At 41.4% G+C, this 288358-nt stretch overlaps 9 protein-coding genes and 1 pseudogene across 17 annotated transcripts in view; 7 read left to right on the plus strand and 3 right to left on the minus strand.

Moving 5' to 3' along the window:
• LOC150048610 (aldehyde oxidase 3-like) overlaps positions 1–34519 on the plus strand; it is an 83371-nt gene extending 48852 nt beyond the window's left edge. The window contains 12 exon segments of the mRNA XM_090354574.1: positions 462–653; positions 1319–1546; positions 6496–6591; positions 7366–7494; positions 8847–8921; positions 10041–10093; positions 15400–15514; positions 18279–18325; positions 18327–18339; positions 20280–20468; positions 25810–25977; positions 32670–34519. Coding sequence (XP_090210700.1) covers positions 462–653; positions 1319–1546; positions 6496–6591; positions 7366–7494; positions 8847–8921; positions 10041–10093; positions 15400–15514; positions 18279–18325; positions 18327–18339; positions 20280–20468; positions 25810–25977; positions 32670–32723 — 1359 coding nt within the window. The 3' untranslated portion in view covers positions 32724–34519.
• A 7377-nt stretch (positions 34520–41896) lies between these two features.
• On the plus strand, positions 41897–99265 carry LOC150048611 (aldehyde oxidase 4). The gene is made up of 35 exons (XM_090354355.1): positions 41897–41953; positions 45828–45885; positions 50537–50633; positions 51150–51258; positions 53812–53938; positions 56860–56921; positions 59704–59787; positions 60351–60431; positions 62191–62335; positions 62555–62647; positions 65115–65266; positions 66271–66364; positions 67795–67904; positions 71590–71774; positions 73320–73482; positions 74082–74174; positions 75070–75239; positions 75772–75886; positions 76405–76527; positions 78920–79016; positions 82071–82195; positions 83288–83421; positions 84983–85070; positions 85339–85425; positions 85625–85816; positions 86980–87207; positions 88786–88881; positions 90939–91067; positions 92871–92945; positions 93991–94043; positions 94441–94555; positions 94714–94779; positions 95472–95657; positions 97888–98055; positions 99212–99265. The coding sequence occupies exons 1-35, from the start codon at positions 41897–41899 to the stop codon at positions 99263–99265; spliced, it is 4011 nt and encodes a 1336-aa protein (XP_090210481.1).
• Positions 99266–107216: 7951 nt separating this feature from the next.
• LOC150048612 (aldehyde oxidase 2-like) lies at positions 107217–188688 on the plus strand. Its single transcript, XM_090354356.1, has 36 exons — positions 107217–107339; positions 109791–109848; positions 111318–111414; positions 112449–112557; positions 114002–114128; positions 116495–116556; positions 119078–119167; positions 123109–123189; positions 124564–124708; positions 127132–127224; positions 131213–131364; positions 133255–133348; positions 135868–135977; positions 137150–137334; positions 138051–138213; positions 140204–140296; positions 141498–141667; positions 142261–142375; positions 144499–144621; positions 147424–147520; positions 147923–148047; positions 148752–148885; positions 151729–151816; positions 154278–154364; positions 154558–154754; positions 157149–157371; positions 160077–160172; positions 161979–162107; positions 164895–164969; positions 166155–166207; positions 168545–168659; positions 171875–171940; positions 172052–172240; positions 175871–176038; positions 185056–185140; positions 187532–188688. The coding sequence occupies exons 1-35, from the start codon at positions 107283–107285 to the stop codon at positions 185107–185109; spliced, it is 4020 nt and encodes a 1339-aa protein (XP_090210482.1). The 5' UTR covers positions 107217–107282; the 3' UTR covers positions 185110–185140; positions 187532–188688.
• Positions 188689–201763: 13075 nt separating this feature from the next.
• On the plus strand, positions 201764–222538 carry Bzw1 (basic leucine zipper and W2 domains 1). Of its 4 annotated transcripts, none has more exons than XM_090354576.1 (12): positions 201764–201869; positions 203008–203081; positions 205065–205241; positions 208995–209089; positions 209820–209885; positions 210592–210727; positions 211452–211561; positions 212009–212179; positions 213084–213230; positions 217828–217966; positions 219613–219735; positions 220126–222538. In XM_090354576.1, the coding sequence occupies exons 2-12, from the start codon at positions 203018–203020 to the stop codon at positions 220155–220157; spliced, it is 1260 nt and encodes a 419-aa protein (XP_090210702.1). In that variant the 5' UTR covers positions 201764–201869; positions 203008–203017; the 3' UTR covers positions 220158–222538. The 4 variants fall into 4 exon arrangements, with proteins under 4 accessions (XP_090210702.1, XP_090210701.1, XP_090210703.1 ...); XM_090354575.1 differs by lacking the exon at positions 201764–201869 and adding an exon at positions 202231–202331; XM_090354577.1 differs by lacking the exon at positions 201764–201869 and adding an exon at positions 202794–202872.
• Positions 222539–225404: 2866 nt separating this feature from the next.
• Positions 225405–225503, plus strand: LOC150048614 (U6 spliceosomal RNA; annotated as a pseudogene).
• Positions 225504–225833: 330 nt separating this feature from the next.
• Positions 225834–236720, minus strand: Clk1 (CDC like kinase 1). Its single transcript, XM_090354580.1, has 13 exons — positions 236643–236720; positions 235848–236008; positions 234615–234843; positions 233616–233706; positions 233160–233226; positions 232666–232782; positions 232416–232582; positions 230142–230236; positions 229922–230051; positions 227542–227624; positions 226939–227018; positions 226635–226725; positions 225834–226119 (listed from the first exon to the last, which is right to left on the minus strand). Exons 2-13 carry the CDS (start codon positions 236006–236008, stop codon positions 225976–225978), a joined length of 1455 nt encoding a protein of 484 aa, XP_090210706.1. The 5' UTR covers positions 236643–236720; the 3' UTR covers positions 225834–225975.
• On the plus strand, positions 236091–237336 carry LOC150048616 (uncharacterized). Its single transcript, XM_090355210.1, has 3 exons — positions 236091–236110; positions 236313–236759; positions 236961–237336. Exons 1-3 carry the CDS (start codon positions 236091–236093, stop codon positions 237157–237159), a joined length of 666 nt encoding a protein of 221 aa, XP_090211336.1. The 3' UTR covers positions 237160–237336.
• A 3380-nt stretch (positions 237337–240716) lies between these two features.
• On the minus strand, positions 240717–251679 carry Ppil3 (peptidylprolyl isomerase like 3). 2 transcript variants are annotated; one of them, XM_090354582.1, is made up of 7 exons: positions 251590–251679; positions 250702–250786; positions 247763–247837; positions 246849–246942; positions 245855–245922; positions 243241–243359; positions 240717–241589 (listed from the first exon to the last, which is right to left on the minus strand). In XM_090354582.1, the coding sequence occupies exons 2-7, from the start codon at positions 250702–250704 to the stop codon at positions 241463–241465; spliced, it is 486 nt and encodes a 161-aa protein (XP_090210708.1). In that variant the 5' UTR covers positions 250705–250786; positions 251590–251679; the 3' UTR covers positions 240717–241462. The 2 variants fall into 2 exon arrangements, with proteins under 2 accessions (XP_090210708.1, XP_090210707.1); XM_090354581.1 differs by lacking the exon at positions 251590–251679 and adding an exon at positions 251371–251582.
• Positions 251680–251957: 278 nt separating this feature from the next.
• Nif3l1 (NGG1 interacting factor 3 like 1) lies at positions 251958–268257 on the plus strand. Of its 5 annotated transcripts, none has more exons than XM_090354584.1 (7): positions 251958–252042; positions 254368–254828; positions 257663–257825; positions 259860–259986; positions 261911–262049; positions 264978–265061; positions 267508–268257. In XM_090354584.1, exons 2-7 carry the CDS (start codon positions 254393–254395, stop codon positions 267690–267692), a joined length of 1134 nt encoding a protein of 377 aa, XP_090210710.1. In that variant the 5' UTR covers positions 251958–252042; positions 254368–254392; the 3' UTR covers positions 267693–268257. The 5 variants fall into 5 exon arrangements, with proteins under 5 accessions (XP_090210710.1, XP_090210709.1, XP_090210711.1 ...); XM_090354583.1 differs by lacking the exon at positions 251958–252042 and adding an exon at positions 252059–252217; XM_090354585.1 differs by lacking the exon at positions 251958–252042 and adding an exon at positions 252059–252183.
• Positions 268250–288358, minus strand: part of Orc2 (origin recognition complex subunit 2) — a 35767-nt gene continuing 15658 nt past the window's right edge. The window contains exons 9-17 of the mRNA XM_090354588.1: positions 286423–286521; positions 284311–284420; positions 282162–282294; positions 280805–280901; positions 276705–276851; positions 275948–276119; positions 271261–271322; positions 270595–270713; positions 268250–269331 (exon numbers count right to left, since the gene is read on the minus strand). Coding sequence (XP_090210714.1) covers positions 269245–269331; positions 270595–270713; positions 271261–271322; positions 275948–276119; positions 276705–276851; positions 280805–280901; positions 282162–282294; positions 284311–284420; positions 286423–286521 — 1026 coding nt within the window. The 3' untranslated portion in view covers positions 268250–269244. The remainder of the gene's footprint in view (positions 269332–270594; positions 270714–271260; positions 271323–275947; positions 276120–276704; positions 276852–280804; positions 280902–282161; positions 282295–284310; positions 284421–286422; positions 286522–288358) is intronic.

The following is a 288358-nucleotide window of genomic DNA, read 5'->3' on the forward strand; positions in this document are numbered from 1 at the left end:
AAATATTAAAGAAGTTGAAGGTTTCAAACTAAAGAGAAAATGCAATAGTGTCATTATACATACTCCTCATAACATCTTAGGGTATCAAAAAATTTAAAGCAGTTTCCATTTCTACTAGATGCAAAACATAAATTACAGGAATGTTTTTGTTTTCCTTTTTGTGTTAGACTCATATATGCCAAGTACTGTACCCTCAGCCCTCAAAAAAGTCTTTTATTTATTCATATGATTATGGGTCCATGTATGTGTAATTAGAATTCATTAACTTTAAAGTGAAGTAGATGGTCACTCAAGTAGATAGCCAAGAAACACTGAGATTCTTCATAATCTTGGTGCTAAGAATTACATTGAGAAATAATATGCATATAGGGCTGACATTTCTTTCATCTGGAGGAACAATTTGATCCATATGTACTTACTTCATTATGCAAATGTACTCTTTATGTTGGAACACTTTTCAGGTCATAGAATATGCCTTGCTCAAACTGGAAAATGCTTATAAGATCCCAAACCTGCGAGTGCGAGGCCGAGCTTGCAAAACCAATTTACCATCCAATACCGCTTTTCGAGGGTTTGGTTTTCCACAAGGAGCATTTGTAACAGAGACTTGGATGACAGCGGTAGCATCTAAATGCCACTTGCCACCAGAGATGGTAACAGGAACTGATAATCAAAAATAGTATTTGAACAGATAGGAGCACGTTTCTCTCTACTCCTCTTCTCTACTCTTCTCTTGTCTTCTTTTCTCCTCTCTGCTCTTCTCTTCTCTCCTCTCCCATCCCCTTCTCTTCCTTCCCGTCCCCTTCCTTTCTCTTTCTTTCCCTTCCTTTCCCTTTTTTTCTTTCTTCCTTCCTTCCCTTCCTCTTTCTTTCTTTCTTTCCTTTCTTTGTTGTGCTGGAACTGAACTCAGGTTTTTGAGCAATCAGGGTACTTGCTCACAGACACATCTCTACAGCTTCAGCCACGCATCTCCAGTCTGGCATTTTTTCTGGTTAATTGAAATAGAATATCAAGGACTTTTCTTCCTGGGGCTGCCTTCAAACCAGCATCCTCTGATCTCAGCCTTCTGAGTAGCTAATATTAGATGTGAGCTACTAGCTCCTGACTCACATTCTCTCCCTCCCTCCCTCTCTCTCTCTCTCTCTCTCTCTCTCTCTCTCTCTCTCTCTCTCTCTCTCTCTCTCTCTCTCTCTCTCTCTCTCTCTCTCTCTCTCTCTCCTCAATTCCACAAGTAGGCACTGTGTCTTAGTGGCTTATTTTACACTGACTTCACTCACTATAAATTTTGTTGTAATGTTTGTTGTCTGTAATCTACCAGGTTAGAGAGTTAAACATGTACAAAACAATTGATAAAACAATTCACAAGCAAGAATTTGATCCGAAGAATCTGATAAAATGCCGGGACAAATGTATGGAAAAGTCTTCATACTCAAGCAGAAGAAAAGCTGTAGAGGAATTTAACCAACAGAATTTTTGGAAGAAGAGAGGAATTTCCATTATCCCCATGAAATTCTCAGTTGGATACCCAAAGACATTTTATTATCAGGTAATTTCTAGAAATGCTTCAAAGTTTGGAAAACTTCAAAAGCTTATAATGCAAGGGCTGCCAGTTGTAGTCATTTTTAGAGATTCCTTGGGAACTCTAGAGCTTGTGGTACTGATGCTGGATAAACATTTCCCTCAGCTTCTCAGTCTCTGTTCAAGATCACAAGTCTTTCAGACCCACATACGAAAATCATTGCAAGGGATCTCACAAAAAGGAGAGTCTCATGAGGTAAAAAGTGTTACTAAAGATTTATTTTAGTATAACAGGATAAAGTAGGGAGAAATAGCTCCTGCAGGAAGTGGAAATTAAAGACTCAAAACTGAGGTTTCTCACTGTATGAGCTGGGTAAATGCACAAGATCGCCTTGCTTAACAACTCCTCATCCTAAAGGCAATCATTTCAGGTGGAGTCATTGGGTGGCTCTTCATTTGGCTTGAACTCTGGACAGTTTGAGTGTTGGGTAGAGTTTCTGTATCAGATGTGTATTTGCACATGTGCTGGTTTGCTTGTGCAATCTCTTCATGGGACTGAGTAGCCTTCAACAAAGGTTCTGAGCATAGTGGGACAGAAAGATCATTGTAAAATCAATGTCTACAAGGCAGATACCACAGTTCTAATTCATAGATGGTTTGAAGACTTCCTTAAACCTCATTTGCTATTTGTTATGCTTTTATGTAACCCTTGAACATTACTTCTAGAAGCAATTTCTGACTCACAATGTCTGCCCTATGCTTGCCCTGTACTAACTTGATTCTTAATTCTTATGGTGACACCATGCTGAAATTATTGATTACTCATTCAGGAGTCCTAACAAGATGGCCATCCACTTACTGCCGAGCCTAACACAAGTCACAGATATGGGCAAAGCAAGAAAGAAGAAAGGATGAGTTCATGGATGGCTGAATGGATGGATGGATGAGTGAATAATAGATGGCTGAATACATTGTTTACATGATTAAGAAGTAGAAGAATTTCTGTGAATGTTGAGTCTTTCTTTATAAAGTCCTTAAAATTTTTCTGCAAGTTCAAAGACAAAACATTAGGTCTATATGGTTTTCCAAAACAAACAAAGGAATCACTGAGTATTATACACAGAAAAAGCCAACATATCTGCCATGATTCCTTATTAGTGTGTGTAAATTTTCCAAATATTTCACCTTTGGGCTATAGAAATAACCAGAAGTTAGTAAGTCTTTCAAAATCAGTGCCACCGAGTTTGGGCAAAGACAGATCACTAGGAAGTATTGTAAGCAGGAGTCAGAGACCCAATTCCAGGATTCCACAGGTCAGGTCTGGCCACAGTACACCAAATAAAGAGACTAGTAGTAGTAAAGAGCAGAAGAGGACATTTATTGGGTGACCAGGAACAGCTATGAGCTTTAAATTTAGATAACATTGGGGCAAAGGGTGAGAGGCATACGTAACTCTTAAACAGATCCAGCAAATTGGGGCTTGCCTCATAGTTATCAATTCATTATTGCAGCCATCACCCATGGGAAGCAAGGTGAATAGGAAAGTCATTGTTGCTGGGGTGAAGTTTCAACTGTGCTCACAAGATGTTATCAGTTAGGCCTGGCCTTCCTGGATTTCACTGTAAATACAGGAGAGAGACTCAGAACGAAGAAGGCCCATGGAAAATAGAAGCAGGGATGCCAAACTTTTGCCCTGCTTTTAGTTTTCCTCTGGACATCTGCAGGCCCAGAGGAGGGTACTTTTCAAAAAGAACATAAATCAAAGCAGGTCCAGAGTACCTGTTACAATATTCTTAGTGGGATTTAAAAAATAATATTTTACAAGCATTGAGTTTTGTAGGATTACATTAGAAGTCAAATAGATGGAAGTATGTAAGATTGCTACACTGATCGGTCCTGGGCTCTTTGTCTAGGAGCCAAGAACATGTTGAGGTCCTCCAATTGCTTGTAGCCACCACTTCCCATGGACTCTGGGAGAGAGTGCATTAGTGGCCGGCCAGCTGGGCCATGTGTCACCTTCAGCAATTCTATTGCTCTATTCGCACTTTGCCAAAGGGTGATTTGGAAACATTTTTTTGTAAACAAGTTTCTTTCAGGTGATTAAATACACCAGAAATTGCTATTAGAAGTAACCATGATGATCAAGGAAAATTGGTTTACCTTTTTCAAATTGAAATTTATATTAATTTGATACATATAATACCTATATATGTATTCATATAATGTCCAAGTCGCTTAATTCTGATATATCCTGCTTCCAGAACATTCCTAACAACCTTTCTCCTGATCCTCTTCTCCAGCCCCTAGCATCCTTAAACTATTCTACTTCTCTGCTCTTTCTAGCAGCTGAGCTGAGGTCACAAATGGTAATGGCCTGATAAAGTCTATATCTTAATTAGGGATTTCTAGAGTCAATGTCCAAATGTTTACATTGCCTAGTTTAGGAAACTGTGACACTACAGATCACCCATAAGGGAATGCCAAACATCATTTATCCCTAACCACACACAGTTGATTGCTTGTGTACCTCCTTTCAGAGAATATTGTTACAATGCATTTTTTCTGATACTTTTTCTCAATGAATATAACCTTATTGCACCAAGGGCTGATGGAGCATACCTATCATTCTTATTACTCAGGAGGCTGAGAGCCACAAAACCACGGGTTAAAGCTAACCTTAGTGCAAAACTCATACAAACTCCACCTCTGAAGACACCAGATATAAGCCAGACTGGGGCATGGGGCAAGGGGGGTTGGAGGAAGCATGTAGCTCAAGTGGTAGACTGCCAGCCAAACATCCTAATCATGCAAAAAGCTCTGAGTTTAAACTCAGTTAGAGGCAATGAAAGAAAAGGGAGGGAGGGAGAGAGGGAGGGAAATAGATTTATTGCTTTATGATTATCTATACTATATGCTTATTATCATACCAATTACTGTCATAAAATTGGCCACATTGCCAAAAAGCAGTCTTCAAATTCAATACAATGCTCATCAAAATCCCAATATCATTGTTCACAGAGATGAGAAATCAGTCCTCAAATGCATATGGAAGCACAAAAGGCCCCAAAGAGCCAAAGCAATTCTATGCCAAAAATATCAAGGAATTACAATTACAGTTTTCAAACTATACTATAGATCCATAGTAACAAAAGCAGCTTGGAATTGGGGGAGGGGGAAACCCAGCCCCAAAGACCAATGGAACTGACTTGACAACCAAGAAATGAACTCACATATCTAACCATTTGATTTTTTTGGACTAGGTAGCTAAAAATATATGTTGGGAAAAAATAGTCTCTTCAACAAATAGTGCTGGGAAAACTGTATATCTCTATGTAAAGGACTAAAACTGGATTGAATGCCTGTCTCTCACCATCTACTAATATCAATTCAAAGCGAATCAAAGATTGTATGTAAGATTTGAAACCTGGAAACTACCACAGAAAAGATCAAACATTGGAACTTATTGGCATAAGAAAAATCTTCCTGAATAGAATTCCAGGTGCACAACAAAGTAGAGAGAATTGATCAATAGAACCGAAACAAGCTAAAAAGCTTCTGTTCAGCCACAGATGGAGTCATTTAACTAAAAAGGTAGCTTTCAGAATGGTCAAAGTTTGCTATACAGCTAACAAGGGCCAAAATATACAATGAGTTCAAAACCTGAAGCTTTCAAAAATTCAATAACCCAACTAACAAGTGAACGAAGAAGCTAAATAAATACTCTTCAGAGAAAGAAGTACAAGGAGCCAATCAATACATAAAGAAATGTTCAATATTCCTAGCCTACAGGAAGAACAGTCACTCCTTCTATTGTAGCTTTCTGAGTGATTTCTTAACTGGGCAGACTTACATGTTTATTATCCCTCCTTTGGAACCTCTGAGACCAAATGTAAAGACCGTGCACTGTACGCGATTTTTTACATATAATTCTGGCAGTGTCCAGCAACATACCATATTTGAGTACAGTAATATATCTTCTGTGAAGTATATAATTGCTCAAACTGAGATTTTGTTTGGTTTTCTTTGAGACAAAAAATCTTGCTATGTGTCCCAAGCTAGTCTCAACTCCATATCATCTGAACAGTAGGATGGTAGACAACCATCACTATACCTGAATCACTAAGTCAGATGTGTGCATGAGTGTGTGTGTGTGTGTGTGTGTGTGTGTGTGTGTGTATGTACATGCCCATGCCTGTCCCGGGGCTTGAACACAAGACCTGGGTACTGATCCTGAATTGTTTTGCTCAAGCCTAATGCACTCCAATATGAATCATAGCTTTGCTTCCAGCTTTTTGGTAGTTAATTGGAGATAGACTTTCCTGCCCAGGTTGGATCCTCAGCTCTCAGCCTCCTGAGTAGCTAGGATTACAGATGTAAAGCCACTGACATCCAACTAAGTCAGGTTTTTAAAATTATGTACCTTACTACATTGAATGAAATAAGGTTACCAAAACATTTTTTAGTAATCGTTGAGTTAAGAATTGTAGTAACTGACTGTGGACTTACATGAATACTTATCAGTTTTTCTTATACCAACATAGTATACCACCAATGAAACTGTGGAAATGTGAGATTTTGCTTTCTATTCTTTGTATTATTTTTGTATTTTAATCTATAGGTCTCTGCATGCCATTTTACTCCCCAGATGTAAAAAAAAGAAGCAAAGAGAAATTATTCAATGAGATAGACTGTCAATCTCCAAATGACAAGTGATGGTCAAGAAAGTTCACCATCCAGCAAACCAGTGTTTTCTAGGTTGACCTAGTTCTTTGCATTTCTTTCCATTTATTCCATAATAGTGAAACTGTGGCTTTATTTTAGGAGTTTGGGCTACTTCATTTGCCACTGCTATTATTAAACATTCAAATATAGGACTAAGGATGTATAAAGTCATGGTTTCTACCTCCAATATCACTAAAAACAAAATAAAAGTCAAGTCCACATGGCAGGGTAACCAATTTCTGGTTTTATTTTCAGGCTGCGGCTCTGGTTCACATCTACACAGATGGGTCTGTATTAGTTGCTCATGGTGGAATCGAATTGGGACAAGGTATTAACACCAAAATCATACAGGTAAAAGAGATTGTTCAATTTTACCATTAGCTAAAACTAGACTATAGAAAACATCCAGACCCTGGGCTTTGTGATTCAATGATCAGATACCCACAATGTTGCCTGTTCTGAATGACATGGAAATGAGCCAGCTGGGACTCAAGAAGAAGGCTTTTCTGTCCCTATTTAGTGAGAGGTTTCACCAAAACTTGGCTTCCCAAGAGATCAGTGAGTGGCTCCTGTGTCTTCAGTGCAATGGTTAGGATTTCTCACAAGCTCTGAAGCTCAGTTGCAGGAAGCCAGTGTTCTCAGATAATTACTGTATGTAATCAACACAAGGAATTCATACTTCTTGGTGCCATTTCCTTTTCCATCAAGGAACCCACTTTCTCATACTGACTCTGTAGAACAGGCACCTGTGATAAATCTGGGTCCTTCCTCTCAGCGATGGACCAAAGCCATCCATCCATCAGGCCTCTCTGTAGGTGATGAAAAGATGGCAGATATATGCTTTGTCTTTGCATGGTTTCCCTCCTAGAGAAAACTTTCTCCAAACCCTGCCACGTGGCATCAAGGAATATTGTCCTAACCCCTAACACTTGAGAGGTTTAGAGTAGAGAAATGTTTTAAGGAAATTTTAGATTCTTTACAAATTTGACTTGACTACGCCTATCCAAACTACAGAGGATGAAATCTCCTTATCATTTTATAAAATAGAACAAACTTAGTAGGCTTACATTGTTGCCCCAGTTTCATCCGGGACCAGTTCATCTGTCTGTCTGTTTTCCTGGGCAGGTGGCCAGCCGTGAGTTACAGATCCCGATGTCGTACATACACCTGGGTGAGATGAACTCCATGATGGTACCCAACACAATCGCCACAGCGGCCTCGACTGGGGCAGATGTCAATGGAAAGGCCGTGCAGGTATTGATTCACAAGCGCCTTGCCTTCTGTGTATCCCCAAACCCTTTTCCCAATGAGCCCTGGGAAATAACTTCTCCAATGTGGAAGATGACTCTTGCTGCTTTTTCATGAGTTTTGGAAAGAACAGGGTAAAACCCCATGTCCTAGTATTTCTATATCCATTTGTATAGCCCTGCCATGCTACTTTCCAAGAGTAAGACAAAGAGACAGGTCTTTACATAAAAGACCTCCTTACATACAATGAAGATAGACTGCCTTCTTGGCAAGCCAGCTTTTGTGGGCGTGGGGTGCGGTGGAGGGAGTGGTGTGCTAGTCCTGGGGCTTGAATTTATGGCTTGAGTGCTGTCCCCTAGCTTTATCAGTCAAGATCGGCCCTCTGCCTCATGAGCCATAGCTCTACTTCTGACTTTTTGTTGGCTAATTGGAGATAAGAGTTAACATGGATTTTTTTTCTGCCCAGGCTGGCTTCAAACTGTGATCCTCAGACCTCAGACTCCTGAGTAGCTATGACCACAGGCATGAACCACTGGCATCTGTGGAGGGCAGAGGTCTTCATTAGCCAAGAGAGTGCCCTCTGGAAAAGGGCAAATGCAATGCCTACTTTGAAAGGAGACAGATTTCCTTAGTTTGATTAGCTGAACTTGATACCAATGACAAGCATTACTTAAAGGCTCTGTAGCAATTTAGGCTCCAGACTTTTCTTCCACACGACTTTAATGAGTACTTCCAGAGTAAAGTAACAGAGAACAGTGAGGGTCATGGCTATTTGTTTGATACACAAAACAACCTTTCCGGGTAGGTTTTATTTTTAGTCAAATTAAGACACTTTGGAAAGCAAAGAAAGGTTTTGCTGTTAACACAAAGATGGCAAGTGTTGGTGGGGTTGGCATGAGAAAATTAGAGGTCGTGCTCACCTAGTGCTAGTATCTTCAGATCACAAACGAAATTTCTAAGGTATGGGAAGAAACAGTCACTCAAATAGTGAGAAGAAGCAGCCTTATTTGATCCCACGGATGTCCAACTCAAAACTCCACATTTCTCTACACCAGCCTGCCTTTTTCAGTGCCTGATCTTGGAACAGCTCTTGCATTCTCTACCCAGGACAGAGATTGTGGGTTCCCTTGGTTTGTTGTCTCACCTTCTCATGTGGCCACTCAGCACTTGGTACCCTTGGTACTACTTCCACAGGGGACATCAGAGCCTGACACTCGTCCAGACATGGACACAAACCAGATGGGAGATATCTGAGTATGGAGAAGGGGAGCATGATGACTGATACAGAGTAAGAAAGTGATATTTGTTTGTCCTCATCTTCTAATTCTCTACTGCTCTATGTCATGTCTGACTTACAGAATGCCTGTCAGACCCTCAGGAAATGCCTGGAACCCATCATCTGCCAGAACCCTAATGGTACCTGGGAAGAGTGGGTGAGTAGGTGTGGCAGAAGCCTACCGAACTCTCCAGAACCACTGGTGGAAGCAAGGACTTGGTGTGGTGCATCCTTGGTGGCCTCCTCCTTCTCGCCCAGCTCTGGACAGTGTCTTAAGGAATAGACTGTTCACCTGGGCATCTTATTAAACCTCAAATTCTGATTTGGTAGGTTTGAGGTAGGCCACAGATGCTGCATTTCCATAAAGTTCCCAGGTAACACTGTGAGTAGATCCACAATGCATCTCGAAACCAGATCTTCTTTGACAGAAACCTCTGGTTTACCTGAGAATGCTATTCTTAGGTAAATGCACCTATAGCTGATTTCTTGCTAAGGAAGGTCGAGTCTGTGCCATCTAGTTCACTTCTAGCAATGTGAACAGGATAAAAAGCAAGACATGTAAGAGGAGTTCTTGCTTCAATATTGGATCAAGTTTTGAACAAAGCACCTTCACTGAAGGCTCCAAATACTAATTTGATATGTATATTTCAGGCGTTCCTAGGAAATAAAAACAAATAAGAATTCTTCAGGGTTAGTTGTTGCTTTTCTTTCAGAATAAAGGGTACATAAATGGTCATGACCCAGATACGAAATTATGGGAGCAGAAGTTCTTCAAAGCTCTGTGAGTACTTCATTCATGCTGTCAGAAAGTGATTCTGAAGTTTCATGGGAAACCCACAGAGAGCAGTGATGGATGGAGCAAAAGGATAGTGTTACTTCATTGATCCAGTCAACTAACCTCCTCTCATGGCTCTGACCATAGCTAGAGCTCCAGCACCAGCCCACTTCCCAGGGCTTGGGGAAAGGAAGATGGAGATCATCTGTCAGATTTTGCTTGAAGACCAGAATTTAGAGTTCTGCCATAGACATTTGTTTACTTTCCTCTCCATTTGTTCTGTAAATCGATCCACCCAAGCACTATCTCCTCAGGGGGAGTCAGAGAAGGCAGTCAGACTTCACAAGCATGTATCGGAACCCACTAGTGACAAGCCACTCATCAAAATCGTATTCCCAATAATAAGTAAGAGAATGACAGCCCAAAGTAGCTATTTCCCTGTGTTTTTCTTCTTTTTGTCCAGTTGTATATTTCTCCTTGAATATTATTCTTCTTTTACAGGTCAATGAAGCTTTTACTCAAAGTATTAGTCTCCCTGCCACTGGATATTTTAGGTAAGAAGTGTCTGATGTTGGCCTAAAGTTATTTGCTCTAAGAACAGGCAAGGATCTTTGGAAAGATGTGCTTGGTTGTTTATAGTTTCAACATTAAGTCTATGATTACATATTTTATTTTATTGGAAGAGAGAGATATTATGTCATGACAGGAAGGTAGATCTATAACTTGGTACATGTGCAATACATCACCCTTCCATCATTCTCCCCTTTATCCCTCCCTTCCGTCTCTACCCTTGTTATGTTGTTCCATTTTTATATGCATTGAATCTAATTACAACTCTCTTCTATGGACAAATAGATGCTTTGCTGTGAGAGCTGTTAGGTAAGCCAGAGATGATAGTCCAAACAAATAGCATGAGGAATTAAGCAAAGTACATCAGAAGAAGGGAATTTGTCCAAAAGCAACAGGGAGATTTTACAAATGAAGTAAAAACAAACTCTGTTCTTACCACATAATAATACACAGGTCAGCAGAATTCTACATAGCCACCAAACAACATAAAATAATGGCATTGGGGCTGGGAGTTTGGCCTAGTGGTTAAAGTGCTTGCCTAGCATGCTTGAAGACCCGGGTTCAATTCCTTGGTACCACATACATAGAAAAAAAGCCGGAAGTGGTGCTGAACCTCAAGTGGTAGAGCTCTATCCTTGAGAAAGTCCAAGGATGGTGCTCAAGCCCTGAGCTCAAGCCCAGGACTGGCAAAAAAAAAAAAAATAATAATGGCATTGGCTGGGAAGTGGATGGAATGAAAGCAAACCATGTTGAGTGAGATAAGCCAAGACCAAAGGAACAAATGGCCCATGGTCTCCTTGATATATGGGTATTAGATCCAAACAATACAAGAGCGAGGACTGAATACTCAGGAACCCAGGTCACTGACATGAATTTGGAGATATAAATATATCTTTGTGGACATATAAGTCTATGATGAGATTTATATTCTATAGACACATATTGATATATATATTGGTATGCATCTATGATAAAGACTCACTTTAATTAGAATTTTGTTCTTTAATTTATGTGCCAATGATTGCATATAGAGATTTTTTTCTGGAATACTGGACTGTAGAACATGACATTTGAAATATGATGTAAAAACTCAGTGTTACTAAAAACTTTTTAAAAAAATGTTGTAATATCAAAAAAAAGAATACACAGGCCCAGCTCTTCTCTCAGGGAGGGTAGTATTGTATGTGGATGATATCTACAGAGACACAATTCGCATCTGAGGTAGGGCAGATCTTGAGGTATCAAGAGACCATCCCCAATGCCAATTGTTCAGAGAAAGAATGTAAATTTAGGTAACTGCAACTAAGAGGACCCAGTTTCCAACAATTTGACATGTCAAGACCATGGAAGACCAAGATACTAATAGGTGGATGAGTATAAAGAATGGAAATCATTACAAAGAAGGAGACCAAGAGGTAGAAAGTAAAACATCCATACACTGTCCCAACAATTGAAGATCTAAATGAGGACTGTGAAATAATCTCCTTTTGTTGACCTTTGCGTTTCCTCTATCATCTATCCAAGTTTTATATGGACAGTATAGCTTTGTTCAGTTGGGCCATGAAAAATCAACCAAGAGTCTTCTATCCTGCATAAGAAAAAAGGGAAATAATGCACCTTGGGGCCCGTTTGGCAACAGTAAGATCAGACAGAGCCCCCAAAGGGATCTGTAGCCTTAGAGTTAAGGCCATATGATTTATCCAGTGCCAGACCCAATGTTCTGAGCTTCTTTTTCACCAAGAAAAGTGAAATCTCTCCCAGAAGGAGAAATTGGAAAGCCATCCTGTCATGTAGGAATGGAATTCTAGGGAGACAGGTGGCCATGGCACTGGCAGCTAGTAACAAAAGAAGGAGAGACTTGGAACTTAAAAGGCCATGGGAGATAGGAAGCAAGACTAGTGACTGGAAAAGACTTATAAAACAGGCTCAGTGGCTGGAATTGCAACCCAGCCAGGATAAGGCTCAGGTTCAAGGATAAGGGAAAGATACTTTTTACCACAACTATCAAGGTCCCCTGAGATGACTTGCCTAGTTTTAAGCTAGTGTCATTGAAACAGAGACTGAGAGTAAAAGAGCTGTACCCGATCTGTGAAAATAATAACAGTAATAGTAGTAATAGTAATAATAATAACAATAAACTTACAACTGTGTAAGAGCATTATAATTTCTAACATTTCAGATGCATACTGCATTAGATGAACTATAGAAGTTTTTAAATTGGTGCAGATTAGCTTTAAAGTTGCTTCTTCAAGGAGCAAATATTATAATGTAGCATGTAATGTTTCCATAGTTTCCTTACCAGAGAAGAGGATGGTTTCAAAGGTTAGAAAGGGGCAGAAAAATTATTAAGAGAGAAGGAACTCAACTAGAGAAGGGAGGGCTCAGGAGCAGAGAGTAAGACAGCTCATTAAAGATGTTTTATAATTCATTCCATTTGCTTTCCTTGATTCTCTTCCTTCCGTGATGGCTTTCTTTATTCTATTGAAGAAAATACCAAAATCAATGGAACCAAGCAACTATTTGAAATCTCAAAGCAAATTTAGGAGAAAGCAATTATTTGAAATCCTGAAGTAAATTTAGGAGAAAGCATTAAAACCCAGGTCTTGATTTCTCTCACTAATACAAATACTTGTTTCCATGTTCTATCTACTTCCTTAATATTTAATGAATGTTCATTATGTCTCATTACTCTGGAAGCTGACAAAATAGCAATGAGCCTATAAGGAAACAAAAGCCTACCCCATCTTTTTTCTCCCCTCGTGCTCTGTTTTTCTACATTGCCATTTCCTTCCCACCTGTACCTCACTACGGAACCCTTACTTCCTTTTACATGGACCTTTTCATTGCCTCATAGTCAGTCTAGTCTTCTATTTTCCAGTATCTCCCAAGACTGCCTTAACTTCTTCATCTAGTCTGTCTTTCTGTGTATTTCCCCTAATTTATTAACTTCCCCTTATAAATATGCTCAACTTACTCAAAGAACAACAGCACACAAAGGCCCTCTCTCACCTCTTGCCTTGAGCTATGGTTTCATTATTCTGCTTCCTTTTCTCACCATACTTAGTAACCAAAGTTTGAATTGTTTTTTCTATGTATTCAGCCCCTCACTTCTTAATCCTCTCCCTCAACAGCTACCTTTGGATTGCCCTTTATTGCAGTGCCCTTGTTCAAGTGACAAGGTATCTCCCACTAAACTGTTTCTTACATATGCAATTAAAATATCTTAAACTTCTGTATTGCTGGTATTGCTAAACAATGTATATTCCAGGATCATCAATGGTTTTATTTCTGATTAGTTTGGGTAGGAACTGCCAAAATCCTCTTATTATTCCAAAGCCAGGAGCATGACCTAGTGGTAGAATGCTTGCCTAGCATGCATGAAATCCTGGGTTCAATTCCTCAGTATACCACAAACACAGAAAAGGCTACAAGTGGTGCTGTGGCTCAAGTGGTAGAGCACTAGCCTTGAGAAAGCCCAAGGATAGTGCCCAGGCCCTGAGTTCAAGTCTCAGGACTTGCATAATAATAATAATAATAATAATAATAATAATAATAATAATAATAATAATTACTGCAGTTCTGGAACCATTGGTTCATAGCTATCATCCTGGCTACTTGGAAGCTGAGAATAGGAGGAGTGCCATTCAAAACCAGCCCAGGAAGAAAAGTTTGCAAGACTCTTTCTCAGTTGATACCCAGGCACAGTTCCACTCATGCCCACCATTCTAGTTCATGGGAAGCTGAAAGTGGAAAGACTGTGGTTCTAGGCCAGAAAAGTCATGATACTCTGTCTCAACAGAAGTAGTAGGGATGTAGTCTGCAATGCCAGCTATGACAGAAAGCCAGATTATGTCCAGGTGTATTCTTGGGAAAGAAGCTAAAACTTATCTAAAATATAATCAGCATTCATATTTTGGAACAACAGATCACAAGAATGTTAAACATGACTGTCCCATGAGTTAAATTTTTAACAGAGTAAAAAAATAGTATAATCTGTATTATTCACATATATAACATAATATATCTTTGTATACACACATACACTCACAAATATCTGTATACATATATTCATACATATGTAAATACATATACTTATAAATGTATATGATCTGTGTTCCATCAAGATTTTAGTTTTAGCATCTTGTTTACAATATATTGTGGATTTAATTATGCCTATCCAAAATTCATGGTTTGAAGGCATAGCCCTAAATATAACTGTATTTAGACAGAGACTCTAAAAGATACTGAAGCTTAACTGAGATCATATAGGTGATCCTTAATTCAACAGGACTAGTGTCCTCATATGAACAGGAAAAAAATAACAGGTGTAAATAAGCACAAAGAAAAAACTATGAGAGGACAGAGACAGAAGGTTGTCTGTGAGAAGACAGAGACCCAATTTAGAACAACCTGTTGGCACCTTGATCTTGGTTTTTGTTACTCGGAGTTGTGAGAAAATAAATTTCTGTTGTTTAAGCCACAAAAGAGAGAGTGAGAGGAAAAGAGGAAGGAAGGAAGGAAGGAAGGAAGGAAGGAAGGAAGGAAGGAAGGAAGGAAGGAAGGAAGGAAGTGAGGGAGGGAGGGAGGGAGGGAGGAAGGGAGGGAGGGAGAGGGGAAGAGGGAAGGAAGAAGGAAGGAAAGAAAGGAAAGGAGGATGGGAGGGAGGGATAAAGGGAAGGAAAGAAAGGACAGAAGGAAGGAAGGAAGGAAGGAAGGAAGGAAGGAAGGAAGGAAGGAAGGAAGGAAGGAAACATTATTTTGTATTTTCTGCTTTTTTTCAACTGTAATTAATAGGATGTTGGCTATTTAAAAAATGCAGACATATAATGGAATAGATTCACGATGTTTACTCTTGCTTAAAGTTAAAAGTGACACTTTTTAAATGTGAAATGAACTGTGCTCCTCACGATGAAACAATGACCCTTCTCTGCTCTAAGTCCTCCATAAAACTTTGAGGAACATGACATTCTGGGTGTGTGGCCTAGCTTACCTCTAATCCAATCTTATTTCTTTCATTCTAACTTTCTTTTTGTGTTCTTGGATTGGGCTCAGAACCTGAGCACTGTTCTTGGGTTTTCTCAAGGCTAGAGCTCTACCACTTGAGCCACAGCACCACTTCTGGCTTGTTTTCTATGTATGTGATACCGAGGAATTGAACCCTAGTCTTCATGCATGCTTGGCAAGCACTCTACCAGGAGGCCAAACTCCCAGCCCCTCATTCTAACATTCTTAAAGATGGTCCCCTGCAAATCCCACAAACATAACCATAGATTGTACTTTGTCTTTTCAGGGGCTATGAAGCTCACATGGACTGGGAGAAGGGAGAAGGTGATATTTATCCTTACTTTGTTTTTGGAGCTGCTTGTTCAGAAGTTGAAATTGACTGTCTGACAGGTGCTCACAAGGTAAGAAGAAAATACCAAATCACTGCTATGGTAAAGCAATAATAAAAATTATGAAACTTACCTTTGTTTGCCCATCACATAGCAAATACTGGACACCAGAAAGCTAGTGGAAAAAATGAGTAATCACACCCAGTTTTGTTCCTGATTTATTCAAGTGCTGTAACCTTTCTTGAAATAATATATCAAACATCTTATTATGTAAGCAACTGATGTCAAGAATTTACTATTAAGCATTTTTTTCAATTCCACCTGAAGACAAGAGATCAAAAGGTGGCCTATAAAGCTAGCGACCTAGAAGATAAATCATATAAGCAGAAGAGATGGCACACAGTATTTGTTTATCTAGAGAAAACAGCATTAGCAATGCACTTCCTGGGTGACTCAGGCAGCACCACCCAGAAAGGACAAATAAGGAATTTTAAGAGACAAAGCTGAGAGACCAGGACCATGGCCAAAGCACTGACACACGTGATATTTATCTTTCAGCACTTTCAGCAGTCAGAAAGCAATGACAGATAGTCATCAGAACAGAGTCGTGGTTAAGACTATGATCGTGATAGGTTGATTTATGGGCTGTTTAGAGATGAGTTTGTTGGAAAGATAGGTATACCACAGAACCAGAAGGAAAGGAGATCCCTTTAGAGGTTGCTGCAATAATCTAAGCCAGAGACAATGAGTGCCAAAGCCAAAAGAGCAGTTATGGAAACTGGAAAGAGAAATCACAAGCAATATGTATTTGGGGTGGGAAATAAATGAGGCACTCGGTGAGAAAATGTTGAGTAAATGAGAAAGGAGAAGTAATGTCCAGTCCTACCTTGGGGGACTGAATCTATGTTTCAATCAGCTTTATTTTTCCAGAACCTGGCCCAATAGGTTTAATAAATGGTCACTGACATAGTGAAAGAATGGCCAATATCCAGAAAACTAACACTTACAAAAGCTGACATGGATGTGGCCAAAAGGGAACTCTATTACACTGTTGGTGTGAAGGTAAATTTGTTCAACCATTATGGAAAGCAGTATGGAGATTCCTCAAAAGATTAAACATAGAGCTTCCCTATTTCCCAGCAATTCTACTCCTGGACATTTGTCTGATAAAGCAAAAACAGGCCACACTAAAGCTACTAGAACAACCATGTTCACTGGAGCATTATCTACTGTAGCCAAGATATGGAATCAGCAGTGAGACTCATACCCATTAAGCACCCAAAAAACCCTAGGAATAGAACCGTGTCTCAAGTGCTAGAGCATTATCCTTAAGCAAAAAGGCTCAGAAACAGTACCAAGACCCTGAGTTCAAGCCTCAGGACTGCTATGCACAAAAATGTTAACTATCACAGATGATAGCTGAGAATGTTCAGAATCGGAAGATACAAAACACAAAGTGTATTCTAAGTGTTAAGCAAGATAGTTAAAAATAAATCCACACTTAGAGACATTCTAGTAATACACAGAAGATAAAGAAAATATTTTAAAAGCTTGAATATACAAATCCATGACCTCTTATAAGAGATTGACACCAAAAATTGTTTTGGGTACCAAGACATGTGAAAGGGTATCAATGTAAGTGAATTAATGCACCTTCTATCTGGCAAATATCATGTAACCCTTTTATTAATTACAATAAAAAATATATATATAAAAAAGAAGATCAGGCTCAAAAAAAACAAATGGTGATAATATGAGATAACTAAGGGAAAGCAAAAGAGATGAGCGATAACATAGTACATTAAGGACAACAATCACTCATTATATGGCTTTTGTTTCTATATCCTGGAGGTCCTAACATTTAGTGTCATACTATATGGTCTTATTGTACATATGCTTATTTGGTTATTTGAAATCGGATAGGGAAGGGGGGAAACAAGATGAGGGGCGGGGTTGGGGAGAGGGAAATGGGGACCAAGACATGAGAAAGGGTATCAATGTATGTGAAGTAATGCACCTTCTGTCTGGTGAATATAATATAACCCTTCTATTAATTACAATAAAAATATATGAAAAAATAAAAAGACTAATAAAGCCAATTATTTATTTTGAAAAGAAATGGTGAAATGTCTTCAAAAGGAAATCATTCCCAACCTAGATTTCCATAACCTTTTTAGGCAGAAACTAAAAGAATTTATCAGCAACTAATCTTCAAGGAAAGATGTCAAGAAAAAATTTAATATAAGAAGAAAAACTCTTATTAAAAAGATAAATGTATATTAAAAGCTCTTTTTGGTGGCACATATATGATGACTTCAGTGGGATATTGTGTTAGTGACATGTAAATAATATGGGATATATTTATTTATCCTGAGGCTAACGATCTGGTATATACTTCAAAAATACTTTTTCATGTATGTATGTATGTCATTTAATAGCATGTTTTTTTTTCACTTGATATGCTGCCATCCCATTTCTCACATTACTACTTCTTTCTATAATTATTATCGTAAATGACTTTGTAATATTAGGAATGATTAAGGTCAAATTTTACAATTTTATACAAAGGTAAATCAGTGTTACATATTTATAAATTTCCAAATTCTTGCACATCCCACATCAATAACTCTATAATTATTAATCAATGACCTCTGATTTAATTTATTCTAAATACTATATTTTAACTGCTAATCATTACTATTTATATGAACTTTACTGACACCATTTTGCTAGGACATTTTATAACCATCTTGGAAACTTCCGTTTGAAAAAAATATTAATGTTAATCAAATGGAATAAATACTGTGACCATTGGTTTATTATTTATTCTCTTCAGAACATTAGAACTGACATTGTAATGGATGCTTCTTTCAGTATAAATCCTGGACATAGGACAGGTATGTATATACTTTATTCCAAGTTATCACTGAATATTTCATACACTAATCACAGAATACTTTACCTATTCTAGATATAGACTAAAAGCAGAAACTCTTTCTTCTGTTTCCTGGATGTCATTAAGTAGTTTGTTCTAATAGTTAAGATTATTTTTCTGTCCTTTTTGTATAGAATTAACTGAAAGGAAAATCCTTGAATTCTAGTTATTTTTTCAACGAACATATGAATTACACAGATGTCTCTGCCAAATTACTCAATCAAGTGCGCTTGGAATCTGTAGTTTCAAAACATTGTTCAGGCATGTGTGATATTACACACATCAGTGAGTGATTCCTGCTATTCAGTTAGGAACTCATTATAGTTAGACAAGAAGTAGAAGGGGCAGCAACTATACAATAAGAGTATGAAGGCTGGGCTCGGTGGCTCATTCCTGTAGTCCTCGCTACTAAGGAGGATGAGATCTGAGGATCAAGGTTCAAAGCCAGCCCAGGCACAAAAGGACCTGAAACTCATCTCCAATTAACCTCTAGAAAATGGGAAGTGGGGCTTGGCTCAGGGGTAGGGCAGTAGCCTTGAAAATGTTAATTTGAAAATACAAATTAACATTTGAAATACAAATTAACATTTCAGAGAGGAATATGATCTCAACTTGAGTTTGTTGACTTCAAGTTGCCTATAAAAGATCCATGTAGAAAGCTGGGAGCTGATGGCTCATTCACGTAATCCTCACTATTCAGGAGGCTGAGATCTGGGGATCACAATTTGAAGCCAGCCTAGGCAGGAAGGTCCGTGAGACTCTTACTTCCACTAAACTACTGAAAAACAAACAAACAAAAAGCCTGAAGTGGTGCTGTGACTCAAGTGCAGAAGCACAGAAGCACAAGGACAATTTCTAGGCCTTGAGTTCAAGTCCCGGAACCAGTAACCACACCCCCCCCCACACACACACACACAGAAAAGATTTTGGTAGAAGCAGCTAGAACATTGGATGTCTAGATCTAAACCTTGAGCCCTGAGCTAAAGATGCATATTTTAGAGTGATGTATAGAAGTGGTTATTGAAATCACCTAAGAACCAGTATCATGAAAGTGAAGGAAAGAGAGAGGGAGAGAGAGAATGAAAGAGAAATATGAGTTCAGGGGCTTTAAACAAAACTCACCATATAATACATACACACAAGTATATACATTAGCACTTTAATTAACTCAAATATTTTAGCACATTACAAATGTGAGCAAATAAAATGTTTGAAAGATTCTCTCAGCATACCATTTATAGGTCCCACCAGTGATTTTTCTGAAACAGAACTTTTGTGTGGCTAAATTCTATTTACTGAACTTAGAATGCAATCAGATTAGACTGAAGTCAGAAGTTAGTCCTTGAAATAAGGAAAGGAGAGGAACAGGTACTAGGATTTCAGCCCACTTCCAAAGACATTCTCTACTGAGAAAGAACAAATCCAAGATCTTGACAGCATTCTCAGAAGGGATGTCCTGGTACCTGGAAGCATGGCTAAGGGGTTATCTTTTTACTAGTCAGATGACCCTGCAGTTAAAATACCTTGTTCCAGAGATTGAATGCATCCCCACAAGAGACTCCCACATTTGTTTCTCGAATCATGATGATACAAATGACTCATCAAAACCTTGGAAATAAACATTTTTTGTTTTTACAAGCAAGTCCAAACAATTTTCTAAAATCTACTCAGGGATTTCACAAGCCATTAGTCACATCTTGACATTAAAAATGGGGTGCTAGACTCAATCCAGGGGAACCAATCATTTAAAAGAATGACATCCTGACATGTTGAATTGAAACCCCTTTGTACAATTACTTAATGGTAATAATAAAAGTAAAATAATAAAAATGATATTTTCAGGTGATACTTGGAAGGTCGTCAGACAGCAAGAGAGTAATCTTTTTTCTTTTCATGTTGTAGATTGAAGGCGCCTTTGTTCAAGGTCTTGGACTTTATACCCTGGAGGAGCTGAGATATTCTCCAGAAGGAGTCCTCTATACCCGAGGTCCAAAACAGTACAAGATCCCTTCAGTCACTGACATCCCAGAGGAGCTCCATGTATCCCTGCTGACAACAAAGCAGAACCCCAAAGCAATCTACTCCTCCAAGGTAATCATCTAGGCTCTGTAGATCTGACACTCTGCACTTAGGGATTTTCCTTCTAACAGCTGAGTGGATGGATGGATGGATGGATGGATGGATGGATGGATGGATGGATGGATGGATGGATCTAGCAAGATAAAAACAATCACACCGAGGAATTCACTGAGAATTATAGCCCAATGATGTAGAAATAAGAGAATGTAGAAAGAAAGCTATATTCAGTGGTGCCAGAGTTGCTCAAGATCCTCTTATTTTATGCTTCTCACCATACCCAGTTCTTCATTGAGAGAAATATACACAAAGCCTTTTGTTTTCCCTAGGCTAGTCTGGAACTGCTGTCTTCCCACATTCAGCCTTCCTTGTGGCTGGAGTAACTTTTTGCCCAGACTTGTCTTGAACTATGATCTTTCCAATCTAGACTCAAAAGCAGCTAGGACTTTATTTCTCAAATGTCTGTTTGTGTGAGTGCGTGCATGTGTGCGCACACACACACATATACTGAGAAGACAGGATATGTGGACCTGACAGTGGAATATGATTAACAAAACACTGCTTTGGAGAAAGACTGCTTTAAGGTGCCTATATCTTTATTTAAGTCAGATATCATCCCAGTGTAATTTGTCTAATAAACAATAAAAGAGACATATATCCCCCTTATTCAGACCAAACAAGAATCACAGCCATGGAATCCCTCTCGTTCAACCTCCGGGACTCCAGCACACTAAGGGCAGAGGGCTGGTGGGGTGAGCCTCCAGCAGCAAGGCGAGCCAGCTGCTAGTGAGGACAGGCCTGCAGGACCTTGCTGGACCAGTGCAGGTGGGGCAGCGAGTCTCTGATGATATCTCTATAAGTCCATGAACCCTCACTGGATCAAAACTTACTCTGCCAGCTTTCTTCTCATTTCCAGCATTAGTCATCACTTGAGGTATTTCTTAGGCACACCATGAATTAAGGTGTAACTGATTTGTTAAGTAATAGATTTACTAGAAGCACAATAATAGGGACAAAGTTATATAATTCACAATAAGACGTGATTAATAGACATGGTTCTTAACATGGTTTCCACGCCTTGCATAATCTGCCCTAGCAACCTTTCCCAAAGCTCCTTGTGCCACTATTTCTGCACAGCCTTCTTCACCTGTCGGGGTGGCTCCAACTATTCCTTCCTTGGAAATTTTGCACGTGTCACTGCATCTGTTAGGGCTCTTTAGAGAAACAGCCATTGGCACTTACCTCTATATATGTACATACGTGTATGGACATGCACAATATGTGTGTATGTTAACACAAATGTAATGCTTATCTGCATATGCACATATGTGTATGTACATATGTATATATGTGTATGTATACATAGACTGGAAGATATATATTTCGAAGAACTGGCTCCCACAATTATAGGGGTAACAAGCTCAAGATCTCTAGGTCAGGTCAGCAGGCTGCACACTTAAGGTACCATTTCTATATTGAAACCTTGAGGTAGAATAATTCATTCTCAAGGAAACTCTTTTTTTAATATTTTTATTGTAATTAATAAAAGGGTTACATGATATTTGCCAGATAGAAGGTGCATTAATTCACATACATTGATACCCTTTCACATGTCTAGATCCCCATTACCCTCCCCCCCAAACCCCCATCTTGGTTTTCCCCCCTTCCCTATCAATTTCAAATAACCACATACAAATATATCCAATATATCAGATAACAAAGTGAGATACTGTAACAATATAATATAACCAAGGGACAGCAAAAGAGATGAGAGATAACATAGTACATTAAGGACAACAATCATTCATTGTATGACTTTTGTTTCAATATCCTGGAGATCCTTTCAATTAGCTTCATACTATATGGCCTTATGTATCAAGGGTTTGCTCTATTGCAAATCTCTGCTAGTAGAGCCCAAGGTTTCTACTGATTATGACAAATGAGGGAAACCATTGAGCCCAAGTTCCTTTGAGTCTGGCTTACTTCACTTAATATGATTTTTTTCTAAGTCTTTCCATTTCCTAACTAATAGGGCGATGTCATTTTTTCTGACAGCAGCATAGAATTCCATTGTGTATAAATACCACATCTTGTTGATCTACTCATCAACTGAGGGACATCTAGGTTGGTTCCATATCTTTGCTATGGTGAATAGTGCTGCAATGAACATTGTTGTGCTAGTGAATTTAGTATGCCCTTGTTTCTGGATGGTTGGGTAAATGCCAAGTAGTGGAATTGCTGGGTCATAGGGGAGCTCTATGTTTAGCCTTTTGAGGCACTGCCACACTGCTTTCCATAGTGGTTGAATGAGTTTGCACTCCCACCAACAGTGTAGTAGAGATTCCTCCTGGCCACATCTCTGCCAGTATCTGTTGTTATTAGATTTCTTGATAATGACCATTCTAACTGGAGTGAGGTGGAAGCTCAGAGTTGTTTTGATTTGCATTTCTTTTATGAAAAGGCAACTTTTTTGTGTTTTCTTTTCCACTTCCTTTCCTATTTGTCCTACATTTTCTTTAGAAGACAATAGTAAATGGATTTAGTATGCCCTTGTTTCTGGATGGTTGGGTAAATGCCAAATAGTGGAATTGCTGGGTCATAGGGGAGCTCTATGTGTAGTCTTTTGAGGAACTGCCATACTGCTTTCCATAGTGGTTGAGTTTGCACTCCCACCAGCAGTGTAGCAGTGATCCCTCCTGGCCACATCCCCTCCAGCATCTGTTGTTCTTAGTTTTCCTGATCCTGGCCATTCTAACTGGAGTGAGGTGGAATCTTAAGAGTTGTTTTGATTTGCATTTCTTTTATGACCAGAGATGTTGAGCATTTCTTCATGTGTCTATAGGCCATTTTTGTTTCTTCTTCAGAGAAGACTCTCTTTAAGTCTTTGGCCCATTTTTTAATGGGATGGTTGTTACTTTGGAGATTAGTTTTGGAGTGATTCAATTTTTTGAGCTGTTGATATATTTTAGATATGAGGCCATTGTCCGTTGTATGGTTGGTGAAGATCTTCTCCCACTCTGTAGGCTTCCTAATTAATTTATTAGCTATGTATTTTGCCATACAAAAGCTCTGCAGTTTAATGCAGTCCCACTTATCCAGCCTTTCTCTGATTTGTTGTGATTCTTGGTCCTTATTAAGAAAGTTTCGACCTGTGCCAAGGAGGCATAGTGTATCTCCTATTCCTTCTTGTAAAGTTTTCAGTGTGTTAGCTTTTACCTCCAGGTCTTTGATCCATTTGGAGTTAATTCTAGTGCAGGGTGACAAAGAAGAATCCAACTTTAGTTTTCTGCAGGTGCTTAACCAGTTCTGCCAGCACAACTTGTTGAAGAGGCTGTCTTTCTTCCATTCTATTTTTTTGGCTCCCTTGTCAAAGATTAGGTGGCCATAGGTCTGTGGTTTAATATCTGGGTCCTCAGTTCTATTCCATTGGTCTTCAGGCCTGTTCTTGTGCCAGTACCAAGCTGTTTTGATAATTATAGCTCTGTAATAGAGTCTAAAGTTTGGTATTGAAATTCCTCCTACACTGTTCTTTCTGCTAAGAAGTGTTTTTGCTATACGGGGTCTTTTATTATTCCATATGAAATTTTGGATTGCCTCTTCTATGTCTTTAAAGAATGCCATTGGGATATTGATGGGTATTGTGTTGAATTTGTAGATAGCCCTTGGCAAGATTGTCATTTTCACGATGTTGATTCTTCCAATCCAGGAGCATGGGAGGTTTTTCCATTTCCTTAGTTCTGCTTTAATTTCCTTTTTCAAGGTTTTAAAGTTTTCATCAAAAAGGTCCTTTACATTCTTAGTTAAGATAATTCCTAGGTCCTTTATTTTCTTTGAGGCTATTGCAAAAGGAGTTGCTTTCCTGATTATTGCCTCGTTCTTCTCACTGTTGGCATAAAGGAAGGCAGTTGATTTTTGAGGGTTAATTTTATACCCTGCTACCCTTCCAAAGTTTTGAATCAGCTCAAGGAGCTTGGGAGTGGAGTCTACAGGATTCTTTAAATACAGAATCATGTCATCTGCAAAGAGGGAAAGTTTTACTTCCTCTTTCCCTATTTGGATCCCCTTATGAAAGGACTTCAACTGATTAAAGACTCACATCATCAAGGGTTATCTTTTCTTAAAGCCACTGTTAATCACCTCTACAAGGTAACTTTCAAATGAACACCTTCACTACATCACCCCCATGCTGCTTCTTCCCGGGATCTACCCTCCCTCCTTTTCCTCTCCTGACAAATGCTATCTCACCTGCCAGATGTCACAGTAAATGTCACTTCCCCAGGAAGCCAGTCCAGTCCCCACAGCTATGTAAATGCTCACTGGTGTCCTATCTTGTGGCAGGACATGGGCTAGAAGTCAGTCTCCATCTTCACAGGAGTCACGTGTGTGCCTATATGACCAGGCAGAATGATGACAGCAACTTAGACTGTTCCTTCCATGAAGGATAGAATACATAATTGTCCCTTCCATACTGGGTTGCAGGGCCCAGAACCTTGGATGCTTGTGTTTGCCCTCAGAAGGCATCTAACTCAGAGACTCTCAGTGGCAGGAATGACACCAGAATCTCCTGGAAGAGGCACATGGGCCTTGAAAAAGCTTTGTTCATTATATTCTTCTTGGGTTGTAGCTTGGTAAAGCTTTCAGGCTCTGTTTTAATTCAAAGTAAGAAGGATAAGCCCTTGGCATGGGCCAGGTGAGGGCTGTCAGCTGCTAGATAGATGCTTCTCTACTCTCAGCCTTTAATTGACCAGTTGGCATTGTAGGTAATACCTGGAACCGTGGCTAGTTTCATCAACCACACCCACACGGTCTATTTAGGTCGAAGCATGGCAGGCCTCAGCCAAGAATCTTGCCTTCTGGTTCGCATGGCTAGCGTTGGGGATACTACCTGGACTTGCCCTCCTCTAGACCAGATCACCACCTTTGGGGCCCAGCTAGTCTCCTCCCGCCCAAAAAATAGAAAGTAAGTGCTCTAGCAGAGCTCAGAGCTGCCTTCAATCTAGTCCTAAGGGATAATTACAAAGACTATCACCTTGGGAACCGAATGAGACCGTGTAGGCAAGGTATTGGAAGAAAGGAGAGGCTGTCAGCCACAACTGACCCAGGTGCAGTCAGGACTGGAATTTGTGTAACATTTGCTGAGCCTCCGTGTGAATCAGCCATTGGGCCACCCAGCTTTATAGTGAGTTGCCAGCTAGATGCCGTGGGGATGGAAGAGAATGGAGCCCCTCTGGGTATTCTTCCCAATCAGCTCCGATCAGTGATCAATATGTCTACTCCCCGCCCCACTCTCCACCCCCAAGAGGTGACTCTCCTAGGCTAGGTTTCCCAAACTTCTTTTTGTCTTCTCCACCTCCAGGGCCTGGGCGAGTCTGGAATGTTTCTGGGGTCTTCAGTGTTTTTCGCCATAGCTGACACTGTGGCTGCAGCTCACAGGGAGAGAGGCTTGGCCCCACTTTTGACCATGAACAGCCCAGCCACAGCAGAGCAGATCCGGATGGCCTGTGTGGATCAGTTTACAGAGCTGGTATGGGACTCCTTCATCTTGTTTGGGAAACTCTGTCACCCTTTCAGTGGTTCTCAGTGCATGGGGGGGTTGGGGCACACACAATTCCAAAGAAAATCCACAGACCCAGCAAGCATCATTTCCTCGTTGAAAAATGATAGTTACTGTGAGCTTTCACAAGGAAGCTATAGGACGTTCATATTTAATATTGGAAATATAGATGTGAAAGGGGCTGAGAAGTAGACAGGCTTGGTGGTACACACTGTAATCTTAGTACTTAGAAGGTTCAAGGTTGGCTTGGCCTGGGCTGACAGGTCTTATAGCAGGACCCTGTCTCAAACAAAGAAAAAAATGGTCTTTTCCATCTAAGAATGGAATGGAATGGAATTCCGTCTGGAAAGGGTTCAGAGGACTGGCCATTGGCCTCACAGCTGTACATCTACTGCCAGCCACAACCCACCTCCAAAACCGCACAAAATTCTTATTTCCTAGAATAATAGGAATGTGTATCATGACTCCAACGCCTCTGGAAGCCTACCCATGCCTCCAAAACTGTGCTAAAATCACATTTCTGAACCACACATGGCCACGGAGCCCAGTAGATTTGCAGTGCTGAATGCACTCTGAAGTTTGAAGAAGAGTTATTAAAAGAATATTAAAATTCTTCATTAATAATTTAATCAGAATGTAAAATAATAGCTATTAAAATTAAGTTCATATATGACTCCCCAATGACTCACCTAAAAGCTTCCATTTAAATTCTCCCACCATTTCCCACTGCCACGCCATCAATCCCCATATCTTCCATAGCCACATATTTTACTTTTTAATGTAGCTTCAACAGAGCTTACAAATGTAAGTATTAATCCAGGCAATAGTGGCCCACAACTGAAATCCCAGCTACTCGAGAGGCTAAGATCTGGAGATCGTGGTTCAGAGCCAGCCCAGATAGTAAAATACATGAAATTCCTATGTCTAACCACCAAAAAGCCAGGAGTGAAGCTGTGGCCCAAGTGATAGAGCACTAGCCTTGAGGAGAAGAAGCTCAAGGAAAGGCCAGCACTCAGGCCATGAGTTCAAGCTCCAGTACTAGAACCATACACAAAAGAAAATCTTAAGTATGGCTTTTAGTGCATTTCAGACTGTTTCTGCTGTAGGACTTCTAGGTACTTGGGACTGACTTAAGGGCTGTCAGGAGCAGGATAGGGGAATCTTCCCTTGAATTGCTGAAAAAGTAAACTTTCACAAGTTTCCGAATTTTAAAATAGATACCAAGCAGGAGAGAAGGAAACGGTAGAGCAGGGATCCTTAAACCTTCTTCATCCATCAAGTTCCCTTCCTTTCATAACTCTTCCAAAGACTCGAGCCCAACAGACCATCTCACATCTGTCCATCTGTCCTGTTATTACATTTCATTTCTAGACAACCCACCCATTTACCTTCCTGGCTCTGCTCTCCAAGTACATTCCATGTACCCACTATGTGAAAAGCATTGTATTGGGCTGAATCAGAAATACAACACAAGTCGCTCTCCCAAGGAGTCCAGAGTCTAGCCAGAGATAGATATGAGAACCAGTGATCACCATTCACACCATCTAATGGTAGGGCCGCTGAGGCAGCATAAAGAATGGGGAGCTGCAGACTCATTCACACTATGTCCTAATTCTCTTTGTCCTTCACTTTGTCTTTCATCAATGAGCTTTCTAAAATGATGACTGCTTGTAAAACAGCAGAGTGGTGTGCAGGCCTGGAATTCAGATGATTGGGCTCAAATCCCAGCTCAGCCATTTACTAGCCATAAGTGAGACTCTAAGCAACTTTGACCCATTATTTTTTTAATCTTTAATGTAGAGAAAGTACCTCCCTACTTATATTAAATGAGTATTAAGTAGGCTTAGTTCTCAAAGTGCTTAATGTACTACCGGCATAGAGTAACCTCTGAATTAATGTTAGTGATGGTCATTATGATGACAATTATGATTGCATCACAACCAGGTCCTGGGCATCCAGCCATATGTTTTCTGATTTTCTTAACCCATTACACTGTCATGGGAAATTGAGTCAAGTGGGAGTCACAGTGGCAGGCGCAAATAGGGGTCTGGGGTTTAGCAAGGGTGTTACAGACACTGACCCATTATCCTAACTTAGGTCAGCTGAAAGTTTCCTGATCTAATTCAATAATAGTATGTTTTAAATGCATGTGAAAAGACTACTACAGTTCTGTACTAAAGACAGTATGTGGCTGTCAATGGTTATGATGTTGTTGTTGTTACTGTGGTTTTCCTGCCACGCCTGGGGCTTGAACTCAGAGTTAGGTAGTGTCCCTGATCTGGATTTGCTCAAGGATAAGTCTCTACCACATGAACCCCACTTCTACTTCTGGTTCTTGTTTTGGTGGTTAATTGAAGATAGATTCTCACAGACTTTCCTTTGAACCTCTATCCTCAGATTTCAGCTCCTGGGTAGTTTGAATTACAGGCATGAGCCACCAGTGAGTGCCCAAAATCAAACTTTATGGTGTACTTAAAAATTGTGGCTAGGGATGAATCTAGAGCGAATCATGTTAAGTGAGACAAGTCAAGACCTAAGGATCAAAAGGCGCATGGTATCCTTAATATGTGGATATTAAATCCAAAGAGTACAAGAGCAAGGACTCAATAACTGCATACCCAAAGCTATGGACAAGGTAATGGAAATATAAACATAACTATATAGACATAAAAACCCATGACTCTGTAGACATAATGTTTTATTTCATAAATTAATGTTTCTATGACATACAAACCCTTAGCTTAATTGTGATTAAGTTCTAAATACTAAGTCTCAATGATTGTAAATAGAGATTCCCTCCTTGAACACTTGTATGTTAAACTTGTCATTTAAAATATGATGTAAAAATCAATGTTAATAAATTATTTTTTAAAAAAAATTGTGGCTAGGCACTTAAGAAATGGCTGAAAAGAAATGGAAAAGATCTCACGGTGTTTTATGTTTAATGGCATAGGATCTTTACAGAAAAGTGATATGAGTGCAGTTATCAGACACAGCCCCAAGCAGCCATTCAGAAATTGGCAAGAAGGAAAGTATCCAGCTAATGGGAGAGTTCTAGAAAAATAGACATAAAGGAAAAGGAATCCCTACTGGAACTCTTGCTGGCATTAGTGGGTAAGGGAAGAAAGATGTCAGTTATGTCTAAGAACACAGATCTTTGGTTTGGCTAGAGGACAGAATCTGAAAGGGAAAAATGTGGTGAGTGAAGTAGAAAAATAATCTGAACCAGAACATAAGTTGTCTTAAAGGTCAGTTAAAGCCCGTAGGTTTTGTTCTGTGGATTATAATGAAATGATAGGAATGACATAATTGGGAAGACCAATTTTCAGGTTGTGTAACATAAATTATCTTGGGTGAAGATTAGCTTAGTTGAGAAGCTGCTATAATAGTTCAGAGGTGAGAAAGGCATGAGCATGTCCATACTAGGAGCACAGAAAGACATAGTCAAGCCATATCACCAGTCATCTGATTGGCTAGAGGAGCTAAAGATTAGTACAATTTGTGTTCAGGGTGGTAAGGGAGGCTGTGGATGCTCAAGGGCAACATAGGACCAGTTTCAAAGGGAAGATGGTGAATTTGCTTTTAGATCTATAGTGTGGTAGTTAGCCAAGGGATTTATCCAGCAGGCAGTTAATACAGGATTGGCAAAGAACTAGGTTGCAGAAAGATTTATGAGTCATTAGTACAACCCAATAATTAGAGCCCATGAAACTGGATAAACCTCACCAGAGGGTGAACTTAAACACAGGAAAGAATGAGTGAGATGTAAATGGAAGGAGGGGAAGGAAAAAAGAATTTTGGAAAGAAAGGTAGGAATGAGCCAGGGGATGGGAAGACAGACATAGGCAGAGAAGAGAAGACAAGAGACTCTCAACACCTGGACACCTGCCCACTGGGCTTGAGGCATCTTCAGACGGGACTGACCATTTGCGTGGGAAAGAGGTGACAAGAAGATAGCAGGTGCCAGTAACTCCCCACTCACACCCACACATATCCAAACAACGAAGTCCACTCACCCGAAGACCACTCCATCATAGCACAACCTTGCCATGGAGGAAGACACCCTAAACTCCAAGAGGCCTCCTGTTATTGTGTCCTCAATCTCTAGCAATGCCCCGTGGCTGAGTGGAGACAGAAAACCAGGCCTCCTGACTCCCCCTGGACCTTGCCCCAGAAACAGGAGGTGGGCAGCTTTGTGGAGCATAGGTGCTGTGGGCTGTGGAGACATCTGGTGACCTTGAAGACGCAATACACACCAACTCAAACTGTTTGCCTGCCTGGGAGGTCATTGCCAGGACTGATGAATCTTCACTAACTCAGCCCGAGGCAGAAGCAACTGGCCATTTTGATCCAAGTCTTTCAGTGACCCAAACTCACTCCACCCAATACATTGGAACATGTAAGAATATCAAGCACCCAAGCGCACACAAGTTACTGCTCTGTGCCACCGACGGGATCCATTCCATGAGGTGACTAGGAGGTTCTTCTTTTTCAGCTAAGACAATGTCAAACCATCCCCTCCCACCGCTCTAGCCCCAGTGGCAGCTTTGGGGAGATGCCCAGCTGAGGAGGACAACCCATCCTCTTCCAGGAGGCCTACACAGTCCCTCCTAGCCCCGCATGTGGTGATCCTTCTTTGCCAGCCTGTGACCTCTGGGACCCAGTGACCAGCAAGGTCCATGCACCAGCACCACCTCACAGTCCTGGGGACACAAGGGACCAGACAAGGCTCTAAAAGCAACCTCAGTTGTCCCCAACCAAATCACCTGAGCAACTTGATAACAGCAGAAGAGAATATTTGCGAAATATGTTCAGGCCATTCCAATGTTTTCTCCAATAAGCCCTATGGTTCTTAGAAAGCAAGAGATGGAAAGTTTTAAAGAATTCATCCAAAAGTAAAGCACACTAACTATGCTTTCATGTAACTCAATAGTTTTTCACCCATCGGTTTCAAACAGACAATAAATGTCCTAATGTAGGAAGTGGAGCCGTGGCTCAAGAGGTAGAACATCAACCTTGAGCAAAGAAGCCAGATGAGAGTTCATGTCCCAGTATCATAGCAGCATGCACACTTGTGCATGTCTTAAGGCAAGCACAAATGAATGGATGGAGGCTATCAGGAAATGAATGTCTCTTCCTCTAGTGCTTGCCCTATGCTGGTTTGGTTTCAAGAATGTCCTTGAAACTAAACAACAGCAAAAATGTACCTGGGTTCATTTGAGGACTTTATCACCAGCTCTCTAACCTTCCTGAGTATCAATGACCAGGAATTGCATCATTGAAAGGACTGTCCTCCTTCCTAGAGTATTGGCTTGCTAGGCTCAGAAGAGAAGTGCACAGGAGCCAGAAAATGAGTTGAGAGAACATGGAGGGGAATGATGTGCTATGGGGAAGATCCACAAGATAGTGAGTGCTGGTGGACTGGTTAATTGCATGCATGGTGAGAATTCTTTTTTAGCCCCAGAAGCTGAATAAGCCTTATGGGTATGTATATGCATTTGCCATCATGAAATATCAGCATTCAGATTACTTTCACCCCTCTTTGAGTGGCTCCAGAAAACAAATTTGGAAGGTGAAATCAATCCTTACTTTTGGAAGACACCAAAAGCATACAGAGAGACCGCAAAATTCTCGTCTTTGTGTGTCTGCTATCATTTTCCACACATGTCACAAGAAAGGAAAACTGCCCATGTTTGTCAACTACAAAGTGCAAGACAAGGAGGATTTCATCAGATGAAACTTTGCAAATGTATTATACTTTGTTTAAATGTCTAACCACTCCCTCCCAATGTACATCAAGGTGACCATATGATAAAGATGCATGGCTGCTTTATTATGCTCCTCCATTTAGGAAAGGTTTAAAAAAAGCAGCTACCTTTCCAATTCATCATGCTATGAAGGTATCTACTGGTTGGTGCATTTGGTTTGTCAGACAGAACTGAAAAGATTTGGGAAATACTATTTTGTGCAGTAGAAGTAAATTTTCTTGTTAGATAAATTTAGAGAATTGGATAAATTTAGATAAACTCCTACTGAACATAAGTGAAATTCAGTTCCTTACCTGTAAATTTTTTCTTCTTTAGGAGAAAGAATTTACTTCTATTTTATTTTTGAATTAATAGTATTTTGTAGAATTAGGAGATTTTACTGTGGCATTTCCACATATGCACACAGTTCACTAGATGGAAGACTAAAGGAAAATTGCTTTGCCTAAATAGAAACACTATTTGCTAAATTTAAATTTATTTAAAGTTAAAATGATATTGTAGTCATTTAACTATGTTATTTTTCCTTGGTAAAAACCTCGAACAATAAAAACCTCAATCTTAAATTTCAAGCAAACAATAAAAAACATACTGAATTCAATGAGTTACTCCTTCATGTCATATATGGTCTTAAAAACATTTACCAGGTTATAATCAGATGCATAAATATTAAGTGCCTGGAGTGTATTCTTTGTTCTTCACATCTTCTCTGTTCTAATTTTAATAAAATTCTACTCACTACTTAAACTTAAGAATTGATATTACTATATTAGATAATGTAATGATGTAATCAAATATTTACCTAAAGAAAATATATTGCTGCTAATTATAGGTCATTTTAATTTCTTTCTGTTTTTCAAGCATATTCCTTAATCTTTTTCTGAATTTTTCTTTTAGGTTCCTCAGATTGATTCTGAAGGCTGTACACCTTGGTCCATCCCAGTTGCCTAATGATTTGTGTTCAAGATCAGACAATCTTCTGATGGGTTTAAAGCCTCAGCAGTTCACTAGTATAAGCATCTTTATCTAAAAGATAGGACTTTTTATATAAGAAATTCTTTTTATGAGAAATTGAGAGCAATTCTTACATCTTCATATTTCAGATTCACAAAATATCTTGTAATCCTTAATTATACATACATAATCAAGATGTTTCTGAAGATTTGACAAAAATATAGTGTTTGATCGAGCGTAATTGGTGTAGCATTCTTAGATTGTGAACGCTTCTTCTAGCCTGATACAGACAAGATAAAGGTCTAGCCGACAAAGGTGTTGCTCCGAGAGAAAAAGTAAGAAATGAGGATTTTTGTGGCTGATTGCTGGAAGCTTGTGAACGTTCTTATTAAAGATGATGTTCTGCACTGAATATCATCAATGATATTTATGGGTCATAAATTATCCATCATAATGAATATTCACTTGCTTATTGTAATGCGCAATCTTGCTGACAATTCACTTAAAGTGCTAAGGCTCTCCTTTATCAAAGAATTATTGATTTACTCAATGAGTTGTTGAATAAGGTAGAGGCACTTCCTAACATGATTTGTAGGAGGGCAACTAAGAAACTGCAAAGAAAATTCCATGAACCAATAACAGCAAGAGCAACCTAATTCTACTTGGTGACTTTCCCCCATCTCTGTGTATTTGACTGCACAAAATAAACCTATGAAAGAGGCCAAGTGAATAATCAGTAAATATGCCTTTCCTAAGTTCAAAATGCATGAACACTCAATATTTTCAGTATCCAAAGCATATTCAAATGCTGTCCAGTTGGAACTATGCTAATGCTAACTTCAAATGTGGAAAAATACACAATAACAGACAGAGACTTGTTTTTATCTAATTTTTATATGTACAGAATGTTCAGTGACCATGATTTTCATCAAGATGGTTTTGTACACAGAATCACCATAAATTATCTCAACCCAGTAAATCATTTTAGGATATCTATCCATTTCTTATCTTTCCCGTCTATGCATGAGCAGTTCGTTTGAGAGTAAAATGAAAAGAGTGACAGATGGTAGACTAGCCAGGAATAGGAAATTAGGGAGGCAATTCATATACTAGGGAGGTTCTTGGGTGTTGTGGCTGGAACTACAATCAGAAAGCTAACCCAGTGCCCACTAACAACTGCATGCCATTTTCTACTTTCAAACATTTTCACATCCTTCCTCTGATGAATACCAGATTCTCTACTGGGATTAGAGATGCATAGAAAATACTTATGACAATAGGAAGCATGCAGAAGAAGGTCCAGAAAGAGCATAGACTGTTCCTGAGGCCACAATGCTTAGTTTTATAATCAGTTCTTTGTAAAGGAAGAACAAAAAAAATGTGATGACAAATACTAAGACATTTAGTATTAAAGGTATCATTACAGTATAGATTCAGTCATTTAATTTTTGCCAGTCCTGTGGCTTGAACACAGGGCCTGAGCACTGTCCTTGGATACTTTTGTTCAAGGCTAGCTCTCTGCCAACTTGACTCACAGCACCACTTGAGGCTTTTCTGATTATGTGGTACCAAGGAATCGAACCCAGGGCTTTGTGCTGGCTAAGCAAGCACTCTATTACTAGGCTATGCTCCTGGCTCAGATTCTGTCATTTTTGAGAATATTCTTTTTTGTAATCTGTGCAGATCATATGTGAGTTAGCTACTATGCTGGGCACTGGAGACACATGGTGAAACAGACAGATCCAGATCCTGTCCCCCTGAAGTTTATAATACAATAAAAAGAGACTGGCATTACTAGTATAGTCATACAAATGTCATTGCAAGGTTTGTCGACTGCAAGAACACAAAGGAGGGGGAGGAGGGGGGAGGAGGAGGAGGAAATCATTGGAGTGAACAGAAAGAAGCACTAATGTCATAAAAGACAAAAAGGCATTCGTTGTGGAAAGAGTTGCTATAAATGATGATCAGGAATGACACACTTGAAGACAACAGAGCAAGAGGGAGGTTTTGGTGAGAAACTGGAAATTCCCGTGCAAAGAAAGGAGGTGCTGGGAGCATCCTGGAATGTGCCAAGCCAGCCCTAGCCCACACGGACCATAGCACATCACAGAAGAGATGGAGATATCTAAATAGCATCTTCTTCCACACACAAAAGCCAACAATTTATCATCTATGGCTGCTTTGGTTAAAAAATAAATAAATATAATCCAGGCCAGTTTAGAGTCTAATTGTGAAAGGAAAACCTTCTGTGGAGCCTAACCATGAGTATGTGAGCTCTACAGGGAACAAATGCGGGATCACTGGTAGATCCTGAGAGGCTAGTAGAGGACTGGGGGACTCAAGCCAGCCAAGAAGGGCCTACATGCCACTCCTTTCTGAGGCAGCCCCATGGAAACAGGACTGATGGACCTCCCCCCAACAAAGTTCACTGGAGCTGTTAGCAAAAGGCAGCAAGGTAGACGTGAGCAGAAAGGAAGAAATGCCTGGGTCTGCAAAATTCCATTTCCCTGCACAAACAGAATCCTAAATCCTCAGATGGCTCACCCCTGGACTAACATAAGAAAAGGACTCTATCCTCCATAGGGAGCACATTTCTCACACCAAGGCTACATATGGGCCTAAGAGGTTTAATGACCATGACATGGCCTTGTACTGGCATTGCCACCAAGAAGGCCCAAAGGACCAAATTCATAGGTGCCTACCTTTACCCTCTCAAATCACACACACACACACACACACAACGTGAGTTGTTTTTTTTTAGTACTGAAGCAGCCATTCGCAGTCACTAAACTATTTGTAGGAGGGAGCTACCAGAAAAGCCCTAATTTCATACCTTCTAGTGGCCCCAACCCAACAACTTGGTCCTTATCTGAGTTGTCTGATCTTGAGGTGCAGTTACACTTGACTGGTAAATCATTCCTTGTTATCTTCTCACTCTAGTTCTTGGGTTGCACCTGAGGCAGCAATTTAGCATTAGATCTTGTACACACACACCCAAAAAGGAAAAAAAAAAAAGAAGGAACCTACTAATGTTCAGGCTCTAAGTGGCCAGACTCAGGCATGAACAGATAGATCTTTGTTCCTACTCAACTGTGTACTAAGCTGTGCCAAGACAAACAATCTGGAAAATAAAATGATGTTATTATAGTTTTATGTCTCCATGCTTCTTAAAGAATATGAACTAAAATATAACTTACAATTCATCACAGCACGTTTTGGGACTACAGAACTTTTTATCCAAGTGGGAGAGGGGAAGGATATTGTCATAATATTCAATGCACATCCCATGGAACTAAGAAAATGGAAGGCAGAGGTTTGTTTGGGATGGATGGGGAGAATGATTAAAGAGATGATCAATCAAGATGTATTGTATTTCCAAATTGATTTTTTTTAATTTTAATTATTCTTTTTTTTTGCCAGTACTGGGGCTTAAACTAAAGGCCTGAGAACTGTCTTTGGATTTTCTCAAGGCTAGAGCTCTACTACTTGAGCCACAGTACCCCTTCCAGCTTTTTTTTTTTTAATGTAATGCGGTGTAGAGGAATCGAACTCAGGTCTTCGTGCATCCTAGGCAAGCACTCTATCACTAGGCCAAACTCCTAGCCCCCAAACTGATTTCTTGAATGGGAACTCCTTTGTACAATTACTTAAAGATAATAAAAATGCAATTTAAATTGTTTTACGTTTCCTCTAAATTTCTCAAGCCCTGTGAATTCTGTTTCTCCCAAATCCACCACTCTCTGGCCCAAATCCAGCATATCTGCCAGTATTTCCTTGTCTTTACCACTTTGTGTTGCCTCTCCACCATCACCCAGCTTGCTTTCAGCAAAAGAAAATGCAAGATCAATCTGAGAAAAAAGAGATCCCTCACTGTGGAGGAAGAGAGAAAGAGAAGAAAAGCAGAACACATTTCCCCAGTCTACCCAGTCACAACTGAATAACTACACACTGAGGAAAAACTTAAAAAACATTTGGGTTCACTGACAAGAGACAGTATATGCTAGGAATTCCCTAGGCTAAGATTGGCTCATGTGGCAATCTGTAAACTGGTTGAACCACAGGAGAACAAAATGCTAGAATGTTCTGCACTGCTGCTAGGCTGATACACCCACAGAGGTCTGCTGGGAGGGGACTTTGCTTAGGATAAAGAGAACAGGACTGAACTCCATTCCCCAGCCATCTCATGTGGTGGATGATTTCCATTTTGGGGTTAAATAGTATAGTTGCATGGCAGTAAGAACCCAAGAGAAGCCTCCATCTGTTTGGAGCAGAACTGAGGAATCCATCCTTAACTAAAATTAAGAAGCACCCAAATCAAGTACTGAGTGTAAGGTAGCTACAAACGCTATGAGAATACTTAAGGGAAATATTATCCCTTAATTTTGTGTCAGAACATCTTATTTCTACCCGTACATTCCAGTCGGATAATTGCTAAGTCGTTAAACAACAGATGTTCCCTTGTGGGAATCCCCAGAGGACGAGGCTACAGGGCTCTCCACACAGTCTTTGTGTCCAGGGAGGAAGAGCTCGGCCCTAGCAGTCCATAGCTTCACAAATGCTTTTTTAACAAACAAGATCTAAGTCTATTGATAGTGCAAGAGCTCAAGAAGTATCTAACTCCAAGGTGTAATTGCAGATTTCACACACATGCTAGGAGTGAGTGACCAGGTTGTCCTTAGGATTACAGGCTTGGGCAAACAGCCCCTAAGGCTCTGGCAGGGTCTCTATGCTATTCAATCTTCCAGAACAGCTGGTGGCCTCTACCTATACATTTCTGTTCACCAGGGAGGCACTGCCACTCCATCCACCTGAAAAGAAAAGCATCAAAATCGCCTGGATTCAGACTTGTCAACACATCTCAGAGGTTCACACTGGCTCTGCCCACCAGCTATGTTTTCATCGGTGGCAAAACTTAGCCAGCCCAGCCAGTGCCTGGAAGTGTTCAGAGTCACACACTCCAATTTTAGAAAATGTGGTGGATGAAAGCTGGACCATAAATTGCTCTGACATTTTTAAAGCTGCAATAGCTTCTATTTCATGTGCCACAGAAACTCTTAGTCTGTTAGGGTAGACTATTCTAGCACCCCAGGGAAGTTGGAAATCAGTCACTGTCTCACCAAGTGGCTAAAGAAATAAGTCAAGTGACATTATAAATAGGAACTCCATAGGGCTCAAACTCAGTTTGGTAAAACTTGCAACTATCTTTCCCCAAATGTTTATGATTTCTCCCTTGCAAAAGGGAAGACCTATTTTTTTTTCTCAAAGTTTATAAAGAGCAAACGACAGAGAGGCATTTTACCTGGCATGTGCTTGAATAAGGAGCAAAAGTTAGCTATTACACAAATTTAAACACACACATACATATTTAATTTTTATCTCAAACTCCATTCTATTTATTTTTTTCCCAAACCTGGGCCTTGAATTCAGAGCCTGGGCACTGTTCTTGGACACTTTTTGCTCAAGGCTAGCACTCTACCACTTGAGCCACAGCACCACTTCCAGCTTTTTTGGTGTATGTGCTACCGAGTAATTGAACCCGGGGCTTCATGCATGCTAGGCAAGCACTCTACCACTAGGCTATTCTCCCAGCCCTCCATTCCACTTTCAAACAGCATTCCACTAGATATGAAAACCCAGTCTTATTCAGCTGGAGATGAAACCCAGCAGCATGAAAACCCTACAGTAGACTCCAGGTATGGGATACCCTCTCAAAGCATTAGGAGACAGGCTCACCTGTCTTTGTTTTCTAGAATTTCTTCCAAGATTTCTAAACCTGTTTTCAAACAGCCTTGATAACTAGGCCCTGATGGCTTACACCTATAAATCTTGACTACTCTGGAGGTTGAGATCTGATGATAATGATTCAAAACCAGCCCAGGCAGAAAAGGATGGGAGATTATTATCTCCAATTAATCTCCAATGATCTCCAAAACCTAGAAGTGAAGGTGTAACTCAGGTGGTAGAGTACGAGCCTTGAGCTAGGTCCTGAGCTCAAGCCCCAGTATAAGGGAGAGAGAAAGAAAAAGGAGAAAGAGAAAGAGAAACAAGAGACAGAAGACAATGAGTCAGAGAGAGAAAGAAGGAGCAAGAGGAGGAGGAGGCAGAGGAGGAGGAAGAGGAGGAGAAGGATGAGGAGGAAGAGGCGGGGGGGAATAGAGGAGAAAGAGGAGAGGGAAGGAAAAGAGTCTGCGCATCATCTACTTTTGTCTGCATTCCTGCTGTTAGAGCTCTGCCTTGAAGGTAGAGAGCTGAACAGCCTCACCAATATGTGAAGAGTGGGCAAAGTGGTTGCAGGCAGGTAGATCCACGAACAGTTCAGACTTCTCCCAGCACAACAGAACCTGGACTTTTATCCTTGCACTTCACAATTCTTGTGGAGTGTGTGCTTATGCGTCAACAAGCTGACCACTGTCAAATGGTCATCTCCAATCTAGATCCTCCCCTGACCTCCAGATACTACAACCAAATGACTTGTGCACTTGGAAATCAAACAGACAAACTGTGCAGGTCTGAGAGAGTTGAATTCCCTTTGCTCCTGATGCCAACATTGCACCCCCATCTTCTCGTCTCAGTGAATGGCATCACCACTCACGCAGTTGCTCAAACCAGATCCCTAGGACTCACGCTGAGTTGTCTCTTCCCTTTGCCCCATTGCATAGCTACCTATCAACTGGTCCAGCTGGATCTACCTGCACCATTCATACCACAGCTATCCTCTTCTCTCCATCTTGGTGCCAAACTACCCTGCACGGCCAGAGTACAACAGATATAGCTTCAGATCTTGCCTCCAGGATACCAATAGTAACTCATTTCCTACCCAGTGGAGAACTCAAGTTTAAATCACATCCTGTTATATCCTTGCTGGAAACCGAGGGCTTCAAGCCTTTGTTGTGGCCCTGCAGTCCCTGCCTTTCTCCCACGTCCCCTGCCCTCTCCACACCTACAGCCATGCTTGCTCTTCCTTCTGCCATTGCCAGAGCCTGGTTCATTTCTTCCTTAGGGCCATTGTTCTTTCTGTTGTGATCCCAGACCTTCTCTTGGGAGCTCTACCTTTAGGACACTGCACAGATGCCCTCCAGTACCAGTTTCCTAAATGTGAACTGACGTCACTTCGTACCAAACAATCCAGCTGATGACATTAGTTGCCATTTCTTTAGATTTTCTTTATCATCCTGCCACATTAGCAATATAGGACATTTTATCTAAGTACTTTACAGTTTCCACAGCACACACACACACACACACACACACACACCTGAACTCTACGGAAAGCAGAACTTGTCAAGCAACAATAAATACTTTCAAATGAATTCTTTCATTTGATAATCATATTCCTGTTAAGCACTCCCATGCTATTCATATACAAGAATAAAACAAGCTATAATCTACACCTCTCGGAATCACAGTATGCACTTTCTCTCTTGTCCTCAAACAGAGAAGTAGACAGCCATCTGGTAAGGTCAGAAGTAAGGGCTTGAAGGAAGAATGGATTGTAATCTCTTCGATGGAATGCTTCCCAAAGGCTGAAGTCCTCACTTTCCTCAAGCCAGAAGAAAAGGCAGCTGTGACAATCCAACAGCCATACATCCCCTACTGTACAAATTTTTTTTGGGGGGAGGGATTCATTGGGCTTGAACTGTGGGCCTGGAGGTTATCCCTGAGCTCTTCAGTTCAAGGCCCCATCCTACCTTTGAGCCACAACACCACTTCCAGTTTTCTAGTGGTTAACTGAAGATAAGACTCTCACGTTCTTTAGTGTCTGGGCTGGCTTTGAACCTCGATGCTCAGATCTCAGCCTCTTGAGTAGCTAGGATTACAGGGGTGAGCTACCACGCCTAGCTTGTACAATTTAATATGTCCCAATAGGGCTTGGGATATAGAGCTAGATTTACCCAACAGTTGTGCACTAAAGCTCAGCTGGCACATCCATACACCAAGCATGTGAGCCATGTCCAATCTGCTGCACACCGGGCTCCAACCTGCCACCTCCCCACTTGCACCCCAGGCTATACCTCCTCATCTCTTCATTGTGCCCTGGTCATAACCTGCTCATACTTGCCTCAGCCCTTGTACTCTCCCACAGCAGCTAAGGCCACATTTGAAAAACTTGAATCAGATCCTGTCATCCTGTGCTCAGAAGCTGCTTTCCAGCCTGTTTAGAAGCCCCAGCAAAACCCTCTGTATTCCAGCCACTATCTTCACCTTAACCTCTCTCCCTCTCAGCTAGTGCCCAGAAAGGAGGTTAAAGACACAGGCTGCAGAGAAGTGCTGCCACTTCTTGGCTCAGGGCCTCAGTTTCATAATCAGAACAAGGAAGATAATGATGCAAATACTTTCCTGAGTCCTGAGCTATACCTCCAACTCACGCCAAGCCTGTGTGCATGTTAACAGGTTAAAACAGTCTTCTGTTGTGGAAAAAAGTTAATTTTTGGAGGAAAAAAACAAAACCAAGTGAATACATGCGCGAATCTCCCCCCACTCGCAGTGCCAAGGATCTGACCCAGACTTTGCACATGCTGGGCGTGCTTCCTCCCAGTCAGTTACATCCCAAGCCTTTGACAATCAAGGGCTTAAACACACTATATTTACAAACTTTTTTTATGTGCAACCTGAGATCTCCTTTGCCTTTTAACACACACACACACACACACACACACACACACACACACACATCAAAAGCTTGAAAATTAATCTTCAAGAATTGAAGTTTTATTGCTAGATTGTATAGATCTACAACTTGTTAAGGTTAAAGGAAAAGAACAGCCTATTTGAAGTTGACTTTTCATTTGATCAACTCTGGCTTTAAACTTGACTTGGGAGTAGAGGATGCGACTTCAGTGGTAGGCTGTGAGAAGAAGACTAGTCATAGACTTCAAAGGCAGCACACAGACATGCTGACTTGACTCACTGATGAAAGAGAAAGACGCTCAGCTGTTGCCAAGAGTCAATAGGTGCTTCTATGAGCCCAGCAGATGGAGAGTCTTGGTTGGTTAGTGCTCATCAGCTGACAGGATAGCTATAAAACACCCAGAATTTGTCTGGAAGCTTGGCTTCCTCCAGGCCTACAGGCATCCAAGCTATTACCTATCATCTCTGCTTAAGGAAAAAAAAAAAAAAAACAATCTATCCCAGTGTAGGAATTGTTGGTTTGGTTTGGTTCTGTTTGGGGCATGATGCCTTCCCTTTCCAATTCTGATGAGTTGATTTTCTTTGTGAATGGAAGAAAGGTAAGTTTATGACATGATTACTATGACTTTTTATACATCAGGGATAAAAGCCAAGAATTCTTTTCACTATGATAGCATTTTCATGTCTTTAGTCTTTGATCTCTCTCTCTCTCTCTCATTCCTGTCTTTTTTTAAGTCATAAATAGAGGGGAGAATTCTTTTTCTGCCAAATTATTAAAAGGTGAGGAGTCTCTGCTTGTTTTTCATCTTTCTTTTGGTATCTTTTTTAAAATATAGCTCTTCTTTTACTTGTTCTGCTACCATGAGATTTAATTCTGAAAGCTGGCTTACATATACAGGTACAGAAGGCAATGTGATACCCTATATTTAAGTACTGGCTTTACTTGAAATCATCAGTGCTATTTCAATGGAAGTGGTCTGTAGCATAGATAGTAGCATAAAACTCTGCAGTGATGTTTGATCTTTATGAAAGTTTCCTCAGCCTGGTGGCAGAAGGGTCCCTGTCAGGGTTCTGCAGTCAGCAGGTGATTGTGTCCTCTACGGAAGACATTCATTCTCAATGTTGTTCTTCATGACCAAAAATGAAACATGGTAAGTTTGAGGTGCTTCAAAGTCTGAATAAACATTGAATTCCTTTAGGGGCAATTAGAAAAACAAACTAGTAAGAAATGATAAAATGAATATCTGGAGGAGTGAATGAAACTTGAACAGAGGCTAAAATCATTGGTGATTTGTGACCATCAATAGCAATCAACAATCATTTCTGAGAGAGAAAAAAAGAAAAAAAAAACCCAAACTGTGAACTTACAGATGTAAAGTGAAAAAGGCAGTCAAAAGCACAAAGAAAGTCTGAGTTTAGCAAGCTTGGATGACCTGAAACCTAAATAGAACATCAGAGAAATCATTGCTAAGGGACAATTTGTAGCAAGTTCAAAGCTAAGAACTCTACTTTGTGTGAGGGAATGGCCTTCATTGCTTTTCCTGTTGAAAAAAAATTATTTACCCTTAAATGTTGGGCTAGAATGATGTTTTCTCTCTGGGACTTAGCCTTTTGGACTCGAAGCCTTTGCTTTGGTAGTTTTACCCCTTTTTATTTCCCAGGTTTCTAAGTCAGGTTAGAGGTGACAAAGGAGGTGACTTACCCCTCTTTGAGGATGATGTGGTTGTTCTTTGCTTTAGACCTGGGGGTGCAGGTCAGCTGAAACACACCTCCCATCAACGCTTGTGACAACCACACCTACACACGGATGCACACAGCTTGTGTTTCATATCATTTCTTTTTTTTTTTATCTTTTTAGGTTTTCTCTTCTCTCCCCTGCATTTTCACTCTTGTGCATTTGAAATCTAAATGCTTCCCTCTACATAGAGACCTAGCCTGAAATGTATGTCTTGGATGTCCATGGATGTGTGTGTTCTTAACTTACACAAATGGTGGGACACACGTGGTGACTCTCCTTTTGTTTGTTAATGAATCATGACTGTTTCTGAGATCTGTGCAGGTCATGTGTTGAACACTTGGCTCATGACTTCCACATTCAGGGTTTTCCAAGGTGTGTTAATCCTTCCTAACCCACTGCCATAGTGGTGAGCACAGTGGTTGGCCCCAATTCCTCCTCACTCCCAAAATGTTTCATGAACATCCTCCATGGACCTCCTCACCAGCACTAGGAAGTAACTTCGTGTGAAACTGCAGTAAGATGACTTCACTGGTCCTTCTAAGTGACTCTGGAAAATACGGGAGAAGTCACATTTCCCACAGTTTAAAAAAAAAACAATGAATGCTGTTCCTTTGTAAAGACAAGATTTGTCAAATAGATATGCCAGTACTTGGCACAGACCATACTTTCTCCACCTTGTTTGTCTCTGGGTGCAAAGTGCTGTCTCATTGTTGGCCTCATGTGTACCTCTCTGATTACTAGCCTAAATAGATGACCTATTAAAGTAAAGGAGAGGGGCTGGGAATGTGGTGTAGTGGTAGTGTGCTTGCTTAGTATGCAAGAAGCCCTGGGTTCAATTCCTCAGAACCACATATACTAAAAAGAAGCTGCAAGTGACACTGTGGCTAAAGTGGTGGAGTGCTAGGCTTGAGTAAAAGAATATCAAGAGTTCAAGTGCCAGGCAAGGACTGGCAAATAATAACAATAATAGCAATAATAACAATAATAATGGTGTACAAAGCAGATTGATTTACTCATGTGATTCCTGAAATGTTAAATAGCTAAGAATGCCATCTATTTACTCTAACAGAACTACATTGGCATCTTTGATTAATTTTTCCCAAGTCAAATCTTGCCTTTCTCTTGGTTTTTGGGGAACATTGTCGTATTTTGTGCTCTCAAGTATAATCATGACTAATGGGGATGGGGGTAAACTAAATACAGCCTCATTGGGCTTCCTGAGTGACTGGAAAGTGTTGATTATTGACTTGGCAGCAGACTTTTTCTCCCCCAATACTGGGAAGACTGGCAAATCATAGTACTTCTTATCCCACTTTGTAGCCACATAGGATATAACTTCAATGCTTTATTTCCATTGTTTCTCTGCCTGTAGGGCTGGGAGTTTGGCCTAGTGGTAGAGTGCTTGCCTATTATGCACAAAGATTCCTCAGTACCACATACATAGAAAAAGCTGGAAGTGGTGCATTAGCCTTGAGAAAGCCCAAGGACAGTGCTCAGGCCCTGAGTTCTAGCTCTAGGACTGGCAAAAAAAAAAATCTACTGAAAATGCAGAATGAAAGTAGAAGATATTATATGAAGAAATGTTGTAGCTTATAGCTTTATTCTAAGGTGGTAAGAATTTTAAAAAGCAAAGAAAATGCAACACTGTAATACAATGATGTCCTTTTGATTATGGTGTTGCTTCCCTTCCAGGTAAGTAGTTTTCTGATTTTCCCTATTCCTGCCTGGGTCCCTCCAGGACCAGTAAATGAGGCAAGGGCTCTAGCTTTTTTTTTTTCATTATTTAGAGAATACTTTGAGTTTCTGTAATCAAACCAACATAGATAAGACCTTACATATTTAGTACAGTATGTTTACCTTGTACAAATGAAAAAAATTAAGTTTAACATTCTAAACCAATATGGCTATTAATTTCTGTACAATACCAACTCAACATGCTTTTTTAAAAATACTTTTTGTTGTTTTTTTGTTGGTCATGGGGCTTTGAACTCAGAGCCTGGGCTTTGTCCCTGAGCTCTTTTGCTCAAGGCTACCACTCTACCACTTGAGCCACAGTTCTACTTCTTGCTTTTTTTAAAATTGTTTGTTTGTTGTTTCATTTTGTTTTGTTTTGTTGGAGGGGTGAGGCAATAGTGAGCTCTGAATCCAGGTCCAGCTTGTATGTATGCTAGGTAGGCACTACCACTGAGCTTATGTCTGTCAAGTGCTAGCTTCGTTCTGTGGCTCTAACAGCCTGGAGTCTGCATGTGGGGTAGGTCATGACTGTGTCTCTCACTTACCCTCTCACTGGAACACAGAATCAATTAGTGGCAGTGGTAGGGAAATACCTTTGGTTTAGACAATCTCTGGCTAACCTTTTCTATGACCTTCTGTAGCCAATGTGGAATCTACGCCTCTATTCTCCACCTGGTCCCTTCCAGGCAAGTCAGGTAAATGACTGCCATACATATTAGAAAATCAGACATTGAAATAATGTTCCACTATATATTTCTTCAAAATTCTGGTTTCAGGAAGTGACACTATGGCTCAAGGGGTAGGGCGGTAGCCTTGAGCTGAAGGCCCAGACTTCAAGCCCCATGACTGACAAGTCTTCAAGTCTTGATTTCAAGTCTTACTAAAGGATACCTTTCGTATTTTCCCCTGGGAAAAGAAACATCAATACAGATCATGAATACACATGCTACAATATGTTGATTCTATCTTCCTACAATTCTTTCCTCTGTTTCACAATGTAGGTAATAGAAAAGAATGCTGATCCAGAAGTCAATCTACTGTTCTACCTGAGGAAATGCTGTATCCTTTCATTTTGCTGTAATCAATCTGAGTTGGGTAGGAAAAATGTTACCATGCTAGAAATTATCAAGAAGGCCACTTGGAATCACCCTAGATAATAACCTTGTTTCGTTGGCAGAATCTCATTTGAATTTAGAGAGCATATCTGTTTATTCATGTTTTTTATATTATAATTTTTAACTAAAGAAGAAATAAAAGAAACCATGAGCATGCCCACTTAGGAAATAACCTGATGCCATTTGAACCCCGTGTACTCTGATGTTAACATCATACTCAAGTAAGAGTGTGAGGCCTTGAGCTCAAGCCCAGAACTGGTGTGCACACACACCCATACACACACCCTAAAAGCCTAAATCTATCTAGCCAAGTACTGAAGAGTGCACATTACTGACAATGCTAGACTGTAAGATTTTACTTAGATTTATCCTACACCCTTTCATAATCCTTATCAAAGTTTAATTAGCATATTTCAAAATTATAAAACATAAGGGTTAGATGATAGCTTAAATAGTTCAGCGTTTGCTGGGCTGACTGCAAACTGCTGTCCTCAGATCTCAGCCTCGAAAGTAGCTAAGTTGACAGGTGTAAGCTACCAGGGACCAACCAGCAATATATTCTGCCTCTAGCTCCTGGGCTCTGGCCTGGAACTCACTTGACTCAAACTTCAGTTTGCCTTGAAAATCTGTACTCATCCCTCATCTATTCCTTCCCTCCTTATGTCTGCCAAGTGTGCTCCGCCCCTCCCCCCATGTACCCCACAGCAGGGGACTCATCACATTTCAGGGGGCAGATGCCCTGTCTGTCTAGCTTACCTCTGAATACCCAGTGCTTGATAGGATTTGTAGGTTGAATGAAGAGTCAGGGTTACAGTGGTAAAGGGTAGGTGAATGACCAGTGTTTGGGGATCCTTCTGAGACCTCCCAAATGCTCAGCTTTACCGATGCCAACAACTAGGATTAAACAACTCTATCATGCCACACCTTCCTTGTCCCAAGGGGACCCTCTGTGTTTTGACGTGCATCACCTAGTTGCGCTGTCACAGTGCTGAAAATAAAGCTGGGGAAGGTTGAGGGAGAGGCCACTCGGGATCAGGTCCCACAGGGCACCAAGGAGTCGGGGGCGGAGCCCCTCAAAGAGCCTCAGCCCTTGGGCAGGGAGGGAGTAGAACAGTAGAAAGGATATGGGGCAGTCCCCAAACCATTTTGCTCATTGTGTGACCATATCCTAAGTCAGCAATAAACTCAGGTATTTTGGGAAGCTGAAGTTTTCATGATATGGAGACACAAATTAAAGGAATATTGTAAAATTATGACTAGGAACCTAGTAGCAGGGTTTTAGACAGGGCCACAGGTTTTGGGTGCTGGTGGCTCATGCCTGCAATCTTTGCTGCTCAGAAGACTGAGATCTGTTGATCAAGGTTCAAAGCCAGCCTGGGCAGGAAAGTCCTCTTATTCCCAATTAACTACCAGAAAACCAAAAATGGAGCTCCAATGTGGCAGAGCACTAGCCTTGAGCAAAAGAGCTCAGGAATCGGGCAGGGAGCGTAGGCTAGTGGTAAAGTGCTTACCTAGCATGCAGGAAGCGCTGGGTGGGCTCCATTCCTCAGTACCACATATTCAGAAAAAGCCGGAAGTGCTGTGGCTCAAGTGGCAGGGTGCTAGGCTTGAGAAGAAGAAAAAAGCTATCTAAGGAGAGTGCCCAAGCCCTGAGTTCAAGCCCCAAGACTGGCCAAAAAAAAAAAAAAAAAGAGCCCAGGAATAGGGCCCAGGCCCTGAGTGCAAGCCCTGTGATGACTAATGATATAAAAGAAATGGTCACAAGAGTCCCTGGAAAGTGCAGTAGGTGACTATTCTTTCTGGCAGAGGAAAAAAAATCTGTGGTTATTTACAAATATTAATTACAAACATTAGCCATTCGTGGGAGCTACTTACGTGAGGAGGACTTTTGAGGAGGAAGGACTATATTAAAAATAATACCACCCTCTCCACTGCAGACCTTCAGTCACAAATTGGGACCTGAAGTGTCAGAAGAGTCTGATTTATGCAAACTTGTGTAATTATATTTGCCAAGGAATGTACAGAGACAAATGCTAGTGAGGTGGAGTGCTCTTGTGTCTTTGCCAAGGGCTGGATGTGCCTTGTTTACTGCAGAGTCTAGGAGTTTTCAGCCAGTCTCTAGGAAAAGATGAAGATGAGCATTTTTATTTTAGGATGCATAAAGGAAGCTCGGTGGCATGTGTGAGGAGTGTGGCCTGTCTGGAATTGGAGTGACGTAGGGGTGGTAAGAGGCCATACTGACCACAGGTCAAGGGAGGCAGGAAAATAGATTGTGGGGATTAAGTAGAGAGTGATCGAGTGTGGACAGAAAAGTTACCATATAGAAATTACTTCTTAAATAAGTTTATCAAGGCAAGAATAGAAGAGTAATAAAATAGTGCTTTTAGATGTGGTTAGCATTATCTTACTTTCCCTAGGACCTAACATAGTTACTGACACTTCCTAGGTACTCCGCAAGTATATATTTTAGCGCACACACGTGTGTGTATGTGTGTGTGTGTGTGTGTGTGCGCGCGCTTGTGTGCTATTACTAGGTCTTATTTGGTACCCTGTCTTCTGTCCAAACTGACTTCAAGCCCCAGTACTAGCATGCATGCAAACACGCATACACACACACACAAGAACATACTGCTTCTGAGAAGCTGAAAGAAATTTATCCCAATGGATAATAAAAGGTAAAAGTAAGCAACAGGAGGCCAGGAGTGTGGCCTAGTGGTAGAGTGTATGCCTAGCAAGCCCTGGATTCAATTCCTGGTACCACATACATGGAAAAAGCTGGAAGTGGTGCTGTGGCTCAAGTGGTAGAGCACTAGCCCTGAGAAAGCCCCAGGACTGGCAATAAATAAATAAATGGTAAGTGACAAGAAAGGAAGGAGAAAGAAACAATGAGATTCTTGAAGCTTGGGATCAGGTCTGCACTTGTGGCTACCTGTTTAGCTCCAGGAAGTAGAACTTCTGGATATATTGCCAAACTGTATCTCAGCAACACTGGCAAAGCTCTTCTACAGAAAGAATCACAAACAAAACACATGGTATGTATTGTGTTCCACTTAAGTATGAATCCTGCATTTAGCTTATAAAATTAAAGTATACCCATTCAAATTTAAATTTGAATGTAGAGAACACACATACAATAAAGTATGTTTATCTAAAATTCAAATTTAACAGAGGATCCTCTATCTTAGCTGGTTACTCTGCCTAACTATAAGTCCACAGAATGTAAAAGAAACCAACTCAGCTTTTCTACAGAGGGTGGAGGGTTGGAGCGGCAAACCAGCTGGGGTCTCAGAGGACCAAACAGCTGGTGGAATCTTTTTTAACACTTTTTTATTCAGAGTTGCTTTAAAAAAAAATACACATCACAGAGTGGTTTTAAGTTCCGACAAAGTGAAGAGTGACCTCCAGCTTTGAGCCAGACACCACTGGGATTGAATTCTTAATTTGGAAATTTCAGGACACCAAGAGCAGGGGGAAAGGACTCACCACCTTCTACATCCCATTCAAGGGAGTTCAAACCCACACTACTTTCAAACGCCTGCCTACCTCGCTGTAGCGTTAGCAGCCCTGACCTTCCTTAGCTGACTGACTGGGAACTAGAGAAAAGAGTGGTGTCTAGCCCTTTGGGTCAGCTACACAGAATGAATACCCCAGAAACAGGAAGAGTCCTGACCCTTGTTCACTGATAGCAATTTCCCAAAAGAAAGTGACTCTTAGCCTCCCCATAAACCAATTATGAGCTCCATCCATGAAATCTTTCTGAAACTGCACCCAGCAACGCTCCCAAGCAAATTCTAGTAGATTCGTAGATGTAATTCCAGTGGAACTTCAAGCTAAGTCTTTGCATATATTATTTGTTCCCCCTTTGTGGGGGGAAAAACACAAATATAATCTTCAAGGAAAACCAAAACATACATGGGTTACTGACATGCTCAAGTAGCAAATTTTTAAACTAATCCTTTCTAAGCCCAGAAGAAAGGAAAAGCACTAATTGCTGTGCCAGAGAAAGTCAAGCCTCAGTAGGTCCAAAAGGGTATTCCAGTTTGGCACGAAAATCACCTCCCACCACCTTTCACAGCAATGACAGACACAGTACATGGCCTCAGGATCTCCTGGCAACCAATCTTGAGTTCTGTTGAAACGCATGAGCTTTTACAGAACACATTCAGATGCAAACCCTAATCAAAAAGATGTAAGACTCATGTAGACTTTGCATATCCTGCTTACTGTGAATATCTATCCAGTTCACTGCAGAAATATTGATGTGTTTGAATACAAAGTTTTGCCTCAGACCTTTTATTCACAAGTTAATACAGTAAATATCAATAACTTTTTAAACTCTGGACATACTTTTACATTCAGAAATGCCTCTGGCCAGAGATTTTTTTTTTCAGGGAAATTGAGGAATCTCAAGGATTTCTCCTCACTTTCATGAATAAGTTCATTTATCGGCAAAAAGCCAAGCCACCTCTGAAAGCCAACAATTGTAACCAACGTGGCATAAGACTCAAGAAAATGTGTTGCTTATTATTAGTGTCCACCAGAGAGAAATGAGAAAACCAAAGCTACTGAGCCTTTGCCTTGACTCTTCTTTCCAGTACATCTCACAGGCACTAAATATGCCTGTGGAGGAGGGGGCTGTGGTGCCTGCACGGTGATGCTGTCAAGATATAACCCCAAGACCAAGAAGATCCAGTATCCTTTGTTAGCCTGGCTCTAATCTGGGAACGTGTGAGAAGGGCCAGAAAGCCTCCATGTGCACACTGCCTCCAGATCTCTCCCCCAGATGTTCTGTCCAGAAGAATCTATTTGTCCCAGGTCCCAAGCTCTTGGAGTGTCTCCTCTCTATTGCCACAAAATGAATGGGTCATTCCACTGTAAGGGTTAGGCAAGAATAGAATGGCAAATACGTGCTAGTCTTGGCAGGAGATTTCATTCCTTCTCATATGCTAAGAAGAATTCTTGGCCCTAAAGAGCTAATCATGCTGCAGCACTGAGCAAGTATCACTTTCACCTAGAATGGCTTCCTTGACCTAGAGTAAAAAAAATAAAATAATAACATTTCTGTTTTATAGTTTTAGTCTTATAGCTATTTCTCTGTGCTTAGGGAACTATAGTCCTGTGCTTTTTCTCCAATAAAAATAACTCTCTGAGGTATGTCATTCACTTCTCACGAGTCCAATGTATTCTCTTTACATAACCCCATTACAGTCACTATCCAGCAACAGCATGCCTGGTGCCGGTCTGCTCTCTGTATGGGATGGCTGTCACCACCGTGCAAGGTATCGGAAGCATCAAAACCAGAATTCACCCCGTGCAGGTAAGAAACCATGTGACTGAGATCAGGAGCTGGAATGGGTGTCCCCATAATGCTGGTTGTTCCCATTCTGTCACCAAACTTGAAATCCTTTATGTTTTCAATTCTTGATTTGTAAGATTCATAACTGGGGATCTTTTCAGAGAGTCTTTTATTTACTTTGATGCATTTCAACCTCAAGAGGGCTTCTCAGTCCCATCTCTATATTTGACCTAAACTAAAAGAATAGTCTAATCTGACCAGAGAAGAAAATCAGACAAGAAATCACAAATCATCCATACATTTCAAACTCACTGCACTCTGACAGCAAGGCTGTGACTGGCCTAGTGCCCTTCAAATGTCCGACACATGACCATACACTAGACTATAACAAAGCATAGCTGGATTAACAAGGCATTTGCTGAAGAAATGGCAATGCTGCTTCAATATAGTAAAGTGGGAACTTATGCTTTGAATGAGTTTTAAAGGCAGTACATAGAAAGAGAATGCTGAAAACCAGGAAGAAGAGAACTGAGTGTTCAAGACCAGCCTGAGATACATATCAAAATCTTGAGACTCAAAAGACAGGGAGAGGTACAGACAGAGACAGAGAGAAGGAAACAGAGACAGCAAGAAGGAGAGACCGAGAGACAGAGAGAGAACCTGAGGGAGAGAAGGAAGAAGGATGGGAGAGAGCGAGAGGAGAAAAGGAGGGAAAGGAAGATAAAGAATCTTTTGCTCTTGAGACTGTTCCTCTTAACAGGAGGTTAGAAGTTCACTCTTTACCTTTGATTGCTACTTGCTCAAGACATAACAACTATGCTCTCTTTACCATCTCAACCTATACTTGGCTCATCACTTTAATTACATGAGCAATTTCTGCTCTACTTGCCTGGTTAGTTCCTCTCAAATCTTGTTAGTACAAAACTAGAATGTTCCCTCTGCCCTGGAGCAGACTTTTCTTGTTGCTTTGGCTTGTTAGAAAGAGCGCATTGTTAAATTGGCAGTTTCTCAAGCTAGTCTTCAAACTCATCTATTGTTAAAGTTAAGTTATATATATTATATATAATGTATATTTGTAATTCTCTAATGGATTAAATTAAATCAGCCATGGTGGCAGTAGTATTTGTATAATGCAAGTTGAAAATTAGGAATGCAAGCTGGAAGCAGTGGATTTTGCCCCCATTTCAGAGACCAGCTGCTAAATATCCACTAGCACATCAACACCCAGCTTTATGTGTCACCTAGAAGCAACACCTAGAAGTAAATCCAACACAGCCACATTGTCCTCTTGTGCTGGAAAATGTCTGTGCCTTCAGTTGAGTCACAAAGTATTTGGCTTTGATTTTAAGGAGCCGGACTGTTTCAAAAATGTTCATTTGGAAACATTTGAATCACATCTCAGCCAGCCTGCAAAAGCAACCTGGAGAGATGCATGGGGCAGATACACAGTCAGGACTCCTGTCTGTGGAGAGCAGACAGACTCAAGGCTATGAATGAACATTTCTCACTCTCCTTTTCGTGTGTGTTGTTTGTTGTTTGATTCCGTCATGGTATTCTTATGTTAAATGCATGTAACTTAAATACATGACTAGCCCAATAATACAGCATTTCATAATTTCCAAAGAATTTATATAGACGGTGTCATCATTGATCCATCAAAAATGCTATCATCTTGGGACCAGGAGTTTGGCCTAGTAGTAGAATGCTTTACTAGCATACACGAAGCCCTGGGTTTGATTCCTCAGTACCACATACACAGAAAAAGCCAGACTTGGTGCTGTGTCTCAAGTGGTAGATGCTAGCCTTGAGAAAGCCCAGGCCCTGCGTTCAAGCCTGGCAAAAAAAAAAATGCTATAGCCTGTTTTAAAAAATTCTAGAGAATAGATGCATATTCAAATAACTTGCCAAAAACAATACTAGTTTGTGCACATTCATTCATAACCATTATTACGCCGATTTTAAAAATGAAGAAAAATGAAACAGATCATCCAGTGTGAAACCACAAACCAACTGCTGAAAGGACAAAAGTCACATGAGAATGACCCCCAAGGCTTTTATCTTATTCCCCACAGGGAAAGAAACCAGGATGTACAGAGAAGTATCTTAATCCCTCTAGTTTTTCTTGGGAGCCAAAATAATATCCATCTGTCAGGAGCTGATGGCTTGCAACTGTAGTCTTCACCACTCAGGAGGCTGAGATCTGTGAATCAAGGTTTGAGGCCCCAGCCTGGGCACAAAAGTCTGTGAGACTTTTATCTCCAATTAACCAGCAAAACAAAACAAAAACAGAAGTGTAGCTGTGGCTCAAGTGGTAGAGTGGCTGCCATGCAAGAGCATGAAACCCTGAGTTCAAGTCCCAGTGCCAGTATACCACACACGCGCGCACACACACACACACGCGCACACACACACACACACACACACACACACACACACACACACACACTACACATCTGATTTCCAAAACTAAAGTGTGGTGCAAAAGCTAAAGTTTCCTGTGTTGTGCTGCTGGCTGGGATGCAAAGCAGGGAAGCAAGTGGCCTTAAGTGTGAAGACTAAATGGTTGTTTCCTAGGAACGACTGGCCAAGTGCCACGGCACGCAGTGTGGATTCTGCAGCCCAGGAATGGTGATGTCTATCTACACATTGCTTAGGAACCACCCAGAGCCCACACCCGAACAGATCACCGAAGCTCTTGGAGGTGAGCCTCCTCAGCCCTGTGCAGCCAGCCTTGGGGGGAAGGAAGGCAGGGACCTGGAAATCTACCGCTTGGCTCATGAGCCAAGAGCTGTGCCACAGCTCTTAGGTACAGACACCCAGCCTCTGCGGTACCTATGTCTGTCACAGCTTTCCCACAAAGGGCTGTCTTCATTTGAGCAGCAGTAATGGCAGGACTTGGGGCCCTATTGACTTCTTTACAAACCTTCCCTTTGTCACCCTGCGAAGGCACTTGAGTAGGTTGTTTTTAAAGCTATCACTCCAATCTTGTCCTAATGTGGAAACGCAGGTAGGGTAGAGGAACACCATGCTGCTGTTTGGTTTTTTTTAATTAATCTTGTGCGTTAACATTACTTATTGAAATTAATTTTGCAAAGAGAAAAGACTTTCTGATACTTTACATCTTTATAACCTGGATGATTATTGCAATACGAGTGGGAGATCATAAATAACAATCTGTTCTCATAAGCACATTGAGTGAATGATGTCCTATGGGGAGAGGGGGTAAGCTATTAACTTTCTGTTGGTTTGTTTTTGCTAGTCCTAGGGCTTGAACTCTGGGTCTGGGCACTGTTACTGAGCAACTTTTGCTCAAGGCAAGCACTATACTACTTGAGCCACAGCACCACTTCTGGCTTTGTGTATGTGTGTGTGTGATTTATTGAAGGTAGGAGTCTCACAGATTTTCTTACCTTGGCTGGCTTCAAACCACAATCCCCAGAGCTCAGCAATCTGAGTAGTGAGGATAACAGATGTAAGCTACTAGTGCCTTGCTAAGCTAAGCAAGTTTAAGTGAAAAAAAACATACAATTTTCTATCTAAAGGAAAGCGTATTAACAATGAGGTTTTCTGTGACAAACTTACCTAGTTTTAATAGGACTGGTAACCAGTTATTAGAAGAAAGCTTGTAATTGAGACCTCTCTAAATATTATAGGAAAACGCTTTGTCTCTCTATGAAGAAATCTGTACAGGAACTCAACAGTATTATAAAAAGCTACAAAATAAAACTAAGTAAAAATTCAACTCAAGTGTTTGTGGAACTGAGAGATACGTATTTCCTAGCACTTTCCTTTTTTACTCAACAACTTCACTCAATTTTTCAGTTTCTGACTAAGAACTATTCAAATGTTGTTCTATGGTGTCAACTATCATTTTAAGCAAACATGAATAGATGGAGGAATGGATCAACTTTCTCAGTGAAGTAATGAGCAACGAATGAGATATAAAGAGCTCTGAAAATCAGAGATCTTATTACATGCCTTTTTTTTGTTGTCGATCGTGGGGCCATGGGGCCTGAACTCTGGGCCTGGGCGCTGTCCCTGAGCTCTTCAGCTCAAGGCTAGTACTCTACCACTGAGCCACCATACCACTTCCAGTTTTCTGGCAGTTAATTGGAGATAAGAGTCTCATAGACTTTAGGGCCTGGACTGGCTTTGAACTGCAATCCTCAGATCTCAGCCTCCTAAGAAGCTAGGATTACAAGCATGAGCCACTGGCATCCAGCTACATGCCTTTTTAGATAGCTCGCTTGTCTGACTCTATACAAAGAGTCTTAGGCAAGGTGCTTCCTCCAAGATTCTGTGCCTAACAATCACCAAGAAAGAGATGGTGTTGTCAAGTTTAGCAGGTTGAGACAGATAACGATACTCTAAGCGTAGATAACTTGAAGAGTGTATTTTGGCTATAGGCTATTTACATGTAATCATTCTAGACTTATAATTGTTGGCCACATTGACAAATTCTGTGTTTCTATTGTAATAAAACTAACAAAATAAAATCCAAAGGAATGTATTCAGTGTAGACACATAAAATCTCAAATGGGCAATTGATATAAGCCTCTGCTCCATATCTAGTCTCTTCATGATTTTTTTTTCTATCTACTTTTCTTATAATTGGAACAAACTTTCTAGTAGTAGGGAGTCATTCTTTCCTTTGGTTAGTCCTTCGTAGAGTTAGACTTAGCACCAATGATAGCAAAGAAGAAAATAATAAAAACCTGATACTAGCGCTCTCTAGTTCTTAATGTTTGCTTTATCAGAGAAGGTATTCATTTTCTCTGAAGCGCCTCAATTTCTTGTCTTGTAATTATGTTCTAGAAATGCCAGCTTCTTCCTACACTTTAGGGAAGAATGGGAGTTTATGAAAGCTGATACCATTCCTGTGTCTACAACTCCCTAAACTATTCACATGGGAATAAAAAGAAAAGAGCATGTCCACAGCCCACTTGTCCACACGACTCAGTGTCATGGTTCCGTAGAACACTTTTCTTGAGGTGTGTCAACCTGCCCAACCCTCACCACATACACATGGCTTCCAAAATTGCTTAACTATAGTTGAACAAAACAATTCAAAATACTTCACAATATAAAAATGATTTTCCCATTATGAAAACACATCCCCCCCAAAAGGCAAGGAGCAACTCACATATAATTCTGTTTCCAACAGACAACCACAGTCACTACTTTCATACATTTATCCATCTCTTTAATGCACAGGTTTTGTTTAAATCCTTGCATCAATTATTACATGCAATTTTTAAGAATTTTTTCAAATTATTAAACTCTGCAAAATATCATTCATAGTAGCTACAAAATTGGAATATACTTTTTTTTTAAATACTAGTCTTCCTCATCTTTTCCATCAGACTTAGAAAATGATGTTGGACCAAAACAGTTCCAAATACTTATTGAGCAACACAATCTATGTTCAGTTTCTTTTAGCCCGTGGATTTGGAGTTCTAGTCCATAGAGTACCTGCCTAGTATGCACAGGATTCTGAGTTTAAAACCCAGCATCACAAAAAAGAAATATGATTGCTAAGATTGTTATTCCACTAAAAGCATTAAACACAGATATGTTATTTGTTTCTATATTATACCCTAAATTTTATCCATTACTACTCAGGTAATTTGTGCCGATGTACTGGATACCGACCCATTGTTGAAAGTGGGAAAACATTCTGCGTGGTAAGTCAAAATACATATCCATTCTGTAGATTTACCATGCTAATTAATTTTTGTATGAAATAATCTATTGCTCTCAACAATCTCTAAAGTAACCCTATGATGACTTTTCTTACTACCAGATGTTATTAAATGTCCATTGTTGTAGCCTGGAGCCAGAGGCTCATGCCTGTAGTTCTAATCACAGTACAAAGCCAGCCCAAGCATAAGTATCCCTGAGACTCTTATCTCCAATTAACCATTAGAAAACCGGAAATGGTGCTGTGGCTCAATGTGGTAGAGCCCTAGCCTCAAGCTAAAGAGCATAGGGACAGCACAAGGGCCCAGAGTTCAAGCCCCACAACCAACCCTCCCAAAAAATTTCCATAGTTTACAATTTTAAAGCATGTATTTTATAATTTTTTTATCTAAATGCTTATCTCTAAAGTTGTCACCTTTCTGAAGCATATGTAATTTAGTCCATGACTTCAATATTCTACTAAAGAAATTTAAGTACAAAAACAACAAAAACACAATCAAAGGCAACATAGTAATAGCCCAATATTTCCTGTATACATACACACAAATTTTAAAGGAACAGGAACTAAAAAGAATGAAAGGATGGATAGAGAAAAGACAGGTAGCTTAGCTGAGATGGGGAGTTTTGAGCTAGGTCCTAAGAGAATGGTTAGAAATAAATCAGTGGATAGAGGCAATAGAAATTTTAAAGTGGAGAGAAAAAAACTGATGTGACTGAGGTAATGAAAAGTAAAAATATACTTCGGGCTCCGCAATTTTAACTTAAAGCCACTAAGAAATGTATACTCATTGTCTATACTCAAACTAGGAGTATAGACAGTATTTCTAAAGGAAATTTCCTGGTACCTACCTGAAGAAAGAGTAAGCCTGGAGAGGGAAGCAATATGCCACATATTATACACAAAACCATAAGATAACTTTCAACAAGGAGATTTCTGGAATGATAAACGCAGACAGTGACTAGTCAGAAATGATCTAAGTTGTCTTCAAAGATAAGAAACTGAGGAAACACAAAAGGACAAAGAAAGTTGGAGAGAATGATTCATGGTGTAAGAGGAAGTTAGTTTGTAAATAAATTATTTGGGGGTAGTTAAATGTCAAAATATTACTATAATGTTTTCCAAGGACCCATAAAAATTAATTTGATGTAATTTTTATTGATCAAAAACAATTAAGTCTACATATACCAATTCATTCCACATGCTATAAAATCTTTAAAGAATATATTTCTGCGCCATTACTGAAAATTTTCAACAAGTTTTACAAAGGGAAAGCTAATTTATTTTAATTCTTAGCTAAGATGCTGCTTATGTTCTGTCATATATAATCAATATTCTACCATTTTGACCTACAGAAACAGCAGTTTCTTCATAGGACTCAAACGAATACTAGAAAATCATTTTCAGAAGGCAGAAATCGATGAAAATATTTAGGCAAAAATTAAGACTGAGGATGTAGCTCATGATTAGCATATTTGCCTGGTGTGTCCTCACTTGAAAATGTAGCCTTGCAATAATAGTAATAATAATAATAATAATAAGATATGATCAGAAACAAATACTTTTTCACTTATTTTGGACTCCATACTACATTTTCTTTATTGTGCACAGCCACAGCATGGTGCACAAATTTTACTTCTCATAAGGAGAAAATACCAGCTATCTCCTCAGCAATTTCCATGCATCAGATACTCTGTAGAACTTTTGCCACACTTAATCTAAGCAGCCTGTCTGGATGAGTTTTATTGTTCTAATTTAACAAGCTCAACCTGGCTTATAAGGAGCAAAGCAGGAATCAGAGCCAGGTCTCCTTGACTTCCTGTATGACCTGTCTTTGGAGACCTGCAGTGCCTCCACACTGCCACTTGCTTAGCAGGGCTGGAAGTGACAAACAAGATAATCAATTTGATGGTTACAGAAACTAGTAAGTGAATTAACACCGACAACATTACTTTGGTTCTACATGAAATGTCTTGAAAATTAAGCTTAAACAGTTTAAGGTAAGAATGATTCCAGGCTTTAATTTATTAATGTTTGTATGTAGAATTTTTTTTTCTTTTTTGTGCTGGTACTGGGACTCGAACCTAAGGCCAAAGCATTCTCCCTTAGCTTTTTCTGCCTAAGGTTAGTGTCTGTCACTTAAACCATAGGGCCACTTCCAGCCTTTTGTTTGTTCCCTGGAGATAAGAGGCTCTTGTATTTGTCTGATTAGGCTGGCTGTGAATGGAAATCCTCAGATCTCAGCCTCCTGAATAAGTAGGATTACAGCATGAGCATGAGCCATTAGTACCCAGTTTGTATGTAGAAATGTAAAGAGTAACTTTCCTTCTAGAACTTTATTTAAGTTACATGCTATCTCAACATTATGATAATGAGACACACTCTGGTTGTTGAGGAGGTAACTCAGTGGTGATATATTTGCCTAACATGTGCTAGGCCCTGCTTTGATCCCCAGCTTTACAGTAAAATAGAGAGGGAGAGACAGAAGCAATCTATTTGAGTTAATCGACACATTCTGCTAAACTCCAGGTACCTGCCTTACTTCCAGTAGGAAGTTTCTATTGGCTGACCCTACCCCCTCTAACCTCCTTTGTCTTTCCATGACACTAAAGTGACACTGTTGGCAAGCCTGGACCATGAGCATGGTTGCACATTCCCTCTAATATTCTCTAATTGTTTGGTTGTGGGACAGCACAATACCAGAATACTCAGGTAGGTGTTTTAAGACCCAACCAAGGAAGCTGATTTGAGCTTCATTGCTTCCTAAGGAATCAACTGTGTGTCAAATGAAAGGATCAGGAAAATGTTGCATGGATCAAGACAAAGAATCTTTGATGAGCAGGGAGGAAAAAGTAAGTATCAGCTTTTCTAGTGATTTCTAAAAAAATCACTAAATGAATCTAAATGTATGCGCATTTTTGAAATTTTGTTCGTAATAATATGCAAATGAAATGATTTCTGGTTATAAAAGCTTTATAGAACTCCAAGCATAAGGGGCCTGTGGCACCCACAAAGGGAATACACAGGCTGCTTTTGATTAGCAGAATGATGACTGTGTGCCTTAGGCTGAATCCCCAGCTCTCCAACAAGCAGGAAGGGAGACTTCATGCTCAGGCTAACATGTACCTTCAAATAATAATGAGACCCACTATGAAAGTCGAAGCACAGCTTCTGATACTGAAGGAGGCAATTCAAAGTCCAATAAATGTCCCAGAGAAGCCACCCCACAACTCTGGAAGGGCAGAGAAATTTTCACTCAGGAATGCCCTCGGGCTCTGGCACCTCACTTAATCTCAAAAATGTGAATGTCAGAGGAAAAAGTCTTAATTCTGAAGTCTCATACTGAAAGATTCCTATAGCTCGCTCTCTCTCTGTAAGTCTGAAGTTTCTTTTCTGTTTTGTTTTGTTTGTTGAGATGTGCACCAAACTGTATGATGAAGATGAATTCCAGCCCTTGGATCCATCCCAGGAGCCAATATTCCCTCCTGAACTGATAGTAAGACCCTTGACTTTGGTTGTTCATGACAATGTGGTAATTTAACTTCTTGTAGTATGCTATGGAATTACTGGGCTGTGGGCATTAAGAACTGGAAGAATGTCCACTGGAGATAACAGAGCCCTTTCTAGTGGCTTGCTCCACTCTACTAGAGATAACTGAAGCTTGCACTTCAACTAAATCCCATCAGCTGAAGATCTGGAGTCAGAAGTAGTTGATTCAGCCAGGTTCACACAGCTACCGCAAGGTCCTACTTGTAAAAAACAAACAAAAAAAAAACCCCAGTAAAGTAAGAATCAAATGATACTTATAATCATGGAATTACAATGTTCTTATAATTAACTGCTATGTCAACACAATAGGAAAAAAGAGAATAGCAAAATCCACACTATTTTATTATCATACCCCAAGGAGAGCAGGGAAGAGAAAGATGATTCTGCTGATGCCTCCAAATCTCAGTTTCCTGGAAGAACTTGAGCATTTAAAGTATGACACTAATATTTTAAAGCTATGTATAAGTGGCTCACATCTGGGATCTGAGGATCACAGTTCAAAGCCAGCCTGGGCACAGTGGAGCTGTGGCTCAAATGATAGAGAGCTAGCCTTGAGCAGGAAAATTCAAAAACAATGTGCAGATCCGGAATCCAAGCCCCAGGACTGCCCCCCCCCCGAAAAAAAACATGTATATAAACATAGACTTGTCGAGCACAGTGGCTCACGCCTGTAATCTTAGCTACTCAGGAGGCTGAGATCTGAGATCAAGGTTCAAAACCAGCCCAGGCCCAAAAGTTACCTGAGACTCTTATCTCCAATTAACCTCTAGAAAATGGGAAATAGGGCTTGGCTCAAAGGTAGGGTAAAGAGCTCAAGGACAGTGTCCAGGCCAGGTTCAAGCCCCATGACCTACAAAAAAAATAATTAAATAAAAACAGACTTACAAGATAGATATTGACACATATAGCATTGCAAAAATAAAACAAAACAAAAAACTCCAGTTATATTCTACTTGTTGAATGATTTGTTGGATTTTTTCAAGATAAGTACAATTTATTAGGATTATAGGAAAACTTACAAAACATTTATAGAAAAAAATGTGGATGGCTTCCCAAAAGTGGTAATGTGTGATGTATTTCGAGAGGATATGTTTTTGAGATGTTTTGAGAGGTTTTAGAAGAAATACGTTCTGAGACATCTAGTAATTCTGAGTTTAAAGGAGATTGATACATTGAATCACAAAACTCCTTTAGGAAAGTTAAAACCATGAGAGTAAAGAAACATCAGAGAGACTGGCTTTAAAAGAAGAAATTGCAGGTTTGAAAACCAAATCACTTTCTATGTTTCTCAAGAAATTGAATGAGATTTATTCAATAATTTCAGCCAAAATTTTGAAGCACAAAACCTACATCCTCTATATATGCTTTTAATGTATGTTTTTGCAAGGCAGGTTATGTCTATACGCAATTTTTGTTCAAATCCCCACAGATGGGTCTCCTTTGAATGACACAACTGTAAAGAAGCCTGGCATTTTAATTCCAGACTAAGAAACTTCCATTCTACCACAGGCTTCTTCAAAGGCCATCTTCATTGTAAACACAAAGAGAGGTTATGCTAGTTTCTACACAGCCCACTCTCGACTGGTCCCTAGATGTGTATCACATCAGAAAGCTACAATGACTCGCAGACCACTCAAGGCAGAGGCTACACTCACAGCTTGTTCAAAGGCCTTTCTTAAACCCACATTGGCTCAATTTCTCTACAGAGAATGGCAGAAGATCCAAATAAGAGAAGACTGACATTCAAAGGTGAAAGGACTACCTGGATTGCCCCTGTGACCTTGGATGACCTTCTAGAGCTGACAGCCAATTTCCCCAAAGCTCCACTCGTGATGGGGAACACTACAGTGGGTAAGTGATCATTATGCATGTTCTGTTCATTTAGATTAGGGAATCTATACATCTGAGTCTCTTCTTAGACTCTTCTCGTTTATTAATATGTATAGCCCTTTAGAAGGCTTCATAGTTTTCTTTTGCAAATAAATTGCATACATTATGGTATTCCTGTTAGCTTATCATTGAGTGACTTCTATTATATCTATTGTCTTCTTTTTCTAATTACCCCTTAAGGTCCCAGCATGAAATTTGAAGATGAATTCTATCCAGTTTTTATATCTCCAGTAGGGATCCCAGAACTATATTTTGTAAATACCACAGATGATGGTAAGATCTTCTTTTCTCCTTAACAGGTAACCATTGGCTGTCGGGGGCCATGAGTAATTGATGAGATGCATTGGGTGATTTTTGAATGCATCATATATCCGGCCTCATCTGGTCATTGGAAGTGTGTGACTGGGTACCCACCTGTCCTCAGTGAGCATCTTCCAACAGACTCACTCAGCTGCACCGAGTGGTGCTACCACTAGCTAAGCCTTGTCAGAGAGCCATGACAGTAAAAAGAGGCCTCATCACACAGCCAGGTATGGAAAGACTAGCTAAAATAGAAAAGGCAGTTGCTGACCAACAGGAAAGGGTCTAGAAACATTTTAACTACTTAATTCATAAATTTTCTCAAATTTCACCCCACATCTATACATACACACACTCACACCTACTTAAAAAAAAAAGATAAATCTTGGCTACAAGATTTGAAAAGCAGCCAAGAACAACCATCTTTCCTTATTTTTAGACTCTTCACAATTTATCTTCCTAGCAAGTTGAATTTTATGACAACCTGGGAAACAAGCAGAGCAGATAGCCTTGGCATTTCCATTTTCCTACAGAAGATGCAGAACCACAGGGCTAAAGTAACCTCCCAATATCACACAGCTAATGTGAGGCCAAGACAGGGCTCTACCTTTAGTCTCCGTAGTGCATATAATATACTGAATAATGCTCTTTGAAAACAGGTCCCCCCAACCTCTATTCATATCAAGCATATGAATAAATAATAGGTTACAGGAGCTTATAAAAACATGAAACAGGATTCCCGAATGAATAAGCAGAAATCAAGTGGGTAATTTGTTATCCCCTCTGACCTGTCTGACTTAAGTCAGTTGGCACATTCACTTTTACCTGCTTGAATGTCTATCCAAATGGACTCACAGGAAGAGACAGAGCAAGGGAAGTCAGCCAGGTTGAGGGAAAGTTAGAAGAAGGTGTAGGAAATATTTCGTTAAGGGATAGTAAGGATAAAGGGATAGGACGCTGTAGAGCTGTTGCTCAACCTTTTCTCATCGCCATCCCTCTACAGAACAATACACAATGTTTCTCCCATCATTCCTCTATGAAAGTTTGATACCACAGGTAAATTGTGTATTTTTTTGAACAGTATATATATATTAGTTCTTTATACACAAAATAAGATTTCAATCTCTTGGGGAATATATTATCATTGCTGAAAGTGTATGATATCACTGTTCAAATCCTACCTAGTGGTCATACATGCAAAAAAAAACTGAGCCAAGGAAGAGATTGGTGTCTATATTTTTAATATAATTTTATTGTTAAAGTATTTTACAGAGCAGGTATCATTTCATATGTTAGGTAATGAGTACATTTCTTTTTTTGGACCATATCACTCTTTCCTTCACTTTTCTGCAGTTGGTGTCTATATTTTTGACAAATGAGAAATAGGAAGAGATGAAAATGGTTAGAGAAGAAGGTCAAACAGGCAATGGAAATTTTTAACGTCAATCCCTACTGCATCTTTTTTTTCTAATCTTGAAAAATATATGATAAGGCCAAGTCTAATGACACATACCTACAAGTTGGAGGCCAGCTTGGGCTACATAGCAAAACTCTGTCTCAAAAAATTATTATGAGTATTAATTTATTACTTTTAATTGACTTAGTCAACAAAACTCAATAAAGTAATGAACTTCAGATATCTTCAAGTGTAATGTGCTAAAATGCCTGACCTGCATGACTGAGGGGGGGGAAAAGATTTGGTTTTTAATATTCAAAATGAGTTTGTTTTGTCACTGTGACAGAATACTTGGGAGAAAGAATTGAAAATGAGGGCAAGTTCGGCTCAGTTTCAGAGGCTTCCATCTGTAGTGATAGGGAAAAGATGTGAAAGGGCAGAGCAGCTAACATTATGGCAGCCAGGAAGAAGAGAGAGAGAGAGAAAGAACAATGAGGGCAAGGGAGAGAGACACAGAGGCAAGCATATGTGTCTGCACTAGCTAGCTTTTTCCTTTCTCTCTTTTCATTCCATCCAGGTCCCTGATCTATAGTAGGTTCCACCCACATTTCTTGAGGGAATTGTCTCTGGAAATCTGCTCACTGATACCTTAATCTCCTATACACTTCTCAGTCTAGTCACATTTACACTCAAGATTAGCCAGCACAGAAAGAAATTACCAGAAATATCTCTCTCATTATAGTTGGTTGTTGTCATTCTAAGTAAATATATTAAGGGAATACACATTTAAAAAGACTATTCCAGGGCCTGGAGTTTGTCCTAGCGGTAGAGTGCTTGCCTGGAATGCACGATTTCTTGGTTATCCCATACACAGAAAAAGCTGAACTGATGCTATGGATCAAGTGGTAGAGCACTAGCCTTGAGAAAGCTCAAGGACAGTGCCTAAGCCCTGAGTTCAAGCCTAGAACTGGAACACACACACTAAAAAGACTATTCCATGCCATTGAAGTTCACTTTAAACTTATATTCCACTCTTACTGTCAGGAGTGACGATAGGAGCAGGATACAGCCTGGCCCAGCTGAATGACACCTTACATTTCATTGTTTCGGAGCAACCAAAGGAGAAGACCAAGACCCACCGTGCTCTCCTGAAGCATCTGAGGACTCTTGCAGGAGCCCAGATTAGGAATATGGCTGTGAGTTCCCTATTGTTTCATAAAACAAGCCACAGCTATGGACAGTCCTTCCGCTCTGTTCATTTAACAAATAGCATTCTGAAGAGGAGTCCTAAGTCAATGTGAAAAAGGTCTCTACAATATAGGTGTGTGTGTCGGTTCAAAATGATGTGTCACATTGCATGTGTATGTGTGTCCAAAGTGCCTAAACCAGACTATTATACTAGAAACAAAAGATTCCCAAACTGAAATCCATCGTATGTGAATCTTACGATCTTAGAGAAGCCACATCATTCCTTTAAGTCATTACCTCTTGATTTTGGAAATTAAGGTCCCCAAATAATTCTCATAGCTTACTTTCCTCTTAGACCTTTGCTCCAGGGTCAGTTATTAAACGTGGGTTTCCCACAGGTGCATTCTTGAAGTCCACCAGCTATTTAGTTGTCTAGCTTGCTGAGATTTCCTCACTACTTGCCCATTCCATACTAGATGGATTTGGTATGGTTCCATTGGCAATATATCTCTCCTTGATTGTCTCTGGTGCACCATCTAATCCTCACAACCTGCCAGGTGTTCTCATCTAGTGCATCTTAAGACCATTTCCTGAATAACATACTACTCTCAATATCAAATTGTGCCTGTGAATCCTCCAATGACCCTTTGTTTGAGTCTTTGAGAAACAGCTTTTATTGGAGGTAGAAGGCCACAGAGAAGCATTTTACTTCATAGCAGCACCCAACCCATTCAAATGCATGTGCCTAGATCCTGCAAATGCATATTAGCCTCAGTTACCACAAAACCATTCATCCCCCATGTTGCACATGGAAGAGAAATCCTTTCTCCAACTATAAACTGCAAGATTAGGAATTCGGCATGATAAGCTATCTGAGTCTATTTAACTGCCTCCTCACAAATTCTGCCAGAGCTTTCTGTAAAATAAGAGAATTTAAAACATATATAAGTATCTTTATATAGAGTTGTTGTCAAATAACTAAATACAGCTTTTTAAATGTCATTTTTTTTAGACTTTAGGTGGACATGTGGTGAGTCGGCCTAATTTTTCTGACCTAAATCCCATTTTAGCAGCTGGAAATGCAGTCATCAATCTGGTATCTAAAGGTAAGGAAGCATGCTCTAGTCATTCTATTTCACACTTACCACTGCCAGTTATGTGGTTTCTGCTATAAATTATGAACTAGAACCCATGAGGATCTACCTTGGTGTTGTAGACTATATTTGCATTATACCAGACCTATGGAAGAAGCCAATCAACTGTACTGCTCTCCAGATGTTCTGTATTATTGATCAGCTACTTTCGTTTCTTTGGTTTTAGTTCTTTGGGTTTTTTTCATCATGGGGCTTAAACTTCGGGGCTGGGCATTGTCCCTCAGCTCTTCAGCTCAAGGCTACTACTCTACCACTTGGGCCACAGCGCCACTTATGGTTTTTTGTGGTTAATTGGGGATAAAAGTCTCATGGACTTTAGTGCCTGGGCTGGCTTTGAACCACAATCCTCAGATCTCAGCCTCCTGAGTAGATAGGATTACAGGTGCCGGGCTCAGATAGTTTATTTTGCCTAACAAGATTTTAAGTGTTTGATCCATATATATTCAGTCCAAACTGTAGTATTAAAGCACTTGAAAAAAATTAATGGGAGCCAGCTCTGTGACTGTACTTTCTGTTATAGTTGGCACCAGTGGCTCACATCTGTAATCCTAGCTACTGAGGAAGCTGAGATATGAGAATCAGTTCCAAGCCAACCCAGGCAGAAAAATCCATGAGACTCTTATCTCCAATTAACAACCCAAAACTGCAAAAATGGAGCTGTGGCTCAAGTGGTAGAGTGCTAGCCTTAACAAGCTCAGGAGAGCACCCAGGCTCTGAGTTCAAGCCCCAAGACTGGCACAAAAAAAAATAGTCATGGTATATTTATTCTGCAGCTTCCTAAAGATGGTAGTTTTTCTTTACAGGATTTTTTTTCTTTCAATTCAAATTTGTCGTCCATATTCATCCTTATTTCTCAGTCACAGTTGGAACAGTATGCAGGGGAAACAATTTAGGCGTAAAAAAACAGATGTGAGTTGATATAATCCATATTTTCTCTTTGATTCAAATCACATTTTAAGAAGAAACGTTACACAAGATGTGGTAAACTTCTCAAGAAAAGTACATGCATACATACATGAAAAGACCATTTCGTCGACTAGTACCTCTGGTGCTTCAAAAAGGTCATTTAAAGTCTCTGGATCATAGTTGTCTCATTTGTGAAATATTAACATTGCAGAAGGCTGTTCCCAATAACTTTATAAATGTTTAAGCCTCAACCTATAATTGACTATGAAAACCTGAAAAGACTTTTCAGCTAATCCAGTCCCACCCTGTCATCCTGCAGAGTACAACCCCAAAGCTTCTGGGATTTGCCTCAGGTGGTCCAGGATGGGAGCTGGAACCTGGCTCCCAGCCTATATGCCTCTTCCCTCCTGATACATCAGGCACTTGTACCAGATTCTGCAGTGTGGTAAACCTTTCTTAATCTATTTCTTCTGCAGATGGAGAACGGCAGATTCCTTTAGATGGACCTTTCCTTGAGCGAGTACCTGAGGCCAATCTGAGACCAGGCGAGGTGGTTTTGTCCATTTACATTCCTTACTCTTCTCAGGTGAGACTCCCACACCCCCTCCCTGCAGAGGAAGACACACACAAGCTTTGAGAAGAAATGTCCCCAACTTTATTCCAACTAATTGCTTCAGGTGTCTTCTCAGGGCTACTCCCAGGGAGGGGACAAATCCCCCGGATAAACATTTGATTTGCTCTCATATCAAGACCATATTTATTATCATAAATGTATTTCCAACGTCAACCAGTATTTATTAACTAAGTAATTGAAATAAAAGTATGTATAGTCTCTGTGGATCACACTGATATGCTTGGCTACTCAGGAGGTAAAGATCAAGAGGATGAAGGCTCAAAGTTTTCTGGGGCGGAAAAGTCCTCAAGATTCCATTGCTAATTCACCATCAAAAAGCTAGGCTAGTCAAGCAATGAAAACAACCCAGATGCCCCACTACAGATGATGAATACAAAAGAAATGTGGTATATATATATACAATGGAATTCTACATAGCCACCAGACAAGATGAAATAATAGCATTTGCTGGGAAGTAGATGAAACTAGAGTGAATCATATGGAGTGAGATAAGGCAAGAGCAAAGGAACAAAAGGTACATGGTCTCCTTGATATGTGGATATTAGATCTAAACAGCACAAGAGCAATGACTCAAAATCCTTGATATGTGAATATTAAATCCAAACAGTATAAGAGCGATGACTCAATACTTAGGTACTCAAGGTCATAGACATGAACTTGGAGATATAAATATAACTATACAGACATATAAATCTATGATGGGATATATATTCTACAGACATTATTATATAGATCATATGTATGACATACTCAGTTTAATTTTAATTTTGTTCTTAAATTTATGTGCCAGTGATTACATATAGAAATTCCATTCTTGAATACTTGTTTGTTAAACTTGACATTTGAAATATGATGTAAAAATCAGTGTTAATAAAATCTTTTAATTAAGAAAAAAAGCTAGGCTAGAGACATATCTCAACAGTAGAGCATCTGTTATATGCAAACAAGCCAAATAAATGAGTCAGTAAGAACAAACAAGTAGGAGGCCAAAGTTGAGCCCAGTTACTGGGGGGGAAATTATTTTTTTCATATATTTTTATTGTAATTAATAGAAGGGTTCCATGATATTTGCCAGATAGAAGGTACATTAATTCACATACATTGATACCCTTTCTCATGTCTTGGTCCCCATTTCCCTCCCCCCACCTCCGCCCCTCATCTTGTTTTCCCCACTTCCCTATCCAATTTCAAATAACCAAATACAAATATATCCAATATATCAGATAACAAAGTAAGATACTGTAACAATGTGAGATAATCAAGAGATAGCAAAAGAGATGAGAGATAACATAGTATATTAAGGACAACAATCACTCATTAAATGGCTTTTGTTTCTATATCTTAGAGGTCCTTTCATTTAGCATCATACTAGATGGCCTTATGTATCTAGGTTTTGCTCTATTGCAAATCTCTGTTAGAAGAGCCCAAGGTTTCTACTGATTATGACAAATGAGGGAAACCATTGAGCCTATCTTCCTTTGAGTCTGGCTTACTTCACTTAATATGATCTTTTCTAAGTCTTTCCATTTCCTAACAAATGGGGCAATGTCATTCTTTCTGACAGCAGCATAGAATTCCATTGTGTATAAATACCACATCTTGTTGATCCACTCCTCAACTGAGGGACATCTGGGTTGGTTTCATATCTTTGCTATGGTAAATAGTGCTGCAATGAACATCGTTGTGCTAGTAGATTTACTCTGTCCTTGTTTCTGGACAATTGGGTAAACGACAAGTAGTGGAATTGCTGGGTCATAGGGGAGCTCTATGTTTAGTCTTTTGAGGAACTGCTTTCCATAGTGGTTGAACAAGTTTGCACTCCCACCAACAGTGTAGTAGTGATCCCTCCTGGCCACATCCCCTCCAGCATCTGTTATTATTCGTTTTCCTGATCCTGGCCATGCTAACTGAAGTGAGGTGGAATCTTAGAGTTGTTTTGATTTGCATTTCTTTTATGACCAGAGATGTTGAGCATTTCTTCATGTGTCTATAGGTCATTTTTATTTCTTCTTCAGAGAAGACTCTCTTTAAGTCTTTGGCCCATCTTTTAATGGGATGGTTGTTTCTTTGGAGATTAGTTTTGGAGTGATTCAATTTTTTGAGCTGTTGATATATTTTAGATATGAGGCCTTTATCCGTTGTGTGGTTGGTGAAGATCTTCTCCCACTCTATAGGCTTCCTAATTAATTTACTAGCTATGTCCTTTGCCATACAAAAGCTCTGCAGTTTAATGCAGTCGGACGGGGGGTAATTATTTATGTGTTTATCATCTACCTACCACTCTAGCCCACAGTGCAGTGTTACATCTGGAACATTCTACATTAACAAGATACTAATGTATGTTACTAAAAAAAAAAAAAACACTTTTTAAAAGGGTCATTAATGCCTGGTTTCCTATCTACCTAGTTCTCTAAATGTAACAGAAAGGGCTTAAAATAGGAAACAAAATTTAATCACCTAGAAGAAGAAATGTCTGGGTAAACAACACGAGTAGTCTGAGATAGCAGATCCAGTGACAGGGAAAACCCTGCCTTGGAGTCAAAGGGAATGTTAGAGCAGTTTAGATCAAGTCATGGTAGGGGACAGTGTCTAATCTGTGGAGAAAAACTGGGTGACTTTCCAGACAGAATGACCATATGATGATGGACCATAAAGCAGAGGAAAGCAGCTGAAACAGTCAGGTTAAACCATAGGAGATAAATCATAAGGAGATAAACCGTAAGAGAACAAAGAAGAATTTAATTGAAGAATATTGACCTGACAGAAAAATAAAACATATTTATTAGGAAGGACTTGAGGGATAAAGGACCAGTAGATAGCCAATGCATCAATACAGGCAGGAGATGGTAATAAGCATGGTGGGAAAGGAAAGGAACGTCTCCACCAAACAACGCAGTAAATATGATCCATGTGTTTCAAATGCTTCTCATCACTAGTGTATCCTTTATCAAAAATGGTCGTGATGGGTAGGGCCCACTTGCTTGGCCTGACTCTCTCTTCCACCCCGCCATTATGTTGACCACAAGCCAGTGTTCAAGGCTCTTGTGTTCTTCATGAACGAGCCTCACCCGAAACAGTAGGTACAGACTTGGTACTTTGGAGACCACACATTCCAGTGTGTGGTTTTCAACTTAAAATAAATAAATGGCAGTCAGAATTCTTCAACTCTTAATTCAAGTGAAATTTGCATAGGATATGAAATTAAAGCAGATGCAAGTAAGGCTGTGGTAGATGTTACAGGTACCTCATCTCCTACTCTTCCTTTCACCCCATTCGGCAGCCCCTGAGGCACCATCCAATCCAACCCATAGATGGTGGTTCAGTGCTGAAAGGCCAGGAGTGTGGGGTTCAAGCCTAGACTCTGGCACCAGACAGCTTGGGCTTGAACCCCAGCTCAGTTTTAGTGGAAACCTAATGCAAGTTGTTACTATATGTTCTCTCTGGAAACTCAGAAATGAGTAGAACTGCTAGGATTGAACTGGGAATACATTGGATAATACTGACATTCAAATGACAGTCACAGCTTATATTACTAAAATCATTTGCAGGATCCCTTTTGTGAAAAGGATTCATCAGAGTTGCTGCCATGAGACAGACAGCAAAGATAAACACTAAACATTCTGTTTTCTGTCTGCAGTGGCACTTTGTGTCAGGGCTCCGGCTGGCTCAGCGTCAGGAAAATGCCTTTGCCATAGTCAATACTGGCATGAGCGTGAAGTTTGAAGATGGTACAAACATCATCAAGGACCTTCAAATGTTCTATGGAAATGTAGGCCCCACCGTTGTCTCTGCAGGCCACACTTGCAGGCAGCTCATTGAAAGGTATGTCATAGCAATCTGGGGAACAAAACAGACGCTTGTGTTTTTGATTCTTTCATAAAATTATTCTTACACATTTTTTCTAGTATTTAGAAATACGTATACTCAACCAGGCATCAATGGCTCATGCCTATAATCCTGGTTACTCAGGAGGCTGAGATCTGAGAATAGTGGTTCAAAGCCAGCCTGGACACAAAAGTCCATGAGACTCATCTCCAGTTAACTACCAAGAAACCAGAAGTGGCTCAAGTAGTGGTAGAACACCAGCCTTGAGCTAAAGAGCTCAGGGACAGCACCCAGGCCCAGAGTTCATGCCACATGGCTGACAAAAAAAAAAGAAAGAAATATGTGCACTTATTCTGGGAACTGGTGGCTCACACCTGTAATCCTAGCTACTCAGGAGTCTGAAATTTGACAATCACAGTTTGAAGCCAGCCTGGGCAGAAAAAGTCCTTGAGATTCTTATCTTCAATTAACTACCAGAAAACCGGAAGTGGTAATGAAACTCCAAGTGGTAGAGTGAAAAAGCTTGGGAACAGTGCTGAGGCCCTGAGTTTAATCCCCAGGACACACACACACATACACACAAAAAAAATATGTATATTTATCCACAAAATTTTTGCACTGCAGAAGTGTGTATAATATGCATATAATATGCGTATGTATGTTGTATGTAAATACATGTGTGTATTTTTACGTATATGTATATTATATATACGTGTGTGTGTGTGTGTGTGTGTGTGTACTACAAGCCCTCCAAAAGCCAACCTCTTCAAGAAACAGTGATAAGATTATTGCATAAATCACATGACAAGAGTAGATCTTACTTTTAAATGAATAAATCTGAAATGTCCTTATAATGAAGATGACCTAGTCAGGAAGGCTACAGAGACTTTCTCCAGTCCTTCCCATCACCTAAAGCATTCAAGGAGTAGGTATTAGCCAAACTGGTGGGGAGGGGGGCGAATTTTGTTGAGATAAAGTAAGTAACCAAACAGTAAAAGTTCCACATCTCAGAAAGCTTTGATTTTTGTATATTTTTAAAAATTGTTTTAAGGGATTTATATGTTATTTAACACAAGCTATTTGAGTTAAGTTCATATTCCTGACTCCTTATATTACAAACAATAATAAATATGCATTCGGTAAAGAATATTTGGGAACCACTGCATCCTATGCTAAAGAAAATAAATACATGAAAGTCTTTTGGTTAGACGTAAAAGGTGGCTACCGTTGTAACCCATCCTTCCTTACCCTACCAGGTTAGCTTCTTTCTGTGTGTCTTAGTACTGTTTCTGCTACTGTAGCAAAATACCCAAGAGTGAGTAATGTAAATGAGAAGTTTCACTTTGGCTCATGATTCTGGAAGTTGGAAACCCAAGAGCGTGCTTTTAGCAAAGGCCTCTTGGGTGGTCGAGGATGGCTGTGTTTCAGCCCATGGGAAAAAATAGAAGGCCTAGCTTCCACCACTACTTGACCAGCAATCACATTGCCACACAAGAGGACAGACTGTCAAACACTGTGAAATTCTCCCCTTCTTCCTACTAGGCAATGGGATGACCAGATGCTGAGTGATGCATGTCGATGGGTCCTCGAGGAAATTCAGATTCCACCCACAGCCAAGGGTGGCATGGTGGAATTTCGGCGGACCCTCACCATCAGCTTACTCTTCAAATTCTACCTCCAAGTGCGTCAAGGACTGAATGAAATGGTAATTATTTTGTTGAGTGTCTGGGTGCCTTGACATTATGGGTCTACACGGGATGAACATTCCCTGTCTGGTTTGGATAAGATATTGAGTGTAGCTGGTGCTGGTGGCTCACTCTTATAATCCTAGCTACCTACTCAGGAGGCTGAGATTTGAGGATGGTGGTTCAAAAGCCTGCCCAGGCAAGAAATCCCCCCCATGAGATTCTTATTTTCAATTAATCACAGAAAAAGCCAGAAGTGGTGCTAAGGCTCAAGTGATAGAGCACTAGCCTTGAGCACAGAGAGGCTCAGGCCCTGAGTTCAAGGCCCAGGGATAGATATAGATATACATATCCACATATATATGTGTATATATGCATATATATGTATATATATCCCCATATATATGTATGTGCATATACATATGCATAAGCAGATGTCATCATAATTTTCCAAACAACTGCTATCTAGTCTTGGGAACTTAAAGCTCAAGGCTTTAAGCCTTACTGTTTTAGAGAACAGATTGGAGACTCGAATGGACAACCCTATTTCTACATAATTTTCCAAGCTAGTAGTAGCTCAGATTGTAAACTTAAACATGACATAATATCTTCTTTTCAGGATCCCCACAAATTCCCTGATATCCCAGAAAAGTTCGTGAGTGCTCTAGAAGATTTCCCCATAGAAACACCCCAAGGAGTTCAGATGTTCCAGGTCAGTGGGTAGGGTTTTTGGTTATTTTTAATTTGTCTTTAGTATAAAATATTTGCACGGAGGCTGAGAATTTGGCCTGGAGGCAGAGTGGTTGCCTAGCATGCACCAAGACCAAGGTTCAATTCCTTAGTACTACATACATAGAAAAAGCCAGATGTGATGCTGTGGCTCAAGTGGTAGAGTGCTGGCCTTGAGGAAAGCCCAACGTAGTGCTCAGGCCCTGAGTTCAAGCCCCAGTATTGGCAAATAAAAGAAAAAAACAAGATGTTTGCATGTATGCATTCCCTTCTTTTCATTAACTAAGAATTACTAGTAAAAAAAAAAGTCTATTAAAAAAAAAGCATGTTACCTATTATACACAATTTCCTTAGTTTAGCTCCTTTGCTTTTACTCAAAAACCAAACCTCTGAATCTTCCTTCTCCACTTTTTATTGTTTTATAGCCTAAAATGTTTCCTTTGTTAGACAATGTCTTTCCTTTACATTTGAATCCATTTTTCTGCCTTTGGGAGGTATTCATTGCTTAGTTCTAAGAACTTTCTGAGGAACTAGTCTATGTCCACTGATTTTTATCAATTATTTAAAGAAAAACAAATTATTCTTCATTGCTATATAACACATTACTTTAATATGTGTTCATGTGTTCTGGTTCCTCAGAGAGACTGCAATCCTTGAGGACAAAAACCATGTCATCTATTTTTTTTTCTTTTTCTAGGGGGAAATGCATTGAAACCATAATATATCCCCTATCATAGTATTCAAGGAATATTTACTAACCTTGGTTTACAGATACAATACCCAATTACCTAACGTTAGTCTTGACTTGTAAATAAGCTACATACAGCAGACTCAATGTTTAGAGAATGGTGAGAATAACTTGTTTTGTTCATGCGCAGTGTGTGGATCCTCACCAATCTCCACAAGATCCAGTTGGACATCCAGTCATGCACCAGTCCGCCCTTAAACATGCCACAGGGGAAGCTGTGTTTGTTGATGACATTCCGCCCGTCAACCAAGAACTCTTCCTTGCAGTGGTCACCAGTACCAGGGCTCATGCGAAGATCATGTAGGGAATTAAGTGATATGCCAATGTTACTGAAATGTATTCAGAGTTTCGTGTTCAAATTGAGAGCTAATTACAAACTTAGGTCTGTTTACAATAGTCAGCCCCTCTGAATGAGAATCGTTTTGTAAACACATTTAAAAAGATTTTATTGCCTGGGTCCTGGTGGTTCATACCTATGATTCTAGCTACTCAAAGCCAGGCTGAGTTGACAAATCCAAGAGATTCTTATCTCCAGTGAGACAGCAAAACTTTTGGAGTAGAGGTGTAATTTGAGTGTTAGAGAGGCAACCTGGAACCAAAAAGCCAAACAAGTATGGGAAGGCAAGGCCCCAAGTTCAAGCCTCAGTACCAAAAAGAGTCTATTCTCAAGAACTAGAACACCTGATAAATACCTTCTTGTTTTTTTCAAAATAGACTATTTTTAGTTATGGAAACCATTGACTTGATCTGCAATCTGGTCGTGGAACTCTTTTAAAGAAAATTGTAGGAGCCTTACCCCTACAACTTTCATACTTCCTATTTTTCCTCCTAGATCAATTGATACGTCAGAAGCCATGTCACTACCAGGTGTGGTTGATGTAATCACAGCAGAAGATGTCCCAGGGGATAATAACCATAATGGGGAGATTTTATATGCACGGCATGAGGTATGTGATAGGCATATGGTTTATTATTCCAGTTCTTTGTTCAACAAGATTATTGGTTATGACTATGACATCAGCTTTCTGTTCAGATCACAGAGACTTACTAGAAGCTGATGACTCTGAGGGGTTTTCCACTCTCCTCTGAAATCATGGACCCCCTTGAGATTCTGATAAAAAGTCCTAAGGTCTCTCAAGGATGTCCTGGGAGTCACTGAGAAAGCCAGTGAAGACATGAAGAGCATGTAATGTTGAAAGAAAGCACAATACCAGGTTGACTGGATCGTGGCTATAGTCATTAAGAATGAGGCATGCAGGCAGAAGCAACAGAAGGCAGATCAGACAAGTCAGATAATCACTCTGTGCCTCAGATTTTTTGTATCCCTTGAGTCCCTACTCAAGCCCCTATCTTATCTCTGTTTTCATAGGTGAAAACATAGTCTTCTTTTCAGCTACAAAAAGCCATAATTCCTTCTTGATGATTCTATGGTTTCGCTAACTAACAGCATGTGGCTTCTCCACAGGTAATTTGCGTGGGTCAGATCATCTGCACTGTGGCTGCAGATACTTATGCACATGCGAAAGAGGCAGCCAAAAAAGTGAAGATTGCTTATGAAGACATAGAGCCGAAGATCATCACTATAGAGGTAATCAGACCACTTTGCATCCACCAGGAATTGGGTGGTGGATGTTGACAACCATGAAATTATAGACATCTGGCGCCAGCTTCATTCTGTGTCACACTTTGAGAGTCAAGCCTCCAGTAATATGTACTTCATGACAGAACACTGAGATCTTTCCTACCAAACCTAAAGCCTCACTAAAGCCTCTTCTGAGACCTATGGGAATCAAGTATAGTGAGGCTGGAGGCTTTTGCAAAAGCCAAGGTCGGGGGAGATAAATAACCCCAGAGAAATGTCCTTATGACATCATATAGAAAATAAGTCAGTGGGAATGCACTGCCTGTGAAACTTACAAAAGTTGTATCAATGTTGAGAGCCCATGGTTCACATCTATAATCCTAGCTATTCAGGAGGCTGAGATCTAAGGATCATGGCTTAAAGACTGATCCCATCAGTAAAGTCTGTAAGACTCATCTTCCATTAACCACCAGCAAACCACAAGTAGATCCGTGGCTCAAAGTGGTAGAACACTAATCTTAAGCAAAAAAGTTCAGAGACTGTGCCCGAGCCCTGAGTTCAAGCCCCATAATGAACAAAACAATAACAACAAAGTTATAGCATTTATTGTATTACAGACTCTTGGCTCCTCTGTCTCCCCACTTACTGCTTCCACTACACAAGCTCTGGAGACAGACTGCTTAATTTTAATGTGACCCTGCCATTCACTAGCTTTTGAATAGCAGGGACAACTTCATGCAACTTTCTTACAATCCACACGTTTCCTCACCTGTAAAGAAGGAAACGTTGAAGTACTCCACCCAAAGATCACTATGAACCTTAAAGGAAAAAACTGAGCTTAAGTGCTCAGAGCAGCACCTGGGACCAGGAATGCATTCAGTAAGTGTTGACTATCGTTTTGTGTTGTTACCACTATTGATGACGGTGAGGATATGTTGTGCTTTGCTTTATATCTCCAGTGCCTTCCAAAGTGCTACGCCCACAGTGCATCCTGAGGACCTGTCACGTGATAGACAGATACATAGTTGGAGGGAGCCTTGAGCATCCTCTTTGATTTCTCCTGTTTTTCCCAACAGTTGCCAAGTTCAATTCTTTCCTGATTTATCCTTTAAATTCCCTGATATCTCTTTTCCATTCTCACTTCCACTCCACCTTCCAATCTGATCCTTAACACTTTGTTTTCAGAATACCATTTAAAGGGACCCTTGCAAGGAAGCGAGTGGAAACATTGAAGTTTGAGGCCATCCCACACCAGAAAGAAAGAAAGAAAGAAAGAAAGAAAGAAAGAAAGAAAGAAAGAAAGAAAGAAAGAAAGGAAGGAAGGAAGGAAGGAAGGAAGAAAGAAAGAAAGAAAGAAAGAAAGAAAGAAAGAAAGAAAGAAAGAAAGAAAAAAGAAAGAAAGAAAGGAAGGAAATTGTGAGGGGGTCAGGAATGTGACCTAGTGGTAGACTGCTCGCCTAGCGCACACAAAGCCCTGGGTTCAATTCTTGGGTACCACATAGACAGAAAAACCTGGATGAGGTGCTGTGACTCAAGTGGTAGAGTGCTATTCTTGAGAAAGCTCGAGGACAGTGCCCAGGCCTTGAGTTTGAGTCTCCGCACTGGAAAAAAGAAAGAAAGAAAGAAAGAAAGAAAGAAAGAAAGAAAGAAAGAAAGAAAGAAAGAAAGAAAGAAAGAAAGAAAGAAAGAAAGATGGGAGGGAGGGAGGGAGGGAGGGAGGGAGGGAGGGAGGGAGGGAGGGAGGGAAAGAAAGAAAGAAAGAAAGAACGAACAGAAAGAAAGAAAGAACAGAAAAGAAAAGAAAAAAAGAAGAAAGGGAGGGAGGGAGAGAGAGAGACAGAGAGATAGAGACAGAGAGAAAGAGAGTGGGGGGGAGAGAGAGAGAGACAGAGAGAAAGGGAGAGAGAGAGAGAGAGACAGAGAGAGACAGAGAGAGACAGAGAGAGACAGAGAGAGACAGAGAGAGACAGAGAGAGACAGAGAGAAGGGGGATTGAAATGATTCAGGCTCCAATTTCAGTAGCCAATCCCAGGCCATTCCTTGCCATTCCAGACCCCACCAACCTCTGCCTTCTTAACCTGTCCTTTCTGTATCATACACATTCTTCACCCCAGATTTGACACCTTAGTAACAAAGCACCTCACGTAGCCAATCAGAAATCTAGAAGCAGGACTATGTTTGTTCTTATGTCCACCTCAGCCTTGAACAAAATTCATGAGACACCAATGCCTGCAGTCCACTTGAATGTGACTTCTTCCAGTTCCACACACTGACTTAGGATACAATTGACTGTGTGTGAAACTCCGATAGAACGGGAACATGGAATTACAATAGAGGGGAAATTACATATAAGAATGAAAAAATAATGATTTTGTTTTGGTTTGTTCTTCTACTACAGCAAGCCCTAGAGCATAATTCCTTTCTATCTGTTGAGAGAAAAATTGAGAAAGGAAATGTAGAGAATGCATTTGAACAGGTGGATCAAATCATCAAAGGTAAGTACAAGTCTTGAGCCGGAAAAAAAAAAAAGCTTCCTTAAGCCAAAGGTTCTAACTTCACTCATCAAGGTTGGGGGGGCGGGGAATGAAGTAAGACAGTGCTTCTTCTCTGTATTAATATGACTGTTAAATAATAATTTAAAATTTACTGTGAGTTTACAGCTTGAATTTTGGCATATGCATAAGCCTCTGTAAATATAACCAGCATTGAGGTACAGAACATTTCCAGCACTCAGATGTCCTTGCATCCTCTAACTATAGAACAATGTTCTAAATGTTATTAGTATATATTAGTTCCACATACTTTGAACTCATAAGTGATTTCTCATAGTAGCTATTTCTCTTATTTGGCATTATGGGTAGAGATTCAGCCATGTTCTTGCATAGATGTTCTTTTTTATTGTTTGGTAATATTTCACAATACAAATATTACAAATATTCCACAATTTAGATATCCATTCTACTGTTGATAAACACTAAGTTGCTTTTATGATCTCTATTGCTTTGTGAAAATAACTTACTTGTAATGAAAGATATCCCGAAAATAGCATATTTATGTGGTTAGCTTTAATATTTAAGGCTAATGCTGTGTCTGTGTCTTACCAATCCTGGAGCTTGAATTCAGGGCCTCATCTCTGTGCCTGAGCTTATTTTGCTCAAGGCTAGCATTCTACCACTTGAGCCACAGTTCCACTTTCAGGGTTTTTTAGTGGGTTTTATTACAGATAATATTCTTTCTAAGGTTTATATTGTTATTATAAAGCTGATGGACAAAGAGATCACAGTTACATAAGTCAGATAAAGAGCGCATTTCTTTCTCCCAGTTTTCCCCCACCCACAAGTTGTACAATTCATTTTCAACACAGTGTCCAGGGAATACCACGGCTGTGTTTGTTCAATCCTCGTCCTTCCATTTCTGTGCCTCCATGACACTTTCAAAGACATAGAAATGAACAAACAGAACAAAAAGAACAGAAAACAAGGCAGCAAAAAAGATCAAATCTCGTTTCCATTTTCTGGAGTTCATTTCAATAAGTATTATTTTCCGTTATCACATGCACAGAGCATTATGCCTTCTTGTTCCCCTCCCGAGTATCCTCCTTTGGACTCACTACATGTGAGTCCTGTAATAAATTATTATGTCCCAATTTATTTTAGGTCTAGCTTCCACATATGAGAGAAAACATGTGCCATTTGTAGAAATAAGATTCTTTCCTGCCCGGGCTGGCTTTGAACTGAAGTCCTCAGATCTCAGCCTCCTGAGTAGTTAGGATTATAGGCATAAGCCATAGACACCTGGCTAAATGCCAGATATTGTTATAAATAATAAAACATACTAATTATATTTCATTGTTATTGCCACATTTTATAATCTTTATAATTTTATAATCTAATCTTTAGGATGTAAAATAGTATCTTGTGGTTTTAACTGTTTGTTTGTAGGGAAGCTTTATTGGGGAAGAACTCGGGGGCTGGTAGTCGCTAAGCAGCCATTCTACTTGAACCATATCGTTAGTCCTTTTCCTTTATTTTATTTTTATCTCGAGTCAGCCTGGACTGCAATCCCCCCTTTTATATTTCTCACATAGCCAAAGTCACAGGATGAATCCCTAGACCTGAATTATTTATTGGTTGAGATGAGAGTCGCTCTCACTTTTTGCCTGGGCTGTCTCAGAACAGCAATGGTCTCTGAGCTCCACCTCAAGAGTAGCTAAGATTACGGACATGAGCCACTGCGGCTGCCTTGAATTTCTCTAACTGGATAACTGAGGATGTTAAATGCTTCATATGTTTATGGTATTTTTATATAGAATACTTGATGAAATATCTGTTTGAGCCTTTTGTCTGTGTCACAAGTCTTTGGTGCAAGTCCTTGGACTTGAAGTCAGTGCCTGGGCATTGTCCCAAACTTTTCTTCTCAAAGCTAATGCTCCAAAACTTGAGTCACAGCTCCAGTGCTGGCTTTTTGGTGGCTAATTGAAGACAAGAATCTCAGAGACTTTTCTCCCTGGGATAGCTTTTAACTGCAATCCTCAGATCTCAACCTCCTGATTAGCTAGAATTACAGGTGAGAGCCACCGGCACCAGCTGTTCAAGGAGACCCTGAGTTCAAGTCCCCAGAACAGCATGAAAATTAAATGAAGTTAAATTCAAGTTTAAACTCACTCTATACATTTGTGTGAGTAGATGGGGTGGGGGGACTGTTTTTGCATGAGTCACATTCTGTTGTCCTTAAAAATAATTTTAAATATTTTGACTTGTAGCAAAACAGTGTGTTTGTTTTAATGATATTTGAGTCTTTCAGATGATCCTCAAGTAAAATAATTATTTAATAATTAAACCAGGGCTGAATGCCTCTCTTAGTGTATCTTACAAAGGGATAAAAAGGTACTAAACAGGGGATGGGAGTTTGGCCTAGTGGTAGAGTGCTTGCCTAACAGGCACAAAGACCCTGGTTCGATTCCTTGGTACCACATACATAGAAAAAAAGCTGGAAGTGGTGCGGTGGCTCAAGTGGTAGAGTGCTAGCCTTGAGAAAGCCCAAGGACAATGCTCAGGCCCTGAGTTCAAGCCCCAGGACTGGCAAAAAAATAAAAATAAAAAAAAAATTTTTAAAGATACTAAACAAGGCCAGAAGAGCAGGCTGCTTTTAAGGTCAAGAACAAACCTCAGCTCTGCCACTTTATGTCTGTGAGCAAGTTACTTATTCCTTCTGTCTCATTAATCATCACAATCACCAAATTGAGTCATACATGACTATTCTCCATCCTGTTTTACAGTTGTGGACAGTGGAATTAACAACCTGGCCAAATTGCACTGAGCAGAGGTGGCTAAGCCATATCACCTGTGCTCTCAAGTTCAGCATAGCCCCTCACAATACAGACATGGAAACTGAGGGAGGCCAGCACAGCACAGCACAATTAGGATTAGAAAAGTGTTGTAAAGTGCTATCAAGTCCAGTTCTGAAGAAATGAAAATAACTTCTCTTCATACCCAGAACACCATCAGTGCCACCCCCCCCCAAGCAATGCCCTTTGTTTGCTGTTACAGGTGAGGTGCATGTAGAGGGACAGGAGCATTTCTACATGGAAACACAAACTATCCTGGTTATCCCCAAAGCAGAAGACAAAGAAATGGTGTTATACCTTGGGACACAGTTTCCAACCCATGTGCAGGTACCGGGATGTTCGGGGAAAGGACGTGATAGGTGGTCATCTCTAAGGATCGTTTGGGCAGAGGGTCTGTGGCTCTGGGCTCCACAGGATAAGATGAATGAGCCCAAGTTCCCATTCCTACCTGCCCCAACCATCGTCTAAGGTACAGTCAGCTCCATGCAAGAGCAGGCATGTCCCAGGGGCTAGAGGAGTAAGCTGGGTACCCACAGCCTGCCATATGCTGTAAGAAACTAGGACAGCATAGAAAGCAACACCACTAACAGAGTTGAGTAGACATTTCTCCAGAGAAGAGATATAACTAATAAAGCAACTGATTAGATGTTCACCATCATCCGTCACTGGGGAAATGCAGCACAAAAACCACAGTGAAAGCTGGCTCACGCCTGTAATCCTCGCAACTCAGAAGGCTGAGATCTGAGGCTCCAGGTCCGAGCAGGGAAGTCTGTGAGAGAACAATTAAGCCTGGAGTAGAGCTCAAGTGGTAGAAAGCTACTGTTGAGCAATAAAGCTTTGGATGGTGCTCAGGCCCTGAGTTTAAGCCCAAGGACTGGCATCAAAAATAGGCTAAGTGCTGGGTGCCAGTGGCTCAGGCCTGTAATCCTAGCTACTCAGGAGGCTGAGATCTGTGGATCAAGGTTCAAAGCCAGCCTGGGTACAAAAGGACCTGATACTCCTATCTCCAATTAATGGAACTTGGCTCAAGGGGTAGGGCAGTAGCCTTGAGCTGAAGAGCTCAGGGACTGCACCCAGGCCTAGTTCAAGCCCCATGACCCACAAAAAAGAAAAAAATAAATGCCAAGAGGACAAAGCCAAGCACAAGGATGACATATTCTACCATTCCATCCATATAATGTGTCTCCAACAAGTAGCTCTAGAGAGACACTGTAGATTCAGGGCAGCCAAGTGCCAGGGGCTGCTGGGGGTAAATAGCCTTTGCTTCATAAGTGTAAAAGCTTCTTTAGGGGATGCTGAAAGTCTTCTAAATTTAGGTTTTAGCTTCTCGGGCTACTGAGTTCCTTTTCTTGGTCAAATGGGAAAGCCAGTCCACTATGAACTGACACTGACACGGCTTTGGGGACTTCCCTGTGTTAGGAATACGTGTCTGCAGCACTGAAGATCCCCAGAAGTAGAATCGCCTGCCACATGAAAAGAGCTGGAGGAGCATTTGGGGGGAAAGTGACCAAGCCTGCTCTGCTGGGAGCCATCAGTGCTGTGGCCGCCCACAAGTAAGAATCACAGGGACCACTGATATGTCAGTGGACTGAGCCGCACAGATGTCATGGGAGGCCTCAGCCCACATCCCACCATTGAGCTCAGCCTTCCATCCAGCTCACATTGGCTACATGGAAGGAAGCCAAAGCCTCAGCCTTAGGAGAGTGAAGTAAAGTGGGAGTTCTGCTGCTGCCTGACTCTGAGCCTCTCACCTCCTCCTCATCCAGGAGGGATATCTAGATGCTAGCAGGGTCATAACTGGTGAACTTTGTAAACTAAACTACCAAAGTGCACTAGGGAATATTGAAGGCTTAACTTTACCCAAACAAAAAGAAACCACTGTGCAGTACTTGCCAACAAAGGAAAAGGCTGCCCTAGAGGTAGCTGGTGTGCAGAGGCTAAGAACATCCCATCAGAGAGGTCTGAATGGAAGGGGTTGTGCTCAACAGAGCATTGGGTCGCAACCTTTTAGCCTTAAATCCCTTTCTACTGGGTACTGGTGGCTCATGCTCATAATTCTAGCTATTCAGTAGGTTGAGACCTGAAGACCACAATTCAAAGCCAGCCCAGGCAGAAAAGTTCATGAATCTTTTTTTTTTTTGCCAGTTCCAGAGCTTGAACTCAGGGCCTAAGCCCTGTCCTTGGGCTTTCTCATGGCTAGAGCTCTACCACTTGACCACTTGAGTCACAGCACCACTTCAGGCTTTTTTTTCTTTTCTTTTCATGTGTAGAGGGGTTACAGTTATATTTGCCAGATAGAAGGTGCGTTATTTCTCACACATTGATACCCCTCTCATGTTTTTGTCCCCACTTCTCTCCCCCTACTCCCTCCCCTAATCTTTTTCCCCTCCTATTTCAAATAAGCAAATAAGCATATGTAAAATATACCAAGTCAGATACTGTAACAATATGAGATTAGCCAAAGGGCAGCACAAAAGAAGAGAAAAAAAATAGTACATTAAGAACAACAGTCACTCATTATTAAGCTCTTCAGGCTTTTTCTATGTATGTGGTACCAAGGAATCAAACTTGGGTCTTCATGCATGCTAGGCAAGTGCTCTACCACTAGGCCACACTCCTGGTCCTCCATGAAACTTTTATCTCCAGTTAACCACCACCAAAAATCCAGAAGTGGAAGTATAGCCCAAGTGGTAGAACTCCAGCCTTGAGTGACACCGCCAAGTGTGAAAGGCTATGAGTTCAAGCTTCAATGTGTACACACACACACACCAAAAAGATTCCTTTTCTGGTAACATGTTAATATTTCACCTACTGTCTCAAGGTAAAATTCAAAGTAAAAGAACTTATTCATACGGCAATATGACCATGAAACACCTTAATGCAATGTAAAAATAAATAATAAAGGAAAATTATAATATATCATTTCAATAGGTAAATATTCAGGGTTGACTAAATTAGAAAATTAGGGGCTTCTTTAAATTTAATGTCATGCGTGCTTCCAAAGGTAAGGCATGAAAGTCACTAAGCCAATTTACTTCAGGTCCCCTTCTCCCAGCTCCATGTTTGGACAGCATTCCGAAGTACATGGCATCCTAACAGAGTCATTTCCCATAGGACTGGCCGCCCAATCCGCTTCATCCTAGAACGTGGTGATGACATGCTGATAACCGCTGGTCGCCACCCCCTCCTGGGAAAATACAAAGTGAGTGTTGCGAGCAGGAAGTCCAACCCTCCATCCCAAATCAACAGTAAAGACAGTTACTAAATGTCACACCTCTTGAATGGGGTGGTGATTAGATGCTGCCTAAAACCAGGCAGAGTCTTCTGTTGGGCACTGTTCTCAGTGCTTCTCTATAGAGTGCCACTTCCAGTCATATTCTTAGGCTAATCAGACATGTGTGCGTGTGCTGCACAGCCGGCTACACAGAACAACCATTGATAGTGTTGTCTCCCTTGTGATCATGTGGCAGATCGGGTTCATGAACAATGGAGAGATCAAAGCTGCTGATGTTGAATACTACACCAATGGCGGATGCACTCCTGATGAATCAGACTTGGTAAAGGAGAACTGCACATTTTCCAGGCCTTACCCGGGGAGCTGTGTGCCAATCCTTTTATGAATTTGGTCATATGTTTTTTATGAATTTTATCATCTAGATTAGAAAAGTGCTGTGAAGGGTCTTGGCTACATTTCAGTTATGTGGTTTTGAATATCAGATGGAGGTGAAGCTTTGTTTTATTTTTGCTTTACTTCAGGTGATACAGTTTATTGTGCTGAAATCTGAAAATGCATACAGCATTCCAAACTTCCGCTGCCGAGGTAGGCCTTGCAAAACCAATTTGCCATCCAATACGGCCTTCCGAGGATTTGGCTTCCCTCAGGCAACGGTGGTGGTAGAAGCCTACATAACTGCTGTGGCGGCACAGTGTAACTTACTCCCGGAAGAGGTAAACAGTCAGAATGCCTGGGTGAAACGCTGGTATCTGTTCATCTATCTTCACCTCCTACACCGTATATTATATCCACTTCTGTGTGGTTTCAAAAAATATATATATGGTCTGTGATTAGGTTTTGCTGTTGTGGTGCAGTCAACTACAAAGCCTAGTCATTTCAGCAATAATATCTCTTATGGGTTCAGGAGCTAGCTAAAGCACTCGCAGTCTGGGCTTGCTCACCTGGAACTTTCTGCTTTAAGATGGTTTCATTGGTGCATCTTGGTGTTATCTGGCTGGTTGTCTAAAGTATCTCAGCTGGCAAGAAGTCTGTTTTGCTATGTCTCTCATCCTGTAGGACCGCTATTGTGGTGAGGGTCACAGAGTCACAGAGTGGCAAGAATGCTGCATGCCCAAAGGCACAATCACTTTTCAAGTATCTGTGTGTATTATTATGTAGGGTGGTATGGACCAGCTCACAAGACTAATCACAGGATTAGTATGAAACCATTCTAGGGCAGAAAGAGAGGGAAATAGTCATAGTGACTGGTGCAATCACTGTACCAAAATTCAAGACTTTGGAAAGCTAATTTGAGAAGGTTTATGAAGAAAAGGATTTTGAAGCTGCACACCAGTGGCACATACCTGTAATCCTAGCTACTCAGGAGCAGGCTGAGATCTGAGTTCAAAGCCAGCCCAGGCAGAGAAGTTCATGAGACTCTTACCTCAGTAAGAGTAAAAAGCCATGAGTGGAGGTATGGCCCCAGTGGCAGAATACTATCCTTGAGTGAAAAAGTCAAGCAAGAGCAAGACACCCTGAATTCAAACCTCAGTAGAGACACCAAAAAGAAAAAGAGTAAAGAACAGAAAAAAAGTATCTTGAATCCAGAGAATTTTGTCTTGTCATTAATAATTACTCCTGATATCTCCCCAGCTTATTATTAATTAAACATACTTCATCAATACCACAGAATACATGAAGTATTTAGTAGCAATTTCTATTGCTAGTCTCGTTATAATTTCATTGTTAGACAAGTCCACTTGTGCTGGTGTATGTGTGCCATCTGAATAGCTGCTTCTTTCTTTAGAAAGTTTCTCTATATCAAACATTTAACAAGAATACATACTTCCTATGCAGCCATCCTTTAAAAAAATCCTTTTTATTTTCTACCTTTCAGGTCAGAGAAATAAACATGTATAAGAAAATTAGCAAAACTGCCTACAATCAGACATTTAATCCAGAGCCCCTGAGAAGATGCTGGAAAGATTGCCTGGAGAAATCTTCATTTTATGCTAGGAAACAAGCTGCAGAGGAATTTAACAAGAAGAATTACTGGAAGAAGAGAGGGCTTGCTGTCATGCCCATGAAGTATACCATTGGGATTCCTATAGCCTTCTATAATCAGGTGAGGTGAGGACGTGTGTCTTCTCTCAACAGCTCTTTTCCTGGTGACTTCCTGGTGGAAAACAAGCATGGGCTAGGAATGTAGCTCAGTGGTAGAAAGAAAGAAAGCAGGGCACACTGGCTCATACCTGTAATCTTAGCTACTCATAAGGCTGAGATCTGAAGATCCAGGTTCAAAACCAGCCTGGGCACTTAAGTCCATGAGACTCTTATCTCCAATTAATCAGTAAAAAAAAGAGAAGTGGGGCTGTGGCTCCAGGGGTAGGGTGGTAGCCTTGAACTGAAAAGCTTAGGGACTGCGCCCAGGCCCAGCGTTCAAGCCCCATGACCCACATAAAAAAAAAAAAGGAAGGAAGGAAGGAAGGAAGGAAGGAAGGAAAGAAGGAAGGAAGGAAAGAGGGGGGCAGCAATTGTGTGCCATCAGGGCCATGGCATCTGAGGACTCAAAAGAAAAGGGGACAGCCAACCTAAAAGACAGACAATAGCAGTTACTCAGCAAAGGTAGCCTGACATCATTTTCAAGGACTGGGCTCAGGTTAGAAACTGGAATCTACACTTCGTCACACTCAGGGCAGCTGTGTTTAACCTTCCTCCCTGTCTAGTCTCCCATGTACAAAGCAAACAATTTTGATGAAATCAGTGGATCTCAAACCTGACTAACTATCAACATCACCTGAGAATTTTTAAAAATGGATATTTAAACTGAGCTTGGTGATTCATGAAATCCCAGCTCCTCAAGAGTCAGAGACTGGAAGGGTCATCGATCAAGGTCAGTCTGGAGAAAAAGTTAACTAGACCCAACAAGTCAGATGTAGTGTTCTGTGTCTATGATCTCAGCTACTAGATAGTAAAAGTAGGAGGATAGAGATCCAAGGCTGGTCCCAGGCAAAAATGTAAGACCCTATCTGGAAAAAAAAAATAACTAAAGCAAAAAGGACTGGAGGCATGGGTCACATGATAGAGCAGCTGCCTAGCAAGCACAAAGCTGAGTTCAAGCTCCAGTACCCTTCAGACTTCACCTCCAGCCTGTCACTGAATTCAAATGCTTAGAATGAAGCAGGTTCACATGAATACACATGCACACACACACACACACACACACACACACACACATACACACACACACACACACACACACACAGCATGATTCTGAAGAAAAAGAAAAAGAAAACAAACAAAAAGAAAAGTGTCTGGAAACTATAAAACATCTCAAGGTTCTTCCACATCCTCTAGAAGTTGTGTCTAGGGATTTACTCATGCAGGGTCCATTTGCTTTCAATTAATTTTAATGCCTGGAGAAGAAAGAATAAGTCCCATGCGGTTTGGGGCTTTGAGAAGACAACACAAGGACTCTAGGAAACAATCGGAAGGAAGATGACTACATGTATATATCTACCTTGATGGTTGTCAAGTCTAGGGTTTCTGTAACCAACAAGCATAGTTCTCTCCTCCAGAATAACAAACAAGAAATTGGTTCAATGAAGCAAAATTGTTCACCCAGCAACCCTGGCTCCACTCACAGTAGTATTTGGCTATCTCCATTTCCAAATTGATGTTATAATTGCAATTATTTCTCCAGGCGGCAGCTCTAGTCCACATCTATCTGGATGGCTCTGTCTTGGTGACACATGGCGGCTGTGAACTGGGACAAGGCCTACACACCAAAATGATTCAGGTGAGACAAGTGTATGTGCCATCACTGTGGAAGTCAGTGTACTAGCTGTTTGCTTGCTGAGCAGGAGAAATACCATCACACTAAGTACATAAGTCAAATGGTAGACTCATCTTGGTTTTTAGGAATGCAAAAATATAGGAAATGGATGGGGGAAGTAGGGTGTTAGAAATATGCTATATTGTTTCTTCTGCTTATGAAAGAACCAAGTATATAAGTCTGCTAAAAAAAAAGCATGATTCCAGTTTTCAAAGATAAAATATTTATCTCAGCCAGGTGTGGTGGTTCACGCCTGTAATCCTAGCTACTCAGGAGGCTGGGATCTGAGGATCATGGTTCAAATCCAGGCCAGGCACTAAAGACCCTGAAACTCTTATTAACCACTAGAAAACCAAAAGTGGTGCTATGGCTCAAGGGATAGGGTGGTAGCCTTGAGCTGAAGAGCTCTGGGACAGAACCCAGGCTCAGAATTCAAGCCCCACAATAGACAAATATAGATATAGATAGATATAGATATAGATATAGATATAGATATGCAATTCAAGTCCTCAGTTAGAACTAAATGTGGCTGGCCGGGCATGATGGGCTCATGCCTGTAATCCCAGCTACTTTGGGAGGCAGAAACAGTAGCATCATGAGTGAAGGCAAAGGTTAACAAAACCCTGTCTCAAAGAACAAGCAGGAAAGGGAAAGTGAAAACAAGATTGGGAGGGGGTCAGGGGAGGGAAATGGGGACAAAAACATGAGAAGGGGTATAAATGTGGGAGAAGTAATGAACCTACTACCTGACAAATGTAACTGTAACCCCTCTATATATTATCTCAACAATAAAAAAAAACTGAAGTCACACACACACACACACACACACACACACACACACACGAGAACAAGCAAGGTATGTGAGGTAGCTCTTGCCTGTAATCCCTACTACTCAGAGAGTAGAAGTAGTAGCATCACAATTTGAGGCCTGGGCAATGGTACAGAATCCTATATAAAATAATAATAATAATAATAATAATAATATAAACTAAGCAAAATGGGGCAAAAGTGGGACTCAAATATAAGCACAAGATCCAGTATCCAACCCCTGGTACTACCTTGCTGTCCCTAAAAAGGTAACAAAAAAACAAATATGTATAATAGGATGAAAACATAATCTGCTTAAGAACTCATTCACAGGATAGGCTGCTCTGTGTATTTATTCAAAGTATCTCCCTAATTCTGTTGAAATAACAAAAGGTTATTATGGGACAAAATGTCCCTTCTTTTAATATGAAGTTATAATTTATGCAAAATGATGTTGAATAAAATTTGTATAGGAAACAAAAGCCTCACTCTTAGTGAGAGACAGAACATTATTTAACAGTATTCTTGGAATTTGAAAACCACAAAACTCCACAGGGAAACTGGCACCAGTAGACCAAGGCTATAATGCTGTCTGCTCAGGAAGCTGCGATCTGAGGATCACAGTTTGAAACCAGTTACAGCTGAGAAATCCATAAGAATCTTAGCTCCACTTAAGCAGCAAAAATCAGGAAGAGGAGGTGTTGCTCAAGTGATAGTACCCAGTCCTTGAGTAGAAAAACTATGCAAGAGCAAGAGGCCCTGGGTTCAAACCCCAGTACCAGCACACACAAAAAGCCACAACAGCTCCCTAGGGACTACTTGGCACAAGCTGTACTTCCTTATGACCAAACCCCCATCCCTGTAAAATTTCCCATGAGAGACACACCTGTTCAATCACCTATAACCATAAATTAGAGCTGTGAGACCAACACCTCCAGGTTGCCTGCATGTGTCCCCCAAACCATCCATCCCCTAAGTGGTCATACTGTCACACAACTTCCATGAAAACAGCATTAGAGAAAGCCCAGAGCAGCTGAGCCTGACACCTGGCTCCAAAAAAGAGTGTGCCATTTAAAACCCAGCTGCAGGGTTTGCCTGTAGCAGCATGGTCAGGCTTCCTTCTCAGTAATAAAAGGAATGAACAGAAAAACTTTCCATGAAGACAAGAGCTTAATGTCAGTGACGTGAATAGCGTTTGTCCTTGGCTTCTGCAGGTGGCGAGTCGAGAACTGAACATCCCCTCATCATACATTCACCTGTCGGAAACAGACACCACCACCGTGCCCAACGCCGTCTTCACAGCAGGCTCCATGGGGACAGACATCAACGGGAGGGCTGTGCAGGTGACCTTCCTATCAGCTTTCAGTCACCCGAGGACAATGATGGAAGGGGAGGGCGGTGAAACGGGGGCACGTTATCCCACCCTTTCTTCTTCCATGGAAGATAAATGGAGACCAAAAGCGATCAAGTTCTAGGTCCCTTGCTAATTGCTGGTAAAAACCCAGATGCCAAGCAAAATTCACTGATGCTCTAGTTGGTGCTTCTATGGCAGTAGGTTGCGGGTCCATGTTCTGTTGCACATAAAAACTTTCCAGCAGCACCTACATTGTCCAGGGTAAGAGAGGCAGGGAGGCCCCACTCAGGTTCCCCAGGGAGCCTGAGCCAGGCAACTTACCTCTCTGGAAATCCACTTGTCCTTCTCTGAAAAACTAAGGGTCCATGTTTCACCTGGAGGTAGGTCAGAGAAACTGTGAAGTGAAATCACTGCCATCCCTCCCTTCCTAGCCCCACAAACTCCAGAAACCCAGCAATAAAATGACCAGCACTTTAAGAAAAGGGGAGCTCTCAGCCCCCCCCCCCCACATGTGCCCTCCTGGATGTGCTGACTGTGTCTGTTTCACGGGATGATTTTTTTTTCTTTTTCTTTTTGCCAGTCCTGGGGCTTGAGCTCAGGGCCTGGGCACTATGCCTGAGCCTCTTTAGGCTCAAAGCTAGTGCTCCACCACTTGAGCCACAGTACCACACTTTTTTCTGAGTAGTTTATTAAAGTTAAGAGTTTTACTATTTGGATTTTTCCTGCCCAGGCTAGCTTTGAAGAGAAAAAGTCAGATCTCAGCCTCCTGCATAGCTAGCATTACAGATGTGAATCACCAGTGCCTGATACATAGTATGATTATATTCCTAATAATGGGATGTGTTTAAATGGCTTCTCAAAGTACATTAGTTACCCCTGTTCACAGGAGCCATCTTACTGTTCTTCCATAATTGAACTTTCTAAACATACTTCAGATTGCAATATCTGCAACTTCCCAGCTTGAGCCAATAGAAAGAGGATGGGGGGGGCATTCCCCCACTGGCTCTCTATAACTTCTCCCTCAGCCCCAGCCTTCTAGCCAGCAGTTCCAACCCCTGCAGAGCCAGACAAAGGGGGCCATACAAGGAAGAGCCAGCCCAGGTGTCACATGGGTGGCATCCATATGATTTGAGTGGCATTTAATGTGGTCTAGACACATTGCTTCTGAACTTTCCCCGGGCTGCTCTAATATATGCCTTAGAGATGGAGTCTGTGGCTGCAGCCTTTCACGACCTGTCCCAGCCCCAGCCTGAGGCCCAGGCCACCTCCAGACACTTTCTTCTGAGGCATCTCACACCTTGCAAGAAACTCAGATTGGCAGAGACCTTTGAGGGTGTCAAGAGCTAGGTGGGGAGGGGAGTGAGTTACAAGTGGAGATTTATTATTTAATGGTTAGAGGTTTTTTCTACTTGGGATAATGAAAACAATACCATCTCTCAATTAAATTAATGTTGTCGTTCTGAATTTTATTGGGATATACATTGGTTGCAGTCTGTCATTTTGGTTTTTATAGTTGCAAACGAGCTGCTATAACTTTAAGGAGACTCTACTTAGCTTTAGTAGCACATATTTAAACAGCAATATAATAAAAAGAACACGAAGTCAAAGCTGCAGAATCTACAAGAAAGTGGTTATTTTTCCTTTGAAAGAAGTCCATACATGACACAAACTTAAGAAACCCCACAGATGTCTACAAAAATGATGGCCCTCATGAAAACAAATTCAAATAGTTAAACATCTCACTCTTCCTTGTGCTTGTGTTTTTGATGTCACCTCCAATGTTTATTTTTAGAATGCCTGCCAGATTCTTAAGGAACGTCTTCAGCCTATCATCAGGAAAAATCCTGAAGGAAAATGGGAAGAGTGGGTGAGTCTTATTCTGGCTATGTGGCTTGAACTTTAGAATGCCTGCCTGGCAAACACAAGGCCCTGAGTTCAAACCTCAGTTCCACAAAAGAATGAAGGAGAGAGAAAAAAGACAAAGAAAGAGAGAGGAAGGAGGGAGGGAGGGAAGGAGAGAAGGCGAGTAAGAAGAGGGGAAGGAAATGAAAAGTGAAGGAAATGAAAAGGAAAGCCAAAGGGAGGAGAGAGGAGGATAGGAGAAGGCAGGGGAGGAAGGAAGAAAGGAGGGACTGCTTGACAGGCAGTGTCCATTCAAGAATGGTCAAATATTAGCAGTTACTTACAATTTTTCCAGAAAAGTCAAATAGATTATGTTCATTGATGTCTGACCTATTTCAGAGCTTGAGTTCATAGAGTTAAAGAACAGTGTTCTCATGCCATACCCACTTAGGGCTGCTCCCCTGTTTGTGCTTCATAAGAGCCTCAGGTTTTTGTATTCTCATCTGTGCAATGGAGATAATCGCAGACCTAAGTGCACAGGATTGCTCTAATTACACATTCATATGATATACAAATCATATATAATTACAGTCTACATAAATTATATAAATGTATAGTTCCTATATCAATATATAATTGCATTTATATAGAACAGCACCTATTATATTTGTATATAATATTATACATTGCTGTTATATTACATTTACTACCATTATTATTATCCCCCTACTCAGTCTCTAGGTGACAAAATCCACAGTGAAATAGCAGATAAAGATGGGTGGAAACTAAATCAGGGTGAAAATAGACACGTCTGAATATATCTCAGCCCTCTCTCTAATTTAAAAATCCCCACGACGTGAAAAGCAGTCAACATTTTAGACTATGCAACTCAATATAGAGAGTCCCAGAGCAAGCCAGGCACTACTCTGCAGACCCTCCTTATAAAGCAGGTCCCATAGCTTGGAGACAGGCCACAGAACTGGGTGTAAGCAAGGAGCAAGCCCAGCATGGAAGGCATTTTTTATTACGTTAGCTGAATTTGGGTCTTTATAACTAATCATCTCTTTCAGATTGCAAAAGCCTTTGAAGAATCCATCAGCCTCTCAGCTACTGGATATTTCAAGTATGGACTGTTTTTCCTCAGCCTTATGTCATACGTGGGCAGGGGTGATCATTGGCTCCCTCGAAGTGAAGGAGGAAATGAGGAAGGAAGATTGGGAGCAGTGGAATGATGCAGAGCCTTCTGGGACAGCAGCCATTTATCAGCCAAAAAAGATGATAGCTACCTACGCTACTTTCCCCACTCCAGCACCTGGGAATACCTCACACCTATCTGCTCTGGAGTCTGCTGTGGTCCTCTTGTATCGCTGGTCCCAAAATTCCTCTAGGGAAAATGGAAGCAGGCCTCCCACCACGGGGCGGGAATGCTGTCTGCAGTCCTTCTCTAAGACCCCACATATGGGATAAAAGACCACTAGTGGGATAACATCTGTCTTTCCACTGCTGACCTTTCTTCTCAGGGGCTATCAGACGTATATGGACTGGGAGAAGGAGGAAGGCAACCCATACCCCTATTTCGTTTATGGAGCCTCCTGTTCTGAGGTTGAGGTGGACTGTCTGACCGGGGCTCATAAGGTAGCGTGACCTTTGCACATGCCACCTTCACCATGGATGTGGCTTCTCTGCTGTAAATAATAATGAACTTGTTCTTTCCCATAGCAAAACCAGATTTTAGAAAAATCTATTTTAAATAAATAGGGTTGTCCATTGTGTATTTGTTTCTCTTGGCGCAGCACCTCAGGACTGACATCTTCATGGATGCTGCTTTCAGCATAAACCCAGCCGTGGACATTGGACAGGTACATAATTCCAGAATCTTCCCATGAGGACTCTGACCAAACCCATTTCTTAGCTAGTCTTTCCAAATGCTGTTTTCCAGCATCCTCCAAACCTTCTCTCTGTTTCATGCAGAGCACTCGCATAGATTCTATATGTGGATATTATGTATGTACATGTATACATTTCATGCACACACATAAACTACTAAAAGAAAATGTAGGGATACATATGACTTCTTCTGTGTTTTCTGTGCCTTATAGTAGTTCTTTAATAAAAACTATGTTCATAATTGGAACATGAGAGGGGAGTTCAACAAGGAAAATACCTTGGCTCCCCACAAGGTGTGTGTGTTCAAGGCATTTGGGAACATCCAAAAAGCTTCAGAGAAGCGGACATTCTTCATGGGAAGTACACAGAGTGGATAGGAATTTGCCAGGTAAGCAAGCAGAGGTGGGCAAGGGTGAAAAGAATCAGAGGACATCAGGTTTACAAACACTTGAAGGTGAGAAAGAACCTGGTGGGTCTTGGAATTTGATTGGTCAAGCATCAGAAATGTGAGGTGCCTAAAGGATAGGGACAGATGAGGAAAGAGGCACTCGTTCTTAGAAGACTCTTTGTAATATAGTGTAGTAACTTCAAGAATGACTTCTATTCACACTAGGCAAGTTATTCAAGCAGGGTCATCCATTTCTTGCTATTTTTCCCCCCATAGATTGAAGGAGCATTTATCCAAGGCATGGGATTTTATACCATTGAAGAACTGAAATACTCCCCAGAAGGTGTACTTTACTCTCGGGGTCCAGATGACTACAAAATCCCCACTGTCACTGAGATTCCAAAAGAATTCTATGTCACTTTGGTACATTCAAGAAATCCCATAGCCATCTACTCATCCAAGGTAAGAATGCAAGGTCTCTGTATCAGTCAGCTTGAGATACTGTAACAAAACACCACACACTGGGAAGCTTAGAGATTTATTTTCTCACAAGTCTGGTTTCTGAAAGTCTGAGATGGAGATTTTGGTGGAATTGGTTTTATCCTTGGCTTTTAGAAGGTCATTTTCTCCTTGTTCCTTCACCAAATCTTCCCATTCCATTCTCTGTGTCCTAGTCTCCTCTCCTAAGGACACCAGTCACATTAGAGGAGGGCCTACACAATGAGCTCATTTAATTTAAGACCTTTAAAAAGATTTAATTACTTTTTTAAAGACTCCATCTATAAACATAGTCACATTCTAAGGCCCTGGGGTACAGACTTCAAAAAAATGAATTTAAGAAAACGCAAATTCACTCTACCGCAATTTATTCTCTCCAGACTTTCTGATATATTCCCCCTCCTTTGAACTGCAAATCCCAAGAGGGGAAAGGAACAGGAAAGGCAAGCATATAACAAAGTAATTCTCACTGCCTCTGAAACCTGAGTAAGGCTTTCACTCTTTACAGAGACATATTACAAGGTACCTCAACCTTGTAATCCTAAGTACTGGGGAAGCTAAGATCAGAGGATCCTGTTCAAAGTTAGCCCAAACAGGAAAGTCCATGAGACTCTTATCTCCAATTAGCTACCCTTTCCTGCACCCAAATAAAAGCCAGAAATGGAACTGTGGCTCAAATGGTAGGCAACAGCCTTGAGTGGGAAAGTTCCCACCCAGGCCTGGAGTTTAAGCCCCAGGATTGGCACCAAAAAAAAAAAAAAAAAAAGGTACCAGATGAAATCAAACAGGAAGTAATTGCTGAAGACCTTGGCGCGTTAATCTAAAGGTCATCGGGAGATGAACTCCACTCATCCTGTATACCCTTCCACCCCGTCCCACTTGTCCCCAAAACTCAATTCTGTTCATTTCCCACTCTACACACATACCATCCCCAAATCAGAATGGGTTTTCAGCAACTTTCTCCATGGCTTTTTGCTCTTTCCCCCTGGAACACATGGCATTTAACTGACACACAACACACAGCGTTCTCACATACAAACACAAACAAACCACCATTTCCCCATCTTAAATTCTATCCCAAGCCCATACCTGGCCAGACCCATATTCTTTCAGAGCTTTGGGGAGTCCTTCTCTTTCCTGAGGGTGTGCATGGATGGAAGAAAGTGCTGACTTCCTGTCTAACTGACCTCCCTCCACTTCTGACCAGACTTCAGTGTCTCTAACTGAACATGGGACACAATCCTGCTACTTAAGGTCTAGCTGCCTACCCATCATTTATGCCAAATAGGACACAGGCCTTTTCTCCTTGCCCCAGAAGAGTCCCAGCTTCTCTCTCTGGCTTTTGAAGGCCACAGCCTGGAAGCTGGTTTGTCTTCTTCAAGCCTTTGGCTCATTTCTCATCAAGGCCTGGCCCAGATAACCTTGAGGGAAGAAAGGAGAAATATCATCTCACTGATTGGTGAATTATTCAGAATACAATATCACCTTCACCCTAAAAGAGGGGCAAGTGATCACTCAGGAAAATAAGGAAAAGAGCAACGGCTTCACTATCCTTCAGCTCCACTGCCAATATAGAGGCCATCTTTCTTCTTGTGAATTCAAGACAACTGGTCTGGTGGCTGAGGATGTCGGTCAGCAAGAAAAGCACTTGTTTAGCATATGTGAGGCCCTGGTGTCCATGCCCAGAATCTCAGAACAAGGACACACACACACACACACACACACACACACACACACACACACACACACACACACCAACCCAGACAGACAAATCTAAGAAACTCTTGTCTCCAGTTGGCCAGCAAAAAGCAAAAGCCAGATGTGGATCTATGACTCAATTGGTAGAGTGCCAGCCTTGACTAAGCATGAGGCCTAGTACAAGCACACACACACACGCACACACACGCACACACACACGCACACACACGCACACACACACACACACACACGGTTTGGATTCAGGGTTGGGATATCCTGTTGGGCACTTTCACAAGTTAATCTCATTTAGAAACACACTATCCACAAACCAGTGAGTAGATTCAATTCTGCTAATGTAGATAATCCCCATTCTGGAAATGGTAAGTGTGTGTGTGTGTGTGTGTGTGTGTGTGTGTGTGTGTGTGTGCATGTATATATGTGTAAATTAATCCTGAACAGATCCTGCATTGCTGACCATGTTTTATGCTTCTCTCAGGGATTGGGTGAGGCCGGAATGTTCTTAGGGTCCTCTGTATTGTTCGCCATATATGATGCAGTGACTGCTGCCCGCAGAGAGCGGGGCCTGAACAAGTTCTTTCCCCTGAGCAGCCCAGCAACTCCTGAAATGATCCGGATGTCTTTTCAGGATCAGTTTACTGACATGGTAAGGGAAGTACCCACACTAATTGTCTCTCATATGAACGTGGAGTTCTTGCTGTAGATTTGATACCATGACGTAATTAATTAAGGTTAATCTTTGTCAATGAAAATTCTCATTTGCCCTCACTTACCATTTTCTGTCTGCCTCAAAGCAATGGACGAGTAAACAAACCTTTTCAAATGCTGTTTGGTTTTAGACTCCCCTTAAAAATTACATTGAAACCAGAGATATTGGATAGCATCACTATAGCTACTTGGGAGGCAAAAATCAGGCAGGTCTCAGCTGCCAGATGAAAAAAAAAAGTTAACAAGATTCCACTACAACAAAACTCCCAAAATCCAGACATAGTATCAGTGCCTGTAACCCCATCTACACACATGGTCTGAGGCCAGCCCAGTCCTTTCTGAAATTCCAGTTCTATCAGAAAAAACAAGGATAGAAACGTAGCTCAAGTACTAGAATATCTAACAAAAAAATCTGACCTGGCAAATTATGCGGAAAATATTTGCTAAACAAACTAGTAGAAAGTATTTAAATGACAATATCTGTTTTCTGGGCATACCCCGATATGACTTATAAAAAAGTATACACTAATGGAATACAGTTCCATTTGCCAGATGTTGAAAAGACATCTATAAATATCATCAGAAAACATCCCTCTCTTAAAATGCTTTCTGCAGCTCTAAGTGAGTGTTGAATATAAAATTAGATTTACCTTGAAAACTACAGAGCTTCTGAGTAAGATGCATCTTTATCCAAGCATAAATTTATCAGATAGAGGTAGAGTGGGTAGCTGAGTGGTAGTGTTCATGTTTCCCATTAGAAAGGCCCTAGGTACAGTTCTGTCACCAAAACAGAAAAAACAGGAGCCAGTTATGGTAGTACATGCCTAATAGCCCAGCACTTGGGAGACTGAAGTAGAAACATTACAAATTCGAGACCATCTGAGCTATACAGCAATACCATGGCTCAAAAAACAAAGGTGTGTTTATGTGTGTGTATGTATAAAGATATCTGTGCAAACTGAAGTTTCTGACGAACTGAAACAAATATGAAAATTATATAATGATAAAAATTCACATCTTTAAAATGACATAACATTTTTTCATTTAAAACACTTTATTAATAATATCTCTTCCTTCTTTTGATATTTCTTTAGATTCCCAGAGATGACCCTTCAACATTTCATCCTTGGTCCATCCATGTGTCTTAGTCCTGTGTTTTTCTAGAAAATGAAAGAATATGAGGCTAACAGTAAAAGTCTCAAACCAGACCAAATATAGGTTAGCTCACAGTTCTCAATGGTAGCTTCATCATTTCTTTAATAATTTTCTGTGGCTTAGCTTACTGCGTAACTATATATACACATTTTTTGTTGGTTGTGGGACTTGAACTCTGGGCCTGGGCCCTGTCCCTGAGCTCTTCAGCTCAAGGCTACTACCCTGCCCCTTGAACCATCCCTGAGCTCTTCAGCTCAAGGCTACCATCCTACCCCTTGAGCCACAGCATCACTTCCCAGTTTTCTGGTGGTTAATTGGAGATAAGAGTCTCAAGGATGGACTTTCATGCCCAGGCTGGCTGGCTTTGAACCCATGATCCTCAGATCTCAGCCTCCAGAGTAGCTAGGATTACAAGCATGAGCCAGCACACCGGTTTACATAACTATATTTTAGGATGCAAATTTTCACCAAGCAATATAATGAAACTTAGGATCTGAAATGCTAATTCTGCTTTGCCCAAAATCTACAACCCCGTGATTTTTTTAATGGAAGGGTTTCCATCTACCTGAAATAAGTCAAGGGCATACTTGTCCTTTGCTCTCCAGAGATTTTCTCAAAGTTCAGTGAAACTGTCTACCCTCAAAACTCTTGATTCATGGGCAGGGAGTTTGGCCTAGTGGTAGAGTGCTTGCCTAGCATGACGAAGACCCAGGTTCAATTCCTTGGTACCACATACATAGTAAAAACCAGAAGTAGTGCTGAGGCTCTAGTGGTAGAGTTCTAGCCTTCAGAAAGCCCAAAGACAGTGATCAGGCCCTAAGTTTAAAACCCAGGACTGTCAGAAAAAAAAAAAAACACTCTCAATTCACTCTCTCAAAGCCTGAAATAATACCCGCAATGACTGGCTTTTGTGTGGGAAAATCCCCGATTGACAGTGCTTGCCAATTCTCATGGTGTAAATGCTCCCACACTGGCAAATTCCTAGCTGCTACTTTGAGGATGCTGAATGCAGAGTCAGGAAGAGGTGCTTAAAGTCTGCTCTTGAAAGAGCTGTCTCTAGCACAGCCCTGACACCTCCCAGGCCAGCAGTCCATCAAGAAAGGGTTTGGGAAATAAGCTTCTGGTGCAGGTCAGATAAGATTTGTTCTCAAAGGGTTACATGCTGTAAGTTGGGTCTCTAATCTATCAGAGGCAGGGTCTAGTGAGGTAACTGAGTCGTGACCACTCTTGTAAAGGGGCTGATGCTGTTCTCAAAGTGGGTTTGGTTTTACAGGAGTGGACTAGTTCCCCCAAGAGCTAAGTGTTACAAAATAATGAGCCTGGTTCCTATTCTTCTCTTGGTCCCTTGCACACACTTCCAGGATATGATATGCTAAAATAAATCTCTTTTTCTCTTTAAAGTTCCCAGCCTCATGTTTATTCTTGCTGCAACACAAAATAGACGAAGACACTGTGCAAAGCTTTCCAACACTCTCAAAACCCTTCCTGTTCTCTTTGATTTAGAAATAGCTGTTCTTAGGAATAGCTATTGAGTTTTTTCAGCTAATTTAACAACTGTTTAACCTGCATATCTGACCAGTTTATTTGTTTACTGTGTCTGTACTAGAGCTTGAACTCAGGGGCTGGCTGCTGTCCCTGAGCTTTTGTGCTCAAAGCTAGTGTTCTACCATTTGAGCCACAGATTCACTTGGTGATTGACTGGAGATAAGAGTCTCACAGAGGGGCGGGGAGTTTGGCCTAGTGGTAGAGTGCTTGCCTAGCATGCACGAATACCCAGGTTCGATTCCTCAGTACCACATACACAGAAAAAAGCTGGAAGTGGTGCTGAGGCTCAAGTGGTAGAGCTGTAGCCTTGAGAAAGTCCAAGGACAGTGCTCAGGCCCTGAGCCCAAGCCCAAGACTGGCAAAAAAAAAAAAAGACTCTCACAGACTCTCCTGACTAGATTGACTTCAAACTGTGATCCTCATATCTCAGTCTCCTGAGTAGCAAGCATTGTAATGTTTCTTAGGGGCAGCATGAATTGAGGTTTAGCTGGTTTTGTTCTGATATAGTCTGCTAATCACTATTTTTAAGTGACAGAATTAATTTTACTCACATTTCTTATAAGATTAAATTTGTGGTTTTTTTTCTTCATACCTATTATATTTATTTTATATGTATCCATGTATGATTTAAATAAGATACCATATACATCATATGTTTTACATTGCTTCTGTTCTTTCTTTCCCCCCCTTTCATGTGCAATAATGAGGCTGGACTCAAGCCCTCACATTCTTCCTTTTCTTTCTCAGTCAAGGCTGGTGCTCTACTAGTTGAGCCATACCACTACTGTCTTTTTTTTTTCAGTCATGGAGCTTGAGCTCCTTTTGCTCAAGGCTAGCATTCTACCACTTTGAGCCTCAGAGCTACTTCCAGTTTTCTAGTGGTTAATTGGAGATAAGAGTTTCACAGACTTTCCTTCTGTGGCTGCTTTTAAACCACTATGCTCAGATCTTAGCCTCTGAGTGGCTAGGTTTACAGGCATGAGCCACCAGCACCCAGCCCTTTTCATTTTCCTGTTCCATTCAAGCCATAACTAGTTTCATTTCTCTTCGTTAATTTGCAAGCCCAGCTGTATCAGTAGTTAATCATTGACACTGACTTACAAAGCACTATATTTCTCACTAATATTTGGAAGCAAGACACCAACTATTTTCCTCATAGAAAAAAAGTTTATTCTTTACTGGCCTTCTGCTCCCATATTTCCACCAATAGGTTAATACCCTGGAATCTCTTTTACTTTTCTCCTTTCCCCATTGTAGCTCCCAGCCTTTAAGACTTACTGTTGCTTTTTTAGTTGCTTTTTGTTGGCAAATTATTCCTCAAATAAGAGCGTTCATCTTCCTCTGTATTTCCAGTTGCCCTTTCTGCCTGTCAACACTCACAGATGCTTCTCCTTAATGCCCACTACATGGCTAAGCCAATTCCATTTCTAGAAAACAATCTTTTTGCAATACAGAGTCAGTTTACACCAGGTGGGAGTCCATACCTTCAAGCCAGCCTGGAAGTTGAATAACTTCTGAGTCTCTAGACTCAGAGGAAATTTCTCAGCATTTAATGACTGTTTCTCTTTACCCAGCCCTCTTTCTCCTGGTCCCTCAAGAGGTGTCCTGAAGGGGCTCCCTGGACTCTGATCCTGCCTGTCATTTCTCTGTGCAGAGATTTATTTCACTTGGCTTTCCAGATCACTCATTTGCATTCTACCACTTAAGCCACAACACCACTTCGGGCTTTTTCTGTGTATGTAGTGCTGAGGAATAGAACCCAAGGCTTTATGCCTGCGAGGCAATGACTCTAACACTAGGCCACACTCCCAGCCCCCTGAGATTTTCTTTTATAACAGGCATATAAGCAACCTGGCTCAAGCTATATCATTTCTCCCACCCACTAGAACAATCCATTTAAAAGTGAAGCAACTTAGGTGTCAGGGATACAGCAAAATGGCAGCAGAGTACATCTAGTATGTGCAAGATTACTTAGCATTCAAGCCCCAGTCTCAAAAAAGAAGAAGTGAAGAAATATAATCCTCCTTTTTCAGTAAAGAAAATTGAGAGTAAGAGCAAAAATGATTGGATCAGATGGATGGTATGGGGAAAGATAGAGAAGAATCATGACATTAATCAAGATGCATTGTACTCATAAACTGATGTGTTGAGTTCAAACCTTTTATATAACTCAGCCAGACCCAAAGAGGCATAGGTTGCATGGTTTCTTTCATTTGTTGTAACTAGAATGTGCCTTAAATCTATAAGTAAACACACTTGGATGGTAAAAGACAAAATATATATATATAGTTGAGCATGATAAATTATACAGCACTCTAGGCATTCACACAGTGAGATGGAAGGAGGCTCAGTAGCTTTGTGCATATGATCCTATAAAATAATGTTTATCAAAATGAACTGCAAGACATGGAAACAAGTTTATTTAATAATTTTATTGTAATTAATAGAAGGGTTATAGTACATTCACCAGATAGAAAGTGCATCACTTCACATACATTGATACTCTTTCTCATGTCTTGATCCCCATTTCCCTTCCTCCACCCCCACCCATCATCTTGTTTTCCTCCCCTCCCTATCCGACTTCAAATAATCAAATACACATATATCCAATATATCAGATAACATGGTAAAATACTGTAACAATATGAGATAACCAAGGGACAGCAAAAGAGATGAGAGATAGCATAGTACATAAAGGACAACAATCACTCATTATACAGCTTTTGGGAAACAAGTTTTTTGTTGTCTTTGTTTTTGTTTTATCTTCCTTACCATTGTTTTTGTTTTCTGTACCTTTTGTCTTGTTTAAGTTGATCTGTTTGGAGGAAGGCAAGACAGGCCCAGAAAGAGTAGGACAAAAGGTGAATAAATGAAGTCGTAATACTACGTTGAAAATGAACTGTTTAACTGGGTTGGGGGACAGAAGAGAAAAACTAGGTGAAAGCTGGGGAAGGGGAGACATTGTTCATAATGAAATGTACTTATAACAAGAGCTTTATCTTGTGTGGTTGTTGTTCTTAATGTACTATGTTATTTCTCTTCTCTTTTTTTGCCCTTATGGTTAATCTCATGTTGTTACTGTATCTGCCTTTGTTACCTGGCATATTGTATATACATTTATTTGTTTATTTGAAATGGGGATGGGAAGAGGGGAAAACAAGATGATTGGGAGGGGGTGTGGGAGGGAAATAGGGAGAGAAACATGAGAAGGGATATCAATATGTAAGAAATAATGTACCTACTACCTGATAAATGTAACTGTAACCTCTCTATATATTATTCTGACAATAAAAAAAAGGAAAAAAAAAGAAGTATACTTATTACCTAATAACAGTAACTTCTCTTTATATAACGTTTTTTTTCTTTTGCCAGTCCTGGCTGGGGCTTGAACTCAGGGCCTGAACACTGTCCTTGGACTTACTCAAGGATAGAGCTTTACCACTTGAGCCACAGTACCATTTCTGGCTTTTTCTGTGTATGTGGCACCGAGGAATCAAACCTGGATCTTCGTGCATGCTAGGCAAACACTCTACCACTAGGCCACACTCTGGCCCCTCTTTTTATAACCTTTACAATAACAATTTTAAATAATAATAGTAAGATGTTTAGGTCATTGGTCAAGCATTTATTAACCCCTGAAATAAAGATAGTGTCATTCATGCTTACCATCCTTGGGATACAACTCGCTAAATAATGTCAAAGAACTTATCACTTAGTTGGAAAACAAAGCACAAGACTCACAATCAGGTGGCTCATGCCTGTAATCTTAGCTACTCAGGAGGCTGACAGACGAGGATCATGATTCAAAGCCAGCCCAAGCAGGAAAATCTATGAGACTCTAATCTCCAATTAAGTATCAAGAAGCTGGAAATGGAGCTGTGGCTCGTGTAGTACAGCATCAGCCTTGAGGGAAAAAGAAAAGAAAAAGAAAAAAACAAAGGATAAGGAACAGGGACCAGACCCTGAGTTCAAGCCCCAATACCAATACACACACACACACACACACACACACACACACACACACACACACACACACACACACGCAATTGAAAATATAACCAACTAACTCATAACTCATAAGTGTCCTTGTTCCTATCTTCCTACATACAAAGTATAGCTCTAATTGGTTGGATCTGCAGGAATTCAGAGCATGGAGAAAAGAGAAGTTTCAAGCTTCTTTCTGGGTGGAGTCAGGGGAAAGGGTCAGTCAGTGTGTACAGAGACAAGGTTGTCATTGTACACATAAAAGAATATTCACCAGGCATACAACAAATATGGGGATTTCTGGGAATTCTCTCTATAGTAGACACCATTCTGGGCCTCAAACACTGTGGTAAACTGGAGTATCATTCTAGCACTCCTAGGGAGTTCTAGGGAACATTCTAGGGAACAAAGCATTACAAAGGTAAGCAAGTGTCCTGTCAGGAAATAATGGTTCCATGGAGAATGTGAGACCTGGGGAATATGTGACTTGACACACCAAAATAACAGAATGGCACTGCCCATGCTAGTGTGAGAAAAGTTGAAGTAAAGTAACTATTGCACCAAGATGCTTTAGCACCTTCAAGAAACAGGAAAGAAGCCAAGTATCTACAAAGATAAGCAGAGAGTAGTGCTGATCTACTCAGAGAGATGCATAGAGCCCATCTCGTCAGAGGGCCCCTGTGGGCATGTGGGGTTTTACCAAGTGCAATAGGAAGCCACTGGAAGACTGTAATCAGAGAGATGCAGGATTATCCAGAAAGGGCCAATCAGGAGAGCTGTTCCCTGGGGCCGTAGACTTTTCTGCCCACACTGCAAGAGCATCTGACTGTGTAATGTTTCATATACTGGGCCCTGGAGAAATATAGGGAGACAGAGAAAATATAATCAAAAAATAGCCTGATCTGAAGGCACTTCCTAATCATAGAGCTCTCTCCAGTTGCTGTCATGAGCCAGCTGTCAATGTATACAGCCACTTCTTACATGGGACTCACCCACATACACCCTTGAACACACTCATTTCCACTGGCCCATGAAGACTATGACGGATGACCTAGGCTTCAAAACTGTGAGGAAATGTGAAAGCACCATTAGATCAGAAGTCATTTCTGAAATAGTGCTGTGGTGGTAAGGGTATGGACAACACCCTCTGAATCAGCTACTAAGTTCTTATTTAGCCAGGTACAGAAGAGGTCATATGCTCTCCATTTCTGTCTGGGACCCTGTCACACTGCGAATGTTACCTTAACATAAAGCATCCACGCTCATGACAATGCCAGGCCTCTGTGGACTCATATCAGAAGTGTTGGGGCACAGAGATGTTTTATCAGTTCTCCTGAAACTACACTTTATAAGCAGCTACTCATTTTACCTGTATTTGAGCCCAAGTTCTAGGTAGTACTTTAGCTGACAGAACTGTGTTTTATTGGTAGATAGCTAAATGGAGACATTGAAGAATATTTTCTTCTTTTTTTCTCCTTTAATTTTTTTTCTTTATTTTTGTGTGCTTGCACTAGAGATCTAACTCAAGGACTCAGATGCTGTTCCTTAACTTTTTCATTTACAGCTGATGCTCTACCACTTGAACCATAGCTCTACTTCCAGCTTTTTGCTGGTTAATTGAAAATTAGTATCTCATGGACCTTCCTGCCTGGGTTGACTTCGAACTTGAGCTGCATTTGATTCTCAGATGTCAGCCTCCTGAGTAGCTAGGATTACAGACATGAGCCACTGATGCCCAGCCAATACATTCTTCTATGAAGTGCACTGAGCACTTTAGCCAGATCTCGGCTTTGGTTCCTGCTCTACCACTTCATTCTGAAGGGCCCTGAGGTACAAATCTCATCTCCGTGGATCTCGGTTTTCTCTCTGGACAATGGTTGCCTTGACTAGATCACTGATTTCTAACAAAATGACTGTGGGCACTGGAAGGAAATAAGGAAGCTGCAGAAGGTCTGGGTAGATCCTACACCCCATACCTCCTCCTCAATCTGAGCCACACACTGAACTGATAGGATGTTTGCTTTCCTATGAGGGGCCATTTCCACAGCTAGAATAAAAACAAGTTGGAAATAGTATAAGGAGGCAGCGTGCCCACTCTGTCTGAGAAGAATGAAATCTATCCAGGATGCATACCCAGGCATTGTGAAGAGTGGGTTGAAGCTGAGATTATTGTTTATGGATTTTTAACTGATACTCTTCATTTTCAGAGGAGGTGTATACTGCATCCTGAGCCAAGTTCAAAGCCAGGATTGGTGGGAGCGAGGTTGAAATCAAAACCTGACCCACACAAGTCCCTAGGCTTGAAAAGCCACAAAGCAGGAAGTCTCCACCTCCTTGCCCTCCTCTCCGAGGCTCCAGACTGGCCTATTTCCACACACATACAGAATCCAGTCACTTGCACATCGATCTCTCCACTAACCACATGGGGCTAGTGCTAGAGAGCATTGTATCTCTATCCAGAAGAGCTTCCTCATAGCAGCCATGCCTTACCCACTGAAGGAATCGGATGAGCTGGTTTTCTTTGTGAATGGGAGGAAGGTAAGTGTTGGAAGTTCCTTTGTGGCTCTCTGAGACAGCAGGAAGCCCCCTGGCTCAAGAGGAGCCTTATAGCCATCTGATTTGAGCCCAGTCAGGGGCAAGGAGCTCAGAACTAAAAGCTCATCCAAATTCATTCTGTCAGGCTCAGCTCCTAGCAAAGAGAGGAGGCAGCAAAGCCTTGGTGTCTATGGGTGCATTTACTGTGCATCCTTATGTAAGTCACTTCACCTCCCTGGGCCTTGGCCCCCATCCGCTTCCTAACCTAATGTAAAGACAGAAAGAAAACCACTCACTGCGTTGATGTGGGACCCCAACATGCTTACAAAACTGGGCTCGAGACACACAGTCACTGTGTAACACAACTCCATCCCCACACTCAGGAAGATGAGAGGTGACGCTTTCTTTGTTTTCCTGTAGTAACTTTATTTCTCTGCTGAGTCTCCATTCTGCAAGACTGGATGAGATAGAAACATGATCCATTAGGACTCTCTCTCTCCTCCCCCCCTCTTTCTCTTTGTCTCTCCCCCACACACCCTGTTATAGCTAAGTTCCAAGGGGAATCAGTGGGACAAGAGCAGGACCTCTCAGCTCCCACCTTTCCACTTTTCCCTCCTGTCCTCACCAGCCTTCCTATCATAATCTCTGTCTCTTAAGAGCACATGACTGCTTTGGGGTCTTGTCACTTCTTTCCAGAGCCTCACATCCCTCTAATTCCACACACTTAACTGATCGACCTTGCTCTCCTTTGTGTGAGTGAATGAATGTATATGTGTGTGTATGTGCGTGCACACGTGTGTGTGTGTGTGTGTGTGTGTGTGTGTGTGTGTGTGTACACATGCACCAGTACTGGGGCTTGACCTCAGGACCTCATGTTCTTGATTAGCTTTTTCCATTCAAGCCTGGGGCTTTGCTGCTTGAGCCATCCATCCACTTTGGCATTTTGCTGGCGAATTGGAGATAATGGTATCTCAAATTTGGCTTTGAACTGAGATCCTCAGATCCATCTCCTGAGTAGTTAGGGTTATAGGCATGAGTCATCAATACCTAATTTGCTCTTGTTTTCTTGGAAGTGGGTAGAGTATAGTCTCTAGATCCCCTCATTTACCACTTTGCCCTCTTGTCTGTGTCCAGTCTTCCCAGCCAACTACTGCCATGCTTTCCCAAAACATCATTTGTGAGCTAAGTCCCTACTTGCTTGTTCTGTTGGCATAGGCTTTGGAGATTTCTTCTTTAACCTTTTATTCCATGTGCCTTCTAAGTCAGGAGCCCAGAATGACATGGCTGCAGTCAAAACAGTGTGAATTAGAGGAAATATAAGTCTCTGTGTTGACATCCATTAGAGGATAAAAAGATTTATTTTTGTTTTCAATGAGAGAACAGAAAGCAGTTGAATGTTAGTATCTCAACTTACAACCATCTTCCTACAGTTTGGGGGTTTTTTTTGTTTGTTTGGCCAATCCTGGGACTTGAACTCAGGGCCTGGGCTCTGTTCCTGAGCCTCTCTGTGCTTAAGGTTAGCATTCTACCATTTGAAACACAGCACCACTTCCGGCTTTTTCTGTGTACTGAGGAACACCCAGGGCTTCATGCTAGACAAGCACTCTACCACGAAGCCACACTCCCAGACCCTTCCTATAGCTTTAAAAAAAAAAATTGTAGAAAGAAAGAAAGATAGCACCTTAACTAACATTGATAACCCACTGGGTCTTTCTTTCCTCTAATATAATATAGAGTTTAGGAGTTTCTTCAAGCCACCTCAAGTCAGAGCCAACGGGAATATCAAAAAATACACAAAGAAGAGGCATTCCTCATGACTTCGAGCACAAACTCTCCCACTTTTCAAGGGGAAGGATGAAGGAATTCTAGTGTCCCATCTGAGCCACTTCAACCTCAGCATGGAGGCTTACCACGGGGCCCCTCTGCCATGGAGGGGGACTAGAAGGTTCCAAAGCCTCTCCAAGATGACAGTAACTCTCCCCACTCCCTTTTCTGCCACAAATTCTGAGAAGACTTGGGTCATCAAATGTCTGGCAATTTTTCCACCCAGTCTTCTGCCTTACAAGACCCCTTCCATACATACACGGCGAGCCAAATCGTCCCAAGTTCTGAAATCTTTCCAGAGTACAAAAGACTAAGTTGGAAAGATCTTCAAAGGCAGACGGTGGAGCAAATGTGAAGAATGTGAGCGCAGGAGCATCCACACACAGCGGCGGTCCCCCGCTCTTGTCACACAGAACAGCAGTTCTGCCAGTTACCCCCAGAGACCCCTTCCCTAAGTGTAAGTGTGTGTGTGTGTGTGTGTGTGTGTGTGTGTGTGTGTGTGTGTGTGTGTGAAAGTTGTTTGCCCTCAGAGCACAAAAGAGCAGGTACAAATGAAATAGTCCAATCCCTAAATCAAACAAGTCACCACACACATTCCACATAATAATCTCTCCTATGTTTCCAACTCAGGTGACAGAGAAGAATGTGGACCCTGAAGTGACCTTGCTGGCCTTCTTGCGAAAGAACTGGATCCTTTAAAAAAAAAAAAAAGTACTGGCAGTGTGTATGCTTGCCTTAAAACTTAAGCCAATGTTTGTGACAATTGATCACTCTTTCCAAACCATCAGCGTCTCAGCTTTTGCTTGCTATTTGCTTTTAGGCTGGATTTAAGGGTATCAGATTAATTGGGCTAGTTTGGAGAGGAGGAGGTTTCTTCCAGTATGGCCTTTATCTGATTTAATAGTTGAAATATAAGATACCCTCTTTTCTTATCCCTCAGTGTTCCCTGCAGGCTCTTTGGAATTTACCCAGGGGTTATATAATAGAGGTTTAGGCTCGTGGTTTAGTTTCATGAAACCAAATTCTCCAAAATCTGTAAGATCATGTGTCTATTTTGACATCAATTTTTCCCTTGTCATTTTATATCCTGGGATATAAATAGAGCTTCGTAAGGGCAAACATTATTTTAATTAGTAAGTTTTAATTAGTAAATCTCTCAAAGAAGCCAAAAATAAATAGCAGAAGCTACAAATTATTGAAATTGGCCTCTTGATGAGTTTTGTTTAAGAGCCCTCCTGATTTCTAATTAGTTGTCAATAATTGAAAATTAGGCAATTTCATTTTTTAAAAATCCAGAGTTTTCAGCCTCTTCTGACAAATGGAAAGATAGCCCTTCTTGCAGAGCTGAGGAAGGACTATCCCTGGTCCCCTCTCTAAAGTGAAGTCCAGACTTCAAGACACACTCATCTGCTTCTCATTTATTTAACCTTTCTGATAAGCATTTAAGGTTACGATTAGTTCAGATGAATAATCCTCATCATTAGATTAAAAGACAAATGACAGTAGTAAAGGTTAGTGATTCTGAATTCTTGATAGCCAGCCTAATTAATTACATCCAATAATATAAAGTTGTATGGAAATGCATCGTGACTAGGAAGAAGATGAACAGCAAATGGGCTGAGGCTGAGCCTCCCTGGGGAATGGGCCGTGGACCAATCAGAGCAGAGGAATGCTCAAGATGGGATCTGGAAATAAGAGATTTCTCTATAAAGACGCACCACTTTGCTTTCAAAAGCAATATAAGCCAGAGAATGGCTGTTTCATTGCCTGGCTTATTATCAGGCAAAACTCATTATATATCAAGTTCCTAAAAATATAGCTCTTCTCTTCCAATTACATGATTGGAACCTAGAAGACGATGTAAAAGAATACCTCTGTAATAGAAATAGGATTTATAAGATGCTTGTAATAAGCCTGCAGTGATAAGGTAGGTATTACTTCTCCCTCTTTACAGGTGAGAAAATAGAGATTACTACACAAGGTCCTGCACTAATAAGATAAGGAGAGGCCTTAAGTAAGATCTGGAAGAAAGTGAATGATTTCTCATACATATGTGTCACGCCACACAGAACTTCCTCATTGAGACACCTTAGGAAAGTAACTATGCTAGAGACCAAGTGTCTGCCTTGGCACCTTTACCTTGACCACCTCTTCCAGTACACCTCACTGGTACCAAGTACGCCTGTGGGAGAGGAGGCTGCGGGGCCTGCACTGTGATGGTGTCTAAGCATGATCCAGTGTCCAAGAAGATAAGGTAGCCCGCCCCAAGACCTGTTATCTAGGGAGGGCTCTGCGGCTTTCCCTGGCTTACATTCTCATCTCACAACTAAGAATTGTACATTCTTACTGTCTCTGGATGTTAGATAACTCTGAAAAGTCCCCTAAACACAAGCTAATTAAGTTTTGCATTTCATTTCAGAGAGATCATGTGCCTCCCAAGGCCTATCTGTGCACCTCAGATTAGGAAACCCCAGATTAGGGCCACCAAGTTTACATATGGGAAGTTTGAGGCTTGAAAAAGACGACATAGCTTCTTTAAGATCATATAACCTGGCCGGGAGTTTGGCCTAGTGGTTAAAGTGCTTGCCTAGCATGCATGAAGACCCAGGTTCAATTCCTCGGTACCACATACATAGAAAAAAGCCGGAAGTGGTACTGAGGCTCAAGTGGTAGAGCTCTAGCCTTGAGAAAGTCCAAGGCCAGTGTTCAGGCCCTGAGCTCAAGCCCAGGACTGGCACAAAAAAAAAAAAAAAAAAAAAAAAAAAGATCATATAACCAGTAACCTATAGAATAAGGACTCACATCCATGTTTTCTGGCCTTGAAGCAGATGTTCTTTCTACTCCAGATTTTACAACTTTGCAGAGCAAGGACTTAGAACTTGATTTTACCCTTTAACTGAGATTCATCCAAATCCAGCCCAAATCAGGAGATGGCTTCAAAACACAAGTTACCCCCACACTGTTGAGGGATCTTATCCAGAGACTTGGGTGTAGTTTCTTTGGTTTCTTAAGGTCAATGTCCCAATAGATGGTAGTTAAAGGCCCTCTCCTTCTAGGAGGGTCTATGTTAGGATTGCAAAGTTTCTCTGAAATTCAGGCTATCCATATTCACCTTAAGGACCCCCAGATTCCTACAGATAGCATGGTTAGCAGGCTGAGTCCAACCTGCTCTTTCCTGTCACCCAGTCCCTAGACTGAGTGAAGGGCTCTCCTGCCCACTTCGGGGGTGGGGGGCCATGGGGCAGGACTGTGTTGACCCTTGGTTTACCCTTTGTTTCTCATTCAAAGACACTTCTCTGTCACCTCATGCCTGGTGCCCATCTGCTCTCTGTATGGGGCAGCAGTCACTACGGTGGAAGGTGTCGGAAGTATCAAAACCAGACTTCACCCCGTGCAGGTAAGATGACATATTACATCTAAACTCCCTTTTAATCGAATGCTGCATTGACTATACTGCCAGAGCTAGCCAGGCTGTGACTAGGTAAGTAGAAACTTTAGGATACATGTTGACCATGGGAATACAAGTGTTAAGTGATTCCAGAGACAGCTGGAAACACATCCACCTTCTTTTAGAGGGTCATCTTGTTTTGTGACTTTTTCTACTTAAGTGATGTTGGGATTATCAAAACATTGACTGATACCTGGTGGACTATGACCTGGAGTAGAGCTTCAACACCGGATTTGAATCAAATGTGATATTTATTATACTACATTATCTCTGAAGCTAATGGATTATTCCTTGTGCCATTGAGAGTTTAGGAATAAAATCAGAATTGGGGATGAGTGGAATCTGAAAGTAACATTAGGATTATCAAAGCTGCCTTAAAATGATTGAGGTTATTTTTCAAATCTTAACCTGAAGTCAGAGCAAAAGGATTGAATTTAAGAGTGATATGACATGTGATGGCAGACACCACATCAATTCCTCTGCCATTGTCACAGAGGCTGGGGCGACTCAGGACTAGATCAACCAGAAGGAAGGAGTTTCTAGGTTCTATCACAGGAGACTCAATTCCAAGGAGGTCAGAAAAGGTGATAGATCCAGCAGTGTCTTCTAGAGCAGACAAAATGCTCCCCACAAAGTTAAAATCTACACTAGAGCTCAAGCTTTGATGTTCCCAACATTCACTGAGGGCTTGTTAAAAATTCAGATTCTGAGTCAGGAGGTTTGGAACAGAAGCCCTAAGTCCTACACTTCCTAAAAGCTTCCAGGAGAAACCAACACTACCAGACAAGAGATCACATTTTAAATAGCAAGGCTCTAAAGCACAGATCAAAATCTTGGCCTTTGAAAGTAGAGCTTCCTTTGAGTAACACAGAAGAATTTAAAGAGGAAAGCAAGGCTGAATTTGGTAGTACATATTTCTAATCCCAGAATTTAGGGAGTTAAGTCAGGAGGTTGGAGAGTTTACGGCCTGCCTGGGCTGTAACAAGCTCTTTGTCTCAAAGGAAGAAGAGAAAGAAGAGGAGAAAGATTATATTAAATAGTCTCCAATTCTATTATACACACTCTGTCAGTGTGTATAAGTGTATATAATCAACATTTTAAATATTGATTCCTGGAGACTTTTCTCCAGGAAGTGTGCAGGTTGCACACTATAAATTCCCACCTGGAAGGTTTTGAACACTTGACACAGAGAAGTGATTATAATGGTAGCATATGGCTGCTGAATCACTATTACCAGGAACAGCCAAGAAAGGGGGAAAAGAAGGACTTAAAAGGATGGGCACATAGTCTCACCATGGGTTCCACCATGGCAAGGAGATTCTGGCTCGTGGGCTCTGGTAAGAACTTAGGGCAGAAGGAAGGCAGGGCTGTGATCATGAATGTATCTTTTCAGGAGAGAATCGCCAAGAGCCACGGCACCCAGTGCGGATTCTGCACTCCTGGGATGGTGATGTCTTTGTATGCCCTGCTCAGGAACCACCCACAGCCCTCAGAGGAGCAGCTCATGGAAGCTCTGGGAGGTAGGACTCACCCTAAAACTAGCTGGGAAGTGGGCTTCAGGCCACTCCATGCCTCTTCAGCATCACTTTAGCCTGGCTCAGGCCCCTACTTCATGCGTTTCTAAAGTAGCCATGGTTCACCCAAGCACAGAGAAGGATCCACACAGCCAACACCTGTCATGTAACTACACCACTTCTCTATCCAATGAGGCAAGAGTCTGTATCATCAGCCTGCTAGAATCACATGAACAAAGATCCATAAACTGGAGGAGATAAAAGATCAGAAATTCATTCTCCTGACGTTCTGAAGGCTTTAAGTCTGAAATTATGGTGTTGGCAGGCAATGCTCTAACCTAATGCTCTAAGGGGAATCCATCCTAGCCTCTTCCTACCTTGATAGTTGACCTTTTTGTGGCATTTCTTGATTTATAGGTATATCACTCCAATCTGTATCTCTGTCCATGCACCTTTCTCCTTGTATATCTGTGTCCAAATCCCTCCCTCTCTTAGAAGGATTCAGTCATTTGATTAGGGCCCAATTCAATGGTATCTGAATCATCACTTGCAGATACCTTATTTCCAAATCAAGTTACGTTCACAGGTTACCAAAGTTAGGCCTCTAAAACATCTTCTGAAGGAACTCAATTCAACCCCTACTAAAACTCTTCATTTACTACGGTAACCCTTTAGAGTTTGCATTAGGTTTAAGTGGCTAAGCGGAAGTTCATAAACCTATCCTTCTCATAAGGTTGATCATCAATTCTTATCATTCTTAGCCCGAGGGCTGACAGGCCCTCAGTGAGCTCCAGCTGAACTCTCTCTTGCTAACACTCTCCCTTTTTCTCCTCCAATACTGAATCTAATATTTTAGTCATTGAAAATCCCCATCTTCTGGGGCTATGTATAATGGCTCATCTCTATAATCCCAGCTATTCAGGAGGTAGAGATTGGGAAGATATCAGTTCAAGCCTAGTCTAGACAAAAAAGCTAGTTAGCAAGTTCCCATCCCAACCAATAAACTGGTGTGTTGGCATGTAGCTGTCACCCCTACTCTGCAGGAGGCAGCAGTAAGAGGATCACAATCCAGGCCAGACTGGATAAAAATGCAAGACCCTATTTAAAAACTAAAGCAAAAATGCTAACTATATGGTTCAAGTGGTAGAGCCCCTATCTAGCTAGCACATACCGAGCACTGAGTTTAAATTCCAGCACCACCAAAAATGTCTGAGTCCTTCAGTAGCTTCTCAGCCCTAAATCCAGGAACAGGTCTCCCATACTCACACTTCCTTCCCTCATCTCAGCTCCCTGCAGGCCAGTCTCCTCTGCACTGCTCTCCTCAGTACCTTGCTCATGAGAATCGGAGAACTTCATCCATTCCCCAACAACCCATAGCCAGCTCAGCCCCGAAGCTCAGTTCCCACAGGAACTCCATTCACACTCATCCGCCTCCCCAAGCCTGAGGCTCTCTGATGCTGGGTCATAGCACATTTCTCAGCACCCTCCCTCAGAAGCTCTGATTCCTGCTATTAACAAATACCTCCACATATCTCCAGGGCACTAATGAGAAGCACTTAGGACACACTATCCAAGACGGGTGCTTTTCTCACCTAGTGCTTGAAATTTGTGCAAAGATTCTATCGTATATAGTCTAAAATAGAATTCTTGTCAATAGACACACATTGGAGCTAAAGATATAGCTTAGTGGATATAGTGCTTGCCTAGCAAGTATGAGGCCCTGGGGCTATCCCCAGTACCACTAGAAGAAAAGAAAGGAGGGGTGGAGGTAAAGAGAAAGAGAAAATAAGGAAAAGAAGAAGGAGGGAAGGAAGGAAGGAAGGAAGGAAGGAAGGAAGGAAGGAAGGAAGGAAGGAAGGAAGAAAGGAAGGAAGGAACGAAGAAGTAGGGAAGGGAAAGAGGGAGGAAGAGAGGAAAGGGAAGGGGAGGGAAGGAAAGGGAAGGGAAATTAATAGATGAAAAGTAAATTCACCGGCTAGATTACCAGCTCTTCAAGATAGAATAAGACTGAGGGATTCAAGAATTGAAGAGTTAAGAAAGATAAACAGAGAGGAGAAAACAATATTAACCAATAAACAATTTGACAAATATTCTCTTTTTAATGAGTTTAGAGAAAGCCCGGTACAGAGGAATGCACCTATAATCCCAGCACACAAGAGACAGGGGCAAGAGGATCTTATTTTGAGGTCAGCCTGTGTTGCATAATGAGGCTCTGTCCTGAGAAAAAGGAGAGTAGGAGGCCATGGGCATTGTCCAAGGGTGGTGCATACCCAAGGCTTTGGATTTGATCACTAATGCCAGCCAAAATGAAAAATCTATTTCAACTTTCAAAAGAAGCCACTGACAATTCTGCTTGCTTCTCCTTCGATTAGGTAATCTATGCCGCTGCACGGGATATCGATCAATTCTCCAGAGTGGCAGCACTTTCTGCAAGGTAAGTGGTGACTGCAGAGATACCCTACAGAACAAGGACAGATGGTAGAGACAGCTATTCATGGGGAGATGTGCAGAAATGGGGGGACAGTATTATAGACTGCTAGAATCGAGTAGACAAAGTGAGTCAACTTCAACTGACTTAGGGGCATTTGAGCTGCTTCCTGAGGATGGAGTAAGCGTGATGCCCCCCTTTCAAGATCACAGAGGAAAGTCAGATGACCTGAACAGTGCCCAGACATTTTCCAGCAGGTCGCAAGGCATCTGGGCAAGACAAATAAGGGTCTTCAGCAAATCAAGGAGACAAACAAGATGAAGTTCGATTTGAGGAGGCAAGAGTCCTCCCAGCAACACAACCAGCCAGAAAGGTGTGAGCACACAATGAAGCTGAACGTGTAGTGAAGAGCCCAAATTCATACCAAAAGCACACACAAGTTCCTGGGACTTGAACTCAGGGCCTAGGTACTGATGATCTTGAGCTCTATTGCTCAAGGCGAGCATTCTGCCACTTGAACCACACACAGCTCCACTTCCAGCTTTTTGGTGATCAATTGAAAATAAGAGTCTTGTGGACTTCCCTATCCAGACTGGCCTTGGGCCTTGATCCTCAGATCTCAGCCTACTAAGTAGTCAGGATTACAGGTATGCGCTACTAGCTCCTGGCAATGTGCCGGGCCATTCTGAAAAAAACACATGAATTGTTCTCGACGCACAGAAATAGCTCCACAAATGGTTGTTACTATTTCTGAAATTGTTGTTGAAGCTATGAATTTTGTGTGGCAAGGACATCAGACAGGCACATTTAGTGGCCCTTCGTGTCAGGATGGGTCTGAGTGTGTCACCCTTAGCACCATGTAGCCCCTCCCCCCTGCTATTCTCAGGAGTCCCCAGAGCTAATGATAGCTTACCTATCTAGGACTTTCACTCCTTTTCTAGACCATTCTCCACACGTGGTCTTGACTCCACACAGGCCAGGCACAAGACTCCTTCCTAAGAGTCATCAAGAGCACATCCTAATAGTCAGTGTCTACACCCCACACTCAAGGTTGAAGGGAAGCCAATGAGCATCTGTGTGTGGAGCGAGGGAATAGAGTTTGGACCCTTGGGCTGGGTTTCACAGCTGTCCAAGGCCCCTTTCTGTGCAGAAGTCATGCAGGAAGAAAAGGGAGAAAGGACACAGCCTGAGGCTCTCTGTTTATATTCTTGCCTCAGCGACACAAACAGTAGAAATGAACCAGCAGGTATGTCTTCTACCCCAAAGCCAAGCAGGTGCCTTTCCATGTGTGGCCCCACTTCTGCTGCCACATGGAGCCTGAGCAGTGAAAGCCCAGCTATTTGCTAGTGTAAAGGGAAAAGCACTTGTGAGATAGAAAAGAAGTTCAAGGAAACCTCTTTCCTGGTGCAAATGGCCTCCACAGTCGTGGTATACAGACTGTGGGGCTACAAAGATACAAATGGGATCAGACACACCACCCTGCCACCTGGAACTTTAATGCTTGAAAGCAGCCCAATCCCAGAGAGGATGCACAAGACACACAGCAAAAACAAGATGGCCTTTTTCCTGTTGTCACTGAGTCACAGTCTATCATGAAAACTCTAAGAACTTTGAGGAAGAAGGGAGCACTGCTGTGGTTAGTTCTTAGGCAGAATTGGGAAGATGGTAGCTTGAGACAGGGGACAGACTTAGATAACTGAAGTGTCTGAGAGAAAGTATCTTGCTAAACTCTTGGGAGAAGGTAAAAAAGAAACATTTAGAAGAAATGGAAATGAAAGAGCTACCAATGGAAACCAGCTGGAAATGTCAGTCGACTCATTCTCAACCAGCTCTACACAGCCTTCCAGGTGCTGGTTATCTGTTACCTCACTGGTTTTCTTTCCCATCTTTTTCTTTCATTTTTTCCTTTTTTTATTTTGTTTTCTCTTTCTTAAATATATAGTATGAATTATAATGAACAATGGTTTAGATATTACATATACATGCTAAGAAATAGATGAATTATAGCTTCTTTAAAATTAAATTTCATCCTAAGAATTTATCATAAAGAATTCACAGAACAGGCCACCAGTGGCCTGTAATCCTACTATTCAGGAGGCTAAGACCTGAAGATCAAGGTTCAAAGCCAGCCCAGGCACTAAAGACCTTGACACTCTCATCTCTAATTAAGCAGTAGAAAATGGGAAGCCCAATGGATAGGGTGGTAGCCTTTTGCTGAAGAGCTCAGGAGTTCAAGCCCCACAACCACCACCACCAACAACAAAAAGTCTAAAGTCTCATATAAATTCATAAATCCTCTAGGGAACATACACATTTACCTATAAAAAGTTTAATGTGCCAGGCATCAGGAGTTTGTGCCTATAATCCTACCTAACCAGGAGTCTGGGCAGAGGTTTGAAGCCAGCGCAGGCAGAAAGGTTCATGAGCCTCTTAGCTCCAATAAAGCACATGCACACACACACACACACACACACACACACACACACACACACACACAAGTTTAATGTAAAGCATCTCTCCTTCTTAGGATGCAGGTGGATGTCAGCAGCGAGGAACAGGACAATGCTGTCTGGATCAGAGAGAAAACGATTGCCCCTCACTTGGCAGCAAAAGTGATGTGAGTTCCTTTGCTTCTTTTGTCCTATCGCTGTACTATTTGACACTAGTTTGGTTTTAAAGCTAGGTCTATGTGTGTGCATTTCAAGGGTCATTCTGTATGCCTCTTACAACTGTCGCACACATGCACAAGTCATCTAGGAAGAGTGGGGACCCAACAAGCCATGAGCTCATTGTCTCCATCATCCAAAAGGCTGGGACAGAGAGAAAACAAAATCCACTCGAGAAGAACCACAGTCTCCAATGGAATGGATTTCTGGAACTTCCACTGCTCACACAGAGAACCCTCCACCATTGTGCCAGGCAGACCCTCCCACCTTGGGAGAGCTCAGGAGCTCACTCTCCTGACATGCTACTGGTCTCCACACTGAGCCTTGTTCTTTGGGCTATATTCCTCTCCATTGGGGACCCACTGCCAGTTCTTAAGGAGATTCTTTATGCAGGATAAAATACAGAGCTGGCTCCCTAGGGAAAGGAGACCCAAGAGCCCAGAGCAGGCCTCAGACCACAGTGTGCCCTCTATAGCCTGCTCTATCCACTTCTCTCCCTCACAACTAACTTCTTCCCACCCTCACCCCCACACCCCCACTGTCTGCTTATTTAAATCCAAAGAAACTGCACTGGGACAGAGGGCTGCATGCCCCCTCCCCCCATCACCACAGAGGATCAGTGCCTCAGAGAAGTCCAAGCATTGGAAAGTCAAGGCTCTGATGCAGTCTTAGGTTAACATGAACAAATACAAAAAAAAAACAAAACACAAAAAACAAAATAACTGGGGTGTGTGTGTGTGTGTGTGTGTGTGTGTGTGTGTGCAAGCTGGTATTGGAGTTTGAACTCAAGGCTTTGGAATCCCATTTAGCTATTTTACCCAAGGCTGGTGCTCTACCACTTGAGCCATTTCCAGCTTTTTGCTTGCTACTTGGAGGTAAGAATCTCTCAGATTTGTCTGCCTGCCTTAATAGCTAGGATTACAAATGTAAGCCACTGCATCCAGCTAAGAATATGATTTTTAAAATAGTATACCCTGATACTTATTCATGAAAGAATCACAGTGATGAAGAGTAGAAATTGGGATGCATGATTCTCACATTCTTTCCCACAGGAACATGTACATAGAACACTCAATACTGCTAGCAGGCCAGGTGCTGAGTGAGGACACAGAGCTATCTTTTTTTTCCATATATTTTTTATTGTAATTAATAGAAGGGTTACATTATATTCACAAGATAGAAAGTGCATTACTTCACAAACATTGATACCCTTTCTCATGTCTTGGTCCCCATTTCCCTCCCCCTACCTCTGCCCCTCATCTTGTTTCCCCCCTTCCCTATCCTATTTCAAATAACCAAATATGCATATATAAATATATCAGATAACAAGGTGAAATACTGTAACAATATGAGATAACCAAGGGACAGCAAAAGAGATGAGAGACAACATAAGGACAGCAATCACTCATTATATGGCTTTTGTTTCCATATTCTGGAGGTCCTTTCATTTAGCGTCATTCTATATGGCCTTATGTATCTAGGTTTTGTTCTATTGTAAATCTCTTCTAGGAGAGCCCAAGGTTTCTACTGATTATGACAAATGAGAGAAACCATTGAGCCTGTGTTCCTTTGAGTCTGGCTTACTTCACTTAATATGATTTTTTCTAAGTCTTTCCAGTTCCTTACAAATGGGGCGATTTCGTTCTTTCTGACAGCAGCATAGAATTCCATTGTGTATAAATACCACATCTTGTTGATCCACTCATCAACTGAGGGACATCCGGGTTGGTTCCATATCTTTGCTATGGTAAATAGAGTTGCAATGAACATCGTTGTGCTAGTGGATTTAGTATGTCCTTGTTTCTGGACGATTGGGTAAATGCCAAGTAGTGGAATTGCTGGGTCAGAGGGGAGCTCTATATTTAGTCTTTTTTTAATATTTTTATTGTAATTAATAAAAGGGTTACATGATATTTGCCAGATAGAAGGTGCATTAATTCACATACATTGATACCCTTTCACATGTCTTGGTATATTTAGTCTTTTGAGGAACTGCCATACTGTTTTCCATAGTGGTTGAACGAGTTTGCATTCCCACCAACAATATAGTAGTGATCCCTCCTGGCCACATCCCCTCCAGCATCTGATGTTATTAAATTTCTTGATCCTGGCCATTCTAACTGGAATGAGGTGGAATCTTAGAGTTGTTTTGATTTGCATTTCTTCTATGACCAGAAATGTCGAGCATTTCTTCATGTGTCTATAGGCCATTCTTATTTCTTCTTCAGAGAAGACTCTCTTTAAGTCTTTGGCCCATCTTTTAATGGGATGATTGTTTCTTTGGAGATTAGTTTTGGAGGGACACAGAGCTATCTTAACCAGGATGTCTTCTCTGAGACTCTGCTTCCCAAAACACTAACATCTTCCACTTGGGCCACTGCTAAGGCTGAGTCTCGAACCTGTGTAAGGGAACTTTTCATTTCTCGGCTGTGATTTATTCTGTGTCACATCTAAATTCTCAGTAACAGTGTTTATTTCTAGGTTTTAGAGAAACATCATTCCACTGCCCTGAGGGACGGCCTGAGCTCCTCACTCTAATCCTCATCATCGCCCACAGGTTGGCCCCACACCCCCTCAATCGGTGGGCACAACCTTTACAAGGAACAAGTACATTTTCTTCTGGAATTTGGAAAGGTCTCACAGAGTCAGAAAAAAGAGTAGAGAGGGTCAGGCAAATGTCAGACCATTTCATCTCATTAGCATAAGTGTCCTTCAAAATAAGCATTAGTTCCATTTCATCTCTGGAAAGGTTAAGCAGTCAGAGAGACAAGTGAGAGGAAGCGCTGACTGCCTCGCCTTTGGAGCTGTGTGTTCTCTTCTTCCAGGCCTCTGCCTCCACCCTCCACCCCAATCTTCTCTCCCAGGTCCCCTTTTCCTCTCTGCAGGGATGTTACTTGTCACAAGTATTTTCCAAAGCAAAGCAGATCTGAGTCAGGCAGGACTCCTCAGTCACTCTCCTAGGTAAAAAAAAATTTAAATACTTTTATTATCTTTAAGTAGTTGCACAAAGGAGTTGCCATTCAACAAAGCACTTTATGAACAGCGTATGCCCTGATAAATGTCACCCCTTTGAACATTCTCACCCAGCAACCCCAGCTTCCTCGTTCCCTCACTTGTCTTAATTTTGTGGGATATGTATTAAATTTTTGCCGTTTAACAAAGTACTTCATGTTATAATACATTTTGATCTAGGTCACCCCGTGAACATTTTTACCCCCCTTTCACCCACTCCTTCCCCTATTTTTTTAAATTTTGTGGTATATACAATGAGTTGTTGACAGCATTCTCTCTCTTTCTCGCCCCCACCCCTTCGAATTCGATTAGTAAGTAAATTGTCAGTGTGCTTTTGTTTCCTGATGAACAAAATAGAGATAATTTACTTTCTATGTAGTTATCTTCATGGTTCAATGAATTATTAATACATGTCAAAGTACTCAATAAGTGTTAACTGATGCAATCAGGCTCAGTGTGTGTGTGTGTGTGTGTGTGTGTGTGTGTGTATGTATGTATGTGTGTGTGCACACGTATATTTGCACTTCTACATGGGCCTGGTGTATTCAGAATCATGTTTACTGACAGAGCCTTAGCACTTTAAATCCTGACTTGGTCTGGGTTGAGAACAGTGTTTGGAGCACACAGCGGAGAGGATTTCCCAAACTTCAAGTCTGATCATGTTTCAGAGAGCATGAAATTTCCCAGAATTCCTTTTGAGGGTACATCTAGTACTCTCCTTTAAAGCATGTTAGTAGCAAATGAATGATTCTCTTAAAATGCTTGTTTGGGGTTACCTGGCCTAAGCTATTTCCTGGGCAAGGAGAGTGGGAGAGGCAGTATTGCACTGTTTCTCTCTGCCTGGACTGACAAGGCCATGTTGCTTCTTCCTTCAATAAAGATGTGCACAGAGTTATTTGCAAAAGAAGAGTTCCAGACCTTGGACCCGACCCAGGAGCTCATATTTCCCCCAGAACTCTTGGTAAGATGACATGTTTGGAACCCATCCATGTCCTTCCTGTGACATGACAAATTGAGGACGTCAAGATGCTGACTTCCTCCCCCGCCCCAGCCCCCAGCTCACCCAGCCCTCGCTGCTCTCAAGGATATATTCACTAAGTTTCAGCTGTGGGTTTTGTCGCTGTTTTGATGGGGGGGGGGATATCAGGAGCTTTGGATTTGCTAGAGAGGTGCTGCCCTACCACTTTGAGTCATGCCCCTAGCCCTTTCAGTCTTCCTTAACTTTCCAAATAGCATCTTAGTCCAGCCTGGAGCCAGCCACCCTAGTTATGCTTAGACTACAGGCACATGCTGCAGTCCCCTACTTTGTATTGGTTGAGGGAGGGTATTGCATACTCCCCACCCCCCAAGGTTACCTTGGAACATTGATCCTACCTGAATAGCCTCCAGTGATAGCTGGCATTACAGGCATGCACCACCATACCTACCTACAGGGTTTGTTGGGGGGGTTTTTTAAATGATTTCACCATTACTGTCATGACTTTCCTCTGAAATGTGTCCCTGTCAGCAAGCCAGGCGGGTTCCACATACCCGAATGGTCTTTCCAACCACTCACTACAGTGACCCCCAAGAACATTTCAGATACACTCCTCTTCCTCTCCTCCTCCTGTCAGCATCCCCATCCTTCATCTCAGATATCACTTGCCCGTTCTCTGAAGTATTTACTCATTCACTGAAACGTGGATATCCAATCAGCAACACCCAGCACTGTTCTAGGTACTAGGTCTAGGTACAAAAGGAGATATTTGTGGTCTAGAGAAACTGGGTGCCAGAGCGTCACTCCACTCATCCTAGATACACAAGAGGCAGAGACCCACAGGATCACTATTTGAAGTCAGTTCAGGTAAAAAAAAAAAGTTCTTGGGACCCATGAGCCCACTTTTCTGCAAAGAACCACCGAAAAGCCAGGTTAGAGGCATGGCTCAAGTGGTAGAGTGCCAGCTGTGAGCAAGCCCTGAGTTCAAGCTCTGGGGAAAACAAAGTTTAACAAGTCAGTAGTATTAAGAAGTAAACAAATTTAATTAATTAGGTAATAAGCATAAGAAGCAGACAGTTGCATCTTAAATACACTAGCCAAAGGTTACATTTCAAGTCTAGAAGTGAAGGGGCCACAAAGCTATATGGATATGAACAATCCAGTTAGTAGCAACAGAAAGTGCAAAAGCCGAGAACTGAAAGAGCCCACGTCTGATCAGGGACAGAGAGGAGGCAGGCCAGCTGGAAGACAGTGAGTGAAGGAAGGTCAGAGCCTTCAGCCAGATCTGAAGTCTTTGTAGAGGAACATACCCTACACGGGCCGGGAATAACACAAGAGGAACTTGTCACCTGCCCTTAGAGGATGGCGGAGAATCCAGCAAAACAGACCCTGACCTTTTCTGGAGAGAGAGTCACCTGGATCTCCCCGGGAACCCTCCAGGAGCTCTTGGAGCTGAAAGTGAAGCACCCTGAAGCCCCTCTCATTTTGGGCAACACTGCCCTAGGTAAGTGATTTCGATGGTTCTCGTGAATGCCAGGCTGGGCTCCTGGCCCCTCCTGCACTGTGACCATGACTGGAGACTTCAGCCCTGTGACATGCCAGTGATCCCCAGCCAGATGGACATGTGCCAGGGGGCATGCATGGCTACCCCTTGTGGGACTTGAAGTCTGGGCCTGGGCACTGTCCCTGAGCTCTTCAACTTAAGGCTACCAACCTATCCCTTGAGCTACAGTGCCACTTCTGGCTTTCTGATGGTTAATTGGCGATAAGAGTCTCACAGACTTTAGTGCCTGGGCTGGCTTTGAACTTCAATCCTCAGATCTCAGCCTCCTGAGCAGCTAGGATTACAGGAGTGAGCCACCCTTCCTGGCTTGAAGGGTTTTTGTTTTGTTTTGCTTTGTTTTGCTTTATCTTTTTTTCCCCCTTTTAATTTTGATTTTGTTCAATTTTTTGTCAGTCCTGGGGCTTGAACTCAGTCCCTGAGCTTCTTTTGCTCAAGGATAGCATTCTACCACTTGAGCCATAATGCCACTTCTGGCTTTTCCTGTTTATGTGGTACTGAGGAATCAAACCTAGGGTTTCATGCATTCTAGGCAAGCACCACTAAGGCACATTCTGAGCTCTGATTTTGTTGAAGAATGCGGAGATGTCATAGAACTCTGTTGAAGTATCTAGAGATATCAGAACAATACACCGCACACTCACGGACTGCCCGCCTAGTTAACATCTCACACTTTCTAGGTCTTGGAAGCCCGTGGGCTCTACTAAACTTCTCCTTCCCTCCCCTTCCCTCACACGGCAGTCCACTAATTCTCTGTCCACCTCCTTTGTTTTCATAATTACCACACATATGTGAATCTTTTAACAAGATGTCATCTAGTTTTTCACATGTGTAAGTTGCACACAAACATCATTATCTTTTTGTTGTTGTTATACAATTTGCTTTGTTAATTGCTTTCCACATTTATTTTCAGGGTTAGAGTTTGAACTCCACACCTCATACATGCGAAGCAGGTGCTCTATCACTTGAGCCACTCTGCTATTATTTTTTTTGCCATAGTTACTTTCAAGACAGGGTCTCTACTCTACATCAACCTGGGCTGGGATTCTCTCATTTGTGTTTCCTTTGGTTGCTGGAATGAGGAGTGTGTGTGACTGTGCCTGGAATCACAGGTGTATACTACTGTCCGCAGCCGTTGATTTAGATGGAGTCTCCCAAACTACTCTAACATCTGTATGAGCCTTGACCTTGACCTGTAATCCTCCAGTCACCACCTCTAAAGTAGCTAGAATTACAGGCTTGCTCTTCCACTTTGAGCCACAGTGCCACTTCCAGGATTCTGGTGGTTAATTGGAGATAAGAGTCTCATGGACTTTCCTGCTAGGATTACAGTTATAAATCAACAGCACCCAACTTTTTTAAGGGTTTCGTTTATTTGTCTAGGTTTTTTGACTGTATATTTTTTTGTCTTTTCATTTTTGATATTGGGGATTGAACCCGGGTCCTTGGACTTTCTCAAGGCTAGGACTCTACCATTTGAGGCACAGCACCACTTCCAGCTTTTTTTATGTATGTGGTACCAAGGATCATACCTAGGTCTTTGCGCATGCTAGGCAAGCACTCTACCACTAGGCCAAACTGCCGACCCTCATTCAATATGTTTGACCTACAATTAACCTCTGTGGCTGCACATGGCTATAGTATATTCCATTTCTGGAACACAGAACGATTTGCCCCAGGGGAGAAGTGAGAGAAATATTGTCCTTCACTCATGTGCTGTTTTTCTCATGAGAACAATGGTAAAAGGCCAAATGGAGCAAAAATCTACAAGCATCATCCCAGTGGCTTACAAAATTCTCAAGAATCTTTTAGAGAAGAGAATTCAGGCAAGGTGGCATTCACAAAATAGGACAGACTACATAGAATTCTCAATCAAGATAAGTGGCAAACCCTTTAGCAAGTGGATGCATTTGTTTTCTTCTTTTTTGATGTTCTATTTTATTATGGAAAGGAAGCTGATGGGACAGCTCCAGATAGTTCCCAGTCTGGTCTATTTTGAATGTTCTTTTAAGTCTCTTTGCTACTTCTTTCTCAAAGGGGCCTTGTTCATACTAGGCAAATGTTCTACCACCAAGTTCCATGTCCACCTCCACAAATATCTTTATATACAACCTGGTCTGATGCCTCTGAGTAAGAGCTTTTTAAGAGCTTTTCTGCTTTTTTATTTCCTATTTCTATATAAATGTGGTATGTATATAAATAAGTGAATTCCTGTACTGAGACAGTATGCTCTATAAATTTGCTTGACAGGGGTGTATGGTCATTATTGAAAATTTGTATCTGAGGGGTTTTTTAATGAAAAGATTTGCCAAAGTAGAGGCATTTTCTCTTTGCTAACAGTCTCTAAAACCACATGTACTCCTCAGGACCTGCAACGAAATCCCAAGGACATGTTTACCCGATTCTCCTCTCCCCTGCTAGGATTTCTGAGCTGATGTTGGTCACCAAGACCAGTGATGGTGAGTACCCAGTGATTACCTTACACTTATAAGTGAGCCCTACTTCAGCCTCTATTTGTGTTATGTGGCTTGTTTCCAATTCTTCATTGTTTTCCTAATGCAGGAATAAGGAGCCAGTGTGGCGCTCCATTGTCCAAACCCTGGAACTGATATGAAATATCCACGTGCTAGCACTCAAGACCTTGTACTCACTTCTAGAATTTTTGCTTATGATTGCCATGGTGAGAGGGTTGGGAGTTTGGCCTAGTGGTAAAGGGCTTGCCTAGAATGCATGAAGCCCTGGGTTCGATTCCTCAGTACTACATACACAGAAAAAGCTGTGTGCTGTGGCAGAAGTGGTAAAGCATTTGCCTTGAGAAAGCTCAAAGACAGTGCCCAGGCTCTGAGGACTGGCAAAAAAAAAATGCCATCGTTAGCCTAGTACTACTGGCTCCCATCTGTAATCCTAGCTCCTCAGGAGGCTGAGATCTGAGGATCCCAGCCCAGGCAGGAAAGTCCATGAGACTCTTAACTCCAAATTAATTACCAGAAAACTGGAAGTAGAGCCCACTAGCCAGGAGTGAAAACAAAGCTCGGGGACAGAGTTCAAGTCTCAGGGTAAAAGTGAGAGAAATATTGTTCTGTGCTCACCTGCTGTTTGTCTCTTGGGAACAATGGTTAAAATCCAAATGGAACAAAAGTCAGCAGGCAATCACACCCAGGCTTATCATACCCTTAAGAACCTGTTAGTGTACAGAACTATCAGGCAGAATAAAATTCACAAAGTAGGACAAAATATATGAGAATTCTTATTCAAGATGAAGGGCAAACCCATTAGACCCCTCCTTTTTGGTTGTTCCATGGAGCTCCTAGTCCTGTGCGTGAATGTAAGTGCTCAGCCAATGGATAATCAATGACTGCATAGGAAAAAGCATGATGAATGGGTCTAGATCATGAATGCAATGGCACACAGTGGTAATGATGACTTTAACTTAGGTAATAGAACTAATCACTGTAGTCTAGAATGGCTTGTAGGTCATCAGGTATATTTTAGGGAAGTTTACTGGTGGTCCGAGGAGGGAACCCACCCCAACTGAATTACCACAAGAGTCCTATCTTCCTGGCCTCCCACCAACATCAGCTAATCAGATTGCACTACAGACTAGCAAGCCTGCTCTGCCCTGGAAGAGCCCTGCCCGCTAACAAGGGAAGGTAGCCTTGCTTGGATATTGCCCAGCTTCAATCTTGTAGCAGTTCAGGTGTGAATTGCTCATACCTGGTGTGAGCCAAAGTGAGAGTAGAAGAAGAGGCAGAGAAATGGGGAGACTTAGGGCATAAACAACCAGTCTAAGCAGAAAGTTAAACCAGGAAGAATTGAATGGTTGATGGTCTTCTCCAGGCTCTAGTTAGCCTTCTTGCTTTCAATATCATGATCCTGCCAGATGTAATGGCACATGACTATAATCCCAGTACTCAGGAGGCTAACAGCAAGATCTCAAGTTCGAAGCCATTCAGTGCTGCATAGCAAGTTCCTGTCTCAAAAAGAAAGCAGCACCACAACCCTTCCCCCAAGTCTTAAATAAAACAAGTAAAGGAAAATACAAGGTAAGCATGAAGGGCTGTCACCACAGCCCATTAGGAGGTAGGAGGAGGAGGCTCACAGTGCCACATGAGGTACCAAGCAAAAGTGTGAAAACCTATCTGAAAAACAACTAAAGCCTAGAGGAGTGGGGCCATAGCTCCAGTGGTAGATAGCCTGCCTAGCGAGCACAAAGTCATGAGTTTAAACCTCAGTACCACAACATAAAGGAGGAAAAAGGAAGAAAAAAGAAAGTCCACTATTTCTGTCCCCAAAAGGGCCTTTTAAAGTTCTTGGTATAACCCCAGCTTTCACTTTTTAAATGAAGAAACTCCAATGTGAAAATAAAAATATACTGGCAAAACACCCCCAAACTAGCCAGTGTTGAAGATACCAGGACTTCTACTCCCAATTCAGAAAAATTACTGCCACCACCACCACCCACAAGGGCTCATGCCACCACCTATCCTGGAAACCAAAGCAAAGCCAGATTCTAAAACATAAGCAATCCCTGAGGGGCATCTGGGACTCTTAGAATGAAGCATGAGTGCCCTCTAGTGGCTGATGGGAGGTTTCCATGTTTAAAAGTCCTGTGATCCAGAAGATAACTTTTTACTGGATAAATTAGAGCACGATGGACCCCTACCAGTACCCCTCAACTGTAATTTTGCCTTAAATGTCCATGTAAATTTTGACATTTTATCCATAACATGTACACATGTGATTCAGTATATTTTTCCATCAAAAATATTTGATAATGGGTGAGAAGTAATGAGCCCTTTATACATGAAAAAAAAAATTTAAAAGAAGCATTCACTGAAAAAAAAAAAGATTTGAGATAAAGTGCTTTGGAATGTTGCTGTGTATTTTTCTCATTGGCCCATCAACCATGAGAAATACTGAGTTAAAACGAATCAAGCAAAGGATAAGTTTTTCCTGACTCCACCAGCATACAAGCTAAGTTTCATGAGTAAGATGAAATAAACTAAAACTATGATAAATAGAAGAGCCTGAAACAAGAAATAAAGTAAACAATGGAAATGAACAAACAGAATGAGCAACCAAAAACCTGAAGTAGATTGTCTGACCTCGATGCAAATTTGAAGTCTGTGCTGACTCAGGTGACAGATGGTTATTTGGAGATAGGAATCTCATGAAGTTTCCTGCCTGGGCTGGCTTTGAACAGTGATCCTCAGATCCCAGCCTCCTGAGTAGCTAGGATTACAGGTGTGAGCCACTAGCACCTAGTATGGGAAGCTAGAAGACTTGGTATGTTGGTTCTTCCCAATTAACAAGAGTCAGGGTCTTTCCCTTTTTTATTTTTTATTTTATTTTATTTTATTTGCCAGTCCTGGGCTTGAGCTCAGGGCCTGAGCCTTGTCCTTGGACTTTCTCAAGGTTAGAGCTCTACCACTTGAGCCTCAGCACCACTTCTGGCTTATTTTCTATGTATGTGGTACCAAGGAATCAAACCCGGGCCTTCGTGCATGCTAGGCAAGCACTTTAACCACTAGGCCAAACTCCCAGCCCCTCTTTCCCTTTTTTAGAGAAAAGAAAGCATATAACAGGAACAGGATTGACTGTCCTAGGCTCCAGCAAAATAAGGTTTTTGCAGACCATCAAAGGTAGGGCTTTTTTCTGCTCAAGGCTAGTATTCTTCCATATAAGCCACAGCTCTGCTTCTGGCGTTTGGTGGCCAATTGGAGATAAGAGTCTCGCAGGCTTTCCTGCTCAGGATAATTTCAAACCATAATCCTCAGATCTCAGCCTCCTGAGTAGCTAGAGTTACTGGCATGAGCTATCAGCACCAGGCTTCTAGCATTTTTTTGCTGGTTAATTGTTTGCCTGTCCTGGCTTCAAACCAGGGTTCTTACATTTCAGCCTCCTGAATAGCTAAGCTTATAAATGTGAGCTACCCGCACCCAGCGGTGTGCCACATGCCCTGCCAGCCACTTTCCTTTTCAAGATGAAGTTGAAACCCTGTAGTGCTTGCTGATGTCCCAACAATCCTTGCAAGTCTGGCTGCAACAATGGTCCAGCTGTTGAAACACTTTATGGCTAGTTAGCAAACAACCCTACCCGAGTCTTCCTGGAAGCTCTCCCTTGGCTCCCTCTCCACACCCACCCCCCAACTTCACCACACCCAATGATGTCAACAGAATGCCTGGAGCAGAAGCTTGCTTGGACCATGTTTATTCTGATTGGCCAGCGCTCCTCACAGAACTGCCCTGGCACTTGGAACTTTAGGTCTCTTGACATAGTAGATCTGGGAGCAAACAAACATCCATGTGGTTCTGAGTTCCTAGTGATTCTCTGAGAAGCCAAGAATGCCACCCTAGTTGAACACTCACCCAACATGGCTCAATATGATGACAATTCTCCTGCTCCCTCCCCACCCCATGTCGCCCACAAAAACAATTTGCTTTCCAGGTCTGACTATTGGTGCTGGCTGCAGCCTGGCACAAGTGAAGGACATCTTGGCTGAGAGCATCTCTGAGCTCCCAGAGGAGAAAACTCAGACCTACCAGGCCCTCCTGAAGCAGCTGCGGAGCGTAGCAGGCCAGCAGATTCGCAATATGGCAGTAGGTTTCCTCACATCAACCACTGAGTACACTGCACTTTTTTCTTGATCTTGCTTAAAATGCAAGCATTGGCAGAATCCGTATTTCAAAAGGCCTCAACCGATTGAGACAACAGAATATTCATTTGAAATGAATATTCTAAATTAACAAATGTTAGTTAATAGAATACTTAAAAGAGACATCAGTGTCCAATTCAACCCAGTGGCTAAGCAGCTGAGCAGGTCAGAAAAAGTCATGTTGGTTTTGCTAATTTCATGGTAAGCCTACCAAAGAATCTTATGTAGTCTCAGGTTTCATTCTTGCAAGTATACTGTCTAAAACAAGAAGAGTGGCCCTCTGTAATCTGAGTTGTTGAGACCATAGCTGGGGAATAAGAACAGAAGGGGAAAAAAAGGTCATGGTTAGGTTGTCAAAGTGCCCATGCTCTATTTCCTGCACACCCTAAACAGTGCATGGGAAAGCCTTGTGGAAGGATGTGTTTCCTTCAAACAAAAAAAAAAGTTCTCAAGGCTCAGGTGCTGGTGGCTCATGCCTGTAATCTTAATTACTCAGGAGGCTGAGATCTGAGGATCACAGTTCAAAGCCAGCCTGGGCACCAAAGTCTGTGATATTCTTATCTCCAATTAACCACCAGGAAAACTGGAAGTGGCACTGTGGCTCAGAGTGGTAGAGCACTGGCCTTGAGCTGAAGAGCTCAGGGACAGCACCCGGGCCCAGACAGAGTACAATCCCCATGACGGACAAAAAACAAGAAAAAAGAAAAAACTCCAAGGAACGATTTCAACTGTGCTCTGAAATCAAGAACTCAGCCCAAGCCATATTTATAATACTAGCTACCCAGAAGGCTGAGATCTGAAGGTCATGGTTCAAAGGCAGCCCAGGCAAAAAAAAGTCTGTGAGACTCTTATCACCAATTAACCATCAAAGAGCTAGACGTGAGCTGTGGCTCAAGTAGAGATCAAAGCTTTAAGGAAAAAAAAGCTAAGAACCATGCGCAGGCCATGAGTTCAATCCCTAGTGCTGGCACAGGGAAAGAAAACAATACCTCTGATCAGATCCCTTGTAGCCTCTGGAGAGATGAGCAGAAGAGTTAGGAGTGGAAGCACATCAAAAGGAATAGTAGAGACAGTCCAGGGGAGCTTCGAGGTGTTTTCCACCACTTATAGACACCTGAGGATGGATGGATTTTACACAGGATCACAAAAGGTAGAATAATGGTCCATCGGTGAGGGTCCAGGCAGACAGACTTCTACTTAGGGTGAACCGAAGAGCTTTAAACGAAGCTGTGGTTCTCCAGACTTCCCAACATTCCAGCCCAGACCACCGCAGGGCCCTGCTTTGCTGGGGAAAACAGCACCAAGTTGCACGTCCTGACATTTCTCTCCCAAGTCCACAGATGGTAGATGCATATTTCTACCATGGGATGTGTAAAGTCACTTCTGAGTATGTGAGAGATGAGGCTGAGATCCTCTGTACTGTGCCAAAGCACCATGGCAGCTCTGTGGCTGGCTCCCTGGCCACCTTGGCCCTTGAGCTTCATATCCTATTTGGTGGACCTTGATCAAGTTGCGTGATTTCTCCATGCTCTGTTGTCTTCCCCCGTGAAATCAGAACTAACAGCCTCCACTTCACTGGGGCACTGTGAGATTTGATGTGAGCAGACATGCCGGAGGTTAGACAGCATGTGTAGCATGTCAAATGCCAGGAAAGGGCCTTTGTAAAGTTACCACTCTAAGGACCTGTGGAAAGGGACTCCCTGACACCCGAGTCCTCTCAGAACTGACCAAGCCCTTTCTCTACCCTTCTACAACACTGAAAGCACCTGGGGGGAGGCGAGGAGAATGGAGAACAAGAGAGAGACTGACTGAGCTGTGAACTCTCTCTTCTTAGTCCTTGGGGGGACATGTAATAAGCCGGCACTGCTACTCAGACCTGAATCCAGTTCTCGCTGTGGGGAATGCAGCCCTCAATCTGCTATCAGAAGGTAAGCTCCCCCAGAAAGCACCCAGATATTTTTAGTGTCTTTTATTAATGTTTTAGAGGGGTTTTTTTGAGGAATTACTTTGTCAGAGCCCAGGAGACTTTGTCCACTCACCTGTCACAGGGGAAGTTGAGTCAATGCCAAGATCAGACTGCTTCCTTCTGACAGCACACACATGTACTTACACACACACACACACACACACAGGCACACAACTGGCGCCAATGCACTCATATAGCCCATGGGTTAGCTCACGTGCTCCTGCCTGGCCAGCAAATACCAGAAGCAGTGGGCAGAGGCAGGGGTGGGAGAAAACTGCAGGGAGCATTCACTCCTTGAGACCTAAGGAGCCACTCCTGGCTTTTCACCTTCTCCTCTTCATGCACCCTGCTCCACCAACACCCTGTCAGAGACTATACCCCACCCCCGTGCCCCATCTTGTACCCTTAAGCCATCCTCCTACCACAGGTGCTGCGTAGGAAGCCACAAGTCTGGTGGAGGAGGCAGAGCAGACATCCGAACACCACAGGCCTCTGGAGACAGGGCAGGAAGGAGACAGTGATTCATTTTAATTACAGCGGAGAAGACTATTCCTTTGGCACCACTCCCAGGAAAAAACACTCCCCTCAGGACCTGTGCATTCGTACAGGAACGCTAACTATATATCTATGCCAGACACTGCATGTGCCTCATCTCCAAGCCGCTGTGTTCCCAGCACTGGTCATTGTCTCCAGAGGGAGGAGATGCTATCCTTGTGATGCTATACCCAAGTTCTGAGGCTAGATAATTTATAAAGATGGAATGCATACTTCATCATTCTAAAGGCTAAGAAGTTCAAACTCAAGATACTCGTATCTGGTTGAGACCTTTGGCCCTTAGGGAAGGTTGAAAAGCAAGAGGGAGCAAGAGGGAGCCACAGTTATCCTATTGTAATAGTATGATCAAACCTATGAAGTTGGAGACAATACGGAAAGAACAATCACCTCTGAGTCTCATCTCCCTGCTCCCTCTACCCCACTCCAGAAACCTCCTGCTTCCCTCCAACCCCATGCTCACATGTTCAGCAAGTATTCTACCACTGAGCTACATTCTCATCTCAAGGGGCCATGAAGTTTCATAAACTAGAATTGGAAGCATGGCTTAAGTAGTAAAGTGACTTTCAGTTCAAACCATGGTACAGGAAAAGGAAGTTTATGAATCAAATGAGTTTCAGACATAACAAATATGCAAACCTTAGCAAGACTCGGGTCCATCTGACTTTCCATCACATGTGCTGCTTCCTCACCCCATTCTGTCCTAGCCCTAAATCCTCTAACTCAAAAGTACCCCTCTCCCCCCACCGACCATCTGTCCAATTCCCACCCTCTCTCACAAGCCCCTTCAGCAATCATTGGCTCATGGCACCTCCTGGGAGCTAACAGTGCCCCAGACAAAAAGAGTCTGAAATGAACAACCACAATCTCTGCTCATGTGGACCTCCAGGCTGGGTCCATGCAGGGACGCTGGCCTCCCTGAGATGTCTGCTGCTAAGAAAATCCTGTCTCTCATCATTGGGAGTTGATGCAGGGTGAGGCGACTTGGAGACTGAGAGAGAATATGTATCCCCACAGCTCTCATCCTATTTAGTTTGCCAGTGGAGGGAATGACAGGCTCAAGCCACCGACTCAGGCAGGCTTTCCACTGAGTGCCCCAGGCCTGTGACCTGGGATACTCCTGCTCTGCCCCCCCCCAAAGACCAGGAGAGAAGAGGCCAAGAATTCTGGGGCCCCAGGATGGAGGGGTGCCTGGTCCCTGTCCCTGTCCAGGGAGTTCTACTGTGGTGGCAGCGGCCATGTTGTTCTGCTGGCTTACTGTCTCTACTTTCCCTGCAAAACCATCTCTACCTAATGAGCGCCTGTCTATGCTCCAGCCAGGGCAGTAGATCACCTGATCCATAGATCAGCAGCATGGCAGGTGGACCAAGATCAAGATGGTCTCCTCTAGGTCTCCACCCCACCCCAAAGAACTACACCTCATGCTCCAACACTTCCTATGCCATGCACTTTAAAGAGCACATATTTTGGAGCCTGAGGCCACAGCTCTGACCAGCAGCTGCTAAAAGCTGAGCAGGAAGGAGGTTTTGCAGACTTCACTTGGCTCCTGAGACAGGATCTCCCAAAGTGGCAACGACAAAAAGCAAATCTAATCATCTGAGTCTGTGCATGATGGATGACAAACCCTGTATCCACTGAGGTTGTGCCTGCACCTCCATCTGAGCCAGGAATGGCTTCTAATTAGTTAGCCAGCTTGTGCTGTAAGAGGAAAACCCACAGGTCCAGCAGACTGCCTGGTGGAGATGACCTCCCTGTAAAGAGAATGGGCACTGCTGGAACAAATGTCATCATAAGCAGCAGAGGGAATAGACTCCTGCGTGGCTTTCACTGCCTGCAAGCTTTTTCTTCTTCTCACAGCCAACATTTAAACGTAAGAAACACCTTGCATTTCTTGCCAGGACTGTGCAGAAATGCCATTTTCTTCCACAGATGGTCCAAGGCAGATTTCCCTCAATGATCATTTTCTTGCTGGTGTGGTAAGTGCGGACTTGAAGCCAGAAGAGATTTTGGAATCTGTGTACATCCCTCACTCCCAAAAGGTAAGATTCCCATTGTTTGCTCCCAAGTAGTTTTTCCCTTATGATAACAAGTGCAATCATCATTAGGAAATGGAAATCAGTTGGGAGTTTGAAAGATCTGCACCCTGAAAACCTGTTTTCTGTCCCCTGTGGGCTGGGCCCACACCAAGGGCCTGGAACAGACACAACCAAGCAGCCATGCGGGTTTGGCTTGTTGTTGCAGCTGTTGGGTGAGGCCTTGCTTCCTTCCTGCCCCTTTTTTCCATGAGTGAGAGCTCTCTGGCTATGAATGGAACTTCCCCACTGAGGCACAGGGAGACAGAGTCCAGGGCTCCCTACTTTTACCAACCCCACTGGGAATAGGGGGGCCTTCAGATGTCTTCTATCCCAGGACCCCTGGGTTGCTGCACACCAGCTAGCTATGGAGATGGCCTTCTGTGCTCACTCCCTGCTCCTTATGCCTTGTCCCCAAAGTTGTACTTGAATCTAAGAGGACAAGGCAAAGCAAAGGACACATGGCCAGGGCTCACCCCTGTAGTCCTAGATACCCAAGAGGCTGTGATCTGAAAGATCACTGTTCGAAGCCAGCCTGGGCAGCAAAGTCCCTGTGAAACTCTTATTTCCAATTAACCACTCAAAAACTTTGAGCTAGGGCTCACCTTCACTAGCAGCATCTTAGCTACACCAGAGATCATAGCAGCTAGAGAATGTGCCAGTAGCCATCTCTCCTCCTCCACTGGACCCAGGACTCCTTAGACCAAAGTTCTATCCGGAATGTTCTATTCTGCTTCCTTTCCGGTTTTGCCAAATGGAAAAATTATCCTTTCTACAATCCAAGAAAAGGTGCAGATCTCTTTGGATCTTTCAAAGCCCAGGTATCGGAGGGTTCCGCCATGCTCAGGAAGATCTGAGGAGCAGTTTTGATGGGGTCTCCACTGCCTTTTGCTTGCAGCCATCCTGGGCTTTGAAGGAAAATGCTTATGATCCTTGATCGTTAGGGTGTCTGGGGTGCTGGGGACAGGCCTTCCAGAGGACATGATTCTGACTTGGAACAAGTGGGAAGCCAGTGTGAACTCTTAATGTACCAACTGCCCTTTTAGAGAGCATCTAAGTGGTTAAAGTACCAAGAAGCAAGACAGAGAGCACACTCTTATTCTGACTTACGAGATAACCCAAATGACTTGCCTCCACAGTGGGAATTTGTGGCCGCTTTCCGACAGGCTCAGTGCCAACAAAATGCCTTGCCCGACGTAAATGCTGGCATGCGGGTCCTGTTCAAAGCAGGCACAGACACCATCGAAGACTTGAGCGTCACCTACGGTGGGCTGGGCACTTCCACCATCAGTGCACGCAAATCTTGCCAGCAGCTTCTTGGCAGGTAAGGAGTGAGCCCTGTACCCTGGGCATGCATCTTGATAGTTTGAAGAGGGGTGGGGGACTAAAAGTAAGTAAGGGGAAACTGGGCTGTGGCAGAGAGAAAGCCTTGGGAAATGGAAACTCAGACTTAGGAAAAAAAATGGGATTTTTTTCTTTCTTGTAATTTTCCAGAATTAATTAAATCTTAGTTGACTTCAATGAATTCCTTGCTTTTCTTTGAGTTGAGGACCCAGTAAAAGTAGTCCAGCCTTTTAGTTCTGCTAGCAGGTGGTATTCCCCACCTGACCCCCCCAATGCCCTCAGCAGATCAGAACCCAACAATCTCAGATTCCAAGTAGCACCCTAATTTTCCACTTGAAGGTACACTCCACTTCCCCCTGGGTGAAGGTAGCAGTCAACTACTTCTGCTACAGAATTTCTTAGTCGCTGAACCATTAGCCCTGTTTGCTACATTTATTTAATACCTACTTCTAGCAAGTTCTGGCTCTGGGATATGCTTGATTTTTGTTGCAGTGGGAAAGGACCCATTTTACCCTGCTATGACCCTTGGGCCTCTTAATCTTCCCATACCTGCATCTTCCAAGGCTTAATAAAACGATTCCAAAGTTTCCTCTAATTCAAGAAAAGGAAATTCTGAGAGCTTTAATCCAATGTCTAGTATATGCCACACAATGAAGACTGTTCATTAACTGGTTTCTTCTGCCTCCAACCTACCAGGCACTGGAATGAGCAAATGATGGATGAGGCTTGCAGGCTGCTTCTGGATGAAGTCTGCCTGCCAGGCTCAGCTCCCAGGGGAAAGGTAGAGTTCAAGAGGACTCTGATAGTCAGCTTCTTCTTCAAGTTCTACCTAGAGGTTTTGCAGGAACTGAAGACACAAGTAAAGCTGTTCTCTGTGCCTGTAAGTCTTCCCAGATGACTTTACAAGGATTGCTATGACAAATAGTTACTATTTTCCCAGTGCTGGGGTCTAGTGATCCTTCATCAGAGAATCCGCAAGGACTGTGAGTAAGAATCTCTTCTGTTTCCTGCCTAATTTCTAGCTGTTCGCTGGCAATCTATGGGGCTTCTTAGCTTAGACAAATATCTTCGTTCACATGACATTCTCCTTATGTGCACATCTATGTCCAAAATTCCCCTTCTTAGGACACCAGCCATATCAGATTAGGACTCAGCCTAATGACCTCAGTTAACTTATACACCCCTCTAATAAGTACTCTATCTTGTCAGGGTTAGAACTTCAGCATATAAAGTTGGGAGGACACAACTCAATCTGTAATTGGGTTTTTATGAGCTCCTTGCAGCCATAAGCTCCCAGCTTTCCCACTGCTCTTGCCTACACCATTACCTGTCACCTATTGAGTCAGGCCTTGTTGGTCTCGTCTTCCTCTGTGACACAGGCCTGAGGGCCTATTTAAAGCGTCAGGCGCCAAACTGTCTTCAGCCCGCACAGGTTCGCTGTGTGCACAGAGCACTGAAGCTTGCTGTCCCTGCCTCCAGTGTGTGATGTTCTTCTTTACAAATAAGCATTATTTCACCAAATTAAATCCGGTGCATTGACAAACTTGTAGACCTGTGCAGCTGCCACAGAAATATTCTACAAATAAAACCTTTCCATCGCCCCACAGAGTACCTCTGTATCTCCAGTGCCACCATCCCCCCCCCCACCCGCCCTGGTAACCACCATTCTGCTTTGTAGTACTAGAACTTTTCACCCAATTTGAAATGTATATTAGCCAGGCTTTTGCATCACTGTGACTAAATACTTAAGAAAGAGGAGAAATTTCTTTTAGGGGTTCATGGTTTTAGAGAAGTCCATCCATCATGGTGGAAAGGGCATGATGGATCAGAGGAAGTCATATCACAGCTGCCAAGAAGCAAAGGGGTGGGGGGGGGGGGGGAAACAGGGACAAGATACCTTAAATCTCCAACCTCAGTGGGCTACTTCCTCCTGGTAGGACTACCAGCTGGGACCAACCTATTAATACTTGAGCTTGTGGGGAATATTTCATATTCAACCCATAACAAATAAAACTTTATTATTAGAAAGACAAAACTGACCTATAGTCACATATCATATATATGATATACATCATGTATCTATAGCACATATAGCTACATAGGATTATATAGTATATATGTTATATATGATAGATACCAACTAAGTGCATATGTATATCAGTATAATCATATATGTATATATATCATATATGTGGTACATATACTAATATTTAAATTAGCTCTCTAGAGTTTTTGTTGTAAATGTCTTGGAATAAGACAAAGTAAACTCTCCTCCCCTGTCACTCCACACACCGCTATCTACTCTGATCACAGTTATAACTCTCACTCTAACTTATACCCTCTTGCTCCCCAGCCACTACCCACAACCCGATGCTTCACTGTTCCTAAAATGTCTGCACTCTCATGATTCTAATGATGACCTGCCATTTGGTTTCTGAGTCAAGACATTTGACACCCAGAGCAGCCTCTCCAGTTCTACTGCTGTCTCCCAGAAAAGCTGAGTTCTTGAGGAAGTATGCAGGATTTGTCCCTTTTTGTGAACAGTGGGACTACTGGCATGCTTTAACCAATCCAGAATTCCTCAGCCCCCAGCCCCCAACCCCTAGCAGGCTGCTGCAAAAGTGCTGTTTTATGCAGGTTCTGCTTGGAAGCAGTCAGTCCAGGACCTCCCTGGCTGGGTGAAGACAAAGGGCAGAGGGACACTGGTGAAAAAGGGAAACCCTGGGAGGTAGTATTGGACTTTGGTTATCCAAGCCATCTGAGTACTTTAGTGGACTCCTAGCACATAAAACCAAGTCCAATTTAATCCAGACTAACCAGCTTCTCTTCATCTTATTGAATTGTCTTAGGGCAATCGTCGTTATCCTGAAATTGCACAGTCATCCCCAAGTGCTCTGGAAGATTTCCCCAGCACCATACCTCAGGGAGTCCAAACATACCAGGTCAGTGAGTTTAACTTCACTGAAACCTAAATGCTAAGAGATAAAAACTGTGCTGAAGAACAAGCAAGCTTTTCAGAGTGGTGATTTCTTAGGTGCACCTCATCCAAGTCAGAGAGATGCTAATCCAAGGTCAGGCCTGAGCTGGCATGGGACAGAGTCAAGATTGAAGTATCTGACTGATCTAACAGATTAATCATTATAGTCTCTTCAAAGTGATATTCTTTGGACATTTGTTTGATATTTACTCAGAAGAGCAGCTGAGCCTGAACGTTGAGCCTCCAGCACTGATTGCAAATGTTTAATCTGCATTCAGACAAGACCTCTTCAGTGACTGCACTTAACCTTCCGGAAGGACAATTCAGAAATGAGCTCTTATTACTAGAGGACAGCTCCTCCCCCACCCCGCCCCACCCCCACACACACCCTTCTCCTGGCTAGAGAGATCCAGCACAAACTCTTTCCTCATCGTTCGTTTTTTTTTTTTCTTTGTGCTGGTACCAGGGGCTTGAATTCTTGCTGCTGCTGCTGCTGCTTCCTCTTCTTCTTCTTCCTCTTCCTCTTCCTCTTCCTCCTCTTCTTCTTCTTCTTCTTCTTTTTCTTCTTCTTCTTCTTCTTCTTCTTCTTCTTCTTCTTCTTCTTCTTCTTCTTCTTCTTCTTCTTCTTCCTCTTCTTCTTCCTCTTCTTCTTCTTCCTCTTCTTCTTGTCTCAAGACTGGTACTCTACCACTTGTACGACACCTCCATTTCTGACTTTTGCTGATTAAGTAGAGATAAAAGTCTCATGGACTTTTCTACCCCTGTTGGCTTCAAACCTCAAGCCTCAGATCTCAGCCTCACCAATAACTAGGATTACAAGCATGGGCCAGAGCCCAGAAATGATCCTTAGTTTGTGAACAGATGTCATTGGAAAACTAATCTAATAGGACAAAGATCCTCTAAAGGCCAAAGAAAGAAGTACAGAGACACCATAAGAGAAGAAGGCAGAGTGCCCTCTCACCTGCTTCACCATTTGGCTTTGTCTGACTTAGCCACATAACAGGAAGGGCAATTTCCCATTTTAGTGACATCATTTAATCACCGTGCTTATCCTCTGACCTCATCCAATATGTGCTGCTTGAATCCTGAGCCACAAGAGCTGGTGATTGGCCATGCCACTTGCAGATGTGAAAGATTTCCATGGAAACTTTTGTCTTTCTCTGTAGAAAGTGGAGTCTCATCAACCCCTCCAAGATCCAGTCGGACGCCCTGTCATGCACCTGTCAGGTCTTAAACACGCCACAGGAGAAGCCATATTTTGTGATGACATCCCCAGAGTCAATAAAGAACTTTTCATGGCCTTGGTGACCAGTACCAGAGCCCATGCAAAAATCATGTGAGTAAATCAGGTTCCCTGATAGTCACAGACTAACTTTGCCTATAATGTCCTGCATCTGAAGATCCTAAAGCGAAAAAGAATCAAGAACAAAAAAGTCACCAGCCTAGGAGGAGGAAGGAAGGAAGAGTATATAGAAATGACCTGCATGAAAAAATTGTTTAAAATCACAGCTGTGGTCCCTTTTTTGTTGTTGTTGTTCCACTTTCTCTTCCTGCTGGAGTCTTGGGTGGACTCAATGGACACACTCGAATTCAATGCAGACACCCAGCTGGGGATAAAACATTGAAATGCTAACTTTTTGACAGAATGGCAATTGGCTTCTGTTCTAAATTTCCAAAGAATGTCCCTTGAGATCACACTGCCTCCAGCATCCTCACATCACCACCCTCAGCAAAACAATGTTCCTGCCTGGCCCAGTATTACTTCCTGAGTCTCCTGGATCCTACTCTGTGGTAGGTCCATTCTAAATAGTCAGGGTAAATTTGTTGTTACCCATTCTTATTTTTTGACCACTGTTCAGTCCCTCCCTCAAGTGTGAGCTCTTAAAGCATGTTGATTTCTACTTCTTAAATATCTCTCCGTGTGTACAGATCAATTGACCCATCTGAAGCCCTTCAACTACCGGGGGTGGTTGATGTGATAACAGCTGAAGACATTCCAGGCACCAATGGTACTGAAGATGACAAATTGTTGGCCATAGATGAAGTATGTATGGGAACTGAAATGATTTGGTACAAGTAATTACTAAGACAAGCTGGGCACTGGTGACTTATATCTATAATCCTAGCTACTCAGGAGGCTGGGACCTGAAGACTGTAGTTGGAAGCCAGCCTGGGTAGGAAAGCCTGTGAGATTCTTATCTCCAACTAAGTACCAGAAAAGGCCAGAAGTAGAGCTGTGGCTCAAGTAGTAGAGCAATAGCCTTGAGCAAAAATAGCTCAAGGATAGAGTCCAGGCCCTGAGTTCAAACCCCTAGGACCAGCACAGCGAGGGAGAGAGAGAGAGAGAGGGAGAGGGAGAGAGAGAGAGGGAGAGGGAGAGGGAGAGGGAGAGGGAGAGACACAGTCCACCTTCTACCACCTCTCCATTGCCTTCCAGCTCTTTCTACCTCTGTGAGGTAGAAGTATCTACAGGCTCCCCTCTACCTTATTTAGCCTTGCTTTATTGGAGTTAGAAAATGACATACTGAAAGGAAACATCACCATCCTAATTCATCCATTCTTGAATGCATTTACCCTGATCCAAAAACTAAATGTCAGGAACTACTGATCTATATCAAGATGGAACACTCTAGAAAGATCTAGAAAGATAATTTTTAAAAAAGAAAAACACTGCTACTTCCTTGTATTTACACTGAACTCTCGCCCTTCTTGAACAAATCCTCTCCTTGTACCCCACCTTCCTTCACACACTCAGGTACCAGGTTTCCTGTTCTAGGTCTTCCACAAAATAGCTGTACGTCCTTGGGTCTCATCATCTGTAAAGGGAGAATAATCATAGCACCCCCTTCATTGTGTTGCTATAGGAGTTACATGAGTAAACATATATATAAAGGGTGATTGGCCCAGGAGGAGCCATTATTGTCCCTTCTCCATGAGTTCCACAGTTTCTTCTCCAGCTAGGGAGTGAATGCTGTCCTTTTACTAGAGCACTGGCTGAAGAGTTTGGCTGTCAGGTAGGAGCTAAATTAGTCAGCATGGACTGCCACAATAAAGTACTGTCTGGGAGTCTTAAGCAATAGAAAGTGGAAGGTCAAATGTTGGCCAGTAAGCTTGGTTTCGCTCCTGAGGCATCTTCTCTTGGCTTGCAGATAGCCACCTTCTTGCCATGTCCTCATGTGGCCTTGTTCACAGATCCTCTGGTGCCTCTCACTTCTCTGCTAAGGCTGCCAATCATACTGTACTCTGGCCCCACCCTCATCACCTCATGCTTCTATCACTTTATGGCTCCACCTTCACATATGAATATGGAGATGCTAGTCAGTCCACAACAAGGACCATAATTTATAAAAAGATGGTGCATGTCCTTTCACTATAAAGTGATATCATGAAGGAGATGAATGTGAGCCCAGTTCAATAATGGAGCAATTGATTCCAATTGCAGCCAATCTCACATCCACTCATTGCTTAAAATGGACACTAGACCTGGCTGGATTATTTATGTTATTTCATTTTTTTAAAATTTTCTAACTCAAGACCCTGAATTTAAACCTCAGTATTGTCAAAGAAAATTAAGCAGTAGTCACAGTGGCACATGCCTGTAATGCTAACACTCCAGAGATTGAGGGAGGAAGATCTCAAGTTCAAGTCTAGCCTAGGTTACACAGTAAGTTCTAGGCCTGCCTGGGCTTCAGGGAGACTCTCACACTTGCTAGGCAGGCACTCTATTACTTGAGTCTCTTTATGTACTGGTTACTTTTAGGCAGAATCTCACTTTGTGCCCAGACCAGCCTGGGTTGCAGTCCTCCTATTTGTGCTTCCCTGTATCACTGGGGAAGACAGACTGATAGCCTGTGACCAATTACTATGTTTCCTCCATAGCTAGGATTGGGTAAAATGGAGTCTCACAGATGTTTATTCAGTGTGGGCCTCAAAATGCAATGCCCTGATCTCTACCTCTCAAGTAGCTATGGTGATAGGCTTAAATACTGCACCCAGCAGTATATAGATATAGATATGGATATAGATATAGATCCAAGCACATGTAGTTAAATGTGAATTCAGTGTGGTTGTTCTTGCTCAGTGATGACACCTATGACAGCAACACAGTGAGGGCTAAGCCTAGTTCCCGTTGCAATGTCCATCTATGCAAGTTCATGCTTTCCTCAGGTACTTTGTGTGGGCCAGGTCATCTGTGCTGTGGTTGCAGAAACTGATGTGCAGGCAAAACGAGCAACCGAAAAGATAAAGATCACCTACGAAGACCTGGAACCTGTCATTTTCACCATTGAGGTGAGCAGAGTTGCCCATGACTGAAATTCCCCCACCCCCAGGCTGGAGCGTGAAAAGTGCCTGCACAAGTACCTTAAATGCAAGACTCAGTAGAGAATCCATTTTCCCATTTTGGCATTGGCTTGTTCTGGAAAAATCACCTTGCTAAGATATTACTTGTATGCATTGACATTATCTTCAGAATAGGGAATAAAAATAGTGAACCATTTGAATATTTCTATTATTATTTTATCTTATTTTGTTTTTGGTGCCAGTCCTGTAGCTTGAACTCAGAACTTAGGCACTGAGCATTTTTACTCAAACTAGTGCCCTACCACTTGAGCCACAGCTCCACTTTGGGCTTTTTTAGTAGTTCAATGGAGATAAGAGTGAGTCCCATGAAGTTTGCTGCCTTGGCTGGCTTTGAACCATGATCCTCAGATCTCAGATCTGAGTAAGATTACAGGAATGAGCCACCAGCACCTGGCTATATTTTTTTTATTTTATTATCAGAGTGATGTATAGAGGGGTTACAGTTACTTCTTGAACATTGTTACCCCTTCCCATGTTTTTCTCCCTCTTTCCCTCCTCCCACCCGCTCCCAAGTTACAGAGTACAATTCTAACCTGTTGTCTTGTGAATATCACTGTTACACTGGTTCATCCCTTGTCTCATAGTCTCTTTTATCCGCTTTCAGTTTTCCCTGATTCACATAAACAAATAAATGTTTATACAATAGGACGGGGAGTCTGGCCTAGTGGTAGAGTGCTTGCCTAGCATGCACGAAGACCCAGGTTCGATTCCTCAGTACCACATGCATAGAAAAAAACCTGGAAGTGGTGCTGCGGCTCAAGTGGTAGAGCTCTAGCCTTGAGGAAAGCCCAAGGACAATGCTCAGGCCCTGAGTTCAAGCCCCAGGACTGGCCAAATATATATATATAAATGTATATACAATATACCAGGTACAAAATCAGATACAGTGTCAACAGAAGATAAAGCCTGAGAAAAAGAAAAAGAGGGGAAAAAGGAATAAAAATATAACTTCACATAGTACATTAAAAACAATAACCACAAGGATAAATCTCTTGTTTCCCTATCCTAGAGTTCATTTCACTTAGCCTCTTCCTATATGGCCATATGCACATACCTTTTCAGCTCTTGTGCTTCTCTGCTATGAAAATCCCAGATGCATACTAATTATTACAAATGAGGGAAACCATGGAGCCTATGTTCCTTTGGATCTGGCTTACTTCACTTTGTATGATTTTTTCCAAGTCTTTCCATTTCCTTACAAATGGGGAGATGTTCTTCCTGATGGCAGCATAAGATTCCATTGTGTAAATTTACCATATCTTTATTTTTGATGGTACGGGAGTTGAAATTCTGGACCTTGCTAGGTAAGTGTTCTACCACTGACCCACACCTTTAGCACTTTTTTTTTCCCTGAGCTTTTGCTCAAAGCTAGCGCTTTACCTCTTGAGCCACAGCGCCACTTCCTTTTTCTGTACTTAATTTGAGAGAAAGTCTTGCTATTGCCTAGGCTTGTCTGGACTTTGATCTGCTTATCTTCTAGTCCCCATAATAACTGTGCTTCTTCCTTGGAGATGGTGTCTCACAGACTTTTCTGCCCAAACTAGCTTAAAAGTATGATCCTCCAGGTCTCAGACCCTCACTAGCTGGAATGACAGCTGTGTGTCACCATGCCCAGCTATTGATTGAAAAGGGATCTCACATGTATGCTTGACCTAGCTCAAACACCAGTCCGCCCAATGCCTCCCAAATAGCTAGAATTCCAGGAGTGAACCACTTGTCCCTGGCTTGAACATTTTTAAATGTGCCTAAAAGGTATAAGTCACTCAGTATTTCAAGTATTTACAAAGACATGCATCTTGATCTTTTTAAACTCTCTTACAAATCCAAGGCATATGCTCTTGTATTATACCTGGATTGTAATCCTCCTGTTTATGTTTCTTGCAATAGCATAGATAGCAGGTATGCTCAAACTTTTGAGCAACATTTTCTGAAAAGAAAATTGTCTCCTGAGTTTTTTTGGAACACAGCCCTCCTGTGTCTGTCCCAAGACAGACATGAACTGTCATACCTAGTTTGTAGAGTATACTTGGAACATGTTAATCCCTTTTATTGTATTCCATTTGCCCCTTTTCTCTCTCTTTTCTCAAGCTTTTGTTTGGTAGGTTTCATTGTACTGCCTATCTATAGGTAATAAACTTTTAGCTGTAAGCTTCCTTCTTAATGTCTCCCTAATCTCCTGCTTGTTTTCTTGAAAATATAAGACATTTCCTGAGCCAGGAGGAAGATCACACCTGTAATCCCAGCTACTCAAGAGGCTGAAATCTGAAGACTGTCCTTTGAAGCCAGTCCAGGCAGAAAAGTCCCCATGAGACTCTTACCTCCAAGTAACCTCTCAAAAAGAGGAAGTGGGGATGGGGTTCAAATGGTAGAATGCTAGCTTTGAATACAAACAGGCTCAGGGAGATTGCCCAAGCCCTGAGATATTTTGTCAGTTGTGGGGCCTCACAATGAACATACATATATGCATGCATGCATATATCCATGCATACACACGTTCATACATACGTTAAGAGTTCAAGCATACAACAGACAAAAAGAAAGAAAGAAAATATTTTCCTCTCCATCTTACCTCTGCTGTGAGCTACTGCTCTAGGACTCGCTTGACTGCTCTTTCATGCATCCCAGAAAACAGGACTGGGGAAGGTATACTGACCTTTGTTAAAGAAAAAAAAAATTAGTGGGAGCAAATGTAGAAATAACTGGCTTTCATGTTTTTCCTCTTTTATTCAGGATGCCCTGAAACACAGCTCATTCTTGTGCTCTGAAAAAAAGCTTGAGCAAGGAAACATTGAGGAGGCATTTGAAATGGTGGATCAAATTGTTGAAGGTACACAACTCTCTCAGGAGAGTTTGGTTTTGCCAAATCTGTATTTCCTCTCTCATTGCGCATGTATGTGCATATGTATGTACATATGTGAATACAAACGCATTATATCATATTTACAGTGAAGGATACAGAGCAACAGAAGACATGGGACATAAATTGCTAACATTTTGACTAGTTAAGAACAGAATCAAGAATTTAGCACTTCCAGAAATTCAGAACTTCTAGAATTATGGTTTCTGAAACAGGTCATCCTTCTTTGGATACCATTAGACAGATGACTGGTTCTCAGTCAGGACAAATGCAGGCCAGATAATCTACATCCTTCTTGCCCTTGGCTTCGCCAAGATGGTGGCTTCTAGCCAGCCCATACTTCCAGGCGTTTTCTATGCTTGTGCTTGACAGGAGAAGTCCATGTTGGAGGACAAGAACACTTTTACATGGAAACACAAAGAGTCCTTGTTATTCCCAAGACAGAAGACAAAGAACTGGATATATATGTGTCCACACAGGATCCAGCCCACGTGCAGGTCAGGTGCAAGATTTCTCCCCAGCCCTTCCTTTCCTAAATCCTATCATGGCCGACAGCTCCCACACCTTCCCACAGACATAGTGATTTTACCTACAGAAATTTAGAATCCAAATATTTTACATCTGTGAAATACTTCACCAGGAAGCTTTTTATTTTCCGTTCTTTGGGCTTTTCGAGTAATAAAAGGACAGCCAGGATCACTTTGGGTTGAAAGAGTAAGTTTATTTGCATCAGGCTTACATGAACTCTGTGATGGGATGACATTACCAACTGATTCCTGAACTTGACTTTCCCCCCCCTCCCCAAGGTAATCATAATAAACAAGTTTATATAGATATTATAGACCATTTTTACTTTCCCAGTCAAGAAATGCTCGTGGTTTTAGCTGTGTTTATCAAATAAATTGTTAGGAGTTTCCTGGGTTTTATCTCCTTAATGTTTTGGCCCAGACATTTGCCTAGGAGTTGGGCTTCTGACAAGTGTCCACAACTTTGGCAGTTTTCCTTCTAATAAATACCATTTTTCTTCTGGAAGAGCTGTTCCATGACGTTAATGATGTATATGAACTAACCAAAGCCCTGCCAAACAGATTGAGACTATCTCCCCTTTTTAACAGAAGGTTGATGTGAATGAATCCTGCTGTGCCATTTCTCTGCCCTGCATTTCATACTTATAAAACTTCCTGTTCTCTCACACTTACAGAAAACAGTGTCTTCCACTCTGAACATCCCCATCAACAGGATTACCTGTCATGTAAAACGAGTGGGTGGAGGTTTTGGAGGGAAAGTAGGAAGGCCTGCTATGTTTGGGGCCCTTGCCGCAGTGAGCGCTATCAAGTGAGTATGCCTCGGGAGACAGATGGGTGTCAGAACAAGGCTGAGGGACCACTAGGGTGGCTCAATCACTGGCTGCCATCACAGGCACTTGCATGTCCCTGGGTGAACCAGCCTCCAGTTTTCCTTTCCTTCCTTCCTTCCTTCCTTCCTTCCTTCCTTCCTCCCTTCCTTCCTCCCTTCCTTCCTTCTTTCCTTCCCTCTCTCTCTCCCTCCCTCCCTCCCTTCCTTTCTTCCTTCCTTCCTTCCTTCCTTTCTTCTTTGGTCTATTGTAGGGATTGAACTAAGGGCTTGGGCCCTGTCCCTAAGCTTTTTGGTTCAAGGCTAGCACTCTACCACTTCCATTATTTAGGTGGTCAATTGGAGATGAGAGTCTCACAGACATTCCCGCCCAGAGTGGCTCTGAGCCCTCAATCCTCAGATCTCAACCTTCTGAGAAGCTGTGCTTCTAGGTCACCATCACCAGTGCCATTTCTATTTCTTTACACTTATCTTCCCCCATCATTTTAGAGCCACTGTAAAAGAGAGGTGTAGAGAGGACTTTGAGTAAATTACTAGGCTTTAAATAAAAAGGTCAGGATGATTGATGGAATAGCTCCAGGGCTGGGACTACATTATTCTTCAACTTGAGGAAGATAGTCCCTTTAAGAGTAGGTCAAGATACCCTAATTTGCCTCCTACTTTCTGCCCCAGAGCGGGTTGGGATAAGGAGAGAAAGACTCTCCATCTTCTACCTCCTCCAAGTGTCTTCTATGGATAGACGACTATGCCCCAAGAGGAGTCCTGGGCTGAAGACAACGGAAGGGAAGGATTACTTCTCTGATCTTAAAGCTTCAGCATTCATATGTAACCAGTGCCAGCTATTCAGTACTTATATTCCATGACAGGATTCTGTTTCTATGACTAGGTTGTTATGTTTTTGTTCAGTATGTGTTGTCAGAGCCCCCATCAATCTACAAAGTTCCCAGGTCTTGCTTGTTATGACAGTATCTGTGCCGCTAGGGCACTCAGACATTGTGTGAGTCTTTCGTGAGCAGTGGAGAAAGCAAGAGTCCCATCTCCAGTTCTTTCCATAACTAATCCTCCCTAAAACACCCATCAGGAACCCAAATGATTAACAGACAGATAATTCTTGTATTCCCACCATGCCTTGTGCCTTCTACTGTCAAATAGGAGTACACATTAGAGTCAAATGGAACATTTACATCTCAACACCCTGGCAGCTGGTTACTGACCCCTGGTAGTTGGTTACTGCCCCTGGCATCCATACATTTTTCAAACTTGCCCAGTAATTCTACCACTCAGCCTTCAGTGGGAACCAAAGCCATCAAATGTACCTTGACCTTGGTGGCATTAAGTAATCCCACAGCAATGTGTTCAGAGATTGAACCTCCTGAAAAATCATGGAGATGTCTGCCTCAAAATGCAAATAAGAGAGCATGGTGCCTCGTGCTGTAATCCTAGCTACTCAGGAGACTGAAACCTGAGGCAAGGCAAGAAAATCTGAAACTCTTATCTCCAATTAACCAGTAAAAAGCCAGAAATGGAGATATGGTTCAAGTGTTAAAATCTAAAGGATAGCACCCAAGCCATAAATTGAAGCCCTAGAAAACTCTGTCTCTCTGTGTGTCTCTCTCGGTCTCTCTCTGTCTCTCTCTGTCTCTCTCACTGTCTCTCTGTCTCTGTCTCTGTCTCTCTGTCTCTCTCTCTCTCTGTCTCTCTGTCTCTCTGTCTCTGTCTCTCTCTCTCTCTGTCTCTCTCTCTCTCTTTCTCTGTGTGTATGTATATCTCTCTCTCTGCTAGTCCTGGGGCAGCCCTGAGCTGCCTTTTTGCTCAAGGCTAGCATTCTACCACTTGGCTACCAATGGCTTTTTCTCTTTATGTGGTACTGACAAATCAAACTCAGGGCTTTATGTATGCTAAGCAATCACTCTACCATTTAGCCACATTCCCAGCCCCACAATCTTTTTTAAAAAGAAAAAGCTCTATGCATCTGATCATACAGAATAATATTCATTGAAATGAACTCCAGGAAATAGAAAGGAGAGGTTTTTTTTTTCTTTATTGCTGTTTTTGTTTACTTTTCTTTTTGTCTTGTTTGCTCATTCAACTGTCTTTGGGGAGGGTAAAGGGGACACAGAAATGGTGAACAAATACAGCAGTGATACTCACTAGACACTGATATGAACTATACAAATTGTGGGTAGGGACAGAAGGGAAACACTGGGAAGAGTGACACTGTCAAAAAAAATGTACTCTTTACCTGACATATAACTGTATCCTCTCTGTATATCACTTTTATAATAACAATTTTTAAAAGAAGAAACTCTTGCTATCCCATCTGAAAAATAGCCCCACTGATTCACAATTACTAGATGATGGCTTCAGAAATGGTACATCTTCTTGGCATTTTTCAACTAGCATTATTTGCATTTGTCTTTTCACATTTTCTCATTTCTAAATAGTGGTGAGAATATATGCAATGACTGGGGCTGGATAAAGGTCAAATTTGAAGCCATCAGAATACAATTTCCATAAAATACAACTGCCATAGGGTATTAGCCCCTTCATACAAATTTCCAACCCCACAGGACAATAGTAATTTAGCATTACTTTACATCTATGCCCAGCAGATTGCATGAAATTAATAAGTCTACATGAGACTGATAGCTAAGTAGTTAAATGAATGATGTAAAGGCTGGAAGACTGGGTAGTGTGTGGATAGATGGATGGGGAGCTGGTTATATAGTGAAATGGATACATGGGTGGGTGGGGAATGAACAGATCAGTGAATGGATAGACAGGTGGATAAGATGGATAAAGAATTTGACATTTGTTTTCTCTAGAACTGGTCGTCCCATTCGTCTTGTTCTGGATCGTGAGGATGATATGCTAATTACTGGGGGAAGACATCCCTTATTTGGAAAATATAAAGTGAGTATTAAAGATGACTTAAATATCTCATTTTATTTGAATGACTTTCTCCTGTTCTGTTATCTAGGTGACTTTTGTTTATTTGGGGGATTTTTGTTTGTTTGTTTGTTTGTTTTGCTGGTCCTGGAACTTGAAATCAGGGCCTGGGCACTGTCCCTGTGCTTCTTTGTGCTCAAGGCTAGCACTTTACCACTTAAGCCACAGTACCACTTCTCTGTTCTGTTATCTTGATTTTGCTAAATTCTAAACATAATTTTATTAAAGGCACATGCATATGTTTAAGTACTTGTGGCATTTTGCAAGGAACTTCTAATGTGTGATTATGAAGAAATTCAATGAGGGAAATATAATTTGAAATACTCATTTTAAAAATATACTATTTGACTGTGTCCGTTTATGAGTACATTGTAATTGCTCTAGTATTATTAAAAATAATTTATAAAATGGTGTTGAGACAATTGGATATCCAAATGCAGAAAAAGGAAATTCCACCTATCCCCATACCATATATAAAAGTCAACTCCATGAAGGGTGGGGGTGGGGGGAGGGAAATGGGGACCAAAACATGAGAAAGGGTATCAATGTTTGTGAAGTGATGCACCTTCTATCTGGTGAATATAATGTAACCCTTCTATTAATTACAATAAAAATATATGAAAAAAGTCAAAAATATACTATTTGAAGGAATAAAGACTGCTATTACTATTCCACAACAAACAAGCCCTGAGGAGGGGGGGAAAAAAGCTACAAGCATTGTTATGACAAAACTACTGCTTGTCAACATGTTTAACAGTTTAGCTATAAAAATCATTTTTATATGTTTCTACTAATTGATACCAATTTATTGTGAATCACTTAGGACTCCAGTAAGTAGTGAATTTAAAATTACTTTAAACCACATTCACTGCATATTTTATGAACTGTATTGCAACACTACTAAAAAAAATACTTGTTGGTATCTAGTTTATGATGCTATTTTTTAATCTATGATTGACTTGTTAGGACAGTTGTAATATAAAACATACCAATCATGCTTTATTTGGTACCCAGTTTGCTTATTACATACAAGTTAAATTTCCTGTATGATTTATGTCATGGCAGTAAATCATTAAGTAATCACATCACCTATACTTTTTAAGTTATAGGTTTCCACAACACAGCAACAATTGTCATTTATTATTTTTATAATTAGTGACCAGAGTTGGCCAGTAAAGTTTTCTTTCCCTTCAAAGGTATCTTTATTGTTGTTGTCGTCGTCGTTGTTGCTGTTGATGATGGTCATGACTTGAACTCAGGGCTTAGGCCCTTTCCTTTGGTTTTTTTGCTCAAGGCTAGCCCTCTACTAGTTTGAGCTGCAGCTCCACTTCTGGTTTTCTGCTGGTTAACTGGAGATAACAGTCTCACAGACTTTCATGCTCGAGCTAGCTTTGAACATGATCCTCAGATCTCAGCCTCCTAAGTAGCTAGAATTACAGATGTGAGCCACTGGTCCCAGCTATTCGGATCTTTTAAGACCCATGGTGCCAGGCGTGGTGGCTCACACCTATAATCCTAGCTACTCAGGAGGCTGAGATCTGAGGATCAAGGTTCAAAGCCAGCCCAAGCACAAAAGAACCTGGGACTCTTATCTCCAATTAACCTCTAGAAAATGGGAAGTGGGGCTTGGATCAGGGGTAGGGCTGTATCCTTGAGCTGAAGAGCTTAAGGACAGCATCCAGCCCTATGACCGCCCCCCCCCCAAAAAAAGTAAATACACCAAAAGAAAGGGAGCAGCTCCACTCCTTTTTTAGTAGAACTACATGTGGGGCAGGGATTTCTTTTCAATCTGGGTTGAACAGATATGAAGACGGTACAGGTAGATGGAAAGGGAATAACAACATTCAAAAACTGTGGGCTATCTTAAGTGCCTGCCTAACAGTTACAGCAGCACAAGCTCCTGCTTGTTAGATCCTAACGATTTCCAAAGCACCCACACCCCCTTAATAAAATCATAAATTCAGACCTCAGCTCCAGAGGCTTTCCCAGAATGAACACCGTGACTCATCCTCATGTGTTCTGGAATCCCAGAGACTTCCCCAAAGTGTAGAAAGAACCTCAGACCAAATTTTTAAAAAGCCAGTAAAAATGCATATAATACATATTATATATATATATATGTCAAAAGATAATCTTCCAAGGCTAAGGTAGATGAGGGTGGCAATTATGTAATGAAAGACAAGCAAGAACTTGAGAATTTCATACTGAATGTGCAAAGGGAAAATTGCATGATAAAGGAAAAGACTCAGCAAAATGCAAGCTTAGAGAGATCTTCTCCAATCAAGCACTGAGAAACAAGGCAATAGTAGGCAAGGGTATGCCACAAAGAGCAAATGGGAAGCAAAATCCATTTCAGTCTTGCCAATTAGAGGGACTAGACTTGTGACTCACATGTATCTGTAAAATGTCCATCTTTTGGGAACAGGCAGGATTCATGAACAGTGGGCGAATCAAAGCTCTAGACATCGAGTGCTACATCAATGGAGGGTGTATGCTGGATGATTCGGAACTGGTAAGTGCATCAGAAACTAGCTGCATCCTTGCTTATGAGTAGAATGCGAAGTTTCTAGATGAATCTTTAGGAAGCATGTTTCCTCAAATGGTCAAATCCCACAAGCAGTGTGATTCAACTTGACTTTTAGAGAAAAGGAGGCCAAAGAGAAGGAGCATCACGTTCAATCTATGTGTGTGTCCTTTTACTTTAGGTAATTGAATTTCTTATACTGAAGCTGGAAAATGCATATAAAATCCGCAACTTGAGATTCCGAGGCCGTGCATGCAGGACAAATTTACCATCTAACACAGCCTTTCGTGGGTTTGGCTTCCCCCAAGGAACCCTAGTGACCGAATCTTGCATCACTGCTGTGGCAGCTAAATGTGGGCTTCCCCCAGAAAAGGTAAGGTTATAATCAAGGTCATATGACCAAGACTGAGGAAGAAGTGGAGGTGGAGAATTAGCTACCTTGACCCAAGCAAATACACTAGCAGAACTACACCAATTAGCTCTGCTTTTGAAATCAAGATGATGAAGGACTATCTAAAAGAACTCCTCACCCTGCCAGGTACCAATGGCTCATGCCTTGCATCCTAGCCACCCAGGAGGTTGAGATCTGAGGATCATGGTTCAAAGCCAACCCAGGTAGAATCTTTAATTAATCTCCAAAAATCCAGAAGTGAAGCTGGGGCTGAAGATGGATGGAGTGCCAGCTTTGCTAATGGGCATTACCCAGGCCCTGTACTTCTTCCTTCATTACGCCAAAGTCTCTCTTGCCCTCTCTCTGTCTTTTGTCCATCCTGTCTTCCCTACCCCATCTCTCTGTCTATTCAAAAACCTAAACAACACTCAAGTAGACATTTCCTTTTTCAACTCCCATTCCTGTTGATCAAGGATAGCTATTATTTAACAGTTCTATGTTTACTGTTTTCTTTTTGTCTTCTTCCACTGTATTCATACATCCACACATAAGCACTGACATAGAATATATATGTATACACATATAGTTATCTACCAACATGGGACAGTGACATACATGTTATTCTGTACCTTTCTTTTCCCTTTGAGAATATGCCATGAACCACCTTTCCACATTAGTGAAATGAGCCACTTCAAGTTATGACTTACTGATATGAATGTTGCATAATTTACTTAACCATTGTACTAATCACCCATTTCAGGGCTGTTGAAGTGATTTTGCAATAATGCCCTGGTACATAAGTACCAAGGCTACTTCTTTGTTCTGTTGTATAGGTCTATCTATAGTGAAAACTTAGAACTACAACTGTGGGTTCCTTTGAAAGGTTTTGAGAGATCACATCAAAAGGAACACCCTCCAGAAAAATTATTTTGAAGCCTGGACATGGCTATTGTGGTAAACTGCCTGCTTAGCAAGAACAAGGCCATAAGTTCAAATCCTAGTAGGCTCCACCCCACCTCCCTCAAAAACTTACTTTGTATAATATCCTAGAAGATGAAGAGGATGATAGACCAGGGCCACATAGCCTCCAGAGGTGAGATAAATTCTTATAATACTCTTCCACTTCCACATTCTAATCAGACTTCAGCCCACTTTTTTTTTTTTTGCTTTATCCTGTTTCACCAGTATCAACCCTCTACTCTAACAAGGATGCACTTTCCCTTGAACTTTGATCCCTAAATTCAACAGGAAGCTCTAGGTTTGTGATGTGTAATTGTCAGGCTGCTTCCTTCACACCCGTACCAATGGGACATTTCCTGCAAGAAGCCATACAAAGTGTGCCATGGGCACAAAGGAAGAATATGTTGCAAGGGTCCCAGGGAGGGGATTAGGAGGAACTTTCTGAATGCAGTGACACTGGAGCCATGCCTTGAACAGTGACAGGTGGAAAGGTACTCTAGGCAAGTCTACCAGAATGAACAAAGACAATTGACCTCTCTGGGATTTCATTTCCTTATCTCTAAACTGAAGAATAAGATGCTTCACCCCAGAGTTCCTGAGAACTGAGTGAATTTTCCTTAAAATATTTATCCCCATAGGGCTGGAAGGTGTAGCTAATGATTGAATATTCACCTAGCACATACAAAGCCCTGGCTTCAGTCCCAGGACCACACGAAAAAAACGTTGGATAATATGGTAATTATTTTTTATTATTATTATAAGATGAAGATGGCAGAAAAAATAAGTCTTCCAGGTATTTCTTGACAGCCTCTCTTATGCAGGCTACATTTTCCTTGGACATAAAACACAGCCTATTAAGATAAATATATATATATATATATAAGAGAATTAACCATGCATTTCAAACCCAAGGGAAAAACTTAGAGGATATCTGCTGTTTAGCATTATCTGCAGTGCTATTTCTCTAAAGCGAAACAAATCTTTAGTTGTGACAATTAAATCTTGACTTTACTATACTGGCTACCAGATCTTCTCCATGTTCTAAAACTTGTAGGAAAAGAAAAAGGAGGAAAATCCACCTTTCTATGCCCTTATCCTGTTGTCTTTCACATCCCTATTGCCACCCTCCACTCTTGACAGTGATTGGCGCCTGATTGACACATTAATGAACAGAGCAGCCTTCTCAAGAAGAAAAGGGAAGAACAAGAAGAAAAGAGAAAAAGAAGAAACATTTGTTGCTGCTGCTGTTGTTATTGTTATCATGATTGTTGTTGTTGTTATACATGGACAATCCTTTAAAGGAAAAAAATTTTGGTCCCCCACCGAAGTTTATGCTTTATAGTAAAGGTTTTCCAAGACTTTATTTGACAATCTGTTTCTGTCTACCCTATTAATTGTATTTCACACTCATTTCAGATAAGGGAGAAAAACATGTACAAAACAGTTGATAAAACCATCTACAAACAAGCATTCAATCCTGAGCCCCTGAGAAGATGTTGGGATGAATGTCTGGGCAAGTCCTCCTTTCACAGTAGAAGAATGCAGGTGGAGGAGTTCAATAAGAAGAACTACTGGAAGAAGAAAGGCATTGCTATTGTCCCCATGAAGTTTTCAGTGGGCTTTGGTGCAACAAGTTATCACCAGGTAAGACTTAAACATAGCATATAGTAAGTAACCCTTGCATCACACTCATAGAATCCAACCAGCCCTATGAGTCAGTATGCAGCTTAAGAAAATGTCACCCTTGCCAGAGCAATGGGCCTCTCTCCTCGCCTGCACCTTTGGGAAATGTCCAAAAATCTCCACAGCAGCTCTGATCTGCAAACACTTCAAACCCAGTGTGGTAGGAAAAGGTTAGACTGACAGGAAACAGTGTGAGCAAGTGTCCCATCAGCAGGCTGTGTGGTAGAATAACGGGCCCCCACTGTCTCTACTGCTCAAAGGAATAGAAACCCACAGGGCCACCATGTAGGGCTCTCTGCTCCTAGTCTCAGGATTGTGTGGCTTCAGAGCTTGGGGAAGAGAAAAACTTATGGTCAGTGATATAAGTCATTCCAGTTTGCCCTAAGTGGCAGGCATTTCAAGCTGCTTCTCCAGAAACCTGCGTCCGTTCTCCTAGGGGAAAGGGACTGGGATCCAGAAATCCTCCACACAAATTGGTGAGAGAAAGAAGCGAGTCCTTCATAGACCTCATGGTGCGCAAAGGGCATCAGATTAATACACCCTTTTGGCAGTGTGAGGGCTAGACCGGAATCTTCCCTGAATTCTAATGGCTGCTGGGCTGGAAAGGTGTTTAGAAAATGGGTGGAGCCAGGAAATTGGCCTAGTGGTAGAGTGCTTGCCTAGCATGCATGAAGACCCTGGGTTTGATTCCTCAGTACCACATACATAGGGGGGAAAAAAGCCAGAAGTGGTGCGGAGATTCCAAGTGGTAGAGTCCTTGAGAAAGTCCAGGAACAGCGCTTAGGTCCTGAGCGCAAGTCCAGGACTGGCTAAAAAAAAAGAAAATGGGGACTGATTCTTGCCTTCTTATTACTGTCCTCCAAAATCAGAAAAGCCAGGAACCCAGAAAAACCATACACTTACCAGATCATCTTGTATGTACACCATTGAAAATATTCTTCCATTCGTTCCCAGCTGCTGACAACCAGTAGATAGTCTCCCCCATCCTTTTCTTTTCTCCTCTCTCCTTCCCCCTCCCCCCATACCCCTTTATGCTACAGCTATCTATGCCCCTCAGGACAACAAAAGACAACACATTTCATGGTTTTAGAAGTTGTATAACTATGAACCAGTAAATATTTATTTATTGTTATTATACCTCACTTCTCTTTGCATATAAGGCCACTTCTCATCTAAATCACAGCTGCTCTGTTATTAGCCATGGGAGCCAACCTCTCATCTCACCACAAAAACAAAAATACACGTAAACAAATCAAACATAATCTAAAGCTTGAAATCTCCCTTTGCAAGACCTCCAGCTTCCTTCCCCACAGAGCTCTAAGCTGACGCACACAGGAGCCACTTGGATAGCTGGTGAAGGGTAGTATGCCAGGTCAGCAGATGACTCACACAGCTGGAACACCCTCCACTAACAGTGACAACACTGTCCTCAGAGGGTATCAGTGGCTAGAAGTGAGTAGATGCCACTCTTACCTCGAGCACCTGGAGTACTCCTAGCCTTCCTTCATCATCCAGAAACCTCCAGGCAAGAATGGACTTGAGGCCGGGAGTTTGGCCTAGTGGTTAAAGTGCTTGCCTAGCATGCATGAAGACCCGGGTTCGATTCCTCAGTACCACATACATAGAAAAAAGCCGGAAGTGGTGCTGAAGCTCAAGTGGTAGAGCTCTAGCCTTGAGAAAGTCCAAGGACAGTGCTCAGGCCCTGAGCTCAAGCCCAGGATTGGCAAAAAAAAAAAAAAAAAAAGAATGGACTTGAGTCCTAATCCCTCCTCCTTCTACTCCTGGAAGGAAAAATACCACCTTGCCCTTCCTCTAATGTAGCCAACATTTCTGCAGTATCTCTGTAACTGAGATCTGCTTGACATTTTCTGCAGGACACAGAGATGCCCAGAGCAGCCACCCTTTTCCTTGGTGAGACTCTCACAACAGTCCTTGCTTCCTCTGCGATTAGTTTGTGAATAGTATTTCATCTCCAAACCTGGTACCTTCAAACATTAAGTGTATTTCCTGGAGTTGTCAGAAGGTGCTTGGCTAAGCTGATACAGGTTATGTCACTGATTCACTCCCCTGTCTCCTGACCGCCCCTTCACACTCCCCCGCCCCCATCCCCCAACCTCAGTGACTATTCTGCCTGACAGTGTCTGGATGACCAGCCTGTCTCCCTGCTGCCTGATGACCTGCTGGCATAGAACCACATCTGTTCTTTATAATATACAGAGCTGGACACAAAATGTGTGTAGGGAAGCTCTAGATTTTGACCTTGAGCTTGGATGCTTGCCAGTCATGAACTCAACCAATTAAACATGCTCTCAGCTCTTTTTTCCTTTGGTTATTTTTCAGTTAGGATCTTGACGTTTTAACTCAAGTACAGGCTTCAGTTGAAATTCTCCTACCGCCTCCTCCTATCTACAACCTTTCACACAGCTGGAATTGCAGGCACATATCACCACACCCACCTTGTTTGTTGGGACAGGATCTTGCTAACTGTTTGTCTTGGCTGGGCTTGACCTGAAATCCTCTTGCTCTCTGCCTCTCCAGTAGCTGGAATATTAACATGCACCTCCACCCTTGCTTCACTACCTGCTTTCTTGTATTGAACTTCCCTAAGTGAACTTCCAACTTCTCCCACCATGCCACTGAGCAGTGTCTCCCGTGTTGTCTTTTAGGCAGCTGCACTTGTTCATATCTACACAGATGGGTCTGTGTTGGTCACACATGGCGGTACTGAACTGGGACAAGGTATTCATACCAAGATGCTCCAGGTAAGATAACTAAAATGAAACTATTAATCTCTCTAGTCCTTGTTGACCCGACCAAAATTCGGAATCCATCTTGTAAGGTAAGTGCACAGCTGTTTGGGACAAAGACTCATGTGCAGATGCTAGAAGAAAAGAATCCTCTCTCCCTGGTGTGTGTTTAGCAACCAGACTGGAGGCCAGGGCTTGGCTGGCAATTTTGTTGTAGGAATAGAGCCTGTTCACTGTTGTACAGAGCATGGCCGGGAAAAAGAAAAACAATAACAGAAACATTGCATTCATAAACTGATATGTTAATTTGAAATCCTTTGTAACAACTAGTAAAGATAATTAAGGAAGGAAGGAAGGAAGGAAGGAAGGAAGGAAGGAAGGAAGAAAAAAGAAAGAAAGAGAGAGAGAGAGAAAGGAAGAAAGAAAGAGGGGTTAAAAACCCTAATGTCATCCTAGTTTACCAATATAACAACATCCCAGTTGTAGGAGTCAATAAAGTTTTCTTAGGTTTCCACCCCCTTAGAAACAATGATGTTGTTCTCTTATTATAGTGGCTCTTTCCAAGGAAACTTGATATTCAGTATCATTATTCTGAAAATTGGTATTTGGGAATAAGAACAGATACAAACTTACAGACATGTTGAAAAAGGAGTTTGGTCTAGTGGTAGAATTCTTGCCTAGCATGTACAAAGACCCAAGTTCAAGTCCTTGGTACCACATACACAGAAAAAGTCAGAAATGTGCTGTGGCCCAAGTGGCAGAGCTATAGCCTTGAGAAAGCCCAAGGACAGTGCTCAGGCCCTGAGCTCAAGAGCATGAGCCCTAGCTACTCAGGATGCTACGATCTGGGGAATCACTGTCTGAAACCAGTGAAGGCTAGCTTCATGATACTCTTATCTCCAGTTAATCACAGAAAAAAGCAGAAAGTGGTGCTGTGCCTCCAGTGGTAGAGTGCTAGCCTTGAGCAAACAGAGCTTAGGAACAATACCCAGGCTCAGAGGTCAAGTCCCAGGATTAGCAAAAAAAAAAAAAAAAAAAAAAAAAAGGAAGTAAAGAAGGAAGGGAGGGAGGGAGAGAAAGAGATGGGAAAGGAGGGAGGGAGGGAGAAAGGAAGGGAAGGAAGGAAGGAAAAGAAAAGAAACAAATCAGGATGGGACCCTACTAAAAAGTTTTTATATTATTATTAAGAGAAATAATGACTTCACTATGCCGCTGTCAGAAAGAATGACATCGCCCCATTTGTTAGGAAATGGAAAGACTTAGAAAAGATCATATTAAGTGAAGTAAGCCAGACTCAAAGGAACTTAGGCTCAATGGTTTCCCTCATTTGTCATAACCAATAGAAACCTTGGGCTCTCCTAGCAGAGATTTGCAATAGAGCAAAACCTAGATACAAAAGGCCATATAGTAGGACACTGAATGAAAGGATCTCTAGGATATAGAAACATAAGCCATATAATGAATGATTGTTGTCCTTAATGTACTATGTTATCTCTCATCTCTTTTGCTGCCCCTTGGTTATCTCATATTGTTACAGTATCTCACTTTGTTATCTGATATATTGGATATATTTGTATTTGGTTATTTGAAATTGGATAGGGAAGGGGGGAAAACAAGATGAGGGGTGGGGGTGGGGGGAGGGAAATGGGGACCAAGACGTGTGAAAGGGTATCAATGTATGGGAATTAATACACCATCTATCTGGCAAATATCATGTAACCCTTCGATTAATTATAATAAAAAATATATGAAAAAAAGAGAAATAATGACTTCAGTCTTCACAGAAATTTTTGTTAGACTTGAATGTATCTGTTCCCATAGGTGGCCAGCCGTGAGTTAAAACTACCCATGTCCTATATGCACATCTGTGAAACAAGCACAGCCACTGTGCCCAACACAATTGCGACAGCAGCATCCATCGGTGCGGATGTCAACGGCAGAGCCGTGCAGGTGAATGGTCCCGTCTTTCCCTGCTGTGCTTTCCTCACATGTCTGGTGTTCTGGAATGGATACAGACATCCTGGCTGCTTTCAGAGAAGTCATGTGCTACTAGAGACAACAAAAATGTCAAAAACGTATTTGTTGGGGTAGACGTAACTGAGGTGACAGATGGACCCAGAATATAATGGCTTCAGTATAGCCACATGATTGACCTAGAAGGAGCGTTTCTTCCATCATTTAAGCCCCTGACTGATGGATAGTTCTAGGCCATCCACACCAGGCAGCAGAGCTAATCTTCAGAGAAGTTGAGCAGTGTAGACAGTGGGCAGCCATGCGCCCAGCTACTGTGGAAGAAGGAAAGAGTGAGTTTTAGTGAACTAGAAATATTTGTTCCTGGGAAACTCAGAAGAAATGTCAATACCAAGTATTACAGAGCATGGCAGATTTCCTTGGCAGAACATGTCTTATGGGCAGGCAGGCCAAATTCTGGTCCAGCAGATACGGTGGTACAATTACACTGTTGTCATCACTGGCTTTCTACCAGAATACCCAAGAGCTTCCTTTATGCTTACTTCCTAATTAACATTCTTTACTATCTCATAAACAGAATTATGACTTTATGGTCCTTAAGCCAAATATCTGATTTCATGTCCTTTTGAAAATATCTGCTGCACTATAAGCCATTTCTCTTTTCTTCCATTGGGATATTGGAGAGAAGTATATGTGTGGATGCCACCAAGAAGGAAAAGGTTAGGGCTGGGAGTTTGGCCTCGTGGTAGAGTGCTTGCCTAGCATGCACGAAGACGGGGGTTCTACTTCTCAGTACCAGAAGTAGTATTGTGGCTCAAGTGGTAGGGTTCTAGCCTTGAGAAAACCCAAGGACAATGCTCAGGCCCTGAGCCCAAGCCCAGGAAGAGGAAGAAGGGGGAGGAGGAGGAGGAGGAGGAGTTGTTTAGACCCAGAGTCCTATACATGCTAGGTAGTACTCTTCCACTTGAGCCATTCCCAGAGCTCTTTTATTTGTATTTTTTTTTTCTTGTACCAGTCTTTTGAACTGTTCATGAGGTTGGCTTAGCGATGGAAATTCCCCTGCCTCTACCTCTTGAGTGGATTAAAGATGGACACCACCATTCCCAGAAAAATGAATTGCTTTTAAATTAATCTTAAATAGTTGACACCTTTTAGGGATAAAAATAGTACAGACCCTTTTTGTGCAAATGTGTGAGAAACTTCAAATTTATGAGATCACCTCTAGGTGAAATCCCAACACAAGAAATACAGCTCAGTGGGTTCTGGCATTTATCAATCCAAATTAGGTGACAGTACCTCTCCTAGTGTATCAAGTATTAGGTTTTTAGATTTTCATGTTTTCTTGCTAGGAACCCAAAGCCAAGATGGCAATGTTACAGTTTGAGGGAGAATGGATAAACAAGATGGAGGGAGAGGCAGAGTGAATGTTTCCTGCCCAGAGGAATACTAGCATGTCATTGTTACAGGCAGGAAAGCACAAATTTTAATAGAAATAGAATGTTCCATTTGTTTTCATGGCTGGAAAATGCACAAAGAAGCATAGTTCAGAAACAGATAAAGAAAACAAGGAACTAGGCTAGTACTGGTAGCTCACAACTGTAATCCTAGCTACTCAAAAGACTGCTGTCTGGGGAACATGGTTTTAAGCCAGCCTGGACAGGAAAATCTGCGAGACTCTTATTCCAATTAACCACCAAAAAGCCAGAAGTAGAGATTGAAGCTCACATGGTAGATGCCAGCCTTGAGCAAAATTTGCTCAGAGAGGCCGGGAGTTTTGCCCAGTGGTAGAGTGCTTGCACTCTAGCATGCACAAAGAACGGGGTTCAATTCCTCAGTACCACCTATATAGAAAAGAGCCAGAAGTGGTGCTGAGGCTCAAGTGGTAGAGCTCTAGCCTTGAGAAAGCCAAAGGACAGTGCTCAGGCCCTGACTGAGCCCAGGACTGCTCAGAGACAATGCCCAAGTCCTGAGTTCACATCCCAGGACTTGCACAAAAAAGAAAGGAGAGGAGAGGCGAGGAAAGGAAAGGACTGAAGTCCTGAAATGTTACACAAAAATGTCTGAAAGTAGAAATTCAGCTGCATGATATTTTCAAAAGAAACCAGAAAGCTGGGCGTGTGGATGTTAGGAAACTGAGTCCTGAGTGTTAGGAAAGGTCAAGTGGGTGAAAAGAGAGAAAGAAAGCAGAGACCTCAGCAGATCAGAAGAGGCTTTAATCATGGCTGTGGAGGGATTCCATATAGCACTGAGCAGGGTCGGGTAGACGAAGAGCAAGGACTGTGGCAGGGCTTTAGGCCCTTATACATTCTAGGGTGAAATTCTTCTTCGGAATTTCTTTATCCTGTCCTGTTGGGGAATTATTGTCCAAATTGTCCTGTTTGGAAGGTTTCATGGTAGGGGTATCCTCCTGAAGCCATAAGGTCAGGGATGAAGATTTCCCAAGAACCAGAAGGGCTCTCCAGAGGAGGGACATGGCCTTAAAGAACAAAGCAGCTTCCCATGAGGGGCAAGCGCTGCACTCACCATTGGGGAGCTGGCTCAGTGGTAGAGCACCAACCTAGCAAATGCAAGGCCTTGAGTTCACATATTGAGAAAAAATAAAAAGCCTCTACTGAGCAATACCATTATCAAGGGCAAGAACTGTATTATCTCTATGCTCCCAAATATCAGAATCAGGCACCCCATGAGGATACGCTGACCAGTGAATACTCTTTTCACACAAAGCCTAACCACTAAGATCTTTTTAATCTGTTTTTTTTTTTCAAGAATGCTTGTCAGATCCTACTGAAACGCCTTGAGCCCATCATTAAGAAAAATCCAGAAGGTATATGGGAAGATTGGGTAAGTATTAGATTCCTCTGCATTTGTTCCTCCAAATAGAGAAACAATCTAAGCCAGTGCTTAGAGAACACAGTGGCAGTGCCCAGACACTCTACAAAATCTCTGCTGGAGTATTATAGCATGCTTTCCCCAACTTGGGAGACGTTCCCTGACTGAGTTAATTTCTGTGAAAGGATAGAATAGATTGAAAAGGCTACTGTGGGAATTAAACCAAATATGTCCGGAGAGAGCACAAGAAATATCAGTAACTGGGAAGAGGAGGGGATGCTAGGAAGAATACCCAGGCTTCCCCTCTCTGCTGAAGAACAGGAAAGAAAGAAAAGGAAAAAGGAAGGAAGGAGGGAGGGAGGGAGGGAGGGAGGGAGGGAGGGAGGGAGGGAGGGAAAGAAAATCCACTCAAAGATACTGATGCACAAAAAGCAATGGTGAACAGTTTCACAGAAACTTGTATCTCCTATTTCTTGTTAGTCTCTTACTTTGAGTCCCACTTAGAAATTTGGGTGTGTTAAATGTTAGAGAAAACATGATATTGTTTTAATTTTTACTTTGTTTTTTTTTAAGGAGCCATAATGGCTGATTATGTTTGTTGCATTTATTTAATGTGTAATCTTGGGTCCATGATGATATTTTTCAACCATCTTATGAGCAAGTGTTGGGTAAATTCGATACTATAGAAAATATTTTCCCCCTCAGGAGAGTAAAAATAGGTCCGTCAAGTTGGTGATGCCTTTCTATTAACCATTTTATGCATCATTAATAAAATTGCAAGAAAGAACAATTTTTTTAAATTGATGCTTTCTGTAGAGAAGAGAAAAACTAAAAGGCCTAGTTTCTGTTGAATATGTCAACCTAACTCAACAATAGCCCACATCTTTTTCATTAGAACAATCCTCTCACATATATGCTGTTATTAGAGCTTTCACACCTAGAAATGTACCTCAACAAAAATTTTGAATCTACCATTTTTACTATGAATATGCAGCAGGATTTTATTAGTATTTTGTTCCATCCAGACTTCTAAACCCTGTCAGAAAGAAATTTTCAGTGTTACAGCCACAGGGAAGAGATGACAATTCTGATACATAGAAAACACAAAACATCCTATTAGCATGAAAAAATATTCTCATTTTTTTACCTGTCACATGGTATATTTATCTCCTTTTACTGAATATATTCATTCTACAGATAGAAGCAGCATTTGAACAAAGAATCAGTCTCTCTGCCACTGGATATTTCAGGTAAAAATTTAAACAAAACCTTGAATTAACTGGGGGGAAAAAGTAAAGCAATATGCTTCAGTTCTCTCATTTATAAATAAGATTGTAAGCCAGGAACTGGTGGCTCACACCTATAATACTAGGCTAAGATATGAGGATCATAATTCATAGTCAGTAGGGGCAGGAAAGTCCGTGTGACTCTTATCTCCAAATAACTACCAGAAAACGAAATAGCGCTGTGCCTCAAAATGGTAGAGTGTCAGTCTTTAGTCAAAAAAAAAAAATCTTAGGGACAGCACCAGGCCCTGAGTTCAAGCCTTACAACCAGGAAAGGAAAGAAGGAAGAAAGAATTATATTACACAATTGTTGGATTCTTTTGGGCCAAAATTCTGTAACTTCAAGTAGGTTTTTGAGACCTATATCTAGTTGTACCTAAAGAAATAATAATTTGGCACCAGTAGCTTTTGCTTGTAATCCTGGCTACTTAGAAGGCTGAAATATCAAGATTGTGATTCGAAGCCAGCCAGGACAGGAAAGCTGTGAGACTCTCATCTCCAGTTTGCTACCAAAAACATCAGAAGTACAGCTATGGCTCAAATAGGAGAGCTCTAGCCTCAAGCACAAAAGCTCAAGAAAAGTGAATGCCCAGACCCTGAGATCAAGCCCCAGGCCCAATGCAGAGAAAGGAAGGAAGGAAGGAAGGAAGGAAGGAAGGAAGGAAGGAAGGAAGGAAGGAAGGAAGGAAGGAAGGAAGGAAGGGAAGGAAATATTAAATAATTCAAAATTATTCATACAAGGTACAAAGCACTAAATAATTATTATTTATTTTAAGTAGTAAAAAGATATCACTAGAACTGTTTTGCACTCAACTTATACAAAGTTCCCTTTCTTATCAGAAAGTCTATTTTTTTGAAACTCCCAATGAGGCAGGAGGAGGAGGCAAGGTGATGCTCATTAATCATTTATGAAGTGCTTGTTGGCGAGGGAAATGGGAAGGCGGTTCAACAAATTTATGTTAAGTAAATAAAGCAAACAGAAGAGCTGGTTGTCAAATTCAAGATATGTGGCATTTCTTCAATAATTTAATAAAATAAATCACCAGAATTACCCATGAACATACAAAAGAAAACATTCTTCTAAAAGAAAAGAAAGAGTGACAAACTGGGTGCTGGTGGCTCACTGGGGAGGCCAAGCTCTGAGGATCTGAGTTGGAAGCCAGCTCAGTCTGGAAAGTTTATGAGCATATTACCTCCAATTAATCACCAAAAATGCTAGAAGTAGAACTGTGGCTCCACTGGCAGCATGCTGATCTTGAGCAAAAACAGCTCAGGAACAGAGCCTAGCCCCTGACTTCAAACCCTAGGACAGGAGAACAAAAAAGAAAAAGAGTTGTTAACTGACCAACCCATTGAACATAATGAATTCCAAGTGCCTGAGTGAATTTGCCCAAGAAAAACAATCCAATATGAAAACATTTTTTTTCTTTTTTGGCAGTTTTGGGGTTTAAACCCAGTAAATACTTAATAGATTGGAGCTCTACCACTTGAGCCACACATCTAGCCCTATCATTTCAGAGATGGAGTCTAGTGAACTTTTCAGCCCAGGCTAGCCTTGTCACATGTTCACATGCTTCACATCTCAGCATGCTCAGTAGGTATGAGCCACTGATACAAATTCTTCATAAATCAGGCATTGAATGACTGGCCTTCTTTTACCAGCTCAAGTCTCAATGGTTAGTAGGGTAGATGGGGGCTCCTCTAGGAATACTGACCAAAGTCAGCCGAATTTCTGAAGTTACAGAGAGAGGGCTAATGCTCAATTAGCAGACTGTCAACATAGAGACCTGCTGTGAGGTCTAGGCCTAAATAGGCCTTGGCTTCTCTCTGATATCCTCCCTGCACCACGGGGACTGTCCTCTTAAAAAAAAAAAAAAAGAGAGTTGAATAATAGTCTAACTGTAGCTTCAAGTCAGCAGTGTCAGTGAGTTAAAACTCAGTTAAGCCAGTGGCTCACATCAGTAATCCTAGCTACTCAGGAGGCTGAGATCTAAGCATCGAGGTTCAAAGCCAGCCAGGGCACTAAAGTCCGTGAGACTCTTATCTCCAATTAAGGTCACCAGAAATCCAGAAGTGGTACTATGGTTCAAGTGGTAGAGCTCAGGGACAGTACACAGGCCCAGAGGTCAAGCCCCACAACCAACCAAAAAAAGATAGATCGATAGACAGACAGACAGACAGATAGGTTTAAGTGAACATCAACTAATGAAGCACTATCATGAAACTTTGGTAATTTCTAAGATGAATCAATCCTATTTGTGTCTTCTGCCACCAAGCTGAACGACTTATTTCTTCCCTCAGGGGCTACAAGGCCTTCATGGACTGGGAGAAAGGGGAGGGAGACCCATTTCCGTATTATGTCTATGGAGCTGCCTGTTCTGAGGTTGAAGTTGACTGTCTGACAGGTGCTCACAAGGTAAGTCAAGTCAAATGCTCCTTGTAGCAAGATAAATCAATGATAAAACTGTACCTTAACACAGCCCAATAACAGGTGTTATATTAAAGAAGGGTTCTTTCAAGCAGGTGCCAGTGGCTCACATCTGTAATCACAGCAGGAAAGTCCATGAGGCCCTGATTTCAAATGCTAATACTGGCAAAAAGTTAGAAGAAATCCATGCAAATTTCTAGAGATCAAAAAGGAGTTGCTTGGGGCCAGGAGTTTGGCCTAGTGGTAGAGTGCTTGCCTAGCATGCACGAAGACCCGGGTTCGATTCCTCGGTACCACATACATAGAAAAAAGCCAGAAGTGGTGCTGTGGCTCAAGTGGTAGAGCCCTAGCCTTGAGAAAATCCAGGGACAGTGCTCAGGCCCTGAGCCCAAGCCCAGGACTGACAAAAAAAAAAAAAGGAATTGCTTATGACAGTTTAAATATATTATGTTTTCATACAATTTTATTTTAGACAACGAAATCACTTTTCAAAGTTTTACTCTGAAAAAAATGTTCCATTCCTAAAGGAGGAAGAGGTCATTTAGCAAATAATCTTGACCAAATGTTTCAACACACACAGCAATGTGTGCTTTCTCCAAGGTCAATCATCCCAAGGACACTCCTGACCTCAAAAGAAATAGATTTGGGAGGAATAATAAAGTTACTTTTTGTGCTTGCTATCTGAGCATCCAAGAAAACAGTGATCAGAGTCAGAATCACATTTAACCCAAAGATAACAACTTACATCGTGAAAGCTAAATCCATGAACATATCCCAGATACCATTCTGGGAACAGAGCTCACAGAAGCCTTAACTAAAATTTAACACAGCCAACATAAACTACATTGTTAGGAAAGTTCTGAGCTGCACCAATGACACATTTAAACTTCATGCATAAATTAGTCTTACCTTTACTTTCCTTATCCCCCCCAAAATATGAACAGTCAATTGCCAACATGTAAATTATACCAAACCCTTTTTATTATCCATATTGATTAACTTCCCTATCAGTTAACTATTACATGAATAAGATTTTTTAAGTTACAGTGAGTAGAGAGAGCTGTGCAAAGCAATCACTCACATTTCATTGAGATTTCTCCTTATAATACAGTAGATCATTTTAGAACTTTATTTCCTAATATTTGTGATAGCATGGCACACATAGATAATGACACAGAATAGTTTGGCAGATGACAAACCTGCAGGCCCTTCCCCAGCCCTCTTTAAGGTCAGGTGTCACTGTCCCTGCACACTTAGAACTACTTTGAGGCTCTTCCACATCTAGGAAGCAGTTTCAGACCCTCCAGCATGAGGGTCTGACTTAGCAAACAAAAGACCAAGCAGACCCTGTAAATTTGAATCTCAGATAAACAACTTATTTTATCTATCAATTCTATCTAAAGGCCTAGGAATCAATCCCTAAAGAAACAAACAGCAATGAGAAAGGGCTCTTCCAGAATTTACAATGGCACCACAAAAGTTAAAATTTGAGTTATATTTATAAAGATTCAGAAATTTCAGTATGACTTTATTTTTTTAATTATTCTTTCAGCCAGGCACTGGAGGCTCATGCCTGTAATCCTAGCTACTCAGGAAGCTAAGATCTAAAGATCATGGTTCAAATCCAGTCCGTGAAATTCTTATCTCCAATTAACCACAAGAAAACCAGAAGTGGTGCTGTGGCTCAAGTGGTAGAGCGATAGCCTTGAGCTGAAGAGCACAGAGTCAACTCCCAGGCCCAAAGTTCAAGTCCCATGACCAACAAAAAAAGAAAAAAAAATTCTTTCAAGAGGCAAATTTTTTCAAGGTTCAAAGCCAGCCTGGGCACAAAAGAACCTGAGACTCTTATCTCCAATTAACCTGTAGAAAACAGAAGTGGGGCTTGGCTGAAGGGTAAGGCGGTTACCTTGAGCTGAAGAACTCAGGGACAGTGTCCAGGCCTAGTTCAAGCCCCATGACTCACCAAAAAAAAAAGGGGGCAAACTTCTTTTAATTAAAAAGAAATCAGAGAAACTGAATATGGCTTGATGAAGCCAGTTAGATGACATGACATGCTTATTGTTGTTAGCTGTGGTTTGAAAAACTAAATCACTCAGCACTAATGCACAGCTGTCATGTGATTCCACTGTTCAACATCCATGAATCAAAACATAGCAGGTTTCCATGGAAAAAGGAAATTAAAGACCCACTCAGAGCTGTCAGTAATCTTTTTTTTTTTTCAGTCATAGGGTTTGAAATCAGGGCCTCAGCACTGCCCCTGAGCTTTCTCACTCAAGGCTAAGCTTTACCATTTTGAGCCACAGTGCCACTTCTGGTTTTCTGGTTGTAAATCAGAGGTAATAGTCTCACGGACTTTCTTGCCCAAGCCAATATCCAACTATGATCCTCAGATCTCAGCCTCCTGAGTGGGCAAGGATTACAGGTGTGGGCCACTTCACTGGCATAATCTCCTTTCTCATCCAAGCTGATCTCAGTGCCTGATGCCAAAGTAATTTCAAAAGAAATTGCCAGACCTAAAAGGCTGCTAGAAAAAATAAGCCCAAATACTGAGTTTAAACTCAGAATGTTACTAGACTAAACCCTGGGGAAATTAGGGCATAAAGAAAGCCCAGAGATAGTACAAACTTTCTTTGCTTTCTTGCTCTCTGACAACCTAAATGCACACACCCTATGCCAACAGGGAAATGCCAGGTTATTGTACTGAGCAGGAAGCCAATTAGTTAAGTCAAAATTGATCTCTTAAAACTTCCCAAAATCTTGCAAATCCCCAAACTCTTATATGCCACTATGGCCTTATGATTTCCTCAATAAAATGGCAACAGTGTCATCTGTACTAACCTCTCCTGAGGACCAGTTGAGCGCATAAATTAGAACAAGGAAACTAGGTTGAGAATTACATGCACAACCAGCTTCAATTAATTGCCAGGTGACTCACATACACACCCATGTGCGGTGGACTTTGGAGTCACTTAATAGGAATCAAAACCGTGAATTTCAAAAATTATCCTGGGTCACTGATATTCATGACACTCAATTTGAAGAGCTGAGCAGATTTTTTACCACTTCTAATGTTGGGAGGGCTCAGTGCAATATTAAATCACCAAGCAAGAGTTCTGGAATATCTAGAGATCCTTTGAATACACCTTAAAAGAGTGTTCGTTGAGTCAAGTTTTTATGGAGAAGGTTATTTTCATTTTGTGCAGAAAATCAGAACGGACATTGTCATGGATGCATGTTGCAGCCTCAATCCAGCCATTGACATTGGGCAGGTAGGTGCTGGTCCACTGAGTGGATGCCCCTTCGTAAGAATGGTTGCAGGGTAGGTAAAGTTCTTCTTAGAAGAATATAAAGTTCTAAAGCCTGGACTTGTCCCCTTTCAGATAGAAGGTTCGTTTATTCAGGGCATGGGCCTTTACACCACTGAAGAGCTGCTGTATTCCCCGGAGGGTGTCCTGTACTCTAGGAGCCCAGATGAGTATAAAATTCCAACCGTCACTGATGTCCCTGAACAGTTCAATGTCTCCCTGTTGCCATCATCGCAAACTCCAATAACCATTTACTCATCCAAGGTAAGTAGCAGCCCCGCCCCTATGGACAATGCCAAGGATGCGGTAGCATAGACAGTGGAAGTCCACGGACAAAATAAAAGTCAGTCAGGCTTCCGTGGCTCATGCTTGTAATCCTGTTAACTCAGGAAGCTGAGATCTGAACATTTCAGTTCAAAGACAGCTCAGGGAAGGAAAAGCCATGGGACTCATATCCAATTAGCCAGCAAAATGTCAGAAGTGGAGCTGTGGCTCAAATGGTAGAGAACTAACCTTATACAAAAAAACTCAAGGACAGCTCTCAGGCCTGGAGTTTAAGCTCCAGGATGGATAGATAGAGAGATAGAGAGACAGATAGATGGATGGATAGATAGATAAATAGATAGATAGATAGATAGATAGATAAGATAAGATAGCTAATTAGACAGACCAGAGTGAATATTGCTACCAAACATTTGAAGACAAATCACCTAGGAAACACTAATATTCACTAAAGATAAATGAGCCATCCAACAGTAATCATGGATCAAAGATTGTATTAAGTTGGACACCCGTAGCCCGTACCTGTAATCCTAGCTAAGATCTGAGGATCATGGTTTGAAGTCAGCCCCAGCAGAAAAGTCCCGTGAGACTTTGATCTCCAATTAGTCACTCAAAAACCGGAAGTGGAGCTGTGGCTCAAAATGGTAGAATGCTAGCCTTGAGCAAAAAGCTCAGGGATAGCATCCCAGCCCTGAATTCTACAGCCCTACAACTGATCCCCCCCAAAAAAGGTTTTATTAATATTGTCTCTGACTGAAAGGTCTAAAATTCATCAAAAAGCTTTAGGAACATTAATCAAGCATCAGTGGCTTATGACTATGGTCTTAGCTACTAAGGAGACTGTGATCTGAGGATCATGGTTTCAAGCTAGCTCAGGCAGACAAATCTACAAAACTCCCATCTCTAAAAGTAAGCAGCAACAGGCTGGCAATAGAAGTGTGGCTCAAGTAGTAAAGTGCCAGCCTTGTGTGGAAAAGTAAATAAGATTGTGAGCTGTGAATTCAAGCCCTGGGAGTGGCACGCACATATGTGTGCGTGTGCCCACGCAAGCAATGTTGTTAAATAGGATTGAAAACCGTACTACTACAACCTTAGAAAGCAGTGGCTGTGTTAATAGAAGCTCCTACCCCAACCTCATCGTCTTACTGAACCCTTTGAAGGGCTCAGCCATACCAAGAAATAGGTCTAGGAGGATATTCTTAGGAGAGGAACACAAAGGTTCAATGCCTATATACTTCTCATATAAAATAATACCATATTTTTCAAAATGAACTCCAGTAAATGGAAATAGGACTTTTTTTGCTGGTCCTGGGGCTTGGACTCAGGGCTTGCGCATTGTCCTTGGGCTTTCTCAAGGCTAGAGCTCTACCACTTGAGCCACAGCACCATTTCCAGCTTTTTCTATGCATGTGGTACTGAGGAATCAAACCCAAGCCTTCATGCATGCTAGGCAAGCACTCTTCCACTAGACGAAATTCCCAGCCCCATAAGATTTTTTTTTAATTTTTTTACCAGTTCTGGGGCTTGTACTCAGAGCCTGGCTTTTTCTGTGTATGTGGTACGGAGGAATCAAACCCCAGTCTTTGTGCTCGCTAGGCAAGCACTCTGCCACTAGGCGAAACTCCTGGCCCCCTCAGAAGTTTTTTTTTTAAGAAAAAGAAAACAAAACAGATTTATAACTGTAGGTCTCTACCTGGGGTGTGGAGTGATTGATTTGGCAGTGTCCACTAAGAGTTAAAAGGATTTTTACTACTAAGCTGAGTGCAGTGGCTCCTGCCTGTAATCCTAGGTACTTAGGACGCTGAGATCTGAGGATCAAGGTTCAAAGCCAGCCCTGGGCACATAGGGACCGAAGACTCTCATCTCCAATTAACCTCTAGAAAACTAGAAAACTGGGAAGTGGGGCTTGGCTCAAGGGTAGGATGGTAGCCTTGAGCTGAAGAGCTCAGGGACAGGGTCCAAGCCAAATTCAAGCCCCATGAGCCACCAAAAAAAAAAAAAAAATTACTATTAGTAGGCAGAGGTCAGGGACACAGCTAAATATCTTAAATACCTTAGACACGCCAGGATACCTGCCCCCCATAACAGAGCCACCCCTTAATAATGGCCAAAGTAATGAAACTGCAACTTAAATGCCAACATTGTTCAATTTACATTGGTTGATACGATATCCTCAGAATATTATCTTCATCTCAGTTTGAGAAGCAGAGCACTTTTTCTTACTAAGGGTGAACTGATTTTAAAAAGAAGACACATTCATCTGAAGGAATTTTCTAAACTGGATACCCTATTAGCTTAGAATTGCACCAGGTACATGGCATGAGGCCAGTGCAACTCCGAAAGGAAAGAAAATCAACAAGGTCTTCAGACTCTGGTTGAACTCAAAATCCCTCAGGGTGAGAGAAAGGAGCAAAAGACAGCTCAAAGCCCAGGAGAAAGCCACTTTCAGGCCACCAAGAGTTACAGGGCAGTCAAGACGCTGGAGATTTGGGGGTTTGCAGATCACCTCGTGGAATGTGCTTATAGTGATAACAGAGCTCTGCTAGGTACCAGGCATAGTACTGAGTGTTTGGTACTTTCTGGTCCTGACAGCCTTTAAGTAAATGTCACTGACTGCATTCCACTGCAGAGGACCAGAGGCTTAGAGACATAACCCCACCTACCAGAGAAGCACAGGGACTGTGGCTAGAAGCCACTTTTAGCTCAGGGGTTACAAACTTGGTGCCCCCACAGCAAAATCTTGCCTAAAGATATATTTCTGACTTACATGGTTTTTGATTTTCAAATCAGAGATTTTCACATTTAAAATATGAATACCTAAAATCTTTTGTAAAACTTGCATGATCTAATGATGTTGGTTGCACTCTTGGAAGATAACAGTTCACTAGACTGGAAGAGCAGGTATCCCTGTATCACTCAAATGTATGATCTGCCTATTACTTGCATATGAGGTTTGCAAACTTGTAAGTCTGTTCTCTTTCCTCTAGAATACGTCTAGATTCTGAGTAAGTCATTTTTCTCTGCTGATAAGATTGGTTAGGTAAATCTATTGAACATTCTTTACTAAGTAAGTTACCTTCTCCTTACCACACAAAGATACAATGTACATGTGTGTACACGCAGGGGTACACACACATATACACACAAAACCTTTCCCACAGGGAAAAAATGCAACCCATACAAGACTAAAGTCCTGGGAAGTCCAGGTGAAACAGGGATTTAGTTTCACTCAAAAACCTGCCAAATGGTGTGTGTGTGTGTGTGTGTGTGTGTGTGTGTGTGTGTGTGTGTGTGTGTGTCTGTCTGTCTGTCTGTCTGTATCTCTGTCTGTTTTTATCTCTGTGCCTGTGTGTATGAGTGTGTGTGTGTGCGGTTTGGGGCTTAAACTCAGTGTCATTTGCTCTTGCTGAGCTTTCTTCACTTAAGGCTGGCACTCTACTCATTGAGCCATCATGCCACTTCTAGATATTGGATTTTTAAGAGTACCCCAACTTTATGCAGACAATGAGCGGTAATTGAGAAGCAATTATGCCAAGAGCTGAGGATACAATGGTCCTTTAGTAGAGTGTAGTCTCTGTAGTAGCTGTGAAAAATGAGCACACTTTCTTGTAGGGCCTTGGAGAGTCTGGAATGTTCCTGGGGTCATCTGTGTTCTTTGCCATTGCTGATGCTGTCGCTGCAGCCCGCAGACAAAGAGACATAACCGCAGACTTCACAGTCAAGAGCCCAGCAACACCAGAAAGGGTTCGAATGGCCTGTGCAGACTGGTTCACAGAAATGGTATGGAATTACTATTTCCCTTCAAGGTGACTTTTCTATTCCTGCTTCTCAGGTCTCTTGGATGAGTTTATAGTTTAATCTGTATCTAATTATAGAATTGATCAATTAGGCTAATCAAATTTTCAAGGGATAAATCCTCACAACTATAATAGTTGTAACTTAAGAAAAAAAACACATTTCCCCTTTCGCTGTTTAATTTGACCATCTCAGTTACTCTAAAGTAGAATAATTTATTCATGCTTTAAAAATCAACAGACAAATCAGGCAAGGTGGTATATACCTGTAATCCCAGAACTAAAAAGAGAAAAAATAGGAGAGTTCAAGGCCAGCTCGAACAACATAGTACAAAACCTTGCATAAAATAAAAATGTAAATGAATAAATAGGAACAAGTTATTGATTTTCCCAAGCCACTATAAGGATTCCTACCCTTAAATAAAAACAACCATAGAAAATAAGCCTCAAGGGGCCAGGAGTGTGGCCTACTGGTAGTGTGCCTGCATGAAGTTCCTCAGTACCACATACACAGAAAAAGCTGGAAGTAGGCTGGGCAAGGTGGCTCACGTCTGTACTAGCTATTCAGGAGGCTGAGATCTGAAGATCAAGGTTCAAAGCCAGCCCAGGCACAAAAGGACCTGAGACTCTTATCTCCAATTAACCTCTAGAAAACAGGAAGTGGGGCTTGGAAGGGTAGAGCGGTAGCCTTGACCTGAAGAGCTCAGGGACAGGGCCCAGGCTGAGTTCAAGCCCCATGACCCACAAAAACATTAAAAAAAAGAAAGGAAGGAAGGGAGGAAGAGAAAAAGCTGGAAGTGGCTCAAGTGGCAGAGCACTAACCTTGAGTAAAAAGTGTGCAAGAACAGTGCACAGGCACCGGGACTGGCAAAACAACAAAAAACAAAAACAAAAGAAAGCCTCAAATTAGGCAGCTATTTTTAATAATACCACTTTGCCTCTTCCCTATGCAAGCAGTAGAGGACTGCCTGTCATTTAGAAAGTCTATCTCGTTAGCAGGGCCTTCTTTCCTCCTGTAGTTCATCTACAGACAGAGAGCACCAGGAAGTTATCTGTTCTGGCCATCCGCGGCAATCCCAAACCTGCCGACGGGTAATCATGCTTTGCTAATTTGCTAAAAGCATCTTAATGTAAATAAGAGCAGCTGGGCTGGATATGATGGCTCATACTTATAGTCCTAGCTACTCAGGTAAAGGAGATAGGAAGGATCACCACCCTGGTTGGGGGTGGGGGGAGGGCAGTGAATTCTTGAGAACACATGTAACAAACGTAAAGCTGGGCATAGCAGTGGTCGCCTGGCATCTTGTCTATGCAGGAAGCATAAATAAAAAGATCACATCCCAGGACCACAAGATGCTATTTAAAAAATAACTAAAACAGCAAGATGCCAGTGGCTCATGCCTATAATCCTACCTACTCAGTAGGTTGAGACCCGAAGACTGTGGTTCAAAGCCAGCCCGGGTCACAAAATCTATAAGACTTTTATCTCTAATTAACAGAAAACTAAATGTAGCACTGGGGTTCAAGGTGGTAGAGTGTTAGTAGCAGCCACAAAAAAAAAAAAAACTAAGAAAAGAGTTAAAAGTATAGCTCAAGAGGTAATCGTATATTACCTAGCAATCATGCGGCGAGATCATTTCCTTCCCCTTGATCTACTCCTCTTCTCCCTCTGCAAATCTAAGTCAGGAAAACTACCTATATTCCTATAATACCAATCATTCAGCAACTTCTCTGCAAGTCTTCCAGCCAATGGATCTGGCACTTACCGATTTCACTGCACCCAGATTTGTACACCATCAGGCACATGCTTGGTAGCAATGGGAGAGCAATCACATGCTCTGAAGTCTCAAAATTGGACACATGGTTCCTAAGTATTACCTCATGCTATGATCCATATTTTAACCTTAAATGTCATGTAGAATTCTGTCTTTATAAAAGTAACACATGGCCAGGAGTTTGGCCTACTGGTAGAGTACTTGCCTAGCACACACAAAGACCTAGATGCGATTCCTCAGTACCACATACATAGAAAAAAGTCAGAAGTGGTGCTGAGGCTCAAGTGGTAGAGCTCTAGCCTTGAAAAAGTCCAAGGACAGTGCTCAGGCCCTGAGCTCAAGCCCAGGACTGGCAATAAATACATACATACATACATACATACATACATACATACATACATACATACATACATACATACATACACACATACATAAAAGTAGCACATACCTGGGCACCTCATGCCTATAATCCTCCTCCTCAGGAGGCTTAGATCTGAGGACCACAGTTTGATGCTAGCTCAGCAAGGAAAGAATGTGAGACTCCAGCTCCAGTGGAGCTGTGGGTCAAATAGTAGAGTGCTAGCCTTAAGGGAAACAGCTGAATGGATAGTGCTTAGGCCCTGAGTCAAAGCCCCAGAACTGACAATTATAATAACAAAAATAACTGTTGTTATTTTTGTTATTATAACAACTCATGTTTGTTTTGAAAATACCAAAAGTAATAAGATGAAAGTTAAAGTTAGCCATAATCCCACCAACTACACCCAACTATATAGCTATTTGGGGGTAGATGTATGTGTATGTGTATCTACTGAAAAATGTTTTAATTCATATATAAGCACAATGTATCTTTACTTGTATACTCATTTTACCATGGGCATATCCATGACACTATCCTGGAAAATAGTTGAGCAGTATCCCTGCAGACACCCTTGTGATTTTCATTCACAGCAAACCTTTTCCCAAGAGGCATCATTCCAAAAACAGTTGCTTAAACCCCCAATGAGCATGCCTCCTCAAGTTCATCCGTCCTATAAACTCACAATGTTTATTGCCACTGGAGTACATTCTGTGGGCAGCAGCAAGGTGGACAGTGACCTCCTGATAATAAGTACCTTTTTAGGAAGGCTGCTTAGACCAATGGAGAGCGACCGTTTGTCCTTCAGCTGCCCTAACCTGTTACATTTCTTAGGCTTACATTCCATTGACCTCACATATATGTGAAAGAGTGAGAATGAAGGCCTCTTTAAACTCCTGACAGGGCTTCAGTGATCCAAGAATTACTTTGTTCTAGCGTCCAGAAATGTTCATTGTTTGTAAGCAGAGAAAACAATCAGAAGCCATCCTTGAAAATTAAGAGAAGGGAGTCTTGACTCTGTTCAACAAAGAAAGCTAGAAACCCACCCATTTATTGAAGAAATGTCAATATTTCTCCATACAGATTTAAAAAAAAATAGCACTAGGTGTAGTAGCACACAACTACAATCCCATGAGTTCAACATCAATCCCGGCTGTGTGTTGGGACTCTAGGTCTAAAAGAAAAGTGTACTAGTGGTGGGTGGCTGCAGATACATACATAAGCAAGAGGACAAGAGGCGGTAAGAGTAGAACTCGGTGGATGAACATTCGTCTGAGTACATTCAGGCCTTGGATATGATCCCCAGCACAGTAAAAGGAAGAAGAAAAGAAGGAAGGAAGAAGGGAAATAGAAGGGAGGATAGGAGGAAGGGAGGCAAATAGGAAGGAAGAGAAGAAAGGAAGGAAGGAAGGAAGGAAGGAAGGAAGGAAGGAAGGAAGGAAGGAAGTCAGGGAATCATTCCTTCTTGATAGTTCTTTCAGCAACCAGTCTTTCCATTCTTTTTTTTTTTTTTTTTTTGATGTAGGTCATGGGGCTTGAACTAGGCCTGGACGCTGTCCCTGAGCTCTTCAGCTCAAGGCTACTACCCTACCCTTAAGCCAAACCCCACTTCTCAGTCTTTCCATTCTTAAACATCCTGTTATTCATTCATTTACCATGTCTGCCATGGCATAATGCTGGGAAAACAGCCGCAAAGGAAGCAGAGATCCCTGACTTTGTACAGTTACTTTCTGGTGACCCTAAGTTAAACTCCCATCTCTCTTTGTTAGACCAAAGCCACCTTCTCACTGATCTCTCCAAACCCCTGCAGCCAGATATCTGTGGGGTGACAAAGCTGATCATACTCCTCTAACACACACAAAGATGAAAAGTTTTCCATTGTTCTTAGGTTATGTAAACAGCTTACTTTGCCCTAAAAGTCTAAATTCCACAGGGCCCATCAACCCACCTGTCACCTCACATGACTCTACCCTAGCCGTGCTTGGCTTCTTCTGTTCATGTATTGAGGATGGAGCAGCTCATTCCTACCACTGGGCCTCTGGCCTGTTCTTCCCTCTACTTGGGAAGGAATAGTAAGCCAGAGTGGTTACCCCTTCATGTTTTAACAAAATCATACAAGTCAACTTGATAGTTCCTTTCTGTATAAAGAACCAAGAGGACCAAGATGAAGAATAGTCACAGGTTTATTTTCTCAGGGAGTTTCCAGAGTAGCAGGAGGGAAAGACAAACAATTGCTATAAAACCTAAGTGTTTAGCTAATCCAGTCTTTCCAAGGTACAATGCCAGCCCATCTGGAATCATGGCAGTCTTACAGCTCCTGTTGTCTGGCTGCTTGCACAGCCCCATGTTTTTAAAGCATCTTGGAGACAATATGAATCAATATCAGAACTGGTAGTTTCTTTTTATATAATGACAAACAGCTTTTTAATTGAAATATATGATGATTCAGGGCTGAGGATGCAGCTCAGCGGTAGAGTATGTGTTTAGAATATGCAGGCCAGGGTCATTCCTCAGCATGGTAGAGCAGAGCAAAGAGAATATATCATATACATTGTATTCAATACTGACTTTTTTGTGGATTGTAGGGCTTGAATTCAGGGTCTACGCACTGTCCCTGAGCCTTTTTGTGCTCAAGGCTAATACTCTATTACTTGAGCCACAGTACCACTTAAGATTTCAGAGTGGTTAATGGGAGATAAGAGTCTCACAAGAACTTTTGTGCCTGGGCAGGCTTTGAACTGAGATCCTCAGATCTCAGCATTCTGAGAGATCTGGGAACCACAGGTGCCTGGCTAATGCCATTTTTCTTTAATTAATATTTTTGTTAACATGTATTTGTTGTACTGGGATAGGAGGCTTCATTGTGACATACATGTTAATAAAGTGTAAGGTTATAAAGTAATTAGTCTCAACTCCCATCACTCTCCCTCATCTCCTTCCTCCCTTTTTAAAATTTCAACATATTTCTTATTCTGTTTCCATATATTCATATAAAGTACTTCAGGCATATTCCCCCTCATTGCTTCTCTCCATTCGACCTTTCCCTGCTATCCATCCCCAGCATGGCCTGCTTTGCTTTCTCATTATGTATTCTTTTTAATGCATATAAATTGTACAAAGGGCTTCACCATGCTATTTGTCATATGCACATATTGTATCTCAATAGAAACAAACAGATGCTAACTCTGTGTATTTTACCGATTCTGTTAAAATATCATTTGGCCAGGCACCCATGGCTCATGCCTAGCCTATAATCTTAGCTATTCAGGAGGCTCAGAAAAAGGCTGGTAGTGGTTCAAGGCAAAGCAATAACAAAAGAATTTTTGTTCTGAAGAAAAAGGCTGGGGGGGAGGGAGAGTTCCGATTTAGAACATAGCCTTGGAAAGTTCAAAATTCTCTCATAAATATAAAAGGGTTTTGAGCTTATATATGTGTGTATTATTTATGTATTATTATTCATATGCTTGCTTAATTATGTTTATTATGTTCATTTATTATATACTTTATATATTATATTATTGAATATATTATTAAATATTATACATTTTATGATACTTATTATATGCATTACATGTTATTTTATAATATATTTCATATACAGTATAGTGTTATATTGAATATACGTGTATTATATGTGCCCAGAGAAAGATAGATAAATAGATAGATAGATAGATAGATAGATAGATAGATAGATAGATAGATAGATAGATATGTTTGGGCATTCTACCAACCATAGATCTAGTTCTTCAATGATGGTAAAACTCTCAGTACTTTTCCCTTGGAATTAAATAAAATAATACATGTAAAAATACTGTATAAGATATGAGTCACTCTGTCAATATAAGAGTTAAGATTTTCCCTAAATCACTATAATTCTTAATGACTTTCTTCAAAACATGCCTCTCCCACAAAGCTGGAAAAGTATTTCCACATTAAGTCAAGCTGACCTGCTGAGGACAGAACAAATAACAACTCATAACTAAAAGCCTCATTTTATGGGTAAATTGACCTCCACAAAAAGCCAGGATTGGTGAAAAAGCATAAGGCAATTTTGTTACCCCCCTCTAAAAACATCTATTTGAACAAGAATATATTATATTATATATTCATTATTTATATTATTTATTTATATGTTTGAATTTGATCACTCCGTTGTCTGAGTTGTTGACTGGTTTTGTTTTGTTTTGTTTTTGTGGGGGGTTTTGGTGCCAGGATTACAGGCATAAGCTACTGGTACTGGCAAAAATGTATGTCTTGGAAAATGTATTTTATGCAATCATTTATAACTCACAAAGAAAAAAAACAATTTCCCCTAAAGATATAAAAGAATAAATACAATTAGCACATTCAAAGTAGGAGGGTTTCTCTTTAGAAACAATGGTTTCTGTGTGTGTGTGTGTGTGTGTGTGTGTGTGTGCACGCGCGTGATCTTCAGGACCCAGAAATATGAAGGATTTCCCAACCTTAAAAATTAGTAAATTGCTGCTTCACACTTCTTGACAACAGGATAAATGAAAACAAAAATCTCTTTGGTATCACCAAAGACAAAAACAAACTCATTGAAGAATTGAAGATGTGGTATATGTAGAGCTTGGAGGTGCTACAGTAGAAGAGAGAAAAGTGGGGTATATGGACCAGCTATAGCAGGTCATGGAAAGCCAAGGAAAACATTGTTTCTACCTCTTGGAAGTTAAATCAAACAACTGGGCTTAAAAACAAGTTTGCAAACAGGTTTTGTCTCCCAGGAGTTCAGCAGACTTCAGTAGAAGTCTGACTCATAAGGAATCCTCTTGGCAAGCAGCTTGGGGCCCTGAGAAGTCCAGCAGAGGCCTCTTGTTAGTATCCTGGGGAAAGGCCTTTCCTTGCTATATTAGCCCATTCCAGATGGCCAGGACTGGCTTATTACTGCTAGTCTGTAGTCTGGCCTAGTTGCTGAAGGCCTTCATCATCCCGTCAACCCTAACACTGTCCCCATTCGCCTACTATCCTGCCTTTATAGCACTTCTGGGCATCTCCACGTCCCAGTTCCCTGTGGCTTCTCTTGTGATTCTAGATAGTCAAGATATTTTTCCACCTGATTAGTTGAGTAAAGGAAGCCCCTCCTCTCAGAAGATGGAAGAAAGGCACATGAGCATGTCACATTCTTCAAGAAGTGGATTCTGATTTACATATACGGGTCAGCTGGTTCACCCTGCAAACACTAGTCAAGAATGCTTGACGCCCATCTGATATATAGCTTAGGATTCTCTAAAATGGGCAGCCCTGTCACTAGTCCTGCAAGACTGCTTTCCTGAGGCTCTTATCCCACAATGCATAGAAACATACAATCTCCCCTGTGTTTAGCTAAAATTCCAGCCTGGTAATTGATAGGGCCTTAGACCAAGCATGAACATGCCTTGGCTAAGTAGATTCTCTGAGGTACAACACGGAAGTAGACCATAATATTCAGGACAGTCTTCCTCACGGTGCCTGTCTCTGACAGCAATATTAATTGTAGCAGAAATCACACCAGTCTACTGTTATTTTGGTTTCGGTTTCATTTGGTTTGGCTAGGTTTTGAGACAGAACTTGCTTTGTAGCTCAGGCTGGCCTTAACCTCATGATTCTCTTGGCTTAGCCTCTGGAGTGTTATGATTACAGTTGTTTACCACACATCCAGCTAACTTATTTTTTTTCTCTATCCTTTTTTTTTATTGTGGAATAATGTACAGAGGGGTTACAGTAACATTCATCAAGTAGTGGGTGCGTTACTTCTTGAACATTGTTACCCCTTCCCATATTTTTCTCCCACTTACCCTCCTCAACCCCTTCCCATTCATCTTGTTTTCCAGCTAACTTACTTTTGTTGTTTGTTTGTCTCTTTCTATTTTTAATTTAGCCTGCTGTCTTTTAAAAAAGGTACCATGTGAAGCCAGGCACCAGTGGCTCACACTTAGCTACTGAAGATGCTGAAATTCAGAGGATCACAGTTTGAAGCCACCTGGGGCAGAAAAGCTCACCTAGACTTATCTTTAAAATAACCAGCAAAAGGCTGGGCTAGAGCCCTGGTGCAAGTGGTAGAGTGCCAGCTGGGCATGCAGGTAGACACAAGACCTAAAGTTTGAATTTAGGGTTTCTAGTACTAGTAAAAGAAAAAAAAAATCTCAGGCTGGGTGTGGTGGATCATGCCTGTAATCCTAGCTACTTAGGAGGCTGAGATTTGAGGACTGCCATTCAAAGCCAGCCAGAGTACTACAGTCCATAAGACTCTTATCTCCAATTAGCCCCAGGACCAATAAAAAGAACAACAAGGAGGAGGAGGAGGGTGAGGGGAGAGAGAGGGGGGGGAGGGGGAAGAGAGAGAGGAAAGAAAGAAAGAAAGAGAGAGAGAGAGAGAGAGAGAAAGAAAGAAAGAAAGAAAGAAAGAAAGAAAGAAAGAAAGAAAGAAAGAGAAAGAAAGAAAGAAAAAGAGCAAGGAAGGAGCTGCGCATGTTGGCTCACACCTGTAATCCTAGCTGAGAGGCTGAGATCTGAGGATCAAGGTTCAAAGCCAGTGGGGGCACAAAAAGATCTGAGACTCTTATCTCCAATTAACCTCTAGAAAATGGGAAGTGGGGCTTGGCTCAAGGGTAGGGCTGTCGCCTTGAGCTGAAGAGCTCAAGGCCCAGGAGTAGGGCGGTAGCCTTGAACTGAAGAGCTCAAGGACAGCATTCAGGCCAAGTTCAAGCCCCATGACCCACAAAATAAAAGATAAAGAAAAAAAAAAGAAAAGAAAGAAAGATAACAAGCTCATTTAAAAAGAATAACACCATCTCATTCCACAGGGAATTTTTCAAAACTCTCAAGATTTGATACATTTTTTTATATTGTTTGATTTGCTTTCTCCCTTAGATTCCAAGAGATGACCCTAAGACATTTAAACCTTGGTCTATACCTATAGCATAACCCTGCTGACATTCCCTAAAAGGCAAGACCAGTAAGTAAAAAGCTGACACCTCAGGGGGAGAGAAGGGAAGGGGAAATGGCCAGCCAATCAATGGTTTTCAATTTGTATTTGTGGACCTCGAGAATTGCCCAATGAGCAAATCAATGTCTTTTATCCAACATTTCAAGTTTTTGAAGAATACGAGTGGAACGTGGGTATTAGAGCCAACATTGCAGCTGTTTTTCTTTTAATATAAATGAGAATGTAATAACAGAAGATATTTAAAAATTCCATTCTCTTGTTTAAGAATTACTTGCAACTTGAATGCAAAACAAATTGAAAACTATTATTTTCTGAATTCACTATTTATATTCCACTGTATTCAACGGCTTCAATTTTGTGCTGCTACCTGATATAAACTTGGAAGCACACTGAAGGCTTTGGGAGTGGCCACAGAGACTGCCTAATAAGAAGAAATGCATTGTCATTGGTTAGAAGATGAATTGTTTGGGCCTGGGAATGTGGTCTGGTGGTAGAGTGCTTGTCTTGTATACATGAACCCCTGAGTTCCATTCCTCAGTACCACAGAAACAGAAAGAGAAGAGATGCTGTGGCTCAAGTGGTAGAGTGCTAGCCTTGAGTAGAAGCTCAGGGGCAATGCCCAGATGCTAAGTTCACTCCCCAGACTGGCGAAGAAGGAAGGAAGGAAGGAAGGAAGGAAGGAAGGAAGGAAGGAAGGAAGGAAGGAAGGAAGGAGAGAGAAAGAAAAAGAAGAAAGAAAGGACAGCTAGGTTCTGGTGGCCCATGCCTATAATCCTAGCTACTCAGGAGGCTGAAATCTGAGAATGACAGTTCAAAGCTAGCCCAGGCAGGAAACTCCATGAGACTATGTCCAAAGCTGGAAGTGGTTCTAAAGCTTAAGCAAAAGAAGCTTAAGGACAGCCCCAAGCCCAGAGTTCCAGGCCCAGGACCAGCAAAATAAAACAAGAATAGCAGTAACAAACTTATGCACAGTTAGGCTAAACACTAAATTAGAAATTAGAAACTACCAATGAATAAACTAGATTGTCAAGTTTTTTTGTATAATCTTTAAAATCAGATCAACTTTAAATTGGAGATATAACTCAATGGTATAGATTTGTCTAGCATGTCTTAAATTCAATTCTCAGCACTATGAGAGATTACAGAGAGGGGGGAGGGAGGGAGGAAGGGAGAGAGGGAGAGAGAGAAACAGCAGAGACAAGAGATGAAAAATGAAGAGGAACTTCTTGCTATTTTGCTACTTATAATGATTATTTTATATCAGAATGTCCTTCATGGTATGCAACCAAAACACAATGAAGAGCCTAGCACAGGAGGCGGACACCTGCAATCCTAGTGACTCAGAGGCTGAGATCTATGGATCATAGTTCAAAGACAGTCCAGGCAGAAACAGCTCCAACTTGGCAGCATAAAGCTCAAAGTGAAGATATGATTCAAGTAGTAGAGCACTAGCCTTCAGCAGAAAAGCCAAGTGAGAGCTCCACGCTCTGAGTTCAAGCCTCAGTACCAGCACACACAAAAAATATACAAAGCCAGCATGGTGGGTCACACCTGTAATCCTAGCTACTCAGGAGGCTGAGATCTGAGGATCACGGTTCAAAGCCAGCCCGGACACAAAAGGACCTGAGACTCTTATCTCCAATTAACCTCTAGAAAATGGGAAGTAGGGCTTGGCTCAGGGGTAGGTTGGTAGCCTTGAGCTGAAGAGCTTAGGGACAATGCCCAGGCCCAGGGTTAGGATGGCAGCCTTAAACTAAAGAGCTCAAGGACAGTACCCAGGCCGAGTTCAAGCCCCATGAACCGCCACCCCCCCCAGAAAAAGTTATAAATTTTGAGTCTGTAACTGTCATATTTGATTTATATTTCAAGTTTTTGAATTATTCAAAATAGCATAATTATTCTATTTGTATTATAAGCAAATGATAATACTTTAATAGATTAAATTCATAAAACACTAAATCATATACATATGTGTGTGCCCTTTAATTTCTTTTTTTTGCCAGTCATGGGACTTGAACTCAGGGCCTGAGCACTGTCCTTAGGTTTTCTCTAGGCTAGAACTCTACCACTTGAGCCACAGCACCACTTCCAGCTTTTTTCTATGTATCTGGTACTGAGGAATCGAACCCAGGTCTTTGTGCATGCTAGGCAAGCACTCTACCACTAGGCCAAACTCCCAGCCCAGCCCTTTAATATTTTAATCCTCTATTTTTTTTAAGTTTGATCTCATCTAGCTTATTATTTTATAATAAAAGACAATAAAGGAAAATAGTGACCCCAATAGCTGTAAAGTTTACCAATCCATTTTCCAACTATTTATTATTCTTCTATCTAAACATAAAACTTGAAAGATTTATACACTTTGTTTTATGACTGTTCTCTTTTCTTTTTTTTCCCCAGATATATCACTTTTGCAAGTGGAAAAACAGCTTGTTAATTCTAGTGGATTCTAAACTGAAATCCTAGACACATTCTTCTAGTTGTATTACATTAGCAAGATGAATCATGACAAATTATATATTTGGACAACAACTAAAGCAAGCATCTATAATGCTGATTTGTTTTAAAAAAAGATCATGTTAATCATGTTAATGTCGTGTCAAAGGCAAATTTTTCCTTATCATGTCAATCCAATTTAACTGAGCTGCTCATACCGGTCAAGATCTTTGAATGAAAGACATTTCTCATGAGATTAATATGTGATAACTTTTCCCCATGACACATTTGATCATATACCCAGAGAGCACCAGATTTCTGCATGTTTTTCTTATATTTTACTGAGGACTAGGAATGGGGTCGAGTATGTACTAATGACAGCAAAAAAAAAAAAAAGTGTTATTTTTCTCATGTCCATGGATTCTTTGGTTAGCATTCCTTTGGAAAATGGAGAGGGGAGAGAGCAGTGGAAAGCATTGTCACAAAATGCTATGGTTGATTTTTTTTATTTGTGGATAAAAAAATGTATAATTTGCTAATAGAGTTACAGAAATACTCCGTGACTCAGTTTCCTACACACTAAAGAGTGAAACCCAAAACCATGAGTCATAAATTATGATCTCCTCTCTGTTGTTATAGAAAACGTACATGGGGGTTAAAGGTGTTTCTCAGGGGGAGAGGGCTTGCCTGGTATGCTCTTAGGGCTAACTTGCATCCCACACAATACCTATCTAGCAACTAAATTAAATTATTTTTTAAAAATAAAAATAGGGGCCGGGAGTTTGGCCTAGTGGTAGAGTGCTTGCCTACCATGCACGAAGACCCGGGTTCGATTCCTCGGTACCACATACATAGAAAAAAGCCAGAAGTGGTGCTGTGGCTCAAGTGGTAGAGCCCTAGCCTTGAGAAAATCCAGGGATAGTGCTCAGGCCTTGAGCCCAAGCCCAGGACTGGCAAAAAATAAATAAATAAATACAATAAAAATAAATCCCCCAGATCCACAGGATCTAACAAATTCCATTCATCAGATTTTCAGGGACATATAAGTTAGGCCTCATTTAACCAGATCATGAGGGAGAAATGACACACACTCTATGAGCCCGAATCCACAGGACCAGGCCGTAATGCAGCCATGGCCTGCCGTGATTCATGAAGTAGATGAAGAAGGTGGGACTGGGCTGGAGGTGCTGGGGGACAGAGGAGAGGAAGTACACAAAGGCGCAGGCAGGAGTGTGTGGAGGCCACTGCAGGTCACTCAGGGCTATGAACACATGGACTTGAGGGAACTGGGGCACAGCTAGCTGTCCTATGGCCTAGCTGCTGACTTTGGAGGTTCCTCTAGGCCATAGGAGCCCAAGGGAGGAAGCAAGACTGGAAACACAAAGACAAAGGAGCCAGAGAAGCTGGGTCAGAGGCTGGAGGGAAATTATGCAAGACACATGGGCAAAAGAACCCAGTGGGAGTGGCTGGGATGAAATAACTTGAAAGTGATTTTGTTTTATTGTAAAGTTCTTTTGAAAATAAAAATCTTATCTAATCAAAATGTGGAGAATTGGGGGACAGGGGGTGGCTCAAGTGATAACTTGTCTACCAGGTGAGGGGCTCTGAATTCAATCTACAGTATGGGGAAATACAAAATAAAAAAAACTAAAGAATTTGAGTTTTTTTCATTTGAATCAATCTAAATGATGAAATATATGTGATTTTGATGCTAAGTTTGGTCTTTTAGGCTAGTATTGACCCTTAACAGGAATTTATTTTCTTTGGCATGGGTGAATACTGCTAAGTTAAAAACAGGAGTCTAAATACAAGTTATTCCTATGAGTTGCACTAAAAGCTGGATGGCATGGACATTAATATCCTTTTCTTTTTTTAAAAAAAAAAAGCACCCCGTATTTAAAATCAATTCTATAAATTAGTAAGCACTGTCAAAGGATGACACTAATTTTGTTAAATACATTCACACACACATCAATATCATGGCATGGGACACATAGCTAATGTCAGGATATAAAAGAAATCTAAGGTAACAAGTACATAACCTGCCCCTGTCATTATACTTGCTCTTCCCTTTCCTTCCTTCCTCCTCAGTGCCTCTGGCGGCAGCCTGTTAAGGAGGAACTGTCATTTGTAATGTTCAGCTCTAGAGTCTCCTATTTCTTTGCCCCTAGCTCTTGGAAACACAAGAGGCATTCTTCTCTTAAACTTTCTCTTTTTCTTCCCACTTCCTTCCCACCTCTCCTGCCAGTACTGGGACTTGAATTCACGGCCTAGGCACTGTCCTTGAGCTTCCTAAGCTTTTTATTCTCAAGGATAGCACTCTATCATTTGATTCACAGTGCCACTTCCTGCTTTTTCTATTTTTGTGGTACTGAGGAATCAAACCCCAAGAGCTTCATGCATGCTAAGCAAGCACTCTACCTCTAAGCCACATTCCCAGCCCTCTACTCTTAACTTTCGGAACCTGAGTTCTCTCTGACATAAAACAGACTGCTCCCAGCTCCACTCCAGAATAGTAAAAAATTAACGCCTAATCTATCTTACATAGTATGGCAGATAAGGACAAAAGATATGTCTTCCAATGCTTATAGGTCAAAAATATTCAGCAGAGGTAATTGCAGATAGTACTGCTTTGAGAGTCAATGTCATGCTGTATCTGATTATGACTCAATGACATTCATTCTTTTACAAAGCCACCACAGGAGGACAAGTTCTCTCATGCTCCTGTTTTGATGATGTCAGTGGCTGATGAGCTGGCTTTGCTCCAGAACATTCTGCACACAACTGCCAGGATATCTTTCTCAACATCTGTAACCATCCACTGTCACTGGGTAAAAGAGTAGCAGTCAAGTGATCAGCTTATTCCAAAAGAATTGTATTGCCAAACTGTATGTGACCCAACCAACATGGGTTGAGGTGGGGGATGGAGTGATGGGGACAGATGCATCAATAAAGTGATGCATCCACAGATCAAGACATGCCAGGAGCCACCAAAGCAGCAAGGTTTTCTTCCTGAAAACCCAGGATTGGCTGACAACTTGAGAACAGCCTTTAGAATTGAAAAGAATGACTGCTTAAGCGACTCTGTGGACATTTGGTACAGCAGTCAGCTATACACCTTTTCTTTAGGGTCCACATTTTCAGTGTGAACTCATATTAGCTAATTACATTTACCAAAACCCTGCTTCCAAATCAGATTATATTCTGAGTTTCCAGGTAGACATGAATTGGGGACGTATACTACTCAGCCACTGGGTTCAAGCCAGCCTGGGTAGGAAAGTCCATGAGATACTTATCTCCAATTAAGTACCAGAAAATTGGAAGTGGAGCTGTGGCTATAAGTGGTAGAATGCTAGCCCAAACCATGGTGGGTTCAAGCCCCAAGACTGACCAAAAATAAACAAGAAAGGATGGAAGAAAGGGAAAAAGAGAGAGGGGTGGGGGGAGGGAGAGGGAGGGAGGAAGGTAGGAAGGTTGGTTCTTAATGTACTATGTAAAGTTATTCCTTTCTGTCTCTTTTCTTTTTTCCACTTATGGTTAATCTCCTGAGGTTACTGTATCTGAATTTGTATACTGGTATACTGTATACGCAGTATACACTATTTGAAATAGTGAAGGAAAGGGGGAAAACAAGGTGACTGGGAGAGGAGAGGGAGAGAAAGGGCCACAAAAACATGAGAAGGGGTATCAAATTTGGAGAAATAATGTACCCACCACCTAACAAATGTAACTGTAACCTCTCTATATGTTATCCTAACAATAAAATTTTTTTAAAAAAAAGAGAAAAGAAAAAAACCAAAAACATCTTGGTTCCATTTCCTAGAGTTAATTTCAATAAACACCATTTTACATGATCAGATTGTACTTTTTTTTCCTTTTCTTTCTTTCTCTTTTCCTTTTTTTTTTTAAACTCAGGGCCTTGTATTTGCCAGATAAGTGTTCTCCCACTAGCTAAATCCTCAGCCTGTTGGGAGCCAGAGTGGAATCAAATTGTACCTTGATTTGCATCAGACAATGGCTTTATTGTCTTATTGTTTTATGGCCTTATTCTGTTTAAATGACCTGAGATTTACCATATGAATGTAACAGCTGGAAGTTCCCTGGTTTCAAGAAGGGATAGAAGCCTGGAGTTGACAATAAACGAGGCAGCAGTTTTTACCTGGGCTGCAGACCTCCCGGACCTGATGTGTTTGTCTCTCTTCTATTTTTTCCAGTCCCTGCCCCCTATTTCAGGAACCCCAATTTGCTGCCGGTAGGCCCCGGCAACTGGCGCCCGAACAGGGACCCTGAAAATCTGGGACGAAGGTGGAGGACCCCGCTGTGGTGAGTAACACATCGTAGGACTATTAAGAGAGGATCTTAAGAGAGTGTATAGTCAGGAGTAAAAATTATGGGTCAAACTCATAGCCATAGGTCATATGTACCGATTTTAACAGGCCTACTTGAAGCCCACGGAACGTGGGTGGAAAAGGGGGTGCTTCAGAGCTTCCTACAGTTTGTCGAGGAGGCATGCCCGAGGTTTATAGAGGAGGAATTCCAAAAAACCTGGCAGCGGATAGGAAAAGGAATTCAAGATTATTATAATGTATATGGCCCTGAAAAGACCCCAGTAGAGGCTATTAATTTATGGAATTTAGTAAATGAATGCTTAGATCTTCAAAATGAGAATGTTGAACTTAATCTTGAATTAAAGAACCCTTCTGAGAAACCTGAGGCTGAGCCGTGTGCTGCAGCCCGAGAGAATCTAAGTGAGATTTTGAGAAGGGAACAGCCAGCAGATAACGAGTATAAGAGTTCGGGTTTGGATAACAGGAAGGAAAGATCTGATGAGGACCGGCTGGCTACGGTGGAGAAGAAGTTAGAAGAAATCCTCCATCTACTATCTAAGTCGGGGATAGTGCAGAGATCCCCCCCAGAAGTAGGAAATAGATATGTACCCCCAGCCACAATCTCGGTGGAATCTAATCCTTACCCCCTATTGCCACCACCTCCGGCTGCAGCCTTGCAGCCCCAACCCCCTTCTCAACTTTTATGCATGTCTAAAGGTCCTAGCAACAAGTGCCTCCTAACAGGCACTACAACCAGGCACAATGCATCCCAACTAAACTTGGCTCAGGCTGCTAAAAGGAGGGAAGATATTTCAGGGCCTCGATGCTTCCTCATTTTAGTTAATCATGATGAACAAGTATACCATCGACCTATTCCTTTTAAACTATTACAGGACTTAAAGAGTGCCTGTTCCCAATATGGACCAACTGCCCCTTTTACTCAAGTAGCATTGGAGTCCATGTGTACTGACATTTTATGCCCAAATGACTGGAAGCAGCTTGCCAGAGCATGCCTTAGTGGGGGAGATTACTTATTATGGACAACAGCATTTACTAAACAGTGTCAAGCTATAATTGAAGCAAAAAGGGCTGAGAATCTGCCTTATACTTTTGATCAATTGGTAGGAGAGGGAACCTATAGAAATACCAAAGATCAATTGGGCTATTCAATGGAAGCCTATATACAAATAAATGCAGCAGCAAAAGAGGCTTGGAAAAAATTACCAAATTCTAACCGTACTAAAAATCTAGTTGAAATTAGACAGGGACCTGATGAACCTTATCAAGAATTTTTGTCTCGATTGATGGAGACTGCAGACCTCCTAGTACAAGATGAGAACGCAAGGAAGATTATAGTTAGACACATAGCCTATGAAAATGCCAATGCCGCCTGTCAGGCGGCTATCAGACCCCATAGGAATAAGGGAGGAATCACGGACTTTATTTCACTGTGTGCTGATATTGGACCCTCCCATGTACGAGGCCTTACTTTAGCCGCCGCTCCTCAAGGAAAGACTGTTACTGAGTTTCTAAAATATAGAGGTCAGCGGCATTCTCGGGCTGCTAGTCCCCCGGGGAGTTGCTTCTCTTGTGGACAAATAGGACATTGGGTGACGCAATGCCCACGCCAGGCCAGGTTAAAGAGAGAAAAATCACCTGGCACATGTCCACGCTGTGGTAAAGGGAAGCACTGGGCTAAAGATTGCAAGTCAGCAACAAATCGCAATGGCCGCCCGTTTTCGGGAAACTGGAGAAGGGGCCAGCCCCTGCCCCCGCAAAACCATGGGGCAGTCCCTCCCTCTTCTCGGCCACAAGTACATCTTCTAACAACCCCCCAAAATCAGTCTCCAGCCTCCTCCGTGCCACCCCAGGCAGTGCAGGATTGGACCTCTGTTCCTCCACCTGCTCAGTATTGACCCCAGAGATGGGGACACAAGCTCTCCCCACGGGGGTCTTCGGTCCCCTTCCCCCGGGAGTGGCTGGATTGCTGTTAGGGCGAAGTAGCTCAGCCCTTAAAGGGATACAGATTACACCTGGCAAAATTGACCAGGATTTTACTGGAGAAATCAAAGTTATGGCCTCTGCCCCGAAACACGTGGTCAAAAATTAGCACAACTAATACTTGTGCCTTTACCTCACGGGGAGATTGCTAATTCTTCTGCCCCATGCGGACAGAGAGGATTTGGATCCTCTGATATCTATTGGGTACAAAGCATAAAACAAGAGAGGCCCCAGCTCTTGGGTGTAGCTGGCCCAGCAGCATCTTGGCAATTGGCAAGCCCCTTGTCCTGGCAAAGCCATCCAGCCTCTGCTCTTAAAGAGGACCTGCCCTGTAATCTCTAGGGAGAGACAAGATACAGATGTTGTGACATTTTATGATGACTGCATTAGTTATGAAAAAATTAGCATAGAACTGCTCCCCCAATTCTAGAGGCCGCAGTCTAATCGCATGGGGAGCAGTGGCCTATTGGCTGGAAAAACAATTGGAGCTACTAAAATTAATAAGGATCAGGCAAATACAAGTTTCAAATACAGGTTTCTCCCTGCAGTATGCTCATGGGGTCACCCAACCAGGGCTCCCAAGTCTTTCATCAATTCCTAATAATTTGTATATTTATGCTATTGAGATAAAAGATTGCTTTTTTCTAGAAACAGTGATTTTCCTTTAGCAACCTTTTTTGTAAAAGATGCCCAGGTGAAAAGCAAAGGCCTCCGGAGGTAAGTATCGTCCGACCCCCTGTTTGTTTTGTTTTATTTTTATAAAAAAAGATAAATAAAAAAGTGCACTGTGGGCCTAAAATAGAGGCCTGGGTGGTCAAGGGACGCCTTGAACCCCCTTCCCCTTCTGAGTTTCTTGTCAATAACAAGGCATACCTGAGAGTCCCACCAGCAAGACATGTCTAAATCTAAAAATAGCTGTTTGGTGAAAACATTCATTTGAGCTCATGTTTTTTGTGTTAAGTGTATCTGATTGAGTCCAATTTTCTTGTTACATGTCAATGTCTGATTATTTAAAAGTCTCCGTTTCTCTGTCTTGTTCGTGTTACATATTTTTCCTTGTCCAGTTTTGTCTTTAAAATTGGTACCATTTCTAAGTATGGATCCTTATGGTTTTTCTGTGCGTACTTAAGCACACATCCTTGTTATTTATTTGAACATTTCTGGGCCTAGCATGGCCGCTCCCCCATGTCTGCAGTTGTAAAAAGCCCTGGAAAAATAAATTCCAGCTAAGTTGCTTTGCAAAAAGTTTTGTTTTGAACCTGGTTCTCACCTGCAAGAGTAAAATTGGCAAAGCTCTCTTGACACAAACTTCCGGAAAATGAATGGCTGATATTAATTTTGCGCGCTTTAAGATCTTTGAGTATGAATGTGTGTGAATGAGTGAGTGAACATGTTCAAGGTACCAGCATGCTGTATAAAACAATGGATAAATTCATACTTAAGCACAAAGGCAATTGGGTAAATCTAAGCTTAAAACTTCAAGAAAAATATTAGGTTTGAATGTTTTACAATGTCTCAAAGGATTATTATGTTGTCTTAAAGAAAAACTGGTAAATATTTTTCTAGATCCTGAAATCTGCATTTTATTGCAAGGCATACAGCTGTTTACATTGTAAACATTGTATCCTGTTTAGCACAGAGGTGTTAGGGAATTTGGGATTTATTACTTTAAGTTAAAGTTTGGAAACATGTATTAGAGGTTTAAATGTAAAATTGTTCATTAATGTCAGAAACTTTGCCTGTCTTTTCTTGCAAACTGACACTAGAAATCTGATGGTAAAATGTGGATAATGTGATTAGTATTTTAAAGGAATGTTTAAAGGTTTATCTCTGCAATTGGGTGTATTTTAAAAAAGGAAGGAAACTAAGTCCAGACTTAGACTTTTGGTGCACTGATGTCTATAGTTCTTGCATTAGGGAAAAACTGTTAGTTGAGTTTAAGCTGTTGTTGGAGTTCTAGACAGTAATCTAAACTGCAAAAAAAAAAAAAAGCCCTTTTCTAAAAGGCAAGAGGAGTGCCTTGAGCCCTAGGGGGCCTGAAGGCAGAAGGAGTTCTTTGTGCCCTTAAAGGTTTTTCAATTGCAAATAAAGGCTAAGGTGTTAATTGTTTAAGCCAGTATCAGTAAAAGTTTTTAAGAACATTGGAAATGGGTTTCTAAACAATATTTGAAAGTGAAGTTGTCTTAAATGTTTAAAGAAAGAAAAAAAAGGAAAATTAGGACTACCAAAGTAATTGCTTAATTGCTATTTCAGCTTGCTCTTGTAAGTTACCTTATAGCAACTTCCAGCTAGCCCATGGAGAAGGACAGCAATCCTTATTCAGATGTAACTTTGGCTTTTACCAGGTTCTAGGTAAGCTCATGCTTAGAGACTATTTCTGTGTTGACCACCTTGTTGCTTTAATTGGGGTAACGTGGCCTTTTGTAGGACTCATTGATCTGAAAGCCGCAGCTTTGAGCCTGCCCGGGCAAAGCAAAGTCCCTGTGAAACTGTGGTGTCTAATCTGCCAGCAGGATGCTGGGACAGAGTTGCTTTGGAGCTCGAAGTGGCAGAGTGCTAGCTCTGAGCTGAAAAGCTGGGGGGAAGCACTCAAGCACCAAGCTCGGGACTCACAGTGGCAGGGTGCTAGCCTTGAGCTGGAGAGCTGAGAGACAGCGCCCAGACCCTGAGTTCAAATACAGCAACCAACAAAGTGAAATGCCAATGGCATGTTTATCCCTGTATGGAGAGACACTACTGGGACACGAAAGCCTCTGCTTGGATGGCAGAGATGGTGTCAGATCTTAGTCACTTGTGCTTGGCCAGTCAAATTAATCAGAGCCGGGAGGTCATAGAATAGTTTGTAAGCATGCCTTACTAATGCCCGTGCCTTTCATAACTGGGCAGGAACTTGTCAATCTTCTGTGATAGTGGGTAGTTTAAAGTCCTAATTGAGCGAATTTTTGACACCAGCCACAAATTCAGGAAAGTTTGTGGATCTGGGGCTTGTGTCTCTATTAATCTGTTTAGATCTGACAACTGAAGCATTGTTAAGGTTGCAGAAATTTAGTTCCCCAGACAATCAAGAAAAGGCCTTTGCAAATGGGTGCTAAGTAAGTTACACTATTGTAGCCAAAGATAGTTTGTGCAGTTGTTAAATGTTAAATATGATCTCTAGTTTGGAGTAAATTATTGTTCCTAATATCTAATCCTTGCAACCCCTTGATAAAACAGGCTAGGCTTCTTAAGGTCCCTGGTCAAGCATAGAGACAACGCCCCTGAGTCAGCTTGAAGAAGTCACAGAAGCTGAATCTCTGCCCATCAATCCCCTTTAGATGAAGGGACCAAAGTCATTTTTGGAAAATGTGACAGGATAAATTAGAGGTATAGGAAAGTAAAAATTGCACTTGTGTTTCTTTTAAAATAAAAACGGGGGATATGTTGGGAGCCAGAGTGGAATCAAATTGTACCTTGATTTGCATCAGACAATGGCTTTATTGTCTTATTGTTTTATGGCCTTATTCTGTTTAAATGACCTGAGATTTACCATATGAATGTAACAGCTGGAAGTTCCCTGGTTTCAAGAAGGGATAGAAGCCTGGAGTTGACAATAAATGAGGCAGCAGTTTTTACCTGGGTGGCAGACCTCCTGGACCCGATGTGTTTGTCTCTCTTCTATTTTTTCCAGCTCCTGCCCCCTATTTCAGGAACCCCAATTTGCTGCCGGTAGGCCCCGGCATCAGCCCAAAATTATTATATCTTTTGATTCCTCCCTAAGAGTATTCTCCTTTGGTCTCACTGTGTCTGAATGCCTAAAGTCCTGTATAATTTACCATGTCCTGCTGTATTTCAGATCTAGGTTCTGACATAAGAAAGAAAACATGTGTCCTTTGTTCTCTCCAGCTTGGCTTAGTCATTTGTTTCTCTGAGCTTGGCTTACTTCACTTAACATCGTTTATTCTAGGTCCATTCTACACATCTTAAGTAAATGAAACTCATAAATTTATGCACTTTATACCAATTAATTAATGCCCACAAAGAAAAGCATAGGCCCAGATGGATTCATTGGTTAGTTCAATAAAATATTTCACAAGCAGAACTGAGATTATGGCCTAATGGTAGTGCCCGCCTAGCATGCAGGAAGCCCTGGGTTCAATTCCTCAGTGCCATATACAGAGAAAAGGCCAAAAGGGGTGTGGCTCAAGTGGTAGAGCGCTAGCCTTGAGAAAGCTCAAGGACAGTGTCCAGTCCCTGAGTTCAAGCCTCAGGACTGGCAAAAAAAAAAATCACAAGTAGAGCAGGCCTGGTGGTATACAGCTATAATCCCAGCACTAAGGAGGTTGCAGAAGAGGATGAAGGTTTTGAGTCCAGGCTGGGTCACATACCAAGTTTATGTAGCCTGGGCTATCTACCAAATATATGAAGGTTTTAAGGCCAGCCTGGTTCATATACCAAATTTATGTAGCCTGGGCTACAGATCAAATTTATGAAGATTTTTGAGCCTAGGTTACATACCAAATTTATGAGGGTTTGGAAACCAGCCTGGGCCACATTTCAACTTTATGTAGCCTAGGCTATATAATTTTCTGAAACCTTGTCTCAGAAAAATAAAAGACATCAAAAGAAACAAATCAAAAAAAAAAAGATTGGCTTGAAAACAATAACAAATGTAAAAGATAAGATCCGTAAGGGCCCAAGTTCTGCTTGTCACCTCTGCGTCTTTCTAGTGGTCTCAGTAAACATTTGTTGAACAAATAAAACAAAAATGATCTGAATGTTAGAAATCCATGACCCTCCAGTGTCAGAAAATGATACACAGAAGCAGGTGCCCGGGGCAGGGTGGTCTGTTGGGTTTTTATTTATACTATCCCAAGGGGTGACTTTGTCCCATTTCCTGGTTGCTAAAGGGTCAGGCTCACATTTTTTTTCTTTCTTTTAAAATTGGATATCAGGTGATGGGGTAATACAAGAAAATCAGAAAGCACTCTAGCAGTCCCTATTGGGAGGTGGGGCTGTCTTTTTGGAGGCAAAAGTGTACATCTTGGCATGGCTAGTTGGGAATGGGGCTGAGAATAGGGCTACTGAGGGTTAAGGTTGGATGAAAGTCAGTGGAAAGTTCCTACTGAAGGTGTGTGTGTGTGGTGGGGGGTGATTCTTTAAACTCCATTAGTAAGGACTCATACTCTTGACATGGTAGCTGGTTACAAACACCACCATCATTGAAGTCCAGCAGCTAATAATTCCAAGTTGGGCATGGTCGCTGTTGTCTGTAATCCTAGCTACTCAGGAGGCTGAGATCTGACTAAAAAACCTGAGACTCCTATCTCCAATTAACCACTAGTAAAAAAGAATAAAAAGGGAGGGGGGGCACTGGGGCTCAGTGCCCAAGGGATAGGGCAGAAGCCTTGAGCAGAAGAGCTCAGTGAGAGTGCCCAGGCCCATGACCAACCAAAACAAAAACAAGAACCCCCACACACACAACTGTAATAATTCTAATATGCAATACACAATAGTGAGTGATTATAAGTTGGAGACATTTTAAATTTGACAGAAAAAGACAGCTTTGGGGCCAGAAATTTTTTAGTGCTTGCCTAGCATGCACGAAGACCGGGGTTAGATTCCTCCGGACCACTTACATAGAAAAAAAAGCCAGAAGTGGTGCTGTGGCTCAAGTGGTAGAGCACTAGCCTTGAGAAAGTCTAAGGACAGTGCTTGGGCCCTGAGTTCAAGCCCCAGGATTGGAAAAAAAAATTGCTTTTTCCCACATTGGTGACGTGGCAGTCTGTTGTAGGGATGGAGCCTGGCTTCTCGTTCAAAGGGAGAATTCCTAAACGTGAGCCTTGTTCTCCCGTGGATAAAAGTAGTATCCAAACTTTAGGGTAGTTTTGAGTACTACACGAGGTTAACAAAATGCTTGATATTTATACTTAAGTTTTGATAAAATTTGAGTAGCACGAAATCTAGTTTGGGGAGAGGACTAATGTTGCAAAGGACTGTTCAGTAAGAGATGCCAGAAGAGTATGAACTGGAGGCTAGGTAGAAAAAAAAATAGGGTTCAGAATTTTAAAACTCTGACTCCCTTCCTTCCCAGCTCTCCTGTTTCCTTCCGATCCAGTCACCCTGGCCTCACCAAGTGGTACCTCCAACACAGCAGGTTCTTTCCCTGCCCAAAGCCCTCCCCACTGCTCTTCTCTGGGGAAGGCCACTGAGTATATAGACACTACAAATATTGTTTTAATGACTCAACAGGTGAATTTGGAACTCCTTTAAAGGAAGTAAACATTAAATCTTCAGACCTTAAGACACTGTCATAGGAGACTGTGAAGAAAGCAGGTAAGAGGTGTGAGAATAGGAAAGGAGTCAGCAAAGTCACAAATTATTCAAAGGTTTCAGGAGATGGGCTAAACGAGTTAAAGGCTAAGAGGCAACAAGGAGAGTGGATTGAGAATGACTGGAATTGGCAATCCAGTTAAAATTAATGTTAAAAAATAAACAAATGCTGAGAAATATAATGTTCCATGAGTGTGGCTGGGGTAGCACAGTCACAAAAATAGAAGTCATGGGTGGACTTAGTGAAGTTCCTGTAATCCTGGTACTAGGGGAGTTGCAAATCTTCCTGAACTACATAAGATCCTGTCTCCTAAACAAAACCAATCACCTTACTAGGTTATTTTTTTAACCGGTATTTTTACATTTTAGTAACAGGCGAAATATTCTGATACGAAACCAGTGTATTTACCAATAGGTTTGACAAGGAAGATAAAGCTGGGTTCAGAGGTGATTCTGGGAATAAATCCTAAAAGCAGAAGGAAGTGGATGGAAACTTCTTCTAAACACAAAAGTGGAAGGCTAAACAGACACCTAAGTGCAGGCCTGTAATCCCAGCACTTGGAAGGTTGAGGTAGGAAAAAAAAATCTCAAGTTCAAGTCCAGTCTTGTACAACCCGCACCCCCATGAGGCTACAGCCTGGTGATGCTGTGCGGGGTTGGGTTATGAGCTACAGGGACTTAGTTCCTGCTTCTGTCCCAGATTTCTGATGACATAAACTCGCTGAATGTTTAAAGCCCACAAATTTCTGCAATACAGAGAATTTCCCCCGCGCCTGCCAAGTCCTGGGGCTTGATCTCAGGGCCTGAGCACTGTGTCCTTGGGCTTTGTCCTCAAGGCTGGCGCTCACTAGTGAGCCACACCACCACTTTTGGCTTTTTTTTTTCTACGTATATGGTGCCCAGGAGTTGAACTCCGGTCTTCGTGCATGCTAGGCAAGCACTCTACCACCAGGCCAAACTCCCGGCCCCTTGGGGTCTTTGTTTGTTTTTAAGGCGCACCCTCGGGTCCCTCATCAGAAACTGAGGGTGTCCCCCCCCTAATTCTTCAGAACAAGCCCCCCACTTGGCTTCACGCCTGGCGCTAGCGGGGATCGGAGCCGGAGGCCTGGATCTGACCCGAGCTGGTTCTTAGAACCCGGGCCGGACGGGGGGGGGGGTGGAGAGCGGGGCAGGTGTGGCTTCCAGTACCAGGCCGGGCCGCGGGGCCCAGTCCCGGCCTCGCCCACGCGGGGCCCGGCGCGCCCCGCCCGTGGAGGGGGACGGGGCGGGGCGGGGCCGAGGAGAGGGGCGGCGGGGACCCAGTGCCCCCACCCCTCCGAGCGCTGGGAGGCTGCCGGACGCGGGGTGGAGGAGAGAAGGCGGCTCTAGGGCAGAGGGCCTGTCGAGGTCTAAGGGAGGGCGGAGACCCCAGCTCCGTCCTCCTTCCACGTCTTCACCCCGCGCCGTCGGGCGGCTCCGAGCCGCGTCCCGGCGGGGTGGTGCAAAGGTGGGGGGGGGAGGGAAGTCTCGCGATAGCAGGGCGGCCGGGCGGGGGCGGACCTCCTCCCTCCTCCTCCTTCCCCCCCCTTCCTCCGCCTCGCGTTAGTTCCGGTCGCAGAGGAGACACCGCCGCAGTTGCCGCCACATCGGGGATTTCTGGCTCTTTCCTCTTCGCCTTAAATTCGGTGAGACGCGGCGCCCCCGTGGGCCCCGGGCCGAGGCCGCGGCGCAAGGCCGCTGGGCGGAGGCTGGCTTGGGGCGGCGGCGCGGGGACGGGAACCCGGCGGAGGCCGCCGCAGGAGGCCGGGCGGATCCGGGGCCTGGATTGGGCACCGGAGGCCGACAGCCTGCGGATCCGGTGGGCCGGGGAGCCCGAGGTGGCCGCGGGCGAGGCGGGCCCGCTCTGCGCCCGACCCTGGCCTTGGCCGGCCTGGGTAACAAAGCCACGGCGGCCTCTGTTGGGTGATGTACGCGTGGGGGTTCCGGCGGGCGGGGCGGGGGGAGCCGCCACCACCGCTGCGGCCGCCTCCTCCGCCGCTGCTTTCGCTGGAGGGCGGGCGGATGTACGGGGCGGCGGGGGCCCCGGCGCGGAGCGCCTCGGCGCCTGTGGTCCGCTCCTTGCGGCGGCCGACACCGCAGGCGACAGGGTCAGTGGAAGGAGGGCCCCAGACACCCCGACGCCCGGCCGCGGCCCCGGCGCGGCGGCCTGAGGCTGGGGCCGGCGTAGGGGCCGCGCCTGCCCGGGCTCCGGAAGGGTGTGGAAGGGGAGACACGTGCGTGGACTGGAGCGTTCCAGGCCGGGGAGGCTCCATCGGCGTTCAGCTTTGCGGGCTGGAATGGTGCAAGCGGCCGCTGCGGTTACACGCGCGCCTTTGGGGACAGGGGCGGACTGTGGTTTGGGGGGGGCTCGGGGGAAGGCCTTCCTGTCTTGGGCACCCAGTGTCTTTGGGATTGACATAACACCTTGGGGGGTCTCTCCCGGTTATAAGGTGGTAATCTAACGTTCTGTGGTGCTTAAAAGTAGTGGAAGATGGCGGTGCATTGAAAGAGTAATGTAGAAGAGACCAAACAATTATGTTTGTGATGGGTGTTTTGCCACCAGTCACTGTGACAACTGTAAAGTCATCTGGAGGTGTGCTTTCCAGCACTTCCTTACAGGGTTTGTTGGAGAGATTTTGCCTGCGGCAGGTATATTGCCAAGCTGGAGCTAGGCTCCATTTGATTTATTTGTAACTAGAGACTAGAAGTGGATGCTTGGATTTGAAAAGTAAATGTTTATGGTATGGCACAGGTACTTTTAAGGCAATATTTCTCTCTTCCTAGGGTGTCTTTTATGAATAATCAAAAGCAGCAAAAGCCAACGCTATCAGGCCAGCGTTTTAAAACCAGAAAAAGAGGTAAATATGTGCGCTTTATTATCGCTTCACACCTCCACGTAGTTTTTTTTTCCTTCCTATCCAAGTTCCACTAACAGTCAGTTGCCTGATACTAAAATCTTAAAAGAAAAATGCCAGAAGTTGAGTTTTTACTCAACTGCCATTTTGCCATTTCAGATATATCCTTAATGTTTCTACTGCTTTCTCAAACTTTTAGATTTAGGATTGCTGTATACCTTTTTCCTGTGATAAGTACATTAAAAACATAAATAAGAGTTATGTTGTTGCTAGCTAGTAGTTTTGTTTAAGCAACATTTGCTTGAGCCAAGAGGTTATTTTTTAATGGGATCATGAATTTCGATTATGGGGTATATGAAGGGCTTTGATGTAGCCCAGTGCTGTAGGAGTTATTGGAAAAGAGAAAAATCAGACTAGTTCCAATTACCTATATATTCTCTGCAATACCAAAGCAGGATATACTAATCCCAACAACTGTGTGGTTATTCTACTACTTTTCCAGACAAATCTGTGCTAGTGGTTCCTGTTACCACCACCACACAAGACAATTTCTACCTAACATCTCTTGGCTTATTTCAAACGTAGGCTATCCTTTATACCTTAGATAAATTTTATTCCTCTGAAAATTTGCCAAAACATAGCAGCTCTTGGTTCTTTTTGTTAAATGCTCATAACATTGGAAAGAAAAAGCACTTGGTATTTACTAAGGTAATCTCTGTTTTTATTATTTGTTTTTATGCCAATTCCAGTGAGCTTTTTTACTAAAGGCTCCATACAGCTCTACCACTTGAGCCACAGCTCATTTCCCACTTCTGGGGGAAGTTAATTGGGGATAAGAGTCTCATAGACTTTCCTGCTCCATCTGGTTTTGAAGCACGATCCTGAGATTTCAGCCTCTCTTTTAGCTAGGGTTACACCATGAGAGGCTCAAGCTGGGGGTCTGAGGTAATGCATAGCATACTAATGACTACTCAGAGCCAGGAGTAATACTAGCTGCTCTGGCTTAATCTTCACAACTTCATTAAGAGTAACTGTGTTTCCACTGTTAAGAAGAGGACTGGTGCAATCTGCTCACTAGTGATCCTCGCTGAGATCTAGAGGATGGCAGTTCAAAACCAGCATTGGCAGAAAATTTGCTAAACTCCATCTTCAAAATATCAAGAAAAAAAAGCTGAGCTACAGGTGTTACTCAAGTGGTACAAAGCCAGCCCAGCAAGCAAGAAACCCTCAGTATCAGCGAGAGACTAGTGTATTAAATTTCACAATGTACTATGGCAAAAAAAAAAAAAACTCCCTGCCTAGGATTTTCCTTGTTTTAGCATTTAAAGTCCCTTGTCTCCTTCACTCTCACCAGGGAACAGATTACAGTAAGATTTTTAATAAGCATTGGAGGATAAGGCTAATTGGGATACACTGTATACATGTATGAAATGTTGCAATGAAACTCTTGTTCCATTAACACATTCTGATAAAGACAGTGAAAAAGATAATAAATGATGTGTATTGTGTATCTCAAACTATGAAAATGACTAATTCCCAGTAGCTGCTTAGTTTTCTATCTCCTTAAGACTTATTTTGAAGTGTTGTGAAAGAATATATAGGTAAAGATGTATATTTAATCTCTCCTGTCTTATTGCAAGTCTTGGGTTCTGTTATTTGTTTTCATTTATTGTCTTTAAAATAAGAAACCTAGAAGCATTGCAACTTTAAAAGGTCATGATTCACAACATATCGATGAGCCTCTTAAAACTAAATGTTTTGAGGCCAGGAGTTTGGCTTAGTGGTAGAGTGCTTGCCTAGTGCTTGCCTAGCATGCAGGAAAACCCAGGTTCAATTCTTCAGTGCCACATACGTAGAAAAAAGCCGGAAGTGGTGCTGTGGCGCAAGTGGTAGAGCTCTAGCCTTAAGAAAGCCCAGGGACAGAGCTCAAGCCCAGGACGGCCAAAAAAAAACAAACCTAAATGCTTTAAATTTTTTCTTCCCCAGATGAAAAAGAGAGGTTTGACCCTACTCAGTTTCAAGACTGTATTATTCAAGGCTTAACTGAAACTGGTACTGATTTGGAAGCAGTAGCTAAGTTTCTTGATGCTTCTGGAGCAAAACTTGACTACCGCCGCTATGCAGAAACGCTGTTTGACATCCTGGTGGCCGGTGGAATGCTGGGTAGGTATTTGGGTTTTGTGGGGTTTAGTCATTTAGGGAAGTGTAATATGTGGAAATTGTGAAGAATTCAGAATTAAATTGTGAATTTTCTCTGATTCTTAAATTCATTCCTACAGCATATTCGATAAAGAATTTTTCTAGGTGTGTTTAAACTCAGTTACTGGAAAAATTCTGATCTTATTCTGCCCTATGAAAGGCTTCTATCATATTCTTGGGATGAAGCCATTATAAATTTAGATGTACTGGAGGTATCAAATGAATATTGAATTTAAAAAAAATTTTTGTTACTTATTTTTTTTCCAACAAATTTGGAAAATTTTAGGCCCATTTTTTCCCCTTTTTTTCTACCCCTCCCTGGAGTTGCATTTAGAGTTAGACTGTTTGATGTTTCACAGAAAGTGTCTGTTTTTATTTTTATTTTTTATTTAGATATTTCAGAATATTTTCAGAGAAGTAATGTCACCCTTCATAATTAGCTTGAGGAAATCAGAACTCCATGTGGATACATGGAGAATGGAACTTTAGAAAGACTCTCACATGACATAGAACATATAAATGTAAAAATCATACATTCTCGTCAAGTGACCATTTCTTTATATTAGAAATTAATGGTGAGATTTTTGTTTCTCCTTATAATACTTCTATCAACAAGAGTTTTTTTTGTTGGTCATGGGATTTGAACTCAGGGCCTAGGTGCTGTCTCTGAGCCTTTTTTGCTCAAGGATAGCACTCTACAACACTCTACTACTTTGGGGCACAGGTCTACTCTAGTTTTCTGGTCATTAACTGGAGATAAACATCTCACAGACTTTCTTGCCTCCCTAGCTTCTATCCATAATCCTCAGATTAGTAGCTAGGATTATAGGCCTGAGTCACTAACACACAGCAACAAGGTTTTTTGATTTTGTTTTTTATTGTCGGGATAATGTATAGATGGGTTACAGTTTACAATCATCAGGTAGTGAGTATATTACTTCTTGCACATTGATACCCCTTCTCATGTTTTTGTCCCCCTACCCCTCCCAATAATCCCACTTTCCCTTCCCTATTTCAAATAAATGAATATATACAATATAGCAGGTTACAAAGTCAGATACAGTAACAATATGAGATTAACCATAAGGGCAAAAAAAAGAGAAGGGAAATACTATAGTACATTAAGAACAGCAATCACACAATATAAAGCTCTTGTTTCCATATCCTAGAGTTCATTTCATTTAGCTTCATCCTGTATGAACTTATGTGCGTAGGTTTTGAACTATTATAATCCTCTGCTAGGAGAGGACTACAAATGAGGGAAACCATGTTGTTTTATTTTCTTTTTTTCATTCTATTGTTTATACTCAGGGCGGTCCTTGGTAGATTGGCACTCTACTATTTGAACCACACTTCCAGTCTGTTTCTTTGGGAGTCCCTCTGACTTTTCTATCCTGAATGACTTCAAGATCCTTTGGATCTTGTCCTCTTTGAGTAGCTAGGGTTACAGGATGAGCCATCTGTTACTAAGGATTTTTTTTTTTTTTTTTTTTTTATTATTAAGCAGGATGGGGGGCTGGGAGTTTGGCCTAATGGTAAAGTGCTTGCCAAGCATGCACAAAGACCTGGGTTAGATTCCTCGGCACCACATACATGGCTTGAGTGGTAGAGCTCTAGTCTTGAGGAAAGCCTAAGGACAGTGCTCAGGCCCTTTGTTCAAGCCCCAGGACTGGGGAAAATGGGAATGAGTGTGTTGGAGTAGTTGGGAACGGGGGTGAGGAGGGAACACCAGTGACTAACTCTTGCCAAGCAAGCACTCTACTTTTGAGCTATGTCTCTGAATCTTGCTTTGTGGTAATACTGGGATTTGAGCTCAGGACCTCTTACTTATTGGGAAAGTACTCTATCATTTGACTTATTCTCTCAGCCCTTTTATTTTGTTTCTGAGATAAGGGTTCCCTGACTGCCCAGGCTATCCTTGAAACTCATTGTTGTACCACCACTTAGCTTGTACCACTGTGCCTGGCTAAGGAGAATTTCAAATATTCTTCTTCACAATTATTAACACAGTCTTCATCTATGTACCCTTTATGTTTCACTCACAAATTTTTGTATTCAACAGTTTGTTTTTTTTTTAATCAGATTTGGTGTTAAACTCAATTTCATAATTGCTGGGCAAGAATTTTAACACTTGAGCCATACCCCTAGTCATTTATATATGTATTTCTCCTTGTGTGCTTTTGAGGAGTTTGAATTTGGCCTAATACTTGGTGCTCTACCAACTTGAGCCATACCTCTACCCTGTGTGTGGGGGGGGGGCGCAGTGGGGTGTTTTTTTATATTAGTGCTGGAGCTTGAACTGACCTCTGACTCTTGCTCAACTCTTTGTGTTTATAGCTGGCACTCTACTACTTGAACCATGCCTCTAGGTCTGACTTTTTTCTGAGTAACTGGAGAGAAGAGTCTCAGATTTGTCTGCCTTGGCTGGCCTTAAATTGTTATAAATATGCCTTCCATTTACCGCCGGAGTTGTAGTAAATGTCTCAGTGAGGCACGTTAACTTCTGTGCAGTCAGGTGCACCATCGGCCAACAAATCTGGCCAACAAGTGCCAGGAGCAGGCAGTTTGCTCCTAGCCTAGCAGCCCTGCCCCTCTGTGGAGCTCCACTTCACAGTCTCTTCTGAATAGGCTAGTTTGAAAAGGGTAAAATGTATTTACTTAGGATGAATGTCGAAATTAGGTTATCTGAAAACAACCCACACTGTCTGCTACTTTTGGAACAGACTGGGATGTGTAGTACTTCCATGTTGAAAAGAAACCAGCTGAAGACAAAACTGTAATTATGCAAGTCCCTTTCTATCCCAAAACACTTCCTCTTTTTCTAGCCACTGTTGCACAAAGCTGTGCACTCGGACAGAAGGGGCAGTTTTTCTTACAACTGTGATCCTCCAATCTCAGCCTCCTAAGTAGCTTACGTTATAGGTTTGAACCACCAGCTCCCAGCTTGAATTTTTTTTTTTTTTCCCCAAGACCTGGGGCTTAAACTTGGGACACCTTTGCTCAAGGCTGGCATTCTGCTACTTGAGCCATAGAACTACTTCCAGCTTTTCTATGTATGTGATACCAAGGAATCGAACATGGGTCTTCATGCATGCTAGGCAAGCACTCTACCATTAGGCCTATCTCCCAGCCCTTAGATTTGTTTTTGAAATTAGGTTTCCTTAACTTCTCCCAAACTGGTCTCAAACTTATGCTTAATTGTGCTTTCAACCATGCCTGGATATTCAAACATTCTAAAGTGAATACTGCAGTGAATATTTGGTCTCTTAGCCAACTTCATCCATTGTATATTCCTGTAAAGTGTAAGCTGAATATGAAGTACTAAGAACATCTTTGAAGATTTAATGGTTGGGGACGGGGGTGGAGTTTGGGGTACTGTTTTTGGAGAGGTGCAGTACTAAAGTTTGAACTCAGGGTCTCCCTCATGTTTACTAGACAGATAGATGGTCTGCTAGTTAGCCACATCTCTAACCCTGAATGGTAAGGTACATGTAATCAAAACCAACTAAGCATCTCCACTTGGTCAGTTTGGCACTATTAAGTCGTGATTCACTTAAGATTTGTGGGCTTGGGTTTGATTGCTTCTGATAAAGCTTCTATCTTTTCGAAGTTTACTATTTATCTTCTTTATTCTTATTCAAAAAGCAAGATTGAAATAATTCCCCCCTCCTTTTTTTTGTTTTGGTTCTCTGCAACTTTTTATGAAATAAACCTTAGCCCCAGGTGGTACACTGGCAGATGACATGATGCGTACCGATGTCTGCGTGTTTGCCGCACAAGAAGACTTAGAGACCATGCAAGCATTTGCTCAGGTAAGTGAAACTTCGTATTGTTCAATTCATTAGCTACTGTACCTTGACTTGTGTTTAAGGGATGTTCTGCTTTGAAAAGTTTGCAGATAGGAAGTCGAAGGAATTTGATTTTAAGTTTTAGGAATACTGTTCTTTAGTGCAATATGATGAATTAGGCATCTCAAATATATTAAGGAGTATGAAGTAGAAGAAATAGCTCTTTTTTGTTTTTGTGGAATTCCTCAAATTTTTAAGAGGTGTCATTGTGGGCATGGTGGTGCATTGTTGCAATCCCAGCACTCTGAAGGCTAAGCCAAGAGAATCTACAAGTTTAAGGGCCAGTCTAGACTCTTGTATAGTGAGACTCTGTCTAGGGAAGTAAAGAAAAAGATGTTTAACATAGAAGAAAAATCAGTTTCCTACATTGTGATTTCCATGGTTGAGCTGTTTTGCCTATTACTGGTTTTTTAAAGGAAAGTAAGTTTTACAGATAGCCTTATTAAGATCTCATTTGAAAAGTTCTGGTTTAATTATATTGTCATTACTGTAAGCAAAGAATTTAAGTAGCTAATGGCACCTTAATGGGCTGAGTGTTTGTGGTATATAGCTAGATATTAAGACCTGGATGCTTGAAGTATTTAATAGTAACTTGTAGAGTTTACTGAGCTCATCTCAACATAAAGCATGTAAACTATTATATCCAGTGAGAAGTACTCTTCAGTTCTAGAAATGACTTTGTTGTTCCCTGTAGGTTTTTAACAAGTTAATCAGGCGCTACAAATACCTGGAGAAAGGTTTTGAAGATGAAGTAAAAAAGGTAGGAGTAACTGGGGTTGAGATGTAGCTCAGGGGTAGTGATTTTGCTTACAAGAGGCTTTAGAGGCAAACCCCTTCAGAAAGGGGTTCTGCCATAGTTTTGATAAAATTTCAGGTCCTTACATAGGTTTTCCTTGGTTTGTTTAGCTATTTGTAACTCAGTGTATACTCGGTGTTTCATAGTTTTACAAAAATTCTGGTAATATTAACATCTGCATCATATCAAGCACTCTTCTGTGTGACTTTCATTAAAATCCTGTTAGGGTTGTCCACATATTATGTGTCAAGAAACGGCTCATGCCTGTAATCCTATCTACTCAGGAGGCTGAGATCTGAGGATCAAGGTTCAATGTCAGCCTGGGCACAAAACCTGAGACTCTTCAATTAACCACTAGAAAATTAGAAGTGGCACTGTGGCTCAAGGGGTAGGGCAGTAGCCTTGAGCTGAAGAGCTCAGGGACAGCGCCCAGGCCTAGTTCAAGCCTCATAACCCACAGGGAAAAAAAAAAAAAAAATTAGAAGAAACTGAGGCTTTAAGACTGAGTAACTTATAACTTGTCTAAGACCATTCAGTTAAATTAGCATATAGCTGAGATACAAACATGGATGGTTAGTTCCCAAAGCCCATCCATTTAACCAGTACATGTTTTTACTGTGTATCTTAATACACTGCCATTGTTCTCCCTAATTCTTTATTACTTTTTCAGCTGTTGCTGTTCTTAAAGGGTTTTTCAGAGTCGGAGAGGAACAAGCTGGCCATGTTGACTGGTGTTCTTCTGGCTAATGGAACACTTAATGCATCCATTCTTAATAGCCTTTATAATGAGAATTTGGTTAAAGAAGGTAATTGACTGCTAGTAAAGGGTGGTCTTTGTTTAGTTTGATGAAGGTGGAATAAATGAGTGAAAGTCAGAACAGATGGAAACCTTAGAGGGATATGGCATACTGTTTACTGATGTATGGTCCAATTTAGTAGGCATTTATGGAGTAACACCGTCATCCAGGTTTGATGGCTTTCTTTTGTATACAACAAATATCCAGGATTTATAGAAAACGTGATTAAGTATAAAACTATTTTCATCTTCAAAATTGCCAGGTATACTGTACAAATTGTTACCTTCAGCTTATATAATAAAGACAAGCTTAAGGCAGGCTTAGGTGTCTCACCTATAGTCCTGATTACTTAGGGAACTTAGATTTGAGTGTCACAGTTCAAGGCCAGCCCTGGCGGGAAAGCCCATGAGACTCGTTTCTCCAGTTAAGCACAAAAAAGCCAGAAGTAAATCTGTGGTTCACGTATTAAAGAACTATTCTTGAGCACAAAAGCTCAGGGTCAGCGTCTAAGTCCTGAGTTCAGGACTGGCACATATATACATGCACAAACATTTTATGTGAGAAACTTATGCAAAAAGATGCCACCAACAAATGATAAGATAGAGAAATTGGAAAGCTGAGAACTAAATCACAAGTGGTTGAGTTGTGAGGGACCAGTACAGCAGGAAACTCTTTGATGAAATTCAGAAGCCCTCCTGTCCCCCCATCCCCCTATTATTTTCCACTTTCACAGGGGTTTCAGCAGCTTTTGCTGTGAAGCTCTTTAAATCATGGATAAATGAAAAAGACATCAATGCAGTGGCTGCAAGTCTTCGGAAAGTCAGCATGGATAACAGACTGATGGTTTGTAGCTTTTTTCCTTCTCATTCCTGCTAATTGTTAAGGCAAATGTCATGAAATGTAATGAGAAGTTTTTCTTTTTTTTCTTTTTTTTTATTTCGTTGTGGGGCTTGAACTCTGGGCGTGGGTGCTATCCCTGAGCTCTTCAGCTCAAGGCTACTGCCCTACCCCTTGAGCCACAGTGCCACTAGTTTTCTAGTGGTTAATTGGGAGATAAGAGTCTCACACAGACGTCAGTACTTGGACTGACTTTGAACCAAGATCCTCAGCCTCCTGAGTAGCTAGGATTATAGGTGTGAGCCACCATACCCAGCTGCAATGAGAAGTCTTCTAATTCATTTTCTGTGTGTGTTGTGTGCATATGCCCACGTGTGTGCTAGTAGTATTGGTGTTTAAATTCTGGGCCTTGCATTTTTCCAAAAAATATTTAACATTGAATTCCCCTTTCAGGAACTTTTTCCTGCCAATAAGCAGAGCGTGGAACACTTCACAAAGTATTTCACTGAGGCAGGCTTAAAAGAGCTTTCGGAGTATGTTCGGAATCAGCAAACCATAGGAGCTCGCAAAGAGCTCCAGAAAGAACTTCAAGAACAGATGTCCCGTGGTGATCCGTTTAAGGATGTAAGATATTTTTGTTTAAACCCTCTGTCTGTCTGTCTATCTGTCTGTCTCTCTCTCTCTTTTTGCCATTCTTGTGGACTGAACTCAGGACCTGAGCATTATCCTTGGTCCTTGGGCTTTCTCAAGGCTGGGGGCTCTACAACTGGGCCATAGCACGGGTTCTGGCTTTTCTATGAATGTGGTACCAAGGAATTGAACCCGGGTCTTCATGCATGCTAGGCAAGCACTCTGCCACTAGGCCAAACTCCCAAATCTTAAACCATCTTTTTATGGCTAAACTGGAATAGATATTTCCATGCATTTGAGAAATCAAAATGTTTCATCAGGATGAATCTATAATTATGCAGTGTTTTACTTCCAGCCATGTTTAAAGGCATGCTTATTTAGTGATTTACGGAAGCCCAGAAGTAACTCTTGGAGACTTTGTACATGGAGTTCAGTGCAGTAGACATTGCCATTTCTTGATCCCTGGCATAGCTGATTTGTCTATGTGGAAAATGAGGTTGAGGCTTAAGGTCCCTTTGAGTTTCAGAGATTTTCATTTATGTGTGCATACATGGTTGTTGCCAGTTTCAAGGAGAAGTATTGTTGGGCTTTTTTTTTTTTTTTTTTTTTTTTTTTTTTTTTTTGCCAGTCCTGGGCTTGAGCTCAGGGCCTGAGTACTGTCCTTGGACTCTCTCAAGGCCAGAGCTTTACCACTTGAGCCTCAGCACCACTTCCAGCTTTTTTCTATGTATGTGGTACCGTGGGATCGAACCTGGGTATTCGTGCATGCTAGGCAAGCACTTTAACCACTAGGCCAAACTCCAGGCCCCATTGTTGGGCTTTTGTAAAGAAATGTACATATGGTGTGTGAAGATAAACGTACCAAAATTAACATGACTAAATTTGGATTATTTTGCAGATAATTTTGTATGTCAAGGAGGAGATGAAAAAAAACAACATCCCAGAACCAGTTGTCATTGGGATAGTCTGGTCAAGTGTGATGAGCACCGTGGAGTGGAACAAGAAAGAGGAGCTTGTAGCAGAGCAAGCCATCAAGCACTTGAAGGTATTAAACTGTATGTCTTAAGTGAGCCTAAGCGACTTGTCCGTGTACTTCTTCCTGAGAGGACTCGCCCTCATCCTCTGTTTTTCAGAAGATTCACCAGTATTATATAGAGTTGGCTATTGACAGTAACACTTGATTTAGTAGTTTGCAGATTAGAGCAAGACCAAGCTTTAAAGTAGCATTTCTGAGCAAGTATTGGAAATAGAAGGGCTCCTTTTTAATAATGTTGAAAACAATATTGTTTGACAGCTGAAATACTTGTAGATGCTGCTTATTTGATTTAGATGCTTCGATTTTTTTTTTTTTTAACTTTACTGGTTTTAATTTTTGTTGCTTTGTTTTGTACTGGTCCTGGGGCTTGAACTCATTGTTGAGATGTTTTGCTCAAGGCTAGCACTACCACTTGAGCTGTAGCTCCACTTCTAGCTTTTTGGTGGTTAATTAAAGGTAAAAGTCTCAGGTTTTTCCGGGCTTGGGCTGGCTTCAAGCTCAGCCTTCTGAGTAGATAGGATTCTAGACATCAGCCCTGGACTTGTTCTTTATTTCCAATTCATAGATTATGGTTCATAGTGATTGTAAAATGAGTCAGAGTGGGCACTGGTGCTCATGTCTGTAATCTTAGCTATGGAGGATGCTGGGACCTGAGGGTTAAGTCCAGCCCTGACAGAAAAGTCCAGGTACTCCAACAAAAAGAAAGTGGAAGTGTGGCTCAGTGGTGCAGCACCAGCTTTGAGCCCAAAAGCCAAATGAGAGCATGATGCCCTGCGTTGAAGTGATAGTAGGCCAGCACATAAAGGTACTTGAATTCTGCTTCTGGGCACTGGTCCCTCATTCTGCCTCTTAAGCACAGCGCCACTTCTGTTTTTCTGGTGGTTAATTGAAGATAAGAGTCTCAAGAACTTTTGTGCCCAAGCTGGCTTTGAACTGCATGATCCTCAGAAATGACCTTAGCCCCCTGACTAGCTAGGATTACGTGGGTGAGCCACCAGCACTCTGCAAGAAATTTTTTTTTCAAAAGAAAAAAGTTTATTTTTAAATTAAAAAGTTGGATGGGAGGAGGGAGAGTGGGGAAAAAACCATGAATAGGGGTATCAGTATTCAAGAAGTAATGTACTCACTATCTGACAAAGGTAACTGTAACCCCTCTATATGTTACCCTGACAAATACAATATAAAGGTAAATTAATATCTTAAAGAGGCACATTTAGAAAAACTGACGTAATATATACTAGGAATAATAAGTAAATAGGAATTGAAGACAGGCACTGGTGTCTCACATCTGTAATTCTAGATATTTAGGAGGCAGATATTTGAGGATGAGCGTTCAGTCAGCCTAAAGTATTAGCTTTGAACTTAAAAGATCCGGGACAACACCTAAGCCATGAATTCCACCCCTTGGACTGGCATGAGAATCAAAAAGTTAAATAAGTGACAGGAGTGGAGAAAGAGGAGTGGCACTTGACAGCAAGCCAGTTATGCAACTATTGTTGTTACTTAATAGTTTTTACTCTATTCTATGCTGACCTTCAAAATACACGCTTTTAATGGTTTTTTTTGACAGTCTTCAGACAAACAGTAATAAATACGAACTTAGACTTCATTTGTTTGGAAATATAATTACATTTTCCATAATTACCATTGTAACTGCTGCTGTGGTAGAGTTTGTTAATTCACACTAATGACACAAAGACAATTGCTGAAACCTGAACATTACTGTGTGAACAAACTTAATAAAGCCATGGCTATTTCATCTCAGGATGTTCTTTCCTCATTTATTTTGACAATTCTAATTATTCTGGTAACACTAGACCTACAGTTATCTTCATGTACACTCAAACTTAAAATGCTCACAAGAGACAATTTCTTGCTGAGAAATTACTTGGGTTAGCTATAGGATTTCAAGTTATCCTAAGGCATAAGTAATAAAGGTTACTGTGTTGGAAATATGTTCCAACTTGGGATAGTAACACTGTTTTAAGCTGGGTACGGGTAGCTCATACCTAGCTACTTAGGGTGCTGAGAGCTGAGGATCACTGTCTGGAGCTAATTCAGGTGAAAGGATCCTATCTCTAATTAACCAGCAAATAGCTGAAACTGGCAGCTATTTTGTATAGCATCTATCTTTGAATATTTCTAAGTCAAGAGCGAATGAAATTCAGATTTCTTTTTCTATTGTAATTAAGAGAGGGGTTACAGATATATTGGCCAGATAAAAGGAGTATTACTTCACACACATTGATAACCCCTTCTTTTGTTTTTGTCCCTGTTTCCCTCCCCCTGCTCCCTAACCTCTTCTTGTTTACCCCCTTCCTTTTCCTATTCCAAATAAATAAATGTATATGCAGTATACTAGATTACAAGATAAGATACTGTAACAGTATCAGAATAGCCAAGGGACAACAGAAGAGATGAAAAATGATATATTCCATTAAGAACAACAATCACACATTATATAGGTCTTCTTCCATATCCTGGAGTTCCTTTCATTTAGCATTATCCTATATGGCCTTATGTATCTAGGTTTTGAGCTATTGTAGTCCTCTGCTAAGAGAGTCCAAGTTTTGTACTAATTATTACAAATGAGGGAAACCATTGAGCCTATGTTCCTTTGGGTCTGGCTTACTTCACTTAATATGAATTTTTCCAGTTGTTTTCATTTCCTTACAAATTGGGCAATGTCATTCTATTTGATGGCAGCATAGAATTCCATTGTGTATAAGTACTACATCTTCATCCAATCATTCTTTTTTACTTAAAACTCCTTGGGGTAGAAGTGTAAATCAGCAGGAGGCATATGATTAACATGCATGTGCCATACCCTGGGTTCAGTCTTCTGTGCACTTATCAATAAAATAGCTTTATTTACATGTCATTTGAATTTAGTAAATTCAAAAATTTGACATTCATGTAATTTTATAATTCATATAATGCATTGCGTTTTGACTTAAGTAATTTGTACCATATGTTGGTTTGCATTATAGTATTATAGAGCAGATGAAATAATTTCTAGAGGCTGTACTGTTTTCTATCCACTTCCACAAATATTTGCTTACTATTACAAGTCTGGACCAATTCAAATTTTCTTTTTTTTTTTTCCCAATCTTTAAAATGAGAATTTATTTTCATAAGGAAAGCAGATTCACAACTGAGACTGTGTTTATAAAAGCAATACCAAATGTACACAATAGGTTAATACCCTGCCCTTTTATGCAACATTCCTGATTTGCAAAATGATACCTTCCAGCAAGATCCTTGTTGTGTTGTAAGTTAGATGAGTGGAAAAATACATTGCTGTGAAATGGTTTTAGCATGAAGCAAAACTCAAATGATTTTCAGGTTAATAGCTCAGCTAGTTCCAGATACAAAGTAGTGGCTCAATATGTTCTTTGTTGCGTGATTGCCTATAAATATTTGGTCCTGTTTATAACAGGGAGCTCACAGTACTCTTAAGTTGATATATGTATTTTTTTATGATTTTTTTTTTTTTTTAATTAAAGAATTTATTAACATTGATTTTTACATCATATTTCAAATGACGTGTTTAACAAACAGGTATTCAAGAAGGGAATCTATATATACAATCACTGGCACTTAGATTTTAGAACATAATCAGAATTAGGCTGAGGGTTTGTATGTCATAGATACATAATAATCTATGTAATAAAACATGTCTATAGAGTCATAAGTTTTTATGACTATGTAGTTGTGTTTATATTTCCAATACTATGTCCATAGCATTGGGTATGCAACTTTTGAGTCCTCGCTCTTGTACTGTTTGGATCTAATAGCCACATATTAAGGGTACCATGCACCTTTTGTTCCTTTGGTCTTGACTTGTCTCACTCAACATGATTCGCTCTAGCTTCATCCACTTCCCTGCAAATGCCATTACTTGTCTGTTGGCTATGTAGAATTCCATTGTGTATATATACCACGTTTTCTGTATCCATTCATCTGCAGTAGGGCATCTGGCTTGTTTCCATTGCCTGGCTATTGTAAATAGTGCAGAGATAAACATAGCTGAGCAGGTGTCCTTATCATATCTTGGGTTATGGTGTTCAGGATAGATGCCCAGAAGTGGTATGGCGGGATTGCAGGGAAGGTCAATTTTCAGTTCTTTAAGAAACCTCCACACTGCTTTCCAGAGTGGCTGCACTAGTTTACAATCCCACCAGCAGTATAGTAGGGTTCCTTAAGAAATAATTTTTTAAAAGATGAGTTTGGTAGGGGGCAGGGGGTGGGAACAGGGACAAAAACATGAGAAGTACATCAGTGTGTGAAAAGTAATGCACCCACTACCTGACAAATGTAACTCTAAGCCCTCTCTATACATTATCCCGACAATAAAATTTTTTTTAAAAAAAAAGGAATTTGGACCAGGGGTGTGGCCTAGTAGTAGAGTGCTGGTCTGGCATACATGAAGCCTTGGGTTTGAATCCTCGGTACCACGTACATAGAACTAGAAGTGGGCAGTGCCCAGGACCGGCGGGGATGTGGGGTGGGGAGTGGAGGAGAGAGTCTGGTTTTGTTGTATTGTATGAACTTTGTAATGGGTGGTCATTGAAAGCATGACTAAACGTTTGCTTCCCTTTAAAAGCAATACAGCCCTCTACTTGCTGCCTTTACTACTCAAGGTCAATCTGAGCTGACTCTGCTGTTGAAGATTCAGGAGTATTGCTATGACAACATTCATTTCATGAAAGCCTTCCAGAAAATAGTGGTGCTTTTTTATAAAGGTAATCTAATTCTTGAGTTTTGTGAATGCTTTATTAAAAATCCTTGAAGACTCCAAGTTTTTTTTAGTTCAGAAGTCTGTGTTAGTTTCAGGTCCCTAAAATATACTACATTTCTAGTCACAAGATGAAATCTTTGAAGTGGGTGGTGTGTTTTTTTTGTGCCGGGGGAAGGGCTTGCTGGTTCTGGGGCTTGAACTCAGGGCCTGTGTACTGTCCTTAGACACTTTTTGCACAAGGCAAGTACTCTGCCACTTGAGCCACAGTGTTTTTCTGAGTATATGACACCAAGGGATCAAACCCAGGGCTTCATGTATACTAGGCAAGCATTTTACCACTAGGCTAGGCTCCTGGGCCTGTTTGTTTGTTTTTTAAGTATATTACTATTCATTCTCTTGGCCCTACTCACAAGGTAAAATCCAAACCCAAACATGCGATCCTACCTTATGCCATGTCAGATCGTCTCATCCTCAGACTAGAGACATTCACTTTACACAGTTCTGCATATGGATGTTTGTTGTATCTTCAAGACCAGGTGACAGAAACTCTGTTATTCATTATTGCTCCCTCTTCTGTAGTCTGTGCTCTGGTTTTGAAAGATAACCTTGTATCTATATTGTGAACCTATGAGTCTACCATCATTCACTTTTTCTTTTTTTTTCTTTTTTTTTTGCCAGTCCTGGGCTTGAGCTCAGGGCCTGAGCACTGTCCTTGGACTTTCTCAAGGCTACAGTTCTACCACTTGAGCCTCAGTGCCGCTTCCGGCTTTTTTTTTTTTCTATTTATGTGGTCATTCACTTTTTCTTTAAAAGAAAATTGAATTAGCCGGGCACAGTGTCTCACACCTGTAATCCTAGCTACTCAGGAGGCTGAGATCTGAGCATCATAGTTCAAAAAGCCAGCTCAGGCACTAAAGTCTGGGAGACTCTTAATCTCCAATTAACCACCAGAAGACCAGAAGTGACAGTGTGGCTCAAGGACAGACAGCACCTAGGCCCAGAGTTCAAGTCCCACAACCAACCCAAAATAATTGGGGGCTGGGAGTGTGGCCTAGTGGTAGAGTGCTTGCCTAGTATGTACAAAGACCCAGGTTCGATTCCTCAGTACCACATACATAGAAAAGCCAGAAGTGGTGCTGTGGCAAATAAATAAATAAACAAACAAACAAATAAATAAATAAATGGAGCTGGGAGTTTGGCCTAGTGGTAGAGTGCTTGCCTAGCATGCACAAAGACCTGAGTTTGATTCCTTAGTACTACATACATAGGAAAAAAGCCAGAAGTAGTGCCGAGGCTCAAAGGGAAGAGTGCTAGCCTTGAGAAAATCCAAGGACAGTGCTCAGGCCCTCAGCTCAAGTCCAGGACTGGAGGGAAAAAAAAGGATTATGAGCTAAGTACTGGTAGTAACCTGTAATCTGAATTACTTGGCAAGAAGGATGGAGAGGATGTGGTTCAAGACCACCCTGTGCACAAAAGTTGGTGAGTGGCAAATGCCAAGTCTGACAGTACATGCTTGTCACCTAGCTAAGTTAGGTACATGCTTGGGCAGAACACAGAAAAAGGCTCATTAGCAAGTACAAGGTCCTGAGCTGTAATCTTCCCAAGATGAAGAACTAGGTTCACTCAGCAGTGCACGGTTTCTTTTTGTAGCTGAAGTCCTGAGTGAAGAGCCCATTCTGAAGTGGTACAAAGATGCACATGTGGCCAAGGGGAAAAGCGTCTTCCTCGAGCAGATGAAGAAGTTCGTAGAATGGCTCAAAAATGCCGAAGAAGGTAAGTGTTCTCATTGGTGCAGTGAATGAAAACATTTTAACGTGGCTGTGATGTGTGTCCACACAGCTGTATTTTTGGGGTTTTTTAATCACTTTCTATATACACTAGAGATTTTTTGTGTTTGCACCATTACTTGTGCTTGAGCTTAGGGCCTAAGACCTGTCTGGGGCTTTTTCACTCAAGGCTGGTCTTCTGCTTGAGCCACACTTCCACTTGTGGCTTTTTGCTGATAAATTGGAGCTAAGTGTCATGGACTCTGCTGCCTGGGGTCCTAGGCTGGCTTCAGATTCCGTGGCTGAGACTTTATTTTTGATATCTATAAACTAACATTGGCAGATACTGCTTGACCACAGATAAATAACACTTAACTACATTTCCCCCCTTTTCTAGAATCTGAGTCTGAAGCTGAAGAAGGTGACTGAATTTTGAAACTCCATCCTCAGTAAAGCAAGCAGGAGTTGTAGATAAATGTGGCGTCTCATGTGTCCTGGTTCTTACATCTTCCTACCTCCCTATATCAAGCATGATATAAGGGCTTTCATGACAAATTTATTTTAATTGTTTCTATGGTTACTGGAAATGTTGGATTTAGTTTCTAAAACCATGTTTTAAGTAGCTACAGGAGCTGTAGATTTGAATCTAATGTTGCTTTAGTTTTTTTTTTTTTTTCAGTTATCTTCTACCTCCTGTAATTTTCTACTGTAATAATGTAATTTAAGGCCTTCCACAATGAACATTTCATTTTCTTCCCTGGGTTTTTCTATATAACCGTTTTCAAGATATGATTTGGTTAAAAATAATTTGTTAGAAAAATTGTTTTGCAAATTAAACTATAAAAGTATCCAAAGTCTCAAAAGGCAATGGTTTGTGTGATAATTTGGTATGCCCAGAGCCCTGTTCATCAATGAAAGCCTCACGTGATAAGTGAGCCCATTAATATGAACCCTGAGTATTGGGACCACTGCTGTGTGTTACCGTATTCTTGTCTTTTGAACCCCGGGTGTCTGTAGGTTGTTTGCTCTCTGGTTTTTATCCTCAGTGAAGGTAGAGAGAACAAACTTGAGGAGTTTGAGAAATCATCAGTGGCAGAGGTGGTGGGAAGAAGAAAGTCGAGCTTTTTCCCCCTGAAAAACTTCTGCATTCAGTTTGAATCTTTTTGGCAAAGCAAATGGCTATTTTCATATAAGCATTTCCAAATATACATTAGAAAAGTCTTTATTGATAAAATATTTTATGCCCAGAATATACTTAAATTGATTTAAAAGGACCCGTGAAGGATCATAAGGAAATGACTGCTGTGTTAAATGCTAAGGTTCAGCATATTCTAATTGATGATCTAAATATGGCTTGTATTTCTTATCAGTTTAGAATATTTGTAAAGAATGAAGTGCAATGTCGCTATATCCCCACTTGGTCTTCCTGGTTGGGCTTCGTTCTGTTACCATATTCAGTAATGCCTCAAGCGCCTGGCTGTTAACACACCCTCTCATTGCTATTTTTTTTAATTGCCACAAGCCAAATATCTTCTAAATGATGGATCCATTATTTTAATGGCTGCCTTTTAATTTTAACTCTCTTGTTACCTATCTGTAAATGTAGTCAGTAAGGGGGGAAACCTAGCCAAATATTTGAGTGTAAGGCATGTGAAAATTTTTTGAAGGTTTTTAGTTGGGGAAAAAAAAAAAAAGCCTAGAATAATGCCACCCAGAGACTAGTGGAAATTGCCCCTTTGAAGATACCATTTATTAGAGAGTTTGAAGTTTAAAAGTTCATCTTGAGGATATAACATGTAATATAATTTGAATTAAAGATATGGTATCTTAATATTGTAACTGATAACATTGTGACTGGGGTGAATTGTTAAGTGAATAACTTTGATAAAGTTTTCATGCACAGGCAAAATGTATTTAATCTGCTTTTACTTTGTAATTTGTAGTCCTCAAAAGACTTTTTTTTTTTTTAAATAAAGTCCATCCTTACACTTAGGTTTTATACATCAGTCGTTTTCTTTTGTTTAATATAAAATCTCATTTTGTGACCTAATCATGTATTGTATGTTGAATGCTCAGATGTCTTTATATAAAATCATTCAAGAACAAACCTTTCTCATCCTGTAACTCCCAAACTGTATACCACCTACTCAGAATGATGATGTAGCCCACTGCGTTGACATTTCTGCAGCCAAGTCATTGCATGCTGCTGCCGTCCACGGTGTGCCCTTTTATTATATATTGTGTACAGTGAGAGTGTGTAGTCTTCCACAGCTACGTTATGCTCTTTGATCATGGTTTCATTTCTTCATGACACAGTAATATTTACTTACTACAGTATTTAGTAAATGGACACATCACGTATTATAATGTAAAGAAAGAATGCTTTATAAAATGGTTTTTATTTTGAATTTTAAGTGATAATTTTAGAACTGAGCTGCCAGTGCCAACCTTTGGCTTCAAATGTGTAATTCTTAATATAGACATTAAAACTGTACTTTTAGTTATGATTGGGTAAAATGTTCATTGATTTATCTAAATGGAATCTCTTGGATATTTTGATGTGTTTACAGCTGATCATAAATTTCTTTCTCTGAGAGCATTATCCTAGAGATACTGTTATTTTAAAAAAAAAATTCCATATGCCAGAAATGCCACAGAACAGGTGAACATAGCATAATAGTTATTGGTGATGGCAACTGCATGTGACCAAAACACTATAATTCAGTGTTCCTCAAGCTTTTTCCATTATCAGTACTCCAGGAAAGCTTTTTATTTTCCCTAATAGAATCCCCAATAAATTTTAATAGAGATATGCTGTATTGTGTCTGCTTTGTACATGCAAAGAAAGGTATTTGGCCTGTGTGAAATTAGCAGTAAGAATGTACACCTTTAATTTGTATCCTGTTAAAATGGGAAGGAGATCTACTGATGCATGCATGTCTTTATTCTTCTCTGGTGTGAGACAATATTTTTCTGAAAGGATCACAAGAAAGTTGGTTTCCTACGTATTAGGATCTTTCCACCTTGGGCTTTGCACCATAACCCACCATAGGCAAGAAATTCCCATTGGCTTTGGATTACTTCAAAGATTGCTTGATTGTGAATTTGCCATTAGGAAGAACTATTTGTTTCTCCTAATCTATGAAAACCATTGAAAATCCTCCAGAAAGTTTCGGATATAGATGGTAAGTAGTAATGAAATTTGACTAATGAATATCAATTTACTCAAGGTGCTAATTGACACTAAAACTTGTAAAATAGATGCCAAAGTTTGATATGTTAGTAGACTTGAAATTAGTTATGCTTTCCTCATATTGTTGATAGTTGTGTAAATATATTTCTGTGGGTCATATGTTACATTGCCTTGATAAGATTTTTTTATTTTTTATATTAATCTTTCAGCATGAAGTATTTTTATTCACAGCGTGCTGAGGAACACAATCTTAAGTATGATTGTTTAGAAATGTGGATCAGAAAGGCTGTGAGGCTCTGAATTTGTGGCTTACGCCTGCAGTCCTAGCTGCTAAGGACTCTGAGCTCTAAGGATCTTGGTTCAAAGCCAACCTGGAAGAAAAGTCTTAGGCTGTAACCACCAAAAAGCCAGAAGTAGGTAGAGAGTGCTAACCAAAAATACAAAAAAGATAGCAGCACACATTTTAAATAAACCCCAGAACTGAAAAAATTTTCTAACATAATGGAAAATTTGTAAGATTTAAAATCCCCATGGCAGGTCCTGAGCGCTCCTCCCAGTCTCACCTGTTATCTCATGTCCAATCTTTGTCCTTGTAACACTCCGTTCCAGCCACCCTTGTCTCCTGTTTAATTAAGGGTGCTTCTGCACCCCTAGTCCATTTAACAGATGCTCAAAATAAATCAACATAGTATTTATTTACTGAGCTGTTACAGACCCTTGGGATACACAATGTACATACCGATTACAGCATCTGACTGCAATGTTCACTTTAAGACTATCAAGAACGCCACTGTCCCCCTACCCCCATACACAGTCCTCATCATGGTGCTACTGGCTTTAGGTGAGACATTCTGAAGAGGCAGAACCGAGTGGGAGGGACAGAGGGTCACTAGGATAGTCTTGCTTTCCACTAGCCATGAAGAACATCTTGTTCTTGTGCCCCTCCACAATGCCCTAGAGGTCCAAAGCCAGTGGAGCCAAATGACAACCAAAACTTCTCTAGTAAAACAGTAGGAACTGTATGAAAGAGGCTGTTCAGGTTTTAAGTAGATATGGTAATGAATCAACACTTGGGAGGGAATTTAACCTAAGATGGACTGTGAGGACTAACTGGATCTGAGCAAGTAGCTGCCTATGTTCTGAGAAGTGGATGGCATAGCATTTATTGTAGGTCTTACTAAAGGCAATTTTATTGATGCATGAGTTATGTTATGTATGCACACATCCAGAAAAACTGACATCGTGAAGTGTCAGTAGTAGGGTTTAACTCAAGGTCCTGGGTACTTTGTATTTTCAAGCTCCACCCCTTGAGCCACAGCTCCATTTCCTGCTTTTGGTGAGTAGAGATGAATCTCATACTTTCCTGCCCAGGCTGGCTTTGAACCATTACCCCTTAGATCTCATCCTCTTGAGTAGTTGTTCAGGTACCTGAACAAAATTGTTGAATTGATGGCCCATATTGTCACTGATCTTTATAGGGTACTCTATAAGGGAGTGTTTCCCAGCCTGTAGCAATTTTTTTAATTATCTTTCTTGTAAACCTAATATACTTAAGGTTTAAATCCTCCATTCTAAAACATTAAGAAAATATGAACTTTGTGATGTACAGATCTTAGGCTAGGAATTAATAGTACTATTATTCATACTACCAACTTTTAATGAGAAAATTTGGCTACATAGGACTATGAATATAGCAAAACTTATGACAGGGTAATTATGTATGAAAATGACCAGAAATCAAAGACTAATCCAGGATATATTTGCCCTTGCCACAGAATAGCTCACATAGGCACTATAAGCTAGTCAAAACATTTTCACATACCAACATGTATTACATAACTTTCCAATAGTTGTTTTCTGTATGTATGGTACTGGGGCTTGAACTTGGACCATGCTCTCACTTTTTAAAAAAAAAAACATTCTTAGGGCTTTAACCCAGAGCCTACGTGCTCTCCCCAGCTTTTCAGGCTACCACTTGAACCATAGTGCCATTTCTTTTCTGATTAGTTTATTGGAGATAAATTCAAGGCTGGCTTCAAACTACAATCCTCAGATATTCTGAGTAGCTAGAATGATAGGTGAGTCACTGACACCCAACTTTTACTTGGCTTCTTAACTCAAGATTGATGTTCTGCTTGATCCATACCTCTACTCCAGCAGAGCCAGGCCAGGCAGGAAAAGTCCATGAGAATCTTATCTCCAGCTAAGCACAAAGTGGTGGCCTTGAGCAAAAAAAAGCTCAGCAACAGCATCCACACCTTGAGTTCAACCCCACAAGCAACAAAAGGAAAAAAGAATCTCAGAACAGTTAATGGTGGAAGCTTGCAGAAAAGATGTCCACAAAATGGCACTCAACTTTTAACAGGAATCATGGGTGGAAACTTTCTTGACTAAACTCTTTTAGTTTGATTTCTTATGTAATGAGATTTCTTATCTAATTCCCATTTAATAAAAAATTATGTTCATGTACTCACTTCAGCAGCATATATATATGTGTACTAAAATTGAACATACAGAAAAGATTAACATTGCCCCTGTCTGTGCAAGGATGACACATAACTCATGAAACATTCCCCATTTTTATACCTAAGGGGAAAAACTAATATTATTCCTTAGAGGCTAGGAATAAAAAATGACAACAGAGCCAGGCACAGGTGGCTCATGCCAGGAGGCTAAGATCTGAGGATCAAGGTTCAAAGCCAGCCTGGGCATACCCTGAGACTTAACTCCAATTAACCACCAGAAAACCAGAAGTTGCACTGTGGCTCAGTGGTAGTGCGCTAACCTTGAGCTGAAGAGCTCAGGGACAGTGGCCACCCCCACCCAGAGTTCAAACCCTACAACAACAAAAATCAGATTCATATAGATTTCATAAACAATTTATTCTAAGCAAATCATTTCATAATTACAGAAATATTGTGTATGTAACGTACTGGATTATCTAAAATAAACAGGAATAAAAAAAAGTTAAGAAATTTACAAAGCTGTACAAAACTGAGAAACCAGACTGATGCAGTCTATAAAATCCCTCCAGAGAACTACATAATTACATATTTATTTATGTTTCTTTAGTGGATAAAAGAAAGGATGCTTTAGAGCTTCTTTCAGAGTAATTCTGTTGGCTGGATCATACTCTAACATTTTCTGAATAAGGTCAAAAAGAAGCTCATGTTCAGTATCCTGAGAAAGCATGAATTCCTGAAAGAAAAAAAAAACATTTAACAGACTTTTGCATTATTCTGATAAAAATAGCAAAGATTATCAGTAAACTGCAGTCATGGGTTCAATCCCCAGTAAAGGAAGAAGTACTTCATGTATATGTAAATATGAATAACAAACAAGAGGGAATGTGGCTTATGGTGTACATTGTATGCCTAGATAGAAATTTCACAATAAAAACCCCTCCCCCCTTTGCCAGGCACTGTGGGCCATGCCTATAATCCTAGCTACTTTCCTAGCTACTCAGGAGGCTGAAATCTGAGGATCACAGTTCAAAGCCAGCCCAGGCACTAAAGTCCATGAGACTCTTATCTCCAATTAACCACCAGAAAACCAGAAGTGGCTCTGTGGCTCAAGGGTTAGGGTGGTAGCCTTGAGCTGAAAAGCTCAGGGACAGCGCCCAGGCCCAGAGTTCAAGCCCTAACCCCCCCCCACACACACACACAAAATCCCCCCCTCTGCAACTAATCCCTAGATAATATATCTAGGCTTACCTTTAGAGGTTTACAGCGCCGTGAAACATATCTTCCAGCAGAACTGTGTTCATCCCAGTCTAGTCGATCATGGTGGAAATATTTACGTTTCCTAAAAAGTTAATATTCGCTCATGTTCATAATATCAATTACTTGAGAAACTTTTTATATAATGGTCTTTGTAAAAGCTAAACTATGATCTCATCGTGTGTTGAATTGGAAAGCCCCCCAGTGCTGGGATTATGTGTGTATACCATCATAACTAGATGTTAAAAACTCTAATCACTACCATAGGATTAAGTATAGCATTAGGTTTTAAATATACCTTGTTTTCTGCACCATATGTCTTGGTAGAGGTCCAAGAATTCGTTCCATCATTGCTAAGTGTTCCTTACTGTCATGGGTCTACAGAAAAACAAAACAAAAACAAATCACTTTACTCATCTCCAAATTACCACTAAAAACTAGGAGTGGAGCTATGGCTCCAAGTGGTAGAGCACAGCAGCCTTGAGTACAAGAGCTCTGGGACAGCACCCATGTCCTGAATTCAAGCCCCACACTGACTGAAAACCAGCCCCCGGCACTAATGTCTGGGAGATTCTTATCTCCAATTACCCACCAGAAGACCAGAAGTGGCTGTGGCTCAAGGGCAGTAAGCCTGGATTTGAAGAGCTCGGGGACAGTGTCTAGGCCCAGAGTTTAAGCCTCACTATCAACAACAAAAACCAGATGTGGGTGCAGTGGCCCAAGTGGTAGAGCATTAGTCTTTAGAAAACCCAAGGACAATGCCTAGGCCATGAGTCTAGCACAGGACTGGCAAATAATAATAAACTTATAATGAATGTATCCTTATATACACATTATGAATTAAAAGTATTCATAACAAGCAGTTCTGCTGTTGAAAACAATTAAAACATTTGTAACTTACTGGAAATACTGTAAATCCAAGATAGTATTCAATAAGAATGCATCCTATACTCCATACATCACAGGGCTGGGACCATCCGAGGGCTGCAAAGCAAGGCACAAAGTAAAAATTCTCAGTACATCTTCCAAACTTAAAAGTTAACAAAAACTGCCGGGAGTTTGGCCTAGTGGTAGAGTGCTTGCCTAGCATGCACAAAGACCCGTGTTTGATTCCTCAGTACCACATACACTGAAAAAAGCTGGAAGTGGTGCTGAGGCTCAAGTGGTAGAGCCCTAGCCTTGAAAAAATCCAAGGACAGTGCTCAGGTCCTGAGCCCAAGCCCAGGAATGGCAAAAAAAAAAAAAATAAAAAAATAAAAAAATAAAAAAATAAAAACTATTCGGTAGAAAGGTCCTAGAGAAATTTGAATATTTGGCTAAATGCAGCACAGTAATTTTTAATATGACTATGTATATATCTGGGTTCAAGTCTCAATTCTGGATTAATTTTGGGAACAGTAACACTGGAAATTTGGTTATCCAAGCTTGAATGTCCTTATAAAATAAGAGCTAACTATATATACATCATACAGCTGGGATAAGTATGAACCACACCCAGAAACCAATATTGGAGGACAGTTCAAGTTACAAAATGCCAGCAACAGTGAAAATATATAGTGAGGCTCCAAACCCTGTTACTGGCATGTGCATACACAGACAGGAATTTGGCCTAGTGGTAGAATGCTTGCCTAGTATGTATGAAGACTCTGGTTCAATTTCTCAGTACCATATACCAGAAAATGCCAGACGTGGGGTGTGGTGCCCTTGAGCCACAGCCACTTCTGGTCTTCTGGTGAGTAACTGGAGATAAGAATCTCCCTGACTTTAGTGCCGGGCAACCGTGATCCTCAGATCTCAGCCTCCTGAGTAGTTAGTATGAAAGGCTGTGCCACCAGACCCAGCTACAGCTGGCTTTTTTTTTTCTTCTGTGTTATGTGGTACGGAGGACTACTGTTCAAAGCCACCTGGGCACTAAACTTGATCTCATCTCTAATTAACCACTAGAAAACAGGAAGTGGGGCTGTGACTCAGAGGTAGGGTAGTAGCCTTGAGCTGAAGAGCTCAGTGACAGTGCGCAGGCCAAGAGTTCAAGCCCCATGACTCACCAAAAAAAAAAAGGAAAAAGCCAAAAGTGTGGCTCAAGCAATGGCTCTACCCTTGTGAATGTCCAAGGACAATGCTCAGGCCCTGAGGTCAAGCCCCAGGACTGGCAAAAAAAATCATCTTTGTCTTGTAAGATCCTAATAGGGCTATATACTCTATAGACATGTTTTATTACATACATTAATATGTATCTATGACATACAAAGCCTCAGCTTAACTTTAATTATGTTCTAAAACCTAAGTGCCAATGATTGTATAGAGATTTCCTTCTTGAATACTTCTTAAATAGGACATTTGAAATGATATAAAAATCAATGTTAGGGGCCGGGAGTTTGGCCTAGTGGTTAAAGTGCTTGCCTAGCATGCACGAAGACCCGGGTTTGATTCCTCGGTACCACATACATAGAAAAAAGTCGGAAGTGGTGCTGAGGCTCAAGTGGTAGAGCTCTAGCCTTGAGAAAGTCCAAGGACAGTGGCTCAGGCCCTGAGCTCAAGCCCAGGACTGGCAAAAAAAAAAAAAAAATGTTAATAAATTCTTTAATAAAACTCCTAATAGGTGGATAATTACTGTCAACTGTGGCTGTCCTGACATTATTGCATAATATATTACTCCAACTTTAGGTGGCAATGCCTGTGTAAAAGACCTATATGCATTGGATATTCAACTGTGTATCATATATAAGCTGATAATGACAAGCTAACTAGTTTATATTCTATCATAACATACATACACCACATAGTCGTGCTGTGTAGACTACATCATGTGTGTATAAATACATCCTAACATGTTAATCTAACAACTCATTTCTTAGAACACATTCCCATATTAAGCAATGAACTACCGAAGCATGCAAGCCCCATCCTAGAAAACAATCACTTTTATCAAATCCCAGAGCTCCTTAGTACTCATTTTAAAAAGGAGATTTAGGTAGGAGCGGTGGCTCACACCTGTAATCCTAGCTACTCAAGAGGCTGAGATCTGTGGATCACTGTCCAAAGCCAGCTTAGGCACTAAAAAGACCCTGAGACTCTTACTCCAACTAACCACTACAAAACCAGAGTGGTGCTATGGCTCAAAGGGTGTGGTGGTAGCCTTAGTGCCCAGGCTCAGAGTTCAAGCTCCCGCCCACCCCCCCCAAAAGAAAAAAAAAAAATCACACACAAGACCTAAGCCTACAAATTTCATCTTTTTATAATAGAAAAATGAAGATTTTTCAAGGCCATTTATGAATACTAACCTAAAATAACTTCAGGTGCTCTATAATGTCTTGTTGATACTAAGGTGCTGTGATGTTCATCATCATATGTTGCACTTCCAAAGTCAACAACTTTAATATCTGGATTAATTAGAGTACGTTCATCACGTTTCTGAAAAATCATAAATCATGATTGTGGACAAAATAAATATTAAAGCATTATTCACTTGAAACCATGAAGGTGTTGTCATTAAAGACTTACCATTTGGGGATTATATGACTCTGTGTAGTCAGACTGCACAAACAAGATGTTTTCAGGCTTTAAGTCTGTATGAGTCAGCTTGTTACTGTGCAAAACTGAAAAACAGAACAGAAGAATAAGATTCTAAGTTTGAAAGCAGCCTGTGTAACAAGGAGACCCTGTCTTAAAAAAAATTATCAGGCCAGGCGCAGTGGCTCATACCAGTAATTCTAGCTATTCTGGAGGTTGAGATCTGAGTATAGCGGTTCAAAGCTAGCCCAGGCACTAAAGTCCATGAGACTCTATTGCCAATTAATCACTAGAAACAGGAAGTGGGGCTGTGGCTCAAAAGGTAGAGCGGTAGCCTTGAGCTAAAGAACTCAGGGACAGTGCCCAGGCGTAGGGTGGTAACCTTGAGCTTAAGAGCTCAAGCCCCATGACTGATGCCATGACTGACTCCAATAAAAACGTAACAGTATCTAACAATCCCCATAATCTACAAGAATGAAAAAACAAAACACGATACTTTTTAAGAACATTATTCTTACAGAAAACCACCAAGTACTAAGGTGCTACTACATTCCTTGCAAAGTCCACAGGTGTCCTATGCCTTTAATTCTAGCTATTGGGAAACAAAGGTAGGGGTAGCTAAAGGATGTCTAAAAAAAGATCCTACCAAAAAACTGAAGCAACTGGGGTTGTGGCTTAAATGGTAAAATGACTGACCAGAAAGTGCCAGTGAGTTCAAACCATCATACTACAAAACATTAACAAAAACCAGTATAAAGACGGGCACTAGTAATGCTACTCAGGAGGCTGAGGTCTGAGGATCAGAGTTCAAAGCCAGCCCAGGCATGAAAGTCATGTTTTTTTTTTTTTTTGCTAGCCTTGTGGCTTGAAGTCAGGGCCTGGCACTGTCCTTGGGCTTTCCTCCGGACTAGCACTCTACCACTTGAGCCACAGCACCACTTCAGCCTTTTCTATGTACGTGATACCAAGGAATCCAACCCAAGTCTGAGAAAGTCCAAGTCTATGAAGTCCACTGATAGGGTTGACATCCTTAATGATTTTGTATGTTGAATAGACTGCCAACCGAAATACACACTACAGACGAACCCTTTTTAATCAGTTGAACCTTACTTCATGCCTTTTTTTTTTTTGGTGAGTCATAGGGCTTCAACTCTGGGCCTGGGAGTTGTCCCTGAGCTCTTCACTCAAGGCTACCAGGCTACCACCCTACCCCTTGAGTCACAGCCCCACTTCCTGTTTTCCAGTGATTAATTGGCAATAGTCTCATGGACTCTAGTGCCTGGACTGGCTCCGAACCTCGCTCGATCCTCAGATTTCAGCCTTCTGAGTAGCTAGGATTACAGGAGTGAGCCACCATGCCCAGCCTACATTTCGTGAACTCAGGGTCTTGAGCTTTAATCTGGTACTCTCTTGGGGCTGAGCCACCCTCACACCTCCCCATTTATTTCTTTTTCAACCATATCTCTATGGCACTATGAAATCCAGATGTTTTAGAATTCACATCCCAGCCTGGCCTTGTAATCCTAAATCCCAAGTACTGAAATGACAGGCATGTATTGCCACACCCATATCATACCCATCCACCACCACCTTTTTTCCTTTGGGCCAATTCTGTATTGCTCAGGATGGATTTGAGCTGTTTTTCTGTTTCCTTCAACCTGGCAAGTAGCTTGGACCACTGGGGCAACAGTGTACCTAACTTCTTTTAGCTTCTTTGTACAGTCCTGGAGCTTGAACTCAAGCTCTACCACTTAAGTCACAGCTCCACTTCCAACTTTCATTGATGTTTTTCCTGCCCAGGCTGGCTTTCAACTATCACTCTTTTATTTCAGTTTCTTGAACAGCTAAGACTAAGTATGGGCCATGGATGTCTTTTGTGTGTGTGTGGGGGGGGGGGATTAACAGGGCTTGAACTTGACCTTGGGAACTGTCCCTGATCTCTTCAGCTCAAAGCTACCACCCTACCCCTGGGCCTAGGTATTGTCACTGAGCTCTTCAGCTCAAGGCTACCACCCTACCCTTGAGCCAAGCCCCACTTCCAGTTTTCTAGAGGTTAATTGGAGATAAGAGTCTCAGCTCCTTTTGTGCCCAGGCTGGCTTTGAATCTTGATCCTCAGATCTCAGCCTCTAGAATAGCTAAGATTATAGCTGTGGGTCACTGTGCCCCACCCCCCACCTCTATGGATGGCTAACCACCAAAAATATCTGAATTATTCTGACATTAGTTTCAGACTTAAGGTTTTGGGAAATATGTCAAAAACTTACAATTTACAGATTTGCATATCTGATACGCCATCTTCCTGATGTGATCTAGTCGAAATGGCAGAAAACCATTTTCCTTAATGAAGTCGTAAGTACTAAGTCCCAGTAGCTCAAACACGATGCAAATGTGGCCATGATGTTCAAACCACTCCAACATTTGGACACAGCGACTATAAACACATGGAGAATAATCAATATAGTATCTCAAAATTCTTATCGAACGAGGCTATTTTTAGAAATTAAAATTACTTACAAAGTACTGTGGGGGTCTGTTGTATTTAAGTGTTCTAGAACTTGAATTTCTGAACGTGCAGCCTCACAGTATCTATCCACATTTTTAACTATTTTCACTGCTACATGTTTACCACCCCTGTTAATGAAAATACATGTTAAAAATGGCAAATGCAATTAATATCCAATTCCACTATTCTTCTACCATTGATCTATCACATTTTCTAGAAGTTATGGTTCACATTTGGAGCACTCTAAACTCAATTTGTTACTATTCAAAACTGAAAAATAAAATGAAGTTACTTCAATTTAATTTAGAACCCTCACCTTGAGCAAAAGAAGCTCAGAGACAATGCATAGGCCCAGAGTTTAAGCCCCAGGACTGGCAAAAATTAAATAAATAAATAAAGTGAAGGCATAAAAAAAACAAAGGCACCCCTAACCCCCGCTTGCCAATTTTTGATGTTAGGGGTTAATCCCAGGTCCTCTGACTTACAGTAAAAGTTTAAAACTTACACTTTATGATCGATGCATTCTACAACTTTTCCAAAAGCTCCTTCACCTAAAGTGTCAACAATTTCGTCTAAAAGAGAATTAAATATCAGTTATATAAAGAAATGGAAACAATGTACTTATCATAACAAATGCTACCAATGTAGATTATTCTAGTTGATGCTACAGATTTCCTTATCACTAGGTATTTATTCTATTGGTCAACGCCTTAAAAAAACATTAATATTTGTAGGTCTAATTTCATTCTTAGGCTAAGATCATTAACTTGATTTACTATTCTGGTACTCTGTAAAACATTAACATTCTAAAGAAAGCAAAACACAATCCCCCCCACCAAAAGAAAGGGGGAAAAAAAAAACAAAACAAAGAAAAAGAGAAAGAAAAGATTTCCAAATCCCTGAAATCTTAATCTATATATGTTATCTGGAAAGTTAATAAGTGTTGAAAAATATTCTATACATCTTGCACTTAGTACGTCTCCACTCTGACAGATCAGGTGACCCTCCTCATCATCCTCTACACTCCTGGTTCTTTTCCTTCGGTGACTCTTCTGGAAACGTCAAGTGGGCGGCACCAAGATCATCCAGCCAATCAATATACCCGAGTGAATTCAGGGCAGAATACGAAATTCATTCAGCGGGGAGATATTCAGGAATTCAGATACACGCCAGGCCACAAACGGTTGGCAGGAGCAATTTCAAATTCAGTCCCCAGAAATTCACAGGGCACATAGTTTATGTTAACAGGAGAAAAACATGGCAAGGAACAGATTTTCAGATAAGATGCTCAAAGTGTAAGTCAACAAAACATAAACACAATTGTTTCTCTTTTAAAAAAAATGCTTAGCTGTAGCATTCACTGAACCATAGACTTTAAGTTTCTAGTGTCCCAAATTTAATGCTGCAAAATTGTAGGATGTATATTCTCAAAGTAGACTGTGGTCAAATTAAGATTTCCCAGTTAATGTAAGAAAACAAATATGAAGACAGTAAATAAAACCATAGTCCTAATTTTCAGGAGGAAAAGGCATTTGGTACACAATAATACTATAACATTTTAAATTATCATATGACCTCCAAATTAGTACAAGACTCAAAGTTCAAATCTGTTCAGTTTGCTTATTGATAGGATTAGATATATTAATCCTCAATCAATACAAAACTATTTTACTTGGTTATAATGCCTGACCAACAGGCTTTTTCTTTTCTTTTTAGGCTTTTAGTATCATTAAAACCTTTCAACATTCCAATTATACATTTCTGTTACCTCCACTATTTCAATGGAATGACAATTAGTAAATTAAACCTACATTATGTAACTAATGTACTGAATTTCTAATTTCCTACCCATTGCACAAAAATAGAATCCTGCGAGTAAAAGCTGAGATGATTTCCTAAACATTACAATTTAGTTCTATATGGGAAATAAAACTTAAAAAAATTTAATAAGTTTGCATACCACATGTGAATGATGATAGGAAGTACTGTGGTGAATCCTGTGTTTACATTTATAACTATATCTTCCACTTCCACCAGAGGACTTGCTACTATGGTTCTGATATCTGCTGTCATGGTCTAGATGGTGACGTCCAGATTCACATACTTGACTGTAGTCATTCCTATATTCATCAATGTAGCGTCGACTATAATACTCTCTATCATTTATAGATCTGCTACCCAGATAATAGCTAGAGAAAAAATATATTTTCTATGTTTTATAGAAATATACAAAAAAACAAATGCTAAACATCACCAACTTTCCAGTAAATCTCTTTTGTTTTGTTTGGGGGGGAGGGTAGAGAGAGAAGGGATGCTTTCCAAAAGTCCTCCACCATCAAATGACACCTCTAGACCTTTGGTAACCTCCTGTAAAATATTATGTACTCTTCAAGGTTTTTGTCCCCCAGTCCAGCAGGGCTTGAACTCAGGGAGTGCGCTGAACTCTGGGCCTGGGCACTATCCCTGAGCTTCTTTTTGCTCAAGGATGGAACTCTATCAACTGAGCTACAAAGCTACTTCCAGCTTATTCTTTGTATGTGGTTCTGAGGAATCAAACCCAGGGCTTCATACATGGTAGGCAAGCACATTACCACTAAGTCACATTCTTAGCCCCATTCATGAAGATTTTTTTATAGCACTTCAAGTAGGCACACAAGTTCTCAAATATTACACATCAAAACCTTTCCCTGGGGGGCAGGAGTTTGGCCTAATGGTAAGAGTACTTGCCTAGCATGTATGAAGCCCTGGGTTTGATTCCTCAGTACCACATAAACAGAATAAGCTAGAAGTGGTGCTGTGGCTCAAGTGGTAGGTTTCTATCCTTGAGAAAACCCAAGGACATCTCAGGAGCTGAGCTTAAGCCCAAGACTGGCAAAACAAAACAAATAAACTTTCACTGGAAACAAATGAATGGTAATCACAGTTTTTTAGTCTAAGTGAGACTAGTCTTTATCGTTCCCCCAGAGCTGGGGCCAGAGTTTAAAGCTTCTTGAGGACTGGCAGCCATGCCAACCTGATCTATATCCACAGGTCAAGTTTTTTGTTTTTTTTTAAGGAGGGCAACAGCAGAGGGTCAGTACTGGGTAGGACTTAAAACTCTGGGCAACATGCTCTGGCTAGGCTGGCAGTCTACCACCTGAGCCACAAAAACATCCAAAACCTATTTTGTACTGTGACTCAGTACTGTTCTTACCTATCAGATGTTTTAGAGTGGTCGTATTTGAAGCGCTTGCTCTCCCGAGCACTGCTATGAGATCTCCTTTTTCTTTTGTAACTGCTGTCGCTTCTCCATTTTCCACAATCCCAATCTCTCTCATCCCAGTCAGGACAGTAAGTTCTCCTTGAGTGTTTCATCTGTATTAAAATTAAAAAAAGACGAGGTTCTCCGGTTTTCTCCTTCACCCTTGAACTTGTTCTTTTAAATGAAGGCTCCAAAATGGTTTCCAGCGGGGCGCCGTAGCTGCTCAGGAGGCTGCCGGGCACTCAAGTCCGTGAGGCCTCTCAACTATTAGAAAACCTCAAGTGGCGCTGTGGCTCAGGGGGCGGCGCCGTCTGAAATCCGTGATAAAGCACCGGAGACCTACTAGGCCGTTGCTTCCCTCGGGCTTCCGGAATCTAGTGCCAAGAAACCTCGCTAGACTCTCAACACTCGAACAAGCACGGCGCCTGTCTCTCCGGCTGTGGTCAAGAACGTTCTAGAAGCCAGGCAAACAGCCTCCTCCCCTCACCCCCCCCCCCCCCCGCCCCACTGCCCACTGCGGCGTCTCCCCCGCGACCCAGCCCGGCCTCCGCCCCGCCGCCATCTTGCGGAGCTCAGCCGCGGACCACAACATGGCGCCGGCGGGCTGCTCGTTCTGAGGAAGCCCGGCGCGGCGAGCGCCCACCGCAGGCCTGCAAGGGGCGACGGGGCAGCGGGGCCGGGTGCCCGCACACCCCGCTCTGTGCGGGGACATGCTGGGAAGCGCAGGCCGCTGCTCCCGCGTCTTACCGTCCTGACGAGGGCTCCAAGCCGAGGAGACAAAGCTGGCAACGCTGCCTCGCAGAGCGCAGAGCCAACAGCGACGGCGACTGAGCGCAAAATGGAGCTGACAAGCGCGGCGACTGGGTAAACACGGAAAACACTGGTGACGTCAGAGAGCGTCTGCGCGGCGGGGGCGGAGCCTCGCTGCACACGGCCCACTGAGGGCGCGCAGGCGGGCGGGGCGGGGCGCGGGAGGGGCGGGGCCTGAGCGGGGCGGGGCGGGGCCTGAGCGGGGCGGGGCGGGGCCGCGGTCCGCAGGGCCGGCACTTTGCCCCTTGTGCTCAGTCCCCAGGTCCTGGGCATAGGGAAGCGAGGGGATAGGAGCCAATGTCGGTTTAGACTCCTGGCGATCCAGAAGAACCTAGTCCTGGGCTCACCGCAAACAGGCTCTCTGAACACCAGAAACAAGGGGAAGTGCAGCAAGCAGGAAGCAAGATGGCACAGCCGGGATCAGATCTTTCTGGCTTTTACTAAGGCTCTGTGACTGTACAACTAGTTTTTCAAGGCTGCGTACCTCACGCACGGAAATTATACTAAAGTTGAAATGATTGTAGTAATGTGGTACAACAAAAGGAATTAGCGTTATAGCCTTAAGCATTTCACCATACAGTGTTGAGGAAGTGAACTGTAAAAACCCGACACGAAAATCGGGCGCGGTGGCTCACACCTTTAATCCTAGCTTCTCAGGAGGCTGAGATCTGAGGATCAAAGTTCAAGGCCAGCCAGGCAATACAAAGCCAAGGCTCTTATCCAATTAATCACCAGAAAACAGGAAGTGAGGTTTGGCTCGAGGGTCGGGCGGTAGCAAAGGGTCCCCCTTTGCCTAAGTGTTGCTATTGTTTCTACTCCTGCTCTGATGGCTTCAAACCTTGTTAATCACATTTGAGCCTCCAGAGAAACTAAGAATATAGGCTTGAGCTACAGAATCCAAGTGTTAATTCAAAAGAAAACCACTCGAAAGCTAGTAAATTAACTTCAATTATTTTAGGAAAAGGAACTAAACACTGATCCCCCCACTTAATCAGTAATCGTTTAGATTTTTTTCAGGGCCAGGGATATCTATCTGGTGTTCAGATATCAGATGTAACGGTTTGCCTGTTCTTTAACGAAAAGTAGGTGTATGGCAAATTAGGGCACTGATGACTCAAAAAGCATCACTAGGGGGCTGGGAGTTTGGCCTAGTGGTAGAGTGCTTTGCCTAGCATGCACGAAGACCCAGGTTCGATTCCTCGGTACCACATACATAGAAAAAAAAAAGCCGGAAGTGGTGCTGAGGCTCAAGTGGTAGAGCTCTAACCTTGAGAAAAGACCAAGGACACCAAGGACAGTGCTCAGCCACTGAATGCAAGCCCAGGACCGGGAAAAAAAAAATCACTAGCTGGGGGCCTGTGGGACAGTTCCTCCCTGTAATCCTAGCTACTCTGAGGTCACAATTCCCTGTTTGAAATCAATCCAGGAGGGAAAAGAGGCTCTGACCTTGGATAAACTACATAAGAGCTAGAAATGGAACTGTGGCTCAAACCTTGAGCACAAAGCTTCAAGGACAGCACCCAGGACCAGAGTTCAAGAACCAGGATGGACAAAAAGAAAAAAAAAATTACAAAAGGACTGAACTCCGACCAGGTGTGGTGGCTCAAGGGTAGGGGGCTAGCCTTGAGCTAAAGAGCTTAGGGACAGCTTTTAAATACATTTTTCTTTTAGAACAATGATATGTTTAATCTGCAGGAAATACTATGTTCATCTAAAGAGTTACATGAATGAACATTGCTACCCCAAGGAAGAAAAAGAAATGTAAGCCATGCCTGTAATCCCAGCTACTCAGGGAGGCTGAGACCTGAGGATTGGTTCAAGGCCAGCCTAGGCATGAAAGTCTAGCTCATCTCCAATTAAATCACAGAAAAAGGCAGGAGTGCCAGACACAGAGGCTCACGCCTGTAATCCTAGCTACTCAGGAGGCTGAGATCTGAGGATCAAGATTCAAAGCCAGCCTGGGCACAAAAGGACCAAAGACTCTTGTCTCCAATTAACCTCTAGAAAACAGGAAGTGGATCTTGGCTCAAGGGTAGTGTGGTATTCTTGAGCAAAAGAGCTCAGGGACAGCACCCAGGCCAAGTTCAAGCCCCATGACCCACCAAAAAAAAAAAAAAAAGCCAGAAGTGGTACTGTGGCTCAAGTGGTAGTGCTAGCTTTCTGCAAAAGGAGCTCAGGAGCCCAGGCTAGAGTTAAGACATCAGGACTGAGGGGGCAGGGGTGTACTCATTGCCTGACTTATGTAACTATAACCGCTCTGTACATCACCTTCATAATAAACTCTCATTTATTCACTCCAAATGTAGCAGAAAACATATCATACTCTGGGGCTGGGTATGTGTTTCATTGTAGACTACTTGGAGGAGTCTCCAGGAAAAACTTAACCCCCATCATTGCTTATGGAATGGAGGTGTTTTCTGGTGGATCAATGGATAAGTACTGATAGGGCTGTTTGGGAGGAAGAAATATTTTGTAGTTTGGATACTTGACAAGTTGCTAGACAGCATTAAGGACATATATCAGCCAGCCCAGGTAGCACAGCTGATAATGGTTATAAAGACTAAAGGAGAAGGTGCTAGGGTGGTAGCATTTTCTGTTTTTGCCAGCCCTGGGCCTTGAATTCAGGACCTAAGCACTATCTTTGGGCTTTCTCAAGGCTAAAGCTCTAGCACTCAAGCCACAGCACCACTCTTGGCTTTTTTCTATCTATATGGTACTGAGGAATTGAACCTGGGTCGCTGTGCATGTTAGGCAAGCACTCTACCACTAGGCCAAACTCCCCACCCCAGTGGTAGCATTTTCTAATTGGGTGGCTAAAGCTAAGCAAATGGCAGCCAAGCAAGAATAAGAACTGAAGAAACTAAACAGTTATTATACTGGCACCCTTAAAAAAGAAATGGAGCCAGGCACTAGTAGTTCATACCTGTAAGCTTAGCTACTCAGGATGCTGAAATCTGAGAATTACTGTTCAAAGCCAGTCCAGGCAGGAAAATACATGATAGTCTTATCCCTAATTAACTACAAAAAGCAGGAAGTAGATCTGTTGCTCAAGGGCTAGAGCACTAGCCTGAGCAAAAAAGCTCAGGGCTGGGAATGTGGCTTAGTGGAAAACTGCTTGCCTAACATTCATGAAGCCCTGGGTTCAATTCCTCAGTATACATAAATAGAAAGGGCTGGAAGTGTCATTGTGGCATAAGTGGTAGAAAGCTAGCCTTGAGCTCAGGGCAGAGCTCAGAGGCAGAGCCCAGGCCCTGAGTTCAAGCCCCAAGAAGACCAGAAGAAAAAAAAACAACCATTGCTGGGCTAGAAATATGGCTCAGTGGTAGAGTGCTTTGCCGAAGCAGCACTGTGGCTCAAGTGCTACAGCAGTAGCCTTGAGCAAAAGAAGCTCAGGGACAGTGCACAGGCTCTGAGTTCAAGCCCCAGGACTGGCCAAAAATAAAAAAGTAAGGGACAGCACTCAGGCCCTCAGTTCCAGCCCTAGAACTGGTGACACATGTGCGCATACACACACGTACACACATGTGCACACACACACACACACGGAAGAATTTAGAAAAATTAGGGAAATGCCAGTTGGTAAAGGCCTCTCAAGAATGACCTTGCTAAAAAGAGACATTTCACTAGGCTCCATGAACTTATCAGTAATCCCAACTGCTTAAGAGGCTGAGGACTTTGCCTTGAAGTCAGCCTGGATAGAGAATTCCACAAGACACCACCTCCAATTAACCAGCTCAAGTAAGAGAGCATCCAACTGTCCCTCAGCTAACTGAGCAAGAACCCCGGCCCCTAGTTTAAACCTCTGATAAAACAAAATGTTCTTTTTTTGTGGGTTGTGGGGCTTGAACTCTGAGCCTGGGCGCTATCCCTGCGCTCTTCAGCTCAAAGCTATTATTGTTCTATCTCTTGAGCCACAGCCCCACTTCCTCTTTTCTAGAATTGGAGGTAAGAGTCTCATGGACTTTGGTGGCCAGGCTGGCTTTGAACCACGATCCTCAGATCTCAGCTTCCTCAGTAGCTACCATGTCTGGCTAACAAAATGATCTTCAGAGAAGAAACATGAGCTATAAGAACTGACAAGACAAATTTTGACCAAAAAGTAGATATAATTTTATAAACCAAAAGACTAACATGATAAAAGTAAATGTGAGGTCACTGGTCTCAAGGATCTCAGTTTGTGGATGTATAAATGGTAACGAGAGGATAGCCATAAACTAGCTCAGACTGCAGATAAAAAGAATCAAAACACTAATTAGGTTATGTACTGGTGGCTCACATCTGTAACCCTATCAGGAGGCTGAGATCAAACTAAGTAGAAAAGTCTAAGAGACTGCCATTCCCAAATGACCAACTTTTGTTGGTCATACAGGAGGCATGGTTCAAGTGGTACAGAACTAGCCTAGCAAAGTCAAAACTATTTGAAAGAGTTCCAGCTCAGGATGGAAAGTCTTTTATCTCCAATTAATCACCGAAAAGCCAGATGTGGAATTGTAGTTCAAGTCATACAGCCCTAGCCTTGAAAAGCTCAAGGCTCAGCAGGCAGGCCCAGAGGTCAAGCCCCAGGACCAGCACAAAAGAAAACAAAACAAAAAGAATGAGGAAAGAAGCCGTTGAGGGTCCTTGGGCACAGAACAGCTTATACATGATCTTCACTGTAAAGGAGCATGATGTCATGTCTCTGACATGCTTCAAACTGGGTGAAGCACACTGGGTGTGTGCCCGGGAACAGATGCCAGGTCCAGTCCTGTCAATTATAGCTACTGAGCAAATGGGTTGGCATGAATAGTTATATCCTTAATGTGTACATCATTAAGAGGTCGGTATGTCTTCTCATTTACTGGCAACTTCTCCAACTCATCCAAAGTGTCCAGACCATCTATCACTCTGAAAGAGAAGCAATGCAAAATAGGGAAATTTTCTCAGATTGAAACATAATATGAAAAGAGGGATGAAGGGGAAGCAATAGCAGTCATTATGTTCATTGTACATTAGCTAAAAACTGAACTACAAAACTCAAGGATAGGGAGGGGAGGGAAATGAAGGGACATGATAGAAGGGGTAGCACTGATCGAGATGCACTACACTTATAACTTGACTAATAGAAATGGAGCCCTTTCAACCGTGGCTCACATCTGTAACCTAGCTACTCAGGAGGCTGAGATCTAAGGATCACAGTTCAAGGCCAGTCGGGCTCTAAAGAACCTAAGACTCTTATCTTCAATTAACCACTAGAAAATGGGAAGTGTCACTATGGCTCCAGGAGTAGAGAGGTAGCCTGGAGCTGAAGAGCTCAGGGACAGCACCAAGGCCCAGAATTCAACCCCCCATGACATACCAAAAAAAAAAAAAAAAAAAAAAAAGAACCATAATAGAGTGCTTGCTTAGGATGTATAAACCCCTGTGTTCAGTTCCTCAGTACCACATACACAGAAAAAGCCAGAAGTGGCTCTGTGGTACAAGTAGTAGAGTGCTAGCCCTTTAGTTTAGAAACAGTGCCAAGCCCCTGAGTTCCTGAGTTCAGGCCCCAGGACTGGCACTCCCCCCAAAAAAGATCATTAGATATGTTAATATTTTATTAATTCCATTTATTATTAATAATGTACAATATATTAATACATATGAATTTTTTTTTTTTTGCTAGTCCTGGGCTTAGGCTCAGGGCCTGAGCACTGTCCCTGGATTTTCTCAAGGCTAGAGCTCTACCACTTGAGCCACAGCACCACTTCTGGCTTTTTGCTATGTATGTTGTACCGTGGCATCGAACCCAGGTCTTCGTGCATGCTAGGCAAGCACTCTACCACTAGGCCAAACGCCTGGCCCCATGAAATAATTTTAAAAGCTAGAGTCTCCATTTTCCTTCACCCTAATTTGAAACTCTAGCCAGACACACAAAGAATTGAGTTTAAGACCAATGTAGGCTACATAGTCAGAGCCTGTCTCAAAAAATCAATCTATAGAATTGTGATTGAGGGGCCAGGAGTTTGGCTTAGTGGTAGAGTGCTTGCCTAACATGCACGAAGACCCAGGTTCAATTCCTCAGTACCACATACATAGAAAAAAGCCAGAAGTGGTGCTGTGGCTCAAGTGGTAGAGCTCTAGTCTTGAGAAAGTGCTCAGGCCATGAGCTCAAGCTCAAGAATTGTGATTGAAATTATTGAGGATGGCGGCTAGTATTTGTTGAATGATTTACTTCCCATCATTTGATAAAAACAGTTCTCAGGTAGAATTTGGCAGACACAGCTGAACACCTCCCTAGGATTCTTTCCTCTTTTTTTGTGAGTGGCATGAGCCACTGGTTCCAGGCCCAAACAGTATTCTGAATGAAAGAATATAGTACTATTGATTTACATAATTCTGAGAAAAACCTCCTCTAATGTAAAACAAGGAAATGAGGTGCAGAGGTTATAATTTCCTCAGCCACAGGGCTGAGAAGTGGTGGTCTCAAACACCAGAAACACAGTGATACTCCTCTTTTCAATACTACAGCCATATATATGCAATAACATACCAAAGAATCCATAACTGAAATACTCACTTTCCAAATACCGTATATTTCATGTCCAAATGTGGCTGCTTGCCATAGGTGATGAAAAACTGGGATCCATTGGTGTTTGGGCCATTATTAGCCATGGATACAACCCCTCTAACATTGTGCTACAAAAGACAGACCAAACCATCAATTTAACTGTTTCCCAGTTTAGGAAATTTGCCAATATTTAAAGAATCAAGAAAACATTTAGCTAGCTTCTCTTTGGGCTGGGGATATCACTCAGTGATAAAAGCACTTGCATAGTATGTGCAAGGCTCTGGGTTCAATACCCAGCACCAGAACAAAAACAGGGGGAAAAAAAAGCACCAAATAGTTTCTGTATTATCTGTATACCTGAAAAGCTTGCATATACATTGTTTATATATTAAATACTATCAATTAATTGCATTTCCACTTTGGAGAAGTACAGCCAAACACTGTAGCAATACCAATATATAATAGAAACAATCCTTACATTTATATTAAGGAATAGTGTGCTGGCATGAAACCATCAGGCAACAAAATCAATATCCCCATAATCTCTTCTCATATACTGGACTCTTGCTAGTTTCTTTATCTGAAAAACAAGGGAGGTTGGGCTGCTTCAGGAGTCTATGTAGATAAAGATGCTCATGAGGATCTAGCAGTTAGTGAACTAACAATTGGGCAAAATATAAACATGGGCAGAGTCGGATTCTGGCAATGTCAATAGGCTATCTCTTTTTTTTTTTTAATTTTTTTTGATTGTAATTAGTAAAAGGGTTACATGATATTTGCCAGATAGAAGGTGCATTAATTCACATACATTGATGCTCTTTCACTCAATAGGCTATCTCTTGTCAAGTGATATTAGAATATTTTTCTTAACTGATTGCCACACAGAATGAATTGGTAGTTCCCCCTCATACACAATGTTTATAACCTTAGAACTAGAAGATCTAAGGAAAGTCTTAAATCATATCTAACTTATTTTATCTATTCTTTTTGTTGCTGGTGGTGGTTGGTTGTGGGGCTTTAACTCTCTCAGGGCTTGCACTGTCCCTGAGCTCTTCAGCTCAAGGCTAATGCCCTACCACTTTAAGTCACAGCACCACTTCCTATTTTTTTGTTGTTGTTGGTGGTGGTGGTGGTCATGGGGCTTGAACTCTAGGCCTGGGTGCTGTCCCTGAGCTCTTCAGCTCAAGGCTACAGCCCTACCTCTTGAGCCACAACCCCACTTCCTGTTTTCTAGAGATTAATTTAAGAGTCTCTCAGTCTTTAGTGCCCGGGCTGGCTTTGAACTGTGATCCTCAGATTTCAGCATCTTCAGTAGCTAGGATTACAGGCATGAGCCACCACTCCCGGCTTATCACTTCCTATTTTTAGGTGGTTAATTGGATAAGAGTTGCATAGACTTTTCTGCCTAAACTGTCTTTGAACTGTAATCCTCAAATTTCAGCATCTTGAGTAGCTAGGATTACCAGATGTGAGCCGCTAGTGTCCAGCTATCTTATCTATCCTTAATATTATGACACAATCTGTTTATAGTGAACTGTGTATTAAAGGAACTTACTGACAGGATGGAAAGCATAATTGAGCTGTGCCATAAAGACATGGCCAGATTTTAAGAAATGACTCCACTGGTTACTTCGCTGTTAGCTATTTATCAGGTGACACTAATTGCACAAATTAGAAAGGTGGAACAATAACAAAAATCAGCGTTTCAATATTTCCCTAAAATATGACCACCAATTGAGTGTGGGGGTTCATTCTTATAATCCCAACAAGGGGAGGCTGAAGATGGAGGATGGTGAGATTGAGATCAGCCTAAGCTACATCATAAGACCGTCACTAAATAAATTAAAACATGACTACCAACTGCATGTTATACACACGCACACCTGCATATGCTGGATCTTAGCCTCCTGAATAGCTAAGATTATAGGCATGAGCCACCAGTGCCTACCTACTTCATTCTTTCCTTAAGATTGCTAGAGGTGGGGGGGCCGGGAGTTTGGCCTAGTGGTTAAAGTGCTTGCCTAGCATGCATGAAGACCCGGGTTCGATTCCTTGGTACCACATACATAGAAAAAAGCCAGAAGTGGTGCTGAGGCTCAAGTAGTGGAGCTCTAGCCTTGAGAAAGTCCAAGGACAGTGCTCAAGCCCTGAGCTCAAGCCCAGGACTGGCAAAAAAAAAAAAAAGTTAAAAAAAAAAAAGAGTGCTAGAGGGTTTACTGAACTTGAGATGTAGCATCTGCTGGGCAAGTGCTCTACTAAAGCCAGGTCCTCAGTCACTTTGCTTTAACTTCTTTCCAGAACGGATGTCACACTAACTCTGTCTGGGCAATACCACAACCAGGAGGTAATAGTCCTTTCTTCCCTGCCTTTTAAAGGCCAGTGATTCAGTACTAAAAATTACAGGTTAGCCTCAAGAGCTCACATTAGTATCAAGATCTAGGTGAGGAGATATACATATATATATATGGGGGGGGCTAGATCTGCCATTTATATTTATTTTTTCTCTCTGATCTCACTTCTTGACTGTGAAGCACTATAAAAATTAGACCCATTTAGTAATGGTGTCATTATAACACATTCATTTATTTCCAAGTGTAGGCAGAAAATGACCTCTGAGATATACCTTAAGATATTCACTGTACTCATCCTCAAACTTCTTGCCCCAAATACTGTTACCTCCTCTTCCAGTACCTATATCATAAGACAAGTAAAACAAAGAAAATATCTAGTTAAACTTGAGAAATGGTCCAATTTCCGAGTTAATGAGAATTTCATACCATAACTCTATGACTAATTGCAGTTCCAGGTGTATCAAATTAAAGGCCTTATATATGCTAGGCAAGTACTGTACCACAACTATATTCTTAATCTTTGCATAAGTCTGAAGTACAAATAAAAGTTATGGTCTCAAATACTTCCCAAAACTAAATTGAAAAGACTAGAAAGGTAAAATACCCTCACACGAAGGAAATTCCTCCTTACTAATACTGCTAACTTTTTTTTTCTTTTTCTTTTTTTTGGGGGGGGGGGGGAGTGGTGGTGGTTATGGGGCTTGAACTCAACCTGGCTGGTGTTCCTGAGCTCTTCAGCACAAGGCTACCACATTAGCCTCGAGCCAAGCCCCACTCCCTGTTTTCTACAGATTAATTGGAGATAAAGAGTTTCAGGTCCTTTTGTGCCAGGCTGGCTTTGAGCCTTGATCCTCAGATCTCCTGAGCAGCTAGGATTATAGGCATGAGCCACCACGCCCAGCTTTTTTTTTTTTTTCTTTCCCCAATCCTGGGCTTGAGCTCAGGGCCTGAGCACTGTTCTCGGGTTTTCTCAAGGGTAGAGCCCTACCATTTGAACCATAGCACCAATTCTGGCTTTTCTATATATGTGGTACCGAGGAATCGAACCCAGGTCTTCATGCATGCTAGGCAAGCACTCTACCAACAGGCCAAAGTCCCGGCCCTAATATTGTTAACATTTTAAGGATAAGTGCTCATAACTTCTGCTTATAGTTTTCTTGCTATTGTAAGACAGCCCTGTTATAAAGACTCCACATGCTTTATGTTGTTATTTTATCCTCAGATAATACATCAAATATCCTAATTTTAGTTAATGAAAAAATTTACCTGTTGGATCTCCTGTTTGAACCATGAATCCCTTGATATTTCTATGAAATATACAACCATTGTAGTAATTACTGGCACAAAGGGCCAAAAAGTTCTAGAGAAAGTAAAAATGATCATTGAGAAGTGGTAGAAACAGACTTAAGATAAACAACTGAACACTATAGCAGCATATTAAACCATGAACTTTAGGAATTATTTTAGTTAATGTTATTATCCTACCTAAAATTGCTTCAATAGCATTATTCTGTTTTTGGAATAGAAAACAAAATCTTCAAGAATTAACAAGACTTAGCTGGGTGCGGTGGCTCATATCTGTAAATCCTAGCTAATTAGCAGGCTAAAATCTGAGGATCATGGTTGAAAGCCAGCCCAGGCACTAAAGTCCATGAGACTCTTATTTCCAATTAAGCACCAGAAAATCAGAAGTGGCTCTGTGGCTCAAAATGGTAGAACACTAGCCTTGAGCTGAAGAGCTCAGAGACAGTGCCCAGGTCCAGAGTTCAAGCCCCAAGACCAAAAAAAATTTAACAAGATAATAACCCCTTTTCTGTTGCTTGCTATGTTGACCTCATCAACATTTTAACAATTCATCTGAAAGAGGAAGTTTTTCCATACAGCTTCTATTTCTTTTCTCTTCTCATTCCTCCTTATATCCCCTCTTCCTCTGTCCTCATACTTAATAGGCATGTGTTCTATCCCTTAGGTCATAACCCTGGCACTGCTTTCTGGTTAATTTTGTAAGTGTCTGCCCAGGCTTGTCTCTAAATATGATCCTCCAGATCTCAGCCTCCTAGGTAGCAAGTTCCTGTTACAAGCACGAGCCACTGGTGTTTTGTTGTGTTTTTTAAAATGGATTTCAAAATGGTTATTTTGTTACATTAACTGATATGTAAAATGTAAATAGTGGCACTCACCTCACATGTCCGGGGTGTCCTCTCACAGAAGACTTCTATTTTAATATCACCTACATCTGTATGAAGTGTGACAGACTAAAAAGGAAATACAATTTAAGAACATATAAAATTTCTTTGGGTGACTGTAAGCACTGTATCAGTTCCCTAACTGGATAGTCAAGATGACTGAATCAAGACTACATTTTCCATCCTGAATTCTGTCACCAGGTCTGAGGGGATTTGAGGGGAAATGGAAAGTTCTTGGTGTCATTTAGCATAGCAAAGCGAAAGCAAAGCAAAAGTGCATGCTGCAGCTAGGGACTGCCAAGAGTAAGGAGGAGCATTATGCTACAGGATCCAAGATCTCAAGCTTCTATTGGACTCTGTGGACATAGGGTGGTCAGTTCTGTAAAACTTGAGTTAATGTGTCACTAACTCCAGAGACTGGTTATGAGCCACCAACACCCTCCCTAGGTCAGCAAGCAAGAGTTCTTCGCCATGGATGGTCAGATGAGGAATGTCATTGCTCACAGGCTGTGGGGGTTGCTGAGAGATTAAACTACTTCCTACAGGGTATGTTTTATCTCGATTCTCATTTTGCTTTGCCCTAATAAACCTGCTTCTGTTTATGTCTCCTGTGTGCCCTTAAATTCTTTTTCCAACGAGACCAAGAACTTTCTGACAATCGGACACCAGAGCCCAAAATCAGTGACATGTCTACACATAATAATTCTGATAACTTTTTCTTGTTCCCTAAAATTAAATTCAACAATAGGAAAAATTCTAGAGGATAAACAGGTTAGAGTATAAGAATAACTCAGCTAAAATTTGGAAGCAAATTTTATGGTAAAAATCATCACATTTCCTTTGTTGCTGTTTTGTTTTTTTTGTTTTTGTTGTTGTTTTTGTTTGTCAGTCCTGGGCTTGGGCTCAGGGCCTGAGCACTGTCCTTGAGCTTTCTCAAGGCTAGAGCGCTACCACTTGAGCTTCAGCACCACTTCCGGCTTTTTTCTATGTATGTGGTACCGAGGACTCAAATCTGGGTCTTCGTGCCTGCTAGGCAAGCACTCTACCACTAGGCCAAACTCTCGGGCCCCTGTTTTTCTTGTCTTGTGGGTTCGTTTATGTATCTTTGGGAGGATAAAAGGATGCACAGAAATGGAGGGACAAAGGGCAGACAAATGTAGTAGTGGTACTCACAAGACACTATGTTGAACATGAACTCTATAACTTGTAGGTAGGGATGAAAAGGAATAATTGTCCAAAAAGAAATGAACTCTACTTGATTAACCTCTCTGTATATAACCTTTACAATAACAATTTTTCCTCCGAGTCCTGGGGCTTGAGCTGAGGGCTTGGGCACTCACTGTACCTGAGCTTTCTGCTCAAGGGTATCCCTCTACCACTTTAGAGTCACAGCACTGCTCCAGCTTTTTCTGTTTATGTGATACTGAGGAATTGAACCCAAGGCTTCATACATGTTAGACAAGCAATCTACCACTAAGATATATTCCCACTCCCCCTCCAATTTTTTAAATCAGTATGTTAAGCTCTAAATCCTTCATGAATAAAAACAATTATGTTAGTATTATTTATTTGTATCAAAGATCACTAATTTCTTAAACATTTTAAGATGATTTTTTAAAAAAACAGGTTTTAGACACTTCCTTTAGGCGGTTTAATTCTGAGAAATAACATCTAAAAATGATTCCATTGTCCAAAGTGATCTGTAACTCAAGTGTTAGAGTGAATAAACAAGCTCAAGAACAGCACACAAGCCCTGACTTCAAGCCTCAGGACTAGCACAAAAAGAAAAAAAAAAAAAAAAAAAGATTCCTTTCTTGACTAATAACAGTAACAAGAAAAAAAGTTGGCAGTTTTATAATAACAAAAACCCCTTGGGATTAGCACAAAAACAGACATGAAAACCAATGGAATAAAAGATCCAAAAGCAAATGAATATACTTAAAGTCACCTGAGAGTTGACAAGGGAGCCAAAAATATACACTGAAAAAAAAAAAAGACAGTCTCCCTGGGCTCCAGTGGCTCACGCCTGTAATACTAGCTACTCAAGAGGCTGAGATCTGAGGATGGTAGTTCAAAGCCAGCCCGGCCACAAAAGTCCGTGAGACTCTCATCTCCAATTAACCACCAAAAAGGAAGTGGTGCTGTGGCTCCAGTGGTAGAGTGATAGCCTTGAGCTGAACAGCAAGGGACGGTGCCCAGGCCCAGAGTTCAAGCCTCACGACCGACCAAAAAAAAAAAAAAAAAGACAGCCTCTTCATTAATTAATGTTGGGAAAACTGGATGTCATTGTATAGAAAACTAAAATTGGACCTCTATTGAATCAACATCGGTTATAATGGATCAAAGACCATTTATAAGTCATCTAGCAGTCAATAGATAGCCAGGTGGAAGAAGAGTAAGATGTGAGTAAGGAAGAAGTGCACTTTTTTCTTTTTCTTTTACTTCAAGTTCTAGTTATCTTCCTTACACCCAGAGTGAAGGGGCAACATTTAAATGATCCTATCTGCGCTTTCTTATTCTGCTTCTCAAACTCCTTTCTATCTTTATCTCATAAGCAATTATTTTTCAAAAAAGGTGGGTTTTATGTATCGTAATTGGAGATAGTAACACACTCAACAGTAATTTTGCTTATTTCCTTTTGTAAAAAAAAAATCATAATGGACCCCATATTTATTTGTTTATTATTTATTTTTGTCATGGGGCTTGCATTCTGGGCCTGGACTCTGTCCCTGAGCTAAGCTCAAGGTTAGTACTCTACCACGTAAGCCATAGCACCACTTCATGTTTGTCTGTTTTTTTTTAAATCACTCTACATTGTGGACATGTACAATTTATTCATCTGATTTTCCTTGCAGCTTTATTTCCCGACTGAATTTGAAAAAAAAAAAAAACAAAAAACTACAACAAATGGTATTTAAAAGGTTTACACTTACCATTTCTCTCCTTGATGCTTCCAGGAAATACTATTTCAATTCTCAAAACCTTACTGAGGAAAACTTGGAAGTCAAACGTTTACTCCTAAAAACAAAACAAAACACACACACACAAAAAAACACTTGACTTAATCCTCTTCAAACATGTTCACCTTTAGTGTACATTTTAAAGGGAAAAAAATCCTCCTCCATATAATAAAAATCTGATTGGAAGTGAAGAGGAGATCCCACCCAACTCTCAATTTCCTACCTAACCTGCTCATATTTCCTGAAGACCCTCTTTGCAAGTCCTCCGACTAAGCCACATGCATCTCCATCCATCTTAGGGTCGAGTCTCTCCTGCTGCCTTTACCTGACACATCTATAGGGCTCACGTCTGCCCTTTCAAGCCACTGTTCAAGTGTCAGGTCTCAAGTGACAGAAGCCATGCCATACTACCCCTCAAGGAAAGAAGCCCCCGAACCCAGAGCTTCAGGTCTGCTCGGAGGGTTCTGCAAGGAGCCACAAGTTGTTTGGCTCAGTGGGTGCTGCGAAAAGGAAAAACATAACCCAAGATGTTCCGTCCGTCCCATACTCCAGGAGATGTTTATATTTACTAACACTGGTCGCTTCTGCTTCAGTATATGCAGTGCAAGGAAAAAAAGAAAAGGAAAGAAAAAGTTTACACACTGCTTGCCAGAAAGGATGTGGCCCCCGTCTTTCAAAGACTTCAGTCGGAGCTGTCTCGGGGCTGCCAGGTTGGGGACGCCTAGGCTTATTCCTTGTGGTGCCTACAGGCCACGAAGACTCTACACACCCACACCTTCCTTCTCTACTCCTACATTCCCGCCAACCCTCGCCCAACGGAAAGGTTCACTCCAGATATCCCAGGAACGACGCGGCACCGACCGAGAGCGCAGCTGGCTCGGTTACGCTCCACCGGGCCGCGCGCAGGCGCACAACCGGCGGGACACCAGCAGGCGGAAGCTGACACGCGCCGAGCTACAGACGTTCCTCGCCGCCACCGGAAGTCTAGTGCCGGACCCGTGACGGAGGACGCCCCCTATTTGTCCGCCTTCTCCTCCCACCCCTCCTAGAGCATACCAAAAGGAATACTGAAACTTGCCCCGGGAATGTGACCAAGAGAGGGAGTTCTACTAAGAAAAATAAAACTGGACAAGAAGCATCGCTTGGATTACTGAGAAAAATCTCTTGCAATGCTCTGGAGTGGGACGGACAAAAAACGGGGAAGGACCATTTCCGCCTAGGGCTTTATCCCGCCCCCTCGCCGGGTCTTCCGATTCCCTCTAGGTCGGGAACTTCCGCGCGAGACCGGAAGTGGCGTACGAGAGCGGTGTCCAGGTGAGTAGTGGACGATTTGAAGACCCGGGAGAAAAATGCGGCTGTGACTGCTGGCCTCGGTTGGACCCTGCTGTGGTTTTCTTCGTGCCGTAGAGGAAGAGGGTCGGAACGGGAACGAGGTTGAAAACTACCTTGCAGCACGTGGGCCTCAGATCCTGACTCCCAGTGCGCATGGGTGTGTGTGTGTGTATACACATACATATATAATGAAAGCACTTATTTTTCCCCCATACTGGAGCTTGAACTCTATGTCTTGAGCACTGGCTGGGCTTTTTCTGCTCCAGACTAGCATTCAACGCCTTTGAGCCATGCATCTGCTTACAGCTTTTTTTTTAACTGCTTGGTTGGATATAGGCACGATTTGACTTCACCCTTGATCCTCAGATATCAGTCTTCTGAATAGCTAGAATGATAAGCATGACTCGCAGGAGCTCAGCTGTGTGTGTGTGTGTGTGCGTGTGTCTGTACAGAGTCTTGAACTCAGGGCCTGGATGCTGTCCCTGAGCTTTCAAGTAGCATTCTACTTGAGCCACAGCTCCAGTTTGGCTTTTTGCATATTAATTGGAGAAAAGAGTTCCACAGGCTTTCCTGCCTGGGCTGGCTTTGAACCGTGATTCTTCATATCTCAGCCTCTTAAGCATGAGCTTCAGCACCCAGCTAGAGAATGCACTTTTTTTTTTTTTTAATGGGTCATAAGGCTAGAACTCGGCCTGGGCACTGTCCCTGAGCTCTTCAGCTCAAGGCTACCACCCTATCCTTGAGCCAAGCCCCCTTCCCCTGTTTCCTAAAGGTTGATTGGAGATAAGAGTCTCAGGTCTTTTTGTGCCCATGCTGGCTTTGAACCTTGATCCTCAGATCTCAGTCTCCATGCCATACTTGGCTGATAATGCACTTTTTTTTTTTTTTTTTGCTAGTTGGGCTTGAACTTAGGGCCTGAGTAGTCCTTGGACTTTCTCAAGGCTAGAGCTCTACCCTTGAGCCACAGCACCACTTCCAGCTTTTTTTTTTTTTTATGTATGTGATGCTGAGGAATCAAACCTGGGTCTTCCTGCATGCTAGGCAAGCACTCTACTCTACCACTAGGCCAAACTCCCACCCCTGATAATGTACTTTTTTATGCCAGAGTTTACCACCCTAGCTCCAAATTATGCTGTGGTTGGAGGAGACAGGGTCTGTCTGAACAGTAAATATTAATGCTGGCTTATACTGGTGATGCTGAAATTCATTAAAATAGTTCCTCTTTGTCAGTAACTTTAGCATAGTAGGGGATATAGACCATCACTATAAAATGTTGAGAATATTAGGTTGGAAGAGACTGAGGAAAGACACTGAAAAAGATTTGTTTTAAAAACAGCATTGTTAAAGATGGGTACCATTGAGGCTAGTTCAAGCCCCAGGACTGGCAATAAATAAATAAATAAAGATGGGTACCAGTGGCTCATGCATGTATCCTAACTACTTAGGAGGCTGAGATCTGAGGATCATGGTTTAAAGCCAGTCCCAGCAAGAAAGTCTGTACCAACAAAAAGTCAGAAGTGCAGCTGTGACATAAGTGGTAGTGGTAGAGTAATAGCCAGTACAAAAGATAAGGATTAGTGCCCAGGCTCTGAGTTCAAGGCGCAGGACACACACACACACTCTCTCTCTCTCTCTCTCTCTCTCTCTCCCTCTTTTGTGCGCACACGTGTACACACACACACTCCTTTAAAAAGGAAACCATCAAGAAGATGGGCGACCATCTAACTAACCTCCGCAGGCTGGCTGCTCCTCAGGCTGGGCTGGGCGAGTATCTCTTCGAACGTCTCACCCTCAAGCACGACTAAAAGATCCCAGAGTCCAGCAGCCTTTGAGGGCCATTTCTGCATCGCCTGACATCAGGGTTTTCACCTGAGCTTCTCCCTCTAGCCACTGGGCAACTTCCTAACTAAACACCCTGTAGCCCTTTCCAAGCCAAATGAAATAAAGCTTTTTGCAGCAAAAAAAAAAAAAAAAAAAAAAAGGAAACTATTATTAGGACATTGAAGAGATTTATAAAGATAGAGACTATTTAATAGAGGATACTAATATTTTCTAACTATTGAGAGAAATAAATAAGGGAGAAAAATGGTCGGAATAAGAATGGGAGACTAGAAACAAGGGTGGGGGAGGGTGAAAGATAAGGGAATGAACATTGTATAGTACACCAGGCATTGCTGGGTGATGTGTTAATTCATTAGCTCCTCTAGATAACTGTGAGATAGGTTATTGTGTCTTCATTTTGTGCATGAGAGAAAATGCTTTGATGCCTCAAGGTTTAAAGTACCATTTCCTGTATTTTGATTTCAGACATTCAGTTTGACCAGACCTCTGTATGTTGTCATCTTCTGTACACCGGGTTCCTAAGATAGTCCAGCTTGTCCAGTGCCGGATCCACAGTTCTTCCCGTTCCTTCATGGATTTGAAGGCTCTCCTTTCCTCCTTGAATGACTTTGCATCCCTCTCCTTTGCTGAGAGCTGGGACAATGTCGGATTGCTTGTGGAACCCAGCCCACCACATACTGTAAACACACTGTTCCTGACCAATGACTTGACTGAGGAGGTGATGGAAGAGGCACTGCGAAAGAAGGCAGATCTCATACTCTCCTACCATCCTCCGATCTTCCGGCCTATGAAGCATATAACTTGGAACAACTGGAAGGAGCGCTTGGTGATTCGGGCTCTGGAGAACAGAGTGGGCATTTACTCTCCTCACACAGCCTATGATGCTGCACCCCAGGGAGTGAACAACTGGTTGGCCAAAGGGCTTGGTGAGAATCCCCTTGTTCTTTCCTAGTTAATATTTTCTGTAGAAATACTTTCAACTTCTATAGAATGTCTTCATTTTTAAAAGCAGGTGTTAATTAACTAAGCATGCACTTAAATGCAGACTCAAGGATTACCTAGGGAACTTAATTCATAGGAGCACAACTAGGCTGCTGTAGAGATTCTACAGGTGGCTGTGCTGGAACACTGCCCACTCAACAAGGAATAGCTGGGAGGACCTGGGCTAGAAAGGTCCAGGCCCCGGAGTCCCCCCACTCGCTTCATGCATCCTTTTTCTTCATGAATTTTTGTGTCATCCTTGCGCATGGAGCCATAGCACCACTTCCAGTTTTTTCTGTTTTTGTGGTACTGAGGAATCCAACCCAGGGCTTCCTGCATGCTAGGCTTGTTTGTGCAGGTGGCAGTCAACCACTTAAGCCACATCTTCAGTTTGACCTTTTGCTGGTTTTTTTGGAGGTGGCATTTCTAAGGCTTTTCTGTCTTGGTTGCCTTCAAACGTTATGATCCTCCAGATCTTAGCATCCTGAGTAACCAATATTGCAGTAGTGAGCCACTGGTATGTGGATTCTAGTATAGTTTTAACTGTTACAATGATTATTCTATTTACTATATTTTTAAATGCTGGGGCCAGGAACATGGCCTAATAGTAGAGTGCTTGCCTAGCATGCATGAGGCCCTGGGTTTGATTCCTCAGTACCACATGCACAGAAAAAGCTGGAAGTGGTGCTGTAGGCTCAAGTTGTAGAGTGCTAGGCTTGAGAAAACCCAAGGACAATGCTCAGGCCCTGAGTTCAAGGCCCAAAACTGACAAAACAAACAAGCAAACAAAGAGACAAAAATGTCACTAAACTCTGGCAGTGAAATTTCATTTCTAAAATGAAACATACCTGACATGGTGGTACATATCAGTGTCTCTACTGCTGCCTTGATCTTGGTAACTTGGGAAGCGTACACTAGAGGATCGTTTGAGTTTGAGAAGGGCCTAGGCTTAAACCAGACCTTGTCTCCAAAAAGAGAAAAATGGAATTTTATTTTCTTTTGTGTTAGTCCTTAGGCTTGAGTTCAGCATGGACACTGTCCCTTATCTTTTTACTCTACCAAGTTGGGCCACAGCTCCACTTCCAGCTTTTTTGGTGGTTAGTTGGAGATAAAGAGTTTTATGGATTTTCCTATCCAAGCTAGCTTTGAACCATGATCCTCAGATGTCAGCCTTTGAGTAGCTGGGATTTTAGCCTTGAGCCACTAGTACCTGGCTTCTAGAATATTCTTTTTCTTCCTTTTTTTTTTGTTTTTACTGTCATGGGGCTTGAACTGGGCCTGGGCACCATCCCTGAGCTCTCAAGGCTAGTGTTCTACCACTTCAAGCCACAGTACCACTTCTGGTTTTCTGGTGATTAATTGAAGAGTTTCATAGGCTGGGCGGTAGCTCATGCCTGTAATCCTAGCTACTTAGGAGGCTGAGATCTGAGGATCACGGTTCAAAGCCAGCCCTGGCATTACAAAGCCTTGAGACTCTTATTTCCAATTAATCTCTAAGAAAAAAAAAAAAGTTTCATGGACTCTCGGTGCCCCAGCTAGCTTTGAACTGTGATCCTCAGATATCAGCCTTGTGAGTAGTTAGGATAACAAGTGTGAGCCACCAGCATCCAGCCAGAATGTTATTTTTTTTTTTCCAGTCCTGGGTCTAGAACTCATGGCCTGGGCACTGTCCTTGGACATTTTTTGCTCAAGGCTAGAGCCCTGCCACTTGAGTCACAGCCCCACTTCTGGCATTTTCTGTGTATGTGGTACCAAGGAGTCTAACCCAGGGTTTAGTACATGCTTAGGCGAGTACTCTACCACTAGCCAAACACCCAGCCCAGAATATTCTTAATATATTAGCTAAGTAAACGTCATGATGTTTATCGGTTGCAGCAGTGGTACTCACTAGACAACTATGTTGAAAATAAACTATACAACTTGGGGGTAGGGGGCAGTGGTTGGGGGTGATTTGGAGAGAGTGAGGGAAGAGGTAACATTGTCAAATGTACCATTATCTGGCTGATGTAACTGTAACCCTCTGAATATCACCTTATAATAGTTTTTTGTTTTTTAAATTAAGATGTTCATTTGTTCTGTAGCCCTAACTAGATCTTTCTGCCTCCCCAATGCTAGGATCACAGGAATGCGTTACTATGTCCAGTACAATACCAAAATGTTATTGAATGCTTATGCATTCATTGAGCAAATGCAGCATGGGGATTTTAACTTTCAGTAAGTCATTTTAGTGCTGATTTGGGGCTAAAGCCTTCCATGACATTATTTCTATTGATTCAGTAACAGATTATAATTATTTGCAACCAGAACTCTGATTTACCAAGTAGAGAATTCTGTATATCTTTCATATCCAAGTTTTACTGAGTGTAAGAATTTTCTGGAAAATAATTTTGAGGGGCCAGGAGTTTGGCCTAGTGGTAAGAGTGCTTGCCTCGCATGCACTCCTTGGTACCACATGTATAGAAAAAGCCAGAAGTGGTACTGTGACTCAAGTAGTAGAACACTAGGCTTCCAGAAAGCCCAAGGACAGTGCTTAGGCACTGAGTTCAAGCCCCAGGACTGGCAAAAAATAAAAATAAAAAATAATAATAATTTTGAAATGGTGATTTTGTATGTCCACATCAGTTGTTAGATTGTGAGAACTGGTGATGAATGTGTATGTTGTATAAACATAAAAATCTTTAAAAATAGTTATTTCTTCCAAATACTGCATATTAATACTTTATATTTTAAGTTTTAAAATGCCACAAAAGTTTCCATTTTCTTACTATTTTCTCCTTAGGAGCTTGTACCTCCAGGCCCATCCATCCCTCCCAGGCTCCCAGCCATCCCACAGATGGAACACACCGAGTAGAGTTCACTGTTAACCAAGCACAGAACCTGGATACACTTGTGTCTGAAGTGAAAAGAATTGGAGATATTTCTCTCACTTCTTTTTCTGCTAGGTACAATGTCTTTTTCTTGTTATGGTATTTATTTCTAAGGATTTTTCCATACTTGTGTCACTTATTTCTTTGTATGTAGGAGGGACATTCTATATATTTTATACAGTATTTCTAATTCTTCTGGTAATATTGAAAGAATTCAGAGAATCCTAGTGATAATTCTTACTTTGATCATTTACCAGGAAAGGATTCCTAAGCACTTTAAAAGAAAAAAATACATGTGTCTTAAAATGTCTTATTTAGTTATCTTGGGCAGGGATAGGAAATTTTTCTTTGGACTGATTTTTTTCCTAATATCCATGAAAGCAGCAGTAAAGACAAAGCAGGAGCTGAGGCATAGCTCAGTGGTAAGAATGCTTGGCTAGAAAGAGCAAGGGAAAGGGTGACATTGTCCAAAATGAAATGTACTCTTTACCTGACTTATTTCACCTTTCCCATTAAAACTAAAAACAAACAAAAAAGTGCTTGACTAGCACATGAATGTGAGGCTCCAGGCTTGATTCCCAAGACCACTAAAAAAGTGTGTGTGTCTTTGTGTGTATGTGTTTCAGAGTTATGATACACAAATCTAGGCTTCTTAGCAGAAGAACATGACAGGCAGGGTGAGGAACCTTCTTTTCCTGCCATGGACCATCTGGGTATTTACAACATGGAGCACAAAATTTTTAATACTGGCAGTGAGTAGAAGTATAAGAATCTGTCCCATCATGTTCCAAATGACTTGAAGGACCTCATATGCCCCTTGGCCAGACATGGCTCCCTCTTGCTTAAGGGGATTGCTACTCAGAAAGTGATTTAAAGACCTCTATCTTTTTTTCCAAAGCTTGAGCTCTACCACTTGAGCATCAGCACCACTTCCAGCTTTTTTTCTATGTATGTGGTACCGAGGAATCGAAGCTGGGTCTTCGTGCATGTTAGACAAGCACTCTACCACTAGACCAAACTTCCGATCATTTTTTTCTTTTTTTTTTTTTTTTTGCCAGTCCTGGGCTTCACCTCAGGTCCTGAGCACTGTCCTTGGACTTTCTCAAGGCTAGAGCTCTACCACTTGAGCCTCAGCACCACTTCCAGCTTTTTTCTATGTATGTGGTACCGAGGAATCGAACCTGGGTCTTCATGCATGCTAGGCAAGCACTTTAACCACTAGGCCAAACTCCCAGCCCCAGTTCTTCCGATCATTTTTAATGAGACACTTTTAAAAATGCAGACATAGGCCTGAAGCATGGCTATGTGTTAGAGTGCCTGCCTAGCAAGCATGAGGCCTTGAGAAAGCCCAAGGACAGTGCTCAGGCCCTGAGTTCAAGCCCCAGGACTGGGAAAACAAAAAACAACAACAAAAAAAACAGACTTAAGAGTTTATTCCCAGATCTATGTTATTAGAATAAGATTTGCTTTAGACTACCCAGGAGATTATAGTTAAAAATTACCTTGTCTGAAGCTTTAAAAAATTTTCATTTGGCACAGAGTTCTGAATTCAAATCCCAGTACTGCTAAAAAGTTTGGTTTACTAGGCCTGGTGGTTCATGCTTGCAATCTTAGCTACTTGGGAGGTAGAAATCCAGAGGTTGAGGTTTGAGGCCAGATAGGACAAAAAGTTGAGCATCATGGCACAAGTCTATGATGTTAGCTATTTACAAGGTAAATAGTAGAACAAGTCTTGATCAGAGGCCCAGTCCCCGCAAAAATATAATAAATAACTAAAGCAAGAAAGTGATGGCTTGACTCAAGTAATAGAGTGCCTGCCCAACCTGCCTGAGGCTCTGAGTTCAAACCCTACTACCACCTATAAATTTACTTTGTTCCAGCCCTGATGTTCTATTTTATTGGATCTATGGCAGGATTCACTAGCTGCCATTTAAGAAGCTAGTAATAAAGTCTTGTAGGTGATTCTGATGCATACTGCAGTTCGAGAAACACAGAAAATAGTTTGGTTTGGGATTAAATGAGTTGTGCTAGTCAAATCCTTAGTTTCATATAAGGCTAATCTTTTACAGATGACTTAAAATACATTTAGGTTATATTATCCCCTGCTAGGGTTGATAATGAGGAACAAACAAGGATCAGTCTGAATTGCTCTCAGAAGGCTTTGACTCAGGTTGTGGCTTTCCTGTCCCAGAACAGACAGCTGTATCAGAAGACTGAAATTCTGTCACTGGAGAAGGTAAAATATTTTATCTTTAATCTTAGATTATTGTGCATTTTTAACAATTTTATATATTTAAGATTGATGTAACAATTGTATGAATTTCCTATGTGTAACTGATGAGGCGCATTAGTCTTTGTTTTTGGTCAGCAAATTCATTTGTGAACTGTTACATTTAACAGGCCATTAACTCACCTAAGGCAGTCCCAAGGAAGGACTCTGGAGGAGGTAGCAGAACACCATGGCTCATGCATATAATCCTAGTTACCAGCTTGGGAAGGCTTTATGTCTAGTTAACCAACAAAAAGCCAGTATGAAAGTGTGGCTCAAGTGGCAGAACACCAGCTGTGGGCCAAAAACCCGCAATAAGAGTGAAGCCCTGAGTTCAGACCCCGGCACTGGCACCAAAACAAACAGCAACAAAAAACTGTAAAGTACAAAGTAGGGATAAGGACATAATAATCCCCGAGAAACCCTGAGAAAGTTATTGAGGAGAAATACTCGTCAAATAAGATGTTGGACTTCATTAGTGTTATAGACTTAGGTTATAGACAAGGTTACAAACTTATCATTTCCTACTGTCCTTTGATGAACCATTTCATTCTAGTCCCTTAACTTAATAGGCATTAATAAATATACTGATGGTTGCTGTATCTTTACTTTTTTTTTTGCCAGTCCTGGGCTTGAGCTCAGGGCCTGAGCACTGTCCGTGGACTTTCTCAAGGCTAGAGTTCTACCACTTCAGCCACAGTGCCACTTCTGGCTTTTTTCTGTATACGTGATACCGAGGAATCGAACCCAGGGCTACCACTAGGCCAAACTCCTGGCCCCCTTTCCCCTCCCCATATAGGGTCCTTTTTGCCTGGGCTGGCCTGACCATGAGCCTCTTACAAGTGGACCCCCTGTAGCTGGGATCGCAGCCACAGGTGCACTCCACCATTCCCAGCTTGTCTGTTAAGATGAGATCTTGCTAAGATTTTTCCTGAACTGGCTTTAACACAGTCCTCCCACTCTCTCCTTCCAAAGTATCTGGTATGGCCTGGCCTAGAAAGCTTTTTTAAGGCACAAACCAAGAAATAGGAGAAAGAGGAAAGAAAAGAGGAAATTCATATGTTCAACTATTTTCTGAACATTTCCAATTCTGAATGTTGTAAGTATTCAAGAAATACCCAATATATACAAATACCGATCTTACCTCCACACCATCAGGTTGTATCTTTTATTCCCTTTCAGTTCCATTAGTGTTAGCATCATTTCCCTTCTTTTTTCAAGTTTCTGCAGTGCCTATCAGTATCTATGAGTTCTGTCCTGTAAACTGTGATGTTTCTCCTTCCCATGAAGTTCTCTGTAGTTCTTCCTATGAGCACTCATGTTCCCTCTCTTGCCGACAGGGGGCAGCTCATGCCTGTGAGCAGCCCACACAGCTGCCTTGCTCTCCCCATCATACCTTCTGCACGGTATCCATACTGTCACCCTCCAGTGTGCTCTCCTACACTGCTGATTGATACCTTTGTACTCTTTCAGTTTAGAGGGCTCTTCTGCTTCTTATCTACCCCTCTCCTGCCACAGTGCACTTAACTTCACCCTTATACATTCCTTTCTGGTTATTCTGTAAAATATAAATCTATGTAAAACCTTCTTTAATTGTACTTTCTCATTTTACACTCACACACACCCCAAGCTCCAGCTCATTTACTTTGTCCTTTGTGCTCCTCTAGCAGTAATCCCTATGATTAACCATCTACTTTGGAGGCTGTGAGGTTGAATACCTTTCTTTTTGAACAAAATGTTTTATTCACATTCGCATCCTCAAATTTTAGCCTGAAGCTTTCTAAGCTTACAGTGTACATATTTGATTAATCTCAGCACTTACCATTTGTTCTGTAGGTTTGATCTTTAGGACGGATGGTAGATACTATTTCTAATCTCAGTTTCTCTTCAGCCTTTGCTTCTCCATACTGGAATGGGACGGTTATGCACATTGGAAGAACCTGTCTCCCTGGCAACCATGATTGAACGAATCAAAAGACACCTAAAACTACCTCACCTTCGCTTAGCTCTGGGGGTAGGGAGGACTTTAGGTAAATATGTCTCTTTAATTACCTTGGAGTTAACAATATTCAATAAAAATGATTTCTTTTTTTCTTTTTGGCAGTCGTGGGGCTTGAACTCTGGTTCTGGGTGCTGTCACTGAGCTCTTCAGCTCAAGGCCAATGCTCTACCATAGTGCTCTACCACTTTGAGGCACAGCGCTACTTCCAGTTTTCTGGTGGCTAATTGGAGATATAAGAGTCTCACAGACTTTTGTGTTTGGGCTGGCTTTTTTTTTTTTTAAGAATTTATTAACGTTGATTTTTACATCATATTTTAAATGACAAGTTTAACATACAAGTGTTCAAGGAGGGTTGGGCTGGCTTTTAATCGCGATGCTAAGATCTTAGACTCCTGAGAAGCTAGGATTATAGGCGTGAGCCACCAGCACCCAGCAAGAATGACTTCTTATTTCTCAGTCATAGTCTATTCATCTTAAGTCAGAGAAGGATGGTCAATATAAACTGACTGTTGATGTAGAGATTGTCAGAGCCATTACATCATCAGGTAAAAATTCCAGGCTATAAATGATAAATTACTCATTTTGACTCAATGTCCTTAATCCCTCAGTTTAAGGGTATAAAGGACAGTCCTAGCATGTGCCTAGTGACAGCTAGAGTTACTACAACAACAATGTAAAATTGGCACTTGATGTTATACAGTGCCAATGATCTGATCCAGTGCAGTTACTAAGTCTGTTTTGTTTTGTTTTGTCTTGTCTGTCTGAACTGTCCCTGAGCTCTTCAGCTCAAGGCTACTGTCTTACCCCTGAGCTTGGGCGTTTTCCCTGAGCTTTTCAGCTCAAGGATCCCACCCAACCCCTTGAGTCTGTAGCACCATTTTGGGTTTTCTAGAGGTTATTTGGAGATAAGAATCTCAGGCCAACAATGGCTCACACCAGTAATCCTAGCCACTCAGGAGGCTGAGATCTGAGAATCAAGGTTCAAAGCCAGCCAGAGCACAAAAGGACCTGAGACTTATCTCCAATTAACTTCTAGAAAACAGGAAGTGGGACTTGGCTCAGGGGTAGGGTGGCAGCCTTGAGCTGAAGAGCTCAGGGACAGTGCCAAGGCCAAATTCAAGACCCATGACCCACCCCCCTCCCACCCAAAAAAAAAAAAAGTCTCACAGTTTTTGGGTTTTTGTGCTGGGCTGCTTTGAACTGTGATCCTCAGATCTCAGCCTTATGAGTAGCTAGGATCACAGGCATGAGACACTGTACCCAGCTGCATTTACTAAATCTTGTGCCTGCTGCCTTTCCCTAGAACTTTTCTGAGAAGAACGAACAAAGATGCATTGTTGTATATCTGCAGTGAGGACTGCACTGAGTGTCCATTCTAACCGTGTGTTCCATTATAAAAGCAGTGCATAGTGGTTACGCAGCCTGGGGTTAAATTTGCCTGTCCTATTTGCTGCATGACTGTGACAAGGTGTTTACTCATGTGTGTTCTAGATATCCTGGTATTACCACCTTACTTGTAAAAAGTACATTACTAATAAAGTTTAACTAACTCATAGGAGTTGTGGTAGAGTTCTATGTGCCCAGCACATTCTACAGTAGATGTTTACCGTTATTGTTATGTTCTCTAATCACTCCTTTTTCTTTTTCATTTTTTTTTTTTTTGGTCAGTTTGATTCAGGGCATTGCAGTGCTCTGGTTTTGCATTCATGACTGGAGCCACACATCCACTTCTGGTCTTTTGCTGGTCAATTGGAAATAAGTCTTGTATTTGTCTGCCTGGCTGGTTCCCAGCCTCAGTTTTTAGATGTCAGCCTGCTGAATAGCTTAGACTATATGGAGCCACCAACACCTGGCTGATCGGATTTTTTTTTTGTTTTTTGTTTTTTGTTTTTTGCAGTCCTGGCGCTTGAACTCTGGGCCTGGGCATCATCTCTGAGCTCTTGAGCTCAAGGCTACCACTCTACCCCTTGAGCCACAGCACCACTTCTGGTTTTCTAGTGGTTAATTGGAGATAAGAGTCTCACGGTCTTTAGTGCCCGTGCTGGCTTTGAACCACGATCCTCAGATCTCAGCCCTCTGAGTAGCTTGGATTATAGGCATGAGCCACTGTGCCCAGCTATCACTCCTTTTTTTATACATGAAAAACAAACGTTCAGTACGATCAATACTTTACCTAGAAAGATATAATTAAACAACTCATAGGAGTTAGTTTCTAAGACAATGTGTGTCAGAAGTAAGATTCAACTCTGATCAAGTCTGGAGCCCTCCTCTGACATATCACATTCCCCGCCATCTCAATAGAAGCCGAAATTCTAAATATTTGGATTTCAAAGTGTCTGCTATTTTACTTAGCTCTTTGAGGCTAAATATTGTATAAGAGACATGTGGTTTGACATTTAGGAGACAGGAAGAGGATCATAAGTTCAAAGACAGCTTGGGTTGCATAGTAAGACCCTATCTCAGAAAAAAAAAATCCAATTATAGCATTCATCTTTCTTTTTTTTTTTTTTTTTGCCAATCCTAGGCTTGAGCTCAGAGCCTGAGCACTCTCCTTGGACTTTCTCAAGGCTAGAGCTCTACTGCTTGAGCCTCAGCACCATTTCCAGCTTTTTTCTACGTATGTGGTACCGAGGAATCAAACCCGGGTTTTCGTGCATGCTAGGCAAGCACTCTACCACTAGACCAAACTCCTGGACCCCCTATGTTTGTGTTACTATACAGCCCCAAAAGCAGGTATATTTGCACGTAAACTTGTTGGGAAATGCTTTTTTAGAACTGGGTGGGTGGTACATGCCCATAATCCTAGGCTAGGCTCAAAAATACATATATTTTTAAATTAAGTAATTCTTAAGGTACTCAATTGAGGACCAGGAATAAATTCTGTTTAGAATTCCTGGTCCAACTGTAGTACTAAAGCAAATAGGAGCTGTAAAATATTGTTTCTTTTTTCTTGAAGAGTCCAAAGTGGAAGCGGTGGCCCTGTGTGCTGGTTCTGGGAGCAGCGTTCTACAGGGGGTACAAGCTGACCTCTACCTCACAGGTAACATCCACTGGTGCAGCCTTCTCAGCTATAGCTAACTGGTTTTTGTTTGTAAGTTGTGCTGGTCCTGGGGCTTGAACTTAAGGCCTGAGCCCTGTCCCTTTTTTCCTCCAGGCTAGTGCTCTGGAGCCCTAGCTCCACGTTAGCTTTTTGGTGGTTAACTAGATGTCTCATAGACTTTCTTGCATGAGCTGGCTTCAACCCATGATCCTCAGAGCTCAGCCTCCTGAGTAGCTAGGATTATCTGCACACACCACTGGCTCCTGGCCCTATGCTTACTTTTTTTTTTTTTTTGCCAGTTGTGGGCTTGAGCTCAGGGCCTGAGCACTGTCCTTGGACTTTCTTAAGATTAGAGCTCTACCGCTTGAGCCTCAGTACCATTTCTGGCTTTTTTTCTATGTATGTGGTACCGAGGAATCAAACCCGGGTTTTCGTGCATACTAGGCAAGCACTCTACCATTAGGCCAAACTCCTGGCCCCCCTATGTTTACTTTTTTAAAAATGGCTGGTTTTCAGTTCCTGTCAATTCAAGCTCCCAGATCTTACCTAACCCCTACCCCCCTTAATCCATCTGGGTATCCTGTTCTACCTAAAGAACTGTATTACGTTTTCTATGTGATTCTACAAAGTTAACTCTCTATGGTATTTTAATTTATTATTATAAGGGTAATGTACAAAGGGGTTATAGTTAAATAAGTCAGGTACTTCTTTTTTTTTTTTTGCCAGTCCTGGGGCTTGAACTCAGGGCCTGCGCACTATCCTTGAGCTTTTCTCAAGGCTAGAGTCTACCACTTGAGCCACAGCACCACTTCTGGCTTTTTCTATGTATGTGGTACCGAGGAATTTAACCTGGGTCTTGGTGCATCCTAGGCAAGCACTCTACCACTAGGCCAAACTCTCAATCCTGGTACATTTCTTTTTGAACAATGTCACTTCTTTCCTCACTCATCCTCAGTTTTTTTTCTCCCATTCTATCCACAAGTTCATTTTCAACATAGTGACTGCTGAGTACCTGCATTTGTTCACCCTTTGTCCTTCCATTGTCAGTTAACTCTTTTAAAAAAAACATGAAATACCTTGCTAGTGGACGTGAACCATGTTAACATTCTCTGTGAAAACTTTTGCCTGGTGGCTAATGCCTATAATTATGGCTACTCAAGAGGCTGAGATCTAAGGATCATGGTTCGAAGCCATCCTGGGCTGAAAAGTCCCCATGAAACTCTTATCTCCAATTGACAATCAGAAAACTGGAAGTGAGTCAGGTACGGTGGCTCACGACTACAATCTTAGCCACTCAGGAGGGTGAGATCTGAGGTTCACTCTAAGCCAGCCAGGGCACTAATGTCCATCTGAGAGACTCATCTCCAACTAACTACTAAAGAACTGGAAGTGGCACTGTGGCTTAAAAGCTCAGGGACAATGCCCAGGCCCAGAGGTAAGGCTGTAGCCTCAACACTCCAGGCCCAGAGTTGAAGCCCCAGGACTAACAACAACAACAAAAAGGAAAAAAATACTGGAAGTGGTGCTGTGGCTCAAAGTAGTAGACTGCTAGCCTTGAGCAAAACTCAAGAACAGTATCCAAGCCAATTTCAAACCTCATGATGGATCAAAAAAAGATCAAAATAAATAAATAAAAATCTGTAACTTTTGAGTAACACAACTCTAAATGTAAAGTTCTACACTTGACTTCATGTGAGGGTGGGTCTGATGATGTTAAGTGTTTGCTTGCCTTGTTAGACCCTGGGTTCAATCCCCAGCATCAAAAATCAGACGGCTGGGAATGTGGCTTACTGGTAGACTACTTGCATGAAGCCCTGGGTTGTTCAGTTTCTCAGTATCACATAGAAAAAGCTGGAAGTGGTAGAGTGCTAACCTTGAGCAAAAGAAGCTCATGGACATGCCCAGGTCCTGAATTCAAGCTCCTAGACTGGCAAAAAGAAATTTTTAAAATAAAATAAAGCCTGGTCCCTCCTGTCCTCTACTTCTGGTTGAGATGTATTTACTTGTTGCTGCTGCAATTTTGTTTTCTATGCCATAAGGTGATGATCCCAAAAAGTTGACTGGATATGTGTGACCTTGTTTTGATTCTGTGTTAGGTTCTGAAAATAGGGCTTTGTGCATAGTAGGCAAGCATCCAAACTTTGAGCATTGGTTTAAGCATCCAAAACTTTGAGCTAATAAATAAACCTTTTCATAAGTAGCATGTCAGGGATGTCAGCATGTCATGTTATAGGGATATAAAGCTAACATATTTGCTTTGGTCTGCAGTAGGTCAGAATGCTCTGTGGGATGGCGTTTCTATTACAGGACATGGAAAAAACTATATAGAGCTTTTTAGGTTTCTGTTAAAAGTAATTCTGCTGTATTACTTCATGCAGAATACAAACTTGGCATTTGGGGCTTAGCAGTCTATTACTAAAGTATTTGCTCTTTCCTTTTTTGGCAGGTGAAATGTCCCACCATGATATCTTGGATGCTGCTTCCCAGGGAATAAATGTAATCCTCTGCGAACACAGCAACACTGAACGAGGCTTTCTTTCTGACCTTCAAGATATGCTGGGTACTCACTTGGAGAATAAGATAAATATTATCCTGTCTGAGACTGACCGGGACCCTCTTTGTGTGGTGTAACACATATGTGAACATTTTTGATTTGTTAATCTGACTCAGTCTTATTGTTCATAACGTAAAATTCTAATTTGACATATTAAAGAATGAAGTGTTCATTATAAATTTTAGGAAAAATTGACTAAACTTCAACATAATTGGATAGTAGCTTAAGTAATTTTTTCTTCGAGATGGAATTTCAGTCTCTATACCTCTATCACCAATTAGTTTAAAAACATGCTTTAAATTAGCCTTTTTTTTTTTTGGCCAGTCCTGGGGTTTGAGCTCAGGGCTTGAGCATGTTCTTGGGCTTTCTCAAGGCTAGACCTCTACCACTTGAGCCACAACACCTCTCCAGTTTTTCCTATGTATGTGGTACTGAGGAATTGAACCTGGGTCTTCATGCATGCTAGGCAAGCACTCTACTACTAGGCAAAACTCCTTAGCCAGAGATTTTCTACAGCTATCAAATCTATTTCAGTGTTTTTGGTTGGTTTTTTTTTTTTTTGGTGGGTCATGGGGTACGTTGTCTTGGTACTTCCAAAAACTTTGTAAAAATCATATAAATAAATGAGAAAAGCTGATGTTATTCAGATTTTATTGGTGACATTTTGACCAATTTCATTTTCAAGTGTAAAGGATTTCAGGGGGTTTTGTGCAAACTATAAGCTGATGACAATGGCCAAACTCACCCTTTTTTCTTTTAGAAGAAAAAAAAGGCTTACATATTTAGAAGACTTGAAATACAATAAGAGCAAAATGGAAATATTTCATTTTTACGTCCAGTTATCAAAGAAATCAAGATTTCTCAGCCAGCCATTACTATGCTACCCACCTGCATAAAATTTACAATAATGATGTTTTCTGTTCTGAAAACAATTACTAAAATGCAATTCAGAATTATTTTCACTAGCCTGGTTTCTCACTTCTATCATGAAAGCCAAGGTCCTAGGACAAAGTCACTGTCCCGTGACTCATCCCTCCCTGTGCTTTCTGATTGGGTGTACACCCTGTATACTCCTTGTACTCCCACTCTTCTGCCTCAAGTGTGGAACCTAAATCCAGAAGGACAAAACTAGATCACCTACTGCTTTTCCATCTACCTTTTCTTGTCCTTTCAAAAACCAAGAGATGGTCTGCTTAATTCACTCATCGGTTCCAATACATAGAACACATTTATGAAATTCCTATCTTTGCACTTCCACATTCTGGAACAAGCATTCTTGCAATCAGTCAGCCCCAGAGTGTTAAAAGGCCCTCTGGAAATTAGGAATCGTATCTCTAGTATAAAATAATTCAAAAACATCCATTCCAAATAGTCCCTGAGCACACTATTCATCGCAGCAAGAAATCTCCAAAGAGGTAATAAATGAAAGGCACATTTTTCTCCAAACTTGAGGACCACTGCATAGTACTAGAGATGGTGCATCAGTCTGGCTAATGAAATGTTCTAATTGATTACAGCACCCCTCATAATACTAAATCTTATAATGCTGGATGTAAACACCACACTGAACTACAGGAATAGCAGGTGGAGTACAAAAACCCATGGAAGGTTCAAGAGTAAAGGGCAGCTTCAAGCCTCTTCTTCTTCCTTTTCCAAGAAGTCAGTCAATGTTGCATTGTCAACAGGAATAAATAAATACTCTACTCCATCTGTTCCCTAAAAAGTAAAAGAACACACTCAGTCTTTGTAAGGAAAGTATTTGAATCCTTCTAATTTGATTTCTTCAATGCAATATTTTAAATAAATGCCTTAAATACACAAATTAGAGCAAAGAGTACAGAAGTGCATGTATTTTTTAAGTGAGCTATACTTGAGCTACTTCATAGCAGAAAGAAACTAAGTAGAGACTCGGTAGCTCCTTGGTCCTCCTGTCCTATTCCACATCTGACACTTGATTCTTTGTTCATCTTTCCCCCTATTTTCTTTAGATACAGGTGTGAATCACTGGCACCTAGCCCATACTCTGAACAACTCTTTTCTCTGTGTGTGTGTATGTGTGTGTGTATAACTATTCTGGGGTTTGAACTCAAGACCTCATGCTCTCAACTGGCCTTTTCACTCAAGAGGTAGGGCCCTTTTATTTATTTTCTTGATAGGTCATGAAGCTTGAACTCTGGGCCTGGGTGCTGTCCCTGAGTTCTTCAGCTCAAGTCTACTGCCCTACCCCTTGAACCACAGCCCCACTTCTGGTTTTCTAGTGGTTAAGTGAAGAGTCTCATGGACTTACGTGCCGGGGCTGGCTTTGAATCGAGATCCTCAGATCTCAGCCTCCTGAGTAGCTAGGATTACAGGTATGAGCCACGGTGCCCAGCTAAGACTGGGGTTCTTTTAAGTTGAGCCACACCTCTACTTCTAGCTATTTGCTGGTTAACTGAAAATAAGAGTCTCACAGACTTTCCTGTCTGGGCTAGCTCAACCCTCAAATCTTAGATCTCAGCCTTCTGGGTAGCTGGGATTATGGTCATGAAGGACCAGCACCCAGCTTGAATATACAAGAAGTATTTTTTTCTTCTCAGAAGCAGAATTCTTCTATTAGGTCTCTTCCTAAAAACCTTCAGCAGCTAGGGCTGGGAGTGTGGCCTAGTGGTAGAGTACTTGCCCAGCATGCGTGAAGCCTTGGGTTTGATTCCTCACTATCACACAGAAAAAAACAGAAGTGATGCTGTGGCTCAAGTGGGTAGAGTACTAGCGAACTAGCCTTAAGAAAGCCCAAAGAAAGATAGTGCCCAGGCCCTGAGTTCAAGCTCTAGGACTGGGGGGTGGGGGGGAGCCTCCAGCAGCATATTCACTGGCTGAATCCTTGTGACCCATCATGGAACCTTAGTTTCATAATCATGTCTGACTTAGTCAAAGGTATTTCTGTTCTTAATAAATAATATGAAGTATTCTTGACATATACTGCTAAAATAGCATTCTTACCTTCTTTGTTCTTATAAGTTTGTGGTCCCTAAATTCAGTTAGTTGAGCTCGGAGTGTCAGATCACTATTAACAAGGAATGCTTCTCGACACTGCTGATAAAAATCTTGAAAAGAAAGTCCTGGACAATTCAAAAGAAATATCAACATACGACACCATATATAACCCAGCCATACCCATACCAAAAAACAGAACAAAGATGCTGTTGGCATATTACACCACAGCCATCAGTAAGTGTTGATTTAAAAACTTAAACAAAACAAAAACATCCTAAAAGTAAAACCAGAGAAAACCCAAGTATGGCACATTGTGGCTCACATACAGCTTTTAAGGTGGATTGGCTGCTGAAGGTAGTTACTTGTGACCAAGAATTGCCTAACCCACTGAGCACACACGTCTTTTCCCATCCAAATGAAGCACAAAAAACCTGACAACACAGGAAATTCTAAAAGTGGGATCGTCTTTCAATTTCCTATTAGTAAACATCCCATTCAGCAGTGTATCTGTAGAAATGAAGCCCTATTCCTGTTTCAAAATGTGCTATGTGGTAGGTACACCATCTCAGAGTTTATCATTGCTATGAGAAACTCGTGCTCATTTAATTTGAGAAAAAGGATTACAAGAGAATAAAACAATTCACACAATTTAATATCATAAATGTTGGATACCAATGTAGGAAGGATTTTCCTGGTTATCCAGCTGATACTTTATTAGTAGCCTGAAAATCCCCCTAAGGAAACAAAAAACAAACAGGAATTCAAATCAAGGAAGTTAACATCAAGAGAAAATAGGTAGTAATAAAATGTACCCAGAATGTCAAATACATGGTCTGTCTTTTTATCTTCATTTCTTTCTTCGAGGAACATACTATTTTTTTTGCCAGTTGTGGGGCTTAACTCAGGGCCTGAGTACTGTCCTTGGACTTTTCTCAAGGCTAGAGCTCTACCACTTGCGCCATAGCACCACTTCCAGCTTTTTCCTATGTATGTGGTACCAAGAAATCAAACCTGGGCCTTTGTGCATGATAGGCAAGCATTCTACCACTCGGCCAAACTCCTGACTGCGAACATACTATTTTTGTCTACTTTGTCAGCATTTTGGGATAAATGTTTTTTTTTTTTTCCCTGACTCCAAATTAGTCATCCTTTACAGAAAACTTAATTCAATAATGTCTAAAAAGGAAAACCTCAATCTCATAATCCTAAAATAACCATTAACACCAAGTATTGAGACCATATTGTATATGCTGCTATATAAAATCTTTGTGTAAGAAGCCGGGTGTTGTGACTCATATCTGTAATCCTAGCTATTCAGGAGGCTGAGATCTGAGGACTGGGGTTCAAAGCCAGCTCAGGGAACTAAAGACCATGAGACTCTTACCTCCAATTAATCACTAGAAAAGGGGAAATGGCACTGTGGCTCAAGGGGTAGGGTGATAGCCTTGAGCTGAAGAGCTCAGGGACAGCGCCCAGGCCCAGAATTCAGGCCCCATGACCCATTTAAAAAAAAACAACAAATCTTTGGAGAGGCCAGAAGAGTGGTTTAGTGATAAGAGTGTTAGCCTAGCATGCAAGAAGACCCAGGTTCAATTTCTCAGGACCACATACATAGAAAAAGCTGACAGTGGTATTATGGCTCAAGTGGTAGAGTTCTGGCCTTGAGAAAGCCCAAGGACAGTGCCCAAGCCCTGAGTTCAAGCCCCAGGACTGCCAAAAAAAAAAAAATCTTGTGGAATGACAGTATAGAAATAATAATCAAAGCCCAGCGCTGGTGGCTCATGCCTGTAATCCTAGCTATAAGGGAGACTGAGATCTGAGGATCATGATTTAAAGCCAGTTCAGGCATGAAAATCTATGAGAGTATTATCTCCAATTAACCACCAGAAAACCCTAAGTGGTGCTGTGGCTCAAGCAGCACTAACCATGAGCTGAAGAGCTCAAGGACAGTGCCCCAGCCCATAGTTCAAGAAAAGAGAAAAAAAGAATCAAACATTTTGTTGGGTGTTAGAGTCTCACACCAGTAATTCTAGCTATTCAGGAGGATGAGATCTGATGATTACAGTTCAAAGCCTGCTCAGGCAGATAAATTTTCTACTTTTATCTCCAATTAACCAGTAAAAAGCTGAAAGTGGTATGTAGCTCAAGTAGTACAGCACCAGCCTTAAGCAAAGAAGCTTAGCAAGAGTGATGTTCAAGTCCCAGTGCTGGTACTAAAACAACAACAACAAAAAAAAAAAAAAAAACCCTATTTAGGCCAGGAGTTTGGCCTAGTGGTAGAGTGCTTGCCTAGCATGCATGAAGATCAAGGTTCGATTCCTCGGTATAACATACGTAGAAAAAGCTGCAAGTGGTGCTGTGGCTCAAGTGGTAGAGCTCAAGCCTTGAGAAAACCCAAGGACAGTGCTCAGGCCCTGAGCTCAAGCCCAGGACTGGCAAAAAAAAACCAAAAACCAAAAAACATATAGTGTTAAACCATTTAATACTTTACCTTTTCACTGTGTCTTTAGAAACTTACTAAATGAGTTTTAATGGATGTTTAAGATACATTACAAACAACATTTCCCTACTGTTTTCATATGTTATTTCAATTTAAATGGCTAAAAATATTTCCTTTAAATAATATTGTGTGTTTCTAGTGTCTTAAATTTTTTTATGGTGGTGAAGGAATCAATTTGAATAATAGGGTTAGAAGGAATGTTATACATACTAAGATTCCTCGAGAATTCTTGGATTCTGGGCCTGGTGGCACATAGGTATAATCCCAGCAAAACATTCTAGGTCATGAAGCAGCAATGTAATTAAAATTTTGATTTATGTGGGGAATCAAGGACATTTTTGGAACACATGTTATATTGAACAGGATAATGATGCAAATTTTGTATTACTATCAAAAATGAAAAATACTCAGAATACCACTATACCACTAATGACAGTATCATTATTTTCAAGAGTATGGGATGCATGAGACCTTTAGGTATATATGTACACACACACACACACACACACACACACACACACACAAACACACACACACGTATATATGTATATTTTTAATCTAGCAATTTCTGTTTTGTGACTGATTTTTTTCTTTTGAAATATTTACAGATTCATAAGATGTTACCAAATAACTACACAGGGAAATCTCTTGAATTCTTTTTACTACTGTTCACAGTATTTCACACAACCACCATATTCATCCAAGTGTGGTGGCACAAGTTTGTAATCATAACACTCAGGAGGCTTAGGCAGAAAGACTTGAGAATTTACAACCAGTCTATACTACATAGCAAGATCCTGGCTTACAGAAAGAAATCCTAGATGTTACTGTTAGACTGTCTTTGTGTGTATGTGTGTAGCTCTGCAGTTTTGTTGTACATGTCACCTGGCGTAACTACCACAACATCACTGTGTGCCCTACTGTACTAGAAGGTTTTGTTAATTTTTAGAGGCTAAGTTTCATGAGCTTTGTGACACTGATGAAGCTTTTTGGATGGCTGTTGGTATCATTTATAGTAGAACAATTGCTTAGTATGAATGAGTTCTTGGGTTCATTCCCCGGCATTAAAAAATGCTGAAGATAAGATTAGCATCATATTAATGTTAAAATATTCTTTAATCAAATTAGAAGCAAAAGTTCTTTGCCTTAATTTTTCTATTATAGTTATTGCTAAAGTATGTTTGAAAACTGATATGCATAAAGTTGGGGTGCATGCAGTAGAATTTATCATGTTAAATATGGCACTAATACAAATAAATGTTTACATACCGGCCACTTAAAAGTATTTCATCATTTAGGAGGGGTGTAGTGGCTCATGCCTGTAATCCTAGCTACTCAGGAGGCTGAGATCTGAGGATCGCTGTTCAAAGCCAGCCCTGGCACTAAAGACCAAGAGACTCTTATCTCCAATTAATCACTAGAAAAGGGAAAGTGGCAATGTGGCTCAAGGAGTAGGGCAGTAGCTTTGAGCTTGAAGAGCTCAGGAACAGTGCCCAGGCCCTGAGTTTAAGCCCTATGACCAGGAAAAAAAAAATCAAAATTCAGGAGAGGTCAATAGCAGTACTGAAGTTTTTGCAAAGCAGTCATTCAGATGATCTAAAGGGATTGTTCTGTAAATCACCATTAAAGTAAAGATATAGCCAGAACGCACAAGACAAAGTAAAAAGATGGAGGTTATACACACACACACACACACACACACACACACACACACACACACATAGATGTTGTGAGACAGTCTTGCTGTGTGATCCAAACTCACAATGTAGTTGGGGTATGACTTCAACTCTGCTCATAGATTCATAATTCTATTACATTCAAGTGTGCACACACACACATACACACACACACACACATTTGGTTATAATGGGTTTTGAACTCAAGTATCTCACACTTCCTAGGCAGGACTTCTACCTCTTAAGACACATCTTCAGCCCTTTTTGCTTTAAGTTATCTTTCAAGTATGATCCCATACATTTTGCTCAGATTGATTACAATCATCCTACCTATGCTTTCCGAGTACCTGGGACTACAGAAATGTTGATTCTCTCCCCCCACGCCAGTCATGGGGCGTGAATTCTGAGCCTGGGCGCTGTCCCTGAGCTCTTCAGCTCAAGGTTCCTGTCTTACCCCTTGAGCCACAGCACCACTTCTGGGTGTCTAGTGGTTAATTGGAAATAAGAGTTTCACAGATATTAGTGCCCAGGCTGGCTTTGAACTGTGATCCTCAGATCTTAGCCTCTTGAGTAGCTAGGATTACAGACATGAGCCACTGCACTGCACCTGGCAATGTTGATATTTTTGGAGCAGCTTTTTAATTTTGTTTCTCATGTATTTTCTATTATGCTAGGTGTTTGAAACAAAAAGGATGAATTTAAGTGTGAAAGTATTTTGCAGGGCTGGAAGTATGATCCAAATAGTAGAGTTCTGACCTAAGTTCAAACTCTAGTACCACCCCAGAAAAAGTATTTTGCCAGAAGTATGCCTCATTGTTCTTTTGTTTTTTTTGGCCAGTCCTGGGACTTGAACTCAGAGCCTGAGCACTGGGCTTTCCTCAAGGCCAGTCAGTGCTCTACAACTTAAGCCACAGTACCACTCCCGGTTTTCCTATGTATGTGGTACCAAGGAATGGAATCGAGGTCTTCATGCATGCTAGGCAAGCACTCCACCACTAGGCCAAACTCCTGGCCCTCGTTGCTCTTTAAATGTACAGTGTTTTTTTGGCTTCATTTTTTGGTGAGTTAGGAATTAAACTCAGGGCTCTGTGCATGCATGTGAAGTAAGTGCTCTATTGCTGAACGATACTCATAGTCCTCAAGTGCATAGTTTTTCAAAAATACACATGGCTTTCATTCTTACCTTGCATTAGGGGTAAGGCTCCGTAAGACATGAATCAGAGAACTAAGTGGTAGAGATCCAGACTGTTTAACCAGAAGAGAATTCTCATAGGAGGTTTCTTCACTATAAGGACTGTATGTAGTAGTTTCATACCACAGCCAATTATAAAGACTCTGTTTTGCATGATCCCACACTGTGGTATATGATCAACAAAAACAATTACAAATTATGTTCATTCTGTCATGCTACTAGATTTCTTTTCAGAAAAGACTGAGAAAATATCAACTTTTAAAAGATGAATCCCTGGTTGAATCCTTAGCACCACATTAAAAAAAGACGAAGCACTCTAAATTTTCTCATTTTTATCCCTTGTTATTCATATCAGTAGCTCACAATCTGCACTGTCAATCAACACCTGAACTTTTATTGTACATTATATACAAATTAAGATATGTTAATACTATCAAGGCATTCTTTTGAAGAATTAGTTAACATTTCATTCTATAGGATTATCATAAAATCTGCAAATGAAGTTTATAAAAATAAATGTTATAATACAAAGAGTAAAACGAACAAAATAATATGTGGTATCCTGCTTGAGTGTAAAATACTCTTTCTAATTTATGAAGTCTTATTTTCAAGAATTACTTTCTGAATTGAGTATACCTTTGTTTTTGGCAAACTGGCTTTAAATTTCTGATAGAGGGAAAGTATACTGAAAAACAGCTAAGATCTCCCCCAAGTAAAAACCCAGAGACCACAATACTATTGAACTTACTGAGAGGAGCATTGAGGTGATCTATAGATGCTATAAGGTGTATGTTGTGGAATGATGACAACTGTCCGATAATTTGTTGGCTACTGTCTCCTCTCAACATCTGACTATCCAAATTGTGGATAAGAAGGAAAAGTTCTAAAGAAGAATCTGAAAGGAAAGGGAATCCAGTTACTTTTAGTAAATATTTGCAAAGTCCTTACCATATGAAATGCTTAGGTATTAAAGAACTCATGCCTGTTATCCAAGCTACTCAAGAGTTTGAAACCTGGGGAATCATGGTTCCAAGCAAGCCCTGGTAGAAAAGTCTGAGAGTCTCAATCTCTTAATTAGAGATTTACTGGTTGATTACAAGTAAAAAGCTGAGCTGAAGGTATGACTGAATGAAATGGCAAAGTACCAGCCACAAACAAGCTGAGTGAACAGGAGAGCCTTGAGTTCAAGTCTCAGTAGTGGCAAAACAAAAACACAAGTCGTATAAGAAAATATAATGATAGCTGGCCAAGTATGGTTATGCATGTATACTTTCAGCTACTCAAGAGGCTGAGACCAGAAAATCACTTGAACCCAAGAGTTTGAGGTCAACTGGGCATTATTGTAAGATCCCATTTTTAGAAAAAAAAAATTGCTTAGGGCCGGGAGTTTGACCTAGTGGTAAGTGTGCTTGCCAAACATGCACGAAGACCCAGGTTTGAGTCCTTGGTACCACCACATACATGGAAAAGAAGCCAGAAGTGATGCTGTGGCTCAAGTGGTAGAGCTCAAGCCCAAGGGCAGTGCTCACGCCCTGAGTTCAAGCCTTGAAACTGGCCAAAAAAAAGAAAATTCATTAGAGGTACGCAATTTATTTGAAGATATGTCATTTATCATTAAGTAGGTAAGACATTATGGTTATTGCTTTTAAACCAAGCTCTAAAAAATAGCAGTTTTTTATTTTTTTTTTTTGTCAGTCCTGGGGCTTGAACTCTGGGCCTGGTACTGTCCTTGAGCTCTTCAGCTCCAGGATAGTATTCTACCACTTTGAGCTACAGCATAACTTCCAGTTTTCTAGTGGTTAGCTGGAGATAAAAAGTCTTACTGACTTATGTGCCTGGGCTGGTTTTGAGCTGCAATGCTTAGATCTCAGCCTCCTAAGCAGCTAGAATTACAGACCTGAGCCACTGGCACCTGGCTAAAAAAGCAGTCTTAATAAACAAGATACATATAATAAACTAGACAGAAACTGGTGCATGGTGCATTGCAAGGTGGGAAGGATACCATGAAGAATTTTCATTAAGGGTTGGGAATGTGGATTGGTACTAGACTGCTTGCTTAGCATGCATGAAGCCCTAGGTTTGATTTCTCTGTACCACATAAATGGAAAAAGCCAAGAGTGGTACTGTGGCTCAGGTGGTAGAATGCTACCCTTTGGTGAAAAAAACTTAAGGACAGTGCCCAGGCTCTGAGTTCAAGCCCCCAGGATTGCCGCCCATCCACCCCCCAAAAAAGTTTTCATTAAACAGTAAGACTAGATTAAAAAAAAAATTATCACAAAAGCCAAAGGAGACAAGAAAAAAATATGATAGTCCCAATGCTATGGACATGGTATTGGAAATATAAACATAACTACACAGACATAAAAACCTATGACTCTATAGACAATGTTTTATTTCATAAATTATATGTATCTATGATACGATATGCAAACCCTTAGCCTAATTTTGATTATGTTCTAAAAACTAAGTGCCAGTGATTATATATAGAGATTCCCTTCTTGAACCCTTGTTAAACATGTCATTTGAAATATGATGTAAAAATCAATGTTAATAAATTCTTTAATAAAAAAATATGATAGTGACTGCTTAAAGCATCAGGAATGAGTTCAGGGAATTAAATGTAGAAGTTAATGAAGTAAGGATATATACGATAGAGCTGTCAAAACCACCTCATCTACCATTGATTAAATAAGTCAAGGTCAAGTTTACTATTAGTAAGAAAGAAATTACAGGTAAACAACAAGCACACAGCTCAGGTATATGAAGAAATACACAGTCAAAAGTAAGTGGAAATTTTTTCTTAACTCCAAAATTCTGATGAAATCAAGGAAAATAGTACAGAAGGTAGCAGAATCAGGTAAATTTTCTTCTATGCAAGTTTAAAACCAAGTATTGTTAAGTCTCTCAGATTTGGTGAAAGACAATCCTTTCAAAGATATGACATAAATTCTCTTCTACTGGAGGTGGACAGAACAGGAGAAACAACAGGGACAATAGGATCTGAAAAAAAACAGCATAGTGGTAGAGTACTTGCCTGGCATGCAGAAAGCCCTAGCACCACAAAAACAAAGAAAATATAATGACAAGAGTCTAAGAAAAATTCCAGATTTCATATCAATAACAGAGACAGTGACTTGTGTATCTCTTTTAACAATAACATAAACAATCTTTCTTGGCTTGTCAACAACTACAAGATCTGTGGTAAAAGGATAAAAATATTTTTTCTTTTCTTTTTTTTTTCAAGGTTCAAGCCCCGTCCAGGCACAAAAGTTTGTGATATGCCTATCTCCAATTAACCATCAGAACACTGGAAGTGAGGCTGTAGCTCCAGTGGTAGAGTGCTACCCTTGAACTGAATTGATGAGGGACAGCACCCAGGCCCAGAGTTCAAGCCCCACAATTGAAAAAGAAAACAAATAAGTGACAATTACTATCATGTTCAGAGCCTGACTAATCCCATTTCAAATTTTCTTTCCTTTTTTATTTTTAATTTTTTTCTGGTACTGGGCTTTGAACTCAGATTCTCGCCACTGTCCATCAGCTTTTTGGCTCATTACTGGCACTCTTACCACTTGAACCACACCTCCACTTTTGGCTTTTTGCTGGATAATTGAAAATAAGAGTCTCAGCAACTTATCTGTCTAGATTGGCACTGAGTTTCAATTATCTGGTCTCAACCTCTTGAATAGGTAGGATTACAGATGTCAGCCACAAACACCTGGCTCATTTCTAATATTTTGATACATTCATACAGCTAAAAGATTCACATCAAAAGAATAACAAAATGGATGGGGGTGTAGCCTAGTGATAGTGTGTTCGCCTAGCATGCACAAAGCCCTGGGTTTGATTCACATACACAGAAAAAGCTAAAATGGCATTGTGACTCAAGTGGCAGAGCACTAATCTTGAGCAAAAAATTCCAAGGAGGCCGGGAGTTTGGCCTAGTGGTAGAATGCTTGCCTAGCATGCACAATGACCCAAGTTCAATCCCTCAGGACCACATATACAGAAAAGCCAGAAGTGGCGCTGTGGCTAAGGTGGTAGAGCACTAGCCTTGAGAAAGCCCAAGGACAGTGCTCAGACCCTGCGTTCAAACTCCACGAATGGCAAAAAATAAAAATAAAAAATAACAACAACAAAAAAACCCTTTGTTTTTCTATCCTACAGACCACAATAGAGTATATAAATCATCTTAAAACAATGTTATTTACTCACAATAGAGACAAAGAATGCTTTGCTATCTTTGTTTTTCTTGTGGTATCAAACCTAGAGCCTGGAACATGCCAGGCAAGTGCTCTACAATTGAGCAATACCTCAGTCCTAGAAATGACATTTTATAAAAAATATTAAACATAAAACTTAAGACAAAGATGTACCAATCAACTAGAGATACTGCAAAGTGACACAACAAAACCCCAAAACAATTGTGAAACCTAAGAGAGTAGAAGAAACACTTTGCTTTTGGTTAAGTGGCATTCACAGAACAAACTCATAAAAGGTAGAAATTGGGGCCAGGAGTTTGGCATAGTGGTAATGTGCTTGGCTAGCAAGTATGAAGACCCGGGTTCGATTCCTTGGTACCAAATATATAGAAAAAAGCCAGAAGTGGTGCCTTAGTTCAAGTGGTAGAGCTCTAGCCTGGAGAAAACCCAAGGACAGTGCTCAGGCCCTGAGTTCAGGACCAGGACTGGCAAAAAAAAAAAGTAGAAATTGTTTTAGAGATCTAAGTCAGCACTGATTAAGTGCACATATTAAAATAATCCAGATCTTCATATTTAGTTACATTTTACATATATAGTTGCACTTACATAGAAGAATGCTTACTACAGATCACCTATTTTATATTACCTTCTTTAAATCTGTTTGTTATCCAGTCTAGCTGATCCAATACACTTCGGAAGGTACCCACATGATTGAGGACTTCCTGTGTTATACAATTCAGGATCTATATAATCAAAGCACAAGTACCAAATAAATTACAATTTATTCTGTAAATAGGATAAATACAACCAGAAAATCAATCTTTTTAAAGTAAATTAAAAATTATTTCTTATATTGTTTAAAAAATCATTTAAAGTTCTACTGGCTACTTAACCATATATTTTATTTATTTATTGCCAGTCCTAGGGCTTTAACACAGGGCCTATGCACTGTCCCTGAGCTTCTTTTTGCCCAAGGCTAACACTCTACCACTTGAGCCACAGCGTGACTTCTGGCTTTTTGTTTTAGGTGGTACTGGAGAATTGAACCCAGGTATTCATGCATACTAGGCAAGCACTCTCCACTAAGCTACATTCCCAACCCCTACTTAACATATTTAATTCTTTTTCTTTTTTGGGGGGATGGGGGGCAGTCCTGGGCTTGAGCTCAGGGCCTGAGCATTGTCCTCGGACTTTCTCAAGGCTAGAGCTCTACCACTTGAGCTACTGGCACCACTTCCGGCTTTTTTCTATGTAGGTGGGTACCGAGGAATCGAACCTGGGTCTTCGTGCATGGTAGGCAAGCACTCTACCACTAGGCCAAACTCCTGGCCGTTAATTCTTTTTCTTTTTCTTTTTTAGTATAAGCCATGGCTTAAAGGAAGCAGGGAAGAATACCAAGAATAAAGACAATGTAAGAAGACAACAAAAACAAAATTTTATCAGTAGAAAACATTAGAAAACTATGAATTTATCAAACGATTCAGGATACAAATACTAGTGGCACTAAAAACAATATCGTATTAACTAAAACCAATTATCCAAAAGCTTTTAATAAATTCCCAAGTGAAGAAGAAATAAGACTATGAGAAATAAAAAGGATTTACCAAAAATGTATTGTAAAACTACAAGCTATTATTTATACTTTATTTTTACATTACCAAAGTGACATAAAAGTATGATTAAAAAATAAACCTATAATCAACCTACAATCTTGTCCTTCAGTGAATTCCACTGATAATAATGTAGTAAACAAAGCTAACATTTCCTGAGGTTTAATACATATTAACCTCAAACTAGGAAATTCAAAAATGGAGTTTCTAAGCTAAATTCCCCTGAATCCCCAAAACGCAATTTTTAACACTATGTGATCCAACTGGCATGAAAGCCAAAAGAAAATCTCCTTAAAAATATAATGTTCCAAATGGAGAAGTAGCATTGTCATTAATGTGGAGGAAATGAAGGGCTAGAAATATGTTACTCCATTTAAGATTTTTGAAACTTACTGATTTCACGCCGATTCCAGGAAAGAAGCCATTGATGACAATATGAATGGAATTTTGCAGCATAGTGGTTCGAAACTTTTCTAGTAAATCTCTCTTAGAACCCAAACCATAAAGCACAATGTTGAACCCAAGGCTGTTAGAAAAAACAGCATTTATACAATTCAAGTTTAAAACCTCTTATTGCCAATTTTATTATCAACCAATTTCTTTGAGTTTATAAAGAATATAGAAAGGAAAGCATAAAAGAAAAATACAGAAATAACAAATATGTTTAAATAACTAAATTGCTGACTCCCAATTTATACAAAGGGTACTTTTTATTAGCTATATGAGAATTTATGGTTCCAAATTCTTTTGAATTCTCACTACCTTTTGAGTGACAAATGCCTGGAGTTAAGAAAGTGGTTTAAAAGACTAAAGCAGAGTTGAAATTGATCAATTGGAAAGGTATTAAATCATACTAATATGTTAGCTGGCCTTTATGGTAAGGATAATGAGCATTAAAAGTAACAAGTAAAGTCGGATGCAGTGGCTCACACCTGTAATCCTACTACCCAGGAGGCTGAGATTGGAGGACTGAGGTTCAAAGCTAGCTCAACCAGCTCGGGCACTAAAGTCCAATTAACCACCGGACTATCAAAAAGAAGAAAGGAATTCAGACAGCAACCTAACTGAAGTAGCTAGCTATAAAGTGTCAACTGGGAAGCAAAGCAAGTCAAAACCATCTGAGTTTACATACTGGAAGAAGGAAGAACTGGCGAGCTAGGGAATGGAATTTGGGATTAAAGAGATGCTGTACAAACTTTATGTGAAATCCATAATTAGTTATTGAGAAAAGCTGAGGTTCTTGCAGGAAAGATAATCATTCTCTTCCTATAATAACCCTGGAGCACACTATCAACATAAAAACAAGATCAGCTGCAGTAATTATTTCTACATTCTTCCTGCAGTTGGCTTGCACTCTTATTTACCCCAGTGTCTCTGTAACTGTGAACATGAGAATACATTTATATTACAGTATACTATATTTTCTTATGTTAGGTCCTTTTTTCATGTAAGTCAAAAAGTAGTAGTATTTGATTTTTTTTGTCTTCTGCCAGTCTTGGGGCTTGAACTGAGGGCTTGGGCACTGCTCCTGAACTTTTATTCAAGGTTATTGCTCTACCACTTGAGTCACAGCACCACTTCAAGCTTTTTCTGAGTAGTTTATTAGAGATAAGAGTCTCATAGACTTTCTTGCCCAGGCTGAGATCCTCAGATCTCAGTCTCCTGAGTAGCTAGGGATTATAGGTATGAGGGTGCCGGGCTTATGATTTGATCTTAATCACTCTTCCTGGTTCACTCTTATGCAAACTTAAATTTTAATCTGAGGTACCATCCAAAAAAACAAAATTGAAGAAATACTCTAATAAGCAATTTAAAAAATGCAGAATATTTACAACAGAAAAAAAGTCTCATGGAATTCTGAAAATACACATATATAAAATTACATTAAGAGAAAGTAAATATGCCTAGATTGGGGCATCAAGTGACAGAGTTCTTGCTTAGAAAATAGAAGGTCCTGAGTTAAAAAAAAAAAGTAATACAGTAATACATATTATTTCATTATAAACTTTGCTGTGGATAACTGAGTTAAAATTTAATTGATATATTAATCTGTGTGTGTGTGTGTGTGTGTGTGTGTGTATGTGTGAGTGTGTATGTCTATGTCTTGGGGGGCAGGGAGGCCACATGCATGCATATGCATGGTTCAGTAGTATGGCTTGAACTCAGGATGTGGATTGTCCCTTAATTTAACTCAAAGCTAGTACTCCACCACTCCTAGTTAGGAATTTTTTGGTGGCTATCTGGAGATAAGAGTCTTCTCAGGCTGGCTTTGAACCTTGATTTCTAGATCTCATCCTCCTGAATGGCTAGGATTACAGGCATGAACGCCACCAAGACCTGGTATATTTGTTAGTATTTATAAAACCAAAACTATAGACTTTCTGAGAAGAGTCAGAAAACAGACATTTTTATATTTCATAAAATTGACAAAATCTAATTTTGAGGTTTACTACTGAGAGAAAAATTTATTTAACTATTTGATTTAACATAAAGATGCATATATATTATTCTCTATTTTAGAAAGGTTTGTAATAATACTTACTGTAACTGCAGCATCCATTTGTGAAATAATTTTTCATGTTCTTTATTTAATTGTTTAATTTCAGCAGAAAAGGAAGGAGAAAACTTGCTCAATAAGTTACGTAGAGTTTGCTTTAAAAAAAGAGAGAAATCATTCTTAAACCAGGTACATCAATCAAGTCAACCCAAACTAAAACTACTTCCTCAGAAGTTGAGTTATTACTAGAAGAAACAAACCACTACGTTAATCTGACTTAGAAATGAGTAAAGGAACTGAATATAGTACTCCAAACATGGCTTCAATATTTGCTTAAATTCTTTACTTTTCTGCTACAAAATATGTACTAAAGGAAATGTAGTTAGTTTTGTTCAGTTCAACTTAAATTTAAGACTATAAATTTCAAATATAAAGTTCAGTTTTGAGTCAGGTGTCAGTGGCTCACATCTATAATCCTAACTACTTAGAAGGCTAAGATCTGAGGATTACCATTCCATGCCAGCCCAGGCAGGAAAGTCCTTGACACACTCTCTTATTTGCCAAAATGAACTCCAGGATATGGAGTTTTTTCTTTGTTGCGCTTTTCTTTTTATCTTATTTGTTCACTGATCTGTCTTTGGGAAGGTAAGAGGGAAGAGAAAGGAATGGAGGAACTGAGGGTGAACAAACAGCAGTGGCACTCATAGACACTGTATTGAAAATGAACTATAAAACTTGCAGGTAGGAATGGGAGGGAAAAACTGGGAAAGAGTAAGGGAAGGGATGACATTGTTTAAAAATAAATATACCACATACATAGAAAAAAAAAAAAAAGCCCGAAGTGGTGCTGTGGCTCAAGTGGTAGAGCTATAGCCTTGAGAAAGGCCAAGGACAGTGCTCAGGTCCTGAGCCCAAGTCCAGGGCTGGCAAAAATAAATAAATAGGGCCGGGAGTTTGGCCTAGTGGTTAAAGTGCTTGCCTAGCATGCATGAAGACCCGGGTTCAATTCCTCGGTACCACATACATAGAAAAAAAAAAAAAAAAAAAAAGCTGGAAGTGGCACTAAGGCTCAAGTGGTAGAGCTCTAGCCTTGAGAAAACCCAAGGACAGTGCTCAGGCCCTGAGCTCAGGCCCAGGACTGGCAAAAACAAAAAAATAAATAAATTAATTAATTAATAAAAAATAAAATGTACTCACTACCTGACATATGGAACTGTAACTCTTCTTTTTTTTTTTTGCCAGTCCTGTGCTTGAGCTCAGGGCCTGAGCACTGTCCTTGGACTTTCTCAAGGCTAGAGCTCTACCACTTGAGCCTCAGCACCACTTCCGGCTTTTTTCTATGTATGTGGTAGCGAGGAATCGAACCCAGGTCTTCATGCATGCTAGGCAAGCACTTTAACCACTAGGCCAAACTCCCGGCCCCGGAACTGTAACTCTTCTGTACATCACCTTTATATTAACCATTGGGGGGGAAAAAATCCCAAATCTGAAACACTTCTGGTCCTTAAAGTTTCAGATAATGCACAATATATCTGTATAGTAAAATGTTGGTAATCTTGGAGCCAGTAAGCCAGTAATAATCTCTTCTTGACTAAGTTACTTTTTCACTCGGAGAGCTCTTAGGTAAAGTGCCCATCAAAACTCTAACAAGTACAGTTGCAAGATTTTTTCTTTTTCTTCTTCTTTTTTTTTTTGGTAAAATAAGCTACTAGATGCATAGCAGGAAGCAATCTTGCCCTAGGCAGGTTTTCTATATTATCATCAAGAATACCCACTACCACTACTTTTTGCAAAGCTTTTAATAAGGAAAGTCAGGTTGAAGAATTTATTTTTTTAATTACTGTGAGGTTCAGTGAACATATGGGTAAAATGAGTGGCAGGAAACTAATGGTATGTGGGTACCATCAAGGAAATATGATGAATGTTATAAATCCAGAAGAAATAAAAATATACTGAGAAAAAAATGCATATCAAATAGAATTCTACTTCCACAAATTATTTAACATTGAATAATAAATAAGCAATAATTATATCACATTAATATGTATTTTACTTGGTAAAAGCAATAATTCTGCTTATAGACACTTATGCTTGTTGCTAATTTAGTACATCTAATAGCTGCAAAGAAGATTTAGAACTTGCATCTTTGTTACATACCTGATCCAGTTTAGGTCTTTTGAGCTTCTGCAGCGTTTTATCAGAGGTTAAAACTTTTGAACTGCTATGAGCTTCAAAATATTCTTCCACTAAGTCACTCTGAAGGTAGAAGAGTAAAATCAGTTATAAAGAATCTCAAATAAGCTGAGCATGGTGGCTCACACCTGTAATCCTAACTACTCAGGAGGCTGAGATCTGAAGATTGCAGTTTTAAACTCAGCCCAGGCAGAAAGGTCCTCATGAGACTCATGTCCCACTAGATAGCCTCACAAGGAGATTAGCCTATAACAGTACACCACCATACCTGGAGAAATTTACCTATTTGATAGTATTTTCTTTTTAAAATAATACAGGCTAAGAACTAAGGATATTTATGTCCAGTAATAAAAATAAATAACTCTTAGAATCATATAAATCTAAAAATCATTAATTTGGGGCTGGGAGCCTGGCCTCATGGTACAGTGCTCACCTAGCATGCACAAAGCTCTGGGTTTGATTCCACCAATTACCCAACTAAAATTTAAAAGTTTATTGTTTATCTGAAATAGGATAGGAAAGGGGGGAAAACAAGATGAGGGGAGAGTGGGGGGGGATGGGAACAAAAACATGATAAGGGTATCAATGTTTGTGAAGTAATACACCTTTTATCTGGCGAATATAATGTAACCCTTCTATTAATTACAATAAAAAATACAAAAAAAGTTCATTGTTGTACAACTTAACTGGGTTATCATGTTTAGTATATATTATGGCATTGATTAATGAATATGGAAATAGGTCAGAACAGAAAGCTCAAAAAGAAACAAACATTGGAATGTATAAGATGAGAAAAATCTAAAAAAGTGGGAAAAAAAGACTTGATTCATTTTGTAGTTTATTCTTAGTATAGCCTATCTTAGAGGTATTATTAAAATCATTCTTATCTATGTGCATCTGATCATACAAAATAGTATTGATTTATTGCCTCCAGGAAATAGAAACAAGAGGTTTCTTGAGGTTTTTTTTTCCTTAAAAAAAAAAGATTTTTTCTGTTTTGGGTTTGTTTTTTTTTTTTTGCCAATCTTGGGCTTGAGCTCATGGTTTGAGCACTGTCCTTGGACTTTCTCAAGGCTAGAGCTCTACCACTTGAGCCTCAGCACCACTTCCGGCTTTTTTCTATGTATGTGGTACAGAGTAATTGAACCTGGGTCTTTGTGCGTGCTAGGCAAGCATTCTACCACTAGGCCAAACTCCCGGCCCCGATTTATTTGTTTTTAAGGAACAGGAAGTAAGGGAAACATTTCAGTTTACAACTCACATTAATTTGCAGTTGGTCCTAACCCTCTTGGAACAGCTGTCAAAAACACTAGCTGTTTAACCAGAACCAACAGAACGTACACAAACAATACTAGAAGACTGCATGTTTTTCCCTGAGAGAAGCATAAGACAAGTTGCTAAGAGAGCCACCTTTCCAAGCACTCCTCTCTTTCCACTCTAGAGGATGTGCCTGAACTATGCACGTAGTCAGCACTTAGACCACATTCCTCTTCTCCCTATCAATCTGCTCCCTCATTCCCAAATCACCTGGGCTGATAAAGAGAGTTCTCACTGCTATTGAGGTTTTCTTGCTGCTTTCATTTTCTTTTCTTTTTGTCTTGCTTGTTCATTTATATGTCTTTGGGAGTGTAAGGAGAGGCACAGAAATGGAGGGATGATGGATAAACAGCAGTGGTAATTACTAGACACTATGCTGAAAATGAACTATACAATTGATGGGTAGGGATTGGAGGGAAAAAAAAGTAGGAGACAACGAGAGGCAAAGAGTGATATTGTCCAAAAAGAAATGTACTCTTGGGGCTGGGAGTTTGGCCTAGTGGTAGAGTGCTTGCCTACCAGGAACAAAGACCCGGGTTCAATTCCTAAGTATCACATATATAGAAAAAGCTAGAAGTGGTGC

This window comes from Megascapheus bottae, chromosome 21 (assembly GCF_031878675.1).
Source record: "Megascapheus bottae isolate mThoBot1 chromosome 21, mThoBot2.hap1, whole genome shotgun sequence".
Lineage (NCBI taxonomy): Eukaryota > Metazoa > Chordata > Mammalia > Rodentia > Geomyidae > Megascapheus > Megascapheus bottae.

Excerpts from the sequence above, each read along its gene's own strand:
- LOC150048611 (XM_090354355.1), top strand. The coding sequence starts at position 41,897 with ATGATGCCTTCCCTTTCCAATTCTGATGAGTTGATTTTCTTTGTGAAT. Across the intron at positions 45,886-50,536 it reads GTTCTACCTGAGGAAATGCT|TACATCTCACAGGCACTAAA; the intron begins GTATCCTTTCAT and ends TCTTCTTTCCAG. Across the intron at positions 73,483-74,081 it reads GTCAAGGACTGAATGAAATG|GATCCCCACAAATTCCCTGA; the intron begins GTAATTATTTTG and ends TCTTCTTTTCAG.
- LOC150048612 (XM_090354356.1), top strand. The coding sequence starts at position 107,283 with ATGCCTTACCCACTGAAGGAATCGGATGAGCTGGTTTTCTTTGTGAAT. Across the intron at positions 148,048-148,751 it reads AGGATCCAGCCCACGTGCAG|AAAACAGTGTCTTCCACTCT; the intron begins GTCAGGTGCAAG and ends TCACACTTACAG. Across the intron at positions 162,108-164,894 it reads TCAACGGCAGAGCCGTGCAG|AATGCTTGTCAGATCCTACT; the intron begins GTGAATGGTCCC and ends TTTTTTTTCAAG.
- Bzw1 (XM_090354575.1), top strand. The coding sequence starts at position 202,246 with ATGTACGGGGCGGCGGGGGCCCCGGCGCGGAGCGCCTCGGCGCCTGTG. Across the intron at positions 210,728-211,451 it reads TGAGAATTTGGTTAAAGAAG|GGGTTTCAGCAGCTTTTGCT; the intron begins GTAATTGACTGC and ends CCACTTTCACAG. Across the intron at positions 211,562-212,008 it reads GCATGGATAACAGACTGATG|GAACTTTTTCCTGCCAATAA; the intron begins GTTTGTAGCTTT and ends TTCCCCTTTCAG.
- Clk1 (XM_090354580.1), bottom strand. The coding sequence starts at position 236,008 with ATGAAACACTCAAGGAGAACTTACTGTCCTGACTGGGATGAGAGAGAT. Across the intron at positions 232,783-233,159 it reads GAATGCATCGATCATAAAGT|GGGTGGTAAACATGTAGCAG; the intron begins GTAAGTTTTAAA and ends TTTCATTAACAG. Across the intron at positions 227,019-227,541 it reads TTGGATTTACAGTATTTCCA|ACCCATGACAGTAAGGAACA; the intron begins GTAAGTTACAAA and ends GTTTTTCTGTAG.
- LOC150048616 (XM_090355210.1), top strand. The coding sequence starts at position 236,091 with ATGGTTTCCAGCGGGGCGCC. Across the intron at positions 236,111-236,312 it reads ATGGTTTCCAGCGGGGCGCC|CACGGCGCCTGTCTCTCCGG; the intron begins GTAGCTGCTCAG and ends CACTCGAACAAG. Across the intron at positions 236,760-236,960 it reads CTGACAAGCGCGGCGACTGG|TCCCCAGGTCCTGGGCATAG; the intron begins GTAAACACGGAA and ends CCTTGTGCTCAG.
- Ppil3 (XM_090354582.1), bottom strand. Across the intron at positions 246,943-247,762 it reads GGACACCCCGGACATGTGAG|AACTTTTTGGCCCTTTGTGC; the intron begins GTGAGTGCCACT and ends TACTTTCTCTAG. Across the intron at positions 245,923-246,848 it reads TCAAACAGGAGATCCAACAG|GTACTGGAAGAGGAGGTAAC; the intron begins GTAAATTTTTTC and ends CTTATGATATAG.
- Nif3l1 (XM_090354584.1), top strand. The coding sequence starts at position 254,393 with ATGTTGTCATCTTCTGTACACCGGGTTCCTAAGATAGTCCAGCTTGTC. Across the intron at positions 259,987-261,910 it reads AAATTCTGTCACTGGAGAAG|CCTTTGCTTCTCCATACTGG; the intron begins GTAAAATATTTT and ends GTTTCTCTTCAG. Across the intron at positions 262,050-264,977 it reads GGGGGTAGGGAGGACTTTAG|AGTCCAAAGTGGAAGCGGTG; the intron begins GTAAATATGTCT and ends TTTTTCTTGAAG.